Below are 243,793 nucleotides of genomic sequence, written 5' to 3' on the forward strand. Positions count from 1 at the left end.
TGAGCATCCAGACCAGCCTCGGCAAAAAAATAAATCAATTGTTGTTTTGTTTTAAATGAAGCACAGCATGAATAATCCTAAAATCTAAAAATCTAAAAATACTCAGGCCCGGATCGAGATTTCTTAATGTGTTATAAGTCACATTGCAAGAACAGTGTGGGGAACCTCTCATCCTTATCATGTGTTTCTGATGTTGAATAAGTTACTATTCATCACTCACACTCGTACTAGTTTACACAATAGGTGTGCTAGAATGGGATGAATGTTAGGATCATTACTGAGGGTCACACAATGACTTCAATCATCATTTAGCCTCCAGTGTGCAAAGAAAATAAAGTAATACACAGGTAGACTGTGTTGATTCACATTAGTTTGACTTTACAGAGCAGTTTTTAACACAATACATTAGTTTATTGTTTTAAAATAATGTCATGAGGGTGAACAAAGATTGCAGTGGTGCTTTAAAGCAGACCTATCATGCAGCGTTCACTTTTTAGACTTTCATTTTTAGACTCCGATGGGTTTCCAGTGTGCAGTCCAGGAGAAAGAAAATTACTGGTTTAACAAAGTACTTAAGTATTGTAACAAAGTAAATGTACTTGGATTTACTTGGAAAACGTCCTGCATTTAACACTGTTTTAATTATTGTGCTGAACTGTCTTGCTTTTAGCTTAGGACATTGTGTTATTGTGTTATTGTGACGTCAAATGAACTGTATTATTATTATTCTCATTATTATTCATTGTAAGAGGTGTAAAACAGGAACTTAGAGGTATAAAAAAAGTTTTTCTCTGTTTTAGCTAGAGCAGTAACGCACACACACATTTTGGGGAAGCTCTGGGAAATGTATTTACTAGTTAAAGAAATAGTAAAATGGTGGATCTTTTAAAGTAATGCTACACTTTGCTTGTGTATATATATATATATATATATAATATATAAATGGTTAAAAGTATGTACTGACATCCTCTAGTTTCTGCTACCATGCAGTGGTGGGTAAAATACACAAATCCCCAGACACCCCAGGTGCCTGATGTAGTGCGACTGTTTTTGTTGTAGGATGTTTTGAAGTAAAATAAAGTATCCACTAATAAAAACTACTTAAGTAAAGTACATGTACTTACAGTAAGTACTATAACAGTAAATGTACTTGGTTACCTTCTGCCTCTACTACTACAGTACAGTAGGTCTGATCTATTCCATAGCTACTGTATGTCTAGACTGTTTTATTAATCTACATAACTAAGAGTGATTTCTCTTTAAACTTTATTTTACACTTGTAATTTCTTTCTAAACAGTAATATATATATATATATATATATATATATATATATATATATATGCTGTTGCATTTCAGATCATCAGGAGATGATCAGGACCGTAAATATTAGGGCACTAGGACACTAACAGAATGATGGCTGTTTTAGCTATTTATCTACCCTATGTTATAGTTGTAGCTTTTTAAATTTAAGTTTAACAATTAAATATTTAAAATTTTAAATTAAATATTTACATCCAGTGTGGTGTTGAAAGCACTGCAAGCTTTATATTTGGCTGCTTAGAAAGTTTTCTAGTGAGCTTCCTTGGTTTTCCTTCCGCAGAGTAAACCGAAATTAGTGATTCAAATTACTGTAAAAGCGTTGTGTGAGCAGCCAGTATGCCGTCGCATTAGTAAACATGCCGTCATTTATTAAATACATTTATTACATCACCTTCTGCCTGTGCGAGAGTTAAAACACCAACTCCTGTGACTTTTGTATTGAGTCCTGCATGTCCCAAGTCCCGAGGCACACTTCCAGGATTATGAATACACTAGTTTTATATTTTAAATATAGAATTAAGAGGTTCATTTACAGAATGTCAGCTGTAATTACTAATAGGAGTTTAGTAAAAAAAAACAAAAAAAAAACTTGGTTTTAAACAACTAGAGAAATTACTGTGCAGTGAGGCCAAGATAAAAAAAAAAAAAAAAAAAACAGTTCCACACCCCTTGACACTAAAATGTGCCATCCAAGTTATTTTGTTTACATAAGTCTGTAGAATTCACCATATCTAGTCCAAAATAGCTTAAAACTATAAGAGTTTACCTTGCTGTCCTTACCATCTACTCACTGTTACGTGAGTCGTCATGTGTAATTACAGGCCACATATGCATTGCGTTACGTTCAAGTCACACCGGGACTTGTGATTACATTTTTTGTGAATTAAGGCATAAACAACACAGGCACAGTACAGTGATGAGAATCTTAGCCGCAGTAAAACATTTGAATGGTGCAAATATTTTAAAGAAGGCTGTATGTCTGTGAATGACGATCCTGCCCAGGGTGGTTCGGAGCACACTGCAGTCATTCCTGTGAAACATTTAGCAAAACACTCGATCCTTGAATATCCACAGATAACTTGTCGCCAGCTTGTGGAAGAGACACACGTGTCTGTGAGACCTGTACACACAATCAGTCACCGACACCACTTGCACAGGCAGTCCGATCTACTGTAGCCTCCAGCCAGTGGTGGGAAAAACACGAATTACGTTTACTTGCATTGCTGTAATTGAGTAGATAGTAGTGTACTTATGTAAGTATGGTTTGTTTTAAGTATTGTACTATACTACAGTACATTTGTAATCACATTTGTTAAATAAAAACACAAGGGGGAAAAAATGTCTCTGGCTCCCATCTATGCTGTGCCGTGATGCTGCAGTGAATCATGGGCTGGAGAACAATCCGGCACTAAAGTCACCAGTGGTGCAGCAGATGCAACTGCAAGCGGGTCTGTTTTAAATGTTGTGCGTCGACATAATTTATTATGTTACTGCACTTCAATTCGTAAAGGTATTCATTTTCTTTAAAAACAATTAGTTTAAGATTTAAAGGCCCCGTCCTTTTTGCACTACACAGAAATGACGCCTATTCCCCGCTTTGTGTAAAAGTCTATTTTAAATGAGCTACTTTTTACTTGAATTTGACAACGCACTTAAGTAATATTTCAACAAAGTATTTTACTAACTTGCGTAGTATAATATTTTAACTACTCTTTTATCTCTCGCTCCATCATACTGAGAAAACTTTCTACCCTGATGGTAACCAGGCGCTAGAGATGCGCTGGGATAAGTGCAGCAGGGGATTATATAAAGAAAGAAATACGGTTTTTACTCTCAAAAGTAATCAAAAGTCCTGGTTTGACTTGAACACTAGTACAATGGAGGATTCTATAAGACCATTATCTTTTATTTAAAGCTTTTAGAATTGGTTTGTTTGTGTTCCCAGTGTAAATGCTCTGTATAATTGATGTCATGTTAAAGGGAATGTCCAAGCTGAGCTCATGTTGCCTCAGGTCTAAACAGAAGTGTGAATCATGAGTGTAAATGAAGCAAGGGAAGAGGGATGGATTTGATGCTGCTATAAACCGTCATCTCAGTGGTGTACCAGAAGCGATGATCCGAACAAGCAGCCTGAGAGGCACAGAGTTGATATATGAATATAATAGATGGTAGGGGAAGTGAGCGCGCTGTGTGCGGTGATACAGTAGATGCGACCTACAGTACATGAAGAAGGACAGAGTGGAGGTACAAACATTGTAGAACTCATCCTTTTGATAATTTTATCAGATCTGTAGCTGCATGATGTTTTTTAACATTTTGGAAATTTGTCATATATGCCATGCGTTTTGAAATATCGTGTTTATACCAGATCTTTTTGATCCCCTGATGCCTAACTACAACGGCGTATATTTTACCCGTGTGTGTGTGGTTTGTACCATGCTTCTGCCTCCATTCCATTACAGGATGTTCGTAGGAGTCCTAGCTTTAGCGCCTACCTCTCGTTGCCTACACACAGAAGAGAGAGACGATGCCACTTCAGTAACAAAGGCACGCTTCCTGCTATTCAAGAGGAGCGAGCTCTCTTCCTGTTGGAGATAAAGAAGATAAAGAAGCGCAGCCGATAACACATACTGCACGCGCTCACACATGCACATTCACACATTCTGAGCCAGTGTTCATTTTTCGGCTCTCTGCAGGAGGAGCTGGTTTCAGTGCAGAGTTGCTTAAACTCGTCTGCAGCTACTCGTGCACACAGTTGGGGTTGTGATCTCTGCAGGAAGTCGCAGTAGCACGTACAACAGTCTTCACAGGAACACTCAGGACAGGAACTAGCAACAGGGTTGGCAGATCGCTTGACGTTTTATTCCATTTTGATTTTCTTGTAAGGGGGAACTAATAGGACCTTCATGAGCTTCAGGAGTGTCTGAAACAAATGTTTGCTTTCTTAACCTGTCCTTATGCGCCGCTCTCTCTCTCCTTTTTCTCTCTCTCTCTCTCTCTCTCTCTCTCTCTCTCGCTTTCTCTCGCTTTCTCTCGCCTTCTCTTCCTGTTGTCTGTTCTTCATGCAAGCTGAGTTGGATGCTGAACACGCCCAGAAGGTCTTGGAGATGGAACATGCACAGCAAGCGAAGCTAAAGGAGAGACAAAAGTATTTTGAAGAGGCGTTTCAACAAGACATGGAGCAATATCTGTCCACTGGCTACTTGCAGATCACCGACAGGAGAGGTTAGACCTTCACACGCGCTTCTCTCTCTCAAGCCGACTGCTTTTTAATCCTCTTGTGCTGAACAGATTTGGGAATTGCAGAGACTTTCATCATGAGCTAATGCTCGGGCCTGTCAGTTCTAACATGCACATGCAGTAGACTCCAGACTGGAGTATAAAGTACTGTGCATTTCTCTGCTTAAATATTAAAGAGTGGTAATGCTGTATGAAGTGGGGGCATAATGGAGCTCTGATCACAATGTAGTGCCATTTAAATTGACGGTCTCATCTTTCTTGTCTCTTTTTCTACCATGCTACTATCCTGCTCTCTTTGAGGTACGCTCAAGCTTCACCAGATCTATGCATGGATTTAAAATCGTATTGTCTCGTAATCTCGTATCGTATCGTACATCCTTTATAACTGATCCTTACCCATAGTCCCTCATCTCCGACTAAACATCCTTTACGTTTTCTAATTTCATTCTAAAGTCTAAATACCTCCTTTATCTTTCACTACTTATTACACCCTCCAGCATGTTCGACCTGTCATTTTATTTATTGTACCTTTGTGTGTGTTTGAAGATGGCTTAAAGAACTGTTGTGTGTGTGTGTGTGTGTGCCTGGACAGCATATCCAATAGGCAGCATGTCCTCTATGGAGGTGAACATAGACATGTTGGAGCAGATGGATCTTACAGACGTGTCTGACCATGAAGCTCTGGATGTTTTTCTCAATTCTGGTGCTGATGAGAGCAGTCCTGTGTCTGCAGTCAGAGGTAATATGAGCTGTTATGCGCAAGGTATCAGTACTGAAGTGTGTTTTTTGCTATAATGACTTTATGCCTCAGTTTGTTTGCCGTAGCCATTTAAATGAGCTGCTAGTTAATTAGTAATACTCCTATAAATTTTACAAATAACTTGGATACACTCCATCCATCCACCCATCTGTTCATACAGAGTCAGTCAAAAAATGTATACACACATCAGGAAAACTTATCTAAAATCGATAGCAATAAATTAAATATTAACATTTTTATAATGTAGGTTAAGAAGTGTGTACACATTTTTTTATACATATAATTATACTTAATACTTAAATATGATATATATATATATATATATATACATGGGTACACAAACATATATGGGTCTTTTAGCATGAGGGCAACGCAGGAGTAGCTTCGTAAGAAGCATTTCAGGGTCCTGGAGTGGCCTAGCCAGTCTCCAGATCTCGACCCCATAGAAAAACTTTGGAGGGAGTTGAAAGTCCGTGTTGCCCAGCGACAGCCCAAAAACATCACTGCTCTAAAGGAGATCTGCATGGAGGAATGGGCTAAAATACCAGCAACAGTGTGTAAAAACCTTGTGAAGACTTACAGAAAACGTTTGACCTCCGTCATTGCCACCAAAGGGGATATAACAAAGTATTGAGATGAAATTTTGTTATTGACCAAATACTTATTTTTTACCATAATTTGCAAATAAATTCTCGAAAAAATCCTACAATGTGATTTTCTGGATTGTTCTTTCTATTTTGTCTATTATTATTATTAGTTGAGGTAAACCTATGATGAAAATTACAGGCCTCTCTCATCTTTTTAAGTGGGAGAACTTGCACAATTGGTGGCTGACTAAATACTTTTTTGCCCCACTGTGTGTGTATATATATATATATATATATATATATATATATATATATATATATATATATATATATATATATATATATTAATAAATATATATATATATATATATATATATATATATATATATATATATATATTAATAAATATAATAATACTACTTAAAATACTTAATAATAATAAACGTGTTTATTGTACATATCCCCCGTATTACTTTATCAGTCTCTCATAAAGTCTTGCTCCGTTCTTTTTTGCAACAACATCACTTCAGGTTATTGAGGTTTTTATGTTAAAAGGCATTAAGGTTCCGCCACAGCATTTCATTTGGGTTAAGTTCTGGACATTTTAAAACGTTGATTGTTTTATTTTTCAGCCAGCGGATTTACTAGGCCATAGCCAGATGGCTTCACATTTGCCTCCAGAATACTTCATGGGACATTAGCTTCAAAAGTCTTGTGGTTTGTGAACCTCAATTGTGCCTTTGTGTTCTTTATAGACAGAAATGCTTATATACAGTATAGGGTGGGGTAAGGTATACGGTAAAGGGTTAGACTATAGGGTTTGACTCTGACCTCTGCTCTTTGTGTGTGTTCCTGTGTGGATGTCAGGGTGAGTGAACGATCTCCTGCAACCCTACACAAGATAAGAGGTGTGGGAAATGGATGGATGGATGGACTGTGGTTGGCTATTTGATTAAGGGATGGGTTATTGGAGTTGGAGGGCAGCTATATTTCCTAAATGCAATGGATGGGTTCTTGTCAATGACAATAAAAAAAAAGTGATTATATGGAATTGTTGCTGGTTTGTTTTTTAACGGGGAGGCTTCAGACTTCAAACTGTGTATTTACAGATATGTCAGTCAGAATAAAAGTTATCATTACTTTTATAAAGAATACATTTTACCACTACCAGAATATAGAAATGAGGCCGCAAAACTTAAATAAAATTCAGTTAATTATATTGCCTATAAAGTGCTAAAAAAAGAATATCACGCTGTACTGTACAATGGCTAAAATGCTCTGAGCTTTAAGAAATATCACAAATCTTTGGTAATATTTGTGGACCAGTTACAAGATAATTACATTTCGGGTTTTTTGGGGGGAGTTTGGTGCCTCTTCCTTATTCCACTTAAGCCATGTCCATTAACACTGGAGTTGTATTTGATTAAGGGATGGGTTAATGGAGTTGATTTAGCAGCATAGTGTTTCCTCCAGGGACCCCGGTTTCCCCCCACAGTCCAAAGACATGCAGTGGAGACTCGTTGGCATTTCCAAATTGCCTGTAGTATGCGAGAGAATGTGCGATTGTGTGTGTGCTGTGGTTTGCAAGAGGTTAGTGTTCCAAGCAATGTACGCTATCTTCCGCTTATTGCATTGGCTGCAGGGATGATGTCATTGGTCACTGCAGCCAATAATTGAATAACAAAGATTGTTTATGACAAACAGATGGATAGATTAATTCATCTTAAGTAACTGCATTTTTCTGGACTAGATTTGTATGGTTTAAATACACAAAAAAATTGCTAACTTAGTTTATTAAGAAATATTGTAGACTATTACAGATTTAAAAAAAAATTAAGAAAAAAAATTAGGCATGCATGCCTCTGCTAGATTCGCACCCACTCATATGACTGCGGTTCCTCCAGAGAGCAAATTTAAAATTTTAATTTGGTTTCTAAACTCGCTTTTAAACACTTTCACTTACTTGTAAAAGTCTAAAAACTTTAACTCACTAATCACAAGGACTGGCTACTTTGACCTGTGAGTTATGAGATAATAAGATCATTTGAAACTGAAGTGTATGTTAACGCTGTATTGTTGTGCAGCTCCAGATGCCGAAATCAGCCTGAAGGTTCCGAGCCACACAGAACTGAGGCAGAATGTCTCGTCCATCTCCTCCTCCTGCACGGACTCATTCAGCGGCGTCACAGAGGGACCGGATGAGGAGGATGAAGAAGCCAGCGATGAGAGCAGTGACCCCGGGCACTCGCCCCTGGTTCAGTGCGACGAGGAGGAGGTGCAGGCTGACACGACTCTCATGGGCCTCCAAGATGCTGAGGAGGGACCTAAAAACTCAGATGATAGTGACACAGGCAGCTCGGTGCCTTCTGAGGAAAGGAAAAAGAAGTAAAGATCTGCACAGACTGCTAAACCAGAGACATCACCTCCTGGACCCGAGTGCTTTGAACTCTGAGCCCCAGGTGGAGTTTTGAGGTGGAAAATTGTAACTGCTCCAGCTAAAGTTTTTCAGGGGAAAAAGACTGGATATGAAAGATGGATTTAATATAGTATATACAATATAGTTGTATGTGCATCTGGACGGCAGTATGGATAGGCCGCTTATACATAAAGCCAAACTTTTCTGCTCATTGCGGTTAAATATTATTTAACCCACTATGTGTTTTATTCATACAGTATCCCCTAAGAATTAAGCTCTCCCATGTACCAAGTTTGTTCTCTTCCGTGGCCCGCACTAACAATAGGCTTATAATAATAATAATAATAATAATAATAACACGCTTACTGAAATACATTTTACAGTCAGAACAGAACACAGTGAACATTCGATCATTACACTCAAATACTCTTTTTGAACACTTCTGAGGCGGCTTTAGACTAGATTTTGGTTTGTGGTTGTGGGGTTTTTACTCACTCAGCCACACAAGCATGATCCATGTGTTCAGTGGGCTTGAGGTGCACAGAGAGTATACTGTAGGAGCATATTTACAGGAAGATAATCAATATAACCGGTATTGACCTTTGTGGCCTGTAATGGACTGTGTCCAGAAACATTTGGACATGTTTATATACTGCCAAAAAAGCCGTACACTATAATATGTTCTTTGACCGCCTTTAGCGTTGATTATGGTCCACAATATGGTGGTTAATTTATAAGTAAGACTGATTCCTCATGCTCCCAGGGCCACTCTTTTATTAATTTGAGACCTGGAACATGTACATGTTATCGGGAAAGAAAACCGTCATTGTCATTCAGGACATTCAGTGTCAACTTCATTTTATTGCCACATAATTTTTCCAAGCCTCGACCTAGACTGAAAAAAAGGTTCCAGATCATGACACTGCCTTTAGCAGCTTGTACAGAGGCAACTATGCATAATGGGAGCATCGCTTCACGCGCTTCCCTTCTTACTTTGACTCGCCATCCACATGACCAAGGTCCAACCTTGATGCCCCCTAGCGAATTTAAGCTTATATTTCCTAATTAGATTTACTAACAAATGTTTTTTTTTTTTACGCACGCACAGCTGTTTAGTCCCAATCATGTGAAATTTAGTTATTGTGTGTGAGTGTGTAAATTCTCTAACTTTTATCATTAAACATCTTTTTGAAGAAACAATTTTTAATATGCAACTTCACCAAAAGTTTTTTTCCCCCAACTTCATCTCTTCCTTGCCGGGTGTTAAGGTTCAGTACGATCCTTTCAGGTTTTAATAAAGTATTGGACGGCTCTTAACACAACTGCGGTTGTTTTAATGTTTTCTTTTTTGACGCAGGAAATCACTTCACTCTTATGAAACTGACACTTTTTTCCAGCGAAGCAGTGTAGACTAGCCAATTATAGCTAGGAAATGTCCAAGCACACACCTGTCAGCGTCATTCCCCCAGCCATATTTTATAATACAAATTACTTCAGGCAATAAATGTTATCGTTTCTCACGGATACACCATAATCAAGCAATAAAAAGTGTTAGCAGTGAGGGAGACAGTAAACCTCCGTCTGTAAATCTTTTCTCCAGCAGGTCTAATCAAAGCGACACACTTTTGCGGAACATTTTTGGTGTGATTTGGCATATTCATGTGTTAATGACACCATGTATGTTTTGTGTGCTACTGATTTTGCTGCTTAAACCGTGTCCTGAATATACACACACAAACGTGAATACAACTCCAGCTGACAGCTGTTACACGTTCTGTCATTATACTGAAGTATAATCCCATTTAAAACTGTGTAAAACTATGAGGGTCGTTCAAATCAAACCCGGACTTCATGTCAAATTTCTTATGAATGAGGCAGTGAAAGTGACATGTACAGAAAACTTGAAGCACAATACAGTGAGGAGACTCTTAGCCACAGTAAGACATTTGAACGGTGCAAATCTTACAGAAGGCCGTAGGTACGTTAATGATGATCCCGGGCGAGGTGGCTCATAAACACTGCAGTCATTCCTGTGAACATTCAGCCGGATAACTTGTGGAAGAGACACATCTGTCTGTCTGAACTGTACCCACAGTCACCACTTGCCCATCACAGGACCTCGGTTGAGAGTTAAAACCAAACCCCACCCGTACAGTCCTGACCTCAGTCCAGGCCATTTTCACATGTTTGAGACATCCTGGGAGGCCAGTGTTTTTAGTCATTAATAAAAACGCTGCTAAGGCAGGCTGACTGTGGCTCTCACGTACTGAGAAAAGTTTCTACCTTTAAGGTATCCAAGCACTGGTGAAACACTTCAGCTTCAGTACATTAGTGTAAAGAGGATTAAATAGAGATATAAAGACATTTACACACTCGTGCCTGTGTTCTGTTATTCTGTGCTATCTGAAGTCCCGGTTTGAGTTGAACATGCGTTGTATATTCATATTCTCAATGAGCACACAATCAATTATTAGACATATATAAAACATTTTTTAAGGATTGACAGTGATTTGTTTATTACAACAAAATTATACAAACCTAAAAAGTAAAAAAAGGCCAGTAACCAAAACAACACTAGAAGATTGAAGACTGAGAATCAACGCTTATAAATAAAAAGTAAGCCAAGCAAGAATTTTACGGTAGAAAACAGGGGAGAAGTGATCGGAAACATTTTAAGGCCATAAAAAAAGTTTACAACCACATTTGTTTGGAAACACTGTTCAGTTATACTATGCTCAAACACCAGTCTTTTGGAGGAAGAGGTGAGGGGTGGGTGGGTGTGTGTGGAGGAGAGACATCTAGGCAGGACTACGGGACTTCATTACAGTCAGTGCATTATGATAAGCTACTACATGGTAAAAGATTTTTTTTTCCCCCTTTCAATAAAAAAGTAAAGATAAAAAACTAGGGCTCACCACTATTACATACTTATTCAGTGATTAAGCAGCACGTTTTCCCCCATATGTTACAACAGCAACCCTGTGAACATCTAAACTCATAGAGACGAAGAAAGCAACATGGGAATAAGGCTTTTTCTTCATCGTGGTTTCCTCATCGAAACTGATACGCCTTTTTCTCAAAAGGCTTCCTTTTAGATGACAAAAGGTATTGGCATATAAACATTTCGAAAAATTTGCATTAGACTCTAATGTTATAATAGTTATTCTATGTAAACAAAAGCATATTCTTTGTAAAGGAGGGATGGAGGGAGTATTCTACACGGTGGTGTGGGGGGGGGGGTTCGGTGGTTAACACACACACACACACACACACACACATACACACTAATCACCAATCACAAAGGCTGAACCAGAGGAACGAGACTTAATGGTGAAAAGGGAAAGTGCTTCTTAACTATTTCAATAGCTTTAATTGCTTAAAATATAGGTACAAACTGCTCCGGGCATCAGCTTTTAATCTAGTTATCATCACACTAGCTCATTTCAGATTGAATTTCGTTTGGAAAAAGGCCTCAAAATGTGCTTCGAAAATGAGTCCAAATGCATCAGCAAGGCCTTCAGAAGATGTGCAGTAAAAAAAAAAACACACTAACAAAATCACACACCTTCATATACCACAGGGAGAAAAAAAGGTGTTTCTTATATATATATTTATATATTCATATTTATATATATATATATATATATATTTCTATATCTCAGTATATCAGGCTACTAATAGCTATTGTTTATTGTATCTGACATTAAAGGGGGCTCGATCATACATGTCTCATACCATAAATAAAACTATCCACATGGGTGAGCGCGAGAGAAACAGCCTGGAAGGCCTTATGGAAGATTTGACACTACAGCACCAGTTCAACACAAATGGTACAGTATAGGATATATTCATATTTATGTATATTTATATTTACCTTGAACGCTAAAACAACTCAAAAATACTCAAACAAAAATGAAGAAAAAAACAAACGCAATCTCAGTACTAGTGCAAAAAGGATTTGTGTGTGTGTGTGAGAGATCAGGCTCCTCAGTCTCACTCAGCTGTCCCTATCATCGGTGTTCCTTACTATGTAGTGTGTGTATGTGTTTACTCCCCATACATTCAATTCTTTTTAATGCCTCCTGCTAATAACTATGCATATCTAATATAAAAGTACCCCATGATGTCATTTTTAAACGTGTGTGTGTGTGTGTTTCGGATCTTTCCACCGCAACGCCGCAGACGCCGTAGGGACGTGCCAAGTGAACTGGAACTGGAGTGGGCTGGACAGCCAGCATGAAGTGTGACGTCAGGAAGGAGGGAATGGTCGAACAGTTTGGTCAAGACAGTTTGGTGTTTTTCGAGGCAGAGCGTGAGAGCGAGGCCTGGTAGGGGCTCTTGTTCCGGCGACTTCGTTTTGCTGGTGGCGCACTCGAAGAAACTGCTTTCCGCTTCTCCCCAGCCCTTTCAGACGTTTTCCCACACACCTGATTTACCAGACTGTCGAGTTGCTCCTGCAGGACAAGACACAGGACAGACCGCGCAGTTAGCGTAAAGCTATTTGTATTAATACTTTATATGCATCATAAACCAGGAGTGGAACAAGCAGGACATACAGTACAGTGCCGTGCAAAAGGATGTGAACTTTTCCACATTTTGTCACGTTACAGCCACAAATAAAATGTATTTTTATTGGGATTTTATGTGATAGACCAACATAAAGTTGCGCATAATTGTGAAGTGGAAGAGAAATGATAAAAGGTTTTAAAAAAAATTTTTACAAATAAAAATCTGAAAAGTATGGCAGGCATTTGTATTTACCCCTCCGCCTGAGTCAATACTTTGATAAACATACTTTGCTTTAGCTTTGTTAAACATCTTGCACATCTAGAGAGTGAAATTTTAGTCCATTCCTCTTTGCAAAATAGCTCAAGCTCAGTCAGATTGGATGGAGAGCAACTCAACTGGATTTAGACTGGGCCATTCTAACACATGAATATCGTTTGATCTAAACCACTGCATTGTAGCTGTGGCTGTATGTTTAATATCGTTGTCCTGCTAAACCACCACCCCAGTCTCAAGTCTTCTGCAAACTGGATTTCTTCTATGACTGCAATGTATTTGGCTCCATCCATCCTTCCATCAACTGTGCCCAGCTTCCCGGTCCCTGCTGAAGAAAAGCATCCCCACAGCATGACGCTTCCACCACCATGCACAGTGTTTGTATACCGCTACACATAGTGTTTAGCATTTACAAATTTAAATTCAATTTTGGTCTCATCTAATCAGAGCACCTTCTTCCACACGTTTCCCCTACCAGGCTTAAGGCCAGATCTGTGGAGTGCACGACTAACAGTTGTCCTGTGGACAGATTCTGCCATCTGAGCTGTGGATCTCTGCAGCTCCTCTAGAGTTACCCTGGGCCTCTTGGCTGCCTCCCTGATTAATGCTCTCTCAGTTTAGGTGGACGGCCATGTCTTGGTAGGTTTGCAGTTGTGTCATACTCTTTCCATTTCCTGATAATGAATTGAACAGTGCTCCATGAGATGTTTAAAGCTTTTTTTATGTAAATATTTTGTTATAAATTAACCCTGCTTCACTTCTCCACACCTTCATCGCTGGCCTGTTTGGTGTGTTCTTTGGGCTTCGTTATGGAGTCCATGGTTCCACTGGATTTTTAGTTATCAGATTAAAGGGGGCTGAATACAAATTTTCAGATTTTTTCACAGTTTTCAGATTTTTATTTGTAAAAAATGTAGAAAACTATTTATCAATTGTCTTCCACTTTACACTTTTCTCACATATAAAATCAGAATAAAGTACAAATGTACAATGTACAAATTACGTTTGTGGTTGTAACGTGACAAATAGAGAAAAAGTTCAAGGGGTATGAATACTTTTGCAAGGCACTGTACACCCCGGCTGTTGGTTTAACATTTTGCACTCAGCTTTGGGAGAGCAGTTTTTCATATACCAACCAAATAAAGAAAAAAAATTCCTATAGACTTTCACAAAGCAATAAACAGCGGATAGATTTGTACCACATTCCAGTTTTAGGGTGGAGTGAGACCAACAGGGTGCACTATGCCCTTAATCGTCTCTGCTTCAGGGGAATGTATTTCGTGCTCCAACACAAACTTTCCAATACGCTGGGCTAAAAAGTAATAAAGGTCTTCTTCATCTTACTTAAAGAACAACTTGTAAAAAAAGAACACAATCATGTAGCACATAGGGGTATAAAAACATTGGAGAACCTGAGCAAAGAGAAGAGATGAATTAATCAGGACATGAGGATGTCAGTGGCTGTACAGAATCTTCAAAACTTTGAGCATTCACTAGATATCTTGGGTAAGTACTGTACGTATATAAATAGCTCTCTGTTCTTTGGAGTCAAGGTAGATTAATCTGTAAACCAGCTGGTAACCAGGACACAAGACCAGGCTGCTCAATGGAGTTTGGACTCTCCATGGGATGGATAATGGATTTATAGTTTGTCCACTCCTGATTTCCAAGCTCTGTGCATCATTCACAGACTTCATTAATCCAGTTAATAGTAAAGAAATTAATTTTACCTTCCACTGTTTGAAGTGTGTTAAGGAATACACTCAACATAAACTCACTTCATGTACTACTGGGTAATATATCACAAAACTATGACGCAGATCTTATTCATTATAATACAATTAATATGTTTATACACTGCCTGGGTGAAAAAAGTCACAATTTCAGGAGGGTCAAATTACTGGGATGCATCAAGCAAAGACAACAACTAGGGAGATTTGAAATGAAAATAAATTGGGTTAAAAACCCTTCAAGACATTACTGAAACCTGTAAGGATAGACCTGAACCGTTAACTTTGTGGAAGACGTGTGAGTGGAAATCAACAGTGAAAAGCATAGCTACAGGTGGAGAAAAACATTTCCTGACTCGCTCCTTCAAAATACCCCACAGTGGCTCAATGATATTAAGATCTGGTGATCTAAATCAGGCCATAGGAGATGTTCAACTTCACTGTCATGTTCATCAAACCACTCTGTCACCGGTCTTGCTGTGTGTATTGGTGCATTATCATCCTGATACACGGCACCGCCTTCAGGATACAATGTTTAAACCACTGGGTGCACATGTTCCTCCAGAATGGTTCTGTAGTCCTTGGGAGTGACGCGCCCATGTAGCACAAGTATTGGGCCTAGGGAACGCCATGATATTGCAGCCCTAACCATCACTGATGCTTCACTCTGGGCATGCAACAGTCTGGGTGGCGTACCACCCAGACTGTTGCATGCCCAGAGTGCCCAGAGTGAAGCATCAGTGATGAGAAGCTTCTTTGGGGCTTCTCCACACCATGTGGGAAAGACAGTGGAGGTGGACTCCTGCGGTTTTCCACATTTCCACAGCCATTTCCATAAGATTTCCGCTGCTGGCACCATTGAAACCAACGTTTGGCATTGGCAGCCCGGCCATGTACATTGACCCTATGGAGCGCTCAATGAACAGTTTTGGTGGAAACAATAGAGTTGAGGCACATATTTAATTCTGCAGTGAGTTGGGCAGCTGTGGTTTTATGTTTTTTGGACCCAATCCGGGTTAGCACCCGTACATCCCTTTCAGACAGCTTCCTCTTGCGCTCACAGTTCCTCCTGTTGGATGGGGTTCGTCCTTCTTGGTGGTGAGCTGACATTACCCTGGATACCGTGGCTCTTGATACAGTACAAAAACTTGCTGTCTTGGTCACAGATGCACCAGCGAGACGTGGACCAACAATTTGTCCTCCGATATGTCACCCATAATGTTGTGTGCATTGCAATACTCTAAGCGAAACTTTGCTATCACTCTGCTAATTAAACCTTAACACTTTGCTCTTACTGGTGAAATGTGCAATCGATAAAGATTGACCAGGTGGGTCAAATTAAGCCATGAAACCTCCAACACTAAACTGGCCAGTGTTTCAGTTTCACTGTCCTGTATGTTTAATAGTGAAAATAAGAGCATTTCCATACAGACACAATGTAATTTTTATACACAGGATTGAGACGAAACAGCTGTGTGGCCAAAAGAAAACCACTTTTTAGTGAGACTAATCAGAAAAAAGCTTGAATTTACCATGACACAAAAATATTGGACTGAAACGGTGAAAAAAAACATGTTGTCTGATGAGTCCAGATGGACCCTATTCCAGAGCAATGTCAGAAGGGAAGCACATGAACCGATGCACTCATCACGCAACGTGCCCACTGTACAAGTCTCTGGAGGCAGGGTTACGGTTATCTGGCGTCGCTTCAGTTGGTCAGGTCTAGTCTCAGCAACGTTATGTTATGTGTCAATAAAATAAGGTCAGCTGACGACCTGAATGTACTGAATAAGCAGGTTATCACATCACTGGAGTTTTTCTTAATGTGATTGAGTGAAGCCTTATAGTAAATGACTTTTTTGACCAGGCAGTGCATTTCTCTACTACGACAGGTGGACGATTTTACATGTCAATAAACTTACCTCAGTGTAACGAAACATCATTTTCAGCCCTCGGGGGGACCTGCGCTTCTGAATGTAGCGGAGTGCGCACTCCAGACAGAACACTACGTTATCACTTTCATGAACCACCTGAGTTGGAAAGTAAGAACATCATGAGTAAGAACAGCATGTGACAAAGCTGAGGCAGAGGATTATTCTAGTGAAAAGCATTTTATAACTTTAGCCATGTCTGTCTGAGCTTTAAAAGACGATAGAAGACAAGTTTAGCATGTTCTCTGCTCATCATTTCCCTCCGTGAAGTCAAAAGCCTTGTTTATGCTTCCGAGAACTGAACTGTCCTTCAGAAAACCTGGAATTTGCAGACAAACTGTGATGTTGTCTGATTCACCCGTGACAAATCTAAAAATAATGTTGTTCAAGGATTACCTGACCTGAATATTTAAAGATACAATGTAAAAAATAAACACTAAGTCCACAATTGGACAATTAGTCAGTCAGTCAGACAGTCAACCAACTAACCAACCAATCAATCAGTCAACCAATTAATCAATCAATTAATCAATCAATCAATCAATCAATCAACCAGTCAACCAATTGATCAATCAATCAATCAGTCAACCAATTAATTAATTATTCATTCATACAATCCATTAATCAAATTATGACTTTCTCTGAAGACGTCCCTCTGTCTGGAACTCCAACCATAAATGTTGAATAATCATCTCCTAATGTAAAACTTCACTCCATCAAGGATTTTACATATTTATTTATTGAACTACATCGTTTCTTTAAATCTTTTTTCACAAGATTAGAATCACAAGATCCAAATAAACGCACTGGCACTAGCGAGATCTCCCCAGCACTGTGGTTATCTCCAATAAATCGGTTTAAAGTGTTACTTTACAGTAACACAGTAACACTAACACTAGCACCGCCACTTCACTGCGCAACGAGTGGATCTGACACTCATTCTCCAACACCTGCATCTAATCACAGCAGCAGAGCTGGCCGGTGTGATCACACACTTCTGTGTTTCACACACTGACTTTCCCAAACTGCCTCATCCCCCCTCTCGCCAAAAGTGCTTGTTCCAACATTCCATACGCTTTCAGATCCTGTTCAGAAGGAAGCTTGGATTGCGAGGAAAAGAACTGGTGATGTAATGCTGCTCTCAGTGACTTTATTTCCTCCAGCCGAGTAGCGATGTAAAACACAAACTTACCATGGAGAGGTAGCAGAGGTGCTGGCACACCTGGCAGCGTCGGTCAGCCGTGTCTTCGCTCAGCCTGGTGCGGTGCGTTTTCTTCCTCTCTGTGGGAAACTCGCCATCAGGCTGGTTTCCATAACGGGCAGAAAGCCTGAGACCGGCATTAAAAAGCTGCCGCCGTTGGCTAATCTCTGTGTCCCTGTTTATAGGAAAACAAAACAGAAGAGACAGAGGACAGGCCGCGGCAGAGAAAGGAGAGAGATGGGGAGAGACCGGGGAGAGGAGAGAGGGAAGAGGAGAAAAATGATATGGGAGGTGAAAGGGGAGAAATGGGAGAGATGGGGAAAGACAGTAGAGCAGTGTAGAGACAGCAAAGAGACAGTGTAGACACAGGGAGATGAGCACAAATGTTACTGTGTTCGTGTAAAAGTAGGATCTTTGCTTTATATAATTAATTTAATGCCTGAGACTGTTGTGATCCTGAGACTGATGTGATCCTGAGACTGTTGTGAGCCTGAGACTGTTGTGAGCCTGAGACTGTTGTGAGCCTGAGACTGTTTGGCGTTTCCTGTGCTGTGGCTACAAACACACCTGAGATCTACGATCAGTGAAGAAGCTGCATTCAGGAGATGTTTGTTTTCCTGTCTGGGTTCAGACGTGACGATCTGGCAGAGCAGTTTCTCTGTGGAAAACGGTTCCTCTATGCGTCTCCTCTTTAAGTCCTGCAGAGCAAAAAGAAAAGAGAGAAAGAAAAAAAAAGACAAACACACACCATATGGTGAAGCAGAAAAAGCAGGGCGTCGTCCAGATCCACATCACAAAAGGGGGAGACGTGAATAACTCGGCTTACTTGCTACGAGCTGTTCTCTTTCCCTCTTTAAGAGAGACACTCACCTTCGCTGCCTCATAGCCCAACTTCATCCACTCAGCTGTGGCAAAATGCACTGTCTCAGACACACTATAGCCACAACACACCTTGGACACGAAGGTTCCTGGGAAACACACCATGAACTGGCCGCTCTGCTGCACCGTCCGGTGCACCTTCACCCCTTCTCGACGTAGCACCTCTGGAGAGATCTGTATCGAGACAGAGAGACAGGGACAGAGGGAGTTTCAGCATCAGACTGTTCGCACTTCACCACAGTGGTCTTTACAATCTGCATCTTACCATAATGTTCTTCTCCAGCATCTCGAGCCCGGGGGTTCCGTTGGCCTGCAGCAGTGTGTGAACTACTTTGTCAAGTTTTGACATCTCATCGGCAGGAATACAGTACCTGCACAAGACATAAACTAAAATAAATAACACTAATGTGTTTGGTCACATGTCTCTTGCTTGCAACAAGTCGGCTCCAATGGCTTGCAATGACTTGATGTTGGTTTATCAATGTTAACAAATGCTCAGTCCTCTCGGGTGAAATCTGGGGTGTAAGCCAGGAGAAGACATTCAAAGCTATTAAGACATTAAACAGTCAAACTACCAGGACACATCTGGTCAACAACAAACCTGTCTGTCTTTTATTCACTCACTCGCTCATCGTCTACACCGATCCATCCTGTATAGTGCCTGGAGCGTATCCCAGGAGGCTTAGGGCACGAGGCGGGGTGCACAATCGGAAAGAGTGCCAATTTATCTAACCCGGACCCTGGAGGTGCAAGGCGATATCGCTAACCAGTAGCCACCCTGTCGCCCCTGCCATCGTGTTCCAATATTTTTGAACACTCAAAACAATGGGTTCAGACATAAGTCCCGTGTTTGTTTTTTTTAATAAACACATCAAGATGTCAATATCTAAAAACAAAGACAAATCATTTTTAGTTTCAAAAAAACAAACAAACTTGCCGTTCCAATACTTTTGGAGAGGAATATATGCAGTACATTTCCTAAACACAATTTACAGTCAGAAGTCAAACACTCCTGTATCCGTAAGAAAAGCCTTTTCATTGCTCATGACGAAGAAAAATAAACTACGAAATTTTCTTTAAAAACACATTTAAGTGCCAGGAACAGTGAAATAAAGTGAATCAGCAGAGTTGTTTTAAAAGTGGGAATGAAAGGGGAAAAAAAAGGAGCTTTCTGTACAAGCAAAGCTAAAGTAAATGGTGTCAAAATATTGAAGAGACTGGTGTAGACCAGGGTAAAAAATAGCTGTAATTACATAATTACATTAAAATAAAAACCCCAGCCGCTCATTAGAACAGATTGATTTATAACCTGTTACTTTTATGACCACTGAGTAATCACAAGTCCAAACTGCTCGTGTTATTCTTCTTCGAACAGACCGAGCATGACAAACTGTAATCACTCAGGAGAATGGTACGTGATACTGTATCTGTATATCACTTTTTAATTTAATGTGATTTAGAATTATTGGGTGATAAATGACTGGATGGTCAGTGACTGGATGTTTTGAACAGTGGAAAACTCAGGGCAGCTTCATCCTGCACGTGCTGCAAAGGAACGTCACACCAGTGGAGAGAGATAGAGAGAGATGGGAAGTTACTTTCACAATTTTTGAAATTTAAAGGTCAGGGGTTAAAGTTGGAAAATTAAGTGTCGTAATTAAGTGTAGTGTCCGTAACCATGTCAAATTCATGTTGCAATATCGTAACATTTTCGCATTTTAGAACAAAACACTTTTTCAGGTTTATGTCTTTTCATGTGAAATCTAATCTGCCGAATTTCATCTAAATGACAGTTAAGATCATTAAAAGATTTGAATAAAAAAAAACAGTTATAGACACACAACATAAAAGGGCATGAAATTGTATTAAGCCAATGTGTTTCTTTTGATCTGATAAAAATATAAATGTGTATGCATATTTACAAAAAACACAGCATGGATCGTGAGATAAAAAGCATTAAGTATTATATAAAATGGTGTTACATGATCCTGCCTTAAAGATTTACTTTTTTACTTAGGTGAGACACTTTTGAGCACCAAGACCATTTTTTTGGTCGACTATAAATATTTAGGACATGCTCAAAAGATGTGCGGAGGAGCTACTTCTGTCTTGTAGGTGTGCCGTGGGTCTGCTGCACAGCTGAGTAGACTTATTCATGGCCTTCTGTATGCAAACATGAGAAAATTACCATAGCAGAGACTGTAAGTGGAGAGCTGAGAGACATTGTTTCATCATCATCAAGCCACGATTTTGAAACCGCTGTAATTTGTAACAAAAATTGTGAAAGTTGGAATGGAATATGGAATTACCATCCATTAAGAAGATGATGGAGGAGTTTGAGGTGGGGTCTTTATCCCAAACTTTGGTTATTTTTTTATCTTCTGTAGTAAATATGTAGTATAGCAGCATCATTTAAAGAAAAAACAAGCAAACAAAAAAAACGAAAAAAGATACGCCTTTAAGCACTTACCAAATGCAATCAGCACCAGTGTGTAGATAATCTATGTATGGAAGGCTGTTCTGGTCCCTGGACCAACATGAGGTAGAAAACACCATGCCTATATTCAACCAGGGGATGGTCACTCCTGCGTACAAACACAAACTCATCGGCACACAATCTAGTGGACTCTGGACCTCGAAAAATGCAATGCAAAAGGCAAAAATGTGAACCACAGAGATCTGAACTGTGTGTAAGGATCAGGCAAATCAGTCTTACCTGGCACAGCACCAAGGTGACGCAAGATGGATCCTGAGTTATTGGAAAGCACAGTAAGATTCCATCCATGCCTGGCAAAGTCATACAAGTTGAGTTATAATGTGGGAAATAAATAAATAACATGACAGATACTTTTCTATAAAAGTAATACGATCGCTCCAGGGGATGAAGCACTACAAGGCCGACACATTCACTGGATAGAAGGTGAAGCGAGGAATTACAGTACACTAGCACAGATACCGTAAACGGTCAAGAATCTCTAGAAATAAAATACAATTTCTACATCTCTCGTATCTTTACATTTCAAACATCGGAGGACCCGAAATCGGTCCCAGAGAAATTTCTTTGTGTCTGTTCACCCTGGAAACCGTCTGGACAAAATGTAATGACACTTGGTTACACCTGCGCCATGAATTCATCCAAAATGTTGCATAAAAGTGAAGTTAAGAGCAGTTATGTGCCGGATTACAAACCTCAAGTTTTAAAAGCATACTGCACATGCATTAAAGTGTGGGCGCGTCTTAAATCGACCGCTGGACAGAGTTTATAATGAACCTTTGGCAGTACTTGGGTAAACCTGCGCCATAAGTGAAATTTAAAGGCTGAGTAAAGGTGAAGTTAAGAGCAGTTATGTGCCGGATTAGAAGTTTTAATTAGAACTTACTGGGTCAAAATAGTGAGTCGAGTGATGCTCAACCAGACAGTGTCTTATTTCATTGTATTAACAAGTTAGAGAGTTCTGCTCAATCAATATGTCTGGAGTTACATCTGGTTAATTAATAATGTATCCTCATTATATAATTTCCTTGCTAATTAAAATCATGTACACATTTTTCAAATATTTGACACTTTTCTCCATGACTGAGTCCTTTGAAGACAAAACATGACTTGGTGTGTAACAGGGAAGATGTTGTATAAAATGTATTATTCTAATTAAAGCCTATGAATTCATAGAGGTGCCAAAACATTGTCAACCTCACATGTATATATCACGGCGAGATGGCAACCTGTTTGTTCTGCTAAGCACTGATCTGCACAGTTAATACTCATTCAAAGCACAGACTGTAAGCTACAGAACTCTGCTTACTGTTTATTACCTTCCTCTAGCGACGCACAGCCGCGGCGAGGAGTGAAGCAGACGTCAGGTACGGCACAAACCGCCACGGCGAACACAGCAGGGACAGAAGTAAGCGATGTAAGAGCTGTTCGAAATCCAGAACAGAACAGCTGGAGGCTGGAGGCACTGGCCAATAGCAAGGGCTGTGTGCAACAATGCAACACAGGAGTGGCTGATACAGCTGTGCTGCTTACAGAGTCAGAACTTGACATCTGCGGCTGTGTTTCATTCTCTGAACCTGACCAAGACCTCGGTCTGCAAAGCAGAGTCGCAGCAAAGCCCTGACACTGAAGAGACTGAAACCGTGCCACCCAATACAGTTAGAGAAGTGATTAATCCGTGTTGTTGTAAGTGCACCCATGGGCTATGCAACAGTGTACCAATTTCACTAATGAGCTCGTACTGAATGTGCGTTCCAAGACAGCGGAGACAGCACACCAAGCTACAGGAGCCGTACCAGCAGGACGTGAATCACTGGGCTGGGAGTCTGGTGACAACAAGCTCTGGTTCGGTGGGTGAACAAGCTCTAGAAGTGTGCATGTATACTGGAGCTGCTGGGTTTCCTAGCTACATATCAATGAGACCAACACAGCCAAACAGCAACGTCTAGTCTCAGGCATTGGCAAATCCACCTGTTCCGGACATGATAGAATCTAGAGTCCAAAATGAGTAAGTCATCACAACACAACAGACCACACCGCGGGAAATAATGGTATGGACCAATGGGAGGATCAACAGCATCCCGGAATGTCTGCGACGGCCAGGTAAGTCAGTGAAATGCGTTTGTTACTATCTGGCACACATTGTTAGTTTTGGGAAGTGGAGTTCAGGCATGTCACCCTGTGGCTGAAAGTGCCACAGCATATGGTTGAACCGATTGACGTATTTGTTCTTTCAGATGGGAATCTGTCCAGTCCAGCCCTAAACTCAGTGAAAGCTCGAAGTCGAAACCTGTATGGAGAAGTGACTGGCAGTTGTTGGGTAGGGCGTGTTGTGCATCTGGTGTGTGAAGACTACTGTAGTTACACAACACTGAGTGATGATATAGAGCATAACAGCACCGGGGCGTTTAACTATGTGTATCCCTCCACATCACAGGTGCTCTAACAATCGTTAATTACACTAACTGTTGGGTCGCCAGTATGGGTGAAAGTAGATCGGTACGATCCGCAGTACTGGAAAGGTTCAAACCCCAACACCACCAAACTGCCACTGCTGGGCCCTTGAGCAAGGCCCTTAACCCCTTAACTGCTCAGATGTAGAATAAAACAACACTGTAAGTCGTTCTGGATGAGGGCGTTCAGATACAGGCTCTTACTTTGAAAATGGCTCAGACTTGCTCACAGGAAATCCACTCCCATGAGTCTTTGTATCCACTCGCCCACAATGCACTGCAACATGGCATTCTTTTTCTTCTACAAGTCTCCAGTACTCTTGCTAAAGAGAGACAGAAAAAAAGGTACGGGCTAACATTGAGAAGTTTAACACAGAATTCTTGCCAATAAAGACGAAAGAAAAGGGTTCTGCCGGGTCAAAACCTTTCGGACTCAACGTACTGAATGAAGAGTTCAATCCCACTTATTGTAAGAAATATGGATATATACCTCCACTCCAGCTGTGTCTGGCTCCCGGCTGAAGCACATATTCATGGTATTCCTGGCTGCCCGGTAAAAAGTTGTCAGAGAGAACGATTTCCCCTGCAAATTTATATATATACATACATAAATTAAAAAAAAACTGAAAATGCCCCATACAGTTTCATCCCAAATGCCTGAGTGCAAAACATATTTCATATATAGTACTATTTAAAAACAAAAAAAAAAGGCACCTTGTATATGCATTTGTGCAGCTCAGTCAGTATACCGCCTTCTTCTTTCTTCTCCTGCCGTCCCTGACGGCCATTCCGGGCCATGGGGTCGAGCTCCCTAAGGCGCTCGCGCACACCGCTCCGGTGAAGAGCGCCGTTCACCAGGCCGTTCTTGGGTTCGCAGCGTGGTAGGAGCATCGCGGCATGTTGAAGTATGTCTGCCTGTCCCTCCAGCGGCCCGTTTCTCCTCTCCAGGCTCTCCTTCTCCGTCAGCACGCCCTTCTCCAGCTGAGCCCGCTGTGCCGGAGACAATGAGTCATAAGAGAGCAGGTATTTGCAGTAGGCCTCCTGCAGCTTGGCGAGCCGGTCTTGTGCAGAACGCGGAATGCCCAGCAGGTCAGCGAGACGTCCCCAGGTCTTCAGATCCGTCACCTGCTGCATGCCTCCCATGTCATTCAGGAGCTGAAAGAATCGGGCCAAGTCCAACTCACAGCCACCTGGTAGAGAGAAGGGAAATGAGGATCAAAGGATCACACCAGACGATCAAATGACCAAATGGAATCTAAAAGCCTCGGCCCAAACAAGACAAAAAGGATCACTGCACCAGGTAGAAGGCCATAAAAATAATAACGGCTGAATAGCGATTATTAAAAACAAATAAACCGGCATGGACACTAGTGGGGGAAAATGACTAGAAGATAAAAAAAAAAGCGCAGGAGACATAGGGCATTTTTGGAGGAAACCGAACTACAAGGAGGAAACCCACCAAGCACTGTGAGAACATGCAAACTCCATGCACACCGACCCCGAGGCGGGAATCACACCCAGACCCTGGAGGCGCGAGGCGACAGTGCTTAACACTAAGCCGCTGCGCCGGCATGCTAGAAACATTAAGAGACAAACGAACATGAACTTGGCATTATTAGCCAGGAATTGAGATGGATATAGAGAACAGAAGTGAACTCTATTTGTAATAATATCTCGGTGGGATTAAATTCTATGGGTAAATTGAATGTAGCAAAAGCCAATTGAGTTTTTTTCATTTGATGGATGAGAGGCAGCGCTTTCCTATTCAGCACTGATTCCCCTCCTGCTTATAGAAGCTGAACACTTAAGGTTAGATAATATGAAAAGGGAAATAACAGCTGATAACCCACAGCAGGTGGGCCTCAAACTAATCGGAGATGATCCAGTCCCAGTGTCAGGGCAGATGCTAGTTAAACATTAAGATTAAGACGTGCAGTATGTATACTGTACAACAGACCAAACTAGAAATATGCGACACATCTTACAGCAGATGTGCCAAGGGCGAGACTGGCACTCATGTACATGTGTACTACTGTAGGATAAATAAAATATGCTGGTGCATGCCTGATGCTGGACACCCCGAGGTCTGTAATACTGTATATAGTGTACCGCTAATAGACAAAGACATGATGCGTTTAAAGAGAAGCAGGACACTACAGGAAGGTTCAACAGTCCATAGAACATGAGGCTGAAAACAGCAGGGTCTACAGAGACACAGCGAAGGATGTCACTGAAAATGTTTCAGAATTAACGAAAAACCCCGTACTAAAGAAATGTCACCCCCTGCTGTACTAACAATGGAAAAAAAAGAAAATCTGAACATGGAACATTCACTCACACACTTATACTGCTTTATCCTGTATACAGGGGCGCAGGTATCCCAGAAGACTTAGGGGGACACCCGGGACAGGCGGGGCAATCCAGCACAGGGCACACACTCATTCACACACTACAAGCAATTTGGGAACAACAACTAGCCTGGTCTGCATGTCTTTGGACTGTGGGAGGAAACCGGAGTACCCGGAGAAAACCCACCAAGCACAGGGAGAACATGCAAACTCCATGCACACAGACCCCGAGGCGGGAATCGAACCCTCAACCCTCGACGCCACGTGGTAAAGATATAAGAGAATCCAAAAGGGGATTAAAAGATAAGCTTGTAAATAAACTGATACATCTATTTTATAAAAAAAGGCTCGATAACGACAGTGGTGGAAAGGTGATAAGGATAACTTCAGGATGTCCAACTTTATATTTTTCTCCATTTTTGGCCTTAAACTTTTAACGCATTTTAGTGTTAGTAATATTTACTTTTCTTTAGTCACTCAGAGTGTCCAGGTGTCCCAACCAAGCACAAGCTGAACTGACTCAGACATCCTTTTGTTCTTCATCGTTAGGAGCAGTCACGGGGCCCATTGTGGCTGTGTGTGTTCAGTGTCGAGGCTGTCAATGTGGGTCATGTTGTAGTGGCACTGACAGGCTGCCAGGTGCTTCTGTGAAGCTAAACATACTCAACTGGCTAGATCGAGCTGGCACACTGGCGCTGCCTCGGGTGTGTCTGGATTTGGTGTGGTCTATTCAAATAGGGCCGCCTAAAGACCTGGTTCTCGTTTATACGGAACTCACAAGGTCACACTGCATAATAAGGGAGAAAGAAATGTAGGTCGTATTCATGAGAACAGACAGTCGGCAAGGGACATAGAGACGATGGATGATGACAGACTACAGCGGATTAACTACATTCAAGAAAATGTTTCGCAAATTGGCCACATGTAGAACATTCAAGACTCATTCAAGTCGTCAGCTAACATCATGTAATGTTGCAGAGTCTAGACCTGACCTACTGATCCAACCACCGATATACAGTAACACTACCTCCAGAAGGGGCGTTCAAATCAAACAGGGACATTTGATTACATTTCATGTAATAGAGAAGTCACAAAACCGAGTGATGTACAGTAAACTCCAAGCACAGTATAGTAATGAGACTCTTAGCCGCAGTAAAACATCTGAATGATGAAGGCCTGATCCCTAAAACCTGATGGATAACCAGTGGAAGAGACACTCCTGTCTGTGGAACAGGAACTCAGTTGGGAATTATTGCCACGCTCTCCGCACAGTCCTGACCTCACTCCCAGGAATTCCTGGAAGGCTAGCGTTTTAGACGTAAGGAACGCAGTCTGATCATGGCTCCAGTGTACTGTGAAAACTTTCTACCACCTTGATGGTGTCCAAGCACTAGTGAAAGACTGGGATAAGTGCATCAGTGTAGCAGGGGATTATATATAGAAATAAATAACGTCTCATAACTATAAACGTGTTCTGTTATTCTGCACAATCAAAAGTCCCTGTGAGACTGGAACGTTCCTCAAGGTATGATAATCCAGTCCTCTCATAATTTGACATCACGACCCATGAGTCTTCAGTAGAAATACTTCGAAGACACTTCGTGTGTTTCTGCACGGTTTGCTTGGCATGCTGGCCAACTTGCTTTAGCCATTACGTCTTGGCAGGATTTCTGCCATTATCTTAAGGGCCTTTTAAATCTTTAGTACAGCTCAAGCGATGTTTGTTAAATGAGCTTTTGATCGACCAATAGATCAAATCCTCTGTCCTTGCTTAGGAGATTGCGTCAATCAAATGCAGTTTCCTCTGCAGAACAAAAACAAACCAACAAAATCACATGCATGAATAAAATTCTTTTCACACACACGATTAATGTCACTCTGCTTATTGGGGATTAAGCAAATAGTCACGGTATTGAGATACTTGTGCAAGTGGGCAACAAACCTGGGTCGAGGTTAAAACACAAATACTTCCACATCATTTTGGTGAAATTTGTATCTAAAGTCAATTTGTCTGAATAGCGTATAATTTCAGCCGAAACTTGATTTTTTCTTTTTTTTTTTCTTTTTAAGTCTTAGCCATAACTACACAGCACTAACCATTTGTCAACAGGCAATTATGGTAGACCACATACCTTCAAAGATTTCGAAGGAATTTATTTGACTGCCATGCCCTTTTTGGAAGGAAAAAAAAAACCCACTAGACTAAATTAAAACAAGATTCAAAACACCATGCCATTGTGCATCCATACCTATTAACGGCGGCTCCTCCATGTTGATGCCCTGGGCACGCAGGTGTTTCCTGATGCAGGCAAGCCGCTGCACGTTAGGGCCCCAGCGTCGGCCCAGCTTGTGCACATGTTGCACGTGCGAGACGAAGCGCAGCTCCTCTTTCAGCTTGCACTCGGGCCGCCACTCGGCCGGCGGAACCACCCGAAAGAGCCCGAAAGGTTCGGCCTGCTCACGTACCAGTTCCACATACACCAAAGGGTCGTTGAATTCGCGCGGGCTTGGGTGGAACACGGGAACCTCGGCCATCTCCGGTAAACTGACACACTCTCCTCGCTCCTTGTCCTGAGCGACTTTGGGCTCTGCTGGTTTGGGAGATTTGGCTATGTTAAGTGAGTCACCAGGGTCAGTAGGATTGTTTGATTCGACAGGCTCGCTGGGTCTCAGAGGCTTGGCTGGTTTGGCAATTGTGGCTGGTTTCAGGACGTTACTGTGGTGATGATGAGCTGAGGTAGCGGAGCTGCTCTTGCCCCGAGATGTGGCTTTACACTGCGTCCGTTTGACGAGCGGTAACTTCCCGGCAGAGGCTCGTTTGGGTCTCTGCGACGCCGTCACTCGCAGTTCCATCGTTCCCGTATGCAAAGTCTTTTGAGCTGCTCTTCTGCTCCGGGTATCCAGAGGAATGACCTGCACCTTGACCCTCTTGACCTCTACTTCAGTCCCTGCTTGGTTTGGTTTAACCCCCGCCATCTCCAGCTGCCTCTTCGATTGTCGCAGTCCACTGCGTCTGACTGTGGATGATGGTGGCAACTGTTTTTGTGTCCTGCTGCGACCACTTTGGACTTTTCCTGAGTTCTTGTGCTGAAGGTGTGTGTTGGTGTGTTGTGAACTTAAGTGCCGCCTCGGGGCGCTGAGCTCTAGCTTTGCCTCTTTCAACAGTCTGGCTTTGGTGTAGGTCACATGGCCCTTGGGGTATTTCACAGATTTGGTCAGGGGAAGCGGTGGCAAATCCTCCTTCTGTGCCTTCCGACTGTTAGCTGAAGCGGCTCGCTGGGGTCGCGTCACTTTATGCGGCTGGTGAGAGGGGGGGAAATGAGGGCAAATGAGTGTGTCATTTGTAAAAAAATAAATAATAATAATAAAATACTCACACAGTGCTGATTTAACCTTGTTTCTTTAACAAAAATGGGGGAACCGATCAGGAGAAAAGCCACATTTCCCCACTAGAGGGCTTCACGTTTGTGTGTACATCTGCTGTGATTGTTCAGCCCGTGAATGTGCAAGTGGTGGGGGGAGGGGAGAGAGTCTATGTCACCCAAACCCTTGCCATCCACCAGCACACTCATTACCCACATGGCATGTCAAAGTAGTTTATGACACTCAACAGCGAACACTGTGCTTTTGTCCAGCTTTTATCTAGCATGACTAGCACTGGTGCACTAAATGTGTGTGAGGGGAGAAGGGGAGGGAGGGAGGGAGGGAGGGGGAGGAGAGGGGAGCAAGGGAGGGGGGAGGGGGGTTACGCAGCGATGTGATGACATCATGTGTTGCTATAGGCCTGCTGCAGGCTGTAACTGTGAACTGAACAGATTCCAGAACAACAAGTTCTTATATTTCTACAGAAAAGAAATGGCTATGCTTAACGTTTTTTTGTCCATTTTACTCATGATTTAACACACTCGCCCTGTCGTCATCCCTCACGCTACGGCAAAGTTAGAAATACCTACAAGTTAAAAAAAAAAAAAATAATTATATCTAAATATAAACATAAAATATTATCTCTTTCAGTCTAGCATCACTGCAACCCACCATCTATAGTAAAGAGTCTAAGAGCACATAAACGAACCTTTTTACTACGGTTAAAAGCAGATTAAAGTTCATGTATTATTCAGACGCAGCATTACCTGCTGTTTGTGTTCCAGTGCAGGCTTGCTAGGCCGGAGATTGTGTGTGCTTGAAGGCCTGGTTGTTTCTGAACCTCTCTCCCGTGCTTGGGCTCCGTCCTTCCCCCTGACCCTCAGGCTCCTCTCCCGTTCCCCGCTCGGCCGGGAATGCCCGTTAAACACTGACAGACAAGCACAGAGACGCGTCAGAGCCTTCATCTTGACAAAGAACATTTTGTAAGTGAAACAGTTAAAAGGGAAAATCGGAATGTCAATACAGGCAGACGGACATGAATGAGATGGGGAGACTGAATGACTGATGGACAGACAGAGACTCAGACAGACAGTCAGACAGAAACGCTAACAATAGTTTCTTTAAAGCACAAAAGGAGAGTAAAACCCATACTAATTAGTAGAGTCGGATATGAATGAATGAACTGAATATGATTACAGATACAGTAAACATAAAAATATATCAGGTATATTAGTTGTTTTTTTGTGTGAACTTTTCCATGCTTCTATCTGTTACATCTCTCTTTGTTTTTTTATCCTATGTCCATAACAGCCCTCTTTTTCTCATCCTTTATATGGTGATACTTTCTATGAAATGCTGAAAACTTGCTGGAATGTGCTTTCTGCCTGTCTGTCTGTCTGTCTGCCTGTCTGTCTGTTCGTCAGTCTGTCTGTGCCTCAGTCTGTCTGTTTGTCTGTCTGCCTGTCAGTCTGTCTGTCTGTCTGCCTGTCTGTCCGTCAGTCTGTCTGTCTGTCTGCCTGTCTGCTGTCAGTCTGTCTGTCTGCCTGCCTGTCTGTGCGTCAGTCTGTCTGTCTGTCCGTCAGTCTGTCTGTCTGTCTGCATGTCTGCCTGTCTGTCAGTCTGTCTGTCTGTCTGCATGTCTGCCTGTCTGTCTGTCTGTCCGTCAGTCTGTCTGTCTGCCTGCCTGTCTGTGCGTCAGTCTGTCTGTCTGTCCGTCAGTCTGTCTGTCTGTCTGTCTGCCTGTCTGTCCGTCAGTCTGTCTGTCTGCCTGCCTGTCTGTGCGTCAGTCTGTCCGTCAGTCTGTCAGTCTGTCTGTCTGTCTGCATGTCTGCCTGTCTGTCAGTCTGTCTGTCTGTCTGTCTGTCTGCATGTCTGCCTGTCTGTCTGTCTGTCCGTCAGTCTGTCTGTCTGCCTGCCTGTCTGTGCGTCAGTCTGTCTGTCTGTCCGTCAGTCTGTCAGTCTGTCTGTCTGTCTGTCTGCATGTCTGCCTGTCTGTCTGTCTGTCTGTCTGTCTGTCTCAATACAACTTACCTGTTAATAACTTTTGTTCTTTTCATGTACAGTATGTGACACAGGGTGACTGACCAAAAGCTTAAATATGATCTCTTTGCTGACAATAAACATAGACACTTTCTGACACCCATTGTGTGTGTGTGTGTGTGTGTGTGTGTGTGTTTGACTTTCGATTCTCCCAATGATAATAAGCATATCGATGCACAGCCGACACATTAAGCAACAAATTATCTTCCTTTCATTTATTTAAAAGGCAAAAGATATGATAAGTCAGTAAATAGTCAAACAGTACTGCAACCTGTATCCATCAGAACCTCGGCATACGAACTGAATCCCGAGGCGAAATTTCATATTGCAAAACGCATAGGAAATAATGTAAATGTTACCAATATTGCCAATTTCCAACAATAATTGTGTGTTTACGAATATAAAACAATTAAAACATACAGAAAAGACATGTAAATGTAGTAAAATATTAAATAAATATATTAAATATATTTTATACCTATTCAATCGTAATAATATAAGATTAAAAAAATATTAAACCTCACTTAACCTTAATTTAAGATTTCTCTTGGCAATAGCTGCTTCAAAAATGAAAGCGGAAGCGTCTCCATTGTCTTCTTGCTACTGTCCTTGCTAACCTTCTTGAGACCCATGGTGCAATGGAGCGGAGATCAGAGGACGAGGATATCCTTTCGTACTTTTTCATAGTTTTTGCTGGAATCACTACAGTGCTGAAAATACTAGATACTAAAATCTTTAGTTAAACTTGGGATTAAGTTTAACAAATGTATACTAGTTTACTAGCACTTATACGTAGCCACCCAGCTACTTATGTAAAATAGCTCATTCCAAACGGTATTGTATGTTCATAATTTTTTTTTATTTTTTTATTCTGTACTAAGTGAACGAGTAAGGAAATAAGTACATAAATAATAAAATATTATATTTTTTCTGATGAGATTCTGTGTAAATGATTTTGAACAGGATGAAGTGAGTTGGGTTGGGATATTTTAACCACGAGAAGAGAAAGACGACCATCCCAAATCCTTTCCTTTCCGTTTTTAATACTTTCAGCAGTTTCCGACCACCCTTTAAACATGTCCGACACCTGACCTCAAACATCATCCAGTTCAAATATTAACACGACTACCGACATGCTTTTGGTATCACTTTTCTGTACAAAGCTGCACTCTCACTTCTCCTGGGATCAATACATCACCTGCACTAGCTGCTTTTCAGCCAACAACGCACATAAAAGTCATATCTAGATCAGTAGCTTACTGAAAAAATGAGAAGGGGAAAGAGACTGCCTTTTCTTTATGAAGCACTGCGGCACAAAACTGTCGGTTTCATTATGTTTCACACGGAGCTGCCTTTCTGAGCCGAGCTCCTCGAGCAGGTACCGTGTGCGGCACAGCGGTGATGAGAACGACGCTCTTTCCAGCACGGGATGAGGAGGGGGTCCTGTCTCAAAACTAATTTAACGCAGCTTGAAAAGGAATATAGAAACATCCAGCCATGAGAATTAAATTAGATGCTTTGGAGGATGGATATAATGTAAGCTGGGAGATTAAAGTGAGTGCGTAAACAGATTTGTGTGTGTGGAGCTCGGTTAACGTGTACTCTGTGCAGAGAAAGATTAGGTCACTGCGGAGCTGGAATTTTGAGGTTGATTGTACTGGGTGGGCAACAGAGTCCGGTTACATGTAGGAAGTGGTGCATATACCCCAATCAGCCATAACATCAACACCACTTCCAGATGACCAACACTGATCACCAACTATGTACAAGAAAACTGATGACAGGATCATGGGCTCCAATACCCCAAAGGCCAGCCTGTCCAGCCCAATCCACCAGTAAAGTGTCTGAGCTTGCCCCAATAGACATTTACATTTAGGCATTTGGCAGACGCTCTTATCCAGAGCGACTTACATTTTTATCTTATTATACAGCTGAACAGTTGAGGGTTAAGGGCCTTGCTCAAGGCAACTTGGTGGTTGTGGGGTTTGAACCTGGGATCTTCCGAACCATAGTCCAATGCCTTAACCACTGAGCAACCCCTAGTGACCTACGATAGAAAGCATGGGGCGGAGCAGGAAAACAGCCCCATTTCCCAAACCGATTGAGCATCTATGGGGTGCACTCCACACCTAATGGATCTATCTATCTGTTAACATCCAAAAGGCAAATAAAACAGCCCAGCTCTATAGGCCCAGCGACTCCACATCCAGGGGGCAGACCTGCTCCGGGAACCCTCAACCTCCAGTAGGTCCTGATCAGGCCTGATCGGCCCTACAAACAAACAAGTTCCTTCCCGAGAGCCAAAGGCCAATTTGTTCAATAAACATTGTCTAGGTACTGGGATGCAAACACAATTGGCTCTCCATCCATCCACCCATCTAGGAACCTCTGTAGTCCAACTAGGAACCGTGGAGGCCAATTATGTTTACTCTCATTTTGTACAAACGTGGTATCAACACTCACACATGCTGTCACACACTACAAGCAATTTGGGAATGCTATTTAGCCTAAACTTCATGTTTTTGGGCTATGGGAGAAAACATGAGTGCCAACAAGCACTGGGAGAACATGCAAACTCTATGCACACGGGACTCAAACCCAAGAGCTGAAGGTGCAAGTCAACAGTGCCAAGTTGATCGATTCATGTTAAAAATATTTTAATTATGCAAAAGATTATGCAATTCAGACATGATTGAAAAGTGCATTCACTGCCACCTACTGGACTGGAGTGTGCAGCAGAAGATTGTTACTTTGTACGAGACATAACATTTAAACAGTTACACAATGATTAATTCAATGATTATTAGATGTTTAGCAGGTTGGAATAAATCAGACACTAAACATTAGTGCTAATGGATCAAATCAAACTGGATCTGTTATTGTAAGTTATTGTAATTTCCCAGCCTGAGCGATGAAGTATAAGATGCTTCCTGGCTCTCATATTAAATTTACAGTTCGAACTTTACAGCAGCCAAAGAACACTTGCTGTTTAGATGATTTTATAGTTTTATAACTGGATGGTGACATCATGGAGCTTTGCATCCGCATGCACATGTGCAGCAAGTCTCAGTAACTATGAAGTCTCTATGCTACACAGCCAGTGTGCAGCAAATGTTGGAAATCTGACAGAGTGCTGTGGAGAGACACACCTCATTAACTGCATGGTGAGAGGCAGAGCAGAGCTATAACTCACCTGAGCAAAGCTTGTGACATGGAAAGCAAATGTCTGCTCTGTTTATTATGGACGTGCAATCATGTACTTTATGCTCTGATGATTTTGCTTATGAGAAGAAGAAAAAATAGGCAGTCAAATAGAAATAAATAAAAGTATAAGCGGAAAAAAAAAAGAGAAAGTACCATTTCCATTTGTGACGACTCTGCTCGAGGCTTTACTCTTGCGTGGAGTGACCTGACAGGAAGCTGTGACGTTACTAGGAGACGGTTTCTTTCGTTCGTTCTCCTCCACTCGCTCTTCTTCGTCGCCTTCTTCCTCCTCTTCCTCATCAGCGTCCTCGTCTTCGTGAGCACTTCCGAAGTACTTCATGTTACTGGGCAATGCTGCAGAACCTGGGCCAGAGAAAGACACACAGAGGTGGCAGACGTTCAAGCAGTTTTATGTAGATTTTATCAGCAAGTATTTAGTCACCAGTTACCTAGAATAGGGGAAAAAAAAAAGGCAGAAATCTGGTAATAATACGTATGGATGGATGAATGGATTGCAAATGTCAGTTCTGGGAGCTGCTGTGATTTAGCAGGCGAGTGTTAACGCTGCAGTGCCCCGACATGTGCTTTAACATTGCCAAGAGCACAGGAGGGTTCTAATTTTAAAGAAGCTGACATGCTGATAAAGTTATTAATGGCAATGTTTAACACACAGCATTTGTACGGAACACTTAATACTGTCAGTACTGCGCTGAAATGTGTTCCAGCTACACGAGAAGCCCGGACTTTTAAACTCAATACAGCAGTGTTCTGCATATCTATAAGAACACATTAAACTTTTGCTTCATTTGCTATTTCGTTTGGTTTGGATTCACACAGCAACGTGGGAGACGGTAACCATTCCATCATCAATCATCGGTTGAAGCTGAGATTTGTGTGGACTTTCTGCAGTCTCACTGAGATAAATCGAGTTGTATCTTTCAAAGTTATGGTGCGTTTAGCAGAAATTTGACTAATTTTTTCCCCGACAAGACAAACGACTACATGGCTAGTTCCGGTTAGCCATATATATTTTCGAGTTGTGAGCATGCAAGTCATCAGCATTAGAAGCATGCACATTTCCGCTACAAAGCAGTTGCGAAGTAAGAATTTGTTATGATTAAAATCATTTACTATTTTACATAATCGATCATTTGAAATGCACAGGAAATCAACTGCTCATCAACTATAATCAATGATCATCCCATCAATAGTGTCCATCCATCCATCCATCCATCCATCCATCAATACGTACTGTACATGCATACATCTATACATCCATCCACCAATACATCCATTTATCTATACATCCATATATTCATCTATAAATCCTTCCATTTATCTATGCATCCATACATCTATCTATTCATCCATCTATCCATGCACCCATCCAACTAACAATTTATCCATTCATTCATCTATTCATCAATCTATACATCAATCTGTCTATCCCTCCATATATCCCTTCATCTATCTATACATCCATCTGTCCATCCATCCATCCATATTTGCATCCATCAATCTATCTTTTAAAACATTCATCCATCCATGCATGCATACATCCATCCATCTATACATCCCTCCATACATCGAATATCCATCTATACATCTTATCCATCCATCTATCCATCCAGGCATGTATACATCCATCTGTCCATATGCATCTATCCATCAATCCATCTATACATTCATCTGTCCATCCATACATCTATTTATCTATACATCTATACATCCATCCATAAATCCATCCACCAAGGCCTCTTATCCTGTGTAGGGTCATGGGGATTCAGATACACTCTGAAAGGGGTACCAACCTGTCACAGAACACAAGTACACACAAACTTAATCATACACCAACCATCGTACACCATGTGTTTGGACTGTGGGAGGAAACCCACCATACTGAGGGAGAACATGCGTGAAGGTGAGATTCTAGCCCTCGCCCATGGACAATGATCACCACTATGCTATGCCGCCAGCTGAGGAGTGTGTAGGGCTTTAAAGTTACAAGTAAAATTCCTTTACTACAGGCGCGCCCTAAAGATCCTGTGTACATATCTATAAAAATGTTGAAGGCTTAAGGATTGAATATCATCGCTGCTGCTTCTGATTAATAAGCTGCAGAAGAGTTTCAGGTCAACAAACTTGATTTAAAACCGAAAATTCAACAGTTTTGTAGCGGCTGGTTTTTTGTTTTTTTTTAAACAGTAACTATGAGGAGTAACTGCTGGTCTGTGTAACGTCACCTGATCCTGATCACGCACTGCCTCATAACATCCTGCAGCTTTATCTTTACTTTGCTTGTCTTTTCCATCGCTAACCCGAGGCCAGAGGGAGCATAAAGGGGTTAACAGCGGAGACAGCAACATGGCCACAGTCTCTCTTCATCCATGCTGCTTCTAATCCTTCCTGAAGGCTCTGGAGCTCATAATCGAGGGGCTGTTCTGAAGCTCTACACATGCCCTCAATAGCCATTTATGTGAGGGGGGTCACGGAGTGCGTGCAAGCAGAGCTGTGAGCTATAGCATGTGATTGTGTGTGTGTGTGTGTGTGTGTGTGTGTGTGAGTGTGTGAGAGAGAGAGTGAGAAAGTGTGTGTGTGTGTGTGTGTGTGTGTGTGTGTGTGTGTGTGTGTGTGTGTGTGTGCACATGGGAAGGAAGCCATTCTGATAAAAGTGGGAAAGGAAATGGATGCAAGATAGACCAGAGCAAAGACCAAATCCCGGTGCCTTTAATTCAGCCTGTCTACAGCGTGCACTACACAACCTTTCCACTCTACAGGAAGTCAAACAGATTTACACGATGCTGTTTAAGGAACTCATCGCTTTTTACACTTTATACCGCACATATCCCAGTGCTTTTGGTCTGTAGTTTGTCCTGTCCAGGGTGAGACATTCTCCCTCACACGTCCACAAACCGTTGGTGGTTTCTCAGGTTGTCGGACGTGGCCAATGTTTTTTTTTTTTTTTTGTCACAGGTTGCATGATTCTTACTAAAATGTGAATCAGGATTTTTCTCCATGGGAACTGAGACATGTGCCGTCTACGCAACTCACTTGTAAAATAAAAAGGTCTGTTTTACTTATTTTAGAGCCCTTATAGTATACATCTTAAACATCAATAGAACATTAACAATAATAAATAAAAATAACATAAATATAAATAAAACTCGGCTAATTAAAGTACAGCGGTACCTCCACATGCGAAATTAATCTGCTCTGAAAGCGACATTTCGTATTGTGAAACGCATTTTCCCATAGGAAACAATTTAAATGCAGATAATCTGTTCCAGACACCGGGATATATTCCCAATATTACCAATTTCCAACACTATAATCATATTTTTCTATATAAAATCAATCAAAACGTTTGGAAAAGACATGGAGTAAAATATGAAATAAATAGGCATTACACCTCACTTAACCTTAATTCATTAATCAAATTTTATGCCACATACACATGTATGCCCCAAAAAAAAAAGGATACGCAAAAAATTCCAGCCATAAAAAAAAAAAAAAAAAATCACATAGCTTTTGAACGCATGACGAAGACAACGTTGGCGTCATTGGTGGACTCTTTTGAACAGCTTTCACCGACACAAACAAGCTTCAAACGGCTCCCGGGCGTCCCTCGTTTCAAATCTTTAGGTGAAAACTAATAAGGGGGGGAATTTTAAATAAAATTCACAGTTTACATTGTAGAACTTATTGTTGTCAAAGGTTTTATTGCTTTGTCCTATCATACTGCTGGTACAGTATAACTCTCTGTAGCCTTCAGAGTCTCTGTGTAACAGCTGGAATCAACATGTCAGGTTTAATTAAATAATGAAGTGAGTTAGATCTCAATTAGACACTGTACATGGCATTTACTTTATTCTGCTAAAATAAAATTTATACTATACTAATTTATAAAATAATAATAATAATAATAATAATAATATAAACCAACACCATGTGATGATGAGGTCCAGTATATACTAGCTGCTAAATGCAACAACAGAAAATGTGATGGTTTGACACACGGGCGTCGAGGAGACACACAGACACCTGAAAGGCCTCCATGCTCCTGATTGGCTAGAATTAAGCGAGCGAGCACTAAGATATTAAGCGTGCACAGGAGAGAGAGAGAGAGAGTGGAAATTTGAGCGCAAAAAAAGTTTGAGCATGAACATGATTTTTTTCTTTTCTTCCACGAACGTGATGCCATACAACTCCAACTCAGAGTAAACTGACTAGTCCACGTCACCCGAGTGAAGCGTAAAACCTGCCTGCTTATTTATTCGCTGGTTGGCGTGTAAAAACGTGACGCATCAGTAATGACGTTATTTTGATCGTGTTGAAATGCGCAGGCGGATTTCAGCACGAGGTGACTGCGGATGTCGTCCTGCAGACAGACCGCGCTGTGGGTTCCCATACTAGGGAATTTCCCTCCGTCAATTAACATATTGGGTTTTTAAAAAATAAATATTGTGTCTAATGCTCGTCATTCTTTTAACTTCATTCTTTAACACTTAAATAAAAACGTGAGAATGTGTAACTCTGTTTGTTCTTCCTCCTCTGCAGTAGATGTTATAACTCCAGGCTTGTCGGAGATTTTGTGCGTGTTCTGTTTGCTTAAAGGTGACTGGAGACGCTCCTGCGTGAGTATCAATGAGCAGCTTCATTCGCGCTGGAAATCTCTGTGGCTGTAAAAGACAGATGTGTCTGACAAGAACATTTTCCACATTTTCTGCTCTTCCTCTCCTCTAGCTTTCTTACTTGGGTTTTATTCTCCTTCCATTAATCATTCCTTTTTTTTTTGACATTGCATCACATCACTACTCTAAAGCCCCTAAAGCAGCTTGGGTACAGTTTCTTCTACCTCTTCTTCTTATTATTATTACTAGCTTGAATACCTGTTGTTAACCCGTTTGTAGAAACAGTTAGAAGGTTAAAGCTGATGAGCTTTAATGTGATCAGTGATATTATTATTCTTTCAGGTGGAAGCCCACGAACACGTCTGTCTGTCTCTCTGTCTGTCTGTCTCTCTGTCTGTCTGTCTCTCTGTCTGTCCGTCTGGCAAAACTCTCTGTCTAACTTACTAATACAAAGAAATACATTTTTTGTGAGGTTGAGTATCTTACACTTTGTTTACGCCAAATACACTCCCTGTCCAGTGATCAGAGACTGAAGCACAGATGAGAAATCGAAAATGTAGATCGGATAAAGTTTTGTCTTAAAGTTTTATTAAATTCTGTCCAGCTAGGCCTCCGAGTGGCGCAGTGGTAAAGCGCTCGCCCTATCATCCGGAGATCGCTGGTTCGAACCACGGGTGATTGGCCGGGCTCTCTCAGGGGGGAGGGATGAGAGGTACCTGCGCTCTCACATTCATCACGGCTCTACAGCCAATCAGGGGCGTCCGTAAGCTCGTGCACGCGGAAGGAGCGGCTAGCGCTGTCCTCCGAGTGTGTTACTCCGCCCCTAACGGTGCGTGACGTTTACGTAATTCGGGAGGAAACACGTGATAGTCTTCACCCTCCCGGCTGCGTGGTAGTAGTAGCCTTAATGTGGGAGCCCCCTAGTGACGGGGAGGAATTGGCCACGACTAAATTATGGGAGAAAATTGAAAAAATCCCAAAAAAAAGAAAATAAAAATTTTTGTCCAGCTGTGGATTTAAGACGCACCCACAGTTCACTGCATGCGCAGTGCATCGTCCAAACGTGAGGCTTGTAATCTGGAACAAAACTGCCCATATAGATTTCAATTATTTCATTCACGGCGCAGGGTAAACGTCAGGCAAATAGTAAAGTACTGCCAAAGTCTATTCAATTCTGTCCAGCTAGTTTTGCAAAATGCTGTCACAAAATCTAGCCGGGGAGACAGACAGACAGACAGACAGACAGACAGACAAAGAGATGGACAGAATTTTTATTTCAGACTGCTTTCGGATCCTCTGATCCGTGCTCTAACCGTGCTCTACAACCCTTCTTACAGTATATATTCCTATAGATTATTGAATACTATAATTCAAGTATCCTGACGTGTGCATTAGGTGCTTGTTCGTGTTGAGCCAATAAACATTACATTCTTTCACGATCCACACCGTATCATGGGATATGAAATGATAAAGCAGACTAATGACACTAGGAGAGATGCTCTCACTTCCACGCTTCAGGAACGGCGATTCATTAACCCACTCTGCCCTCTGTTAATAGCATAATACAAATCTAATCAGTCTGCTCTATGTCTTAACACACCTCAGAGGCATGTGTGTGTGTGTGTGTGTGTGTGTATCACTGAGTTTCGTGTGCTGAGGCAGGAACGCAGGAGGGAGAGTGATGGAGAATGGAAAAAGGTGACGATTTCAGCCGCAACGAGTACTCTTGTGGGGAACAAATACCATCCGGGGAAACACTTAAGTGTTCCGAGTATTACAAAATGTTTTTTTTTTTTTCTCTGAACACAGAGTTCCAAGAAGAGAACTATTTCAGCAGGTAAGAATGCTTCAAGGACCTTTATTTCTTTAAAAAAAAAAAAAAAAAAAATGAATGTATTGGAGTTTAATATAAAACACGTTTCCTTGAAGCTGAAGCTGACAGATTTCTGCTGATGTGGGATAAAATCAACCCTTCAAACTAGGTGTTTACATTTACGGGATATGTTCGGTACAACATGCTTGGATTTCAATCCTACTGTATTTCTAACTCAAGTCCAATAAGAACAGCTTGACCCAGACATGACCCAGAATTCTCTGGACCATCTAGAGAAAGTAAAAGTAATGAAATGTTTTTAGACAAAACATTGTCTGAGAAGAATGTCGTTCCTGTACCTTCGCCGCTAGAATAATCAGATAAGCCACGGAAATAAACCACTCTGGACTGAGGTTTCGAGATGGAGAGGACTGAGGTTAAACAGATTTGGAAGCCATAGCTTAACACTTAGCGGTTTCTGCCAGAATGACAGAAGCAGTCACTGCACATCTGGGAGCGCAGCCAGCACACAGCACCGTCAACAAACCAGCGGCAACTGGATCTGCTAGACTCCATCCCACGTCAGCTGACGGCTCTCTGGAAGCATGGCTGCTTCCGTTCCCTACTCCGCACTCACTCACCTCTAAGACAGAGGAAGGTGAGGAAGTCCTCCGTTTTGGGTTTGCACTTGGTGAGATCTCTGAGAGGAAGGCTCAGGCTGGGTTGTGTGGCCTCCAGGAGTTTAACCGGAGTGACGTGAGGAGAGCTCGGCTGAGATTGAGCAAATTTCCTCTGTGCTTGCAGCCTGGGTCTGGAAAAACAGTAGAAGAGGCATGCATTTAAAAGACTTTCAACATTTTGTGAGTAATTAAAGCTGGAACATCTGCCAATGCAATAAAATATATAATATTTTATATATATATATATTCAAGTCAATTAAATTTTATTTGTATAGCGCTTTTAGCAATTGTCATTGTCGCAAAGCAGCTTTACACAATCAAAAGAATTATTTAAGTTTGTATGAAATGTGAATTTGTATGAATTAAAATGGTTCAATATTGATGTTAATATGGAGTCCAGGTAGTTATTGAAGACTCAGGTAGACTTGTAGGAAGTTCCAGTCCTGAACTATCGAACTGTCAAGTCCTCAGAGAAACAGTTGCCAACACCAGTCGAGGCCAGAACCATCTTCTAGGTAGAGAGAATCATCCCCAGACACCAGACGCATCCCAAAGAGACACACGTGTGTGACGAGATCTTTAACCAGAAGCGGGGCACCAGGATGGGTCAGACAGGTCCGGAAGGCAGAGGGAGTCTGGATCACTAGCAGCTTTGGAATGACATGTGTAGCTCGACAGAGAGAGGAAAGAGAGAGAGGGAGAGAGGAAAGAGAAAGGGGGAGAAAGAGAAGAAGAGGAGAGATAGCAGTTAGGTATGGTCACAGTCACACAGTGTATAATGTGAATGTATATTAACTGTAGAGTGCAAGCAGAGACTCCGGCAGGACTAACTATGACAGCATAACTAAAAGGGAGAGCCAGAAGGAAACACAAACATAAGGGCTTCCTGAGATGTAAAGCTACCATTCACTTCACCGTCAGCAAACCTGAGTGATCAATGAGAGTGAGGAAGACAGCATCTAAACATACCAGTTCACCATAATACTCTACGTCCATGAGTCCCCCAGATCTGCTCCTTTACCTAAGGCTAATCTATTTATAAAAATGCTTGGATAAATAAATAGGTTTTTAGCCTGGACTTAAACACTGAGACTGTGTCTGAGTCCCGAACACTATTTGGAAGACTATTCCATAATTTTGGGGCTTTGTAAGAAAAAGCTCTGCCCCCAGCTGTAGTTTTGTTTTATACGCGGTACTGACAAGCAGCCTGCATCCTTTGATCGAAGTAGGCGCGGCGGTTCGTAAGACACGAGCAGTTCGCTCAGGTACTGCGGCGCGAGACCATTTAATGCTTTATATTTCAAGAGTAGTATTTTAAACCAGACAGTAAGGCATTACAATAGTCCAACCTAGAGGTGATAAAAGCATGAACTAGTTTTTCTGCATCGTTTAGCGACAATAAATTTCTTAACCTGGCAATATTTTTGAGGTGAAAGAATGCTATCCTGGTAATATTATCTACATGAGCTTCAAATGAAAGGCTGGAATCTATAATCACACCAAGGTCTTTTACTGTTGCACTTGATGGAACAGAAAGGCCATATAACGTTACGGTGTGATCTAAAATTTTACTCCTAGCTGTCTGCGGTCCTATGACTAGAACTTCTGTCTTATCCGGATTAAGCAGAAGAAGGTTAATTAGCATCCAATTTCTTATGTCCTGCACACATTGCTCAACTTTAGTAAGCTGTTTTTTTTTCATTAGGTTTCGCTGAGACATATAACTGTGTATCGTCAGCATAACAATGAAAACTAATACCATGCTTACGGATTATGTTGTCCAGAGGAAGCATGTAAAGGGAAAAAAAGCAGTGGACCTAAAACTGAACCCTGCGGAACGCCAAACTCCACTAGAGAACATGCAGAATAATCACCATCACCAAGTCTACATACTGATAACGATGGGTCAGATAGGATCTGAGCCAGAAGAGGGCTGTACCCTTAATTCCTACTACATTTTCTAATCTGTGAAGAAGAATAGCGTGATCAACTGTGTCAAAAGCTGCACTGAGGTCAAGTAATACAAGCATAGTTACACAACCCTGATCAGAGGCCAATAGGAGGTCATTTACTACTTTACTGAATGCTGTCTCTGTACTGTGATGAGGCCTAAATCCTGACTGATACACTAAGAGCTTTTCTATAGTTCAGGATGCTCTCCTTCCATGCTATTTGAAATACTAACAATTTAGTTTGAAGCCATTTACGTTCTAATTTCCGAGCGGTCTGTTTTAAAGTGCGCGTGTGATCGTTATACCAGGGAGCGAGTTTCTTATCTCTTATCATTTTTCTTTTAACTGGAGCTACATTATCTAAGGTATAGCGAAATGTCGACTCTAAATATTCAGTCGCCTGATCGAGTTCTGTGGGGTCAGACGGTGATCTAATCGTTGTTAGAGTTGTAAAAGTTGGGAACTCTGGGAGATTACTGATAAAACTCTGTGTGGTAGTTGATGTGAATGTACGTTTCATACGGTAGCGCGGCGCTGTGCGTACATTATTACTGTGACACACTTGAATTGAGACAAGATAGTGTTCTGAGATAACTTCAGACAATGGACTTGTAAATAAATTTCTTATACTTAATCCGAATAATATTATTAAATCTAAAGTGTGACCTGCTTTATTGTCACCGATTAACTAGGCCTCTTCTAAGACTATGAGCTATACTACAGGAAATGAGAGCAGCACCTTCCCGAGTGGGATGGACACCGTCCCGCCCTAACAGGCCAGTTTTGCCCTCAAAGGTCTTCCAATTATCTATGAAGCCCACGTTGTTTTCGGAGCACCACCTGGACATCCAGCGGTTCAGCGACCATAACCTGCTGTAAGCTAGTCTCATTGGGATGGGACCAGAGCATATTACGTTATCGGAAATATATATATATTAAATTTAGCAAATTTTAAAGTTTATGAACTTTACAAAGTATAAACCTTTGAACAAGATTATATACACACACACACACACACACACAAACTACCAGTCAAAACTTGGACAAAACTGTTTTTCTTTCCACAATGCTGAAGGCATTCATTATATTTAATAATCTCCTTTGAACAGTTGATATTGAGATGCGTCTGCTACTTATGATCTGTAAATCCTCTAATATGAGGTTCTGTATCGGTGCTTGATGGGTTTTGCAAATGCCCTTGATAATACTCTTCTTGCAAGAACTGTTCCAGAACATCTGACCTTCATGGGTTAAAATAACAACTGATTTTGTTGTTGTTACTTAATAACTTAATGCCAAATGTGTTATTACATAGTTGTAGAAAATTTTAATTATAAAACATTTTAGAATGTACAAATAAATTCAAACTTACTTCTGACTCTAAACACACACACACACTATATCTATCCATCTATCTAGTAGCCTCTGTAGTCCATCTAGGGTCAGTGGAGGCCAGTGCTGATGACGATCGTATTTATTCCCATTTTTTACGAGCGTGGTGGGACGTCCGGTCCAACATTCACACGCCTATTCACACACTACAGGAGTTCGGGAACTTTTGGGAAACTTGCAAAATCAATGCTCACAGACACAAGGCGGTAATCAAACAGGAACATGCAGGTGCAAGACCATACACACACACACACGTGCACGCGCACACACACACACACACACACACATACATAACACATAGGTAACTTTATTTGCTTATTATTATTATTATTATTATTATTATACACATCATTTAAAACTATTATTTTATTTGTGCAAGTTTGTAGAGCATGAAAATATAAAATATCTACTAAATATTATTGCTGCTAAAACTACAATGATTGATTAAGTGGCGTGGCCTCTTTAAATCAGCACTAATCTAACAGTAGATATCCGAATCAGAATCAGGTTTTATTCGCTGTATAGATGCAGACACACATGGCACACTGGGAATTCGACTCTGTCTGTTTGTGGCTCTTAAAATACAGACCAACATAAAACAGTGATGACCATAAACATACTGTATACACAGTAAGTACACAACATTTGGTAACTGTACAGATTAAATAAAGCTGAGGAGGGAAGTCGTAGTCATGTGCAGTAAGATACAAGGAGTTTGTAGGAAGCATGGTGGTGCTTTTACATAATATCCTCCATCCATCTGGGAACATCTAGATCCGAACCCAGAATTGAACCCAGGACCTGGAGGTGCGAGGCGAGTGTGATTACCACAAAGCCTTCATGCCGCCACTATACAGGTCACAAGGTGTTCGTGAAATAATAAAGGTCATGGCCTCTCCAAATTAGCACTACTCTGCAGAACGCTTATGGACATGAACGAAAACATGGGCACAAAACCGCGATCAATCCTCCTGCGGCAGGGTGACACTGCCGGACTCCGGACTCGGAACGGAACCCACTCCCATCTGTGTGGTGCTGAGACTGCGTATCTATTTAGAAATCTTACTTCACAAGGACACAGTTAGTTTCTACAGTTAACTACAATGTAAATCATTTGATTTGGCGTTCTTATAGCAATATCCCTCGTGCTGCCAATGCAGGCTGCCTTATATTCACGTTCCCTGTTATTTACTGTTCCCTACAGCTGTTCCCTACACCTCTACGAAGCTTAGTGCTTCAGGATAAAATTTCACACATTCATAAACATTGCATGAATCTTTTACAGAGCGATGCTGTAAAATTTATGAAAGGCGAGCGCCCAAACGAGTGAAGTCACACTGGAGGTTTTATGTGACTTTATATCAATAAGGGGAAGAGGAAATGACCCTTAATATCATTATAATTCGATCTTTAAAGCAATTTTCAGAAGATTCTAAAAAGGTATTCAAAGATGACCGGCTGATACATTTCAAAGGGATTTCTTAACCGTTATTAACGGACATGTGATTACAAATTCACTTTGATGTCATTAAAATCATTCCTTTAATAAATAGCTTGTAGGACAATTATTCTTCACAACACAAATGGACCACCAACACTCGATTCTGTTCTCCTATTCATAAGCAAACACTTCCAAAAGATAAGATAATACATAATGGATGTGCTGAGAGACAGAGAGAGAGAGCGACTACAGTCTCACGCATAATAAGAAAAACTAATGTCCTCTCCAGTGTTATAGATCAGAAGAAAACATTTATGTAATCTCTCTGGTTTGGACCTCAGCCTTACATAAATCCTCCAGTACTGCGCTATAAAATATTTACGCTTATGAATCCATTATGAAGAACCGATGTCTATACACCCTGAATAAAAAGTTCCCGAATATTCTTTGCTCAAAGCTACCACTAAAACATTTTTAATAGCTTTCTCTAAATTTCAGCGGATGCATTTAACGCTTTGAAAACGAGTCTACTTTGTTTTAAAAAAATATTGATGGCAAATTTAAAGGCGCGTGATTTAACAAGACCTTAAAAATAATGTATAGTTAATTATTTTTATAAATTGAATATTTTCTACATATACAGTACACCGGGTGACGGATACCCCCCACCCTGGAACTTGATGACACCCGACTGTCATTTACTACGTGCAATTTGGGAACGCCAATTATCTGAATCTGACACTTTCATGCATACTGCACACCCCCGAGTCAGATTTTTTATATTGTACAGAATATTTTTATTTGTTTATCCGAGCTAATTTATATTTCTTTTTTATTAATATTTCTTTTCTATTAATAAGCTTTTATTTTTAAGGTCACAGGCGGTCGTATAAGTATTTCGAGTGTATGTGAAAAATAAAATTTGAATTTGAAAAGACCAGATCAGTGATCAGTAATGCTGCGCAGCTCACACACACACACACACACACACACACTCCTCTGAACTTAGACAGTCTGATCAGTGACGCTGGAGTAGAACTTGGGGGAATTAACTGGAAACCACTACTTTAAAGCCCCTCGTGTCCTATTCACTGCCGTGCACACATCTCACTCATGTCACCGTGTGCTTTTGTGCAGCAACTCGTCTTTACACTGCGGCGATGCAGGATCGACTCTGGAAGTAGTGGGTGAGTCTGAGCGTTGAGAGCACAGTGCAAAAGTCTCAGCACTCAGGCGATTATCCAGGGCCGCTCTGCTTAATGAGCAGCGGATGTTTGCGAGACATGAGAGCATGAGCAGCCCCTCTTTCTCTCATGTGAATACACACGCCGATTCAGGCTTTTATTAACCTTCAGCTGAGGATGAAAGCTCGTAGAGCTGGAGGAGCATGAATGCGAAATAGTTCAGTGTGTTCAGAGCAATGGAATGCGGAGACTCCTACTCGGCTCGAGGGCTCGCCAGTTCTGTCGTGGCGCTGATTTAAAACACTGGAAATGACAGATTGAAGAGTATCGTACTCGCCTCTTTCTCACGGGTCCTCCTGAGAATTCGCTATCGGTCTGTGCCGAGCGTCGAGGCCTTTCCGGCTTGCACCCGCTCGCGAAAAGTCCCGTTTTCACTCCTGACCCATTGAGATGCCCGTTTACGAAGGAACCTGGGACAGAAAAAATAAAAAACCACAGCGTCAGATTAGAAACATTAACATGCAAATGTGACAGAGAAGCATTATTGTTAATACATCACAGATCTGAACACCGCCAGGGGGGGGAGGCTCTGCAGGGAGAAAGTGAAACGAGCCCTGCCAAGAGAACGCAAACAAGGTCCTGCATCCCTCTGCCCCGTCCATGTGTGATGTTACAGGAGGAGCAGCTGGGGACCTGCGCCGGTCTCCAGGATGGAAGCCTGTAATAGTCTTCATTCCTCCCTGCAGGTGGCTGTGGTGTGATTAGGAAATGAACTCGGCATTACATAAGAAATGAGAACTGACCAAATTAGGACAATATAACGCAACAACCGTGTACGTTTTGATGTTCACCAGCCCCCTCTAGTCTGGGTTCTTGGATGCTCCACTCACAAACCGCACCAACTCCGTCATGGTTTTCTACACTTTCTGGCCACAAGGTTGAAATGTTCTGCATTTTTTCGAATAGAGAAACATTCACTGGAATGAAAAAAAAAAGAAAGTTCTCAGAGTGTCTCGTTTGAAGAACTTAGCAGTGACTCAATGAGACGTGTTGGCTAACGTGCGATGGGAAAAGGTCTGGGATTTATCATGACCGTGTCAGTGGAATTGCTTCTTACACAGGACCTTTAAAACCCCAGCAATTTTCCTAGACCTCATATTACTTGCACCGGCACCATATAACTAACATGTCAGTGTCACTGCTGTGTTGGGAATTAATCACACACACACACACACACACGCCCAAACATAACATCTGCTCACTGGTGGTCCTGTGCTTATCCTATTCAGTGATGAGAGCGAGGCTGACAAACTGTGCGCGCCAACAGACGGGCTCTAGTCCGTAACCGTACCAAGAAAACAATCTATATTTCTCTCTGGCTGGTTTTAAAGAACTTACTTCTTAAGAAAATTCTCATAACAGTAAAAATGAAATCGAATTGAATTAAAGGGAATTGTGCACGCACTCTAGGAACGCATTCCGCTCATGCACTTTACAATTTCATAAAAGATATCAATACTGTAGAATCTGTAGTACCGTTCATTAGTCTGGGTTAATCACCAAAATTATTTACTCATCATATTCCGTTGTATCCTCCAACTCAGTCAATTATTTACCCGAGTCTCCAACAACAAGCGTGGACTTGAACACCTTTTAATTTCATTGAACTTTCAGGCTTGCAGCACAGAGATACACCAGGAACTGATTTATGATCACACTATCTGATATCACCCGAACGAGGGCGTGTTCCCTGTGGAGTCTGGTTCCTCTCAAGGTTTCTTTGTATTTCCCGCGTTGATACAGTAGCACAGGCATCCTCATTTTCTTACGAATCCCTTCAAGTCAATGACTTCAGAACCAAACCCAGACTTTTTATCTGCTTACTTGTAAAGTGGATCACCTGAGCAGCCATTTGTCCCATTACTTCTGATGGTTTAAAAAATAGGGGTGCTTTAATTATTACACCCTTCACCTGATGATGTAATGCAGAGAGATTAAACCTAATAGCCTGCAGTTGAGTTCTTCTTTGTACTGTATTTATTAGAGATGCTCCGATCAGCATTTTTGGGGCCGATCACCGATTCCCGATCACCAAGATCATGAGCTGCCGATTGCCGATCAGAGAATGGCAGCGGAATGGGAATCTTATCTATAATCTAGCAGAGTTTGCACCATTTGTAGGAATGAAAGTAACTCTAAATTAACTATATTGAAAATAAACTGTAGAAATAGGCTACTTCTCATTAGAAAATGAGAACTTAAGGCTACTATAGACCACCTTTCCCCAAATAAGGCAGAGTAACTTAAAATGATTCCAAACAAAGAGGGGTCAGGCAGACCAACACACATCAGATCAGCTTAATGGGATGTAGCCCCATTTATACACTGATTACATTTTATAATTGGCAGCAAAATGTAAAACTGGTTACACCAAAACTAGCTACTGCCACAAAGGACACAACTATGGCAAGTGTTTTTTTCTGTTATTATTATGCATATTCATAATGAATTGGGATTTTCAGTTGTATGGCGTGTTCTAAGATGCCTAATCATGTTAGTGGTGTTAAAATGCTGTTGCTTGCTTCCACCTCGAGGCATTTCATCACGACATACATTGCAAACGGCTAATTTTACGTCTTTATCGGACACTCTGGAAAACTTCCAGACAGGAGAACTCATGTTGCCACTGGTAAGCTCCGCTCTGCTGTTGTTTACCTGTGCCCCATGCATGCACGTGTGAAAAACGGGGTTCGCCGATCAAGCTATTTTTTTAGCCAATATCAGCCGATCATGATCGGCGGCCGATCAATCAGAGCATCACTAGTATTTATTATTATAGAATTATGTCATTATTCAACTCATTAGTTAACAGGATCCCAATTTAAAGGCTCAAATGTATTTGGACAAACTAAGAATCATAAATTAAATTGTCATTTTTTTTTTTTTTTATTGTCATTTTACTTGGTTTCCACTCTTGAGACTGTCTGACGTGTGGGACTCGTAGGCGTCTGGGACTCGTAGGCGTCTGGGACTCGTAGGCGTCTGGGACCCACCGGATGCTGGATTTCTTCTCCTGGTGATGCTCTGCCAGGCCTTTACTGCAGCTGTTTTCAATTTCTGCTTGCAGTAATGAGCATCTAAGCATTTGGCTGAACCTGAGCAGATAATGTCGTCCTTACAGCTTCAAACTTTGTCCAGCTGATTTGTCAGTTGATAAATACAAGGGAACGAGTTTCACCGGCAGCCGTACATACACACCCAGGGTGTGAGGTGGAGAGCTTCAGATCAAGAGCAGTTCCTTTACTCCTCCTCTTACAAGTGATTTGATTTATGTATATTTATCTCAGGATGCTGCTCCAGAACTGTATATGTATACTTCCTGGCTGCTTGATCTGGCCAAATGTTGTGAAGAAGTGGTTCTTCTGTTATCCACATACCTCTTGTGTCTTCCTAGACCTTTCCGTGTTCCTGAGCTCACCAGGACATTCGTTTTAAGAATTTATATATATATATATATATATATATATATATATATATATATATATATTTTTTTTTTTTTTTTTTTTTTTTTTTTTTTTTGAAGAATTTAGCAAATAACTGATCTGATCAGACAGACTTCATATTGAGAAGTGAAAGCAATGGAATGCTGCACTTGAAACTAACTCCACACCTTTTCATCTCCATGACTGTAAAAGACGTTATGAGGAAGTGACACGCCCGGCCGGGAAACAGCTGATCAGCCATGTGTCCCATTACTTTTAAATGGGAAACACATAATGCTAAAATTCCTACACAGCTCACCCTATCTGACTGTGTGCACACACCTTTATACACACACACACACACACAGTATGCAAATGTCTAGTAACACGGGTAAGGGCATTAATGGCAGATGTTATCCATGACGGAGCCAAAAATATGACAGAAATGTACTTTGATCACAAACCTGTCTGGTCACATACTGTATGCTAAAAGATTTTCAAAGCAGAATTTATGGCCTTTCTTTCCACTAATTAACATAATTGCTACAGTACATAACGTCAGGATGAACAGGAGACGACTGGCAATGGAATCCACGAACAATTACAAACTCACAGGTTTTTAATCTTTTTTTTTTTTTCTTCTCCAAAGCAAGCAGTCTACTTAGAGCGTATCAGCTGTGTGTATAGTCACTGATTAGCTGCATTTATTTTGTGATTGGATTTTTATTAAGCTTGCTATTATACAGAATAGAATATACAGAATATACAGCTCTTATTTGAAACATCATTACAAGAGCAGGCCAAAATAAAGTCAAATGAAAATATGTTAAAAACATGCTGAGTCGACCTTTACTCATTACGCATTTTCTGTTCTGACCTGGACTGGAAATACAGGAACTCACTTTTCTTTGATTATTCTTCACAGAACTTACTAGCACATACACTGATCAGCCATAACATTATGACCACCCGCCTAATATTGAGTAGGTCCCACTTTTGCCACCATACCAGTGATGTGTGTTCTGACATCACAACCGGCATTAACCTTTTCATCACCTTCATCAACAAGTGTCTCTTCTATTGGATCGGACTACACAGGTCAGCCTTTGCTCCCTCTGTGCATCAGGAAACCTTGCCCACCCATGACCCTGTCCACCAGTTCACTGGATTTCCTTCCCTGGATCACTTTTGCAGACCACATGAGCTGCAGTTCTGGAGTTGCTCTGACCCGGTCGTCTAGCCATAACAATTTATCGTTTATAAAAGTCACATAAATCCTTATGCATGCCTGTTTTCGTTTTCTGCTGCCAACACATCAACTTTAAGAAAAAATGTTCACTTCCTGCCTATATATATATCCCACCCACTTTCAGCTGCCTTTGTAACAAGATATCGAAAATGTAGCTACTGCGAGAAAGGGCCGAATCGTGACAGCTAAAAAACCGGGTCAGAGCAAGTCCAGAACTGCAGGTCTTGCGGGATGTTCCTGGTCTGCAGTGGTCAGGACGTACCAAAAGTGACCCAAGGAAGGAAAACCGGTGAACCGGCGACAGGGTCATGGGTGGGCAAGGCTCACTGAAGCACATGGGGAGTGAAGTCCGGACCGTGTAGTCCGATCCAATAGAAGCGAAAAGGTTAATGCTGGTTGTGATAGAAAGGAGTCAGAGAACATCACAAAGGTCATTAGTGTTTTGTCGGCAAAAGGGGGGACCTACTCAATATCAAGCGGGTGATCATGATGTTATGGCTGATCAGTTAGTCTACAGTGACATGAATGAAGTGTCATATTGAAGAATCATGTTTTTCCGCTTATTTCTTTGTCTTCCTCTTTTTTAGGACAAAGGCTCAACTTGTGTGCATCTCTTTTATTTTTGGCCGGTGTAGCTGACTCATGAATATGGCTTTGGCCATGATGACCCCTTTGTGACCTGGATTGTAACCAGTGGAATTGTCTAAATAAAGCCGCTCTGTTCTCACAGCCTCCCGACACTGACACATACGTACGGAGTTGGGGAAAAACTGTTAAAGAAGTGATGTAATGCAGTGAAAGCATAATAACCGATATGCACGCACGCTGCGTTGAGGAGAACAGCACACACAGCTGACTTCACTCGTTAAACCACAGCGACTCGGTGGGAGAACGTACTGTAACGCAGCCCAAGCACATGGAACCCACAAGAGAGAATAATTCAAGCTTAAACTTGCTCCACTTGCATACACTCAGCCCAATTAACAACAGAACGATAGAATGTTGAACAGAGCACCGAGAGGCTAGGAAAATACAGAATGAAGAGAGACGCCATTATGTCATGAGGGGGATCCACATGGAGTCGTCTTCTCCATCATCCACAGGGTTTTGATCTCTCTCAGCCACTGGACAGATGAAGTATGACAATATGTTATTCGTACTGTATGCTGTGGTCTGTACAGGCACCAGATCTTAACCCAACTGAACACAGACAGAACATTTTGAAGCGATGTGTCAGACGGCGCCCCGACACTGAATACAGTCCTGACAGCGAAGCACAGCGGTAGGAACGTAATGATGTGGGGCAGGAGTGAGTGCAAAAGGTGTTGGGGAGATGACATTTGTACAGTACATGGCACCACGAGCACCTGTGGATATGCCGGAATTATAGCCGGCAAGATGACTGCCGCTGTCCCGAAGCGTGGCAGAAGAGGAATATCCCTGCATGATAATAAGCAAGAGTGTCTAAATGAGAAAATTTGAAAACTATAATTACATTAATGGCATTTGGCAGACACCCGTCCCCAGAGTGACTTACACTTATTATTATTTCATTACTTATCTCAACTATTGAAGGTTAAGGGCCTTGATCAAGGGCCCCAACAACCAAGGGCATCTGAGAAGTGCTGGGCTTTGAACCTACAACCTTCTGATCAGCAGTTCAATGCTTTATTGACTGAGCTACCCCCGCTTACCCTGTAACCCAACCAAACCAAACTAATGTTGCCTGACTTGAATCCAATAAACAAAACTGGACTCGTTCTGGGTGAGGGTTCCAGTCCCAGCTGAAATTAGTATGTACTGTGGCATTTAATTCCTATGAAAATGCCAGTATTTTTAATATTGTGAATCGAAACTTTTTTTAATTTTACATAAGAGAGAACACCCTACTAATAATGCAATACTATCAACTGCAAGGTGATTTAATCTTAAACCCTTTACACTGCAGCATCTGACAGAAACCCTCACTTACATTCCTATCTCACTATGCACCCGAGCAGTTAAGGGTTGAGGGCCTTGCTCAAGGGCCCAACTGGGATGATGGCGGGATTTGAACCTGGGACCGGAACCACTGAGCTACTCCTGCCCCCATCCTGTGAGGTTTAAATAATCGTGCACACGTACTGCACACTGTGGTATACTGTATGGACAGGACATGATGGCTATGACGAAAATGTTAAACGGTTAATTGGACATGCTGGAAGTTGAACTAACTGCATATGACATGTGAACACGTAAACGAACACTCTCGGGCATGTGTGGAGCATGTGTGGCATGTGTTATAAGCTTCAGAAAAGCAGTTCAATGTGTTCGACATGTTGTTGATTTGGCGAGGCGTCTCTCTTTAATCACAAGAGATCAGTGTAAGAATAAATATAATCCGCTAAAAACAATCTGATCAGCTTTAATGTAATTAATGATATTATTAATTCAGGTTGAAGCCCACGTATGTGTCTGTCTGCAACAAAGACGAACCGATACATTTTTTTTTTTCCAATTAACTGTAATTTCACAAATTTTCGTTTGTTGCGACACCCTTATGTGGTGCTGGTTTCCACTAGTGATGGAAAGTTTGGTTCATTTTAGTGACTCGGTCCTTTGAATCTCGTTCATCAAAATGAGCGAATCTTTTTGTGTCATTTAGTTCATTTCGTTCTTTTGATCAGAAATAACAATTTTGGCTATAATTCCACTGATAGAAATATTACAATGCAGCTAAGGACATATTACAGAATGAGCAGCTCACCTTTCATATCTTCTGGTCCGAATCGTTCGTTCTTTTGAATCTATTGCACTGCATAGCGTCTATTGTAACTGTAATATTTTCATTACTGGAACTATAGCCAAGATTTGTGTATGTAGACTTGTTGGTGGGGGCGGGGGCTCTGGGGGAGGGGGGTCTGTTTTTTAAAAATGTAACATGTTAACATTTTATAGTAAATGACTCAAAAAAAGATTCGTTCATTTTGATGAACGAGATTCAAAGAACCGAGTTACTAAAATGATCCAAACTTCCCATCACTAGTTTCCACTGGATTGGTGACTAAATATTAGGAAATTGTACAAAATTTACCAAGTTCAAGGCAAGATTTAGAATCTACTGTCCTTTCATCTTATTACAATCAAAGGCAAAAAGAGGATATTTGTTTACCAGAAACGTTTATGTTTAGAAGTTGTACTTCTTTTATCGTTAGCCGAACACACTCCCTGTTCGGTTGAGTGCAGAAGTACTGCAAAAGTATTATTAAACTCTGTGGTACAGATCCGACAGGGTCCTTGAATGTATAAAAGGTAAAGCCATCATTGAAAGAGCGGGTTCTGTTCAAATGTACAGACCAAACCTTTCTTTTATTAATAAACAATACTTCATTACTTATGTGAGATGTACGACTAATAATCGAAAGGCCTGGAATATTTTCACAAACAATAATGCTGTAGGTTGTTGGCTCTTCAGGCAAAACAAACCGGTTAACCGGTTGTTATCAAGAGCAAGTCCCAGGAGCGAAGCTTTTATCTGGAGCAGGGTTTTGGTGTTAACAGAGGACAAGAAAGGAAGAATACTTACGCTTTATTATTCCTGTTCCATTATCAACGCGCCTCTTCTGAGCTCTCTTGAACTCTTTGAGCGAGAGATAGAGCACTCTGCGCACCACTCGCTCCTCTGACCAGGGAATCCCATCGTTATCATCCTGTAATGAAAAAAGAAAAAACATAGAAACAACATTAACTCCTTCAACTCCACGCTTCGATTCCGCTCTACACAGTTGTATCGCTAGCTGTACAGATCGCTCCAAGATAATATGCTTGAAAATAAAAAGCTGAATAACATCCTGCATTAAATAAAAAAATGCAACGAGTATCCAGCTAATTTAATAAAATGAAAGGTCCCATAGTGTACCATTTCCCTAACAGGTGAACATCAGTAATCCCCAGTCAGAAATCTCAGAAAAACACAATTATTTTCTCATACCTTAAACTCCATGTATTACACTTAATTTCCAAACGCACCGTTTTAGTGTCCACGTAAATGAGCTAGTGCTACGTAAACGAGCTAGTGCTAAGCCGCGGCCCACTAGAGAACAGCGAAGGCTCTACTCGCTTTTTATTTTTTTATTCACTTTACATTTACGCTATGAGCCACATTGTCCAATTCCGTTTTTTTTTTTTGTCAGATCGAATTTTTATGTCATGACGATTCACATCTGGCGAGCAGTTATTCAGCTGCACTTGCTGAAGTCCAGAAGAAAAAAAGAACGCCACACGCCTCGCTTTAGCTGTTTTATAGCAGCTGTTGCTAGCGCTGGCTGATGACGTGAGCATCCTACGCATGTGCAGAGGCACAACGGCATGACCAGGTATCGGATATATATCTGATCTAGTACCACGTGCAGAAGTGACTCAGATCTGATCAGACAAACATCAAATTAAAAAAAAAAAAAAAATGTATATATAAAATAATAATTTGAAAATTAAATTAGAGTAAAAAGAAAAATTCAAATTGCGTCACTTCCGAATGATGAGCAACAAGTCGGGAATCTTTTTAGGTGTGGTCATAACAGACTTGTTTAAGCCAAATAAAAAAAAAAGAAAAAGGACAAAAAAAAAACAGGGATTTTTTTTCTCAATTTTTTTTTTTTTTTTTGCTTCATGAACACCAAAGACCTTTCTGACTGTCTAAAAACTGAACTTTGCTTAATATGTCCCCTTTAACTGGTAAATCAAGTGCTGGTGCTTTAGGGATCATGGACCAACACAGAAAATAAGAAAATAAGAAACCAGATGTGAAGCATGGGGTAAAATTATGTTTCACGTATTAGCTGACACAATAGATATACTGAGACACATGACGGTGCTGAAAGTGACAAGGATTAATCCTTCTGTTTCCTCCCATAGTCCAAAGACATGCAGTTTAGGTTAACTGGTGTTTTTTTAATTACCAGTAGTGTGTGTGCATGTGTGGGGGGGGTCTGTATCCATCATTGGATCAGCCCTGCATTGGATTGGCACCATGTCCAGGGTGTACCCTGCCTTGTGCCCCAAGTCTCCAGGGATAACCCTGTACGGGATAAGCGTTATAGACGATAAATGAATGAACGAATAAATGATTAATAATAACAGAGAATAAGTTTAAACATGGTGTGATTCTGGTAAAGAGCATTATCCTGAGCTGGCGTATCTACCAATTGAAAGCCCAGGATCCAGCAGCGGTCAGACAAAAAAGCCCAGCAGAAGGTGAGAAGACAATCGAGAAATTGTGTGGTGGGAACGGAGGGCGGAGACGAGGGGGAGGCCAGTCATTTAGATGCCTTAAAGATGAGGACAAGAAGTTTATAATCTTAATGAGCCTTGATGAGAAGAAAGTGAAGATTTTAAGACTGGGGTCATGTGTTCATTAGGATGCAGAGAGGGTAATGAGGCCATTAGCAGCGTTCTGGACTTATTATTTAGTTTTGGTTTTAGTAAGCTTGAAGGAATGCCAAAGGTAATGGAATTAGAATAATCTAAATGAGAAGTGACCAAAGCCTGAAGAAGTAATTGAGTGGTGCTGTAGATAGAAAGTGAATGATGGAGTCTGGAGATAATGTACAGCTGAAGGTAGGCAGTGTACGTGATGGCTCTAAGGACAGGGCGAGGACACCGAGATGTTTTACAATGGAGGAAGAAAAAACTGTGCTCATAGCACATAGCATATCGTCAGGATCGTTGACAAAGGCACATAGAATTGTTCTGAATTTATGGAATTGAAAAAACCTAAGCGAAGGCTGAGATCATTTAGAAAACTCAGAAATCCAATCCAGAGTTCATTAATAACCTCCTGTGCATTGTCGTTCCTGATAACTGAGCGATAGCCTGGAGGGTTCAAGGAGGAGGTTGGAGTTCAGATGTAGTTGCTATGACAACATGTTCAAGAACTTAAAATGGAAGCGTGAAATTAGGACGGTGGAGTAAAAGGGAATGTTAATCCAGTGTCATGGGGCAAAGTGAAGTTTGCGAGGGATTACACCAATAACACGCTGATTTCCGGGGGGGATGAAGATGGATGAGGTGATGTTAAAAAAGATTGTGGTGGAGGTAAGAGCTCTCAAAGAGGAGAAAATAATCTTGGTCGTTTAATTTTTTTCCCCTAAACTCCAACATTTTAAAGTACAGTGGGTACGTCGGCATGCGAATCGCAAACTTTCACCTTAAGAACTGAAATTTTGCAAGAAAATTGCGATCGACTGAACTGAACGCCGGATAAGTTGTGCGTAAATTCAGGAACTTATTTGGGTTAGTGAAAAGCCAAGCGCAACAACTTTGTCTTTTTACCCTGGTTGTTTTTTTTTTTTGTTGTTGTTTAGATTTTTTTTTATTTAGTGGAGACATCGTACCATGGGTCCCAAGAACGTTATCAAGGACAGTAGAAAGAAGAAAAGGGAGCCACTGTCAGTTCTGTTTTTAAAGCAGCCAGTGCCAAGAGGAATCATAAATTAAGTTTAATGTTTATTTATTCTACATTTTCATGACTTCTCTAAGTGTTTTGATTGTGTTTATATGCAAAAAAATATTATAGTGTTGAAAATTGGTGATATTGGTAATAGTTTTGGTTGGCTGGAACGGATTAGCTGCGTTTACATTATTTCATATGGGAAAATGCATTTCGCAATATGGAATTTTGCATTAAGAGCTCGCTTTTGATTTGAAGAGACCTGAAATGTTAAACATGACAAAGCTATGGTCAAAGCAGAGAAAGAGAAGTGAAATGGGGGAGTGCAGTAACAGTGGCGTAGTGTGCGGCTTATGGACTGGGGTGGAGAACGTGCATGCTCAGAAATGTCTAAAGACTGCAGAAGCGGCAGGAAGTTAACAGCCAAAGGGCAAGAAGCAGAATTAAAATAGATATTGAAACCAGCAATAAGTAACACATTTGGAGATAGCCCAGAGATAGCTGCTAAATAAGCAGAGAGCAAACAGAACCACATTTGTGAGGACGGTAGGTAATAGAAAGAATGTTACAGACAGGAACACAAAAAAGTGTGATAAAAAGGTGCTACTCACTTATAACTTATTAAAAGTGTCACAGGTACCAGAGCATGGCTGGAATGCCTTGATTAAATGTACAACATCATTGGGTTGTTTTGAGGTCTCGTCAAGTATAAAATGTTCCCATAAGATTTATAAATATGGTAATTAATCAGACGTCTGGTCCTGAAGGAGTGATCTGAGAAGCATGATTAGGGTGTCCATATTAGCACCAGCTAGATGGTGCAGCATTTGCCACTCTAATGTTGGTGTTAAAGGAGAAAGGAGAGATCTCAATCCCACACATTTTTGCAGTTATTATTTTTGTATGTGCTTGCGTGTGATATTTTCTACCAAACACTTTATATTTAAACAACATTACCACTAAAAAGCATTAACAATGATTATTAATTATATACCAGGAAACTGGTGCAGGATCATGGCAACTCAAGGCTTACCCATGCCTGCGGGGACCAAATGCCAGACCATCTGGTCTGATCCCACAGGATAGCTATTAAAGCACACATTGTTAAAAAAAAAAAAAAGGTCAATGCTAACCATTATAGAATGCACCAGAACACCCAGTGCACCATAGCCCTCCACATACAGGCCCAGTATGACACCCAGTGCACAACATCCCAAGGTCACCGGCTTAGCCTACAAACTCCAGGGATTCCAATCAATGGGACACAGAGCGTCCTACCTATAAAGCACAGCACCCAGAGGATCTGCTCACAACGTCCTGGTAGTCAGACACCACAGCATACCCAAGGGGTCAGAGCGACCCAGGTGGAACAAGGGGAATCTACACTGGAATATTACTTACCTATCTAGACAGTACTGGACGTAATAGTTTACATTATTTTGTTATCTATTGTTATCAGTATATGTGCTTTAAATGCCCCCCCCCAAAAAAAAAAAACCAAAACCTGACCACAATAAAGCATTTCCTAAAAATAAATGAATGAACGAGTCTCCTTAATGAGGCCTTAATGCACACGCAGGTTAACGAACATGCACTTTATTCATGATGCAAGCTTCATATCAGACCACCTGCATGAAAGCAAAAACAAACAAAAAAAACCACCACCCTTGCAACTTGCTTTGCTGGAACACGGATCACGCCAAACCTGATTCACAGCTCTAGTCGGAGCTTTAATAAGATTAGATATGACTTCATGGCGACTCCTGTTCAAACAGTTTGTAAAATCCTAATTGCCCTGATGGCGAGATCCGAAATCCATAATAACCTCACGCGCTGCGGTTTCGTCACTGCACAGAAATAGAAACCAGACCGAATGAGATCTGTCCAAGAGAAAGAAAAATAAATAAATAAATAAATAAATAAAAAACACATTGTGACTGAGACCAAACCCGGGTCTTATTATATTGTTTATACTTTGACAATGATTTTATTTTTTATGTCGTGGCCAATAAAGAATAACTCCAGCAGATCAGGGCTGAAGGATGGAGTGCTGGTGACAAAAAGCAGGGGAGTGTCTATGGAAGAGGAGATTTGTAATATAAACAGAAGGAGGGGAGCACAATGTAATGGCTGCTCTATAAATAGTGCAGTTAGTTCACAGTGTTTGAAAGCATTGCAGGACCAGAAAGCTCTTTATTACTGTACACACTGACTGCTACCATAAAACATCTCCTCTGTGTAATCTCAACATTCCTCATCCATGAGCTGATGTGCCAAAATTATACACACTCTGGCGATCGCCAGGCTTCACCTTGCGCCTGTTTCTACTCTGTGTTTACAATTTCGACAATACTCCAATGTGTATGTACAATATACTCTCTTGCTCTTTGTGTTTTTCTCATTTCGAGTGTGTGAGTGCTGCACCACTGTGTGTTTAAACCAATAAAAGAATCGCAAAAATGTTTGGAACAAGATTTATTCGATTTATTTCAGTATTGAATATCTGAATTATTCATATTTGGGATAAAACATGGTCTAAAATGTAATATTATGCAGTGCCGGTCAGAAAACTGGGAGGATTGTGTCAGGAAGGGCACCCGGTGTAAAATCTGTGCCAAGTTGCGTGCTGATCGGATGATCTTCTGGGGCGACCCCTATCCAGGAGCAACTGAAAGACATTTTTATCATTTATTATTATTTTATCAAAAAATAAAATAATAACAATAATAATAATAATTACATGAGCAGGTGTAAATATGAAATACATAAATGACGAGTTTATGCAGTTCAAAGTTGTGCATTCTCCCACAGACAGCTCTCTGGTCCTCATTTTGGTTTTATCCTTTTCTTACAGCAAACACGGACTTCACAGGCAAAACCCAGGGCTTTAAACACAAGACATTCAGAGCTATTATTGGTTATAACCATCGGTGTGAACAGGAGACACCTAGGCGACAAGAAAGAGTGGTCGGCCATGTGTTCCAATATTTCTGATCCCTTGAAAAATGAGTGGATTCTGGTGATGGGAATCACCGAGGACCACCAGATACGATAAAATCACGATTCCCAGCTGTATTGCAATTCTGTAAGACCACAAACACAAGTGAAGAAAACAAAAGGCACCCTGAACCAGAGTAGTCGGAAACCACTAAAAACAAAAAGTACAAGTAATCAGAGCCATCAGGCCCAGCATGCCAGACCACGCATATTTATAACTACAAAGAGCCTGCTTTCATCCGTCACCATAAAAATATCAGGGTCCACATCTGACGGCAAAATGGCGTAAGATGGCATAAAGCATGGAAAGTATACAGTACACATATCTATCATTTGCTATATGACAGAATATCAGCAAAGAAGTGAGATCTTGTAGTACTATGATGCAACAAGGTCATAATCATCATCAGTGCTTCAGTGCGAAATGATGGGGGGGAAATCTCAGTACCGTGACACTTTGTTGGCAAAACCTCAGCAAAATAATATCCTCTATTGGAATCGGATCCAGAACAATTGTAAATTAAACAAAAATGCTTAAAAATTATATTGCTGTCGATTTATGCTACCTCGAATACTTATTTAATTGTGGCAGCTGTACATCACACTATGTATGGAGATGTGGAAAATGGTGAAAATATATGATAATACATCAAAGTGTTTGAAAATATCTTCCAGTTTTATAATATAATCTATTGGACACCGTTAACCTCTTGTTCTAGAAATTTAAAGTTATTCTTTATGTACCGTGATGTAATAAGACATCAGTCACCAGAGACACTCACTAGGTCACAGTTCCCTCACGCTAAACGCACACTGATGCTAGTTGTCTGTGCATTGTCCCTTAATCAAACATGCCGCATTAATCACGTTGCCTTCGTGTCATGGACAGGCGAACAAAAAGAGTGATGCTGAAGTGTGACGTCTCATTCACTTTACATAAACAAAGGTGTATCCAAATGCACATTTTTTAATATAGAGTTGTTTCCCCTTTTGCAGCCGTAACAGCGTCCACTTTTCTTGGAAGGCTTACTACAAGATTTTGGAGTGCTTCTGTGGGAATTCATGCCCATTCAATCTGTCGAGCATTTATGAGATCAGGAGGCACTGATGATGGATGAGAAGTCCTGGCTCACAATCTCCATCCCAGTTCATCCCAAAGGTGCTCGATGGGGTTGAGGTCAGGGCTGTGTGTGCGGGCCGTTCAAGTTCTTCCACACCGAACTCATCAAACCGTGTCTTTATAGTCCTTGCTTTGTGCACTGGGACACAGTCATGTTGGGATAGAAAATGACATTTTTTTAGAATTGATAGCACTGTCCGAGATGTCTCGGTACGCTGAAGCATTAAGGTTGCCTCTCACTGGGGAGAAGAGGCCTGATGACCGGTCCGAATTCACTAATGAACAGGTTTGTTCATATATCAAATACATATACATACAGTACCCATGACCAAGTTTCAACCTGCACCGTCTGTGATATTCACATAACTCCCCGCCTAAAAGGTATATTTAAACCATATATACCAGTCAAAGTTTGTACACAAACTTCTAATTCTACGTTTTTTCCTGATTTTTATTGTAAAACAGTGTTGAAGGCGTCGGTGCCGAAGGGAAGGTCTTCGTGAGAGCCGGTTTCATCATGGTGCTTGATGGGTTTTGCAAATACACTTGACAATACTGTTCTTGCAAGAACTGTTCCAGAACAGCTGACCTCCGTGTCTTAAAATAACAACTGACTGTTTCGTTGTTACGCAATTCAGTAATTCCATATGTGTTATTTAATAGTTTTAAAATCTCCAGTATTGTTCTAGTATATAGACAATAAATCACTAAACAAAAAATATTGAATTAGAATGTGTGTTCAAACTTATGGCTGGTACTATACACACACACACACACACACACACACACTGTACATCCATCAGTAAGGCACATACATTACTTTTATTATGATTTTAATCACCTGAGAACAATTACATTTTATTATATTAATAATAAAATGGTTATTAAATAGATGGTGTTTACTGTTTTTCGTCCCACATTTTTTGTGTCCGGCGAATATCACTCTTCCCATTTGTTTATTTATCTTCAGCAAAAGGCATTATTCTCATCAGGGTCATGATGGCGCTGAAGTCTATTCAGGGGACACTGGCCATCGACCAGAAAAGTTCTCAAGAAAGAGAAGAAGAAGCCTTTTATTTATCACATAAACATCACTGTAGAGCGAAATTCTTTCTTCACATATCCAAGCTTGTGAGGAAGCTAAAGTCAGAGCGCAGGGTCAGCCATTACACAGAGCAATTAGGGTTAAGAGCCCTGCTCAACCTTCTGCCCAGTAACCCAGAGCCTTAACCCCCTGAGCCACCACTGCTCTTATGCACCTCACCACACCCAGAGCATCACCGTGCACTTTAGTGCAGTCAGTAAACATGTTTACGCGAGGTAGGAGACAACCGGAGAACCCAGAGGACACCCACACAGACACACACACAAACAGTAACCTGCACTCTGGGGACCCTGAAGCTGTGAGCTGGCAACGCTGCCCACTTCATCATCATGTCTTCCTCAGCCAACTTTCCAGACTAGGACTAGTCTCGCATCCCAGAATTTTCCTTCGGACCCAAAACCCCATCCAAACTCAGAATTCATTTTAATAGATTAAAATGTGTAATAAGCTTTGTTTTCAACCTCATTTTGGATCGGTTCTCAGTTTTTAAAAGTAATCAGGTACAACGTAGATTATTTCATTCTTAATTTCTACTGAAAAATTGTAAAGCTTGTATACTCGCTTCACTTGGCTTTCCACTGAAGCGAACAAGTTTTAAACGTCTCCCAGACGTACGCGCACCTTATCTTACGTAGCATACCGTTAGGCTCAGTTAGTTCATGTAGAATAGCGCAATATTTTATATAAAAGCTTTAAAACACCCAGAATCTGAGATCAAAGTGTGAAATCTGGTAAATGTTTTAACTTCTGTTTATCTATGGATAATTAATGAAACTGTCACTTCCACATCTACTTATGCACATTAAACTTCAATCGTTAAAACATTATAATGACTTTGATTTGATTTCTCCATATCCATATAGTCCGTGAGATTTTTCCGCTGCCTGCACGGCCCCGAAGCTCTCTGTCCGTTTTACCATGAAAGACAGAAGAGAATGTTAAGGGAGCATTCGATATCCTTTTTCTTCCAAAGACAACGAGTCAATGTCCAGTTTCCTTTTCACAAAGACATGTTGTATATATGAAACACACATTCCTCAGATGGAGATGTCTGTGACAGTTAATGGGTCTACAGCAATTCCTTTACCCAGAGGGATTGTTTTAATAAAAGGTCATTCTGCGAGGTGTACTCAGCCATGACCATAAAATGCTCTAAATCCCTCTAAAATATTCCTCGTCAGTAGTTACAACTGGGTTGAGACTAATAAATTAGGCTTCGAGCAACACAATGCTGCAGTGTCTGACTCAGAACCCGGGACTGGAACACACACCTCTCCTTGACATACAAGAGTCTTAATCAAATGCCGGGGGTGTAAATATGCTACCACACACCGGTTCAACTGGTTTTTAAAATCGCTTTATGTATAGATATTTTGCTTTTTTTTATATCAGCTAGTCTTACCTACTTATACTTCAAATAAAGAATTATTTCCACTTGTCACTCCTAATAAAAGTTTTCTTTACTGTTTCTCAAACTACCCTGCTGTATTGTATTACTTCTCCATTGTCTTTTATCGCTAGAAGCGTTGAGGAGATAACATCACAACAGGAAAGACATACCCAGCTACTGTATGAGTAAGACAAACCCCCCGTCTTTAATCCCTCATGATCTCCCGACCAGAAATCAGACCAGGTAGCGTCTGAACTTCATTAATAGATGCGTTTTCATGGACCTTAATATTCCAAACCATCAGAATAATTGCCAATCAGAATAAAACGCATCATCTAAACACCTCGGTTGGAACAATCTGATCTGATCCAGACCGGTCAGAAGGAATTTTCAATTGTTAATAAAGGGGATGGTGTAAACCTTTGATAATCCAGTGAATAGGTAAACATTTGCATTTGAACATGTGATCAGATCGTTTCTCTCTGGTTAGGATAAACATCTTCTTTTTGCACACGTTTGCCCCATGTGAGGGTAACATCAGGTGTCGTGACAAGTTTCTGGGAAAGAAATTGTTTCCATTCCCAATTAGTTACCTAAATGAGAACAACTCTCTCCCGCCAGTCTTTACTCCAGACTACTCCAGTTATATTCTGATTAAAGGTCTGGTACATGTAAACACCAGTGTTGTTGCCGTCTCCCTCGGCCTGCACATCAGGGACAAGCTCATCGTTTTGACTTTTCTTTTGGTTTTGTAAAGCGGCTGTGCTAATGACTAAGGATATTCTTTTTGGGGAAACTAAAGTCATGCTACTTTATCAGACAAATTAATTTCTCTTTCGCTCAATCTCTCTCACCAATCCAGTTCACAATCAATGCATAGATCGACCCATGATCTAGATCCATAAATTTTGGAACACAAGTATTTAGCCATTTGGCCGCTGTAAACCACCACATCGGATTTAAATTGAAACGCTCAAGACGCGAGTGAAATCCAGACTTATTAAATCAAATGTTTGACTAAGGTGTAGCATTAACCCTTCCGTAATTACGGCCTTTTTCATACACACACCCCATTTTGGGACTGACTTGGCCGGTGAAGAATATCCCATTTCGTTGCCTTGGGTAGCTTTTGCTGTTTGATTTGGGTCATTATGCGTCTGCAATATGATTCGGCATCCTATCAGTTTTGTGGCCTTCGGCTGAATCCGAGCAGAGACTATGGACCTACACACTTCGGAATTAATCCTGCTATTTAAACAGCAGTCATATCATCAATAAACACCAGTGACTATCCCAGAATTCTACGGCCTTTTGCTGTCGCCGAGCTTGCCAGGCAACTCCTTCTGTTTAAGAAAGGTTCAAACTGTTAAATTGGCTACCTATTATATTTTTGCTATTTCTCTATAGTTTAGGCTTAATGATGGCCACTTTCGCTCTCATAGACACCTCTTTGGACCTCATGTTGAGAGTTGGTAGTGAACAGCTACCAAATGCAAATGTAACACTGAGAATCAACTCCAGACTCTTTATCCGCTTGATTAGTCAGGGAACTTCTCTGAGGGAGCCGGCCACACCTCGCCCTTGATTACTCCTGTGGGAACATGCCACATCTGGCCATGCAACTGCTTGGCAGCCATTCGTTCCATTATTTATGAGCCCCCAAACGAGTTGGACGTGTATGAAAATGCCTGTAATTCCTGAATGGTTAGAGCCACATTTTTAAGTCAACCCCCTTGCATTAAAACTAAAAGTTCTTGGCCTTGCTCACATCTTGAGTGTTTCATTTCAAATCCAATATTTCACATTCAAAGTGTTTTCTATTTTCCTATAGGTAACTATACTGCACTTCACCTGGATTATAAGGTGCTGAGATTTTGGCTTTCTAATTCAACTAGTGTAGTTGCTAGTAATTAATAATTTGCCTTTGAATGTTACTAAATTTAATTGTGTAATAACACTTAACTAAGTAGATAACAAAGGAATACTATATTCCTATATATACTATAACATGTCTTATAAAATGCATATAACTAATCAAGTTGGCAAGCTAAACTAAACCTTGAGAATAACTTCTGACAATCGAACGGCCATAGCTGTGTGTGCAACCAGGCGTTAATTAGATTGCTAACTGCTAATTAAAAGAGGCAGGTAAAATATGTTCGGAATTGTCCAGGCAGGCATTGTGTTTGTTCGGATTTATAGTACTAGCAGAAGAAGGATAACTGTCGTATGTTGGATTCTGGAGCAGATATAAGGCCCAGACATGTATGAATGGAGCACAGGAGTATAAAAAGAATGAAGTGGTGCAGGATATCGTAATATATCATGATATATCTTACTTCTAAACTCTGTGAGAAGATACATCGGAGCACCGATTATGTGCGGACCGAGGTCAAAACGGTGCTGAGGATTTGTCCATATCCTTACGCTAAGCTTGTCACCCAGAGAGACAATGCGAACATTGAGGGTCTTATGTGTTGTTGTTTTGTGTGTATGTGTGTAAGAGAAAGAGAGAGCCACTTGAGCTGCCAGTTGTGTGCTGATAAGACCGACACTGACAGGCTCATTTATATGACTACATGGTCAGCAGCAGCTGGCTCAGGCTCACTGCACTCCCACAAATTAGACTTTATGACCAGCTGAACTCATTGGGGGGCAACACACAAAGAGGCAATGCCATTTTCACAGCCAGTACAGTTTTTACCACCACAACACCAGACATTCTTTATAACTGTATTGCCAAAAAAAAAAAAAAAAGACAGGTTGTGCAGTGCAAGTCTATTTTACCTGTGTCGATACACAACAGGTCTCAGAAGATATACAGGCTGGATTAGCTTTACCAGCTGCATCGTTTAAAGGCTTTACTTTTAACTCATCACCTATTCGGAATCAATGAGTACATCTAAAGTGAGCAGACACAAGCTGTTATTTATTATACAAGATAAAACACCTTTTGTTGTCTTTGAACACTTTGAAGTCACAACCACAGCTGGTAAAAGTGGCATTTTAGGACACACACATTTCTCACTCACAAAGCACCTTGTGTAGCGCTTGTTCTACCAAGAACATTTAATCAGTGCACCATACTATGAACCAAACGAGTAGCCAAAACCATTAAACCACGTGATTTGTTTCGGTTTTTTACGTACAATAAATACCTACAGTAAAGTTAGATTAACCAATGCAGAAATTATGAAGGTGTCAATAATTATGTAAAATATATTACTCCACTGTGATATGTGTGTGTGTGTGTGTGTGTGTGTGTGTGTGTGTGTGGAAACTGGGTGTCCATTAAACAATGCACAGAGGATGGATGCATTAAAAGGATGGTTGTGTATGGTGTTGGGAATCCTTATGCTGGAATACTAATCACTTCACGTGTGTGTGTGTGTGTGTGTGTGTGTGTTCTGCTCTAACACCCTGGATTAACCCTTAAGGCGCTTTAAAACACCACAATGTGCTGAATTCAGAAGCAAGTGCACAAAAAAAACTGTACTTTATAAGGATTTACAGTAAATTGCAGTCAATCACATGTAACGAGCTCGTTAATAACAACAACAATAATAATAAACAACGAAATGTTTCAGTTTGCAGAACCCGGAAACAGCACGCGCCTGAGTGTGACTTCACAGCCGCATAGATACAGCAGCTCGAGCACGGGAACGTTCACGCACACTAACGCGTGGCACCGCAAACTACTGCCTTCATAATGTAGTATGCGGTTGTGCAGGGCGCGTGCACGTACACACACACGCACGCACGCACACGCCGCATTATTTGGGTCAACTGCGAGACCCTCCACCCCCCGCCCCCCCACCCCAAACCCATATACAAACACAGCCAATCTGTCGTTATATTCAACAAAATCCAGTGTCTTATCAGCAGTAATAAAGCGCCAGCAGTGTGTATGATGTAGGACTGAACACAGATCTGTCTCAATGCTCGGCTGTGTGCCGTAACAGGGACAAGGACAAAACGTTCAGTGTCGTATAGAACTTATAGGTTGCACTTACAAATTTCTTCTGAATGATATTTCTCTTCGGCCTTTCCGTGCTCATCTTGCTCTCTTCTAATGGGTTTTCTGAGCGATCAGACAGCGAACATTAATGTGCATGAAACCCTTGTCGTTCCTAACACGTGACGATTTAAATCCCTGGTAAGCAATATGTCGAGGTAGACAGGCAGTGTTCTCCCGACCGACTCTCTCTCTCTCTCTCTCTCCGCTTCTCTTATGATCGAACAGTCAGTCGCAAGGGGAGAATCCCAGAATTTAAATCTCCATGCCGATTACAAAGGTGGGATCAATAAAGGGAAAACCACGTAAAATCCACGCAAACGGCTCGGAGTGTCTCTTTTCCATTTGTTTAAAAAAACGTCTCGTCAGTCCTCCTCGAAGCAGCGCCACATTTCTCGTGGTCAAAACACAAAGCCAGTGTTCGGCCTCAGCCTTCGCGTTTCTCGGCGCACGGTTGCATTTTTACATGCTGCGTGTGTCGGAGATAGGAAAACGCCAAATATTAGGTCGGGAATCGCGGTTTTCCTGTTCTTCTGCTCGCGCATATTGTGTAAACTCGATGCTGCCGCGACCTGCTGGCGTCTTTTCTTTTGAGCCCCAGTCCTATAGCGCGCCGCCGCCATCTTCAGCGCCAAATTCAAACCGACACATTTAAACCGACATTCAGTTAGTCGTCACGCACTGGTCTCTTTAATAGACTTTAACAGTTTCAGTCAGAATTTACTCTGTCTTCTTAACGGTTACTTTCATAAATAAAATGACATGTCGTAAAACCATGAAGCAAATAGTGTAACCTTGGCGTACGGATTTAATCCCATCTGTTGGCCAGTCCTTTATAAGGTGAAAGTTCGTATTGCGAAACACATTTTCCCATAGGAAATAATGTAAATGCACATAATCCACTCCAGCCACATAAAAAAATACTAATTTCCAACACTATAATCATATTCTGCATATAAAAACAAAACATTTAGAAAAAAACATGTAAATAAAGTAAAATATGAATTAAATAGACACTCAACCTCACTTAACCTTGATTTATGATTCTTCTTTGCACTGGCTGCTTTAAAAACCAAACTAAAAGCGGCTCACTTTTCTTCCTGCTACCGGCCTTGCTAACATCCTTGGTACCCATAATGCTGTCTCACTATGCCTGGCTTTCCACTGACGCAAACAGGTTTTGAACGGCCCCCCGGACATATGCGCAACTTATCTGCTGTTCTGTTTGGCGCAGTTCATTCGCTCGTATGACGAAAAGCTTTGTATGCTGAGGAGATTTTTTTGCTAAATTTTAGTTCTTAAGGCAAAGCGCCGTATGCCGAGGTACCACTGTGAATAAAATAAACATGGAGATAAAAGATTAATACAAAGTTTGCATAGACTTGTTTTTGTTATGATGCCAAGTTAGGGGAGGCCGCAGTTTGAATTGTCAGGCATTGTCAGGCATCTCTGTCCAACTTTTCACTGGCTATCAGATTAAAGGCCTTGCCCAAGGGTCCAGCAGTGGCAACCAAGCTAGTGGAATGGCTATAACCACCAACCCTCCAATCAACAACATTAGCCACCACTGCTAACACAGGCCATTGGCTTTTTATTCATAGTCTAATACTGGAACAGAATTTGGTTAATTGTATATTTATTACCCTTAACAATTAAAAAAGATACAGTATATTTAAAGTTTGAGCTCTTAGTTACAGTTTCCCCTCTTTGGGCCATCATGTGGAGTGTGTAAGCCTACAGGCTTTTTTTGTACATGTGATGTAGGGAGCCATTTGGGACTCATCCCTGCACCTAGGAGAGCGAGAATTTTTCAATTGTGAAAAAAAGAATTGATCCCAATTGTACATAAGGTTCACTATTATCATTTTATTTATGATGAGAATTATATTATTATTATAACCCAGGTAAGAATAGTAACTCCAGAAATTAAAGCTGCTGTGTAAGCTATGTAAAGATGTCTTTTCACTTCCACACCTGCTCTGTTAAAGAAATCAGAGCATGCACACAGTGAAATGGTAGGGAAAAAATGAATCAGGAGAGGATTCCAAATAAAGAAACAATATTGTGTGTGTATATAGTACATCTTAAATTTTTTTTGTTTTAATGTTGATTATGAATTACAGCTCATGAAATACAGCACCTCAAAATGTTAGAAACTTCTTAAGATCAATCAAAAAAGCATTTATACTACAGAAATGTCCAACTTCTAACCAGTGCATTATCAGGGCTCCTTAAGCATGACTTACTGCATCAACATGGCTCTAATGGCACTACTGGAGTATCTTAGAGATTAAGGCATTGGACTCTTGATCAGAAGGGCCCTAGTTCAAAGTTGCCACTGTTAGGCCCTTAAACCTCAACTGCTCAGATTGTATATGAAAAATGTAAGTCGCTCTGGATAAAGGCATCTGCCAAATGCCATGAATGTAATGTTAAGGTAATTTAAGTTGTTATTGAAGGGTGCTTTGATATCAGCCTTTAGCTTGTCCATGTTGTTGGGCTTAAGTGTTTCTCATTGTCCTCTTGACAATAGCCCATAGATTCTCTAGGAATCTATTATACATAAATACTCTCATAGGTCAGATGAGTTGGCTGGCCAATCAAATGCAGTCATGGCTTGATACTAGGAATGCAACAGTTTCCTGAAAAGATCTGTTTCCTGAATTTTTTTTCTTCTGATGAATATGCTTCAATAAAGCAACACTTCCAGCTGTGTCCGTTTGTGGTTTACCCTCCTTGTGGAAGGTGTCAATGACCGTCTTCTGGACAACTGTCAAGTCAGCAGTCTGACCCATGATTTTGGCTGCATATACTAAACTGGACTGAGAAATACACAGTATTAATTTATACTTTATGAATAGTATGTTACTTAAACTTGAAGTGAAATATTTTAAAATACTAAATTTTAGATTTTTATGAGTTACATGTAATGAATCGAGAATATGAGAGCTTTCAACCTAATTAAGTAATTTTTACATAATAAACTATTAAAAAAACAATTTCCATAATATTATAAACACATACACACATCCATCCATCCATCCCTCCATACATACATACATACATACATACATACTAGGGATGGGAATCACCAGGGACCACTCCACACAATATTATCATCATCTCTAGGTGCTGATTGAGTCTGTATTTTGATCCTATAATTATACCGATTTTATAAATATACTAATGCTAGGGCTGCAACGAACAATTATTTAAATAATCGATTAATCTGTCAATTTTTTTTTTTGATTAACCGATAAATCAGATTAAAGGAAACAAAAGACAAGAAAAGCATTAATTTCCAACCCTTTATTCAAAAACTAATTAGAAAATGCACAAACATGTTGCTCCTTGAGCTCTTATAATAATAATAAAATAAAATAAAATAAAAATGGATTACGAGCAAAATTCATTTAGGAAGCGACTCGTATTCCAAAACACTTGTAAAACAAATGTAATTTTTTAAAAACACACTAACTGAATCACTACTGTAAAGTAAAAATAAAACAAATTAACCAGCACTTTACCTTTGAAAAGAATCGCGACAAAGCAAAAAAAGACAAAGTGTTTCTGTGTAGAGCAGAGAGAAAGAGTGTGTGTGTGTGTGTGTGTCCGTGAAGGCAAAAAGCAGGCTAAGACTTGCTTTTGCTTTACACACGCGCTGTTTACACACGCATACAGACACAGAATAAAATATGTTTTACGCTCACACGTGGTCACAGTTTTATAGTAAACAGTACACGCGTGCACGGATGTTGATTATACCAGTAACAGACGCGCACCCAGCAGGGGAGACGATTACCCGATGACGTATTTCTCTGCCTCCGCCATGTATCTTTCCTCTACCTCCGCTCGTTTTTTTTTTTTGCTCCGCCCTGTCTATGAGGTGCCAAACTTTTCTAGCATCAGTGCGTGAGACCGAGTGTGTTCACTCCGCTTAGCGCTCAACTAAAGTTTTTTTTTTTAATAATCAGATGCGGATTGATTATGAAATTTGTTGCCAACTCTTTTAGTAATCGATTTTTATCGATTTAATTGATTTGTTGTTGCAGCCCTAGCTGATTCATATTTTATTTTTTTGTTGTTGTTTTTTAATTTTTTTATTTTGTTACAATTCCAAACAAACTTACCAAAAAATTCACTCCCACCACTCAGGATGCTGTATTACCTGCTAATGTGTGAATAATTTAGAGCACACCAACTGTAGGATTACTGTATAATCAGAATCAGAAAGAGTTTTATTGCCAAGTACGCTTGCACGTTCAAGGAATTTGTTTTAGTGACAGAGCTTCCAGAAGAAAAAACAAATGACAGGAACTGCAGCATTTTACCACCTCCAATGCAGACATATCAGTGAATCAGTGTGACAGAATCAGTGTGGTGGTACATGAATTGTGAAATATCACTGAATAATTTTTTTTCTTAAAAATTATATCCATATTACATACATTCATATATACACACACAATGATCAGGCATAACATTAGCACCACATCCATGTAAATTGAAAATAGATCATCAATTCATTCATTAATTTTCTATAATGCCTATCGTGTACAGTGTCATAGGGGGCCTGGAGCCTATCCCAGGAGACTACGGGCATGAGTTGGGGTACACTCTGGACAGGGTGCCAATCTATCACAGAGCATGGGCACACACACACACACATACACTTATTTACACACTATGGGTGTTTTGGAAATGCCAATTAGCCTAGTCTGCATGTCTGGACTGAGGGAGAAAACCAGAGTACCTGAAGGAAACCCACCATGCATGGGGAGAACATGGAAACCCCAAGCACACAGACCTGAGGCAGGAACTGAAACCCTCAACCTTGAAGGTGCAAGGCCACAGTGTTAACCACTGAAAAAAAAATGCAATGGTTGCAATGCAATTCTTATTTTTTTCCAAAACTATACATACATACATACATACATACATACATACATACATACATACATACATACATACATAAACACATACATACAGTATGTATAGTGTTGCAGGCTGAAAAACAGTTATAAGAGATGTCAAAGGAAATACCCATATTAATTTGCCAGGAAGAATAAAGTCTAGCATATGAGTTGAGACACAGGGCTATGACTGGGATGGAGCTTGGCTCTTAGGAGATTGCACCAGTACAACATCCTTGAATCCAGGTGGTGTGTACCCTGAATGTACCCTAAATCTACCCACAATGCCTACAGTACAGTACCATTGACCTTTGGGAGTCAAGATTTCTCAAGGTTTCTTCTTTATGCCTTCTCAGAGATTTTTTTCTAGCTTCCGGCTTGCTCTTAGGGATTTAAATCTACATCCAGATTTTTCTAATGCTGCTTTAAGACAGGATTGTAGGATTATACGATAATACACATTGTAGGCCTTTCCTAAAAGTCTTGCAGCTACATTTCGTACCTACTGATTCTTACTTAGCTAGGTTACTAAGGGACAATCGTTTTCAACTTTATTAACGTCTCTGTTCTTAACAATCTAAAACCTATTGGTCCTCCATCATATAACATTAAATGCAAAAAAGGGTGGAGTCTGATATGGCCGAAATAATCATGGGATAGATAGATGGACAGAGAGACAGACAGACAGACAAACAAATAGATAGATAGATAGATAGATAGATAGATAGATAGATAGATAGATAGATTGATTGATTGATTGATTGATTGATTGATTGATCCTGTCAATGTTATAGAATCATTTCCTTAATGAGTTGCTTCCATAGCTTCATACTTTGAAAAATAAAGCATTTTTCAGCCACAGATAAAATTCCAAACATTTTGATGAGCTCGTAAGACTTGGCTATTTCTGATGCAACACCTAGAAACTTAAGTATAGGCTATATCCTCAACCTTGACTTATTTCTGTTTATTATATTCATCATTCAAACATTACACATTTATCTGCTCTTATTGGTGTATTATTAACTTTGTCTTTATTCTTTATTTTCTGTGCTTGTAGTCTTTTATCATCCTTGTCTGTGCTCTTGAATGATTAATCATATCTCCTGTCTGCCTTTCAGAAAGTGTGAGGCACAGGAGAAACGTTATCGTTCTACTGGGGCCTGAGGGCAAATGGGCTGCTTTAATTGGAACCGGGTTAAAAATAACCCAGAGAGAATCAGAGCTATAGCGTAGCTCGAGTACCTGTTTCATTACAGCACAAGCTCTGGGTCGGGAAGTAGGAAGTGCCAAGGACAGGAAAAGCACATAGAGAGAACAGTCAGATTAAATTTTTACTCAATTACATATATTCTGTATAACAAAACAGCAAAACTGAGCAGCTAAAGAAGAACAGCCTTCAAGGGCACGATTGAGATTTAAAGTTGCATCTGTAGTTAGTTATGTGAAAACGTAAACCAGTACGCCTGTCCTTTATAAAATAAGGCTGTTAAATCCTACAGAAATCTTTTTGTCACTTTAATAAAAATTTATCTATTAATTGATCTATGTAAAAAGATGAATACAGAATTGTTTAATTAATATTATCTGTAAAGTAGCTGTTGCCCAGGACTGTTAAATTGTCACAGGCACACACATATACTGTACACATACTTACAGCGCATTCTCACACTATGGACAATTCTTTTCCAGCATTCATGTCTTTGGACTATAGGAGGAATACCTAGTGGAAACCCACCAAGTGCACGAAGAACATGCAAACTCCATGCACACAGACCCCGAGGTGGAAATCGGAACCCTAATGGTGCAAGGCCATATAACCATAACACACCATGCCACAACACACCATATAAAAAAAAAAAAAAAAAAAGGTCTGCAATGGGGCAATAATTTATGCAAGGAATCTACAGTGTCAGCACTGTAAGTAAACCGTTAACCTTAGGTTTTCAGGATGACAGGATTTGTGTTTTTAGCTTCCTCTCTATATAAATATATATAAATATTTAAATATACATGACAAGCTGAATTCCTTTTTGTTTTAACTCTTAGAGAAAGATTTGATGACGGACTGATCATGAAAATGAATAATTGGTGTGTGCATATCATTTTTATAATGGTTTTCTTTTGTTGTAGTCTTCATTTAACAGTAATTCTGCAGATAAAGCAATTAAATTATTTAAGCAGTAAATTAATTCTGATCTAATCGAAAAGCCACATCTGCACAAAGAATGTAAGAGAGCAAAACCATGCAGAAAAAAGGTACTGTAATTGATCAGCACTCAACAAACATTTGATGACATTTGAATAATCAAATAGAGTATCATAAAATGTTTGTTCAGTACTGATCAATTGATGCCGTTTGTATCACATGCTTTTTAGAAAACTCATCACCGAAGTATTTCAGAGAATCGTGAAGTTTTCGTGAAGACGAATTTCTTCCTACAACCATGTACTCTTCACTTATCAAGCGTAAATCTAAAAAGTTGAGCTATAAATTGGACACTGTATATGACTGGCTTGGAGACGCTAGTTTTGCCAGCAGGACCGGATGGGCTCAGGATGTTCAGGCTGAAAGCACAAAGCTCGAGTGCTCTGAAGCAGGCCAATCCGAGACACCCGCCGACTCACATTATGCTTCGTTTTCCCCCACGTACTTACAGATTGCTTTAAAACCTTACAAATGTAGATGAAATACTGTGCATCAAACAAAACTTTACATTTTCTGTATCTGTGCATCGTAACATCTATCTTAAGGACCGCTTTAAATAATTGATATGCACACTTTCTGTGGAATTGATGAAGCAGATGGTGGGTACAGGAAGGTGAAACATCACAGCAGGCTACTAGCATTAATTCTATCCAAGATTCTACACGATTCAGTGCTTGGCTTTGTCCATGTTTGTATATTTAGATTAGATGTAGATTAGTCTCTAAGTGCAAAAATCCTACTTATTGTGCATCGTTGGAACTTAAAAAGATCTATAAGAACTCAAATGCCTTTGCTTAAAATCCTCTAAGCAACACAGGCTTCCTCACCTTAGCCAGCTGGTACTACGATGTACTACTACTGTAGGTATTCCTACTACTGTATGTCCTAGATAAGAATTCCATCCATGACTGAGCACAATGAGTTAATCAGTCCACTGACTTTATAATGCGCCATTAATCCAATCTATCACACATTTAGCCTGTTTTTATGTATATATGTATGTTTATATGTATGTATTTAAATAATGACTGCCTGGTATCGCTCTGGCACCTCCTCATGCCCGTGTGCGGAGCTGCATCCTGGACAGTCTTGTGTATTACAGTATTTACTTCCAAAAAGCGCTGTTTCTTACATTTACCTGCGACTTACAGTTTAATAAAATGAACTTTTGACGCGTAAACCATAGTTCTGGTAGAGCCAATGTGCGACTCTCTGAACAGTATATGACATGGGCAGCTGTAAAGGTTTAATCATAACTATAATTGGTCATCACTGCAGGCTAGATGACGTGGTATTAGCAAACTATTCGCCTGTCTATGCTTTTATTAATTAAGCAATATCACCCGAAATGAATTGCTGTAGTACTGAATGTCAGTGCTGATATTCGGTACAATAGCACAACCTTGAGTCAACCTTGAGGTCAAAGGTGAGGGAAAGAAACCTTTTGACTTTTTTGGAGTAACCTCAGCTAACTAAATGTTCTGGAATTTAATCCCAAATAGAGTAAAATGGAAAGGTAATGTGATATGTGGGTTGTAAAATGCCTTGTTCCAAACACCAAATAGTGTCCGGTGCACGGTGGCTTATTAGTTAGCTCTGTCGCCTTGCACCTTCAGGGTCCGGGTTTAATTCCCGGCCAGGTTCGATTCATGCCTCTGTGTGCATGGAGTTTGCATGGTCTCCCTGTGCTTGGTGGGTTTCTTGCAGGTACTCTGGTTTCCTGTAATGGAAGTCTTCTGGGATAGTCTCCAGGCCCCCCACAATCCTGTATACAAGCATAGAGGTATAGACGATGAGTGAGTGAGACCTGAACACAAACACCTGTGCTATCTATAACATGAGATTTAGTTACTACAAGCCTATTTTCTTTCAACAGATAGAAGTGAATAGATTTTTGGTTCTAGCTATTGAATGGACTACAGTAGAGTCATATTCCTATCAGCTACAGCAACTGTACACATACAAGATATTAAAATTGAAACAACATTAACCTTTTAAAATCTAATTATTGTATTTGATTTAATGAAGTGCATTTCGTTTTTGTATGTGTAACTCATCAGCTAGTCTCACTCATCTCATCATCCACAGTATACCGCTTTATCCTGTCTTTAGCGTCACGGGACCTGGAGTCTATCCGAGGAGGCTTAGAGCATGAGGCAGGGTACACCCTGGACAGGGTACCAATCCATCGCAGGACACACACACATTCACACTCTCATTCACACACTACGGGCAATTTGGGCATGCCAATTAGCCTAACCTGCATGTCTTTGGACTGTGGGAGGAAACCAGAGTACCTGGAGGAAACCCACCAAGCACAGGGAGAACATGCAAACCCCTTGCACACAGGCAGGGGGTTCGAATCTGGCCAGGAAACGAACTCGGACCCTGGAGGTGCAAGGCAGCAGTGCTGACCACTACACCACTGTTCACCAGATAGTGTCCTTGTTAAAAGGGTCAATGATTTCTACACCAATCATTAAACTTACAGTACAGTTACTGTATATCAGAACTCATGGAATGCCTCTTGTTTGATTAAATTACTTGGTCAAAACTAAGTGTTTTATAATACATTTTATATATTATACTGTATATACATTATATATTATAATCTAACAGGGTTGCTACTAATAAGAACTGTTAAGTTCCTTTTATGGTCTACTGTCTTCAATGCTCTAATATTAATATTCTAATATTAAAAAATTTCCTTCATTCATCCTCTATACCGCTTCTATGTCCTTACCAGGGTCCCAGGGGACTCCGGGCACGAGACGGGGTATATCCTGAACAGGGTGCTAAATTATCGCAGGGCACACACACACACACCGATGCATACACACTCTACAGGAAAATTTGGGAAGATAAATTAGCTTTATCTGCATGCCTTTGGACTGTGACAGAACTGAAGTACCCGGAGGAAACCCACCATGCACGGAGAGAACATGCAAACACGCACACAGACCCGAAGCGGGAATCGAACCCCGACGCTGGAAGTATGAGGCCACGCTGCCAATTCCAATATTAATAATATTGCCCAACGACCTGGCTAGAACTTTAAATAAAACACACAGACAGGTTAAAATGTATTTTTTCCTTTTATGTGGGTCACTCCTGAAGACCGCACCCTTGTTTGGGTACAAGTTGGCACATTGTGTATAATGCCAGCTTTCCTGGGCTGACGATCGGTTAGTTATTGTACCACTACAGACTTATTTATAATGCACAGTACACTGGTTTCCCCTAAAACCTGTATCCATAACAAACTTGTTTACTTGTTAACTTACTAAAAACTTTCCGCCAAAAAAAGAAAGGGTAACATTCTGTTCTAAGGGGGGCATTCAGTTATCCTACAGGACAATTTGGTCGAAATCACTTTCCACGCAGTCATTCCTAATGTGTGCTTAATTACTCTATCAAAGGTTGTAATGAGCAGTGAGAGATTGTGCCAACATGTTCTAACAAGAACATAACACACAGATGGAAACATCAAAGAGGTAACATGCAACTAACCTCAACTCAGAAACAGAATGTTAGAAGATGAATCCCATGTCAACATAAAAGTCCTGAATATGTGCGCACAGCTCCCTCTAGGGGACAACTATAACAACTGCATTTGGTTGTAAAATAGATTATTAAAATTAAAACATTGATCATTAACATTTTCTAAATATTGTATTTGAATATAATGAAGTGCATTTGGTTTTTGTATGCGTAACTCACAGAATAGTGTCCTAGTTAATAGTGAATAGTTAAAAGGGTTAACGGTTATTACACCTATCATTAAACAGAACTCATGGTGCAATACTGTGCTGCAATACTCTACATCAGAACCTCTTGTTTGATCAAATTACTTGGTAAAAAACTAACTAATTATATAATATAATATAAAATATTAAATAACTATAATAAATCACCTTCTTGCACTACTAAGAAGGTGATTTATTAAAGAATTTCTGAAATTACTTAAACAAAGTAGGAGACACAGTGGCATAGTGGTTCGCACCGTGGCTTTGCCCCTGCTTGGTCGAGGGTTCCCACCTCGGCCTTTGTGTATGGAGTATGTTCTCCTTGTGCTTGGTGGCTTTCCCCGGGTACTCTGGTTTCCTTCCACAGTCCCACAGACATTCAGATTAGGCTAATTGGCATTCCCAAATTTGCCAGTACTGTGAGTTAACAGGAGGTCCTACCACGGTCGTAACAATGTTAATGAATACAATGGTCTCCATGGTCCCTAGCTGGACTACATAGGTTCCTAGATGGATGGATGTATGAAACATCTTTTTTTTTTTACAGCATATCACATTTAAATATACTGTATATGCTGTGTATAATCATAATGATTTGGCTCAGTCCTGAACCTTTAGTATAATGCAGCATTGCAGTCTTGGTGGAATGATACATAGTTGCCGGTGTCCTGCACTTTTCAGATGGTCCCTTAATGACAGCCTGTGGGAGGCACAGAGTTTAGCCAGGTTTAACCGCACAAGAGCGATATCTTTACACTTCAACATTTCTCTCTCAGTTCCAAGGTAATACACACATTTATTTCTTTAGAAACAGAACAGAAAATCTCAAATGTGTAGTGAATGTCCATTATTCTCCAAAATTAAGTTTTTTATCCACGGATCAGTTTTTTTTTTTTTTTTTTTACACACGGTCTGTAAGGACTGAACAGAAGTCTAAGGACTGAACAGTCTAAGGACTGAACAGAAGTCTAAGGACTGAACAGTCTAAGGACTGAACAGAAACATTAGTCATGGATTAGTGGGGCAGGGGAGTCCGTAAACTACACTTACTGCACACACTACTGTTTTTAAACAGAAACTGAACTAAGTGTCAGTATTACAGTAGTTGTATGTCTATACGTGTCATCAAGTAGTGGAGATTAGTGATTAAATGATTGATTATCTTCCTGGGCATGTAGTATACAGTACCGATATCATATACATATAGTTGTAAATCTCATGTGAGTTCATGTAAAGTCTACAGGGTGGAAAATCACCTAGGCAAAATTTAACAGCTATTGAACTAAAGCACCACCTTTGTGCTCTTACTGTGCATTTTCCTGGACTTCAGTCTCCTGGACCTTATGAATGGCCTTAAAAGGAGTCTAAAAGGAGAAAGTGTACAGGACAAAGCATTCAGGATTCAGAATTCAGGATTTAGAATTCAGGTGGTTCTCAGCAATATCCCCAAACAGTTTGTTTAAAAGACTGTGCGTTCCATCCCCGGCCGTTTAAGGAAACTGGTTGATGCCACCCATGTTTTTGTTTAAATTTAAAGATATGCTTCTGGCTGTGAACTTTTTTAACGATTGAAGATTGTGATTACTTGCAGGAAATGCAGGTCTTGAACCTTTAGTATAATGCAGCATTGCAGTCTTTGTGGAATGTTACATAGTTGCCGGTGTCCTGCACTTTTCAGACGAAAAAAACACGAAACCAGTCTAGGAAAAAGTATGTCTGTCCAGCCAGATTATGTTACAGCATCACAGAAAACTGACCAGACAGAATTTAATATAGTACTTAGATATCTGTCTGATGTTTAACCTGCACCATAAGTAAAAAAAATACAGACTCAACAATGATTTATTTTATACATACGAAAACCCGAACGGGCGTGAGGTGTATTTAAGGTGTGCTGCTCTTGTGGACAGGTGTGTGATCAGAACTCGGGTGATTGAGAACGGAGATTTAGGGTGGAGCCTAGTGTTTCCACGGACCGCTCCTGAGGGCCACTGGACCTGTCGCTGGGGTAGACGACCCCTTCTTCTGAGACCAGGCAATTGTGGGTGTTGTTGGTGGAATTCCCTGAGAAGGTTTGGGTCAAGGATGTCTTTTCGTTGGACCCAACTCCTCTTCTCAGGAGGGCCTTAACTCTCCCAGTCACCGAGATATTCGAGACAACCACCTCGACGGCTGGACCCAGGATTTCTCTCACGGCGTAGATCGTTCCGTCCTCCAGCTCCAGTGCCGGGTGGTGGAGGTTTTCGTCTAAAATGTTGGGTGAATCTCGTATGTGTGTGGGAGACTTAACTTATATGTGATCTGTGCGAGATTGGTGAAGGGACCAATGAATCTGGGACTCAGCTTCTTACAGGGCAGTCAAAGACGGATGTTGCATGTGGAGAGCCAGACCTTTTGTCCAGGTCGGAAGGTTCGAGTATGTCCTCTCCTCACGTCAGCGACGATGCGTTGTCTTCGAACTGCACGTTGTTGGTGAGCTGAGTTACATACCCTCTTATTCTCCTGGAACCAGTGAGTCATGGAAGGTACCCCGGATGGCATTCTGTTCCATGGTAGAGAAAGGTGGTTGGTAGCCGAGTACTCACTCAAAGGGAGTGAGTCCTGTGGTGGGTTGCCCGAAGTAAATTTTGCGCGTACTCAGCCCAGGCGATAAATTGGCTCCAGGAGTGTTGGCGGTCATGGCAGAAGGTACAGAGGTATCTGCCTATCTCCTGGATTTTACATTCAGTTTGCCCATTACTTTGGGGATGATATCCAGAAGACAGGCTTATGGTCACACCCAGGAGGTTAAAAAAGACTTTCCAGAACCTGGAGATAAATTGGGAGTCCTCTGTCTAATACAATATCCTCTGGAATGCCGTAAATTCTGAAAACCTGGTTAAAGAGTGTTTCGGCCATCTCTTTAGCCGAGGAGTTTTGGTAATGGAACTAGGCGGCAACGATTACCAGGATGCGTTTATGGCCTTTGGAACAAGAGAGGTCAGTGACGAAGTCCACTCCTAGGTTTGACCATGGACACCGGAGAACTGAGGGTAATAACTTTCCTGCTGGCAGATGTCTGGAGGACTTGGTGGTTGCGCAGTCCCGACATCCCCTCATATACCTTCTAATCTGTTCTGCCATGTTGGGCCACCAGAAGCATTCTTCTAGTAGTAAGAGGGTTTGATTCATCCCAGGGCGACCAGTGCCCATTTAAGCCTGCCCCTGCTGGAGGAGCGTGTCCCGCTGTGTGAAAAAAACGTAGAGATGGCCAGCCGGATAGTCTGGTGGAGAGGGCTCGGTTGTAATAGACTGGCGAATTTCTTTTTCAATCTCCCACTGAGTCGGAGAGACAAACAGAGTTGAGGAAAGAATGTGTTTAGGTGTTTTTAGAGTATCTTTCACTTCATAGTGGCGAGAGAGAGCGTCAGCCTTGACATTTTTTGTTCCTGGTCTATAACTGATGGTGAAACGGAACCGGGTAAAGAATAATGCCCATCTGGCTTGTCGCAGGTTGAGGCGTTTGGCTTCTTGCAGATACTCTAAGTTCCGATGATCTGTTAAGATCAGGAAAGAGTGTACTGCCCCCTCCAACCAGTGTCTCCACTCCTCTAATGCCAGCTTGATCGCCAGGAGCTCTTGATTCCCAATGTCATAGTTCCATTTGGCAGGCAACAGCTTTCTGGAGAAGAAAGCACAGGGATGGTACTGAGGAGGTTTCCCCTGCTGCTGCGAGAGGATAGCTCCAACTCCTGACCGAGACGCGTCGACTTCTACCAAAAATGGTTTGTCAGTGTTTGGGAGAACAAGGAGTGTGGACCTGGTGGCTTCAGCATTCCACGCGAGGGCTTTGGGTTTGCCCAACAGGAGATCGGTAAGGGGGGAAACAAATCTCCGGTAGAAGTTTGCGAAACCCAAAAAGCATTGGAGCTGTTTGATGTTGGTTGGGATCGGCCAGGTACGAATGGCTTCCACCTTCCCTTTGTCTATTTTGATCCCTTGTTGACTGATGTGATAACTCAGGAACTGCAAAGAGGATTGATGAAATGCGCATTTTTCGGCTTTCAGGAACAGTTGATGTTGTCTAAGTCTCCGGAGAACCTCGACCACATGAATGCGGTGTTCCGACTCGTTCCTGGAGTAAATGAGTATGTCATCAATCTAAATGATAACAAACCAATTCAGAAACGATTGGAACACCTCATTCATGTAGTCTTGGAATACGGAGGGGGCATTGACTAGGCCGTAGGGCATTACCAAATTCTCATAATGACCAGTGGGTGTGATGAAGGCAGTTTTCCGCTTGTCCCCCTCTCGTATTCAGATGAGATTGTAAGTGCTCCGGAGATTCGGCTTTTGAAGATGCGCGCCCCTCAGAGTTGTTCCAGAGCAGTCGGGACGAGAGCGCATAGCTAACCTTTATCGTGATTTGATTAAGGGCGCAATAATTAATACCGTAGCCACGAAGAAAAAAGTCAAAGCAGCAGGGGAGGTGGATGTACCCTTGTTGGAGAGCCTCCTCAATGTAACTCTCGTTGGCTTTCTGCTCTGGAATAGAGAGAAAATGCCTTTGGGCACTGGTTCACCTGGATGGAGGTCAATGGTGCACTCCCATGGCCGATGAGGTGGCAGCTGCATGGCTCAGCGACGACAAAACATTTCTCTGAATTGGGAGTAGCACTCGGGGATAGTCGCACAGGGCTGGTCGCTGAGATAAGATATCTTGCTCACCAATGGACGAGGCGGCCGTCGGGGACATGTCAGAAAGATGGGTCGTGACGCATGGAGGTTTCGGTGGTGCATTCTTGAAGACAGTTTGCCCCTTTGACGGAGGTTCGGAAGAACCGCTACAATTCCACCAAGTCATCCTGTTCCATCCTCGTCAGGCCATGAGTTGTAGCCCCAGATGTGGATCCAGCCCTTGCCGGAACTTCATCAGGAGTGCTGCTTCGTTCCACCTACTTGCGGCGGCTAAGGTTCTAAAAATTAAAGCATAGTCAGTAATGGAACTTTTGCCTTGCTTGAGTTTAAACAGTTTCTGTGGTGGAAGAGTCTGCCGATTGAGTAAACACCTCCTGGAAGTAGGTTGTAAACTCTTGGTAATCGTGCACTATGTTGCAATCCTGCTGCCAAATGGCCTCTGCCCACTGAAGGGCTTTATTGGTAAGCAGAGAGATTGTGTACGCAATTTTATCTCTGCCGGATGGGAACCTGTGAGGCTGCATCTCAAAGGTGAGAGAGCACTGGAGAAGGAATCCATTGCAGTTCTCCGCCAAGATGTTCTCTGCCTCACGGAAAACTCGCGGGGTGAGAACTGGGTGATTGGAACTCCGCCTCGCTGAGAACTAGGTGATTGGGAACTTCGCCTTACGGAGAACTCCGGTGATTGGGAACAAAGATTGAGGGTGGAGCCTGGTGTTTCCGTGACAGTAAAAAGCGATGTTATAAACAGTTATGTTTTGATTGCTTGATTGAAATAAAAAAAAAACATGGCTCATCTCATATAAATCTCCTATCCCTAACAATAAAGTTTACTGCAGCAAGATGTTCACTTTTAAAATAATCCACTGTATTTGCTCTCTTTATTTCAGAATTGCAAAGTGCAAAGTATGTGGACACTGCGGATTTATGTACATTCTTCAACCAACAGAAAGAATGTGTTCCTTATCTTTTTTTAAAAACTTGTGGTATACTACAATATTTTTGGTGACAATTAAATACTGTATATATTTACTGTTCAAAGAAAAAATATATATTTATTGTGTAAGGAAACTGGAATGCCCGGAGGAAACCCACTAAGCACAGAGGGAACACGCAAGCTCCATGCATACAGACCTGTGCATTAATTTTGCACGAATCCACACTTTGTTTTGTTTGTTTAGACCTTCTGTTTGGTAGCGTGAAAAATTTAATGACGGAATACAAAAGCCTGTTGACAGATAGACAAAGTGTATTGAGGAGATCAGATTAGGTCGAAAAATTATGTATAAATTCTACAGCCAGAATGCAATAACTTATCCTTGCATTTACATTTTTGACTTACTGTAACCTTGCGTTTCAGGAACAGTTTTCACTGTTTTGCCTGCGATAACTAGCCAATGTCTTAATGCTTGTGGCCATAACTCTAGGTTTCAGGTAATGAAAGAAATTCTGATCTTTTATTTTTTATTTATTTAAAAAAGAAAAAAAGAACTAGCTATGAGTCTTGAGAGATTAAGACTGTCTGAATCATATTTGATTCGATTTTACATCCAGCAAAGGCTCCAGATCCACCATGATGCCGACTAGGATAAATACAAATAATAAATGAATACTCACTAGAAACAGCTATTTATCTATATTCCCAAAATTCTGCCTTTGATGTACATGTCTCATTCCTTAACAAAAATAATAGACCATAAGTGTTTGAACAATGACACACTTTTTGTAAATATTGTGTCTGAACAGCACCACAAAGGAAATTGCAAAGCTTTTTTGTACTGTTTTTAAATAAAGACCCTTTCATTTTTACAGTCTCAAAAGTAATTGAACACACTAACCCACCTAACATAATAAGAAATCTGGACTTCTATCGGCAGTCACAATGACTTTGAATGAATGAAATTCTGCAGGTTAAAGTTTCTGCCCTCCATGTATGCAGATTATGGAGAAACCCTGCATATTGACCACCAAGCCTGGACCAAAGGGGATTTACAAGTGTTTTAAACCAAACCTTGAGAAGCATTTCACAATTATCGAGTATGAGAAGTTTCTTGAAAAAAAAGATTATGCAGTAAAGATCCAGGCCATCTTTGTGTGCAGTTTCCTACCAAAGGTAAATAAGGAACTTTTACAAGCATTACCCAAACTTCAGGTTGTTGTGAATTGTGGTGTAGGAGTGGACCACCTGGACATACCACTAATCAATAGTCTCGGAGTGAAAGTGTGCAACACTCCCCATGTAGTCGACAATGCCACAGCGGACATTGGGATGGCATTGATGTTGTCATCAGCAAGAAAAATTATTGAAGGTGAGGATCATTCATGTTTTCAACTTTGTACACATATTTCATGAATACCACTCCTCATGAGTTGTTAATTTTTTTTTTTTCATGCAGGACATAACTTTTCAAAATACCATGAATCAGAATTCGTGCCTGAGACGTCTTTGGGCACTGATGTCAGTGGTGCCACCTTGGGTATTATTGGTATGGGAAGAATTGGATTTAAAGTTGCCAAAAGAGCTCAAAGTTTTGACATGCGAATCCTCTACCACAACAGGAATCGCAGGTAAGGACTCGTGCCCCACCTCCACAAGCCCTCGAGCAAGGCCCTTAACCCTGTCTGCTCCAGGAGTGCCGTACTGTATAATGGCTGACGCCAGCCTACTAACAAGAAGCTGGAATATGCGAAAAATAAAGAATTTCACTGTGCAGTAATGTATATGTGATGAATAATCGTTGAACTTAACTTTATTTATTTTTATATCTTTATACGTAAGAATCTTACGTATCTTTATATGTAAGAAAAATAGCTTCCCTATTACAGGATGGGGTTACTCCTCTTCAATGCCATTTGTGGGTGTTATTCCTTTTCTGGATTAGTATGTGAAGCCGAACATATAAATCATTAAAAAACATTTTAAATGAGAAACATTAAGTTGTGTTTTAAAAATGGTTTCCCACCTGTTTTTAAGTTTGTTACCTGGTATGTTTTTTTTTTATTTGTTTTTTTATAAAAACAGGCTGTGACAGGGAAGGGAAGAGAGTTAGTTGATATGATGCAGAGAAGGAAGGTGGGGATATACTGTGTGTCCAGGAGACCAGGTGGAAGGGTAGCAAGGCTAAAAGCTTAGGATCAGGGTTCAAATTGTTTTACCATGGTGTGGATAGGAAAAGAAATGGAGTAGGAGTTATTCTAAAAGAGGAGTTTGTAAGGAATGTTCTAGAGGTGAAGAGAGTATCAGATAGGGTGATGAGTCTGAAGATGGAAATTGAAGGGATAATGTTCAATGTTGTTAGTGGTTATGCCCCACAGGTAGGATGTAAGTTAAAAGAGAAGGAGAAATTCTGGAGTGAGTTAGATGAAGTGATGCAGAGCATCCCCAGAGGTGAAAGAGTGGTGATTGGTGCAGACTTCAATGGACATGTTGGGGAAGGGAACAGAGGTGATAAAAATGTGATGGGCAGGTTTGGTCTTCAGGACAGGAATGTAGAAGGACAGAAGGTGGTGGACTTTGCAAAGAGGATGGGAATGGCAAGAGTAAATATTTTCTTCCATAAGAGGCAGAAACATAGGGTGACATATAAGAGTGGAGGCAGAAGCACTCAGGTCGACTACATCTTATGTCAACGTTGTAACCTGAAAGAGATCAGTGACTGCAAAGTGTTGGTAGGGGAGAGTGTAGCCAGACAACACAGAATGGTGGTGTGTAAAATAACCCTGGTGGTGAGGAAGGCGAAGAGGACAAAGGCAGAGCAGAAGGCTCAAGTGGTGGAAGCTGAGAAACGAAGAATGTTGTGAAGTCTTTAGGGAGGAGTTGAGACAGGCTATGGGTGATCAGGAGGGGATTTCAGTTGACTGGACAACTACAGCCAATGTGATCAGGGAGACAGGTAGGAGGGTACTTCATGTATCATCAGGTAAGGGGAAAGTGGACAAGGAGACTTGGTGGTGGAATGAGGAAGTCCAGGAGTGTATACAGGGAAAGAGGCTAGCTAAGAAGAAGTGGGAGACTGAGAGGACTGAAGAGAGTAGACAGGAGTTCAGGGAGATGCAGAGTAAGGTGAAGGTAGAGGTGGCAAAGGCCAAACAAAGAGCATATGAGGACTTGTATGCTAGGCTAGACAGTAAGGAGGGAGAGGTGGATCTGTACAGGTTGGCAAGGCAGAGAGATAGAAATGGAAAGGATGTGCAGCAGGTTAGAGTGATTAAAGATAGAGATGGAAATGTACTGACAGATGCCAGGAGGGTGATAGGAAGATGGAAGGAGTACTTTAAGGAGTTGATGAATGAAGAAAACAAAAGAGAAAAAAAGAGTAGATGAGGTAACTGTTGTGGAACAGGAAGTAGCAAATATTAGTAAAAGTGAGGTGAGAAGGGCATTGAAGAGGATGAAGAGTGGAAAGGCTGTTGGTCCTGATGACATACCTGTGGAGGTATGGCAGTGCTTAGGAGAGATGGCAGTAGAGTTTCTGACAAGTTTGTTTAACAAGATCTTGGAGAGTGAGAGGATTCCAGAGGAATGGAGAAGTGTATTGGTGCCAATTTTTAAGAACAAGGGAGATGTGCAAAGCTGTGGCAATTATAAAGGTATAAAGGTAATGTGGTTGCTGTGGGAATAATGAAGCTGTGGGAAAGAGTAGTGAAAGCTAGGTTAAGGGCAGAGGTGAGCATTTGTGAGCAGCAATATGGTTTTATGCCTAGAAAGAGTACATCAGATGCAGTATTTGCTTTGAGGATGCTGGCGGAGAAGTACAGAGAAGGTAACAGGGAGTTGCATTGTGTCTTTTTAGATTTAGAGAAAGTGTATGACAGGGTGCCAAGAGAGGAGCTGTGGTATTGTATGAGGAAGTCTGGAGTGGCAGAGAAGTATGTTAGAGTGGTGCAGGACATGTATGAGAGCTGTAAGACAGTGGTAAGATGGGCTGTAGGTGTGACAGAAGAGTTCAAGGTGGAGGTGGGTCTGCATCAAGGATCGGCTCTAAGCCCCTTTTTGTTTGCTCTGGTGATGGACAGGATGACCAATGAGGTAAGACAGGAGTCTCCATGGACTATGATGTTTGCAGATGACATTGTGCTCTGTAGCGAGAGCAGGGAACAGGTGGAGGAAAATTTGGAGAGGTGGAGGTACGCTCTGGAAAGCAAAGGAATGAAGGTTAGCCGCAGCAAGACGGAATACATGTGTGTAAATGAGAGGGACCCAGGAGGATCGGTGAGGCTACAGGGAGCAGAGGTAAAAAAGGTGCAGGATTTTAAGTACTTAGGGTCCAGAGCAATGAAGAGTGTTCAAAGGAGGTGAAGAGACGGGTACAGGCAGGTTGGAATGGGTGGAGAAAAGTTTCAGGTGTGTTGTGCGATAAAAGAGTATTAGCGAGAATGAAAGGAAAGGTGTACAGGACAGTGGTGAGACCAGCAATGCTCTACGGCTTAGAGACAGTGGCGCTGAAGAAAAGACAGGAGGCAGAGTTGGAGGTAGCAGAGCTGAAGATGTTGAGGTTCTCTTTAGGAGTGACAAGGATGGATAGGATCAAGAATGAGTTTATCAGAGGGACAACCCACATTAGATGTTTTGGAGATAAAGTCAGAGAGGCCAGATTGAGGTGGTTTGGACATGTTCAGAGGAGAGATGGTGAATATATCGGTAGAAGGATGCTGGATTGGAACTGCCAGGCAGGAGGTCTAGAGAAAGCCAAAGAGGAGATTTATGGATGCAGTGAGAGAGGACATGAAGTTAGTTGGTGTGAGAGAAGAGGATGCAGAGGATAGGGTTAGATGGAGGCAAATGATTCCCTGTGGCGACCCCTGAAAGGGAACAGCCGAAAGACAAAGAAAGAAGAATTTTTTTTTTTTTTTTTACATATTTTCAAATAATGGGATTAATTTATGACGGTCATTAAAACCAAGCATTATTTCTATAGTTGATGAGGTGATTTTTTATTTATTTATCTGATTTCTTTGTGATTACAGGACAGAGGAGGATGAGAGGGCTGTTGGTGCTGTGTATTGTGAGAAAATGGAAGAGCTGCTGCAGAACTCGGACTTCGTAATGATTGTGGTCAATCTGTCCCCTCAAACACACAAGCTAATTGGTGCTAAAGAACTCGCCATGATGAAGTCCAGTAGTACCCTCATTAACATCAGCAGAGGTAAAGTCATAGTGTAGTTCTCTCAAAATAAATGTCAGTCATGTATCTGAACAGAAAAACAAAAAAAAAACACTCTCCAGCTTGTGGGTCAGCAGTGTGGGTCAGGTGAATTCTGATTTTTTTTCGTTTTACTATTTCATTAGAGCCCTTCTTCAACACTTCAGTCAGCTCCAACATGATTTTAATCCCTTCCATTGACCCTCCTTTTATCTGACCTAATTGTAGTGTGCCGTACAACGTCTGTAATTGGAGCTTTTTTCTCAGATTGCTTCCATATCAGACTTACTGTAGACAGTAGACTGGGCCTGGTTTAAATACAGACAGTTATTCTACACCGCCGTTATTTTCATCTTTTCTTGATTTCTTTTGCTCTTCAAATAAAATGCAAAATTTACTTACATTTGAAAAGAGGGCTTTGGACTACTTAACAATGGTCCAGTTCTTGTCCTCCTCCAGGTAAGACGCTTGATCGTGTATCGTATACCATGTACCAAGTATCGTGGTTAGAAACTAGACTGCAACAGTTGTAGCCCAATTCCTGAAAACATTTGTGTGTGGTGGCTCTTGATGCACTGACTCCAGCCTCAGTCCACTCCTTGTAAAGATCTCTCAAGTTTTTGAAGCAGCTTTGCTTGACAATATTCAGCGGTCATCCCTGTTGCTTGTGTGCCTTTTCCAACCACAGTTTTCCCTTCCAGTCATCTTTCCATGAATATGCTTCAATACAGCACCTTCTGTGACTTACCCTGCTAGTGAAGGGTGTCTATTTTTGTTTCTGGACAACTGTCAAGTCAGCTGTCTTATCATGCATGTACTGAACAAGACATGAAATATTCTCATATTTTAAGATACTGGATTTTTGATTTTTTTTTAAAAAAAAGGATTTAAATATTTCACTTTCCATGTAATGAATCAAGAATACATGAAAGTCTGACATTTTTAATTAAATTAATAAAAACATTCTCTTGACAAGGTTTGGTTGTTGACCAAGATGCTTTGGTTGATGCGCTTCAAAAGAAAATCATAAAAGCTGCAGCTCTGGATGTCACCTACCCTGAGCCACTTCCAAGGTGCAGTCCATTTTTTTTTTTTAAACTCAGATCAAGATAAGCAGTAAGTGAATGAGGAATTTATAAATCTAATTCTCTGTATTGTTTGTAATTTTCATTTTTACAGAGATCATCCTTTATTGTCATTACCAAACGTAATTGTCCTGCCGCACATGGGGACACGCTCTATGGAGACCTTTCAGATCATGGTGGAGAGAATGATTGTTAATGCCTTGGCAGTTCTAAATGGAGAACAACCTCCAGATGAAGTGAAGATATAGATCACATCTACATATGTCACAAGCTCATCTTTTGGTTTAACGGGGTTAAACGTTATATTTAAAAATTTAATATAAAATCATGTTATTTCTGATCTGATTTAATCTGCCAGCAATTAGGAGCATGTCAAACTTCAATACAGTACATCTGTATATCTTATTTGTCTGTTGCAAATTAGTCATCATCTATATATCAGACTAAATGTAAATAAAATGTTCAATAAAAGGGCACAGCATTTCCAGCACTATTTAAACATATGCTCAGATTGTCTCCTTTAATTGGTCTGCTTAAATAATTAATTACAGTAAGCACCCAAATGTGTTTCAGCTGAGTCTGTTACCTGCTTGACTTAAATTAACTTACTTTTGCACATACAAGTCCATGTTTCATGTAGTTTTTGGGCTACTTACACAAGTCCCACTAAATAAGTACATTTAATTGATAAACATATATCTGACATTTCATACATACTGTTTTTTATATATATATATATATATATATATATATATATATATATACATACACACACGCACACACACAGGTATATATCCAATATATATGCACAGAGCTTAAAAAACCTACAACCAGTAGTGGCAACATCTCTGGCATCCAAGGTCAACTCAGCTCCTGGAACTGGTACATGGTCACTACTACCGTTTTGGTGCTACTTCCTGTGAGACACTACAGACAGGTTACCATATAGTTCTTTATGCACAATAAAAGCATTGGTGGCAGCAATGTCCAAGAAGTGTAGAAAAATCTTTCTGTATCACTTCATGGTCTCCAATGTGCTGGTTGTACGCTGTCACAGGTGCAGGACATGGGAACGTCTTTGTAGTCCATGTACCTTGTAATTTCACCATCCTCTTCACCGCGTCTCCTGTATTATGGCGTTATATTTCTGCCACAATTCTGAGCGCGTGGTTTCAATTTTGAGAGCAGACAAAGCACTCTATGCACGTGCAATGTCTCCACTGCGTGCTCAGCAGCTCGCGTGTTCTCCGCGCACGCAAGACTTCTCGATTCTGTGCGCGTTCGACTCTGTCTGCACGCGCATGCAACATTTATTTTCTGTGCGTGCTCGACTCTGCCTGTACGCTCGCTCAACTTTGTCCAGCATTACAAAACTGCCACAAAACCAGCCAATCACAGACATCCACACACTACTTCTGATTGGCTGTTCCTTCTCTATCAGCTGGCAATATGTGCTTTTAAAATGGTCATTGTCTCAAAGCAGCTTTACAAAATCAAAAGAAAATAATAAGAAATTAAAATTATATTATTATATATAATTATATACAAATGAAAAGAAATTATATAAGGGAGGCAATGTAAATTAATTTGCATTTATTTATAAATATTATAAACAAATATTATAGTATTTATTTTCAGTTAATTAAGTATTAGTATATACCAGTTTCGTTTGTCCATTGTGTGTTTTTATTTACTTATCTAATTATCCATATAGCTCATTGTTAGACTACATCGACTAAAATTCAAATCGGACAACTCAGTCGCTTCACTTATAAACCTTTTTTTACAGCGCTTCCGTTAAGCGGTCGATAGTAGTGCCACTTGATTGGAGGAGAAACAGCCAATCAGAAGTAGTGTGTGGAATATAACGCCATACTGTATAAGCAGAATGTATTGCTTGCATCTTGTTTGCTCGTTTGCCTTTGCTTTTTTTGGGGACAGGTGGCTGATCATTTTCACTATTTAAAAAAAATCTCCCCCCGAAAATGCAGCATGCTGATAACACAATAAAATAAACGAATGTACATTATCATCGTATATGTCATGTCTGTCTTAAGAGGGGGCGAACGCAGGGTTAAACACAAAATGACCATTCACCTGTGCGGCGAACACAGAGGGCTGAGACACTCTCAACCTCGACCTTGACCTTGTTGGTGGTCTTCCAATTAAACACAAGGTGCCCGACCCTGCAGACACTGTTCAGTCCTGGGGGAGAATGTACACAAACACAAAAAAGGTTAACGACACAAACATGAAGGTGCACAACAGTGAACAGACGGAGTGGTACGGGTTCGACTGGAATAAATAGGGAGACACACGGGGTAGACACAGGTAAACTTGATTTGGTGCTAGAAGAAATTAACGGATAACAATTACACACGTAGACACACTAGGGGAGACAAAGCGATAGCTCAGTTATCCGCTGAGCCAGATCTTATTCCCCAGTGCTGACACACACACAGATGCACACACACACTCTACGGGAAAATTTTGGAAGGCCAATTAGCTTTATCTGCATGCCTTTGGACTGTGGGAGAAAACTGGAGTAGCCGGAAGAAACCCACCATGCACGGAGAGAACATGCAAACTCCACGCACACAAACCCTAAACTAACTAAACCCTTTCCGCCAAAAAAAAAAGAAAGGGTAACATTCTGTTCTGGGCATTCAGTTATCCTACAGGACAATTTGGTGTAAATCCCTTTCCACACGCCCAGTGCTGCAATACTCCATATCAGAACTCATGGAATGCCTCTTGTTTGATCAAATTACATATATATATATATATATATATATATATATTGCAGTCTTGGTGGAATGTTACATAGTTGCCGGTGTCCTGCCCTTTTCAGACGGTCCCTTAATGACAGCCTGTGGGAGGCACAGAGTTTAGCGAGGTTTAACTGCACAAGAGGGATATCTTTACACTTCAACATTTTTCTCTCAGTTCCAAGGTAATACACACATTTATTTCTTCAGAAACAGAACAGACAATCTCAAATGTGTAGTGAATGTCCATTATTCTGAAAAATTAAGTTTTAAGGGATCAGTTTTTTTTTTACACATGGTCTATGTGCAGTCTAAGGACTGAACAGAAACATTAGTCATGGATTAGTGGGGCAGGGGAGTCCGTACACTACACTTACTGCACACACTACTGTTTTTAAACAGAAACTGAACTAAGTGTCAGTATTACAGTAGTTGTATCTCTATAAGTGTCATCAAGTAGTGGAGATTAGTGATGAAATGATTGATTATCTGCCTGGGCATGTAGTACAGTACATATAATTGTAAATGTAAGTTCATGTGAAGTCTACAGGGTGGAAAAATAAAGTAGGCAAAATGTAACAGCTGTAGAACTAGAGCACCACTTCATGGTGCACCACCCCATTGTGCTCTTGATGTGTGTGTGTGTGTGTGTGTGTGTGGTTAGACCACCATTTTCCTGGAATTCGGTCTCCTGGATGACCTCATGAATGGCCTAATCCAGGCCATTCATGAACCCAGGTGGTTCTCAGCAATATCCACAAACAGTTTCTTCAGAAGACTGTGCGTTTAATCCTTGGATGTTTGAGGAAACTGGTTGACGCCACCGATGTCTTTGTTAAAATTCAAAGATTTGCTTTTATTTCTCCTTTGTAAACGTATGTGTACAATTTGTTTCAATAAAAGTGTATTAGAAATATGGACTTTACCAATTCTTAATGCCTAGTTACTTTTCAACCATTCTGTATATAAATAAAAGAAAGGCTTTGTCTGTACATTAGTCAGAAATCGCTCTTTCAGTGATATTTTACGTTTCATACAGTACATTGGAAAACACGAAACCAGTCTAGGAAAAAGTATGTCTGTCCAGCCAGATTATGTTACAGCATCTCAGAAAACTGACCAGACAGAATTTAATATAGTACTTAGATATCTGCCTGAAGTTTAACCTGCACCATAAGTAAAATTACCATGTTGAGTAAAAGCGATGTTATGAAGAGTTATGTGCCGGATTTAATATTCTACTTTTAAAAATATAACATGGCTCATCTTCTATAAATCTCTTATCATTAACAAGATACAAGATGTTCACGTTAAAATATTCCACTGTATTTACATTGTTTATTTCATTATCGCAAAGTACAGTATGTGGACATTGCAGATCTATGTACATTCTTCAACAAACAGAAAGAATGTGTTCTTGTGAATGTGTTGAATGTGAATTTTTTATTCATTTAAAAAAGAAATAGTCTGAAGTGTAGAAAAAAAAACTAGCTATGAGTCTTGAGAGATTAAGACTGTCTGCATCATATTTAAATCGATTTTACATCCAGAGTTTCCAGCAAAGGCTCCAGATCCACCATGATCTCGACTAGAATAAATACAAATAATAAATAAATACTCTCTAGAGACAGCTATTTATCTATATTCCCAAAATTCTGCCAAGCAATTGCAAAGCTTTTTTGTACTGTTTTTAAATAAGGACCCTTTAATTTTCACAGCCTTAAAAGTAATTGAACAGACTAACCCACCTAACATAATAAGAAATCTGGACTTCTATCGGCAGTCACAATGACTTTAAATGAATGAAATTCTGCAGGTTAAAGTTTTTGCCCTCCATGTGTGCAGATTATGGAGAAACCCTGCATATTGACCATGAAGCCTGGACCAAAGGGGATCTACAGGTGTTTTAAGCCAACTCTAGAGAAGCATTTCACAATTATCGAGTATGAGAAGTTTCTTGAAAAAAAAGATTATGCAGTAAAGATTCAGGCTATCTTCGTGTGCGGTATCCTACCAAAGGTAAATAAGGAACTTTTACAAGCATTACCCAAACTTCAGGTTGTTGTGAATTGTGGTGTAGGAGTGGACCACCTGGACATACCACTAATCAATAGTTTTGGAGTAAAGGTGTGCAATACTCCCCATGTAGTCGACAATGCCACAGCGGACATTGGGATGGCATTGATGTTGTCATCAGCAAGGAAAATTATTGAAGGTGAGGATCATTCATGTTTTCACTTTTGTACACATATTTTATGAATACCACTCCTCATGAGTTTTTAATTATTTTTTTCATGCAGGACATAACTTTTCAAAATACCATGAATCAGAATTCGTGCCTGAGACGTCTTTGGGGACTGATGTCAGTGGTGCCACCTTGGGTATCATTGGTATGGGAAGAATTGGATTTAAAGTTGCCAAAAGAGCTCAAAGTTTTGACATGCGAATCCTCTACCACAACAGGAATCGCAGGTAAGGACTCGTGCCCCACTTCCACAAGCCCTCGAGCAAGGCCCTTAACCCTGTCTGCTCCTGCTGTATAATGGCTGACGCCAGCCTACTAACAAGAAGCTGGAATATGCGAAAAATAAAGAATTTCACTGTGCAGTAATGTATATATGATGAATAATCGTTGAACTTAACTTGATTTATCTTTATATCTTTATACAAAAAAATAGCTCCCCTATTACAGAATGGGGTTACTCCTCTTCAATGCCATTTGTGGGTGTTATTCTTTTTCTGGATTAGTATGTGGAGCCGAACAAATAAATCAATAGATTTTACACCTTTTTTTAAGTGTAGTATGTTTCTATAATATATTTTTAAATATAATTGATAATGGTCATTAAAACCAAGCATTATTTCTATAGTTGATGAGGTGATTTAAAAAAAAAAAAAATCTGATTTCTTTGTGATGACAGGACGGAGGAGGATGAAAGGGCTGTTGGTGCTGTGTATTGTAAGAAAATGGAAGAGCTGCTGCAGAACTCGGACTTCGTAATGATTGTGGTCAATCTGTCCCCTCAAACACACAAGCTAATTGGTGCTAAAGAACTCGCCATGATGAAGTCCAGTAGTACCCTCATTAACATCAGCAGAGGTAAAGTCATAGTGTAGTTCTCTTAAAATAAATGTCAGTCTGTCAAGAACTAACCTGAGTAGACCAGAAGACGTAGCTTTAGCGGTTAGCCCTTTGTAGCGTGGATGGTAAACCCAAACGCGGAGTGACACAAGTAGGCAGGATAACCACGCGGTTTGTTATAAGGACTCTCACAAATGGGGAGCAAGTGATAAACACACATTATACCCGCGTCCTATAAACACAAACTCAATCTGAAAGCAAACCCAAGAAGGTGAGTACTCACGTTTCGGCTACAAGGTCCGAGGCGACATGGGCGAACTCAATAACTGACCGACCGCATTACTTCCAGTGCCGGTCACGGATTGAGTGTGCATGACAGTACCCTCCTGGAGTGGAGGATACCCGGTAACAGTAGTCCTGAATGAGCTTGGGGTCGAGGATGAAACGTGCTGGAATCCAAGATCGCTCCTCCGCGAGTCGAGGATCTGTCGCATTGTGTAAGTGGGACCGCCTCAATGATTCGTGGAGGAAGGGGGGGGGGGGGTTGGTGGAACCATAGGTGAGGTGATGAAGGGTTTTTCCTGGGATGTGTGGAAGACTGGATGGATCCGGAGCGCCGCAGGCAGCTGGAGCCGGTAGGTGACAAGGTTAATTCGTAAAGTGATGCAGTATGGGTCGATAAACCTTAGTGATAGCTTCCGGGATTCGGTGTGGAGATGTAGGTTTTTTGACGCTAACCATACCTTGTCACCTACTTGGTACACCTACCCTCGTCCCGGAGGGTGTCGACAGCGATGCTGGGCAGTGTAATTGGTGTTGGCACGTTGGATGGCGAGGTTGGCTTGATTCCACAGCCGCTGACACCTACGGACCAACTGTTGGGCCAATGGTACGTCAAACCATGGAAAACCTCAAATGGAGCTTGTGAGACAGCTCAGCCCATGTGAGGTAGTGGGCCCAGGACCGCTGGCGATCTGAAACAAAACACCTCAGATAGCGCTCCAGTTGTTGGTTGGTCCATTCCGTCTGACCATTAGTCTGGGGGTGGTAACCTGATGACAGACTACTGGTGGAATTGGTCAGACGGCAGAAGGCCTTCCAGAACTGGGTGGTGAACTGAGGCCCTCTGCCTGAGGCGATGTCCTTTGGGAACCCATGCAAGCGGACTACGTGTTCCAATATCAGCTCGGCAGTGTTTTTTGCCGAGTCCAGCGAGGGTCACCAGGTGTACGGCTTTGGAAAACCGGTCAACGATGGTTAGGATAGTGTTCTTTTCTTCTGAAACCGGCAGGCCTGTGATGAAATCCAAGGCAATGTGCGTCCAGGGCTGTCAAGGAACGGGAAGTGGTTGAAGCTCTCCGGGGGTGGGCTGGTTTACATCCTTGGCCTTGGCGCACACCGGACATGCCTAAACGAACTCGTCAATGTGCCCTTCATGGTGCGCCACCAGAACGCCCGATTTACAAATAGTAGGGTTCGTCGGGTTCCGGAGTGTCCGGAGATGGGGGAGGAGTGGCCCCAGTGGAGGACCTCTGATCTCAGGCGCTGGGGCACATAGAGTCGTCCAGGCGGCACACCTGCTGGTCCAGCCTCTGCAGCCAGTGCCTGGCGAACCCTTGTTTCTAAATCTCAGCGGATGGGTGCGATGTTTCGTGAAGTGGGGATGACATGCACGGGGTCCGCCCGGGGGACGTCTTCCTCGTATTGTCGAGATAGGGCGTCGGCCTTTGTGTTTTTGGACCCACCGTGCCTGCCGTGGGTTGAGTTGTTTAAGGTTCCCGATGGTTAGGAGGTTCTGGTGGTCGGTCCAGACGATAAACGGCTCACTGGTGCCCTGGAGCCAGTGGCACCTTTCCTCCAAGGCCCACTTTATGCATAACAGCTCGCGGTCCCCTTCACCGTATCGCTGCTGAGTGGGGTCAAATTTCAAGGAGAAAAAGCTACAGGGGTGTAGCTTCTGGTCTTGACCTTGCTGGGAGAGAACAGCGCCGGCGCCCACGTCCGACGCGTCCACCTCCACAACAAACGGTTTGCTGGCATCTGGATGAAGGAAAATATGAGCGGTGGTGAAACGATGGCAGAGTTCCCGGAAAGCAGAGATGGTGGCTGGAGTGAGTTGAAATGGGTAAGATGTAGGCCTGGTCAGGGTGGTGAGTGGTGCTGCAACTGTACTGTAGCCCTGGATAAAGCAACGATAGAAGTTAGCAAACCCGAGAAACCGTTAAAGCTGCTTGAGAGTCCTGGGTAGGGGCCAGTGACGCACAACTTCCAGTTGCAGGTCCATGGCCACACCCTGGGGCGAGATAACAAAACCCAGGAACGTGGTGGAGTGTTCGTGAAAGGCACATTTTTTCCAGCTTGCAGTACAGGTGGTGTGCGAGCAATCTTTTTAAAACAGCCCGGACATGTTGAATGTGTTCCTTGGTTGTGTGTGAGTAGATTAGAATGTCATCTAGATAGACGAACATCCATCGGACCAGCATGTCTCTCAGGACATCATTAATAAACTGCTGGAAGGCCGAGGGTGCATTGCAGAGTCCAAATGGGATGACCAGAATCTCATAATGTCTGGTGGGGTTTATAAAAGCCGTTTTCCACTCATCACCCTCTCTGATATGCACCAAGTTGTAGGCGCTCCGGAGGTCCAACTTTGTGAACACGGTGGCACCAGAGAGGGCGTCCAGGGCTAAGTTGGTAAGCGGCAATAGGTGACGCTTCTTTATGGTGATCTTATTTAGCCCCCGATAGTCGACACATTGTGAGTGAGTAGAGGTAGCCACAAGGGGGGAGTGGAACCCGGCTGAAGCTCTATCGCCAGGTCATAGGGTCGATGGGGTGGAAGGTGGGTGGTGTCGATGTCGACATCCTCAGACTCCTTGGAACACGTTCCCAGCCTGGGCCCGCAGGCAAAGTTCAGTGCAGGTCGGCTCCCACTGGAGGATCTGGTTCTAAGTCCACGAGATGAGGGGGTCGTGTTGTAGCAGCCAGGGGTATCCGAGTATAATGGGAGGTGAGGCGATGGATGTGAGGTAATACTGGAGCTGTTCGGGGTGTTGATCCAAGGTGAGCATGACGGACTGTGTCTGGTGGGTGATAGGGCTGGATGAAAGGGGCCGACCGTCAACAGATTTAATTTGAACTGGCTGGGAAAATACCTCCATCTTTACCACCAATTCTTTGGCATAAGTAGAGTCAATGAAGTTACCAGCAGCACCAGAGTCGATGAACGCGGTACTTCGAACCCGTTTGTGGCCAAATTGGAGGGTTACCTGAACCATGAGGCGAGAGGTGGTGGCGCTGGTGGATGATGGAGATGTGGATGGAGCCCGGTGAGTCTCTCCTTCTGCTCACCGGGGCTGTGCGTTTCCCGGGCAAAGTGGGCAGATTGCCTGGTGGTGGGCCGCCAACCCACAGTAGGGACACAAACCCTCTTGAAACCGGCGTTCGCACTCTGCCACGGTCGGGGAGGCGCGCCCTAATTGCATGGGTTCCTCGGCTTCGGTGTCAACCACGGCAGGAGGTGGAGATCCGACATGTCCAGTGATGGAGGGGGTGAAGGTGGTCGGTGGTCGAGGTGTAGCATGGGAGTAGGTCGGAGCAGGCGGCAGGGTCCTCAGGGCTGGCTTTGGACAAGAGAGGAGGCGCTGATCGATGCAGAGGGCAAGCTGGATCAGTTCCTCCAGGGGGGCAGGGAGCTCTCGTCCGGCAAGTTTGTCCTTAATACACGAAGCCAGTCCCTCGTAATAGGATGTCCGAAGCGCAGCGTCTCTCCAGGAGGTCTGTACAGCGAGGGTACAAAATTCAGCAGTGTAGCGACAGGTGGCGGGTCTGACCAAAGAACTGCCGTGGCCCACTCAGCTGCCTGCCCGGATAGCGACGAGACAAGGAGAGCAATGCGTAGCCGATCGGTGAAGTACTTGGTGAAATTGAACTCGAACACCAGATCTAAAAAACACATTACATTTCCTGTCTGTGCTATCCCATTTATCTGGTAACGAAAGAAAAACATTAGGAGGATGCTTGTGGGTGCGGCGCCGCCCTCATCTCCTTCTGGCTTTCAAGTTATCTCTTCACTTCTGTGCCCAATCCCAAAAAAAAGCTCTTTCTGCAGCTTCTGCTATGCTTTTCTATCATGCTGTATTTATCGTTTTACTATTTCATTAGAGCCCTTCTTCCATACTTCAGTCAGCTGCCACATGATTTTCATCCCTTTCATTGACCCCCCTACATCTGGCCTAATTGTAGTGTGCCGTACAACGTCTGTAATTGGAGCTTCTTTTTCAGATTGCTTCCATATCAGACTTACTGTAGACAGTAGACTGGGCCTGGTTTAAATACAGACAGAATTCACCACCTTTATTTCCATCTTTTCTTGATTTCTTTTGCTCTTTAAATAAAATGCAAAATTTACCTACATTTGAAAAGAGGACTTTGGACTACTGAACAATGGTCCAGTTCTTGTCCTCCTCCAGGTAAGACGCTTAAACGTGTATCGTATATCATGTACCAAGTATCGTGGCTCGAAACTAGACTGCAACAGTTGTAGCCCAATTCCTGAAAACGTGTGTGTGCTGGCTCTTGATGCACTGACTCCAGCCTCAGTCCACTCCTTGTAAAGATCTCTCAAATTTTTGAAGCAGCTTTGCTTGCCAATATTCAGCGGTCATCCCTGTTGCTTGTGTGCCTTTTCCAACCACAGTTTTCCCTTCCAGTCATCTTTCCATGAATATGCTTCAATACAGCACCTTCTGTGACTTACCCTGCTTGTGGTGGGTGTCTATTTTTGTTTCTGGACAACTGTCAAGTCAGCTGTCTTATCATGCATGTACTGAACAAGACATGAAATGAGAAATGAAATATTCTCATATTTTAAAATACTGGATTTTTGATTTTCATGAGCTGAAAGCCGCAATCTTTAAAAAGTAAACAAAAAAAGGATTTAAATATTTCACTTTCCATGTAGTAATTCTAGAATACATGTAAGTCTGACATTTTAAATTGAATAAATAAAAATTAATAAAAAACATTCTCTTGACAAAGGTTTGGTTGTTGACCAAGATGCTTTGGTTGATGCGCTTCAAAAGAAAATCATAAAAGCTGCAGCTCTGGATGTCACCTACCCTGAGCCACTTCCAAGGTGCAGTCCATTTTTTTTTTTTAAACTCAGATCAAGATAAGCAGTAAGTGAATGAGGAATTTATAAATCTAATTCTCTGTATTGTCTGTAATTTTCATTTTTACAGAGATCATCCTTTATTGTCATTACCAAACGTAATTGTCCTGCCGCACATGGGAACACACACTATGGAGACCTTTCAGATGATGGTGGAGAGAATGATTGTCAATGCCTTGGCAGTTCTAAACGGAGAACAACCTCCAGATGAAGTGAAGATATAGATCACATCTACATATGTCACAAGCTCATCTTTGTAAATTAATTAATGTAGATAAATAAATAATAGCAGACACAGTAACTGGGGTCAGTGGTAAACAATCTACAACATACTTTTGGTTCAACAGAGTAAAATGTTATTCTTTAAAATTTAATATAAAATCATTTTATTTCTGATCTGATTTAATCTGCCAGCAATTAGGGGCCTGTCAAACTTCAATACGGTACATCTGTATATCTTTTTGTCTGTTGCAAATTAGTCATCATCTATATATCAGACTGAATGTAAATAAAATGTTCAATAAAAGGGCACAGCATTTCCAGCACTATTTAAACATATGCTCAGATTTTCTGCTTCCTGGATACTACATTCATGTTTGGACATTTTGCTGTTGGTGTAAGCATAAGTTGTTGTAATAAATCCTCTTGATGTAGTCTATCTAGCAATATGCCTTGTGTCTGGAATGGAAACATACTCAATCTTCATTATCAGCCTGTGCACCATTTCAGATACTAGCGAGTGATCTGTGTATGGGCATCTTTCATGCAGTTAACCAGTTAAGTGGAGCATGTTTTTTTCCCAACAGATATTATGGTAGGATGTGGAGCACCCACTTGATATATATATATATATATATATATATATATATATATATATATATATATACACTCTATACGTATATAAAAAGTTTCAAAACACTGTCCACACTGCTCCTATTGTTTTGTAGTAAAAAAAAAAATTTGGACATGCAGCAGTTGTTGTGATGTTAAAAATAAATATAATTAGCTGAAAACAAAATGTCAAAACATCTAAAATGTTAAGATAATTATTTTGTCGGTTTTGACGAGACTATATTGACTGTAGGGTTAAGGATAACAATAATATTCTTATTCCTAAAATGTTACATTTACATTAACCCTTAGGCGTCTGAAGGTGTTTTGGAGCCCTGAAAAGATTCTGACATGTCCTGACATATGTATATTTTTCAGTTACTTATAAACATACAGTATAAATGTCTAAAGTCTAATAACATTATATTCAGCACAAACTGGGCTACGATAATATATGAGCACCCTGTATGTACAAGTTTGTATATTGGAGAAAAAAATAGTTATGCCTGATTATTGAAAACAACAACAAAAATAAGTCACTGAAATAAGACCACAAAACACATTCATGACATTTGTAACAATAATTCCAGGAACAAAATCAATAAAAAGTGCAAAAAACATTCAGGGTAAAATGGTGCAACCATGCACTGCTTTGCAATGAGCACAAAACCTGCAACCAGCAGTGGTAACAATCTTTGGCATCCAAGGTAAACTCAGCTCCTGGAACTGGTACATGGTCACTACTTGTCCGTTTTGGTGCTACTTCCTGTGAGACACCACAAAGACAAGTTACCATATAGTTCTTTATGCACAATTAAAGCACTGGTGGCCGCAATGTCCAAGAAGTGTAGAAAAATCTTTCTGTACCACTTCATGGTGCTGTGCAGTGTAGTACTGTAATAACTAATGTCCCCTATGTGCTGGTTGTACGCAGTCACAGGTGCGGGACATGGGAATGTCTTTGTAGTCAATGTACCTTGTAATTTCACCCTCCTCTTCACCGTGTCTCCATCAGAGACCATGTAGTGCATCTCAAACATTTACACCCAAAACATTAGCGAACACTGGACATGCTTTACATACATATTTAACACATTCTAAACATTTACACCTAAGCAGGTATTTGTAAATACAAGCTAAACAAAAGGCATTGTGAACATTTACACCACATAAATCCAGAAACAGAGTTCTATACAGAGTTCTCTCCGACCAGAGGAGCAATTTTAGCCAGAGACTGATTATGACCAGGTGTTCTACAGAGCACCAGAGAAGATCTTTTCTCCCAATGGCCATTAAATTATATAACTCTTCTCTGTAACGTTTTTACTACAGGACAGGAGCTACTTATAATCAATAATCTTTTACGTCACTACTGTTCCCACAACTCAAGTTCCAAGTGCAATATTTGAATACATCAGTTTAATATTTCTTTTCATTTACACTGCATTTCTAGTGCAACATGTAACTTAGTTGTGTAATATATTTAATTCTATTCTATTTTACTCCTATTTATTGTTATTTTTCTTAAATTTTTTATTTCTTTAATTTTATTTTTTCCTGTCTAATATAATTTTTTCCTCATCTAATCTTTTCCTTTCTTCCTGGTAAATCAATTAAAGCAACTGTATAACTAAGACGAAGCAATTTCCCTCTGGGATTAAAAAAGTTCTTTGAATCTTGAAATGTTAGCAGAGTTATCTACATGCTACACTAAACAATGTAAATGACATTGAAAGCTAATGTTTCACAAAAGTTGACAAAAGCTAGCTGAGGTGAGGAAAATATTTACTAATATACTAGTTTAATATTATCAGAATAAGAGTTATATAAGACTTAATAACTTACATATTGTCATACAGTAGCAGCTTGCTTAAATGTCCTCTGCTGGACCTATTTTCTCTTCAAGAATGAAGAACTGAAGAGCTTCCTTGGCCATGTAGCGCGTGCCACCTTCTAAACACACAGAAAACGCACTGAATCTGTGTGTTATGCCCTAAAACGGTTCGCGTGGTGTCCATAAGTACGGTTCATCATAAGTCAACAATAGTATAAGATTGACTAAAAATGATAAAAACTAACAGGGACATTTATCCTGGGACTAAGACTAAGAATAAAACTAAAAATAGCTGACAAAATTAGCACTCATGCGTTGAATAGCAAACTCTTTTTTGACAGGAGTACCCATAGATGGCAGCATTCCCTGCAGCGAAACACAACTGAACCTTCTGGACCACTGACTTCAATCAACTTCAAAAGTTATTCAAATTTCAAGTCTGTGTCCCTTTTGACATTTTAATCACAGTCCCTTTTTGTTCTTTGTCTGATAACTCACCTATGTCAATTTACATTGACAGCATTGAGAATATGCCCTTATTCATAGCAATTTTTTTAGTTTCTACAAATACATCCTTGTGTTCATTTATTAGGTTAGGGACTAAAAATACCACTGAGCCAAAACCCAGGAGGAAGTACAGCAAAGAAAAGAAACAACATTTGGCCAAACCGACAATGACATTGTATTCAAATCCATGTACTTCAATATGAAATTGATTTTCCTTTTGCAGCTACAACAGCATCCACTATTCTTGAAAGGCTGTGTGCAAGGTACTGTGGAAATTCACGTCCTTTCATTCTGTAGAGCATTTATGAGGTCAGGCACTGATTTTGGACAAGAAGGCCTGGCTCGGTATCTCTGTTCCAGTTCGTCCCAAAGGTGCTCGATGTGGTTGAGGCGAGGAATCTCTGTTAGCGCCGGTCAAGTTCTTCCTCACGGAACTTATTGACCCATGACCCAATCATGTTGAAATAGAAAAAGGCCTTCCCCAAATGGTTAAAGCCCCAAAGTTGGAAGCATACAGTAGCATTGTCCAATATGTCTTTAACTGGGCATAAGGGGCCTGATTGGAACACATGAATTCAATAATTAATAGGTTTGGCAATATATCCATATAGTGTTTGTGTGTGTATAACTATTTCATATACTGTAGTTAAAATCAAAGTGCTAAATCAAACAAAGGCTTGAGTTAAAGGCAGTGTTAAAGGCTCAAAATTATATTGGTGTTGAACAGGGTGTGATACGTGCCTTTAAGTAGTGGGTGCTGGCTTATTTTTGTCTTTGTCAAAAGGTAAAAGTGTTTTAAATCTGATGAAAGCAGCTTCTGAAACCTATTGCAGTGTAAATATAACAGTGAGGTGATGAGGGAGCTGCCTTCTGAACGAGCTAACAGTCAGATGGAAAACACCCTTTTCATTTGTATCTTCATAAAAAAGCAACATCATATATATTATTGTGCCAAAGACCATTGTTAGAAGCGCTATACAAATAAAATCGAATTGAATTATAAATGACATGACAAACCAGTTTTCAGATGGAAACAAAAAAACAAATGTGGGTTTTGAATAATAAGTAGAAAGGAGCAAATGTGACAAAGTTACCAGAAGAACTCTGGTATAGGATGTTATCCAGTACGCTCAGCAAAACCTAACAGCTGTCTTACTTATCAAACTCCACAAATACCTATCTAACACTATCAAACTAACACAGTATTTTATAATTTTTAAGCAAATATTTTTTTTACACCAGATATTGACTGTGTTTATTTTATTGCTCTTTAGTGCTCTGTATGGAAGTCTTATTGATGTAAAAAAAAATTTAAGGCATCTTTGCTCATGGCATTGTTTTGTACTCACTGCCTGGCTATAAAGAAAATCGCCAATTCAGAAGGGGAAAATTATTGCCCAGCATTAAGCAAAGAAAACAACTAGGAGACTTAAAATAATTGGAACTGTGTAAGAACCCTTCGACACATTCTTAAAACATGGAAGGATAGCGCTGAACCGTCAACTTTGTGGGTAAAATGTGAAAAAAAATCATGAATTGAGATTGCTTAAACACTTGGTGAATTTGCATGGTAGTAAAAGTGTACGCATTTCTCTACACACATAATGTGTGGCCATAAGAAAACCACTTGCTAATAAAACAAAACAAAACAAAACATAAAAGCATAAAAACTGGAGCAATGGAGAAAAGTCTATGTGGTCTGATGAGTCCAGATTGAGCAATGGGCACGCCAGGGTAAGAAGGGAAGTACATGAAGCAATGTACCCATTCCAAGCCTCTGGAGGCAGTGTTGTGATCTGGGGCTTGAGTTCCTCAACCTGAGGTCTAGGCTTAGCAATGTTTTTGTGGCAAAAAAAATAAAAAATAGTCAGTGGACGACCTTTATGTGCTGAATGACCAGATTATCACATCAGTTATTCTTCCCCAATGGCACGGCATGTATTCCAGGACTCAAATTGTGAGAGAGTGGTTCTGGGAGCATGAGGAATCACCTTCACATATAAATTAACCACCATATTGTGAGAATCAAAGCTAAAGCTTATTGAATGAAAATAGAGTGTGCACCTTAAATTTTTTTTATTCATTTATTTTTTTGCCCATTTTAGTGTGTGTGTGTGTGTGTGTGTGTTCACTCCATAGGTACAGGAATAACTGACTGTAGCCCATCGGTTTCTATACAGTTTTTTATTCCTCATATACCTACCCTTTGAAGGGGGTTACCAGTGGTCCAGTGCTGGCAAGTATTATTTGTATAATGTACTATTCTCAGGACAGCAGTCTTGGTTGTTTTAAAGCAATTTTTCACGATCTGAACAATATTGCTATAATAAAACAAAAAATATATATAATCATTTTCATATCTGACATCTAACATTTAACAACAGGAAAACATTGGAAAACACATTCTCAGAACATGAATCCCAGATAATCTTAATGCCGATTTGCCTACAGCATTCATCTGACCACTTCCTCCAGTTTGTGGGGTTTCCTTGAGAAGATGTCCTACGCTGAAGGAGTAATTACACTGAACAATTTTGAATGTCAAAGTGCATAAATTCCTTGGGGAGATGATGCCATCACAGTCATTTACACGCTCCTCCTCAGCACATTAGTCAGCGATCAGAGCTGCTTTTCCTGTGCCATAATGTGTAGGCATTCTCTGGTAATACTCAGCAAATGAAACTTCCCAGGACCGGATTATAACGGAAAAATGATCCGAAGTTTGTGCAAATCATCGACTTGGCGCTCTCGCTCTGTTGTTGAAGTGAAAAGCAAGGTATGTTAACGTTTGTATATTGGTAGATTCATTGGTAGATTTTTTTTAAAGTTTTTTTTCAGTGCATTAAATATCAATAGCAAAGACTGCATTAGCCTTTAGGTTTTATTTTGTGACACACAATTTAATTTGCTCTTACAGTTCAGATTCATGTCCATTTGGACAGCTGATCACTACAACACTATTTTACCACTCAACATTTTTGCTGTAATTGTTGTTATATAATTATTCGTTTTCTTCTAAAGTTTGGTGCGGAGTTTAGGAGATTCTCTCTGGATCGCCATGAGCCTGGTGTGTTTAAGGACTTCTCTCAGTTTATCGTCAACCTACACAAACTGTTTCGCACAGAAATCTACATCAGCTATGCAGACGTACATGGAGACTTACTGCCAATAAATAACGACGATAATTTTCATAAAGCAGTATCTACTGCACAGCCGATTCTGCGCATCTTCATCCAGCTGCAAGGTATGCCGTCAGGTTTGCTATAAATACGGAACGGTAGGCATTATTTCATGTCCAAAGTCATGAGAGGGGGCAAAATAATCCAAGGATCCAAGGAATTGTCCAGGTAAACATCCAAGGAATTGTCCAGGTAGACAAAATATTGCAGGAGATCTCAGCACATTAACATGTCCAGGGAGCTAAACGTTCCTCCTGCCACATCTGTACATTCCATAACATGGATGCGGATTTTAAGAGAATGTGCTCTATATCAGAAAGTCTAGCTATAAGCTATAAGTGGCTGCGTGGTGACATAATGGTTAGCATTGTTGCCTTGCACCTCCAGGGTACGTGGTTGATTCCCACCTCGATTAGGTGTGCATGGAGTTTTTATGTTCCCTCTATGCTTGGTGGGTTTCCTCCCACAGTCCAAAGACATGCAGATTAGACTTAACAACGTTGTCAAGTTGCCCACAGTGTGCGTGTGAATGTTGACCAGAGGTCCTACCACGATTGTATAAATGGGAATAAATACATTGGTCACCATTGGCTGATACAGTCCCTAGTTGGACTACAAAGATTTCTACATAGAAGGATGGTTAAGCTATATGTAGACACCAATATCCTCATTTAAAGCTTGCAGTTTAGTACGAGGTTTAATACGTTCTTACAGGGTTGGATGAAATCATTAAAAAAGACATATGCAGTATTGGATAAATCAATAAACCCACAATGTTAAATTAAATCTTGTTGAATGGACTTTTAACCAATCTACAATAGTTTTATATGGAAAAGTTTTTGTTACATTGTTTTGCTATAAAGTATCATAGAAGTTTGCTGGTTGTTCCCATGACTCCTTCTCCTTCTTATCTGCTGTGTGTAAATGGCTGTTTATCAGAGCACTCATCAAGCCATGTTTTTTTTCCTTTTAGCCTCTCAATCTCTAACAGGAAGTAATTTATCTCATCAGGAATGACATGCACTTAAATGTAATTTCTTCCCAGTGTGTTGTGATAGACTTGTTTACATGACAAAATCTTCCAGTCATATTTATTTGTAATTTAGAAGAGATCTCTGAACGCTAAAAAACCAAACCATTATTAAGAAAGTCCTGCTAATACATAGCTTCTTATGAAAAAAAAATTTAATGTACAGTCATTCCTACAAATACACTGTATGGCCAAATGTATGTGGACACCGCACCATCACGCACTTACTGTATGTGCTTGCTGAAAAAGAAAAAAAAATTCAAATCCATAGGCATTTATATGGACTTGGTTCCCCCTGCCATACACTGGGAAAGCTTTCCTATGGATTTTAACGCATGGTTGGTGAGATTTGCCCATTCAATCAAAAAAGCATTCGATTTGCTTGGTTAATTAAAAATGTATTTAAATGGTTGACGGTCAGATCTCTGTACAGGCCACTAACGTTCTTTCACACCATCCTTGACAAACCATGTCTTTAAGGATCTCGCCGTGTACACAGGAGCACTTTCGTGCTGAAAATGGTTTGGTATAGGCATCTCTCTACCAGTTGTAAGAATGTTATAATTCAGGTTTAGAAATGGTAAATAGGTATAAGCTAACAATACGCTGATCAGCTTTATTGTAATCAGTGATATTATTATTTCAAGTTGAAGCCCACATACATGTTTTTTTGTACAGCAGAACTCCCTGCTCAAATTATTACTATAAAGAATTAAGATATTGTAAGGTTAAGTATCTCACGCCTGGCTGGACAGACAGACAAACAGACAGACAGACAGACAGAAATACAGACCTAAATTTTTCTGAAACTGGTTTATCATTGATCATTGATAGAGCGAGTTCTGACCAGTGTACAGACAAAACCTTTCTTTTATTTAACACAGATGTCCTGGAACATATACTTTTTGAGTATACTAAGTTGGACGCATATGTAGGTTAAAAGATTGTTTTGAAATGTTCTTCAAATTTCTCTTCTTTTTGTGTGCTTTTATTGTTTTTGCTGTTAAATTAATATGACTTCAGGAAATCTAAAATACTGTACTTGCATAATGATATACGATAATAGATATGGATATCCTAAAACATGGTACATTTGGGGTACTATAATAAGACTTTTAACACTATGCAGTCTTGCAAACATGTATTCATAGTTTTAATCAGCTGCTAAGAGCCAAGATTAATTGTCTTATATTCAAATTCAAATTCAATTTTTATTTGTCACATACACAAACATATACAGTACGAAATGTAGTGAAATGCTTATACGACTGCCATTGACCCTAAAAGAGCATTAAAGTTTACAAATAAGAAATAAATATGAATAAAAGAAATACGATAGAAATTAAATAAAAAAATTAAATTAAACTAGGAAAAATCGAACTAAAAAAATAGAACTAAAAATATATTTTTTTAATAGAACTAAAACTAAAAAAAATATTTTTATTATTATTTTTTCTAAGGTCATTTTTCTTATTTTACGTTCATTGTGGTCATTTAATGATACTGCTGTTTGGATGTTTTACAGAGGAATTGGAAGAAGTTAACAATAGTACTATCTGTGTGACCAGGAGAAAGAAGTCCACCAGTACAATACGTGCTGATGTCACTCGCAGAGGACACATTCAGATCGGAGTGCCGCTGAACTTCCGTCCAGTCTCCTCCATAATTGATGCTGACATCTTGCCTGAATGCCACAGAAGAGTTCGTCTGTACCACCAGGGCTCAGACAGACCTTTGGGTTTCTACATCCGTGATGGAATCACATTTAATATAACTTCACGTGGACTTGAAAAAGTTCCAGGGATCTTTATCTCAAGAATGGTTCCTGGTGGATTGGCTGAGAGTTGTGGTCTTTTGGCCGTTAATGACCAGATCCTTGAGGTCAACGGTATTGACGTGTTAGGCAAGACACTGGATCAAGTTACAGACATGATGATTGCTAATAGCCACAACCTAATTATCACCGTAAGACCAGCAAACCAGAGCAAAAACACAAGAAATCCCATCGTACCCTCCCCGAACCCAGAACCCCTGCTTGATGGCGAGGGCTCTGTAAGCTACCCAGGACTTCCTATGATTATGGGGTCCTATTTTTGGAGGCGTAACGACTCTGTGAGTGATGATGATTCTGATATGGTTGTGGAGAAATCTGTAAAACCCTCCTTCAAGGGCCCTAGGACTAAAATGGCCTTAATATCTTCTCAAACTGGCTTTCATAGTCATCAGAGAAGTCGCCAACCCTACTCGCAAGAATTGTGCTACTCACAGCCTTGTCTCAATTACACAGCTTATCCTGGTTCCAGTGTTCCTCTAAACAAAGATATGAAGTCAAAGCAACATTACAGGAGCAACCCTTCATTCAGACAGAAAGCATCTAGCACCTTTGACATCTTGAGCACATTGAGCCCAGATGTGAGACAGCGCCTTATGATTCCTCAAATGGCCATGGAGGATGATGGAACTGTTATTACTTTATAAACTAATGTTATTTAAATTCATACTACATAAGCAATTTTTTGTAAAATAAAAAAAAAACACTAGTTTCTATGCAATATTTAACAATATTTAACAATAAGAATCATTAACACTAACTTTAGGCATCTATTTTAATTGTAATATTATAGTATAAACAGTATAATTTATAGTATATAATTTAAAGTATAAACGGAAATATATCTTTTTCTCAATTATTCTCAATAAATACTGTATCTCCTATACTAGCCAGACGAAACACATTCTCGTGAGGACTGTCCTGATGCTTGTGTGTGTGCAAGTGCCTGCTTGTGTGCATGTGTTTGTAAAAACAAATTATAGGTGATGTGTCTATAGGCATTGGAATTTAACCAACTGTACTGAGCAGACCATTCTAGTGGAACCGCTCTAGGTATAGGAGACAGTAAAAATTAGTTAGGCCTTTAGGGGCACCAGTAGCTTTATGACTGAATCCATAGCCAGGGCAAACAGGGTTTTTCTGCCTGATTTAGCAACAATGAATGGATTGCTGTCTGACCCACAAAAAACAAACAAACAAGCAATAACAATAATAATAATAATAATAATAATAATAATAATAATAATAATAAGGCTGTCCTCATAGTTCGGGTGACCTTTCTAGTCACCCAAGGTCACTATATAAAATTCATTAGTAGTAGTAAATTACAATTTACAAAGTAGTAAATTACAGTAAAAGGAAATTAGATACTATAATTGACAGAGTTATCACCTAATAACAGATAAAGTTATATACAGTAAGAATTTGAGTGCAGCCGTTAATCATGCGGGATAGGCATTTCTGAATAAACGGGTGTTAAGACGTGATTTGGATGCGGTTGGAGAATCTATATTAGGGATGCTTTCTGGAAGAGCATTCCTGAGATGAGGAGTGGTGCAGCTAAAGGCTCTAGAGCCCATGGCGGTCAGGCGGGCAGGGGATGTAAAGATGATTCTTGATAAGAAAGAGCAAAGAGGGAACGTTGGAGAGTAAAACTGTAAGAGCTCTGATAGTTAAGGAGGAGCAAGATTATAAAGTGCTTAAAAGTGAAGAAGAGAATTTTATGCGGTATTTGATAGGGAGACAGAGAAATTGTTGAAGGGTGGGCGTAAATTCAAATTTTATTTTTCACATACACAGTTATACACAGTACAATATGCAGTGAAATGCTTAGACAACTGCTCGTGACCTTAAAATAAAAGACTATAAATAAGAAATAAATATGGCTAATTGCTTCCTTTCAGCATTAAGCAATTTTGTTGGCACAACCTAATGTTCTTAGGTTCAGTCAAATTAATTTTATTAGGTTTATTTAACTTATTTACAACAGCTGCGTTCAACATAATTTAATACTGTTAACATAAATGAGAAGCATTGGTACAACAAATCTTTAGTTGTAAATGAAGTTGATCCAACTCAAGTAAATTTAAATTTCAAGCCCTGGTCAACAGAATTCTGTAAAGGAAGGAAGCATAAGACAAACGAGATAAAACTGAGATTTTTATTTTACACCAGCAGCAACTTACAAATGAAGTCTCAATTTAAAAAGATGTACAAAACATAAAACACCACAAATAAGTATTAATCATAGAAAAAAAATTAAACACCAACAGAAACATTTTGTACTTTATAACTGTACGTTTTAAGCACTTTTAAGCACTTTATAATCTTGCTCCTCCTTAACTATCAGAGCTCTTACAGTTTTACTCTCCAACGTTTCCTCTTTGCTCTTTCTTATCAAGTCATAACGACTTTTAAATATGACGGTTAGAGACGGTTGGTCAGGAAACTCTTGAAGTCAGATGCAGACAGGACACTTTTTAGTCACAAACTGCTGTAAAAAAAAATTACAGAGATAATATTCCATTAAAATTTATAATACTTAATTTAGCAAATGAAAAATATCTTTACTTTGTTCCTATCGCTTCACAATTCATGAGAGCAGACCGAAACCAGAACCGAACCACAGATTAAGCACGCACATATAACCGTCGGTATTTTAAGTGTGATTAAAAATACAAGAAATAGCTTCAACCAAAATAATGTGACTAAACATCGCTAAACATCAGGTGATATTTATGTTCAGTATTTCGTTTCTATTTTTGAAAAATCGGAATTGATTCCTGCTTACCTTTTCCACACGCCCGCCAAACGCTTGTCTTCTCAACAAACTGTGTTCTCTTCTCGTGATATCTTCTCGTGATGTTTGCTCTGATATTCCTGTTTTTCATAGTGACAAGATCTCTTTGGTTTATTTTAACATGATTCAAATCTAATACATGTTAAGTTGTTAAATTTCATGCAAATACAACATAATTTATTCATGTTCATCTTGGAAACATGAAATTATTATGTACAAAACACATATTACATTTTAGTACATGTAACAGGTAGCGAGGTTAATTTTTTTGAGTGTATGGGAATGGAAGGACAGAATGCTATCAAACTTATTTACAACTTATTTACAAAACCCCAGGTTTTTGACCTGGTGAAAGCGAGTTACTTAGGAACCATCGATGCAGAGGGAGAAAATGTTGACTGGTGATAAAGTAGATTTCGACTCTTTTAAGATTTATTCGAGATTTATTGCTTTTGAGTTTGGAGGGAGAGGAAGGTGAGCAGAGTCTGGCTTTGTGGAGATGTAAAGCTATGTGTCTTTTGCATACAGTAACAATGGAAATGTATAAAGACTTTTTTAAAGATATGACCAAGAGGGAGAAGATAGATGGAACAGAACTGGGCCAAGGACAGAGCCTTGGGGAACACCACAGCTGACAGGGATAGACTAAGAAAAGTTTTTAACTAACTGTGTATAGTTAAAGAGGTATGAAATGAACCAGGTAAGATGGCTGTCAGTCATGCTAAAAGCAGCTACAATAAGCAGTTTAATAAAAATAGTGTGTGAGTTGGTGTCGAGGGCTGCACTCAAATCTAACAAGACAAAAATGGTTAAGAGGATAGCATCACACAATGTTTAGTATAAAACCCAGACTAAAATTATTCAAAACAAGTATTGTCTCTAAGGTGAGTATGAATGTGTATTACTATACAGTACAAATCTTACCGAGCTCTTTCAATGCTAAGACCTAGGGAAATGTTTTATTTTAGCATCCGCAGACAAACACTAAACGGACTGAGCAATTCCATCACATTCATGCATACCTGGATACATGATGAATAGCAACTTTTTCAACATTGTTTTTGACATTTCGAACATGCGTATTGCATAATCTACTTGATCATGCATTAGTTTTGTAAGAACTCTCCTGAGTTTCCCTGGGTCATACAACGGTAAGACCCAGGGAAAGCTTTATTAATAAAGCGCTTATGAAATTACTTTTTTCAGTTTTTTTTAATGAATGGATGATTTAAAGAAAACAGAAATTATTAAGATTATTAGGATTAGCATTTTTTTTTAAGGAAAGGCGATATTAAAGCTGATGATGGAGCAATGCCAGAAATGAGAGAGGAGAGAATAGTACAAGCTATGAGGAAAGTGAGTGAGTTGAACAGAATTTTACCAGCTAAGTAGTAGAGGATCGAGCTGACGTTAAACATTTGAACTTAGGTATATAAAATCTAAGATGGGAGGTGTAAAAGAAAAGAGAACAGTCAAAGGAGAATCAGCAAAGAAGTTGTGGAGTGAGTTATAATTAAGCAATATTAAACGAGAGGGAGTGCTGTACTGCTGGATATACTGTAGCAAGATTGTGAAGCTATTGGAGGCCCGATAAAGAACATATAAAGATATAGAATAAAGAATAAAACATTTAGTTCTGTAAATGTCTCAAGTTTCTCTTTATATTTCCACATTCCATTTCACTTAGAATATCAGCTCTGTTATAGTAACTTCCGGGTAATGACGTGAAAAAACAAGACTTTTGTGCCACCTTCACCAAATCTAAGTAGCCAATTGTAATAAGCAAACTTATCAGACCTCAGAGCGTTTTTATAATATATATGTCTTTGTATACAGTAAGAGCAAAAGAGGCTGTGTTTCTAGAGGTGCAAGAAGGTTCAGGAGGATCTGTAGCTCCGAATTGTAGTAAGTTAGGAGTGGATAAATGGGAGATTGCTGCATAGGATATACTTTTATTTCTTCCACAGTGGAGGAATTTCTAATTTTACAATGGAAATTGTTAAATGCCGTGAATAATGTAGCTGCTCTTAAAATTCATTAAAATTCATTAAAGAAAATGGACGTACACCTGGTAAATATACCATAATAATCACACATGCGTACAGCATATTTTACTAGTTAATTTGATTTTTAACGTATTTCTTTTATTCATATTTATTTTCTTATGTAGAAGCTTTTATTATTTTTTAAGGTCACTGGCAGTCGTGTAAGCATTTCACTGCATATCGTACTGTGTATGACTGTGTATCTGACAAATAACATTTTAATTTTAATTTTGACATGCACTTTAAACCAGACCACTCAAAACATTGAAATATTAATGGCATCAAACTAAATTGCTAGTTTTTCAAATAGCATGGAAGGACAACATCCTGAGCTATAGCTCCTAGTTCTGCCAGTTCAAAGCATCTGTGTACTCATATAGAAGACAATAAAAATACTCTCAAATTCTTATTTAATACCATAACAAAATTAACTAGGACTAAACCCTTTACTGAACCCTTTACCCTTTACCCTTTACACTAAATATACAGTATGTAGTACTGATCCCTTCATGATTGTTTTCCTTGGCAAAATTTAAAATATTAGTTAAAATATTGACTTTAAATCTAAACCCAGACAATTTGATAAATAATTTTGTAGATGGAAATATAACTGCTGCAGAACCGGAGAAAAAAATCTACAAATCCGATTCCCAAAAAGTTGGGAAAATTGTAAAAAAAAAAAAAAAAGAAAAAACAGAATGCAATGAAGTGGAAGTTATTTTTTAAAAATATTTTATTCAGAATACAACATAGATGACATATCAAATGTTTAAACTGAGAAAATGTATAATTTTAATGAAAAAATAAGTTGATTTTAAATTTCATGGCATCAACACATCTCAAAAAAGTTGGGACAAGTCCATGTTTATTACTGTGTGGAATCCCTTCTTCTTTTTATAACAGTCTGCAAACGTCTGGGGACTGAGAAGACAAGTTGCTCAAGTTTAGGAATAAGAATTTTGTCCCATTTTTGTCTAATACAGGCTTCTAGTTGTTCAACTGTCTTAGGTCTTCTTTGTCGCATCTACCTCTTTATGATGCGCCAAATGTTTTCTATCGGTGAAAGATCTGGACTGCAGGCTGGCCATTTCAGTACCTGGATCCTTCTCCTACATAGCCATGATGTTGTAATTGATGCAGTATGTGGTTTGGCATTGTCATGTTGGAAAATGCAAGGTCTTCCCTGAAAGAGACGGCATCTGGATGGGAGCATATGTTGTTTTAGAACTTGGATATACCTTTTAGCACTGATGGTGCCTTTCCTAATGTGTAAGTTGCCCATGCCACATGCACTCATGCAACCCCATACCATCAGACATGCAGGCTTCTGAACTGAGTGCTGATAACAACTTAGGTTGTCCTCCTCCCGCTGTGTTCACCGACAATGTTTTCTGAAAGTATTCCTGAGCCCATGTTGTGATTTCCATCACAGTAGCATTCCTGTATGTGATGCAGTGCCGTCTAAGTGCCGAAGATCATGGGCATCCAGTATGGTCTTCCGGCACAGAGATTGTTCCAGATTCTCTGAATCTTTGGATGATATTATGCACTGTAGATGATGATAACTTCAAACTCTTTGAAATTTTTCTCTGAGAAACTCCTTTCTGATATTGCACCAATATTTTTTCCAGCAGCATTGGGGGAATCGGTGATCCTCTGCCCATCTTGACTTCTGAGAGACACTGCCACTCTGAGAGGCTCCTTTTTTACCAATCATGTTGCCAATTGATCTAATAAGTGGCAAATTGGTCCTCCAGCTGATTCGTATATGTATATTTAACTTTTCTGTCCTCTTATTGCTACCTGTCCCAACTTTTTTGGAATGTGTAGCTCTCATGAAATCCAAAATGAGCCAATATTTGGCCTGACATTACAAAATGTCTCATTTCAACATTCGATATGTTATCTATAATCTAATTCTGACAAAAAAATTGAAATTTGAAACTTCTACTTCATTGCATTTTGTTTTTAATCACAAGTTGTACAGTGTCCCAACTTTTTTGGAATCGGCTGTCATGAATGTGGGCTGTGGTTAATGGTTAAGGCATAGACGCAGAGGTGATTGTGTGAGTCTTTAATAAGAAAACAAAACATGAACTAAGGACAATGGCTTTTTGCCAAAGTAGGTTTTAAACAGAATATTTATCAAGTAGGAACCAGTAACAGAACTGGAGCCTAAACAGACTAGGAGCTTACACAGACTAGAAGTGAAACAGAAAGGAGTTTAAACAGACAAGGAACTAAACAGACTAGGGACAAAACAGGTTAGTAAATAGGGGGTCTCTCTAACCAGCATTCATCACCATTATCTTATAAATAATAAATTAGCTTGTCAGTTCTTGGGGCCTCCCAATTTGCCTGCCTGACAAGCAATGCCACTGGGAGAGGACAAAGCTTTTTCTTAAAAAAACAAACAAATAAAAAAAAAAACGATCAATTAATCAGTTAATCAATAAATCAATCAATTAACTTATCAATGAATTAAATGTATTGTCATAAATAACAGTGTATAAATAACAACAAGATATCATTAGGGCATCATCTTTCCCGGCATGTAACAAAGTGCAACCATAGATTAGATAAGATTAGATTAAATTAGATTATATTCATCTTTATTGTCATTGTGCAAAGTAAATGTACAGAGCCAATGAAATGCTGTAAGCAGCCAACCAGAAGTGCATAAGTGGCCTATTTACAATAAATAAATACAATGTAATATAAAAACAAAATATGCATTTGGTAATAAAGATGTGGAATATATATGTACTGTATACATATATCGATGTCTATAATGGTGTACTGTATAATACAGTGTAACTGTTTGAACATTGCAGTGGATTAGCTGAATTAGATGTTAGGAAGTGTGTGTCAAAAGTAACAGGATAAACTTATGTTTCAAAAGTAACAGGATATACATGTGTGAGTTCTAATTTTTACAGTACAGTAAATACAGAATAAATACTGGTGGAATATATAGTATTGGAATGATGAGCATAATTATTGATAAAAAAAATGAAGCAATGTAGTGCAATATAAACAGTGAAGTGCAATATTAACAGAAAGTGACAGTGCAGTGATGTGTTAGCTAACAGTCCATGGTCAGCTGTTTAGTGCAGTAATAGCCGCAGGAAAAAAGGCAAATTTTCAGTCTATTTTTTAGCCTGCCCGATGGAAGCAGAGTGAACAATCCATAATTTGGATGAGAGTTATCTTTAATAACGCCTCTCGCCCTTGGCAGACAGCGTCTCTTGTAAATGTCTTCCAGGGTGGGTAGCTGGGTGCCAATGATTCATTGGGCAGTTTTCACCACTCTCTGAAGGGCTTTACAGTTCTGAGCAGTGCAATTTCTGTACCACACTGAGATGCAGTTTGTAAGAATGGTCTCAATAGTACAGCAGTAAATGTTCTCCAGTATCCCGGAACACAGGTGCGACAGAAAGTACAGATGTTGCTGTGCCTTCCTGATCAGGAAAGAAGAGTTCAGAGACCAGATGAGGTCCTCAGAGATATGGACTCCAAGGAACTTAAAGCTGGTTACTCGCTCGACAGCAGCTCCGTTGATGTGAATGGGAACATGAATGTGATTGCCAGCTTGTCCACAATGATCTCTTTCATCCTCTTGGTGTTTAGTTCCAGATTGTTGGCTTCACACAATGTTACCAGATGCTTGATCTCCTCCCTGTCTCGTCGTTACCTCTGATCAGGCCCACCACCATGCTGTCATCTGCGAATTTGATAATGCTGTTGGAGGCATTGGCAGGTACGCAGTCATAAGTGAAAAGAGAGTACTGTATAAGAGAGGGGACAATACGCATTCCTGAGGAACTACAGTGCTGAGGGTAAGACTGGAGAAGGTGAGGTTATTCAGACTGTGGTCTGTACATAAGGAAGTCTAGCTGTTTTCAGGGCTAGCTTGAAAGGGCTAACTGTGTTAAAAGTGGAACTGAAATCTAGAAACAACATCCTGGCTTAGGTGTCGGCGTTGTCTAGGTGAGTCATGGCAGGATGGAGCACCATGTAAATGGCTTCCTCAGTTAATCTATTAGGGCGCTAGGCAATTAGGGTGATGCTGATCACGCAGGATGCTGTACCACATACCTGGTGTACATACCAGTTGGTCCTTGCGGAAGCTTGCGGTTCTTACAGAACTTCGTAAATTTCATTTGTATTGTGCTTGTAACAAGAAACATTGTCAAGAAGAAACTTTATATAAACATATACAGAAGTATTCCTGACAATTTCAGTCTCACAGGAGTCTCACCTGACTAGCAATTACAGCATTACTAAAAGTGGGAACAGAAATAAGGGCACCCTGGTATGTACACCAGGTATGTGGTACAGCATCCTGCGTGATCAGCATCACCCTAGCGCCCTAATAGATTAACTGAGGACGCCATTTCCAGCGGAACGCCAGCAGAACATCGGCGGGCAATCACGGCGACTCATGGTGCCTAACTCCGCATCTCACTGTGAGTCAAACCGCGTAGGTGAGATAGGGGTATAACACTGTCAACCACATCTTCCTTAGTCGCTCCAGCCTCCCGCATGTCCTCCTCCCACACCACACCCATAAACTTTCTCTTGGGCCTTCATCCTCTCCTCCTGCATGGCGGCTTCTTACAGAATCTGACAATCTTTTCCCGATATACCTCTCATCCCTCCTCTGCACATGTCCAAACTATCTTAACCATCCTTTTGTCTGCGGCAAAGTCTCCAAACCGTACAACATTGGTGGTCTCACAACATTTGTTTCACAGATCAATCCCCCACTCATTCCACCCTTCTTCCTGCTCTTCTTTACTTCTTTACCACACTCCCTTATTGCTTTGGAAGGTTGAATTCAAAATTATTTTCCTTCACTACCTCTACACCTTGCAACTTCCCCCATTCTCTTTTTTATTCACACACATGTACTCCATCTTGCTCCATATAGTACATATATTAATATGTAATAATATATGTATATTGCATACATTAATATATAAAAATGTTATGCTAACATTTATAACAAAAAAAGTCCAAACTGCAGTGTGTCGTTAGGATGTTCCCCAAAGGGCCAGATGAATGATTAGGTGAGCAAGTATTAGTTATTAATGTGCAACTTTAACATTTGTATTCCAGTCTGACTAAGACCCCAGATGTGAATGCATAATGAAGGGATGGCCACAGGTGGGTGTTTATGGCTAACAGGTAAGTTGAGAAGAAAAGGTGTGCAGTCACCATTAACTCAAATCATAAACGCCACTCAAATATGACGTTTCTGTTTGGCCACGCCCACCTTTTTATCTAAGGACTTTTTTCACTGTGCCATCCGCAAATTGTATACGTCACTTCCCGTCTTCCTGTGCGCCATGTTTTCCAGAAAGAGCGGACTGGTGCTGCACTGAGGTGGAAACGGAAAAAAATAAATAAATAAAAAGCGTAAGAAATGAGAGGAGGCCTGGAGTTTTTCTACAATCTGCAGTGAATCCACGCGGGCTGAGAGCCGAGCTCGCGCACGCCGTGGTTTCATCATCATCATCACAGCGCGCGCGTCTGGGTGACGCCGGAAGACAGCACGCGCAGCCGAAAAGCATCAACTCGACCGCCTTCCTCCTGCGCTGAAGGTAGAGACACACGGTCTCTCTCTCGCGCGCGCTCTCTCTCTTTCTCACACACACACATACACACACCGCCCGGCTTCAGATAGCGTCAGTGTTGAACTAGGAGTGTGTGTAGTGTTTTGCTCCACTCAGACCCTCAGCAGGCCCGTCTGCCCCTCTCCTGTTACCCCTGCTGCTGTTACCCCAGTACCTTACTAACGAAAAGTCGCCCTTGGAGTTTATTTTAATACTGTAGTTTTATTATCATTACTGTGTGTAAATATCATGTACGTTGTCCACAGAATGTGTGTATTTTTCACTAAGCAAGCTAGTGAACAGTTTGACATTTCAGTACAAGTGTGTATTCACGTCTGTGTAAAAAAAAAACGTTTATATTTGATTTACCTGTAATGACATCATTAAGCCACTGATTTGTAAAACCAGAGTAAACCAGAATAAACCAGACTTTCTCTAGCTTTAATCTTTAGCCACACATATACATACTTATACACACGTGCATGTACATGGATGAGGATGCTATTGATTTCATCCATAATCAATAGCATCCTCATCCATATTCATATATATGTGTGTGTGTGTACACACAGTTGATGTCAAAAGTTTGGACACATTCTACCTTGGACACTCACTGTCTTTCCTGCTTTGTGTGTGTGTGTATATATATAAGACGAGCAAAATGAAAAAATAAATTTTAACTTAATAAACGAGCGAGGTCTTGATATATGAGTAGTATGCATACACTTTGTCTGCCGGCCGTCACATGATTACAACTAGGGCTGTAGCTATCGAATATTTTAGTAATCGAGTATTCTACCAAATGTAATCGATTAATCGAGTAATCAGATTACAATTTAATTCAGATTACTTAATTAAACCACAAGCAAAATATAGAAGAGAAACAAAGATTTGTTCTTTTAAAAAAAATCAACATTTATTTTTAAAATGCATACTGCATTTTATCAAAAATTAACATTGTCATTATTCACAATACAAGGAATAGCTTAAAGTTGACTGAGGTGAATTAAGTGCATTACAGTGCCATATGTTCTTATTTTAAAACCTTTTCTCAGATGCAAAAACTAAAAAAAGGTATTTCAAATGACTTTAAGTATAAAAAAACTAAGGCACACATGAAAATAAATAATTATACAAAAACATTAAGTTGTGCAACTTAACTTACAGAACTAAAAGTAAAAAAATTTACAGTTCACGCATAACATAAGCCTTTACTGACAATTTCTGTCATTTTCTCTTGCTGGTTGCTGGTATCTCTTGACTTGCCGATATTTTTATCGCTCCTTTCCATTTTGCAGCCCGCATGAGACCGCTCCCATCAAATCAATTCACAGCTAACTGTTTTGCGTCTCTTTCCGCTTTTCTGGGTGATGTAAGCGCTTCTTCTTCGTCGGTGTTCACTGGTGGCTTGCATCCGGTCACACCAAACAAATAATTGCGCAAAAACATAACGCTAGCTTTTTAAATTAATTAAAAGAAGCTTTGAGGCAGAGGATTTTGCCTCAATCATTTTTTGTAATTGAATTACTCGAGGAATCGTTTCAGCCCTAATTACAACTGAGCCAATGGTTCTTGTCTCTCACGCACTATGGGATTATGGATAATCACCTCCCATGCCTAGTCTCAGTGCGTGTGTATAGTCAACATCTGTGCGTGTGTACTGTTTATTACAACACCGTGACCACGTGTGTGTGCACGCCAGTAAAGCAAAAGCAATTGTGTAATTAGAGAAGTCTAATTACACAATTGTTTCCAGACAAAGCAGGGTTTCTGTTAGTGTGTGTGTTTGTGAAAGCCGTCCTACACAGTAGCCCCTTCCCTTCTCCTCTCCTCTCTCCTTTACACAAACACACACACACACTAACAGAAACACTTGCTTTTTCTGTATTTTTTTCAAAGGTAAAATGCAGGTTAATTTTTTTTATTTTAACTTTACAGCTGTGATTCTGTTAGTGTGTGTTTGTGTGTGTGTGTGCATAAGTGTCATTAGAGAGGTTCCTTGTTAAAAAACGTTTCTTGACAGAGCAGTGTTTCCATTGGGTGGTGTTTGTGTGTGTTTGTGTGTGTGAAAGTCGTCCTACGCAGAACCCCTCTCTCTACACTCTCATTTGTCGTCTACACAGTAGCCTCCTCCTCTCCTTTCCTCTCGTGTTCAGACACAAACATGCACACACACACACATATATGTACACACACACACACACACACACACACACACATGGAAACAGTGTGCTCTCTGGACGCTTTTGAAAGGTAAAGTGCAGGTAAATTTGTTTTTATTTAATATATAGTATTAATTATTTTTAAATGAATATTTTTAGGTTGTGGAATAAATCATCAGATTTTCCATTACTAAAGGGGAATATAATTTGATATACACACATGCTTTCAAAACTAATTATGCCCTCAATCGCACTATATATGTATACATTTTTTAATGTTTTTCTTTTTCTGACTTGTATTGCGAGCATCAAAACTAATTATGCATAACTCTTTTGCCCTCCAGACTGAGTGGTAATAGTAGCCTTAATGTGGGAGCCCCCTAGAGTGACGGGGAGGAATTGGACATGAATAAATTAGAGAGAAAATTGTGGGACGGAAAAATAATAATAATAATCTTTCTTAACCATTGATATTGAGATGTATCTGCTACTTATGCCCTGTAAAGCCATCATAATGGCTCTAATCTGAGGTGCTGTTTGTTAATTGTTAATTTCTGAGGCTTGTAACTCTAAATAAACTTCTCCTCTGCAGCAGAGGTAAGTTTTTGGTCTCGCTTTCCAGGGATGGTCTTCATGAGATCAAGTTTCATCATGGTGCTTGATGAATTATGCAAATGCAAGTGAAACCTCTGGAAATACAAATTGAATCCTTTAGGGCTGCAACTAACGATTATTTTGATAATCGATTAGTTGGGCGATTATGTTTTCGATTAATCGATTAATCGGATAAAACTACCCGCTTCTTAAATTTGATATAACATAAATCAGGGTATTATTTATGTATAAAAATAAACTTTTAAAAATGCAAAAGCCACATATAGTTTAATAATCTTTAATTTTGACATTTTAAACCTTAAATGAAATGTAGTATATAATATATACACATATACACACACACTGTATATATATAAAAAAAAATGTAAAAATGCAAAAAGCTAATAGTCACAAATGTACTGTTATTTGCGTTCGCTGAAAACCACAACAATCACTAAATGTAATATTCTCCTGTTATTTGCACTGTGTAATTTAAGATAATTTAAAGTAGCGCCATTTAACTAATCACTATTGCTCATGAGGTGATTGCGTAATGTGATGCTAGCGAGTAGCACGTGAACAGATCTAGCGCGACTGTCCCGAAGTTAGCAAACAGTTTAAACAAAAGCACTTAAACTATACCACTTTTACACGATAAAGAGATACAGTTTTTACAGACCCTGCTGACGTTTCGCCATCCGTAACACCAACATGTTTTCTTTTTAAGTGTTCGTGCATGACATGCCATGAAGGCTGTCTGGCATAGCGTGCAGGTTACCGTCTTCTTAGAGGCGTTTAATGTGAACTGCTATCAAACCTTGGAGGACTCGGGGCGCGCGCTTTTTCCTGCAGAGGCTCCTGTAACCTCCATTGCGCGAGCGGCTGTGTGTCTGTGTGTATTTGTGCATCTTGTGGTCGCGCGCCTCAGTGACGTGAGCAGCCCAACTAATCGATAACGGCATTCGTTGACAACAAATTTCATTATCGATAATTATCGATTTTATCGATTAGTTGTTGCAGCCCTAGAATCCTTTTTTACGGAGGCGAGTTCTTGTGGCGAAAATTCATACTGTATCATGAAATGCATTTTCCCATACGTAATGTAAATGCCAAAAATCCGTTCTAGCCACCCAAATATATTACTAATGTCACCAGTTCCCACCACTATAATAATAATCTTTTTACATATAAGAACAATCAAAACATTTAGAAAAGACATGTAAATTAAGTAAAATATGAGATAAATAAACATTAAACTTCACTTAAAAATGAAACTGAAAGTCTCTCCCTTTTCTTCTTGTTATCATTTTCGCTAACATTCTTGTTTTCATTAAATCTTGCACAAAATAAGTAAAATTGCTTTTCTTGTCTTTCTACTGACACAAGTTTTGAACAGCTCCCTGACGTATTTGCAACTTAGCCAGCTTTAAGCTCTGTTTGTTCACTCATTTGCTGAAAATGCTTCGTCTGCTGAGGCAAAGCGAAAATTAGTGAGGATACATAATCACCTAGAGCCGTATGTGTTATTACATAGTATTAAAATCTCCAGTATTGTTCTAGAATGTAGAAAATAATTTTGACAGGCATGCAAGCTCTCATACACACACACAATTTTGTGAAAAAGTATTGGCCGGGTCTTGTAATTGTTTTGTTTATTTGTTACACTTAAATGATTCAGATTAAAGCTGTAGCTATCGAATATTTTGGTAATCGAGTATTCTACTAAAAATGTAATCGATTAATGGAGCAATCGGATAAAATGTACTTTTGCTTAATTAAACAGCAATGTTAGTTTTTCTTAGTTTTCTTTTTAGAAAAATCTACTTTTATTTTTTACATGCATACAGCATTTTACCAAAAAAATAAACATTGTCATTATTCACAATACAAGGAATAGCTTACATTCATATTTTAAAGCCTTTTCTCACATGCAAAAAATAAAAAAATATATTTCAAATGACTTTAAGTATTAAACAATCTAAGGCAAGCATTAAAATAAATAATTATACGAAAACACTACATTGTGCAACTTAACTTTCAGAACTAACAGTTTCTAAATTTACAGCTCAGGTATAACATAAGCCTTTACTGACAATTTCTGTCATTTTCTCTTGCTGGTTTCTTCATCTCTTCGCTTGCTGATGCCAGACCTGTTGAATCAAGAAATCCCCTAAATAGAAGGTGCCTGACAAAGTGAAGTACGTTTTAGAAAATCACAACACGTTTTAAAGAAATTCATCAATACATGACAAACGAAGTCATATATCAGTCTGGAAAGTGTTGTTCCTAAGACTTTTGGTCTCCAGCAGACCATGGTGAGGGCCATTATCCACAAATGGAAAAAACTTGAAAAAGTGATGCATTTTCCTAGGATGGGCTGGCATGCCAAAATTACTCAAAGAGAACAACAACTTCATGATTCAACAATATGACAAATACTGGGCAAAATATTCTGGTCATAAATTTTATGGAACTGTGATACAAAAGTTGAAATTTTGAAAGGTGTGTGTCCTGTTATAGATAGCATAAAAATAACAGTATTTCTGGAAATACTGAAAAATAACATGAGACCAACAGTCAAACACAGTGGTGATAGTGTGATGGTCTATGGCTGCTTTGCAGCTTCAGGACCTGGACGACTTTCCATATTCAGTGAAACCATGAATTCTGCGCTCTAACAGAAAATCCTGAAGAAGAATGTTTAGAGAAGGTCTGCACTTAATTCAGATTCAGATGATCTTAAACAGGCTGTTCATGCTTGAAAACTCTCCAATGTGACTGAATTGAAACAATTTTAGAGTGGGCCAAAATTCCTCCACAGTGATGTGAGCAACTCATTGGCAGTTATCGCAAAAGCTTGCAGTTGTTGCCGCCAAGGGTGGCATAACCAGTTATTAAGTTTATGGAGCAATTACTTTTTTTAAATACGGTCAGGCAGGTTTAGACAGCTTTTTGCCTTAATAAATAAAATCATAATTAAAAAAATTGCATTTTGTATTTACTCTGGTTATCTTGGTGTAATATTAAAATCAGTTTGACGAACTGAATCATTTAAGTGTGGCAAACATGCAAAAGGAGGTTGAAAAATCACATTTTAACAAAATACTTTTTCATGGCACTATAAATAAAATATGTACATGGTAATGATTATAATTATCGTCCATTCTGTATCCTGTAGGGCCAACAAACAAGAAAATGTATCAAGTACCAGTCCACGATTTGGCAAAACTCAGAAGATCACGAAAAAGAGTGAAAAGTATTTTGTGTGACATCGCCTTGCAGAATTGTCAGGACTTGATAGAGGTAAGTGTTGATTGGAAAAGTCAAGTCTACTTGAGATCAAACTGTCCTCTGGGGCTTAAGTCTTACATACTCATTATAAACAGGAATACAGACCTTTTGATGCTGGCGAGGCAAGTTTCAACAACACCGAGTGGAGTGATTTCACCGATGGTCATGTTGGCAGGAGGAGAAAAAAGGTAAGCATGCATCCATGTTCACCGTCCTGTTCAACACGCTCAGATAACTGATGAACATATTAACTTTTTTTGTTGTTCAATCTGACTGAGTACTTGAGACCTGTATCAAGATTCAGGAGTTTTATTGTCCTATGTACTAGTGCAATGAAATTCTTACTTTGTTTACTCCATTTGTTTACAAAATATGTTAAAAATATAAAATATACAGTAATGTGTGTAATAAAAATGTAAGTAATAGTAGCTCTTAATGCTGTAGCTATCAAATATTTTAATAATCGAGTATTCTCCCAAAAATTTTATCGATTAATCGAGTAATCGGATACTTTTGCCGTACTTGTGACATAAGAGCTGCTTCTTCGTCTGTGTTTACTGGCGGCTTGCATCCGGAAGCGCGCTGCGTCTCCCCAAACAAAGGATTGAGCAAAAACATAACGCACACTTTTAAAAATTTTTAAAAGAAGCTTCGAGGCAGAAGATTTTGCCTCAATCATTTTTTGGAATCGAATTACTCAAGTTACTTGAGGAATCGTTTCAGCTCTACTAGCTTTACAAAAAAAAAGTGATGAGGGAGAAAGAAAAATAGAGGGCTCGCATTCTGACTGAAACCAACAATATATATTTTTCAAAGTATAAATTTGCAACAAAAAATTATATTCATTAGCTGCTAAGTTGCATCAATGAATACTAAACCAAGACATATATTTTTTATATTGCAAAATTTGTGCAGAATTAGCCACTAGGTTCTCAACCCTGGTTTCTGAGGAGTAAATGTCTTTTAACCATACACACTGACATTATAGTGCCATTAATTAATGTGTTTTATCATTGTACTACCTCACTTTAATGGCTAAAATATTACTGTGAAAAGGCATCAGACGGTGGTGGAATAAAACAGTGCAGCATTGATTGACCATTGCACTGACTAACCATTACAGCTCTAGTAAATACGTGAGGTGATTGTGTGAGGTGACTGGTTTTTTCACATAAAATGAAATGTAATGAATGATGTATTACATTAAAAGCTGAATGAACGATTGGCTCTTAGTTCTGGACTAACTCTCAGAACTCTTAGTTCTGGACAGTCTTCATCAGAACATCTCAAGAAGATGAAAATGTCAGTGTTAACTACCTAAATGCTTCAGTGATACGTAATTTTAACACGGAAATTACTGTTGTTTTTTCCCCCTTTTCTCATTAAGTGGAAATACCGGACGGAAGCGCTGTGCTGCAGCCTGTGTTGGTTTTCCACACGGTCTTTTTACACCTTCAGAAGTCATGCACTGCGGTGTCACAGGGAGGAACTAGACCTGGCATCCCTTTTAGCCTGCCCAAGCTGCCCTTTTGTCAGCCGCCCAGAAACCATAAATCAGCACCTCAAGTATTTTCACCCCATGCCTCCAAAAGCAACATCTACACCCAGCCTGTCAGTTATTCAGCCACCTAAAACTTTAACCCTTGCATCATCTTCCAACCTGGTGGATGATAGGTACATGTGTGTGAACTGTGGCTACAGTGACTCTTTACTTTATGTGATGAAGAAACATGTTTTGGTGAACCACTATGCTACGTTATTAAACCGTTACTTTGGCCACAGATTGGAAAGTGTCCAAAACACAGGCGGTCAAAACAAAACTGCCAGAGTTCTGAATTCTAAGTATTACTGCAAGGAGTGTAAACTGCCAGCAGAGACCATAGAACATCTCCTGTATCACATTTTGAGCTCGGACAAGCATAAGGATCTGCACTGGCACATTATGCCATTTATCAGCGAAAAGACTGTCTCTGCCCAAAATGCTGCCCAGACTAACTTGCTAAATCTTGCACCAAATTTGAATCAGGTTAAAAATGTTAGCCTGGTTACAGGATCCAACTTTGAGCAACAAGGTAAACAAATGAAAGGACATTTAATGGCTAAATCTAACGGCACAATGTTCGTGGCGGGGCCGACCAACACGGCAGGTCTTCTGTGCTCTGCTGGAGCGAGGCAGGTCTTCCTCTCCTCCCAAACTCCAGCTTTACTACAACAGCAGGCCTCTAGTGGGATCCATCAAGGTTTGTCTACCTTGTCTTCCTCTTCGCTTGTTAAATCTATACAGATGGTGATGCCAAATATGCAGAATGCTTCTAAACAGATTCCCATGACCATGACGGTGCCTAGGCTTTCACAATCTCAATCAGCTCAACCTGTGCTTCTGCCCCCAGGAGTTCAGGTCAGCCTTCCCGGAAAAACTAGTGTACGTCCACCCGTGCTTTTTACTCACAGACTACAGCTCAACCAGTCTGCTCCCAGACATCCCCTCATAGCGTCTCAGTCTGTCCGACTCATTCCTACAGGCAACAAAGTGAATGGTGTCCCAACGTACACTTTGGCTCCTGTACAGGTTGACACAGTACCTGGCCAGCCTAGTGCTACTCAAGTCGTCAGTCAGACACCAATAGTCATGACACAAAATGGGCCCCAGTCCTCAGGAACCTCTCCATCAAAGTCATCAGTACCGCCTGCTAAGCCAGCATCTTCAGGCCAAAAAGAGGTGGCACATAAAAAAAATCGACCAAATAAACTGGCTGTTTTTGCACCGTTTCTAAAGAAACAGAATGACGATACTGTAAAATGCCTACGGTGCAAGGTTTTGTTGACCGAGCAGTGGATCTTTCAGCATTTGTTGCATGGTTTGAAGTGCCTGTTTTGCCCTCTGATGTTCTACTCCTTCAAGCAGATCATGGAGCACTCAAACAAAGAGCACAACTTGAAAATAAAGAAAAACAGAGACTTCATCAAAATAGAGTACAAACTTGACTGCGATGAGGAAGGCAACATTGAGTTTTCCACTTTCAGCTTGAACACAGACGTGCCCAAAGACCTGTTGGATAATCGAGAACTCAACCTCGTGCTGGTCACTAGTGCTCAAGAGAAAATCTACATAAAGATGTACCCAGACTCTGCGAAGGCTGTATACCCACCCACGCTGAAAAACATACCCACAATGTGTCCATTCTGCCAGATGAAGCTGCAGAATTTGGAGGACTATGAGCACCATTTAAAAGCCATCCATCACATTGTGCCCACCATCCATGCCATCTTGAAATCCCCTGCCTTCAAGTGCATCTACTGCTTTGGGGTGTATTCTGAAAAGTCCACCCCCAAAACCATTTCTATACATGTGCAACGATGTCGGTGTGCTCCCAAGAGTGTCAAGGAAGCAGAGAAGCGCCTGAATCCAGACACAACTGGGCATGCCAATGGCGATATGGTGAACTCCATCCAGCAGAGTTTCCAACCACACATCATACTGAATCCAGGAGACAGACAAATCATCAAAGAAAAGTCCAAGAGGGAGTCTACTGCTGAGAAGAACACCAGCAGAGGCATCAAGGCCTGCAAGACTGATATTTGTGCCCCAGTCGAGCTGATACTGGACCCGTCAGGAATGGAGATGCGCTCTTTTGAGGACAGGAAAGAGTTCCTTACAAAGTACTTTCACAATAAGCCCTACCCATCAAAAATGGAGCTGCTAACGCTTGCTGCTCGTCTGTGGTTGAACAAGACAGATGTGCTTCATCACTTCGGTATGAAACGGAGCAGATGCATGAAAACAATCCAGAGGAGGAGAACTGCAGTACTGCTGGGCTTCAACATGACGGAGGTGAATAAAGTGAAACATGACCTTCTTATTCCAGAGGTGGAGCCTGCTGTCTGAAGAAATACTGTATTTATAATAAAAGCATGCCTAAGTTAGAATTTGTGTTCTTTTAAATTCAGTTATTTCCATCAAAAAATGTTCTGGAGGGCCATAAAATATCGTTCACCCTTCTACAGGACACACTGTCTTAGGATCATAAACAGCTTAGCTCATGATTTACAGCTGCAAATGTAAACGTTAAGGCAGCAGTAAACTGTAATAATTTGCCCCTCTCCCTCTTGGAGTGGGAATTACATCGTTAAGTTAGGTGTTGAAGATGTAATTCTCAGGTTTGTTTAAGGAGGGTGTGTAAATAATGACAGATATGTTCATGTTTGGGTACCACTTACGATATTCCTTATGCCAGTTTGTACTTTGGCAACTCCTATGTAAGGATTATTTTTTACATGGCTATTCTGTAAAAGCTACCGAGTGTATGAGCCCTCTGTACATTCTTATGTAAAAGTGCTTTCTGGCGCCTGTAGTATGCATTTCTTGTTCAGTTGCAATGCATTACTTCTATATTAAAGTATATAGGTTTACAATTAGTACTTTTGAGAAGTCCAGTGAACTGATTGACAAAATGGCTTTTTTTTTTCATGTTGAGTGTACTAATAGCGAAAAAAATGTTTGCCTTTTAAACCCATGAATATTCTATTAAAAAGACTACTTGGGATGGGCTGTGTTCTATTTTAAATCCATTAGTGTCTTTAAAGAAAGTGAGAGAGAGAGAGCGAGAGAGAGCGGTATGAACCAGTGAGAGAAACAGCTGTAGTGCATGGTGATTAATGCTGTTCAAGATTATATTCTGAATATTACATAAATATATATTTTTTATTTTATATGAAACCCTAATATTTCTCTAGCAAAGAAGTGGATTGTTTTTGGTATACGCGTGTGCAATAAGTCATGACATGGTCAGTCTGCTTAATCTGTGACAGACTTTTCTTTCTTTTTTTAATTACGGAAGTTAATTTTACCAAACAAGCTTTATAAATAAATATGGTTAGTGAGATGCTAGGTGCAGTAAAGTCTAAGTGGGAAGCTGGCTAAAATCTTCATGAACACAGACATCAATGTTGCTTGGTAGCTGCTTGGAAGCTGCACACCTGAAGAGACAGATATATACTGCCATATGTTAGGGCTTAAATTACCAAAAAAAAAAAAAAAAAGATTTGTGTTGGAGCACTGAAGGTTCAGCTGGTATGACTGGAGTCTAGGAGGAATAACTGTCCAGATCCGATACAGTACAAAGTAAAAACTGAGGCTATCGTGACCCATTTACTTCAATACAAATGAACATGCATATATGAATACATCTGAATACTGATGAGTGAAGGCTGAGCTTGTTTACTCTTCACACACAGAGCGCAATTATTCACTTGTTTATGTCCCACATTGATGTTTGGTTTAGCTATAATCCATACAGAAATCTTGCCAAAAATCCTATTCATCTGGACTTTGTGTTCTTTTGTTGATTATTACTGAAATTCAGGATACAAAGGTTAAACATACAAGTCTATAGATGTTGATGTATGTTGAATCAATGCTCTACTTCCCTGTTGATGTAAAATGTTAGTGTACAGTGTTGTTCATCAGGAGAACCAAACAAGTCGTGCCGTTGCCACTTTGACAGTTAACACAAATGTAACTTTTATTTCTCACAGCACAATCCTATAAAAATGGTAGTAATGTGGGTTTAATTATGCATTTTGTCACAGGAGTAATGCATAATTGTGTTCTTCACTGTGGTCCAAACTGTAGGATTATGAAGTGACATGATCGAGGACTACATGCTTCATTGGTACAATTATTTTTTTATTAATATTATTTTTTTGGATCATTCACAACTACTCCAGTCTCAGAGTTGCTTCTTGCATCAATACAATTGATGGCTAAGACTGCTCCGGAGCTGAACCTGTGTCTGTGTAGTGTTCCCTGTGTAAATCTCCACACTGTCCTGTGTTTATTGTAACTAATTTTGTACACTTACACTATGTTAACACGATGTAGTTCTGTGTACAGAGCACTTACTGTCTTGTGTGTTGCCCTTCAGTCATGGAGGCTTTTATATTTCATCTGACGGTTTGTCTGTTATATGATGAGGATGACAATAAAAGTGGACATGAACTCTTCAAAGAAAGGAAATTGAAATTCTGTCTTATGATGCTTAAATTTGACTTCAGTAAAGAAATAAAAAGTGAACGACATGTTAATGCCTAAAGCTTATACACTGCCTGGCAAGTAAGCCTTTTTTTGTACCACCTTTAGCACTAATTACAACATTGCAAACTTTATGGCGTTGTTTCAACAACTATTTGAAATGTCTTGAAATGTTTATTTTTGTCCAGAATTGCATTAATTTTCGGCCAAGATCTTGTCAAGCCAAGAGTCAAACCACTCTCTAAAGTCTTTTCTAGCACATCCAAAAGACTAATTCTAATTGTGTTGAAGTCAGGACTGGTGGACATGGTGGACAAATGATTCCTCATTCTCCCAGAAACACTTTTCCTCTTGTCTTTCTGCTGTTTCCTTTCAGGGGACGCCACAGTAAATCATCTGCCTCCATCTAATCTTCTCCTCTGCATCCTCTTCTCTCACACTAACTCACTTCAATTTTCCTCTAACTACATCCATAAATCTCCTCTTTTGGTCTTTTTCGAAACCTCCTTCCTGGCAGTTCCAACCTCAGCATCCTTCTACCGATATATTCACCATCTCTCCTCTGAACATGTACAAACTTACTCAATCTGGCCTCTCTGACTTTATCTCCAAAACATCTAACATGGGTTGTCCCTCTGATGGACTCATTTTTGATCCTATCCATCCTTGTCACTCCCAAAGAGAACCTCAACATCTTCAGCTCTGCTACCTCCAGCTCTGCCTCCTGTCTTCTCTTCAGTGCCACTGTCTTTAAGCAACATTCACACACTACTGGCAATTTGGGAACACCAATTAGCCTAATATTTGGACTGTGGGAGGAAACTGTAAAACCTGGAGGAAACCCACCAACCCAAAATGACATTTTCTTATTTTGCACAAAAATTTACAAGACGAGACAGAGAACATAAAATCAACACAGCAACAAACCAATAATATTGAAGAAAATATACATTACATGCACCAGCGACATTAAAATACCAGGGATTTAGAAATGTGTGTATATAATTTTCTAAACATTCTATTCATCTTGTCATGAAGTTTAAACATTTTTCCTGTGCTTGGTGGGTTTCCTCTGGGTGCGCTGGTTTCCTCCCAGATGTATTGGCACCCCCTAATGTAATAGGCTCCAGGCCCCCCTCCACCCCTGTATATAAGATAAAGCAATACAGACAATGAGTGAGTGAGCGAGTGAGTGTATTCATCTTATAGTATTAGACAATGTATAAGTATTGTAGACAAAGTTACACATAAACAAGATGAAGGAGGGATTTTGTCTTCCCACCTATAACTATAAATATGGTATTTACCTACAATTAATACGAGATTAACAGTGTCTGACATACTAGAATAAAGATTATTCATATTGTCAGACACTGTTAATCTCGTATTAGCATTGTTGCCTTGCACCTTCAGGTCCTGGGTTCGATTCCCGCATCAGGTCTGTGTGCATGAGGTTTGTGTGCATGGAGTATGTTCTCCTTGTGCTTGGTGGGGGGTTTCCTCCAGGTTCTCCGGTTTCCTCCCACAATCCAAAGACCCGTTCCCAAATTTATTGTAGTGTGTTGTGTAATTGTTGACAGTCATATGAAATGGGAATAAATACAACAGTCACCGTTGGCCTCTGCGGTTCATGGTTGGACTACAGTGGTTCCTGGATGGATGGATGGATATATCCTTTTTTTATTGACAACCAGCTGTCCACATCAGACCAAATAAACTTAACAAATGGGCATAAAAAAGGTCTAAATATACAAAATATACAGGAAACTACATGAAATTGAAATCTTTTACATGGGGAAAGTCACGTGGTTCACACAACGTCAATCGACCATGAGCGCTCTCTCTTAAGCGACGCCGCTTGTTGTCACGTGATTCTGCTGGAACCCGGCTCTGCGCTTTGATTGGCTACAATGTCACTTTGCTGCGCTGTGATTGGTTACAGCCTCTCACATCCGCGCTGATACTATTAACCAATCCCAGCACAGGAGGCGGGATTTACTACTTTTTTTTTTCTTCTAGCTTAGCTTGTTTAGCCTTCTCCTGTAATATTCAAGTTTGGCGCGAGTAACACTGGATCATGTTCGCGCTACACGGTCGGCACTGGATTCAGAGATGTTTGTTATCCCGACCTGGAGTGAGCACAATGCGGAAACTGAACCCAGAGACTCAAACCATGTCCTTGAGGTGTGAGTGTCTCGGAGTAACACAGCTCCACACGTCTGTGTGTCAGTGTAGAGACCAACTGAAGAAGATGTTGAGTGACAGGAGGTGAGTGTGAGGAGGTTCAGTGACGCAGCATGTCAGATAATCAAGACTTTCTCAGTAATCACTTTCTCTCTGATAGGAAGAAGAGGTGGTATGAAACTCCTCAGGTAAGGGGAACAGGTTTGTAAACAGTGTTTATTACTGACAAGCTCATTGCTTATGGAATGTATGTATGTATGTATGTATGTATGTATGTGTGTGTGTGTGTTCAGTCTGTACTCACAGGTCAGTCTGGATTTATGAAACCAGCCAAGAAAAGAAGCATGGAGGACAGTCTGCGAGTGAGAACCCTGAACACAATCCTGTACAAATCCATCTCAGACCTGCTGTCATCTCATGAGCTTAATGCACAGATTCCCGGTTACAACGTGGAGATCACTAAAGTATGACAAACCTCCATGCATGCGTCAATATCACATTGTTCATATCTTGATAATCGTCCTGTCTGTTTTTATCATCATCATCATCACTGTTGCCTCGCACCTCCTGGGCCTAGGTTCGATTCCTGCCTCAGGGTCTGTGTCTGTGTGTGTGTGTGTGTGTGTGTGTGTGTATTTTGCATATTCTCCCAAAACTTGGTGGGTTTCCTTCCACAGTTCAAAGACATACAGATTAGGGTAATTGGTAGGGAAGGGAATCACCATATAAAACAATATTATCACCATACCGATTCAATTGCAGAATCAATTAAAAGTCACGATTTTATAAATACAGTCGAATCTAGGATTGCGTGTAACTTGGTCTGCGAGCATTTTACAAGACGAGCAACATTTTAAAATAAATTTATTAAAACTTGTTTAACAAATTAGGTCTTGATATACGAGTACTGTACTATGCATGCGCTTTAGATCTCTATATGTAAGTCTAAAAAAAAATAGGCAATTAAAAATTTTAATATCATTTTAATAATATTTATTGTCAGTTGTCAGTAATTGTGTTAAACGTGTGCAGTTTAAATTTTGATGGCCTTGTATATTTCTTTGTATTTGTATGGAATACAAACAACAATCTTTTTAATCAATCTTTAGTTAAGTAGTTTGGTTTACTGGTTGCTCTGTCATACTGTTCTCCCAGTTTGGGTATTTCACACACCTTCATCTCGGACTGCTGCAGATACATTGCTCTAATGACCCATGTTTATCTTGTAGTGGTGATTCACATTACTGCTTTTTATTTTAGACAAACTGGTTTAAAACTTCCCACAGGAAGAATAAACATTATAAATCTGTCCATGCAACTTTGAAGGTTCAGTTCTCTTTCCTTTGTTTTGGAGTAAACTATGCTGTGTTGAGCTTTTGTTTTCCGCACACTCCGTCTATACACGGTAAGCTTTCGCGTTGATTGGCTCTTTTGAATTATGTGTATATCACTTCAAGGTGGAAGACACCTCGAGGGGAAAACAGCGCTAGGTTACTAGTATATTAATTATTCTTATTTATCAGAAAATTATCAGATTCCAGATAGAACTGACACTTGGTCTGGATCCGAACTGCGGACCACCATTCTAGTAAGGGCCGGTTTAGATGATCATCTTCTGGGCAGAAGCAGGCCCTTAGCATGATGCAGTTACAAATTCAATTAAAAAGGAAACACATCCTCTTTTGGTGATACTTGAGGGTTCAATCACAAGCAGACCATATGGGGCAATCCTTAGCAGCAGTGTGTGATGTCACGAGAACTCCAACCAGGGGTAGGGCACCAGGATGAATCAGGCTGAAGAAGTTGGGATCCAACCAGCTTGGGTTCATAATGTGGTACATCTTATAATGCTCATGATTTCAAACTCAAACCAGTCTGGTCATTGTGATTGTAATTTAAGTTGCAGACTGCTCACAGGGTGTAGAGTGTGTAGAGGGCGGGTAAAACAAGTCATCCTGGGATATTGGGTTGACCTGGTGCTGGTAGTTGTGTTCAGGGGGAGGACATTTATTTTTTAGCTCTTCACCCATTTATTATATTCATTACCATTTCTACCCGTGTCAGATACTTACTGTACTAGTTCAGGTTTTGTAGTTGTTTGTGGTTTACATGTCTGTGTTACTTTGTATTTATTATTATATGTAAAAATATATTATAAAAAGAGAGAGAGATTGGGATCACTTATATTTCAGGAGTGTATAAATGTGTATAATATATAATGTGCTTCCACCATACTTCACTGTGTGTATTGTGTGCTTTATCTTCTTTTAATAATAATAATAATACATTTTATTTATATAAGCGCCTTTCTGGTCATCCAAGGTTGCGTTCCAGATTAAACAAGAATAAATTAAACAGTAAAACAAGAATAACATCGATAACACTAAGTAATAAGAGAATATTTTTAAAAAAATGTAAAGACATTTAAAAAAATAATTAAATGGAGATTTTTATTTTTTTTTTTTGCATTAAACATATCATTTATAAAATACTCTTGTCTTATAAGACCATAACACATTTTGTTACATATTTTGGGGTGACTAGAAATTATTAGTAGTTTTTCTGTGTGTCATCATGAGAAGGTGCTTCTGTCTATCCACCCTCCTCTACAGAACAGTCTTGTAAAGAATATGAGTTTGTTCTTAAATGCAGGGTGATTAGTCATTGGTAGCGATTAGTGATTAGTCATATTCCTGCAGCTCCTCCATCATCAGCTTTGTTGATCATGAATGTCACTGTGGTATTATAAAACATTTCTCCCCTTGTTGTTAAGGGATATATTTTAATGACCGCTGGCATGGTTTACATAATACTAAATAGGTGTTTTCTTTAGACCTGTGTGATTTGATTAAAAAAAAAACAATTACTGTAATTATTTGGTCACATATTGTGATTATAATTTAAACTGCGATAACTATTAGATGTACCAATTTATATTCCAACATACTTATTTATGCTAACACCAAATAATTGGGCAAATGATCTCATAAAGAGGATGTTTGCCAATATTTATTTATCAATTCAAAACTATTTAAAAAGATAAACAAATACTTAAAGTATAGATAAAGTCTACATAAATTCAGGACTATGTGTATATTTATGTGTGTAAATTGCAGCCTTTTACGATTAAATATTTTTACAGGTCTTTATTGTGTTTAGTTGTGCAGCATTTTTATTATTTTTCCCTTTTAATCAAAAATATCCACCACTTTTTGTTCCAGGTTTCACTGCTGGGAGATTACTCTGTGTGTCGAGTCTACTGGAAGACAAGTTTATCCTCTGATCGAGACGGTCAGATTCAGCAAATTTTGGACAAGTGTGCCCCACGGATACGGTACGTCTTTTTGAAATATTGGCATTAATTTATTTTGCATAAATAAATTAACATATAATTATGCAGTGAAACAAGAATGAGGTGATTTAAAAATGAACTGCATGTTTCAGATACCTTCTCATCTCCCAGCAGATCTTGGGCAGTGTTCCCCCTTTAGTTTTTGTGCTAGATAAACAGCATGCAGCTCTCAAAGAGGTACTTTGACATTCTGCAGTCGTGTGATGTAGGAAAAAAATTAATGAACAAGATGAATAAATAATCTAATTGGTTTTTTTTAACCACTTTTCTTCCTGATTTTAGGTGGAAAATCTTCTAAAGATAGCAGATTATGGCCCCACTGATAACTCGGAGAAGATTGTTCTTAATGGGAACGATGCTGAGTAAGAGTTCATACCACTAAAATATCATGCCATTATAAATGAAATAAGAATGAGAAAATAATGTGTGCAAAAACTTGTCGGAATTTCCCACAGGACAAGAGTGCACGCAGTGGAGAAGAAGAGAGTGGTGTTTGGAATCGATCACGATGCGCTTTACAAACAGATCGAAGACTATAAACAGAAGCCGAGAGACTCTAGCACACAGACCAGCAGCTCGACGTCTCTAACGCAAGAGCAGCTTGACATGTTAGCAGAGATCAGGAAGCAAAAGCTCATAGAGAAAAAGAAACGCAAAGCGAAGAAGATGAAAGACGACGACATCACACCTAGAGAGTTTCTGCTCTTGAGGCAACTACAGAAAGAGCAGGATGAGCAGTATGATGGCGAGCGGGGCGCAGAGGACGACGAGGCTTCGGAGCGGACATGATGAAAAGAAAGACTGAATAGAGAAATTTGGCTTGATTTTTTAAGTACAATTTGCTACAAATAAATTATTTCATGTTGTTTGAGGTTTGCTACATCTGTGTCATTTTTCTAATTTTAGCAAGCAGTTTGGTCAGATTCGTCATCATAAGTGGGTATTTTTGTTAAAAAATTTACCTCTGGTGAGTTTTAATTTTTTTTTTTTAACTTTGTTTATGCTAACCCTGACTTGTCATCTGTTCGTAGGAGGATCAAGGCAGAAACTTAGTTTAATGGAAAAATTATTCAATATTCATTTTTTTTAATGTAAATAATATACGTTTTAAACGATCACAATCAGACAATACATTATAGCTCAGCGTTACATTTTAATGTGCATGCTTTTAGATTTGTATGTAAAGCTCCTAAACCACTTCTTTAAAAAAAAAAAAGAGAAAAAAAAGGTTTATTCTGATCAGCTGGACGTCCATCACTGTACAGGCGTGTTAATAGACTATATGTGGAGAAAATGATTAATTCTGAAGAACAAAATGTGATGAACACCGGTCACTTCATTAAGTCTACACTAAATTTTTATCCAGTTCATGTGTTATAATCACCTAGTTTCTGTTCGTACAATGAGGCCAAAAGTCTCAGGTAAAAGGAAATTTTGTTCACATCTGAGATAATCTTTATTGAGTACAGATGTTATTTCAGCTTCGATTTACTATATCACAATTCCAGTGGGATAAATGTTCAAGTTGATTGTCTTACAGGCTTTATTCAGGCTGCCAGACGAAATCTGATTTTTTTTTTTGCAAATCCAGATTGAAATGAAATAGGTTTCATGTAGTCTGAAAAAAAGTTGTTTTGCAAATATGATTGTAATCACATCCAGAGATGGTTTAGAATTGGATTACTAATGGTAATGGGATTCTACCAGGTTGAGTCAGATTTCAAATTGTCCATTTACGCTTGAAAAGTAAGGTGAAAGTTCACGATCACATGGTATGACCATGAAGCCATGGTTAAAAAAATAAGTGAAAATGATGGAAAAAATAGAAATGGAGAACTGTTCCTAAACAAAGGACAAAGCAAAATGTCCAAAAAGCCAAATTCAATCTAATCACTTTCAAATGAGTGGGGACAGCCAACAGTCCTAAAGAATACATTTGTGAAACAAATCAAATTAGCATGCAGTCTAAACAAGACCATAGCCGATTCGAAAAGATTGAAAATAATGATGTAATGGCTTTTCGAAGCTTCTTTATAGGTTTCATAATTAGGAGTTAAGTGGCTGTAATTAATGGACTAACTTTTTAAGTTAGTGCTGTTTCATTCTTGATAAGCTGTGAAAACCCAAAGAATTCCACCTCAGAAAGAATGTGTAAAATAGACAATGTAAAGAGGATAATATAGAAATACTAAATCAACACCTCAAAACATTAGCCAGGCAGTGAAAACGTTTCACAACTGGATCTTCCAGCAGAACCATAAAGCTAAGCCAACATGCAAAGGGTGGTAAAATAGCTTGAAGACAAAAAGAAAATTATGTTTTAGAGTGAAAAAGCTACGAAAAGTCTAAATATAACCAAGGGTTAAATAAAACACATGAATAACTGATCACCTGTGTTTTCCCACACCTAAAGGTACTGGACTATCAATTTTTTCACTGCTTTATTCCAGTCATGTAAATCTCCAGCTCATCGGGGAACACAGGGTGTAAAGTGGATATCTTTTGCACATACACTCACACCAAAAAGAGTTTTTGGAAGGTAGGCGGGAACACACAGTCACATGAGTTGTCCTTGAGCTGAACAATGACATATCTAATACATCTAATGTCCTGAAACCGTATGACATGTCATGACTTGCTATTGTTGTGAGCCAATATTGTTCATACTTGCAACATGTCTTGCTGTTGTTACCACCATGACGATGAAGGTAGGCAAACAAATCCAACTGGATCTTCAAATTAACATAGAATTCTAAACTACAAATACAGTACATCCTGAAAAATATTGTGAAAAAGTTAGTTTTCTTTCATAATTTAAAAAGTGAAATGGATTACAGATAATGAAAAAAATCAAGCATTCCAGAAGATACCATTATTTTTTCATTTTGAGTTTGAATACATTCACTCATTCAGTCAACATCGTTGATATTCTGTATACAGGGTCGCGGGGGACCTGAAGTCTATCCCAGGAAACACGAGGCAGGGTATACCCTGGATGGGGTGCCAATCTATTGCAGGGCACACACACATACACACACTCATGCACACACTCCAGGCAATTTGGGAACCCACATTAACCTAATCCGCTTGTCATTGGACTGTGGGAGAAAACCAAAGTTAATTCAGAGGAAACCCACCAAGCACGGGGAGACCATACAAAATCCCTGCACACAGAGGCGGGAATCGAACCTGGACCCTTGGAGCTGCAAGGCAACAGTGCTCACCATTAAGCCACCGTGCTGCCTAAATTACTATTCATACAGTGTAAATACCGTTTATCTCTTAGTCTACGTCAGTACACACATGAGGAGGGATCCTGACTTGACAGTTGTCAAGATAGTGATCATCGACACCCTCCATAAGTGGCTCAGTGTGATAAGGGTCGAGCTCCGGCTCCACCAGGTTGCCGCTGTTGGGCCCTTGAGCAAGGCCCTGTCTGCTCCATTGGCACCGTATAATGCCTGATCTCGCACTCTGGACTCCAGCCTACTAACAAGAAGCTGAAATATGCTAAGAGTAAAGAGTTTCACTGTGCAGTAATGTACTGTATATGTGACGAATAAAGGCTGAACTTGACTTAAAGAAGGTGCTGTATTGAAGTATATTCATAGAAAGTTGACTGGAGAAGAAAAGTGTGATAGGAAAAGATGCACAACCAACAGGGATCACCGTAAGCCTTAGAAAGATTGTGAAACGAAGCTAATTCAAGACCTTTGGAGATCTTCACCAGGAGTGGAGTGAGTTCAAAGGAGTGGAAAGAGCCACCATGCACAGATGTCTTCGGGAAATTGGCTAGAAATGTTGAATTTCTAGAATCAAGCCACTCCTGAACAGGTGGGGGTGAACCTGGGCCAAAGGCGAAAAGATCTAGACTGTTGCTCAGTACTGTCCTCCAAAGACCTATTTTGAGATTAAAGTAAATTTTTACATTTCATTTGGAAATCATTGTCCCAGAGTCTGGGTGAAGAGTAGAGAGGTACAGAATCCAAGCAGCTAGTAGTGCAGTATGAAGTTTCCACAGTCAGAGATGTTTGGGTGCCATGTCATCTGCTGGTGTTGGTCCACTGGGTTTTATCTAACCCAATGTAGTCAAAGTCAATGTAGCCGTCTACTACGAGATTTTACATTACTTCATGCTTCTGTCTGCTGGCAACCTTTATGGAAATGCCAATTTCTTTTTCCTGGAGGACTTAGCACCTCTCCCACAGCGGCAAAACTAAGGTAAAATACGGTATACCTTTATTCGCCCCACAGTGAAGAAACTTCTTAGAGAAACACTTTACGGATTTGCGTGTCATCTTTCCACAGGGGCCATTCTAATCTTCTCTGTATTGATCCAATATTGTCATATGCCCTTAAAACAAGTTGCCTGTGCCCTAATCAGCTACCATCATCATTATTTGCTGACCATATTACTGTGCTTGTAACCGTACTGTTACTGTGTGTATTGCTCACCTGACCTTATTCTTTATAAAGTATTGTCCAGAGGAAGCAGAAAAAATACAATACAAATCAACCTTCAATCAGCCATCAAATCAACCTGGTGTTCACTAATGGTGCAGCAGTACCACAGTCTGATCTCCATGTCATGCCACATTGATGTAACGGATCTAAAATATATGCATTTCACTTTTTACAATTAAATTGCAAAAGAAAAATAACTTTTTTTTTTTTTACACAATATTCTACTTTTTGATGATGCTGGATGAGCTGATATGTGATTTTCACGAACTCATGATCTTCAAAAGTGTGCAAATGGTGCAAAAAAAACAATCAGTGAGTGATGTAGAATTCGTTGAAGAGAGCAGTCTCAGGAGAATGACTGCTCTGGTTTGAGCAAGAAAAGATGGCTATGGTAAGACAAATAAGCACTTGTTCCAGCTCTAGTGAAAGGAAAAGCCAATCCCAAAATGCACACTTGGAATCTAAAGCCACAGCAGGCAAAGGGACACCATAAGTGAACAGCTTAAGACTGGAAAAATCACATGTTGCATTTAGAAAGTGTTCTTAGAAGACATGGGTAAGTTGTGCCATTGGTGTTTACCCCATCTGGGTTTACACACATCTGTATGCAATAGCCATTGACAAATCCCACACATTTTGGTCACACTCATTTGCAAAACAAATAAAAACAAAACAGAACTCTCTCTCTCTCTCTCTCTCTCTCTCGCACACACACACACACACACACACAAATAAATTCACCATACATGGTAAACAACTTCCCTTGTTATGACAGAGGACATGGAGTATGAGTATGTGTGTTCATGTACAGGGTGGGTGAAAAGTATATTTAAAAAATTGGTTTGAAACAAATTGTACATGTATTTCTTTACATTTCAAAGCATGCATCGGTGGTGCAGTTTCCTCAAACGGCCGGGGGCTCTTCTGAAGAAAGACCTGAATCCATGCCTTCATTTCCTTCTATGTGCAAGGCCTGGACATCTTCTCCTTTGTGGAGCCCAATGGAGGAACAAAATTACATGGAGTGAGATCTGAACTTCTTGAAGGCCATTCCTGAGGTCTGCGTCGTTCTGGAAAATGTCTAACCACACATGCACAGTTGTATGCACCATGGTGTTGGTGCTCCAGTGATACTTCACGTATCTTTAGCCATTAAATATCACCTAGGTCCTTTTCACCCCTTTTCATCCTGGTAACCCTAAAGGCGAAATATTACTAAACTTCTGTGGCAGATATTTTGGAAATGCTTAGATATTAACTTATAATTTATATTACTTTAATTTGGTAAAAATCTTCCACTATTTTATGCAAGAAATATGACAAACGTTTAAATCAAGTCAGTTTGACTAATGACTGTCCCTAATCCACAACTATCAGTCAGTCAAAATTGATGAGTTTCATCAAATCATGGCTTGTTTCCTCTATCCTGGACGATTATTTTGATGATATATCCTGGATGAAATTTTGAAATCAAATGCAGAAATTTCTATGGCTTGACTTTTTAAAATCTGAATATTTTATTCTTAAATATCTACTGGACAGGGTGCCAATCCATCTATGTCCGTACTGTACAGACACTCGTTCACACACCAGACAATTTGAGAACGCCTAACCTGCATGTCTTTCAAACTGTCGGAGCACCTGAAGGAAACCCACCAAGCACAGGGGGAGGACAAGCAAACTCCATGCGCACAAAGATGGGAATCAAACCGGGCCGGGAATCAAAATTAGACCCAGGAGGTGCAAGGTGCAAGATTAGTTTATAACTGATTAATTTATTAATAATGACACATTATACTCTTTAAATCTATTTATAGTTTCTTTTAATGTTATGGAACATTTCAGAAACATGTCGTTCCTGTTATCACTTATAATACAGCAGCTGTACCCTGCTATCATTGTCAATCCCTGCATTCTTTCCCTCGTCAGCTTCTTTTGCCCATTGTATGACAAAAAATGCATCTCGTCATAGTACCAAAAAACAGGAAAGCACAAAATCCTGTCCTAAAGTCTCTCATGTTGTAAAGTCTCCTTACAGAAAACAAACATTTCCACATGTTTATGGATTCTGTTTACGTGAACTTCCACCATATTTCGGAATCTTTTGAATCGTGAATCCGACATCTCTGTAATAAAACATCAAATCACACACATTCGCTCAGATTTTACTGAACATAAAGTCCATATGACCTTGGGTAAAAATGACATGGGAAACAAATCCGTTCGGTACTGTAACACTGAAATGCATCAAAATTATTGTATTCTTAAAAAAAGCTACAAACGATAAGTGGAAAGGAGATTTTCAGTAGACTTCTGTATTTTTCTAAAGAAAAAAAAAATCATATCCTGATTTTCATGTACTGCATGAATCTACTGCCTCGATTTTTTAAGCATTACCTCGTCGACACATTTCATTGCATCTTCTACATCCTTCCAAGCTTTTGAAAACCTTTCCATTTTTTCCACCTTCTAAATGCTCAAAAGTCTTTTAGGTCACCTCTGTAGTGGTCTCTTCAGCTTGGACAGCCTCCTGAACATAGACGATGAACTGCGAAGCGTCCTCGCCCTGCGTGTAAACCGTGACTGTCTTGATGCCTTCTACATCGTCTGAAGACACCACCAAGTGATGCTCTTCTCCCAGACCCACTGTGGCCTGCTGCAGTGCATCATGGATCATCATGGCATGGTCTGTCTGCTGCTCCTCCTCCGTCACCTTGTAGGATAAAGATATTGAGATAAACGCAAGAAAAAGGTGCCAGTATGTCCATCTCACACACATCAGTCATACGACAGCAAACAACCAGACAAGCGCTGATCTTTTTAAACTGCTAGACAGAGGAAGACTCGCAGAGGTAAGCGCTAGCTGTGTTCATTTTGTCAGCTATTTAAAATTTTAGTCTTAGTCTTAGTCCCAGGATAAATATCCCTGATAGTTTTAGTCAGATTAAGTCAATCTTATCCTATTTTTGTTTGGTCAAGTTTTAGCGACTAAAAGTCTGGACATTTCAGTCTAGTTTTGGTCAAAGGAACCTTTTAGTATTTTAGTCTAGTTTTATTCAATGAAAACGTAACATCTTCGCAAGAAGATTATTATTAATTAACCCTACAGTACCCCATCTAGGCTAGCCAAAACCATTTTTTTGATGATTTATTTAAACAAAATAATTATCTTAACGTTTAAAATTTATCTTTTTTTTATTTGATGTTACCCTAGATATGCCGTAGTGCATCTCTTCAGGTCTGTGGTATTTTTCCCAGCGATTGTGTTTCCCACACTGTTTCCCCTTTGAAGTATTACTACACATTGGGGTTTTTTTTCCCCTCCGGTTCAATATAGAGAAAATGGGCCCAAATATTGTCTCGTCTCTTTGGCCCGAGTAAAACTGCCGTCATGACGAAGAGTTGAAGATGACTGAGCTTGTGACATCCCGGACGCCCGTCACTGCGCGTGCAAACTACTTCTGATACACCGCGTGCCGTGATCTGGGAAATACTGCTGCTCGTGCCATCACGAATCATGCGTATCGCAGCATATTGTGACAAAAATTATATGTTAACAAAAGCAAAGACAGATGTTTTAAACCATATTTTAGTCTCGTCTTTTTCCGTCAACGATATTGCATGCCGATTCCGTCACTGTCACGGTTCATTGATAGTCGTGACGTCTCATCATCGTCTCGTCTTAGTCACAGGAAAAAAGGCCGTCAACAAACATTTTCCTTCATTATTTTCTTTGACGAAATTAACACTACTGTATACCCACTGCTGAAAGATAGCAGTGATGCTCTCAGACCCCTTGAAGATGTCACTTGTGCTTGTCAAGCTCCATAAGTTTCCTGAAGAGTTCTTTATTTACGCTATTTTTACCTCCACGGCTTCACCTTCAGTTCCAAACACACTAACCCTTGCTAGTTTTTTTCCATATTTTCATTACTGGAAAAACTCTGTAGCTACTCCCTTGTTTTCAAACCAGTAGACTTGCCTGCTCCACCACGGTGACTGTGCCAGGCGCCATGGCAACCACGGAGGCCACAGTCTCAGGGTTCTCTGTGCCAAGCTCGATTATTTGCTGAAGAATATTAACTGATGCCGGATCCAGTCTGTCTGCAGCTGCGGCTGAGACGACACCTATGAAAAAGGATGAATGACAGTTGAATATTTCACTGAATATTGTCTAGCCACATGTCGAAGATCCTGATACAGACCGTTCTGTGCGTTAAAGCGAAGGTTCTGCAGCACTGAAACAGCAGCCTCTGTTCCTTGCACGTCCTCGGTCTCAGCAATTTGGAGATACTGGGTGTTGGGTTCCTCTGATTCTACTATCTGAACAAGCATATTTGGACTGTTGTTATGAATTTTTTTTGGGATAGACATGTCATGTACATAAGCATGGTAGAGTACATAGCTCTTAAATAATATCTATTAAATTTTAACCATAACTGAATAAAAAAGACATAAAAAATGACTCTTTCATAGAACAGATTTGATTTTTTTTTACCGTAAACACTCAGACTATTTAATTTATTTGCATAGCGCTTTTAACAATTGTCATTGTTCCAAAGCAGCTTTACACAATCAAAATAATTATTTAAGTTTGTATGGAATGTGAATGTGCATGAATCGAAATGGTCAGATAGTCCCTGATGGACAAGCCGCGGGTGACAGTGGCAAGGAAAAACTCCCTGAGATGGAAATAGGAAGAAACCATGAAAGAAACTCAACAGGGAACCCATCCTCATCTGGTGAAACAGAAAGCAGGAATTGATCTGCATACATACTGTGTGTTAGGTGGCAGGCAGTTCAGCTATAACAGTTGATTTTAATTGATGTTAATATAAAGTCCAGGTAGTTATTGGAGGCTCAGGACTGGACTCTATCCCAGGAGACTTAGGGCATGAGGCGGGGTACACCCTGGAGCTGCCAATCCATCGCAGGGCATACACACGCACATGCTTATGCATTCACTTAGGGCAATTTGTGAACCCCAATTAACCCAATATGCATGTCTTTTGACTGTTGGAAGAAACCAGACTACCCGGAGGAAACCCCCCAAACACAGGAAGAACATGCAAACTCCAGCACACAGAACCTGAGGCGGGAATCAAACCCAGCCCTGGAGGTGCAAGGCAGCAGTGCTAACCCCTAAACCCACCGTGCCTCCCTTACCGAAAACAGTTGTTATAAAAGTAGTATTGCCTTATTTGCTGCTCATATACAAAGTGTTAAATGTTAAAAGTGAGATTTCGTTTCAGTCCAAAATGCAGCAGGATGTTTCAAAAGTGATAATGAAGTTTGGTTTTCTCACCTCCCACTGATTCTCAACAACTTTGTATCCATGCTTGCACTTTAAATGTCTGTTCATTTCCCATTTTGTTCCATAGACGTAGTTACAGAATGGACACTTCACTCCTCCTGCAGATACACAAAGCAAAGTCATCACACCGCACTGCTCCGCCGTCAAGAGAGACTCAGTGAGAGACTTTTTTCACTTCAATGTATTTAAGTTATACCAAGGATTTTAGCGAATACACTTCTGTACCTTGTTCGATCACAGTCTCTGATGTGGGTGTTCCAGGACCTGCGTTGCTGTACTGCTCCCCAGGATGCTTCTTGTTGTAGTGTCTTTTAAGAGAACCTGAGATGTTGCACGAGTAGTGGCAGTGTGCACAACAGAATGGCTGAAAAGGCAATGTAGGAACACACACACACACACACACACACACACACACACACACACACATTGAGCACTCACTGAGCAGATTTAGCAGGTTTAGAAACACCTGTACACATACTCATTCATGCCATCTAATCAGTCAATCATGTTAAAGCAGTACTGGTAATGATCACATCAAGGATCAGAATGTTCTCAGAGAATTTGATCGTTGGTACCAGACGAAGAAGTTGAGTATTTTCTTTTTCACGTGAACTTTTGTTCTTATGGAGTTTTTACACAAAACATTCTATAGACTTTACTCATAATCATACATCGTAGAAAAAACATTAAGTGAGCAACATTTTCCTGAACAGACGTGGCTTGCTCATGAGGGTCAGTGGAGAATGGTCAGACTGGTTCTAGTTGACAGGAAAGCTACAAGTACTTAATAACCACTTTGTACAATTATGGTGAGCAGAAGAAAATTTCAAAATCTACAACACATTGAACTTTGAGGCAGATAAACTACAACATCAAAGGTCAGGTTTCACTGGTCAGCCAAAACAAGAAGTCCGCCACTTTAAGTCCCAGTTAAGGCCAGTTTAGATGGCTGGCCAGCTCTAGGAAGAGTCCTGGTGGTTTCGAACTTCTTCCACTTAAGGATGATGGAGGCCACTGTGCTCATTGGGACCTTCTAAGCAGCAGAAAATTTTCTGTAACCTTCCCCAGAATTGTGTCTCGAGACAATCCTGTCTCGGAGGTCTACAGACAATTCCTTTGACTTCATGCTTGGTTCATTTGTGCTTTGACATAAACTGTCAGCTGCGGGACCTTATATAGACAGGTATAAGGATATAATAAGGCTGTGACATAAAATGTGAAAAAAGTGATGCGCTGTGAATACTTTCGGGATGCACCGTTTCGAGATCTGAATTCATACAAACATGAAATAACCTCAGCTTAAAGAAAATGCTACCTCTAATACAAAGCATGCCTGCAGATCAATCCCTGCTATCCGTTATCACCAAAATAAGGATGTTATCATCCTCATTCGCTATCATGTTATTATGTTATTATGTTATCATCCCTGTTGAGTCTGTTTCCTTTCAAGGTTTCGTCCTATTGCACTCTCAATGAGTTTTTTTTCCTTGCAACAGTCGCCCTCGGCTTGCTTATCAGGGACAATTTAATCATTTTGATTCACATTTCATTCAAATTTCCATAATTTCTTTTAACTGTGTGAAGCTGCTTTGCGGTAATGACAATTGTCAAAGCACTATACAAATAAAACTAAATTAAATTGAATTGAACGTCCAGCATGATAATGAACCATGGCGCAAAGCAAACTGGTTGTGTGACAATGATTTCAGTGTTCTTCAGCAGCCTTCTCAATCACCTGATCACATGGTAGAACAAGAGGTTTACAGCATGATATTGCACTGAAATTCACGGAATGAAGCACCGAGGCTGTTTTGAAAGCGCTACCCAGTAATAAGAAAGTGTTCCTAATAAAGTACTATGTGGCTAGACAGGCTACATGGTCAAAAGTATGTGGATACCTGAACATCACCGCCGCTTTATAATTTTCATGGTTTGAAGAACCCACATAGAAATGTTAAGGTCAATTCTGCACATACGTTTGGTCTTATAGTGCTCAATAAAAAACTGGTAAGAAAGTTACAGGAACACTATGCCAGTTAAAACATGCTTAATGGTGAAGTGTGAATTCGGTTGATCTCCACTGTGGAATGTCAACTTTTTCACTCCACAGTGAAAAAAGATTTTAAAGAGTGTTTTCCTTCATAATTAAAGTTTAAGAAGAAGACTTCCTACCCAGTTATTACCCTGTGTCATGCCTTAGGCCTTGATGGTGACGTGGTGGCTTAGTGCTTAGCACTGTCGCCTTGCACCTCTGGGTCCTGGGTTCGATTCCCGCCTCAAGCTCTGTATGCATGGAGTTTGCATGTTCTCCCCATATTTGATGGGTTTCCTCTCACAGTCCAAAGACATGCAGATTAGGCTAAATGGCATTCCAAATTGCCCGTAATGTGTTGTGAATGTGTGTGTAATTGTTGACTGGAGGTCCTACTACTTACAAAATGGAAATAAATACATTGGTCACCATTGGACTCCATGGTCCCTAGTTGGACTACAGAGAATCCTAGATGGATGAATGGATGGATTTGCCTTGATAACTTGGAAAACAGGCAGAGGTGTTCTTGCTGTAGGTGAAGCGAATTGCGGTATGTGCCGGGGAAGCCAGAAACAAAGACACAGAAAGAGTGCCTTGCTAAGCAGTATTAGGGAGCGCATTTCCCCCCCATTTCCCCCCCTTAATAACAAAATATTTTCAAAATCCGATTAGATAGTAGATAGACAGTGCATGCCGGGTTAAAGGTCTTTTTATGTACCTTAAAGGAGACGTGCTGTTCCATGTGACGGAGGAGCTGTGGCTTCTGTGCTGCAGTGAAATCACACTCGGTACATTTGAACTGCTTACCTACAGTAGATCGGAATATGAGCAACAGTTTCAATACAAATGTATAAATAAGAGCAATTCCATCTACTTTCCATGCTTGGACTTTAACTGATCCTACTAAAACCTGTTAAAATGTATGAAAGAATCCACAGAATTTTCAATGTTTTAAAACTTCTTACTCGTTCATACGATGTAGTCTCAGTATAATGAATAATAAATATTATTCATTATAATCGAGAATCAAGATGTATTCACTATTCTGTCATTATTTTTGCAGCACAGTATCAGTATGTACACTTTTCCAAATACATCTTAATTCTTAACAATTATTACTAGTTAGACTTAATTTTAATAAGAACTCGTCTAATAAGATTTGAGTGTGGGATACCCTCAACACTTCTCACTTCACACTCCGCGTCCATTGTTCATCTTCCTCCTGTCTGTCCTCGTATTAGCTGTATTTTTTAGTGTTTCTGACTTCATTTAATAATAAAAAAGTCCAAATTTGTGTATGTTTATTATACTTCTTCATGTTGTAGCCTTTTATTAATTTTAGTTTATAGCCTCCTCCTGAAAGGGTTAGGCATCTTCCATGTCCGTGTGTAACTGATCGGTGAGCTACTTGTACGGAGAAGACAATAAAAGGCGATTCACCGTCAGCTGAGTGCATGAGCTTGTGGCTCTTTAGTGTGCATTTGGACTTGAACTTCTTCCCGCACAGATCGCACAGGTGACTCTTCTCCGTGTTGTGTCTGTTGAAATGAGACTTCAGGTTGCTTTTGCTGCGTGAGGCGTAATCACACAACGAGCATTTAAAGGGTTTTACTCCTGTAAGTGAAAACCAAAACAATTAGAGAGTGAATTAGCTTGAGATATGCATTATAGGCGAGTTTAAAATATAATTAATAATGAAAAATGTATATACTGCATATAGGCTTAATGGTTTTAAAAGAAAAGTAAAAAGACAGATACTTCAATTAATTCATTCATTTATTTTCAATACCACTTATTTTGGTACAGTGGATTTTAGAAGAGTTTGGGCACAAAGCAGGATACACCAATCTATGCCAATCCATCACAGGGTGTGCAGACACACACACACACACACACACTTTAACCAATTTTTGGGAATGCCAATTTTCGGCATGTCTTTGGACAGCAGGAGGTAACTGAAGTACCTGGAGAAAACCCACTAAGTATGGGCAGAACATACAACCTCCACACACCCACACAGACCTGAGATGGGAATTGAACCCTAGAAGTGCATGGCCACAGTGCTAACCCCAATGTCACAATGCCACCTACTGAAAAATTTATTGTGACTTGTTTTGATTGAAAAGACGAAGAATAAATTACCCCACCTTCATGGGCCCAGATGTGCTGCTGCATGTCAGTTCCATTCCTTGTGAAGTAGCAGTCACAGTACGGACATTTAGAAGCACGTTTTCCTATTACGCCTTTTACATGGGCACGTATTCCCAGCGCCTCTAAAGTGGTTGTTAGTGATGTATCTAAACAGAAAGATCAATTACTACAATTCTATCACAAAAATTAGGATGAAGAACATCACCCCATTGTGATGGTTTTTTTTGTTTGTTTGTTTTTACCTGGATGGTTCGATTTGATATGATGCCTAAGCTTGTCTTCTGGAAAAACCTTCTTACAGACAGGACAAACAAAACTCTTCTTAACCTAGAGATATTAAACAAAACAAACAAACAAAAATCAGAAAACTTCAACTTCCATTATTTTCTTTTCTCCAGACAAACCAACTTTATACTTACAATTTCCGAGTGCGTTTTAATATGAGCTTGCAGCTTGTACTTGTCAGGCGTGGAGTACTGGCATCCCTCTGAAGGGCATGTGAGGAGAACATTACTGTGTCTCTGGATTACATGACGCTTCAGGCAGTTTTTGGTAATGGAAGAGTAGCTGCACTGGGAACAGTAATGAAGATGTTCCCGTGTATGTGTTCTTACATGCATGTTGTAGTGCACCTGGTACCAGAATAGCTTACCTAAAAAAAACACAATAAGAAAAGGTGAGATATCTTGACAGCAAAGAAAAGAAACTATTGATAAATAAAGGAAACAGTGGATCTGTGTATAGGATTACCACAGTATTCACACTCCAGATCTCCATAGACTTTCCTTATTCTTTCAAAAACCTCCAGGTTTAGTTGTCTTTTCTGCATTTGTTCTAAAATCTGTGCAAAAGCAGATTTTCCCTGTAAGGTTGCCATTTCCTCTGTACCACTATGGGATGGGCTGCTCCGAGTAACACCAGACTCGTTCTTGCACTGCGTAACAGAGATGTCTGTGACCTCTGACACGATTTGCTCTTTTGGTAACATGCATTGTATCTCAGCTGTAGAAGTTTGCGTAGACAAATTTGTATTTGCTTCACCAGAATTATTATATTCCGTTTCACTACAGTCCACATCTGGCAAATCGTCCTGCAGCTGTTCTCTGTCAAGCAAATCCTCAGAGACCCTCCCATGCGGTTGAGTTTTCACAGCTGCACTAGTATCCATAACCGAGCAGTTGTTGATCCCTGTTGAAGCTATATCCTTTTGGGGATCATGTACCAGTTCCTCTGGAGTTAAACTGCCAGGTCCATGAACCTCTTGCTCCTCTACGCTGTCCATTTCAGTGGCAGGCATTTCCTGTGCATTGAGAAGAGACAACTCATTGCTAATTTCCAGCTCATCTTGTCTCAGCATGTCCCGCTGAATATCATCCCCAGGTTTCAACAGGCAGAAACTGTTTTTGATAGATTCAGCGAAAGTCGCGGATTCGTCCATTTCTGGGTGAGACTCCGTGAAGTGCATCTTGAGTCGCACAGTACTGACAAACTTCTGCAGGCAAACTGAGCACACGTACACAAAGGGATGCTTTCTAACGTGAGCCTGAAGAGCTTGAAACTTTGTCGAGCCATGATCGCACAACTCACAGCCATACGGTCGGTTGCTCCCGTGGACCATCAGATGCCGATCTCGCTCTAACTCGTATTTGAATTTACGGTCGCAGACATGACAGTCGTACAGCAGCTGTCTCTTGCCTTCTCTGGTCTGAAGCCTATACTTGTCGTAAGAGTCTTTAACTTTTCCGTCTTCCATATCATGACTTTCTCGAATGTGCTTAAGCAGGTTTTTGACGTCGGAGTACTTCTTCTTGCAGAAACGGCAGTGCTGCTTGATTTTCTGGTGCACCCTCTCCACGTGCACTTTAAGGTGACCCTTGCTCAGGCAGTTAAATGAGCAGTGCTCACAGCTGAACTTCTCCCCAGTGTGCTTCCGCATATGGACGCTGAGGTTGGCCTTGATAGCGCTGGCGTAGTCACACTGGCTGCATTTGAACGGCTTCTCGTTGGTGTGGATTCGTAAGTGGGCCTGAAGTGAATGTTTGAACTTGAAAACCTTGTTGCAGTATTCACAGGTGAAAATTTTCAACTGGGTCTGTCCTATCCTGTATAAAAAAGACAAGTCATTTGATGGGGGAAAAACTTTGATGCCTAATAGACAGCACCTATTGGTTAAATGTCAAAATATGAACATTTAATAATTATGCAGATGTGCTGTTTGTTAGTAGGTTGGTAATGTCGGAACATTCTTGCAAGCAAATCTGAATAGCCTTGTATTTTTTCCATATTTTCTACCCAATTTGGTTATTTGCCAATTCCCAGCATTGAGACAGCTCTCCATTATTAAATGGCATTTACCAACTGGAAACACATGAAGTCAGCCATCTTTAGAACTGCTGCTCATGCCTCATCACAGGGCAGCGTAACACACGGGGACAAAAGCGCTGTCTATCCCGTTACACATACACATAAGTTCTTGGTCTGTCCAGAAGAGACAGAGTATGCCATCACTTCCACTGCCGCATCTTTAGGATTTGAACTCCTAATCTCTGCAATCTCCCAATGACACTTTTCTGTGCCACAGCCAAAAGCCTAAAACAGCCTTGTTCAAAAAGAAATTTGTACCTGTTGGATTTCAGTGGCACTTCATATGCAGCTTGCTGTATGGCATATTCTTGGTAACCTTTCTTCTGTGTGGAGTCTCCTGCAGTGCCATCAGGTGGCATAACTGCCTCAGCTGGAGCAGCTTCAATAGGAACAATTTTTGTGGCACCTAGAATACAAGCGCACTTTCATTACACTTTTTTAAATTAGTTCATATATCAGTTGGTTATAATAGCCGTATAATATCTCACCGGGAATGGCCTCATGTGCTGCAAGAACCACACTAACGATGGGGTTTTTGTTGCAGCCTGCTGACTCAGGTTCCTTTAAACCAGAGACTTTGTCTCCCTTCGCTGTTCTCAACTTCTTTGGTGAGCATTCGACGTCTTCTTCGTCCTCTTCTACTATCTCAATCGAACCAGGGTCCTCATCTGGACAGCATCAGGGTGGCAATATTACATACACAAAAAATGCTGATGGTAATACCATGGAGGGGAGAAAAATAACCATAAAGACTCTTACTGTGGAGGTCATCCTCATCAGGAACATTTTTAAGTTGTGCGAAACAGATATGTTTGGAAATCTGCCGTTTGTTGCTGAATTTGCGTTGACATTTTTTACACTCCAAACCAGTGTCGTCTTCGGCATGTTGTGGTTTCACTGGTGATTCTGACAGCACATCAGATACCTCTTTGTTTGATGGACTGAACAATTTGTTATGCCTCTGTTCCTCTGCTTGGGCTTTCTTAGTGGATCCCTTTGGTCTACCTCTTTTTCTTTTGATGCCATCTACAACGACAAAGTTTAGCATTGTTGTCAATAATATTAAATGTTAAATTGAAGTTGAATGTGGGTTTTGATTGTTGTATTCATTATGAAAACATACCTGGTATATGTGGAGACTGTAAAGGTTTGAGGTGGATAATAATGTCCTCTGCATCTCCACCTTCGCCAGTGTGTTTCTCGAGTACATGAGACTGGAGCAGTGATTTTTCGGGAGAGAACAGGTTGCATATTTTACACATGAAGACTGAAGATCCCTCTGCAAACAACAAAAGGTACATTATTGAAAGTGTTTTATGTAACCCAGCTAATTGTTCTGGAGTGTGTTCAGATCATCATCAGGGTCGTAGTCATCCATACTAGGAAGACCTGCTTGAGGGTGTCTAGGGGTTTGCTTTTTAAACAAACATGGCAGATTCACTATATTCCCAAAAGTATTTGATCGCCTGCTTTCACAAACATATGAACTTGAGTAATTTTCAAGTCTTAATCCATAGGGTTTAATATGATGTTGGCCCACCTTTTGCAGCTATAACAGCTTCAAGCCTTCTGAAAAGGCCTTGCACAAGGTTTAGGAGTGTGTCTATTGGAACTTTTGACCATTCTTCCACACTAAACTCATCCATGTCTTATGGGACGTCTAGAAGAATGCCCATAAACACAATCCTAAACCTTGTGGGAAGCCTTCCCAGAGAAGAGTTGAAACTGCTATAGCTGTAAAGTGTGGGCCAACATCATATTATAAACCCTATGGATTAAGAATTGGATGTTACTCAAGTTCATATGCATGTGAAAGCAGGCGAGCCAATTACTTTTGGCAATAAAGTGTATGTGTAATCTGGTACTTCATGAGTATAGTTGAGTATAAGATGCTATGGTATTGTGTCTTTTTTCACCAAAGTAGAGCTGGAGCATGACTTCTCAAGAATGTTTTCTAATTCATATCATGGCTTGCCTATATGTGGACAATATCGCATTGAGGAGAGAATGTTTTAACAAACTGCTGTACACCATGTGTGGTGAACTTGTTTGTAGTGTTATAATTATTGAGAATAAGTGGTACATCTGTCATGGTCTTGATCTAAATACACATTAAGTGTAAATGCATTGACCTTGTGGTGGCCACGAGGAAATCAATTTCTAAAGTAGGCAGTACAAGAGCACTTCTATTGCCTCTGTAATGGAACATCTCTCAGTAAGCATTAGGGCAAGCGCAGCAGAGTTTTCACTTCACTTAGTATATCTTCTACACCTTGATCTTTCTCCTGAAGTCATGTCTGAGAGCTATTTCTGGTATCATATTTCTGACTATGTTTCTTTCTATCAGTCCCACTGAACAAACACAAAAACAAACGTATTTAGAGTCCTGGTTTAGGAAATATATACTGTCTGGCCAAAGCAGCCACTATTTTAGAAGGGTTCAACTATTGTCCTGCATCAAGCAAAGAAAACAACCAAGGAGATTTGAAATTGCCGGAATTAGTTAATAATCTGGCCAATACATTATTAAAACCTAAAATAATAGTGCTGAACCATAAACTTCATGGGGAATAAATAAATAAATAATCATGATTGAAGATCACTTCCTAGTGAAGTTGCACTGTTAGAAATCAACAGTAGAAAACACAGCTTTCTTAGCTTCCAAGTTTCTTAGTTAGCTTGTTAGTTTGGTTGATCCATGTCGTTGGTTCATGTTTGGTCCTGGAGGAACAATGTTTCGTTTCTCTGTGTACTAAACTGTATATGACAAAAGCCTACTTTACTTGAGCTAAATGTATTAGTAAAAGTAAGAGCTGTTTTGCATCAGACATTTCACTAGATGGGTTTGCATTTGTTTTTGTGAATGTTGTCAGATATCCAGCTTATTCTGATTATCTATTATAACAGTGTTTCTGGGAAACTTTATTAGATTTCAGATATACATGATAAGAAGTGAAACACCAAGTCAAACTGGGACTTTGGATCATGCATAATAACAGAACCCAGTTATGAGAGTAAAAACTGGCTTTATTTCTTAATATCCTATGCTACACTAATGCACTGGTCCTAGTCCTGATCTATTAGAGCGGTTAGATCTGTGAGAGCGGTCTGATCCATTAGAGCTGTTAAATCTGTAAGAGCGGTCTGATCTATTAGAGCTGTTAGATCAGTCTGATCTATTAGAGCTGTTATATTAGTCTGATCTATTAGAGCTGTTAGATCTGTGAGAGCGGTCTGATCTATTAGAGCTGTTAGATCAGTCTGATCTATTAGAGCTGTTAGATCTGTGAGAGCGGTCTGATCTATTAGAGCTGTTAGATCAGTCTGATCTATTAGAGCTGTTATATTAGTCTGATCCATTAGAGCTGTTAGATCTGTGAGAGATCTGATGTATTAGATCTGTGAGATTGGTCTGATCTATTAGAGCTGTTAGATCAGTCTGATCTGTGGGGTCAGTGCATCCTGCTCCTGGACACTGACTTTAAGTTTCGTGAGGACAATTTAGACTCGGGTGTGAACTGCGATAATTAAAACACTTCCAGCAGCCAGTGAGAGAGTGAAGAGTTAAAGTTCAGAGGTACGCGGTGTAAATGAGCGCGAAAGCGACACTCAGTGATCACTCAGCGCCCCTACTGAATGAATCGCCCCTAACTTTAGGATGTGAAGTTCCAGGCTGGTTTACCTGCTCGCTGCTCATCAAATCATCCGCATTGGCTGTTTCTTTTCATTACTGCAAAGCAAGACACTTATTTTTTTACATACCTGCTCGCGCTGGGTCCATGCTTCTGAATTAAACCAGTAGCTCAAAAAACGACAAATACTTCTTATCTGTATGTTTGCCTATAAACAACATTTTTAAATGGAATTTATTGTATTAAAATTACTTTAGCGAACGTTTATGGCGAATCTGCGACATCATATATGGCGGATTGAGTCTCCTTTTAGAAGCTCTTCAAGAGAACTGTAACGCTCTGTAACTGAGCGCGCCACCTTGCGTCCTGGAGACGACTGTATAGCAGCACAGCTCCTTGGAGCTCTCAGCAGGGGAACACTGATATGATCAGACTATCTGCTTCTAATTTTACATAATGGCCATCGGAAAATTGCTGGACGTGTTTTCTGACGTACTTGTTTGTTGTTTTGAGCCCTCTTGCTTATCGGAGCAGTGCAGAAATCTAGCGTTCTATGCTGACCTCCTTTGTATGCTTTTTAATCAGTTGAGGATAATTTTGTGACGTCATTAGTGACTGCATGATTATATTTCCCTCTCACAGTATGCTCATCTATTTCAGCCAAAACCCCCTTCTGAGACATCCTTTTTTTTTAGTATGTTTTGAAGTAGGCTTCAGTGTGTGTGGTTTTTTTTGAAGTATTGAATTAACAAAGAAGAATAAACAAAGGTTACTAAAAAGGAACAAACAATAAAAGAATAATCCCCCACTCCACCCAGTGAAAACATGTTAAGGCTTTTGTAACATGCACCTCAGGTATGAACTAAATAAAAGGCATACAAATACACAGAAAGCAGTCTACTTCATGGAGTAAATACATCTCACATACACACACGCCAAGAATTTTCTCCAAAAATTACTCTACTGTTAAAATAATTAGGTATGTTTTAAAGGGGAAAAGTTTTTCCAAGCTATAGTTAGAACAGCATACTACTACGCACTCACAAATACACCACAGCACTATGCTAAACCTGGACATATAATTTTTGTAAAATCATCTGTATTACTGGTGTAACTATTGTACTTCAGTCTTGCCATAACTAAAGCTCATACTTTAATCAACTGCTTGCTTTCCTCCCCGCACCACCACATACATTTAGCTGGCACTTTTATCCACAACAACAGAGCGTAAAACGGAGGGTATTGGCAGAATGGTGGTGCTGGGATTTGAACTCATACCCTTCCGATGCACAGCCCAGGGTCTTAACCACAACAAGGGTCTGATTAAAAGCTTGGGAACTGCTGCAACTTACTCGCCGCACATCGGCGTAGAAAGAAATCAAGACATTTGATCACATTTTGTTGTAAACCAACAACATAACCAAAAGTAGACATCTGACTTCCATATATAGCAAAAATAATGTATTTTAAGAAATAATGAATTCCATATGATCTATTAGATCCTGTTAACTGAACATTCATGATGTGAATGTTTTAATAGAGCCATTTGCAAACTTGACAAATATTTTGACAATTATGAAAATTACCTTGAACACGACAGAACCAACACTTGGTGCAGTCATTTTGCTATACAATTAAGTTTTTCCCAAACCTTGCTCAAATCTCATGTTGATCTGATCATCTTACTTCTTCTTTAAAAACAAACTCAACAACGAATCGAACCAGCAGGAATAAAGAAATGTTTATTCAGTAATATCAATCACACAAATGCTTTTTACAATTCGATGAGTCTTATCCATTTCTTCCTCGATCTTCTGCATGTAAGTGGTCCTCCAACCAGTCAAAGCAAACACCCTCCTCTCAGCGTTTTATCCACACTGAAGCTGAGTGTAGGATGTTTACACCGACTGCAGCTGGACTGTCACTAAACTCTTAACAGAGGGAAAAAAAGAAGAAAAAAAAACGCTCAGGTGTACTTACACTGTTTAACCAAGCATGACAATCCATGCACTGTGACTCTTTAAACAGCTTCAGACCAAATTCAGCACAGATTAATGTTTTTTTTTTTTAAAAGAAGAAGAAGAAGTCTGCACCAAATAAAAAAGCCATAAATGGAAAGAAAGTACAGTGGTGGTGGTGGTCAGTGGGAGCAAACATCCAACTGAAAGCTCAACACTTCACACACAGCTTCCAGTCGGGGATGTTTACAATCACAAACAACCGGCTCAGTTCTCTCGCTCTCACACTCACACGCACAATCAGCATGTCCAGTACAGCAAAATCAAACACAAAAAGGAGAAGTACTCGATGGAGGAAAGTGCAGTGCAGTGCAGTAGTGTATGCGCTGCCCTCTACAGAGAGAAGCAGAAACAAGAGAAGAGACTCACTCTGCCTTTAAACCAGGAACATGATGAGGATGTTAATCTGAACACACACACACACACAGACATGTTTTTTTTCCCCTTACTGTGCATAAGATGGCAGGGTAATCAGTTTAGTTATTGTAATCTGTTCAGGTTACACACTTGGCTAAATCACTTCTTGTGTAGAAAGCGTCCTCTTGCAAAATACTCATTCCTGCCAAGAAGTCAAGATGTTACGACAAATTGTTACAGGAATAAAAGAAATATTCTCAGGTTTACGTGTCTTTTCAATAAACATATTTTAAAGCTTAAACACACTCTCTCTAATTCTCTCTCCCTCACACACTCACACACACACACCAATCCAGATAAGAAGACATGAAGCAGAGGCCAAGTTGTTTTTGTACCAGTTACAAAGTTGGTCGAAGAGGAAGCACACAAGCTAACAGTATCTGTGCGAAAACCCAGCCCGAAAACTTAACTTTGGTGCGGATTACAGACACAGAACGCCAGCTCAGTGTGCGGGGAAGTGTTTTAACACACTCGCCCGACACGGCTCAAAGTCACTCCGGCGCTGAAGAGCGCAGAGCGCGGCTAGCTAACTGCAGCTAACGCTCCGCGAGCACAACTCTCCGCCGCGGTCCGCGTCCTCTCGCTCCGCTAGCACCCCGCTACACTCGCCCTCCCTCTCTCTCTTCGTCGCTCCGGCTCGCCGCTCGGACTCGCGCTACACTTTCTTACGCGTGTATTTCCTCCGGCTCTCGCTGCCACAGATCCCGAAATCTCCGCCATTCCGCTTCCTTCCGTCTCTGTCGCTTGTCTTTAATTTGACCTTTAGTTACCCGACCGCGCGCGACATCAATGTTGACGTAATTGCCATGGTAACAGGATCCCGCCTCGTACGTGCAGCCGTGCGCGTTCACGAGAGGACGAAAGGCGCTAAGGTTAAGGACACCTGGGGCTGCGTTCCAATCCGCACCCTAAACCTGCACTAGGGTTCTGAGGCGCGATCTGATTTGGGACGCGGCCCCAAAGAAGCCCTGCGTGCGGATTCCTGATGTAATTTCCTTCACTGAGAATATCAGCAGTACAATTATTCTTTAGTGTGCACTCGGGATGCTAGCAGTAGCAATGCTAATAATCTATAGTGTTTTATAAGAATTAAAAGGACACTACAGTTTGACTGTTTTATGGTTAACTAAGGTGGCACAGTGGCTTAGTGGTTAGCACCGTCGCCTCACACCTTCGGGTTCGATTCCCACCTCTGGATTTGTGTGCATGGAGTTTGCATGTTCTCCCTGTGTTTAGTGGGTTTCCTCTCTCATGATTAGTGGTAGCCAGGATGTGCCCTGTGATGAACTGGCACCTGTCCAGGGTGGAACCCCGCCTTGTGCCATGAGATTCATGGGATAAGCTCCAGGCCCCCCAGAACCCTGTATACAGGATAAAGTGATATAGATATAATCTTTAACCAAACAGTTAAGCTAAAACATTATTAAATGCATTTATTTTGTAATATAAATCAGAGAATCACTTTAAATGTATACACAATTAAATGGTTAAATGTTTAGATAGTGATTAAAATATGTATTTAGTGAAATAATTTGTATAACATGATTAAAACCCCCATCAAGTTTTAATAAATAATTTTTTTTTTTCGAACATAGAACATTTTCTAGAGATTATTATAACTAATTAAATTCATTTATCTTCTTTACCACTAATACTGTGTATATAGGCAGTGGTGGCTCAAAGGGCTAAGGCACTGAGTTACTGACCAGAAGATTGGCGGTTCGATCCCCAGCTCCACCAGGTTGCCACTGTTGGGCCCTTGAGCAAGGCCCTTAACCCTATCTGCTCCAGGGGTGCTGTATCATGGCTGTTCCTGCGCTCTGACCCCAGTTACACTAAACAGTAATTAATCAAAATAGAGTTCAAATGGGACAGCAGCTTGAAAAATCATTATCATGTGATTTTTATACCTTTACAGTTCTATAAAGTCTTTTTTGTGTCTTACTTCATGTGTATTCTAAAATTGTAGAGTAAAAACTTTTTAGAAGCCAAATATATCTTTAAAAATTATATATAAACAAATATAACTGCAATATGCAGTAATATGCAGTAATATGCAAGTATTAACAATGTGCATGCAGGTTTGCAGTTTAAAAGGCAAATACAAGAAAAGAAACATTTTAAACATTTATTCTATTTTAAATTATTGTTAAAAATAATGAAGAAAACAGTTAACATCTTAAATGTTTTTGAACAAAAGCAGAACAACAACCACAACTGATTACACATTAGATTCATAGAAGGCCCTGGCCCCTGAACCCCAACTCCACACCAGCCCCATGTGTCTCTTGGAATAAAATGTCACAGCTTGAGAAAGAGGCCTTTGCTAATCAACACTCCGGTTATAAATAGACTAGTCCAAGCAGAAGCACAATGACACGTGATCACAACAAATCCTGGATATCTGATGGTTTATATTTGGCAGAGATTGGGGTCAACGCATGAATGCAGTCAGCACTGGTTCAGCTAATACTTCAGAAGTCACAAAGTAACTACAGTCCTGAAGTTTTGATGGAAATCCATGCAGTGAAATGCAACATTTCTATAAATACATGTAGACCAATTTGTATGCGTTACGTACCTGAATAATTTAACTCTGTTTAATGTTATTTATGTCATGCTTTCAACAATTTACTTTGTCACATAGCAGCTTTACAGAAAGTCCAGATGTAAAGTAATGCAACTTAAAAGGGAATTCATCCTCATCTGGGCAATACCAGTGAAATTATAAATTAGTGCTCTTCTCCTAATGTATATTATACATTCAACCAACAAATAGCCAGCACCTTTTGAGCAAAGCAGATGTGCAGATCAGTAATTTTAAAAAGACTACGGTTTCCTCCCACATCCTAATGCAGATTAGGTTAATTTGCGTTTTTCCTAAATGAGTGTGTGTGTGTGCCCTGTGATGTATTGCCACCCTGTCCAGAGTCTACCCTGCCTATTGCCCTAAGTCTCCTGGGATTGGCTCCAGGCCTCCAGCGACCCTCTATACAGGGTAAAGCGATATAGATGATGAGTGAGTGAACAACTACATACCGATGATGTGCTTGTTTCTATGGTAGTCTTTCCATAGTTATTTTTTCAACAGTAATAATAGAGGATCCAGGATTTTTGGTATCTTTTATTATAATGCTAAGTGTGCTAAGAAGACTTCCATTTGGAATTCTTTATGCTATGGTTATTCTTAGTTTTAAGTGGGCTTTTTTAAGGTGCCGTAATCATTATACCAGGTTGCTGGAATGTTTTTTAAAATGAGGGTACATTATCTAGAATAGTAATAGACCTAGTAATAGACCATTGACTTGATCATTGAGTCTGCCCTGGGGGCCTGGAAATAAAAGTTAGTATAAAAGGATGGACAGACTTATTCTTTTTTTTTTTTTGGCTATATGTAAGTGTTTGTACAAAGGACTTCACACTACAGGTAATTTGGAAATGCCAATTAGCCTGCTCTGCACGTCTTTGGATTGTGGGAGGAAACCGGAGTACCTGAAGGAAAGCTGCTGGGCATTCAGTATGATCTAATTCCTATGTTGATTAGGTTGCAAAAACAATGTATTTCTATACTTTACTTTAGCTTGGGCAACATAAATTCTTTTAATGTGGTGGGATCTGAGTGACAAGTAGTGCAGCTTACAGATGGTTGGTTTATTCAGCTTTTTTTGCTTCCTGGCCTGGGCGCTGGAATGCCACCAATTGACTATATATGATATTATCAGACATATTACTCATATCAGTGACATTTGTATGGTAATGTTCTGATTTGTTATGAGAAACTCAAGGATTGCAGGCTTTAATCTCTCCTCTGATCTGTGTATGTGTGTGTGTGTGTGTTTCCAAAGACATTTGTATTGTATTGTACTGTACACTGATTGCTATTTCTCAATCGTCTGTTTTGTAAGTGTGTTTCTGTTGCCCATCCATATTGTCCTGTTTTCTACTTAGAATTGCTACACTTAACTCTTCCCGGAGACTTTACAGATATATTGAACATAAAAATGAATTGAACTAAGTAACTCATAAAAAGAAACATCACACATTCTTGAACTCACCTTTAATAGCATTTCTTATAGCATTTCTTGCATTGGGTTGTTTTTTAAATTTTTGTTTATTTAATTTAAAATGAAAACATAGTGCAATTAATACAACTTTAAAAACAGGATTTTAAATACACAATTCAAAGTTTTGTTCAGTTTTTAATTAATATGTTTATGGTTTCATCACTGCATGTTTAATCTATTTTATTATATATAAAGCGTAATTTTTCTTGATTCCTGTTTTGTTTCTTCATCACTTGAATAAAAAAAAGTAATTAAAGGAGAAGTTTGGCAGACTAATAATTAACGTTAAATTACCACTGGAACATTAACAGTCAATTCTGTCATCTGTTTTTTTTTACAGCTGAGTATTACTGAACAGAAATATACGGAAGCTACATGTGATTTGCTTTTGTAGCACATACATTACAGTATATGCTCTCAGCCGCTCACATATGTGGCAACTTCTCCATCGATGTTTGATTGGATATCCACAAGAACTCGTGCAAATCGGCTCCAGTCCTCTGAATGTGGCACCGCCAGTTGCTAAAAATATATAAAATAACAACACAATTAACCTCACCTGTCATTCTCAACTGTCATGCTCACTGAGACCCTTGCATGCTTTCTAAACAACAATTTTGTATATATTTAATTTCCATTTGTATTACCTCTCCAACATCATAGATCCAGACTCGACCCTCAGAATCACCTGCTGCTATCTCGCGGCCCCCTGATGCCCATCTGACCCGGTTAAGAGCACAAGAGCCGTCCACTTTCACACTTACTGTAGGAACCTAGTAAAGGGATTATAATAATTTGCTAATTTATATATTGCTAATTTCATAATGGAATTGGCCTAAAATTAGCTAAGTTATTATTTAACTCAATGTAATGTGTAATGTGGCTGGGGTTTTGGCCCTTAAAAAGTAGCACTAGCATGAAATACAATAGTCATGCTGTTCACATGTGTAGATTTTTCAAGGTGTGTAAGTTTATATTCTTACTTCTGTGTCCTTATTAAGGTTCCAGATGTCCAAGCGACCCATTCCATCCACTGTAGCGAAGACGGCCGGGTGCACTGGAGACCACATGACATCAAAGATGTAGTCAACATTGTCCTCAAAGGAGCAGAGCGGTTTGTTATGCTGTGTTTACAGGACAGACATGACCAGCACATTAATAGTAATACAGTAAATATACTTGAAATGTATGCAGCATTCTGACCTTGTGATCAGTATACCAGTAACATTTAACACTGCGTGACCACTGCCCCTATAAATTACATCAACATTTTACAGAATAGAAATATAAAAAAAAAAAACTCTCATACTTTAGTCGACCACAGTTTGGCAGACCAGTCAAAGGATGAAGTGGTGAAGAGGTTGGAGAAATCAATGGGGCCCACAGCATTATGGCAGCTGATGCCAGTCACTGGCCCCTGGTGGCCCACAAACATCTCGCTAATACCAGGCCTACTGTATAGACAAAAGACAAGCACATCGTCAGGGAAATGCAACAGCTTATGCAAAATCTACATCTAGATACACTCACCTGCCATGCCGTGAGGCGGTGTATACGTTCCCTTCTTCACTCCCCACCACAAAGTTATTCACCTCACCAGCAGGAAAAGCCATTCCAGTCACAGCTACAACCTTAGATTTGCTATAGTGGAGTTCCATACTGTCCTGTAAAACAAAAAATAAAAACACAATCCTGTAATTGACTGCACACTCTTGTTTTTGGATTTTGACCATGTAATTGTACACAGATCGGCCATAACATTATGACTACCTGCCTATTAAGTATGTAATGCTCTGTTTGTTCTGTCATCTTTCTATTGGAACCAGAACCTTTTCCTTAATTTGAGTTACAGCAGAGCTTCTGGTGGATCAGACTACACGGGCCAGCCTTCAGTCCCGATGTGCACCAGTGAACCTTGGCCACCTATAACCCTGTCGCCAGTTCACTGTTTTTTTCTTACTTGGATCCCTTTTGTTATGTCTTGACCACTGCAGACCAGGAACATTCCACATGATCTGAAGTTTTGGAGTTGCTCTGACCCATTACAATTTGGCCCTTCTTGCAGTAGCTATATTTTCTAAATTTCCTTACAACTGCGGCTAAAAGATAGTGGGATTTACTAAGCAGCAAGTGAACTTTCTATCAGATTGTGATGGTCAAAGGACAGAGTCAGAGCAAACCAAAACTCTTGTGAGATGTTCCGGTTCTGCAGCCTACATTCCAAAAGTAATTCAAGAAAGAAAAACCAATAGAACTAACAAAAGTGCTGGTAAAGAACAAATTGTTTAAAAAAAGTTAATGCTGGTGGTCATGGAAAGGTGTCAGAACACACAGAACATCACTGTTATGGTGGGAAAGGGTGGGGATCTAGTCAATATTAGGCAGGAGGCCATAATGTTATGGCTGATATATTATAATATATTACATTATATTATATTATATTTTGACTGTTGTTATCTCTGCCAGCTGAGAAAGGTATGTCTCTTTACCTGTGGCTGAGAGAGCATATCTAAACTCCAGGAGCACATTTTGCCATCTGTGGACACGGAGACCAGGTTATGAGCGTTCTGCGTTCCCACCACATTAATGCTGGACACAGGATGCTGCAGAACACAAAGTGATGGTTGATTTATTAGCAGGATTGATAAACAGTGATCTGCACTGTTTCCACAAAGTCATGGTAAAATAATTTTAAATATGTTTTGCGAATTGTCTAGGGAGCTTCATGAAACCTGAATTGAAACAGCTTCATCCTTAGTCACCGATTTATTCTAGTCAAGGTCATTGGGTCTAGCCCAGGAGCCAACAGTGTAAAGCATGTATACACTGGATGGCACTAATAACAAACAAGCTCCACACCCTTATTTCCTCATAGGGGCAATTCAATGTTAGCATTCCCTCTACCAGCATATTTTGTAAAATGGAAGGAGACTCACATGGATGTGGGTAGAACTAGCAAAGAACTTCCACAACCTCCTTGGATTGACCTTGGGACCATCGACCTGTGAGACGGCCATGCTGCACACTACATTTACATTTAGTCATTTGGCAGACGCTCTTATCCAGAGCGACTTACATTTTTATCTCATTACATTGAGGGTTAAGGGCCTTGCTCAAGGGCACAACAGTGGCAACCTGGTGGTTGTGGGGTTTGAACTTGGGATCTTCCGAACCGTAGTCCAATGCCTTATCCACTGAGCTACCCCTGACTACCACACAGTCCTGCCTAATTGTCTTGCAGATTAACTGTAGTTCTTGAAATGTAGACAGATATTTTGTTGAGTGTGTTCTTACAGTATGAGCAGCAGTAGATAAAGGTGTCCTTTGTACCGGGGTTCTCCTGCAGGTCCGATTATCCCACAATGCAATCTGGCCGGAGTAAGTGCCCCCAACTACGAGGTTTGGATGAAATTGTGCAAAAGCCACTGACATCACAGAGGACTGCAGGGAGAGATATGTGAGATACATGTTTCAACACTGTTGCGTATTCACAAGAATTCACATAAGTCATAAGCGAAACTCATGCCAGATTATTTTTATTTAATGAAAATTCATTTTACTTTTGTACTGCATGCTCACTGTAATACAGTACAGCCGAGTGCAGAAAATGAATGACGTAGTTTATAGTAATAAGCTAAATTCAAGGTCATATTTATTATTAGAAGGGAACATGACGAGGGGGAGAGAAGGGAAGAGACAAATGGGCTAATTTCATTACTGCTGCTATTCAGGCAGAACACAAACAAAGCCTGACCTCAGTGTGCCTCAGCGATCTGGCCTGCAATTCAGTGTTACTCCTGGATACTGCTTGGATACTTACTAATTTACAAAGCCTGTGTGTTAAAAATACTGGTGCCTCCTAATGCAAAATCAATGTTTCTTATTAAGGAAATGCTTTAGTGTCAGGTTACCAGTCATGGTTCTATCTCCTTCATGAGTATTTGTTAGATATTAGGACTAACAACAATAAACAAACAAAGAAACAAACAAAAAAACCTGACCTGACAGTGAAATATGTATTCTGGGGTTGTCTTCTTAAACTTCATATTCCACACCAGCACAACTCCATCTGGTTCCTGTGGTGCATGTTCGTTCACATTGTATGAAGCCATGAGCAATTCTGAACACTGAGAAGAGGACATAAAAACATCACTGCAATAATAATCAAAACAATCACAATAAATACTGTAGATATACAAAAGAGTGTAGCAAAGAACTATCATTTAACATGTGATCAAATGCAAAGGTCAGTTCAGTAACGTCATAGAACCATGATGGTGGTAAAAGTGTTTTATTCTAGTACCTACAGTGCCATGAAATTTGTCACAGTTAAATGATTGAGATCATCAAACTAAATTAAATATTACACAAAGATAACCTGAATAAATACAAAATGTAGTTCTTATTTTATGATTTCATTTATAACTTAAAAAAAAAGCTGTTTATATCTACCTGGCCCCGGATCATTTAAGTGAGACATATATGCAAAAAAATACTTTTTCACGGTCCTGTAGCTTCCTGTCTTCAGATTTCAAAAACGTTCAACTTTTTTTGGTTTTCAGTGAAATGTAAAATTTTATAATTAGCACAAGGAGTAAAATTATTCTCTTGTCCAAGAATAATGTCAGTATAATGTACAGTGATAGAGAGATACTTTCCCAGTTAATCACAATTATTTTACATTTATGCATTACAAATTCAGCCTGGAAATAAAAGTGCAAAAAGTGAAATATTATAATTTACTTTTAGCTCAGTCACAACTTTATTCTTTTTAGCTCCTGACCCAACATTAAAGTTACTGAAAATATTTCAGGTAATGTACAGTACTATTATGATACTACGTATCACTTAACTGTTCACAAAAACTCTATGAGAAAGTTGTCTGTAGATGCACAAAAGACAAAAAAGGGATTACACTGATCTGAGCCACTTTCATTAAACGCTGCAAGTTAAAATCGTGCATGATGCTGTCGATTTATGAACTTTAAGCTTATCTAAATATTAATATATATATACACATTGTACGCCCACAGGATCGAACTACAGCAAGTGTGTTATTAGAATCCCTTTTGTAAATGTTATCATTTCATAGAGAGCTCTATCAAACCACCTCCTTACCTGCGATGACCAATCCAGACAGGTGACGACTCGATGTTTTGTCCATTGCTCATCATAAAATTGTTGGTTAAAGGACAGATTTAATCCAGCTTGCGTGTCTCTAACAAACAAATATGTTAACTTTGTATTAGTTTAACGTTAGATTATAGATAACAGATAACTTTCACCTTTTGAAAGTGATACAATAAACAATACACTGCATTTTAACATTGTACCTTATAACATTTAATATCTTTCTAGTTCATGCATTTATATACAGTAGCAGTAGCCCACATAACCTCCATTCATCATTGAAAAACAACCATTATAACACTGTGAATCGTTTCGAAGTACATCGGTGATGTTAAAAAACTTTGATGGTAACATACAGTATGTTCACTGTTTATTAGATTAAATTTCTTGTCGATGAACTTTAAATGATATATTGTATATTTATGTATCTATAAAATGGACCAACATTAAGTGTATGCAGTGCGTAACTTTACATACACACACACGCCATGTGTGTATCACTGCCGTGCTGAGAATGGTATATTCTCAGATGAGAATAACATCTGCATTATAACACAGTTCCTCTGGTGGTTCCTTTCTATTGGTTGAGGTGTTGATATAGTAACAGACAGATTACAGTCACTAATTGTATATAAAACGCACAAGGTGATGCACCTGATAAAATGACAAATAGGCTTAGCACCAAGTCTGATAAACTAGCTGTTACTATAGCATAACTAATTACATTTCATTTTTTCTTTTCTCTTTTCCATATCAGCAGACCTCCTCTTAAAGTGAACACAACAACAATCACAAGCATGCATCTTCAACATGTGGAGCTGAAAATTCGCGAGACAGTGAATACTGTATGTCTCATATTCAGCGAACATTTATCAAAACATTGTTTTAATGAGAAACGCCCTGACCTCTCTCTGTCTTGCATGTCACGTCCACTGTAGTCAGTAAAAATATCCAAGTCCTCAGCTAGTGTTCTCTCCACCATCCGGATGCTACGGTCAAAGAAGATCAGGAATTCCTCCGAGTGAACAATCTGCTCCTTCTCCGCCTCTGTGAGCTCCTTACAATCTTCTACAAAACATGAATGCATTCGTGAGCGTAACTTTCCGTTTATGCAGTGATTCTGCAAAAGTGTTGTCATATGAGGTCACCATTAACTTGCATGTCCTCCTGATTGTCGGCCGCCTCATGTTCCTTAGATTCAGGCTTGGGTTTGACCACAGGGGGTTCTACATCAGGCTTCTCTTCTGTGGAGTTTAAAAGAAGAAATTTAATATGACCTTGAAGTGTTTAGTAATTTATGGAGAGTGTAAAGAACATCTTTACAACCAAATGTCATATATTAACTCATATATTTAACTCAGGTGCTGTCCATTTCTTCTGATCTTCCTTGAGATGGTTCTACACCTTCATTTGAGTCCAGCAGTGTTTGATTACACTGATTGGACTTGATTAGAAAAGCCACACCTGTCTATATAAGACATTACAGCTCACAAGTAATGCATGTCAGAGCAAATAAGAATCATGAGGTCAAAGGAACTGCCTAAAGAGCTCAGAGAGAGAATGTGGCAAGGCACAGATCTGGCCAGGGTTACAAAAAAATTTCTGCTGCACTTAAGGTTCCTAAGAGCACAGTGGCCTCCATAATTCTTAAATGAAAGACGTCTGGGATGACCAGAACCCTTCCTAGAGCTGGCCATCCGGCCAAACTGAGCTATCGGGGAAGAAGAGCCAGCGGTAGCTCAGTGGTTAGGGCATTGGACTACGGTTCGGAAGACCCCAGGTTCAAACCCCACAACCACCAAGTTGTCACTGTTGGGCCCTTGAGCAAGGCCCTTAACCCTGAACTGCTCAGATGTATGATGAGATAAAAATGTAAGTCGCTTTGGATAAGATGAGTGAGAGAGGTAAAGAAGAACCCTAAGACCACTGTGGCTGAGCTCCAGAAATGAAGTTGGGAAATGGGAGAAAGGTGTAGAAAGTCAACCATCACTGCAGCCCTCCACCAGTCGGGGCTTTATGGCAGAGTGGTCAGACAAAAGCCTCTCCTCAGTACAAGACACATTATAAAACGCCTGAAGGATTCCAAGATGGTGAGAAATAAGATTCTCTGGTCTGATGAGACCAAGGTAGAACTTTTTGCCCTTATTTTTAAGCAGTATGTGTGGAGAAAACCAGGCACTGCTCATCACCTCTCCAATACAGTCCCAACAGTGAACCATGGTGGTGGCAGCATCATGCTGTGGGGGTGTTTTTCAGCTGCAGGGACAGGACGACTGGTTGCAATTGAGGGAAAGATGAATGTGGCCAAGTACAGGGATATACTGGACGAAAACCTTCTCCAGAGTGCTCAGGACCTCAGACTGGGTTTACCCAAAAATGTCAACAATTCTGTGTTTTTCTGTCAATATGGGGTGCTGTGTGTACATTAATGAGGAAAAAAATGAACTTAAATGATTTTAGCAAATGGCTGCAATATAACAAAGAGTGAAAAATTTAAAGGGGTCTGAATACTTTCCGTACCCACCGTAATCCTTTGGACTGTACATAAACAATAAAACAACGCTGTTTATTACATATACAGTATCAACCTTGCTGAGTTGGATTGCTGAATGCTGGAGGCACTGTATTGAGTTTTACCTTCACACTGGTTTGGTGCTACAGGCGTCTGGGTCTCTTTGCAGTAGGTCACCTGTTGTGTGGGCATGTAATCAATCTGTACAATCTCTGTTGTTTCAAGTTTCTGCAATCTGCACTTGAGAAGAAAATGAGGAACAACAGGAACTATTATCACATGGACCCTTCATTTGAAATTAATAAACTGTTTGAACACTTTAAAAGACTTTAAAATCTCACCTGTGTTCCGTGTCTGCTAGGAGCTGGAGAGCTGAGGGGTCCATGTCCCACTGCAACGTCCTGAACACACCAGGACAAGGGGGAAGATGTCATAATCATCAGGATAGAGGGTGAAAAGCATGCAATTTACTGTGTGCTTCCAATATACTGTATGCTTCATAATCAGATAAGCAGTGTGGTCGAGGGAAATAACATTAATATGGTTAGTAAAAAAAAGTAACTTTAGGCGATGTGTCTCGCTTAACATTTGCCATAATGCTTCATGCTCACAGACCTAAAGTGCTCTCACATGTTTATTTCAATACTAGACTCTCATTAGTATGCTTGTGTGCACCTCATTCATTTGACTCACATTTTTAACGACCATACTAGTTTAAACTGCTTTAAAGCGCATGTTTAAACACCATAGCCTCTCTTAAGACTACTTAAGCCCATTAGATACTTTTAAGACCAGAAGATCTGACTATCTCCATGGCACACATGTTCTCCGAGCACACTGAAACATTTGAAAAACGTCTTAACGAATTCAAATTTAATTTTTTGCCAAATGTTTCCATGATACATGAGAAAGAATGAAATTCTCCTGCTATGTTGGCACCCCCGCACAGTGGACATAATGAATCTAAGAAAAAAGCAAACAGAGACAAAACCTGAGTGACATACAGTACGTCTAACATGAATAGTGCAAATAAAAAAAAACTATTTTTCAAAAAAAGCAATAGTGCAAGCAAATACATGACAATATAGGGATAACTGACAACAACAAGAAAACAAATGCATAAGTGCTTAGGTTTAAAGCAAAGTAATGCAAAGTGTACATGTATTAAGAAAAAGAGCATTCCATATGTGAATGGTTTAGTCTGGTGAAGTAGGAAAAACAGCCAGTTTAACACAATTTTAGTAGAACAATCTTATTCATTTTAGGTAATTGAAGCAATAAATCAATAAATGCTTTTTAAACAAGTGGCAAACAAATTTTTTACTGTAACTGTGAGCCATTAATGTGGAAAATTTACATCACTAGACACAGGACATTTTACAGCCTTCATATCCATCACCATCAACACACTAATTGAATTACATTTACGTTTATGACATTTGAAAGACGCCCTCACCTAGGGAAACTAACAGAAGTGTTTTTAAATCTCTATCAAAAAAAATATATGCTGAATCTGGTTCACTAGGCCATTTGGAGTAAGAAACCATCAGTCTAAAAAGTTATGATGGAGGAGGTAACTAAAACACAGAAGAGATTTATTTACAGTCTGGTATCGCCCAAATTAGACCAGGTTTCCTTGTGAGTCTGGATCCTCTGAAGGTTTCTTCTTCATGTTCCTTCACCCTCACATCCAGCTTGCTCATTAGGGACATTTTTTCATATTTTTTCATTTTTAGATGTCTCTGGAAATTATTTTTTTCAGTAAAGCTGCTTTGTGACAATTTCAATTGTTAAATGTGCGATACAAATTAATTGAATGCAATTCAGTTGAATTGAGGTAAAGTAGTGAGACAAGCACACAGATATCACATTAAAAATATAATTTCAGTACTTCAGTAAGAATCAGGTCTTTAGTCTAAGGTTATTTCCACCACCAGGGTGCAAAAACTGAGAAGTGCCTTCATGCATGACTTCCTTGTACCAAGGTTGTGATAAATGCATTGTTAGTTCCTAGCATACCATGGATATACACCAAATTAATGACACTAAAATACTCATCTGAACATGCCAGAACTGTGCTAGATTGTTGTGTTTAAATCCCAGCAACTATGCAAGTATTTAATATTTATTAAGCAAGAGCCTTAACCCTTAGCTCAGTTTTATAGTCCAGCAGACAAATGAGCAAATGCATAATTTTTTTGTGTGTGATTTTATAGAATTTAGGATATTACAGTTATGTACTATAAATTTTACAGCACTTTCCTGGACACCCAGTTTGCCAGAAATTTATTGTAAAATCAGCCTAATTCAAGAGACTTCAGTGATCTAAGCCAAGAAACACTTTTCCATATACTGTATAGGAAAAATAAATGTATACATTAATTTATTATAAATGTATATACAGTATGTGGGCACTTGAAGGCCAGGGTGTACTGTATCAGGAAAAGATAAGAGATCATTTGAAGGACCACATCACCAACGCCAAATACACAAAAAAATATTTTTAACATATTTGGCGTTGGTGATGTGGTCCTTCAAATGATCTTTCAAAATTTGGTCTTTGTTTGAAATCCTAAATTCAGATGTCCTACAAGGATTCCGGAACACTTAAAAAATGTTATTAGATGTCGTTGTGCACTTGTCATTTCGTACCTAGCCATGGTTCCTCCCTCCACTGACTCCTGGCTCCCGTTCTCACTGGAAGTGCTCACTGATTGTGATGAAGGAGACAAAGGGGTGGGGACTAAATAATGAAAATAAGTATCCCATGTTAAAAGCTGGAGGGGCTGCGCTGGAGCCCGGAGAAGGGCGGAATCAGTAAAACAAAATAAATATAACCAATTAAAATGGTTAAATTAAAAAGGACAGGAAAACAGAGAAAAGAAACAGAGAGACTGTGTTATATATTTATCATTATGTCTGAATCATTTATAAGAACACCTGTACTTCATGTAGCCGCAGCAACAATGCATATAAAATACTGGAGATAAGTACTGATCAGAAGTCCAGTTTATTTTGATATCTAACATCAGAATGAGAAAAAATGTGAGTCTGAGTATTTCATAAACTCCTGATCTACAGGAAACTTTACATGCAATGTTCAGCAGACTTTACTCTGTATATGCCATGAGAAACAAAAACATCCTGCATGGGAGTGAGATCAGAAGTGAATAACCAGACTGGTCTTTAACAAAACTTTAATTACAACTACATGTACAACTATTTACAATTGTAAAGCGTGATTATTTGAGTTACTTTATCTTTCTCGGCAGCTCAAACATGCTTGGCCATTTTCTTCTGACCTCTCTTATCAACAATGCAGCAGAATGGTCATTCACTCAAAGTTACTGGATAAGAACTATGTAACATTTGCTTTGTTACTGTACTTAAGTACATATTTCAAGTATCTGTACTTTACTTAAATAGTTTTATTAGAGAGTACGTTATATTTTTATTCCACTACAGCAAACAGCTACTTTTTAGTTCACTACATTTCTGCATGGCATTGCCTTACATAACCACCATGGTGTATATAGTATGTCCCCTACACACAGTGTCTAGGTACTAGGATACTACCACAATTGCCTATCCACAGTATATTACAGTACAGTGTAGAATCGTGCCAACAGTTAAACGATTCATGTTAAAAGAACAAGTAATGTCTGCCATCTTTTCACCTCGCTTAAATCTTTTGATTATTTACAGAGAGAGAAAGTTTTACTAAGACATAAATGCTACTGTGAGCTAACACAAGATCAGTAACTTTAATACTAATGTGTCTCTCTTTTTTCTCAAAGCACAGTATTTGCGCATTTTGCCCCAACATTGCATTCACTTCATGACTTTTCCCCCCACATAATTCCCTGTAAATGGTAGAGGCTGTTGTGTATTAAATTCCCAGGAGATTTACAGTCATGCCACATAAATCACATTTTTTCCCATTCTCATGTCTGATGTTAAAATTAACTAAAGCTCTTGACCTGTATCTGCATGATATATATATTTTTTGCATAACATTGCTGGCACATGACAGGCTGAGTAGAAAACCGCATAAATTAACAGGTTTTTCCAACGAAAATAATGGATAGCAATTAACACCATGTTAGTGATCATATCCAAAGTAAGTTTTTAACCTACTATGACTAATGTTGCACATAATGTTCCTTTTTGTATTTGTCCAAGTGGAACTGAAATGTGGCCACAGTGTTAAATGACGCATAACTAAACATAACTCGTAGCTTTCATTAGCAATTTGTGAAGATAAATGATAAAATCAAGTAACTCAGACGGCTGGGAGTGTATATTTACACAAGAGTATATCAAATGTTATTCTATTCCTGGCGAAGCGTGACATACTGTAGCATGGCTTATATAAAACCTCATTTGGGAAAAAGGAAACCCAGATATCTGCACTTTTGCTTTAAAATGAGAACAAATGCACTTTTAAACACACATACACACACACACACACACACACACACACAAGTCATAGGAAAAAGAGACGCTTCTCTATTATATGCTCAAGCAGTGTTTTCCTGTGCCAGTCTTGGAGAAAAATGAGCCACAAACTCATACATTCTTGATTCAAGGTATCAGAGCTTAAATAACAGAAATCATTTTTTTATTGTACTGCTTCAATGCTTACTACATAAGAAGGTCTTGACAACATTTATTGTTATTCTAAAACTTGTGTTATTCTAACATTCTAAGTGGACTGTAACTAGTGTAGTTTTGAAATGTTATCACTCATTCATTAATAACTGATTTTATCCTGGAAAATGTAAGAAAAACATTCATAACTCATTCATAACTTGGAGCAAATTAAAGGCATAAATTCAGCCTGGTTTTTGGGCGGTGGAGGGAAAACAAAAGACCCAGAAAAAACTCCAGTTTCCACCTTCTTCACTTATCATACTGCGGTTTGTTTTTCTGTTAATGACTACATATGCTATACGTTTGCTTATCAAAGGCTGTAATGATGTTGAGGATATCCAGAAATCACAAACAGCTGGAAGGCTGGCATGGACATGATGAGGTATAGCTTTATCACGGCAACCTGTTCTGAGGATAAATAAATAATTTTTTCCATTATTTATGGGTCTCTGCTGTTCCATTCTTATAGCACACACATTGTTAAGTCTACAATATACCGATAAAGGGAAAATACACTACTTTTTTATTTTCATATAGACCAATCAGCCATAACATTAACATATTAACACTGATTATCAATTATACACCAGAAAACTGGTGGACAGGACCATGGGCAACCAAGGCTTGCCCACTGGGAACAAAGGCCATCCAGTCTTGTCCAATCTCACAGAAAAGTCAATGCAGGACAATTTGCTGAAAATGGCAAACTCGCTAGATCCTAACGCAATCAAGAACCAATGGGATGCACCAGACAAACAAGTCTGATCCACCCCACAACCCACATCACCCAAACGATCCACTGCCAATGTTCTGGTGCCAGACACCACAGCACCCTCCAGAGGCCTTTTGGAGACACCCCTGTGGCACAAGGAGACCCCAGTACTCAGGTGTTTATACTGTTAATATATTTAATATAGCTGATTGGTGTACATGCAATGAACATGTATTTTGCTCATGGATGTGGATGTTATTAGACATGACATGCCTTCTCATCTCTAGCATGCAGGTTAAAAAATGTATGTAAGTTAAATACCGAAAGGCAGTTCTGATGAGATCTCTCCACTTTTCAAGTCTTCAGATGCAATCTCTGCCATCTGCTGTACCTCGGACTGAAACCAACAAATGGTCATTAAAACAAGTTAGAATGCAAAAAAGAAGAAGAAAGAAAACAAATTATATTCACCTCTTTCTTCTTTCTTTCTTCTGCTTTTCTTCTTTTTTGTTCATGCATCTCAGCCACAAGCTGTTTTGTGTGCTCCAGTTTGGCTTTAATGCGGCGTGTGTCAGACATCTTCAGTGCTGTTTGTTCATACAGAATGTGAACAGGTCAGGTCAGTGTCAACACAACCATGTTTTCTTTACTCATTTAAAAAAAATTGTGTTATAATAAAGTCCATCATTGACGAGTTTGATCATTAATGCTACATTACAAAGAAACAAAGAAACAAATGGCAGTTAGAGCTTCTTTGATATTTATGCATTTATTTCTAGTTCACATCATTATTATGTTTTATCTAAATGTCAAAATAGCCTGATTGGTAAGGACTTTCCTTGTTTTACTCTAAAATAATACTAATATGAGATGTTGTTCATCCATAAGCTTTCTCTGAAGGATGGAAAGCAGAATAAAGCCTGATAAATGAACTGTGCTCCAGTTCTGCATGATGACAGTGATGACAGTTTAACCCTTAACAACAACAAATACAGATGTCTCTCATGTCCACCTGATTGAAGGACATGTAGGACACTGTGCACTGTTAGATTTTGTGAGATTTCCTGTCTCTGTGTTCGCTGTTGGCTTTGTGAGTGATAATAAAGCACATAGCAGGCTATCAGGCTAACAGATTCATTTCAGCTCATAAAATTTTAACACTAGGAATTACAGTATAACATCATTACTCACACATACACACACACACACACACACTAAAATAAACACAATGAGTTTTTATTTTCCATGCCATCTAATTGATCGGTACTGTCACTGTACCGTTGTTGCTTCCTGTATATGAGCTTTGGCGTTATTGGAGGTAGAACAGGCGCTTCGGAGAATTCAGTTCCCCTGTTTCCCGAGCGCGGAGCGCGGAGCAGTTCCTCAGAGCGACGGTGAATCTTTCTTGGGGAGCGGCTTTTAGAGACTTAGCGGTAACAGAGCGTCCGCGAGCCCTTTCACAACACAAGCAACTTCTCTTTCAATATCATACGTTTTCATTAATATGTAACAAAAAAACCCAATAATAATAATAATAATAATAATACTTTTTAGTCAGATTATTGAGCAGCTCTTTAGAGCAACGGTGAATCTTTCTTGGGGCGCGACTTTTAGAGACTTAGCGGTAACAAAGCGTCCGCGAGCCCTTTCACAACACAAGCAACTTCTTTTTTAATATTATACATTTTCATTAATATGTAACAAAACAAACCAAGGGTTATATAATAATAATAATAATAATAATAATAATAATATCAGATTATTGAGCAGCTCAATGTGAACTGAGGTGAAATCATTATTTATGCTCACAGGTGAGGTAAAAAAGTACATTTCAAGCTGGCCAATAATGAACAAACTTGCTTCCATCAGTTCACACTGAGCTGCTCTAAAAATGAATAATATTAACCGTACAAATTTTAAAGGTAATTGCAAATAAAAATCAAAAGATCTCTTTATACAATAAAACCATGACATTACATTGTTAACAGTCTTTATCAATGCAGCTTAACTGTGAACCCCTTTCCCCTCCTTCCTCATTCCAATTCTTGTTTGCTGCTTAATTGTGAGCTTATGTAAACCGGCTGCTGTAACCATACAATTCCTCTTTGGGATTAATAAAGTACTCATCCATACTTATAAAATGCTTATTTAAAATTCCTAAATGAGTAAACCCACAGGTGGCACAGTGGCAGAGCAGTTGATACTCCCTCCTCACATCTCCAGGGTTGAGGGTTCAATCCCCCCCCTCCCTCCCCCCAGGGCCTGTGTGCATGGAGTGCAATCCTCTCACAGTACAGACATGCAAATTAGACCAATTGGCGTTTGTAAATTTCTTTTAGTGTGTGTGTGCCCTGCAATGGATTGAATTGGATGAAATGGTATAGATAAAGAGAGTGCGTAAACCCACACATACATTTGCTTTGAGCTAAACAAGTAAACACAGGTAAAAAAAATCAGTCTGTATATACACAACATTAAAGGCAAACTGTAGTGCACAAAACTTAAATCGAGGCGAGACAAGTTTAACGTATCATAAAATGCTCATTTTGCTTCAAACTGATCGTTCAATTGCATCTTAAATTCTAAAGAAAAATTTCTAAAACAATCATTAGTCCCTACAGAAATAACTAATAAATCTCAGCACAACAGCAAAGGACCATGTAATGCCATAACCTGAAAGGCTGCTTATCAACAAAGTCAAAAAAATGTGCACATGGCGACAAATATATTACTTTCTGGAGAGGAAAAAAATCTGGTCTGATGAAACAAACAAACAAAAACAAAAATGTTTAGCCATAATGGAATCAAGAGTCTTGCAAGCTGAAGAACACTATCCTAAGTGTGATGCATGGGGGTGGCAGCATGTCGTTATGAGGTGCTTTGCTCCTGGAGGGACTGGTGCACTTCACAAAAAAGTGGCAACATCTCAAGACATTTGCCAGGAAATTAAAGTCTGGTCGCAAATGTGTATTTTAAATAGGACAACCCGATCATTTTGATTCGTATATATTTTCTCATATTTCATGCACATTTCCATAATTTTTTTTTGATTCTGTAAAGCTGCTTTGCGACAATGACCATTGTTACAAACGGTATACAAATTAAATTGAAAAACCTGCCCTGACCTCAGTATAATATAAAATTTGAGGGCAGAGCTGAGAAAGTGTGTGTAAGACCAAGGGGGCTTAAAAATCTGATTTAATTTTACCAGTTCTGTCACGAGGAATGGGCTAAAATTCCAGCACCTTCTTGCAAGGAGCTTGTGGGAGGCTACCCGAAATTTTTTTAATCAAGTTTAACAATTTAATGGCAATGTTTAAAAATAACTCAATGTAAGTAAACTTCTGAGGAATGTAATGAAAGAATAAAAGCAGAAATAAATCTTGCTCTCTACTATTGTTCTGACTTTTCACTTTCTTAAAATAAAATAGTGATCCTTCCTGACCTAAGACAGAAGATTTTGTAATTGAGAAAAAGTTTATTGTATTTTCTTCTAAAAATGCCACAGAGTAAATTATATCATCTACCACATTTTAGACGTAAGTGAATTGTATTTATGTTAGAGTTATTTTAGGATTTTTGATCTCCAGGTAATGAGTTACCAGGTATTGATCAGGTTTTTCAAAGCAGGAAAAAAAACACTAAACCATGGTAACAATAATTTGATTAATGAAACAGGCAGTGAAGAATGTGCAGTAATAATTTGCAGCAACTTATAGTCAATAAATTACAGGTAAAATGCATAAATACAACTTTTTATAATACCAAACAATAAATGATCATGATGGTGATCTGGGTTAAAATTAGCAGACAATGTACAATTAAGCACCACAGACATTGCAGCTAGAACAGATTTATAGCCATTATTATTTATGCAAATTTTGCACAAAATAACTACCAAAACTGTTTACTTTTTAAAATAGTTTTTTTATTAAAAAGAAAAAAAAACTCAGTTTGGTTGAGAACACTTGAAGAAAATGGGAGAAATTGTAACATAAAATGTAGTGACCTTTGATTACTGAAACAGTATATTTGCAAGTGCCTGCAGATGTACTCATGTTTTTCCACATCACACAGATTCCTTAACATTTCAAGATTTACTATTTACCATTTGCACAAATATTGAAAGTCTAAAATCTTGCATTGTCCAACATGGACAAATATTTAAAAAATAAATTAGAATAAAAAAATAACAGGTTCCATCCAAGGTCTCCATACTAAACCTAATCGTACTCGAGAAATCTTTCACTGTTTAATCCAGCTCTTTTTTGAAGTAGTGACCAATATTAAATATAAAACATGTTGTGCAGCACATGTTTATTTCTAAAGACCCAGATAAATTTCATCCCTGTCATCATGTATTTCTCCCAAGCTCCTCGGTCCTGGTGCTGCCAGTCTGTTTACTGGGAGTGATGGGAACTGGTTGAGTACAGGGTATAGTCTGCAGCTCGAGCTCTGGCTGCCAGCTTCTTTCGTAGCTCTCTGACCTCATGCAGCAACACCCTCTCCTCTTGATCCAGCCTACTTCGACCACGTTCTAGAGAAACTGCACAGCAAACACATCATGAGTGATATTGGGTGAGATGACCACTAAAAACGGTTTAAAAGAAACCACATGTTGCCAGAATACAAAAATAAATCAATCACTTTTTTTTTTTTTCAGATTATTTGCAGTTACTGGACCAATGATTCACATGTTCATAATGAAGCTTTTGAGATTTACTTACAGCATGTGGAGTTATCTGAAGGAGACTGGTTATTCAGACAGACCGTGTTGGTATCAGCTTGTGGGCTGCTTGGCTTTTGCATAAGCCCTCGTGTGGAGAAGGGAGAGCAAAGCTTCCATTCCCGCTGCCGATCTATGGAAAAGATTTGATGTCACTTTGACCACCTACAAGAATTCATTACTCCACAAATTAATCTTTAGATTTTCCTTTAAATGATAGCAAAATAAAGCTTATTGTTGCTATATAGTAAAAAAAAAAACCACTATAACGAAACAATTGCTGCAGGTGGAAAATCACCAGATGTCACTAGTGACTGTAGAAGACGCTGTGACAACTAAGCTTTAACAAAGAACGAGTTCATTAAAAAATATACAAAATAATAAAATGTCATGCAATATACAGGAAATATCAGGATATCAGCATCATGTCTGCTCTGTGGCTACTGTGTTTGATTACCACCAGCTCTATCTTCATTTTATGAGTTAAACCACAACCTGAGGTTTATTTTTAGGGGGACTGGTTAAACCTACTCAAGGACTCCTCTGGACTCCTCGTCAGTGTGCCGTGGTGCTGTGTGAGCTCATCTGAATGCTGAAAGAGGACTGATTTCTGCTGGGCATCCGCAGTAGTTGTTACCTTCCGTTCCTCGTTTAGTGCAGCCCGCTTAGCTACTACATCGTTCCACTAGAAACAAGTCATGTTACAAAGGTCATAAAAGCTGAATCTAAAAATGAAGGTGAATAAAATGGCCATAACATTCAACATTAACATCATGGAAGTTAGATACCATACAGGTTTTTTTTTTATGTTTTAGCTTGTTACACTATAATTATAAATTAATTCTTCAGCGGCAGAAAAACTACGAAGATGCCTAAAGTAACTGCCTTACATGCTTGCCCTCCACTTCCATCATCTTCTCAACAAGCTGCTCATCCTTGGCGTGGGTTTCATGGCTGACTTTGGCCAGCTGCTGTCTCTGCTTCTCCTGCTCTTCCTCTGCCATCTTCAATCGCCTGATCACTTCTGTCTGCCATTCAGCATCCACATCCTGTTGTCCTGCCTCTGCTAGAGACTCCTCCAGTACCTACACAAGAGGATTGTGCTCATATTATAATATTCCAATAACTAATCAACATGCAAATATAAAAAGATAATATAATTAAATACTCTTTTAGTGAAAAGGTAAAGGTGATGATTTTAAGCTCTTTTGATCGCTTCGCTCTCTGTGAGTGATGAGCGGTAAGTACCCGTACGGTTTCCTGGCCGAGATCACTGTCTGTCTGAATGAGGTTGTGAAAGGCTGAATCTTCCATCTCAGCTCTTCGCCGCCAAGCGTCCACTTCAGCTCTTACTTCTTTGCTCACAACCTCATGTTCTTTGGCCAATTGCTGGGGGAAAATATGTCAAATAAAACACCTTTAGTAGATGAAAACCATTAAAAGTGAAGTCTTCACAAAAGTAAAGGTAAACTCCAGAAGTAAAATAATTTGTTTCCATATAAAAAGTGTGTAATTTTTTATTTTAAAAGACAACTGACAATTTGAAATTTTGACTTGACAGGCAACTGCATTCCTCTAAAATAGCATAATAGCATGTAGCTTTAGGCATGTAAACTTCTATTGCAACCAAGACAAGATTCTGTAATACATACTGCATAACATCATAACAAAAACAATAAGATTTTTCTGTCTCAATATTGACTCTGTTTGTCAGTATGATAACTTATTCCGTGTGCTGGCTATAACAGAGACTGACCTGCTCAAATAATCTCCTCTGTGCGTCCAGCTCCATTTGTCTTACTTCCATGTCTTGCACGGCAATAGCAGTCTCCCGCTCTCGCATTGCCATCTGAATAAAGCACACATACATACTGTCGCACTTAGCACAAGCATAGTAAGGTCACAGAATACAGAAAAATTAAACAGGATAAGTAGGGGACCTTTCTCTGAATCTCATCGTCCAGGCGACTGAGCTCCATCTTGCGCTGATTCTGCTGGTGCTTGAGAAAACGCGTCCTTGCAGCATCAAGCAGCATTCGCTCTTTCACCTTTAACTCGCGTTTCATAGCAGCCAACCTGCACATGGAACAAAATCAGTGCGCATATTACACATGCATATTATACATAATATTTGTTGAGCTTAAACTATTGGTTGATTCTAAACAATTCTGCCAAAACAAATGGAAGCTACTTCTAAAAGAAAGGGGTGCCAAGCTTGCAGTGGCGATTCGCAAGCAGACTAGAGGCTGTCCTTGTAACTAAGTGATGCTGAGTGACAGGCTATCTGAATACTTAAGTAAATATATATAGAACAGACTTAAGGAGATAAAGGAGAGACCTGATCCTCTGCTCGGTGAGTTTATTTTCTTCCGCTTGCAGGATTCTTCGACGTTGTTCTTCAGCTTGCTGGAGCAGTTCCTGCTGTGTGTACCAGGCTTCATCCTCAGCTTGCTGTCTCACTGCCTCAGCGCGTAGCTCCTGAAGTGCCTGTCTGCTTGTGCCCCCACAGACACATGCACAAACATAATGAAACTGTTACTAACACAGATTTTTTTTTATTAAAGGCATCTGTTTTTCTAGGAGATGGACATTTTTTTTAGGGTTTATAAAGTCAAATTAACACTTGGGGGATGCACGCAACATTTATTCTAGATATTTTTTCAAGATGTTTTTTCTTGTGTTTTCAACACAAACAGTAAGTTTCATGATCTTAAACTACTTTTGTTTATTTACCGCCCTGTTATGTTTGTGTGGATCTGAAACAGTACAGCAGAAGTTCCCACCTCTCCCTCAGATATTCCACTTCTTGCTGGCGGATTCGTTCCCGCTCCTTGCACTGGTACTCCACTATGAACGTGGGATACTTGTTGAAGACGGGATACTGACCGGATGTCAGAGGCTCAAAGTCGTTTAGCATGGAGCTTGGGTGCAGGTCCGCTGGGGTCAGCTCCATTAACCGATACGCTTCCTTTAGCATAGCGTTCATGTCTATATTGTTCCGATGATGGAAAAAGTACTGCAAAGAAAAAGAAAACACAAGAAAAGAATGGGAGTTGGCTGAATGTCATGTGAGCTGTGTCAAAATAGAACAAACTACAGACATTCTAATAATCAACAACAACAAAAAAAATCAGTCAGTCGGTGCTGGTCCTTTCTGTCACTATCACATGAACGTTATAAGTAGATGGTAGCGAGATTAGCTAAAACAAAGTGCGTTTATAAAATAGTCAGTATCAACTTAAACTAGTGAAACCTGATTTTACTAAATTCTAAGGTGTACTGTATACACAGGTTTATATTATATCAACAACTGTTGACTTGTACAGTTCACACAACCTGTACAAGTCAACAGTCCAAAAAATGTCACATGACCACAGTGTTGGCAGCCCAGTGTTAGTATTTAACTGACTCTTTTGGGAAAGGTGACTGACTATGCATGTGGCATGATAGGAAGTCTAAAATTCGAACAAACGATCAGTAATCAGGTGGATCCAGATTGTGAATAAAAAGGTCAAACTTGAATGAAAAGCATTGGCAAACAACACGATACTACATTACTTGTCTGATTATTTAGAATCATAAATTATTGACAGATTTTTATTTGTTACTTCCATAACGCTTTTCTGCTGTACATATGGTACCACTCAATGGGATGAATCCAGTGGTTTAAAAAACTTAAATTAAAATTTTATTCATCACATACACAGTCATACACAGTATGATATGAAGTGAAATGCTTATACGACTGCTGTTGACCTCAATATTACAAAAGAAGGTTTAAAAAAAGTTTTAGTGCAAATAAGAGAATTAAAAAACTTACATAATATACAAGCAATAAGATAATGAGAATTAAATAGTAGAATAAAATAGAAAAATAAAAAAATTAAAGAATATATAATAAAAATTGAAAAATATATACATATAGTAAAATTTAATACATTTGAAAAATAATGTAGTGTAGTGCAGTGTAGAACCGTGTCCAGTTATGGGCAAGAGAATGGGCAAGGTTGCAGTTCAAGTTCACAGTTTGCAGAAATGCGCAAATGTGCAAATGTTCCACATGTAAACATGTGTGTGTCCTAGTAAAAAGTTTGCAGTCTTGAGGTGTGCAAAATGTGCAAGTGTGTGAGTGTTAAGTCCTATGTGGTGTTGTGATTAAGCGCTCGTATAGTCTGCGGAAAGAAGCTCCTTCTCAGTCTCTCAGTGTTGGTCTTCAGGGAGCGGAAGCGCTTTTCTGACCGCAACAGAGAGAACAGTCCATTGTTGGGATGGACTTTCTTTTCAGCTAATTTTCAAGTTGCTGAAAAGTTGCTGTAATACCAGCGCTTATCCAAACTACACAGCAAGCAGCCTGCGATCAACATCTTCAACAGAACTTACAATTTATTACTAATTTGTCACTGCTAAATCAAATAAAGGATTTTTTACAGGCCTGTCAATGTGTCAGTCAGGAGACATGAAGTTCACATTTTATTGTATATGCTACACACATGATCATTTGTTTTATTTTACCACAGAGAAATCAACTTTAAATTAATTAAATGAACAACATGATAAAATTGCGAGATTACAAAGTACCTCAAAGTCGTCCCTGTGAGTGCAGAGAAGCAGCGGCGCTCTGCAGCAGGTCACGTAGGCCACCACAGCCATCAGGAGGAATGAAGGATGGTTGGAGAAAACATTATCAAACAGCTTCAGCCATTCATCTCTGGTCAACACCTCAGAGAACAGGGTTTCCAGCAGGGGCCAAACATACAGCTGAGGTGGGCAAGAAGATTGATGATTACATTTATTCATTGGGCAGAAGCTCTTATTTAAAGTTCTAGTTCTAATGATTTGTACCTTTGGTTAATTTGCATTAACATACAGCTGGTACAATACACAGTGAAATGAAAAATCATTCCTCCAGAACCAGGGTGCTACATAATATAATAAAGAAATATGTAAGACTATGCATAACTAAAAAATACTATAATACAGAACCAAAAGTGCTCAAACCTGTGCAAATAGCTCAATACATATACTACTAAAAAACACTTATACTACTAAAAAAAAAATAATAATAATTTAAGCACAGTAAAGGACAGTAGACCAGTCTGGCAGTACAAAGTTCTAATGTACTGTAAATGAAAGTGGAAATTACATAATAATAATAATAATAATAATAATAATACAATGAGGGCACTGGTGGATCAGTGGTAAGTGTTCCGCCTGGTATGCGGAAGGCCCGGGTTCGATTCCCAGCCAGTGCCCAAACCCCAGCCATTGGATGCAATGCTGGTGCCAAGCCTGGATAAAATGGGAGGGTTGCGTCAGGAAGGGCATCCGGCGTGTGTCAAGCTTGTATGTGTGGACCGGATGGTCCGCTGTGGCGACCACTTGCCGGGAGCAGCCGAAAAGACCAACAATATAATTATACAAAGAGTGTGCACACAACATCCTAATTAGGAAAAATAACATAAGTGGTCAAAAATAATAATTTTGAAAAAGTAAAAAACTGCGAACAGAGTGGAGTTGAATTGTGTTTACACATTCACACACACTTTGAAACGCATTAAAGCTCATTTTTTAACCACTCAAGCCTACTAACTAACACAGCTGTGGCAAAATGGCTTAAGGACAACAAAGACGAGGTATTGGAGTGGCCATCACAAAGCCCTGACCACAATCTAATAGAGCTGAAAATGCGTGTGTGTGTGTGTGTGTGTGTGTGTGTGTGTGTGTTACAAAAACGCCTACAACCATGACTCACCAGATCTGTCAGGAGGAAAGGGCTAAAGTTCCAGCAACTTATTGTAAGAAGCTTGGGGAAGGCTTAACAAACAATTTCTTCCCTTCACAAGTTAAACAATATAAAGGCAATATTACTGAATACATGTAAACTTCTGAGGCGCTGGGAATGTAATGAAAGAAATAAAATCAGAAATAAATCTTCTGACATTTGACATTCTTAAAACAAAGCAGTGATTTACCCAAGAAAGGCAATGTTTACAAGGATTAAATATCAGGCATTGTGAAAACTGAGTTTAAATGTATTAGGTTAAAGTGCATGTAAACTTCTGGTTTCAATTATGTGTGTGTGTGTGTGTGTGTGTGTGTGTGTGTGTGTGTGTGTATTTTGAGGGCAGAACCTTAAGAATACTGAGGCAGAATCTTAATTCAATCACAGGTCTACAGATAATTTGATATTATTATGATTCATAAAGCAATGACTTCAATCTGCTTCTATACAGCACGATATATTTAGATTTAGGACGTCAGATCAATATGTGACCATTTGTCATGGACAAATGACCTTGGCAGACTATAAATTTATTGACAAAGATGTTTTAAAAGTTGTTTGTTTTTTTTCAATAATAGCAACTGATTAATAATTATTGCATGACATCATTTGAATTTTTGTTTTTACATAAAGACATTGATCCAAATCATTAGATCGTTACACCTCTACCTACAGTATAGGGGCACAGCTGAGGCTGAGCACACAAATCCGTCACATCCTCTTAATTTCCAATTTAAGTTTTGCCAGTTTCAAAGCAATCATCGTTCCATGTTTACAGTCGAACACCATGTAGTTACTGAAAAAGAAACATCTACCTGTTGGCTCACATACCTGAGAAGTGACACCACAATTGACAAAATGGCGCAGCAGCTCTTTATCATCCTGAGCCAATACGTTCTCTACCATACTCAGAATGTTGAGCGGGGGGTTGGGGAAATACTCGAACCAATGCTGGCACCAGTTCACTAAAAATGGTAAAAAAAATAAAAAAAAAAGTATTTAAAAAAAATTAACTCATACAGCTGTAGTATGTGTATTATATTGTACTGCTTATACAACACTCTTAGGTGTGTGTACCGATGACCGTCGCGACAACTTCAAAGCAGATCAAAGGATTGTTCTGAAAGAGCTTGACAAAAGGAAATGCCAGCAGCGGGAGATACTCAGCTTCCGCAAAGATGGCTGACCAGTGAGCCAGAGCAGACAGGACCCTGCAGACGTGTGTAAGAAGGAGGTTACAAGATATATTTGCATGAAAATATACAAATATGATTCATTGTTTTGTTTATTCAAATCATCCTCTAATGTCTACATCCTGAAGACATAAAACAAGTCAAACACATAGAACAATTGATAAACTTGCCATGTTATTATTTACTCAGAAAAATACCATTTCTTTTTCGTGATTAATTATTGTACTAATGTAGTTGGACTAAGTTTTATAATCTGCACACAACTGTATAGCATAAAAGTCTTTAATTCATTATTATGACCTCTGTAGTCCTCTCTGTAGTTTATGACTCTTGATGGGGTAGCGCTCTTGCAGACACAGATAAGCAGAGTGCAGGCCTTTATCTGTTAGACTGCTGAATACAGCATGATTTTCAGGAAGTTGCAGCAGAGAACGCCATATAAACATCCTAAAATAATCACGCACACAAACACATACAAACACAGATCAGGAAACAGAAAACCCAACAAAATAAAGAACTAGCAACACATCAAAGCACATGAAGACAGTTAGTTCATGTAAAACAATCACCTGTACTTAGCTGGATATTCTCCAAATGATCGGAGTAACGCCTGCAGTCGCTTCTTGTTAAGGCCACCCGGCAAATCATTCTGGATGAGCAAAAAAAAAGGTTTTATAATTTATTGAGGATTATATAAAAGATTTGCAAAGTTGTTGAGTAAAAAAACTGCGCATTTTTCCCAACATTTTGTCAGTCAGGTCAATAAATTATAGAATAGAATAAAACAGAGTAAGATACAATAGAGAAATACAGAGCAGAACTGAATAGAGGAGAATTAAATAAAAGAGAGTACAACTGAATATAGCAGAAAAGTTGAGCAGAATAGACTAGACTAGACTATAATTAAATTGAACAGAATAGAACAGCACACCAAGGTACAAGAGGGTAGGGTAGCTTAGGTGGGTAAGGTTCTAGGTTGTTAGTTTAGGGATCTGAGGATCCAGGTTTACACCCTGCCATCAGTGGGTTGCCATAATACCCAGCCACTGCATGCAGTGCAGGTCCCAAGACCAGATAAAATGAGAGGGTTGTGTCAGGAAGGGCATCTGGTGTAAAACCTGTGCCAAAGTTGTGTGTGGATCGGGTGGTCCGTTGTGGGGACCCCTTGACGGGAGCAGCCAAAAGAAAGTTTAGGGTAGGAGATATTTGGCACCCCTGATGTTAATACTTTGTACAAGACAGCACTTAATCTCCTCCTATAACATTTCACAAGATTGGAGAATACATATAGATAGAGATAGAGAGTATATGTATATATACATATAGATAGTGAGATCTTTAAAGAGATAATTTCTCTTTGCACAATCTTTCTACTGTACATCATCTAGAGTCCTGGGTCCTCTTCCTCAGTTAGCTAAAAAAAAAAGGTTATTTTATAAAAATTAAAAAAATTAGAATTTTTTTGTTATGCATTTTCTTTTATATTTCTTTTAATTCAGTGTGAGATTATGCTTCTGCAATAAAAACAAATTTATTAGAAGCCTCAGAACACATCTTAACCAGGGGTGCCAATAATTGTGAAGGGCACTCCACATCATATCACTTCATATCATAGAATATAACAGAGTAGGGTAAAAAAGAAAGTAGCGTAGACAAGAATAGAGCAGAATAGAAGCCTAGCTGTTCATCAGAGTAAAACAGAGTAGGGTTAAATAGAGGAAAACAGACTAGATCAGAGAAGAACATAACCTCTTTGTTCTCCAGTGTGGAAAAAGCTGGGGGACGCGACGTTTTGGTGCAACTTTTGCGAGCAGATGTTTTGGCCAGACGCATAACAGATCCCGCATGGACCTTCATCTTTAAGCAGGAAGTGTCAGCTTTCTTTCCAGCAGTTACCATTTTAACCAAGGATTGAGGAGGCTAAACAGACAGACAGACAGACAGGCAGACAGACAACTGTAGATTCACTTGAGCATGCCTAATAGAGCGGCAGTTATATTCATATAGCCAATAACTGCAAAATGTAGAATTTTACCAGGTTTTAACCTTCACACAGTTATGATTCTTCTCTACCTTGTTGATTTCTTGAGTGAGAGCCTGCACATTGTACACTCTCAGAGCACCACAGTCCATCACCGCTACAACGTGGCGGCCCTTAGGACAAACAGCAGCCAAGTTTATTGCATCATCTTGAGAGCCAATTTCAAAGAGCTGCTTGCAGGTATGAATGTTGATAAAGCGCATGAGGCCGTCCTGGCTCAAAACACCCAGGATCTGAAACACGAAGATGCAGGAGGTGGTAATTTAATAAAACAATCTTTTAAAAACATGAAACTCAACACAATAAAATACACAATTTTAGAAACAATTGTACGATAAAGAACTACAGAAGGAGGTAGAATACAACACTAATTATTATAAGAAAAATAACTATTCCCATTTACATGAAAATGTCTTTAGCCTGTTCTGAAGCAATATTAAAGCATGAAAGCATTTCACCTGGCTGGATCCTCCATCAAAAGTGTCTGGCAGGAAATCAAGGTTCCTCACAGTGCGCACTTCAGGTTGCATCTGCAGTATTCTAAAGAGCTGTTGACCATCCAAACTCCACAAATGAACAAGGTTTGAACGCCCAGCTGCGGCCAGGATCTTTCCATCTCTGCAGATAAAGAGGTATCACATTTAAAATTTATCAGTCTAGAGTTATGTATTACAGTGTTACTCTTTGAACAATGATTGTGTTAATGGAATACACATTTCTCTCCTTTGAGAGCACCAAGACTGACGTCAGGGAACATTGTGAACCTCCTGGCTGTCTTCTCTGAGTAGTGCAATGCTGCATAAGTAATGTTGCATTTTAATTTAATCTATTAGTGCAATGAATAATACTACACTTGGTCTGTGCCAAATATCTGAATACATGTACATACATGTTGTGAGAACAGCAGAATAGCAAGAGAGGCTATACCCATTACTCCCAACACCTGATTCAGTGAATGTCCTCCCCTGAATATGGTAGAGTTGTGCCCAAGAGATATTGCAGTTATAAAAAATACATGCTCTATGGAGTGTTACTCACAAGCGGCTCAATCTAAGCATCCTTTCAACATGTTTCCTACTGTTTGATTTTATAGCATAAAGATTTTTATACCACAGTGCAGTTCAAAGCTCAAATTTGCATGGCCAAAAGATGTGCATCATTTTCATATAACAGCACAATTAGCTCCATGTGGAGGCTGGTGATGAAATAACCTGCGTATATAGACAATTTTAGCTATAATATATGTAAAAACAAAAACTAACTTGCTACTCTAATGTTCCGCAATTGCTATTTATTAATAAAATGGGCATTATCATTGGAAAATAATAGTGGCGTCCACAGAATAATACACTCCAGTGTTTCATACAAAAATATTGCACTCTGGGGCAAGCTGCTTTCAGGTATGATATTTCATTGCGTTTTTAATGTCTTTTCCTGTGACTGGTCGAGCAAAACATTTAGATCTGCCAATCTGAAAATGAAATGTTTATTTTTGACAACATTAATTCTCCTACTGTGTGACTGCAAATGCCTTGTAGTGTATCCGGGGTCCATCCTGTGGAACTGGTAGCTGATATTTGCAGAACAGCGTGTCACTTTCCCAAGCAAAGATGGAGTCGTCGGTAAAACAGCTCAGAATGGTGTTACCCAGAGGGAGAAAAAAGACCTAAACAATCAACAACACAACAGTCAGTAATAAACAAAAACACCAAACAAAAAGAAGATAAAAGAATGTGTATTGTGTATGTCATATGGTGTACAGAAAGACATACTGACTAACAATTATTGGCGAAATTAACGTAAAAAAAAAACAATAATCATTTATATAAGAAAGACATTCATCTAGCATTTTTGGAAGGAGTCTCCAGTGTCAGTGCTTTATAACGGTCACCAGTAAAGCTGTAACCAAGTTGTCACCTAAATAATGGGCTTTTTGAGGGAAAGACAAGGGTAAGGGAAAAACTTTATATAGCTATTTATAGAGGTTATAACTAAAGCAATGATAAAAATGGCATTCCACAATCTTAAATATAACTATACATTAATAAAGTATATTTTAATAAATGATTTGTTAGCATTAGGACATAGTTATGGTATAAGAGATGTAAAACAGGTTTTAATAAAACATGCCAATTTCAATATAAACCACTTTGGGATAGTAACAGTAGCACAAGGTAATTGTGCTGCATATAAATTTACATTCTTTTTGGGAGACAGGTTCTGCTTCATGTTGAAAAGTTTACATTTGCCATTTTGTTCCACTTCAGTGAAAATTTTAAAATTAAAGGTCCCACATTTTACTATGTCTTTAACTACTTAAAATACCCCCTCAAGCGTTTATATTAATACTTCAGCTGAAATACTCTTCACATAATGTGTTTTTTCTTACAGCTCCTCTTCTGCTTGTGCTTGTGCTGTTTCGGCGCAGAGCTAGACGGAGCTGAGCAACAAGCTCAACAAGGATATATTTTTTACAAGGTATTACATTAAAACCTATGAAGCTAGGACTTCTAGGACTAGAATTTTGCATTAATCCAAAAATCTGTGCTCATACCTTTTGTATGCCCACAGAATGGCGCACATTGAGTTTCCTCTTCCTCTGAAACGTGTCCAAGTCCCAGAGCTGAGCCGTGTCCGAGGAGGTGCTGATGGCATATCGCCCCGAACCATGGACTGACAGAGAAGACACGGCACCCTCGTGACCCCTCATCCAGCTCACCAACTGTTTGGTCTCTGAGAGACAGAGAAAGAATTACATCTACTTAAAGTCATCACCGAATACAGAGACAAACAACAGCTGCCATCAACAGAGGATACATTTACATATCAGGCATTTGGCAGACGCTCTTACCCAGAGCGACTTACATTTTTTCTCTCATTATACATCTGAGCATTCGAGGGTTAAGGGCCTTGCTCAAGGGCCCAACAGTGGTTGTGGGGTTTGAACCTGGGATCTTCCGAACCGTAATCCAATGCCTTATCCACTGAGCTACCCCTGAATATCACAGCAACCACCAGCAGCAATATCCACAGCTTTGTACAGAATGTTTCTCAGACAAAAATACAAACCGGTGTTCTACACAGTATCAGATCCCTGATCCCTGAACTGTTCTACTTAAAGATCAGGGGCCTCATGTATCAATGCTGCGTACGCACAAAATCTTTGCTTACGCCAGTTTTCACGCTCATGGTTGGATTTACTAACAGTGAAATTAACGTGAGAATGTGCGTTCTTCTACGCCAACTTCATGTCTGGCGTACGTGTATTTCTTCTGTGCGTTTGTTTTGTTTCCGTTGGCGACTCCTAGAGGCAATTATGTTAAATTGCACACTACAAAGTATCGCACCAACACATGTGAAAAACATTGCTATTAATTTATCATTGATAAAATGGGTTAATTGACACAATATGTTTCTACCAATTATGTGATTTAGAACATATAAAAGCATTTGCAAATGTATACAACCCTTAGTCTATGGCAATGGCAGTGTTGGCCTTATTAGAGGACATTGTCAATGGCCGAATCCGAAGGGAACGCGTTTTTAGGGATCACAGTGATTTTCTGGCCCACGATGATGACTGGCATACTAGTCGTTTCAGATTTCTAAGAGCTATCCTCTTGGAGTTCTGTGCTGAGGTGGGTCCAAATTTGGAAAGAGAGACAACGAGGAGCCATGCATTACCTGTTACCTTACAGGTGCTGACAACGCTTGGTTTCCTGGCAACTGGTTCTTTCCAAAGGGAACTGGCAGACCGCTCGGGGTTAAGCCAGTCGTCTTTGAGCCGTGCAATGCCAGCTGTATGGGACAGGATCATCCGCATGTCTAGCGGGTATATAAGGTTTCCATACCATGCAGTTGACCAGCCAAACATTAAAGCACAATTTGCAGCGATCGACCGCACGCACATTGCTATAAAGGCGCCATCTGAAGACTAATTTGCATACGTGAATCGGAAACATTTCCATTCAATAAATGTGCAAATGTATTTAAAGATATTATACTGGCCTGTGGTGTGCTGCAGAATGTCGCGCACAGACATGGCATACCTCTTGGTTAGACAGTGGCACCGCCAGATGGCCCAGACCCAGGACCAACAACAGTATACAACCCAACCAACAAGCCATTCAAGCCCGCCAACGTGTGCTTGCGGCAATATAAAAGGTAATCAGAGACAAAGTTTATTTTTTGACCAATTCCTTTAATGACCGGCTTATGTCTGTGAGTGCATCAGTTATATTTTTCAGGTGACTGTTAATTTCTCCGATGGCCAATTTGCTGTTGTGACTCCAGAACAGCACGCGTCAAGACGCGGCGTGACAGACAGGCCTTAGCACTGGGAGGAGTGCTGGAAATGCCGGAGACACTGGGTCCTGGCTGCTCAGGAGGGACGGACTCCGAGTGCGTGCCAGTGGATGTTCTTGCACCATCTAAGTCTAAATAAAAACAAGCACGTTAACTGATATTTGAGTCCATTTCTTATGGGTACACGCATATTTATAAATGCAATGGATACATAAATTAAAGTCTCCTATGTACCGCTACATTGCATGTATTAAAAACTTAAATGCAAACTGGTATGTTTACCAAAGTTAAGACATTGAAATGAGAAGTTACCTTCGTAGGGTTCCTCTAATACATCCGTGTCTCCCACAGACAGTAAAGTGTCGTCCACAATTGAGGCAACTCTCTCCTCAAAGGGTGTTAATTCAGCATCCTCTGTTCCCCCGCCACACTTTGACGGTGCGCCGCTGTTCTCCTTTTAACCTGCTTTTTCGTTTGGTTTTGCCAAAGTGTGAGTCATTACCATATTTATATGGGGGAGGAGGCAGGGAGGGGTTTTGCGCTCGTGCATGTGCGCTCAATTTTACGTTAATTCGGATGTACAAAGAGAATATGCGTGGAATTCCACGTACGCAGTGTTTCATACATCAGATTTTTTTTTATGTTTTAGTATGAATTCAACGCAAGTCTTTGTACATGAGGCCCTAGGGCACTGCCTGGATTTTTATGCTCGTTTTAATATCGTTAATGTGTTTATAGTTGCTATAACATAAGAAATGCCAGGAATCAAGTAGCTTTGTGGTATTTGTCAAGACGTGTATGACATTAAGAAAAAATGCCAAGGAGTTAAAGAGGACATGGAGAGTGTTCCTGTACTGCATTAAGCCATGATTTAGCTTCTGCTTTGATGGGCTGTAACTAAGTTGTCACCTAAATAATAGGCTTTTTCCAACTTTTTGAGAAAAAGATGAGGGTAAGGGAAAAACTTTATATGGCTGTTTATTTGAAAACATACCTTTGTCATAGCACTTGACGGAATAATCACAAAGGGCAACCAGGTACTCTGTAGTTCTGCGCAGGTTGAAAGCCAGGGCTGTGCATGCTTGTCCTGTCTTCTGGACCAGCTTAAACCTGTTAAAGGACAGTCAGCAATCAGATGGGTGCCACCAAAGTTATCAATACCGTTTTAATTAATTTTACCATTTTTGCTTTAAATGTACATACCTGTTTCTGCTAATATCAAACAGATAGATATTCCCATGATGATCACCGGCAAGAAATGCCTCTCCAGTAGTGTCGAAAGCCACTTGGAGGAAACGAACTGTCTTGCTTTGGTAGCCAGCTGCACTGCGGATTATGGTCAGCAGGATCCTGTTGTCAGGAACGAAAGTGAAAAAACAGTTACAGTTATTAAAAGACAATTATTTTGTACAATTATTATTAAAAAAAATTACTCATGTCCTGCGTTAACTAATCAAACATTCAAAACTATGCAGTTTGCAGCCTGACTAATTGTAAAGTCAAAGATAAAATAAAGAGATGCCAGGTATTAAAATGATTAAAACTTGGAAAAAAGGCAGTGTAATAGAAAATAAATGGAAGTCAACTGATGTGATCTTCATGGCGGTAATTGCCATGAATTTATATACTGTAGAGATTACAGTGCCAAGTTTTCATAGCTTTTTATTTTGATTGTAATTTACAAATGTCAAATCAAGCAATCCAAACTTATCACAGTAATTAAATGTGCACTAATATAGGTTTTATTTCTTAGTAATTTATATAACCTGGAAGATATGTACATTCAGAAAAAAATGTTTAAGACAGAAGTGTAATAGGTGACCCTTTTGGTTTCCAATTTGGAAAACTGATATCTGGTCCAGAATTCTTGCATGTGTTAGCATGGGCTTCCTGTCACTCAGGTTATAGACTAATGTAGTATAGGCCACTGTCGTTCACAAGGGTGGAGCTTCATGAACATGGATGAGCTCAAGGAGTGAAAAAGAAACCATTCAAACGTTAGTCCCATTAGAGACATGCTGCCAGTCTTACCTAATGCACCTTCAAGACAAATAAGAACAACTACTCAATCAGGGAGGGTTTAACGCACACTATGCTTATGTTGCACTCTTTTCCCATGCATTTATATTTAGTTGTTTTCACATCTTTTTAAACTCTATTTTTCATTTAAAATGGTATAAATATGATTGACAGCGTATATCCATAACTTCTGTTGTGTGTAAAAAGACAGTAATGATTTAAACCTGTGTGAATGTTTTTTAGTTTGTCTAGCTTAGTTTGACTTAAAAAAGCACTGACAATATTACTAAATAACTGATAAAGAATCATTAACTGATTTTAATTTCAATGTTCTTTTGTGGGGATTTAACTTTAAATTATATATTTTTTTCTCTTCTTCCGGCTGCTGCCATTAGGGGTTGCAACAGCTCCATCCAACCTGCATCTAACTCTGTCTACCACATCTTTCCTTTGTCACTCCAACCTCCTGCATGTTCTCCTCCCTCACCACATCCATTAACTCCCTCTTGGGCCTTCGTCTTTTCCTTCTTCGTCTTCTCCTCCATTCTCTTCATGATACACCCCTCATCCCTCCACTGCACATGTCCAAATCGTTTTAATCTGGCCCCTCCAACTTTGTCCCCACACAGTCCTATCTGCACTGTACCTCTAATATACTAATTCCTGATCCTGTCCATTCTTGTCCCTCCCATAGCAGCATCTTCAGCTCTGCCACCTCTAGCTCTTCTGTCTTTTTGTCAGCGGGAATGTCTCCAAACTGCACAACATTGCTGCTCTTACTTTCGTCCTGTAAATATCTGTATCTGTACATTTTCGTTTAGGACATGTGTGAACATACTGTCTTTATAGAAAGATTTATGATAATTACATTATCATTAATTATTTGTATCTTTGTGTGTGTGTGTGTGTGTGTGTGTGTGTGTGTGTGTGTGTGTGTTTTATTAGTCTCTTAGACCTGTCCTTATTGGTAAGAGTACATCTAGATCTTACAGTTCACCAGATATTTGGGATAATACTGTAAATTGTTAAGCATAGCAGTGACAGTGACAGCACAGTGACATGGTAGTGTGTATAGTGCAGGTATAAGTTTATCCTGCTAGAAGTTTTTTTTAACACTTAAGTGTTCATACTATATTGGGTAAACACTTATAAACATATATATTTTTAAAAATCCTGATGAAGCTTTAGTGAATAAATCGTACCAAAACACATTTAGTACTGTCTGAATAAACAAGAGGACGAGTTTCCTTTTGAGTCTGCTTTCTTCCTCATCTCGTCTCAGGGACTTAAACCTACACCCATATTTCTGTACAAGTGCTCTATTGTTGAAAGCACACTATTAACAATTAAAAACTAAACTGAAAATAGGAATTGAGCATAGCTATAAGAGAAGATGTCCTAGGGAATCGTCCCCTGGTAAACACCCAGGGAAATATATGCAGGAGAGGCTAGATATAGCTCCAAGAACTTGGGAGAGAAAAAAAGCAATGCTCAGAGTCTTTTAGAGTAGGGAGTCACTGATGAGGGAAGGGTGCATTGATTGTTGTTTTTGAGGAAGACTAGACTGGAATGTCGGGTAAAAAGGGTAAACAAGCTGAGGGGAGAGAGAGAGAGAAGTTTGACCTTTTTTGGTCAGATATTACTATGTAATTATACTGTGAAGTATAATTACAAGCATTTCATTAAGGCTTTTATTGACAATTAGATTGGCTTTTTCCAAGACCTCTGCAATAAATCCTGGCTTGCAGGGAGAAGTTGCTCTTGCAGGATGCTTTTGTACCATGCTTTATTCATGGCTGTGTTCTTAGGCAAAATTGTAAGTGAAAACACTCCCTTGGCTGAAAATCAATCCCACACATGAATGGTCTCAGGATGCTTTACTGTTGACATGACACAGGACTGATGGTAGCGCTCACCATTGATTTCAAGAAGGGCTGCAAAGGGATTTTATTGCTGAGGACTATGGTAAAGTAATTTTCTCTGATGAACTCCCTTCCCTATTGTTTTGAGGATGCAGAAAAAAAGCATGTCCGAAGATGAAAAGGTGAGTGCTAGCAACCTACAGAACTCCACCTGGATGCTGAGTGGTACTGAAGGCGAAACGTGTCAAAAAGAAAGAGTGTGTGGAGGTACTGGATAAAGCAGACGAAGAGTTCAAGACACAGAACAAGTCAAGACAAGATCATTAAGCAGAAGGATGCATTAAATGCTTTAAGGGAAGGTTGGACTGGAAAATCGGCTTTAAGGGGCCGGGAAAATGAGGTAGAACGAGACCTTCAGTTGGCAGTAACGTAACCAAAGTACTGGATTCCATCCACCATTAAACAAAAAAGAAAAAGAAGATTGTCCCCTGAGTGTAAAGAGAGGCAAACACTAAATCAGTCTCTGTAAGTAAAGAGGAAGAAGTGAATCTTGAATAGGAAGTTGGAATTATTATTAAATACTTGTTGATGTTGTTTTATAGGAGCTGAATAAACTCAAATGTTAATATGAAGTTAAATCATAAAATCATAAATCTTTTTCTACCACAAACCGTGCCATCTTAATCAGCAAAACCCTGTGTTGCATTTCAAATCAGTTCTAAATACAGGTGTCGTAGCAAGCAAGCAAACCAGAGATTTTAAAAGCCATACATTTAGCTACATTTAGGGTCGGGTTAGTGTTTAGGACTGAGGAGAAGAACAGGACGCAGGCGCTGGCTGTTCATCACTTCTCCTGATGCTGTGCTTCTTTTGCTACTTTTACTGCTATTTTTATGTACATTTTGTTTGAAAAGTTTAGCATTTGTATGTTTTCTTGCCGTTTTATATGGATTATTAGTATCCCGACGGCTGTTTTTAGCTACTTTTGGGCGGGTTTTTTTAGCGCTGCAAAGATGTCGAGTGCCCTAAGCCTCCTGGGATAGGCTCCAGGTCCCCATGGCCCTGAATGCAGGATAAAGAAGATAAGTAAATGAGCTAGCTCTGAAAGTCCTTCAGCGGCCGGCATGAAGCTCAAGTACACTATCCCCCCCGTTGTTAAGTCATAACAATTATTCCATTCCAATGTGCACTGCTGCCATAAAAAAACTCGGACTTCTATGTCCATAGAAATTCTCAAAAGCAAAAGTTTGTTTACCATCAGTCTGGCTGTCCTGTTTCATCCATTTCATCTGTATGTCGCTCATCAAACATATCATCAGAGCAATGACGCACCAGGTGTTTGTAGCTCGGGATACACCGCGAGAAGCACCACAAGATTTCTGTTGGACAGTTCGGGAAAATGTCCAAGATCACCACTCACGAAGCTAGATAGTAAACCCGGAGTGGATCTCAATGTATTACGGCCATTACAGTAATATACTTCGCCAAAAATCCTCAAAATTGAACTTTTTAATTCACAATTTCTCTCAAATAAATATGTTTCTAAACATGATCATATTATGGACAAAGGCTTGGATTTAATGTGCATAACGCAAACACGGCATCAACCTGAGGTCTTTTTTAGCATTAAATGAGGCTTGTCCTCTCAGTTATAGCTACCCGGAGAAAGCCCTGGATGTGGTGGCTTAGCTGTACTATACCGGCAGCAACTGGATTTGGCTCCACTTCCTGTGCCTACGCTGTCTTCATTTGAATGCCTTGCATTTAAATGTAAAGTGTTTCTCCCCAGGACAATACCGCTTATTTATTGACCCCCTAAACCAAACCCAGTGTTTATCTCAGAGATCCATGATTTTCTTATATCTTTCTGTACCACTTCTTCCAACATTATTATACTCTGTGGCTTTAATATTCATGTAAACACCCCGTCCTGCCATTTAGCAGCTGAGTTTCTTTCAATCTTTAACAACATGTCCATGTTCCTACACATTTCAGAGGGCATATTTAGGATCTGGCTACAAATTCTGTCCCTATTAGCAACCTTTTTGTAATCTTGGGGTGTCTGACCACAATGTCGTTTTAATGGTACTGTCACTCCCTTGTTCCCCCACAAAAAGCAAAACGTAGTTACAGAAATTTGAAAAAGATCTCTCCCTTGTTGAATGTTCCTCAGTCACCAAGTCAGTTGACTTTTACATTTGGAATCTACAGAGGAGAGATGCAATAACATCATTACTTTCTTCAGGAAAAAAGTGGATATCATCCGCTCATCTCTATCTAGTTCCTCTGCGCTGCCTGTCTTAATGAATAACCCACGGCCAAGAATTTTGCAACATTTCAGCTGTTTTTCTTACGTTACACAGCAAGAGGTTGAGGTCATTATTAGAAAGCAAATTGTGCTCTGGACCCTTTTTCGGCAGTTCTATTTAAATCCAACCTAGGTGCAATAAGTCCCCTGATTACCAGGATCATAAATCACTCTGCATATGTTTCCCCTTCACTGAAAACTGCCATCAACAGACCACTTCTTAAAAAATCCACCTTAGATCCAGAAGTGCTTGCAAACTACAGGCCTATTTCTAACCTCCCTTTCCTTTCAAAAGTTCTCGAAAAAAAATTGTTGCTGCACAGCTTCAGTCTCAGCTAAAACAAAATGATTTGTTTGAGAAATTCCAGTCTTGTTTCCGCCCCTGCCACAGTGTGCTGGCTCTTCATCACTTCTGATTCTGTTGGACTTGACTTCAGTCTTTGATACTGTTGATCACAATATTCTTCTTCACAAATTATGTTATACTGTAGGTCCCTCTAACTCTGTTTACAACGAGCTCTCATCTTATCTTGCTGGAAGAACGAAGCATGTTGCCCTGGGAAACGCTTAATCCGCCACACACAGTGTTACCTGTGGTGTACTTCAGGGCTTAGTGCTCAGCCCCATGTTGTTTATATTGTATATGCTTTCTCTGGCTGTGTCATCAGCCGGCACAAAATTTTATTTCATTGCTATGCTGAAGATACTCAGCTTTACCTCATAAAATCTCATCTAGTCGGCCATCATCCACTTTGATCATCTGTTTGGAGGAGCTTTAAGACAGTTCTAAGACTGAAGCTATTTTAGTAGGCACCCCACACCAGGTTAGGACATCCAACATCACTAGCATCAGCTTTTCTGGTCAGGATGTCCCGTTGTCAACATCTGTTATTAACCTCGGGGTTAAAATGGCTCATATCAAACATCTGTGTAAGACATCTTTTTCCACCTCAGGAACATTGCTAAACTGCGTCCAGCACTTACAGTTGCAGATGCGGAAAAGGGTGCCCTTTTTAAACAACAGTGCATATATGGGGGTGCCCCTGCCTATCTCAAAGAACTTATTACTTCACATACATCTACACATAGGCTCTGCTGTCTCAGTCCATCTTCTGAAACCTCCGAAGACCAAGCTTCATACTATGGGAGATCTGGCTTTTTGTTTAGCAGCACCTAGACTATGGCATATGATTTTAAATCTGGTCTTAAAACTTATCTTTTTATCAGAGCTTTTGGGTTGAACTTGAGATTGAACTTGGGTAGCACTTTGAGATTTGCTTTAAATATAAAGTGCATTATAAATAAAATGTATTATTATTATTATTATTTATTAGGCTTACACTCACCCATTATAAGATGGTGAGATTCTTTACTGGAGATCTGCATGAGATGCACACACACTCACTCTACCGAACTGTTGTTTCCAACACAGGCGGACACCAACAGACTTGTACACACTTGGACGTATACATGTAAAACCTGGCACACTCTGAGTTAAACAACTCATAGACTCTATTCAACAGGAGGTCTTATTTGGGGTTGTTTGCAAAACGCACCCAATGGAATTTGATATACTCCTCTTAGGGGATTTATACGATTGTCCCCAAACCGAGCAAGTATGACCCCAAGACATTGGGAATGCAGAATTGCGAAGGGATTTTTGATATCTCAAACGGTTTAGCCGTGGCAGTGCCTTAAACTTATGGTGAAAAGTGACTAATAACTTCCTTGGTTATATAAAAGCTGTTGACGACGCTGCCTACAGTTACTGTCAGAGCGACACGCCTGTGACATGTTCACAGTATGAACTACTGTTTTGTCACATGATGACACATTTCCCCTTTAAATTCCTGTACCCACTGTCTTTCTGGGCGGCGATGATGCAGGTGCTTGGGCCCGATCATCGTTGCTTTGCGTTTTTATTATTTATTATTATTACTATTATTATTGTTGTTGTTGTTATTGATTATGTTGATTTATAGAAGCTGTATGAACTTAAACATGAATCTGTTCCTAACCCTACAACAAACTGTGCCACTGGTTACTACTGTATATACACTAAAACCCTGTGTTGCATTTCAATTGGGTTCACGTGTCGTAGCAAACAAACAAACAAACAAACAAAAACAGGGATTTGGAAACATGAGCTATTCATTAGACTTAGACTCACCCATTATTAGATGGTACAGGTTTGCGGTGCCATAGTTTACCCTCTTCTTTACTGGAGACCTGTAGAGTCTGCATGATGCTCACACACACACACACACACACACACACTCACTCACAGCCTGTTGCTAACAACACAAGCAAACTTTAACGCTTCTCATTTAGCCTGGTGCATTAAACCAGCCTCAAATTATTTCATTACTGAAGACTTTACTTATTTTCTTTATTAACAAATAACAACTTCTTCGTGCAAAGCGCTAAAGTGTACATTCACTCGTATTAACGTTACAGCATAAATAAATGTTAAACCTACGCGCGTAGCTGCCCGTACCGGAAGTGTACACCGGATGTTTGTTTTTCAATCCCAAACTGTTCCCTAGTCCATGTATAAGTACACTCCACACGCTGTGAGACGATGACTAATGCGCCCTACCTAGTGCTCTATGTAATTGAGAGGGAGTCATTTGGGATACGAGTCTAAAGCGAGGATTTGGCAACTGGATTAAGCATATATTAACACCATGTTCTTTTTGTGCCTGTACACACGTATACAGATTATTGTTCCTGTGGCTGCCTGGTGGCTTAGTGGTTAGCACAGTCGCCTTGCTCCTCCAGGGTCTGGGTTTGATTCCCGCCTCAGGGTGGGTTTCCTCCGGGTGCTCCAGTTTCCTTCCACAATCCAAAGGCATGCACGTTAGGTTAACTGCCATTCCCCAATTGCCTGTAGTGTGTGTGTGTATATGAGTGTGTGTGCCCTGCAATGGACTGGTACCCTGTCCAAGGTGTACCCTGCCTCGTGCCCTAACTCTCCTGGAAAAGGCTCCAGGCCCCCCGCGACCCTGTATACAGCATAAAATGGTGTACACGATGAGTGAGTGATAATAGTGTAACTAAATAATAATAAATAAAAAAAAAAACACAACCCACAATCCCACTTTAAAATGAAACTGCCATCTATAGTGCTCAGCTAGTTCTCCCCAAAATATGAAAGTGCTTAAACAACATAATGTTTTAAAATATATTTATTATACGGTTATACAGCATTATTACAAGTACACTTAAACAAGGTTCACAACCCCTAATAAATAACATGCATATAAATATATAAATTCATCACAGGTGAAACAAAAGCACAATGCAATAAGGCATAGCTTAACAAGATATAAAAAAGTTGGTTTGTTACAACAACAACAAAAAAAGAAGAGTAAAATAAAATTAAATACTGAGGTCCGGACAGCAGCATTTGAACTTTGGGATAAGATCACATTAAGGTGTACACCTTCTTAACCACAACTGGTTTTAAATAAGTGCTTGTGTAAAGCATCACCTGAGTTTCTTTGCATTTGACAAGTTTTTTAGGATGCCACCAAATGTGTGTGTGTATATGTACACACACATTTTACATATTAATAATGTGGTCTCCATCTTGACCATCTTGTCCTCTTTACTCCTCCGAGTCCTCTGGTACATTATCCGTTTCCTCTTCATCCGAGTTTAGACTGCTCTCTACATTCATGTAGTTGTTGTCCCCTATGATGACAAACTCAACACTTGAGCTCTCCACCTGAACATTAGGAGCCTCTCTGGAGTCTGGTGTTTCCCTTTGCTGATGACTTCTCTGTGTTTGCTCTACTCCATCTATAAAACAAATATCACATGGTGGCAAATACAGAAATAATGAAATGTTAAACTGCACTGAGGAAGTGATCTAATGATAACGAGTATTGAAAAGTAACATTTAGTGTTAGGAACAGTTTTAAGGTCTCTCTTGGATTAGCACACCACAATGGCAACCAGTATGCTATAGTAATAAACTTCTGCAATTTATTTGTGCAGCACTTACCGATAATGACATCAGTCTGAGATTGTAGACAGCACAAGCTGTTGTTGTTTCCGATGATACAGTTGTTCAGTGAGGCATTGTTAATGTTAATGACACATAAAGGAACAGTTCCACTTGGCTCTTCTAATAATTGGGACAAAAAATAAAATAAAGATTTATTGGTTAGAACTAAGATATTCAGGTCATGGGTTGAAAGAAAGGACATATGAAATTAATCCACACATAAACATGCTTTACAGCCTCCTATACTAAAAGTGTAGACCACAACCTTCTACCTCTCACATGCATACATTCCTTATGCAAAAGAACTGCTGTAACATTTTTTTTTTTTTTTGTGAAATTAGTTGAATTTATGTATAAAACACCCACAGCACAGAGTGTGCATATACCTCATGTATGCACGCACTTTTACTGTACTGTATATTTCACTTGACATGCATTTTTGCAAGAAGGAAAACAGCACTGAAGCATACCTGAAAGAGATTTCTCCACATGATGGTGAGCCTCATCAGAAACTTTCACTGCAGAGACAGACGAGCAGTTTAGAAACACACTTTGTATATTTCCATATAAATGTTTACATATACATCTTACACTCCCATTTGCCCTGACATACCCAAGCCTCGGGTGACGGTCTGAAAGAGTGAGGTGTTGCATGCTTTCAGGCACTGGAAGAAGAGCAGACATGCCGTGCGGCCCTTGTGCAGGAGCGTCTGCAGGAGACACATAGCTTGCTGAAGCTCTGTGTTCTTGGAATGGATCACTTGCACCTCGTAGTCAGTGAGCGCACGTGAGCGACACAGGCAATCAGAAATCTGCTGCACCATGCAGGAAGGCATGCGTTTGCTCAGGTTGCTCAGCTCACGCTGAAGTAGCTTATCTATTTAAACAGATAATGAAAGGCATAGATGTTTTATAGGGAATAAAGTTTTAATTTAATTTAAAAAGATTTTTAGGTTTAAAGATTTTAAACTGAAAGACTAATAGAGAAAACACAAGAGATATGAAAAGAACAAAAAAGCATCATCAATGGGCCGGATATGCCAACAGTGCCGCCATTATGGATTGATAACTATCATCTGCGAGTACGGATCAACTCAGAAAAAGCATCTTTATCTGAACAAGGATTCATTTTTTTATGTGCATCATAATAAGCCAAATTTTTTTACTGATTACCCATGACATTTAGACCAATATTGAATAGGGTCACTCTTCCTTTGCTATCAAAACAATGCGTTACAATTTGGCCCTTATCACAGTAGCTACCCCTTCAATATCTCAATACAATGGTTGCTGGAAGTGTGCGGGAAATATTAGGCAGCAAGTGAAACTTTTTTTTCCTGAAAATGAAGTTTCCTATTGGAAGCAGAAAAAATGAGCAAGCATAAGGATTTAAGTGACTTTGACAAGAGTCAGAGCAACTCCAAAACTGTAGCTCATGTGGGATGTTCCTGGCCTGGATATCCAAAATAAAAGATCCAAGGAAGGAAAACCGGTGAACCGGCAACAGGGTCACGGATGACCACGGTTTCCTGATCCCAATCCAATAGATCCAATGTGTGTGTGTGTGTGTGTGTGTGTGTGTGTGTACAGTATATACACTGTGTATCTGTTACCAAAACATCAAGTGCAGCTTAAAAGGTTTTATTAAAGTTCTGTCCAGCCTTATATTAATATTTAACTAAAGTTTCTAGAAATGATATCCAAATCAAACATTGTGCATTCACATTCACCAACATCTGGGTTTATTGTTTACATATATGCTCGTGAGGGACTCTTAATCCTAATTTAAATCCTAAACCAAAATCTAGGATCTAGATACATACATACATAAAGTACATACATACATACATACATACAAACATGCCATATATATACCTACATACATAAAGTACATACATGTAGAGATCGAGCTTGTTTTCTATTATTTCCGTGTAAACTCAACTCACTTCCTTGTTCTCAAATCCCCCTTCAGCTATTATTTAAAAAAGAAAATAGCCCATTTTGACACATATAAGTATAAAAACCTACCGGGAGATATTACAGTCATGCTGCGGTTTGAAGTGACGCCGTTCATCCAGGTAAAACCACAAACACTGACCCTTTCTCCTTCCTCACATCAGCTTGAACTGATCAACCTACTGAAACCGATACGGACACGCTACGGTATACATGCACAGGACTGCGCATGCGCGCTGGACTGTGGTTTCCCGCGGAGAATTTCCCAGGATGAGATCATCTTTATTTCTTCTAACAAGCTGATTTATTCTGCTGCTGTACTTACACGTTTTCTTAATAGCACACATATACTTAGGTGTATATGGTTCATTGACGGATAAGACTTAAAAAAAAAAAGTAAAAAAGTAATCTGGGGCGACCGTAATATATCTCAGAATTCACATTTTTATGTATCATTAAGACTATTTGAACTCATATCAGTAAATAGATAAACTGATGAAGAAAGATAAACTTTAGTGCCCTTTCATTTTATGAAAACCATTATTTCACAAGTTTATTCTATAATATCAGAGTCTCCTTCATTATCCAGTTAAAATAAATGTTTATCCCCATAAAAGGAATGGAAAATGGCTGAATTTAGAAAAAAAAGATAAAATATACAAATAATTATACTTAAACAATTAACTCTATGTATATAATTGATGTATCGAATATGAAAACTACAAATATAGGACATATATCTACCATTTAAAACACTTAGCAGTGGTCGCCCCACAGGATACTCGGTCGCCCCATATGATGTTTACAAGTTTACTCAAGTATAACAGGCTAACAGTTAGCCTCAGAAACCAAACTAGCTTCTTCTAGTGACAAAGCACTATCAAATTTATCATCAAAATATAGATTTGTGGAAAAAAATTATAATTCACAGTTTTGGGGTGGTCGCCCCACATGATGACCAAAAGTGACTACGACATCACAGCCGTTAAAAAATAGCTTTTTCTTACTATATGAGAGAGACTGATTTACTATACAGTTGTTTCCAGGGGGTCTTCACTTGTGTCTGGCTGATGCAGTATCCCATCCTTGAGATGTTTTTTAAAATAAAGGTCCCAAAATTGTGGTTTGTTGATGGTCGCCCCGGATAAAATGGATAGAATCAACATAATTCGGACAACATTCGTTTGTACATCATGATAAAAATATATGAGCAAATGCTTTATAGTTTTGTCAATGGATGTAAAACATGTTTAAAATTATGCCAACTAGGAAAAGGGATATATTTAAGTTGATTTAAAGTGTTTTTAAACCAGTTGTCCTAAATAAAGTCAAGGCCGGACGATCGCCCCATATGGTGTTTTGGCACTTCGGATAGCAGAAAAATGATGAAAAACTTAAAAATTTGGAGAAGTTAGAGTGGTTTAGTAGGTAAAGAAGGTATAACAAGTAGATGAGAAATTTTTATGTATTTTTTAGTTTTTTTCTGCAAAATAAAATTAACCCGGACAGAAAAAGGGGGCGTCACGTCATTGACCCATATACTTCATGAAGGCATTCGAGCCTTTCTTTGCCGTTTTGAGTTGATCAATCTAAATAGCGTCTAAATCTAATTAGTCGCCTTTTGCGGATTTGAGTTTGATACGCTGTTCTTCAAAGCTGCCAACTCTGACGCAATGAGCTTTAAATTTATCACGCTTTCATGTTCGAAACAATTATCTGTGGAAGAGTCAGCTATAAGCGGCTTTTATTCTTTTATTCAATTTAGAGAGAAATAATATTTGTGCAATCTGGTTGAAATTAACACACATTTACAGCTGTGTAAAGGCCAATTAAGGGATCAAGGGATAATTATAATATTGATGAAAAGATCAACTATATGACACACATCACTCACTGATTCACCTGTATACAGGGTCACAGGGGACCTGGAGCTTATTTTAGGAGACTTGAGGCATTAGGAGACTTAATGTAAATATAAACACAGAGAACAGGGTGCCAATCCATCTGAGGACACACACACAACGGGCAATTTGGGAACACCAATTTATTACCTAATCTGCATATCTTTGGACTCAGGGGCGGACAGAGTACACAGGAGTAAAAGTACAGATACCCCTTGCTAAATTTTACTCAAGTAAACGTACTACAGTCAGATGTCTACTTAAGTAAAAGTACTGAAGTAATTGTTTTTTAAAGTACTTGAGTATCAAGAATACAAGAGTACATTTTCTAAATATTGCATTACTACTGCCACAGTTCTTACATTTATGTACAGAAACGTCCTACATGGAGTTATAAAAAATGTTAATGTCAATACCTTGAGGAATGTAAGTAATTTTTTTTTACCATGTTGCTTTATTTAACATTTCTCACTTGCCCACAAGGCAATAGCACAACAATAGCAACGCTCTGACAAACCTCTGCTAGAGTTTTAATGGAATTTTTTGCACCCACATTTGTACCTGACTGTGTTAAACACACCGCATACTTAAGGACATCAAAGCAAATGCTCAGCTTACATTAATGTGTAATATCAGAAAAGAAAATTCAGCTAACAATTGTGTGTACATGTGATTTTCATTGTTTTTTCATTAATCAAATCTATAAACCTAAACCAGCAAAGGCAATATAGCAATGTTCTGACACACCTCTGAACCTGACCGTGGTTAAGTGATTAAAGAAAATCAGCTAATCAGTTGTGTTTAGGTCAGTGTACAAATAAGGAAAAATACAATTCCGCTCATTTGAGTGACAATATTAAGCCCCTTCCTCTCACATTGACATACAGGCAAAAGCAGGGGAAAATGTGGCAAAGGCAGGAGTGTGTGTGTGTGTGTGTGTGTGTACTGTACTTCAATTCAATCAAATTTTTGAGAGGAAAAGAACAAATTGAGGGTTTCTGAGATTTTTCTTTTTTTAGAAGATGTAGCGGGTACTCACGCTTATGGATGGAAATGTAGCAGAGTAAAGAGTACAATATTTGCCTCTTAAATGTACTTGAGTAAAGTCATGAGTACTCCCCAAAAATGATACTTGAGTAACGTACAGATCCCTCAAAATTGTACTCAAGTATGTACTCCATTACTGTCCGGCTCTGTTTGGACTGTAGGAGGGAACACACCAAGCACAGGAGAAACATGCAAACAAAACCTGAAGCGTAAATCGAACCCAGACCCTGGCAGTGCAAGGCGACGGTGCTGACCACTAAGCCACCCTGCTGCCAGTTATACACCACCTGGAACATTAAAGAGTGAGTGTTATCCAAGAAGGGAAATACATGTGATTATTTACACTTACATTAAAATATTTGCATGGGGTTTAATCATGTAGCACTTATATTTATAAAAGCAGTCAAACGCTAACAAGCGTTAATAAGACATTTATTATTTGTTCTTTTCCTTTGCCTTATCTCTAAGCTTTGGCAATACAAATGTAAATATTTGTCATGCCAATAAAGCACCTTTGAATCTTGAGCGAGAGAGATTAGCAATTATACATGCTGCACAATCCCACTTTATATTCTTTATATTGTGCAGCATGTATGATTGTGAATTATTATTATTATTATTATTATTATTATTATTGCCAGTAGTAGTACCATTGCCAGCTTTGCTTCATTTTCAGTCATTTTTATCACTAGTGTCAACTAATTTTTAAAATGTATATATATACACATTTATTTTATGACTTGATTCTAAGTCTTGGCCATATAAAGTATGTCATGCCAATAAAGCATCCTTTAAATTGTTGATGCTCTCTCTATAACCTTCAGGACTAGTGGACTATCCTATAATTTAGATAATTGTTATTTTCCTTTTTTTTTTTTTTTAATGTTTCCTCTCTGCCCTCATACATTCTCTTACATGGGGAGTCAGGGCTAAAGGTCAGGAGTAGCAAAGTGGTTAACGGCAGTGGAATATGTATTCGGGAGCTCCCAGGTTAAAAATCCATGACCACCAAGTTGCAACTGTTGGGCAGTTGAGCAAGACCCTTAACCCTCAACTGCTCAGATGTTAAATGAGATTGCTCTGGATAAGGGTGTCTGCCAGGTAATGCAGAAGGTTAGGCATTTTTTTTCAGCAGCCCTGGAGCGGACAGTGTTAAGAGCCTTGCTCAAGGAGGCCAACAGAGGCAACCTAGTGGAGTTGGGGATCGAACTGCCCACCTTTCAATCAGTAATGAATAATTTTACTGCCCTGAGGGGTGTCATAGTGGGGTGGTGGATTGACTGACTATTCAGGACACCAATGACAGGAGGGCCCTTGTAATTCTGCAATGGATATAGATAAAGAAAGAAATGCCCCAATAAGTCCTCTAATGTATAGGGCCCAGCTTTTCTAAAAAGTTGGCAGCTCCGACTGTGCTGTTTTGCTTGGATGCTGCAAGCTATCTGAGTGGTTGCTTGGTAACCAGAGTGTCCATAAGGAATAATGGTACTTCAACAAGTGTAATCCCTTAAAACCAGTCACTTTCAGCGCAGAAAACAAAACAAAAAAATCCGCGAATAAAACATAAATAAAGCTGATAAATGATAAATAATCTTACAAGAGTTGTGTGTGCGTGAGGTGTCAAAAGATTAAACACTGAAATAGTTGACGCAGGATCCAGGCACAGCACGGCGCTATTTTGTGTGCGCATTTTCGACGCATTAATGATCTACGAAAGGCCGCGAAGTGCGATGTGGCTGAAGGCGAGCTGCCATTGGTCGGTGTCCCGGCTTGTGGGCGGGCTCTGCTACACGGAAGTCGCTGCAGGGTGCTGTTGTGATGCTACCGGCAGAAGAAAAAACAGCAGACAATTTTATTTCAATGTTCTTCTTTTTATAGTCACTGTTTTTGTTTTCGGTTAATTTTATAGCATTGCAGAAATGAAGATTTGGAGCACGGAACACATATTCGGGTAGCACGAGTTCTTTTTAAGCACATGGGCCATTTCTTTGTATTTATTTATATAATTAGTCTTAATTGCAAGACAAACCTTTCCGTGTAAATAGAAATATAAGACCATATTACGATCATGGTGTGTTTTTCTTGTGATCAGTGTAACCTAGAGACACACAATGGCCAGTCAGAGATTGATTGCGTCAATTATTTGTTCCTTTATTCTGTCCGTTCACTTTGACATTCTCTAGGAAAGGTTATGATGAGGAAATCAAGACTAAAGCTGTCCCTTGTTGTAAAAATACTCTATCAGTTTTCCCCATTTTTTGTAAGATTGTTGTTAAGTGCTTATGCTTGGTTTAACTATTACACTGCATCAGTTTATTGGGTAAAAGGACCTTGCCTATTAGTTTTGCATGAATTAGCAGATAAAGTGAGGCATACTGCAAAAATAAAGGCCATTGTTAATGTCATTCACTTCCTTTAAAGTTGCGTATGATGGGCTGAAGTAATATGCCGTAAAAAACTGCAACAATGTTGTCTGGTGGCGTAGTGGCTTCACTGTTTCCTTGCACTTCAAGGGTTCGATCCCCGCCTCGGTGTACTCGCCGTGCTTGGTGGGTTTCCTCCACGTACTCCAGTTTCCTCCCAGTCCAAAGACATGCAGATTAGGTTAATCGGCGTTCCCAAATTGCCTGTATTGTGTGTCACCTGCAATGGATTGGCACCCAGTCTATCAGTCTTATGCCCTGAGTCCCCCACAATTATGTACACAGGATGAGTGGTATAGGTGATGACCGAATGAAAGGAATTAACCTACAACAACCACACAAAACTACACTAATGTGCCTGTTTCATCTGCTTTTCCTAGCTATCCCTGGGAGACAGTGATCAAAGCAGCAATGAGAAAGTACCCCAATCCCATGAACCCCAGTGTGGTAGGAGTGGATGTCCTGGACAGGAACCTGGACAATCATGGCCGTCTCCACAGTCATCGGCTGCTGAGCACCGAGTGGGGCCTGCCAAGTGTGGTGCGAGCGGTGAGCAGACTTGTCTTTTAAAGGAACCGTTGGAGAGAATCTGTAAGCTTGTAACACTGTGTGACGTCCAGTGGGGTTTTATGTTTTCAAAAGTATTTAAAACAAAGAAAGTAAGTGTATGATATCTTAAGATATTGTAAACTGCGTTGTACAAAAAGTAATTTTTTTTTCTCATGCCTAATGTCTTCTTTAGGAGCGTATGTTCAGGTGACACACCAATGGATTTAAAAGTTTGCACAAACTTGTTCTGCCAGCTTGAATGCAGGAAAGCATTTCACTACATTTCGTACTGTGTATGACTGTGTATGTGACAAATAAAATTTAAATTTGTCATTGAAGCAACAAATACCAAATTTCATGCAAATATTTCTAAGAATCAATTTTTTATTCAGGTTGTTGTCATTTAAGTAGTTAGTAACTTTTGTATTCGATTAGAAAAGAAATTAAAAATAAGCGTTTTTACTTGAGGTCTCAGACTTGTCCCCACTGTGTGTGTGTGTGTCTGTGTGTGTCCCAATAGTATCTTAACAATATTTCTGAAATAACAAAGGGCTATTATCTACCGGAGCTCAAAATGAAATGCTGACATACACTATATTGCCAAAAGTATTCACTCGTCTGCCTTCACATGCATATGAACTTCAGTAACATCCAAATCTTAATCCATAGGGGTTAATTATGATGTTGGCCCACCCTTTGCAGCTATATTCAATTCTTCTGGGTGATGATTGCACACCAGTAGGTGTCTATAAAGACATGGATGAGCAGGTTTGGTGTAAAAGATCTTGACTGGCCTGAACTCAACACGATAGAACACCTTTGGGTGAATTGAAACGGAGACTGTGGGACAGGCCTTCTTGTCCAACATCAGTGTCTGACCTCACAAATGCGCTTTTGGACGAATGGTCAAAAATTCCCATAAACACATTTCTAAACCTTGTGGAAAGTCTTCCCAAAAGAGTTAAAGCTGTTATAGCTGCAAAGGATGGGCTAACATCCTATTAAACCCTATGGGTTAAAAATTGGATGTCACTCAAGTTACATCTGGTCTGGTCTTATATTCATTTAGAATGTGTTCCCTTAAATTAAATCTGCTGTATCTTTCCCAGTACATTTTCCTGGCCTTCAATGGCAGCCACAGGCAAAAATCAAGTGGGCTTAGATTTGGGTGTCCCTGAGGTCATATATTTTTTTTCTTTTCTTTTTTTTACACAGAGCTACAGTACTGTACATTACCAACCCAAGAACCTTGAAACTATTGATCCCATATAAATAGAGACTTCTGTTACACCATGTAAACCAATTCAAACCATTGTCCAGTGATGTGAATAACATTGGTTTTCTTGTTGCATTGGCACATATCAAGGGATATAGATCAATGCAGTATATCAGGTTCACATAAACAGTAGGTTTCTTAAAGTTGATGTGTTGGAAGCAGGAAAACTGGGCAAGTGTAAGGATTTGAGTAACTTTGACAAAGGCCAGATTCAGTGCCTATGCTGACTCGTGTCCATTACTGAAAACGCCCACAGTGGGCATATGAGCAGCGGAACTGGAGCATGGTGCAATAGAAGAAGGCCTTTTGGTCTGATGAATCAGTTTCTCTTTTACATGGTATGGGTGACTCGGTATCTATGCGTCATTTAATTGGGGAAAAGATGGCACCAGGTTGCACTATGGGAAGAAGGTGTTCTAGGTGATGTTCTGCTGGGAAACCTCAGGTCCTACTATTCTTGTGGACTTTACTTTGACACAAACTGTAAAAAAACACCTTTCTAAACATTGTTGCAGATGCAAACACCTCTTCATGGAAATAGTGGCCTATTTCAGTAGGATAATACCTGCTGTGACACACTGAAAATGTTTTGAGGTTTGAGGAACATGACTGAGAGTTCTCCGAATTCTCCAGATCTCAGTCTGTTCAAGCATCTCTGGGATGTTCTGGAGAAACAAACACTATTCATGGAGGACCAACCTGAGGTGTTTTATGGACACAACATAATATCATACAGGTGGATTACAGTAAATGTTATGGGTGTATATATGACTATAGATATGTATGCAAAGGTGTTATTGGCCTTTACCAATAACACTTATATGACCATTACATGGCCTTTATATAAGTGTTATTGGCATGCATTATTTTAAGTTAAATAATAATCATGAAAATTGTTTTTGTAGATACTGGGGACAAGTCGCACCACTACATACATTAAAGAGCATTCCATTGTTGATCCTGAAGAGAAGAAAATGGAGCTTTGCTCAACAAATGTGAGTACGGACAGACCAGAAAAGACTACCACAAGTGTACTTGTTTTTATTATTGTTCATTGGATGTAAAATGTCATTACAAACATGGCTGAGGAAAGAAGTCTTGGTCCCATTATCCCCGCAGCTCAGTGTACATCAACACCCTCTGCCTCATAGAGTTGAAGTCAGAAGTTTACATACGGTTTAGCCAAACACATTTAGACGCAGTATTTCACAATCCCTGACATTAACTCCTAGTAAACATTCCCTTTCTTAGGCTAGTTAGTCTCACTACTTATGAAATGTCAGTGTAATAGTAGAGAGAAATATTTATTTCATCTTTTATTTCTTTCATCACATTCCCAGTGGCTCTGATGTTTACATGCATGTAGTATATATTTGGTAGCATTGCCTTTAAAGTGTTTAAATTGAGTTAAATTTATTTATTAAAAATTTTTTTTTTTACAATAATTTGTTAGAATTTTATTCCATTTCTCCTGATGGAACTGGTTTAACTGAGTTAGGTTTGTTGGCTTCCCTTATCACCACGTGCAGCTGGAAACCATAGTCTGGGTTTTTTTGGCAGGGTTGGAGCAATAGCCTTTTCCTTTCATGGTGTTTATAGGTGCGTAGTACTGTTTGCACAGACCTGACTGTTTGTACCTTCAGGCATTTGGAAATGCTCCCAAGGATGAACCAGCATTGTGAACTGGAATTGTGATCATGTAAATGATCACAACTGTGTAATGATGATCTGTAAACAATTGCATAAAGAAGATATCCTAACCAACTTGCAAAAACTCATGTATAGTTTATTAAAAAGATCAGTTGTCATGATTTTAACCCAAGTGTTCTGTAGGTAAACATCTGACTTCATCTGTGCATTGTGGTCTTGCTGCGGATAACTTCAAATGCAAATGTGTTACTTCCTGAACAGTTTTAAATGTGAGATATTAACAATAATTCTGATTGATCTTTTTAGATAACCCTAACAAATTTAGTGTCTGTAGATGAAAGACTTGTTTACAGACCACATCCTGAAAACCCAGACATGTAAGTTTGGTCATTGGTTATTATTCTTTTGTATTCATGCAGACTTATTATTATTATTATTATTATTATTTGGCCTTGTTTAAATTCTTGATTAAGCATTTGTTTCTTTTTTTATTAATTTTTTTCCCTTATTAACAGAACAATCTTAACCCAAGAGGCAATAATTACAGTGAAAGGAGTCAGTTTGAGCAGCTACCTTGAGAGTCTGATGGCGCTTAGTATGACTGCTAATGCAAGAAAGGTAATTAAAGTACTGATTTATAATTAAATTAAAGAGAAGTGCCGTATGTTTTCACCCCCTTGAATATTTTGTTGGGTAAGAAATAGAAATTGACCTAATTTGTCTTTCTACTGTTTGGTTTACACAACATGCAATATTTAAAGATATATAGTAGTAAAATAACACAGCACACAGCTATACTACGTTCATTTAATGATGTGACTATTATGTTACCTGATTGTATCAGTACTAATTTCAGGATTTCACAACAGGGGTGAATAGTTATTCCATAACATCACAATTTTTACTTGTAAATAATTTTGCAGACTATAATGAATTTTTCCCTAAACTTCAATATTATGGACTATTTTTTTGATTATTTTTTTGTGTACATTTATGACATACTCAAGAACCCGGAGCCAATCGAGTCTGTTTCAGTTCCACATTCGAACGCTACATAATGTGGAAAAGTTGTGGGAGGTGTGGTAATACTTATACAGGCCACTGTGTTTGTTGCGGTTTCTGACTTGCTACAGTCACTGGAATACCCTCTGCGATCACATGGCTTACGTGGGGTTTATAAAGGGGCAGCTCCAAACTACTTCTCGTTTGCCTGGATTGCAAAATCAGACTTTTTACGCGGTTGAGGAATTTCCTTTATAAACAATATGCTTTTTTATAAAGATATTACAGCATGGTGCGGTGTCCCCAGATGATTTTATACATTACCTGATTATAGATGAATAGATAATAGTTTAATATATTTAATCTGCAATATATTTATTCTGTTCATTGGACCAGCATTTATAATCTAAAAGAACATGAACAAATCCTTTCAGAAATATAATCAGGCAGACAAAAATAGCTTACTGTACTGGTATAATACAGAATTGCAGCACACGGATTTGGTTTTGCTCTGCAGATTTACTGAGAACGGCTGTGAGTGGGTGTAAAAATTTAAAAATATTACTTTTTTTTTTAAACTGATAAAATAGCTTGCTTAGAAATGCAGAAAGTTAAAACTGTAAAATAATGAATTTATGCATGTACAGTATAGACGGCCTTTTTTTTTTTAAAGAGTGTTATAGTAATAAGGTATTTACATTGCTGCACTACCTCAATAAAAGTACATTTACATCAGTAATGTAAGTCAGTAATCTCCCAGACTTATCAACTCTGATTAGATCACCGCCTGACCCCACAGAACTTGATCAGTTTAGAGTCAGCATTACGTTGCACCATAGATAGTATAGCTCCACTTATAAAAAAAAATAAGTTGGGAGGGAAAAAAAACCAACCTCCTGGTATTTTATAAATGGAATGACACAAACAAAACCAAAGTGCTGACTAAGCGCTCAGCAATTTTCCATGCATTTCCAGAATCGCACAGTTCTGGGTTGCCAGATCCAATGAATGTACAAACTAAAATGTTAATTTGTTCAGATTATGAGTTTGAAATCACAGACTTTCCAAATCAATCTTATCCAAATAATTTTTTATAATTAAATGTTATGCTGGGGGGAAAAAAAGTCTTGACAAAGTAGGAAATGAAACTGCCTGCAGTTATTACGTGTAGTTCAGTGTATGTCGATCATCAGCAAATACAATCATAAACAGTTGCAAGTGTGGATTTTTTTTACATCAAAATGCAAGTGGAAATATTAAGGCTCTTATGTTATTTCTGCTAAAGTTCAAATGAAGTGAATGGCACTTTTGTGCATTTCCAATATATCACAGTTCTATAGTTCCTCAATCATAAGCTACAAATCAACGACATTGAAATCACTGAGCTTAAGTGGAAACGGTGTTCATATTAAAACACAATTCATGTAAATTGTTAAGAGAGCAGAAAGATTATTGCACTGATTATAACACAATATAATAAAACAGAATGAAGATAGTAAAAAAAAAGATATTAATCATTTAATATTACAATAATTGAAAAAGAATAATGATTGGGGACAGAATGGTTACTGATGCTTAAACTTGCTTCACCGTCTGTTGTGTCTTTCCTCTCTCCAGGGCTGGGATGCCATTGAGTGGATCATTAAGAACTCTGAACGGGAGAACGTACCTTTTATATGACGTATGCTGAGCAGCAATAATCTCTACCACCTCAGTAATAAAACGGTAAAATTGTTTTAAAATGCATTTTGTAAGTGCTTTCTACATGAACATGTGCTGACATTAATATTTGCCTTGTGTTGTGTGTTAAAACACGGATGTATCATGTAATTACGTCCAACATGCTGGACATGACAGATTTGGTCACCTACCATCAATTGCTTGTGTTTCATCTTTGTTTAAATCACAGCCCTAAATTTATTATTATTATAATTATAATAATTATTATTATTATTTATAGGATTAGCTCTTGTAGTAAAAAGTAAGTAAGTAATATTAGCTAACGTTATTTTCCCAACTTAATATGAACATTTCACAATATACAATCCTGAATATAATAGCAATCAAGACTGTTTATATTTTCAATTATCCATAAACATTATCATAAACGTTGACTATCATTATAAATCGTAATATATACAGTACTTTGTTTGTGGACACCTGACCATCATACCCACATGTTGTTAGTGTCACCTCCGGTCTTCTTTGAGGACGTATCACTTTGCAGTGTGACAGAGGGGATTTGTGTTCATCCAGCTACAAGAGTATAAAAAAGTCCCAAAAGTGTTTAATAGGGTTGACGTCAACGCTGAAAGCTTCCGCATCATCTTTGGCAAACCGTGACTTTATGGAACTTGCATTGTGCACAGTCACAATGTCATACTGGAACAGGTTTGGGTGCCTTAGTTCTAAGAAAGTTAATCTAGAGTGCTACAGCATACAAACACATTCTATATAATTGGGCGGTTTCAACTTTGTGACAGTTTAGGGATACCTATATATGGGCATGAATGGTTAGGTGGATGCATACAGTACATATACCTTTACTGTATATACACACATATACAGTACCATGCAAAGGTTTGGACACACCTTCTAATTTCATGATCTTTAATAATTATTATTTTTTCTATGTTGTGAAACAATGCAGATGGCATCTAAAAATATGTACTAATCTCCTTTTAACGTTTGATACTGATATGCATCTGCTACTTCTGCTCTGTAATGCCTTTATCATGTCTCTAATCTGAGGTGCTGTTTGTTAGTTGGTGATTTCTGATGCTGGGAACTCTAAATGAACTTCTCCTTTGCAGCAGGGCTACAGTACGTTTTGGTCTTGCTTTCCCGGGCAGGTCTTCATGAAAGATGGTCTTCATGTTTTGTCATGGTGCTTGATGGGATTTGCAAATGCACTTGGCAATACTATTGTACTGCAAGAACAGCTGACTGTTGTTTTTGTTGCTTAGTTACTTAATGCCAATGAGCGTGTGAATGTGTTTATGTGTGTGGGTGCCGTGCGATGGATTGGCACCCTGTTCAGGGTGTATCCTGCCTTGTGCCCTAAGTCTCCTGGGATAGGCTCCAGGTCCCCGTGGCCCGGTGTACAGGATAAAGCGGTATAGATGATGAGTGAGTGAGTGAGTGAGTGAGTTACTTAATGCCATGTGTTGATATATAGTTTTGAAGAAAAAAAAAGTATTGTTCTAGAATGTGTGTCCAAACTTTTGATTGGTAATGTGTGTTTACTACCTGTGCCCACGACTTCGAAATTGTCTAGTTATCGCAAATCGGCAGGCGTACTTTAACTGATCAGTGCACTTTAAAATGTGATTGCACACTCTGTTGATTTTTGAAATGAACTAAAAATTTTAAGTGTTAACGTAAAGTGTATGGAATAAAGGTGCGAGATCACATTTATTAAGTAAATTTCAATTGCACACTCATAAGCACATATTAAAAATGTACAGCGCCATCTGTTGAATTTTGAGATGAACTAATAATTTTTTCATGGTTGATTTAATTAATTAATTCATTCATTCATTCATTTATTTATTTATTTATTTATTTATAAATTTCCATGTAAATTTCAAATGAGCATATTCTCTCTTCCCGTGGGCCGACTGCCATGACACAAAGCCTATACGTTACCTCTAGCTCGGACAAATACACCTCTAAACACCCCATTAAAATTCATTTAATAGTTTATACGTGATGTGGGCTCAGACAGACCGACAGACGCAAATTCCAAAAACCATTTTGATGTGTTGTATTGCTCATCTTACATTCACCAAATTCTTTTTTTGCAAATGCACAGACACGCCATCTTCACAGTTTTATTATAAATACAGTGATTTACAGTCTGTCTGTTTTACTTTATCTGCTCTAGGGCCAAATAGTAAGGTGTGAGCGTGTGCGTGTGATTTGGTCTTCACCAGCGCTGGAACCCCCATCTAACTCAACCGAGTTTACACCTACTGTAGACACCTATTGTACAGTAAGTGTGAGCTTCTTTTCAATGTTTGAAGCATCACAGTGGAAATCTCCTTTTTAAGCGTACATACACTAGTTGAAGTCACTGTTGAAGGAAGTATGGATTATTTAGTTTGAATGGTAATATGCACTTCAAATGCTCTCACTACCTCCTTGTAAGAATCTTCGGGTATCCATTAGGATTATTATGTAAGTTAGTTGTTGTCCGTGTTACATGAAGCATGTTTATTATGTTCTTAGTCATTAAGTGTTTTTTTTTACTTGTTGTTTTTGTTTATAAATATTTATTGATGTTAATACTTATTAACTTAATAATTCAATTACCCCAAAATGTTTACACATTCTCGTTTGTTTCGTTTTACTTTTGTGTTACTAATGTAGTATCAGATGCAAGACGTTATATTTATTTTTATTGAAGAATCTTATTGCTCAATGTTAAAGCTAAAACAAGCTCTAGCGTTATTTATTATTAATTTTTTATTTTTTTATTATATACCTGTTTTTCTTGTATAAGTTCATTATCAATGTTTTCAAAAAATGTATAATGCATTACGTGTATCATCCCACCAGTGCACAATTGACAGTTAAACAGTTATTTTGGGAAAAATTTATATAAAGCATGTCACCATCAGCAAGCATTTTTGTGCAATGAAAAGAAAATGCACAGCCTCCTTGTAGCCCTTTGAAATAATGTTTACTTTAAAAAATATATATTTTACTGTGCTTTATGGGAAACTGCAAGAAATAAAAACCAGCCATCAGTGTAATCATTTGTATAAATGAAACATATTGTTTATTACTAGTAGGCCCGTCACAGTTATTCAAACCATTAGCATTGAAACGGTTAAATGTTCTTGCACAGTTCATACATATTAAAAGAATTTGCATTCCTTTTTTTGTAACTTAATCAAGACAACATAAAATGTACAGGGCTATACACAGCACTATGGCCTTGTACCTCGAGGGTCGAGGGTTCTATTCCCTCCCTCGGGTTTGTGGAGTTTGCATGCCCTCCCTCCCTGTGTTTGCCAGGGTTCCTCTGGGTACTCTGGTTTTCTCCTACAGTCCGAAGATGTGCAGATTAGGTTAATTGGTGTTCCCAAATTGCCCACTGTGTATGTGTGTGTGTGTGTGTGTGTGTGTGTGTGTGTGTGCACGTTCGATGGATTGGCAGCCCATCTAGGGTTTACCCTACCTCAAGCCCAGAGTCCCTTGGGATAAGCATCTGGCCCCTCGTGACCCTGTGCAGGATAAGAGATATAGAAAATGATTAAATATAGCTTTTTATGTGCATTATTCCACAATTAATACCATGTGCATTAATTTAAATGGCTGCAAGTCAACATGATAGACATTTAAACTGTTTATTGCAGTCATTTGTCAGCCGATGTGTTATAACTGTGACAGGTCTACCATCTAACATAAGGAGGAACATATTGAAGAACCTCGTATTTGGTGCTAAAATGCATGCTTGAAACTTTTTGCTAAACACTCTTTTCTTAGTGTACTGATGGGACGCACAAGTGACAGGTCTCCTTGCTGTACTATGTTAAAATAACTCCTGGTTCTGGCGTAGATTGTATTTCTTACTGTTTCTTGTTCGTTGCCATAGTAGACGCAGCATGATAATAAAACTTAATGGCAGCAAAAATGTTACAAAGAAATATGTATGTGTTTTGTTTATTTATTTGTTGTACTTTTATATAGGATGTTTTATTTGAAGCAAGGATATCCCAAGGCTGTTAACATCTATATAAGATAAATCACATGAGGGTCCAGCTGAAAACGCAAACAGTTTTCCCAGTATATCACACAAATATTTCCACTGTATTTTTATTTGCCATACTGTTGTATCAAAGCAACAACCTTCTGCATGTCTTCGTCATGTTCACATTAATGCATAAGTACAGCATCCAGAGGAACCCCTGCTAATTACATTTAATCCTTTATAAAAGACTACTAGTCAATTTTAAAAAGCATATTACGCTATATACAGTACTGTAAGATTTAAGACCAGTGTTCTTCTGGCAAAGCAATTTTTCCTTTCACCAACGAATGTACAAATTGAAACTCATTTCATGCACACGCTCTGTAGAGCTGGAGAAATTGCTTGCGCACATTTAGAATTCATTAAGAGATCTCACTTGCACTACACTATGTGGCCAAAGGTTTGTGGACACCTTACCTTTACACTAGTATGTGTTTGTTAAACCCTCAATTCCAGATTTATTCCTCGTTTGCTGTTATATTAACTTCCACGTTTCTGGAAGGTCTTGCCACAAGATTTTGGAGAGCGGCTGCGTGGATTTGTGTCCAGGCAGCTACAAGAGAATTTCTAGTGAAATTAAGCATTTAGGGTAAGGAGACCCCAGATGCAGTCGGTATTCCAATTAACTCCAAATGCTTTCAGTGGGGTTGAGTTTCAGGATCGTGCCCATCAATCGAGTGCGTTCACTCCAACCTTTACGAAGCATGTCTATATGGAGCTCACTTTGAGCACATGCACATTGTCATGCTGGAACAGGTTTGGGCTTCTTAGTTCCAGTAAAGAGAAATGAAGTTGTAATTGTACAGCATATAAAAACACTCCAGACATCTGTGCGCTTCTGAGTTTGTGACAAGTGTTTTGGCCACAGGGGATGTACTGTAGGTGTACAATAGGCGTGATGGTCAGGTGTCCACATATGTTCGGCCTTTATGGTGTATTTTATTTTCAGATATTGCTTCTAACAGTAAAGAATACGTATTTGTAAATTGTTCCATGATACATTAAATACTACTGAACCAGTGGCAGCTTTTGCCAAACATAAATAATTCTTTTGAGTGTGTAAAGCTGCTTTGCGACAATGTCAATTGTTAAAAGCGCTATACAAATAAAATAGAATTTTGTTATCCACAGTTTAAGCCTTTATTAAATTGGTTTTCAAAAAGTTTTATCAGTGTTTTTAGTTTTCTCGCCTAGATTTTGCTGTTAATGAGAACAATAAATTGGACGAATTATTTTATGATTAGATTCTAAATGTTTTACATTCATCTGTCTTTCTTGTTGTTTGTAACGTGCACTGAAGTGTGATTTTTCTTCTGGATGGTTTCTGACATTTACCATTCTTTGTGATGAAGCTGTAGGGGATTTAGACTGGCTTTTTCTACAGAGTCTACAGCATGATGACCAGATAAATAGCTCCAAATCCCAAGGAAGGTGGTGTAGATCAAACAATTCATTCCTTTTTGTGTTAATACTAAGCTAATTGGTTGAAAGATAAGGAATTACTATAAGTATTATGAACTTTATTTGTAATAACAAGCTGAATTCTGCAAACCCTTTACATAATTAATTGCCTTACAGAACACTCCTAGTCAAGAATTTACAATTGGCTTGTGACCCAAATTCACATAGTTGCTAAAAATATGTAGATTCCCTAACATTTCTTTTGACTAAGTGTTGTTAGTCTTTCAGCTGCTCCGGTCAAGGCATCACCACAGGGGACCATCCGATCTGAACTTGGCACAGGTTTTATACCGGATGCCTTCCTGACACAACCCTCCTATTTTATCACGGCTTTTGAACTAGCTTGAGTAGCTATAGTTTGGGCATCAGTTGGGAATTGAACCCGGACCTTCTGCATGGCAGACGAGAAACCGAACACTGAGCCACCAATCTTCAACACTGCACATAAACATTTTTTACATTATCATACATAAAGCTGCTGTTTAGAAAGTTGTTTTATTTTTATTTAAACCATGCTTATTTTATCTTGTCAAATTTAGATCAATTTGAATAAAATGTACCTACTGAACAGTGTGACTAATCTACTAAGACAGACCAGCCCATTATTTCCATTATGGTTACTCAGTGGTTATACATTTCTGTGATTGGGTTATACTGTACTCAGGTCCACCAGATGGCAGTAAAATAGACAACACACAGCAATAGCAGACCATGGTTTATTTTCAACCATCAGGACCAAAGTGTATTTTGGCTTACTCGTGAAGAACTAGTTGCATAACTAAACACAAGTGGGATGGTGCATAGAAAAAAATAAAGAAAAGATTTTTCTGGTCAGAATAACAGTGTGCCACAAAATGAAATAAATAAGCAGATCTTTGGTATCAAATTCATACCATGCATGTGGTACTGTAGTAAACATTTAGGATTTGAGGGAAAAAAAAAAAAAAAAGGATGCTACAGATATTAATGCATAGCTCAGTGGTATGCAACATGTGAACATGTTCATTAACAAAAACATTGCTATGTGCATTTACAACATCTGTATTTGTGAAAGATCAGTGAATAATAAAACAGTAAATTACACCACACTTTAGTGTTGTAACAGAAGTTACTTTAGTGTCGACTATAGTCGAGTGTTTTTGCATTTGCGGCGACAAATATGTTTAAACAAACACAATGAAACGTACGGTATAAAAGTGGAAAAAAGTTCCATAGAAAAGTATTGCACACTAATGAACAACATGCCATTGCCGTCACCTTCTTTTGGAAATGCAAATATAAAGTCCAACAAAAAGTATATACACTGCAACATATATAAAAAAAAAAAAACAATTATTTAAAGAATTATTGCAGCATGAGGGCAAACTGTAATGCAAATCCACTTGCATCAAGCAAAGTATATTTATCTTCTTTTTGGAAGAAACATTCGCACCTAACAAAATACATAAATACCCATTTCCTGTACATGGAGCTCATTTACATACTGATATTTTACCTTCACAAATCACAAATTAACTCTTAAATTCATCAAAATTCCTCACGCCGACTTGCTCTGTTCATACATCTACAAATCGTTTCACTTTATATACAATATGTACAAACCGTGAAGAATAAGAAAAGTCCTTTTAGAACTTAAAGAGGTTAATGAAACCTTGTGGAGAAACGGAAATGCTGCAGCTCTCCGGATTGTTGGCTGTGCATGGATGGTTTGTATCCTGTAGAGGATGATAACAGAAAGGAAGCTTTTAGTACTTGGGAAGGTCAAGGGTTATGCATTCAATCAAAGCTCAGCTGTAACTGTTCATACATCGAATAACAGTAAAGCATTTCAGGTGCTACAGGTTAAACTTAAAAAACCTCTGCGGACGCTCTAAGGACATATTTCAGCCTCACCTTCCAGAACAGGATGTGGCAATGTGTGCAAAACTGCAGGGTGTCGCTGTACTGCTCTTTATGAGGGTAACACCGGCACAGCTTGAAGTACATCTTTTTCCATTCAAGTTGTCCCTTATCTGATACAATGAGTCGCTTGCGAATCTGTAATAAAGCCATAAAATAAATAAATATTTATCTTATTGCAGACCCCAAAAACACTTGGCATACCGCATCTGTCGAAATGTATAATATACACTGCACTATAATTACATTTTAGCATTAAAATATTGTACCTGTCGGTCTGTGAAGTGGTACTGGCAGAGGTTTTTCCACAACAGCCGGTCCTCAGTCAGGACGCCGAGATCAGGACACACCTGACCCAGACTGACCAGGTCCCGCCCATCCGAGAGCCGGTGCATGATGTTCAGCTGGAGACTGGCAGGCAAGTCCAGGAGAGTCATCCCAGTGTTTGTGGGCTTTGGGTACAAAAAGGACTCATCTTTACAATTTCATTAACGTGATCAATTCAGAACATCACCATTCTAGTTTCTTGTGTAGTAAGAGACGGATGAAGAGCAACATCTAATATTTAACAGATAATGTTAAATAATATATGAAAAAAAAAAAAAAGCAAATACTTTTGTGTGTGTGTGTTTAATAGTCATATGACGGGCTTAATGTTTAAAACGAAAACACACAACAAACTCAGTGTTCATTAATCTTGTCTTACACTGTTTATCTGCACTATTTCCAATCCTGTGTATGCAGTAACACATACGCCATAATAAATCACACTACCAATGTGTATATAAACAGAATGAAATCCCGCTTGACACGGATTAACAACTCTAATGCATTAATTATGTTAATCTAATAAGAGGTTCACTTCATACGATTCTCTTTTTTTCCCCCTACTGGGTATATTTGCCGTTACCTTCTCCATTTTGTATACCTACCAGATTCCAAATAAGTATATAGTGCAAAACTGAGCGGAGAAATTTACTTCTTGCCCCTAGATCATTTCCATTTAAATCAAGACTTTTTGCATCCTCACAACTCTGCACATTTACAATACTCCTAAGAGGGAAGTCTAAATTCTATCCAGAATAAATTCTTAATGTGCATTTTTGGTAATTTTTGAAATGAGGCATATCTGGGGCCAAATCAAGGGAGACCAGAAATAATATGGGTCAATTTAAGTCAGGCATGTCATACTGGCTCAGTAATAATTGTGCATGGACATTTCTGGTCAGCTGCTGCTGTCTGGGTTTGTTTTTATCTGATTATTCATGCCTATAATATTTTAGAAATGAGACGTTTAGCCACTGTTTGGAAATGCGATTACCCTGATTATCAAGCAAACCCTAGACTCACCCTATTAATCTGAATGTTGTCCAGCTGCTGCTGCCACTGCAGGATGTTTTCCATGCGGTGCACCCAGATATTAATGTTTCCCACCAACACGGACTTGCCCATGTCCTGCACCAGAGTGCACAGTGAGACGTACAGCGTCTGCAGCAGCTCTTTGATGGGCCTCACATTCTGTTGATCTTTCAGAACTAAAACAGAGCAGGCACAGGAAGAGTTCCAGGATTACAACTGTTTACACAGACGTTGACAAAGACACAGGAATATGATAGAGACTCTGCTTGAGTAGAAAATCAAATCTAAGCAGCTTTAAAAAAAAAAAAAAAAAAAAAAAAAACAGTTTTAAAGGACACGTGGTCTTATGATATTAAATAATACCCGTCAGGTTCTATGTTGGTGCATGTTTATGCTTATCATACTCTTATTTACAGACTTGATCTACAAGTGCACTTAACAGAACATGCACTTCTGTTTAACTGTGCGACCTCTTGGTTTACAATACTTTTGAGGTTCCTGTTTGCTCTCAAAGCCATGTCATTCTTTCCACTGCAGGTAATTATGAAATTTCCTACAGCTATGCTGCTGTTTGAAGCCAAAAACTGCGGTAAATAGATAAGTGCCAACAGTTTGATTATATGGATGCACAGATATGTTAGACATGCGTTTACTGCTTGAATTTAATTCCTTAAAAAACAACACAGCTACAAATAGTCAAAAGGAAAAAGGTTCGATGATTATCGTGATTAGAATATTATATGTACATGTTTATTCTGAGAATGTAGGGAAAAGAAAGAAAAAAGTCATTGTGCGTGTGCCTCTGTGTGTGTGTGTGTGTGTGTCCCTCTCTCCTTACCTTTCTGCACCACTCTTTCCAGAATGTTCATGTAGTTCTTCTGCGCCACTCCACTCAGAGATGGGAGCTGCGACTTGGCAATCAGCTCGAGCAGCTAAAAGGCATAAATTTCAGGAGTCAGACTTGGAGACATTCTGTTCCAACATCACTTTCACAACATTACTCTTCTTTCATCCAGGCTCGAGCAACAACAAACTCCATTCTGAGAAACAGCCAAGCATCTCTCTGCACCTCACACTCTGCTTTATGGCTCAGTAAGCCCTGTGCTGTTTTGCACCCGTGAAAACATTCAAAGTTTATAAAAGTCATTGGCATACTGCAAGTACATAAATAAAAATTAAATCCTTGATTATTTTAGACTGAAGTACACGTGTTGTGGTTCAAACTGGCACCCCCCCCCCCTCCCCAAATCTACTTGATGCCATTTTAACACAAAGCAGTCAGAGTTGAGACCACAGTGATTTGTTTCCACAGAGTTTGAATGCCAGAGCTGAGTAAGTTGGTATGCTGGCCATCCAAGACCTGCAGTGCCATGGAGAAACACTGACCCTCCGGCCTGACCTGAAATCATGTGAACATCACTGGCGGCAGCCAGTCCCACTTGATAACCCTTTCAAGTGTGCTCACATGGTATACATCGAGATGTGACATTTCTATGCTCTTAAACTGGGACAGAGAGTCCCACAAACACAATTAACTATAAACACTTCGCACCACCCGATTATTTACAAATTGTGATAGATACATTCCACACAGCCTAATGAGTCACAGGTTATTTTGAATGTTTAGCTTAAGGGTAGATTTAGGCATGGTCTAAGAGCCGAACACAAATATGTGCCTTGACGAGCATCACAGGATTATTAGGTGAATACTCTGAAATGTATATCAAATGTTGTTGTGTAGAGTGTTTTTGGTTGCTCTATTGTCTCAAGGACCTGTTTTTCCATTCCCACCTAAACGCAATCACTGTAGCTTTGAGCTCAACAAAACATCATACTACCGTAATCACCCAAAAACACTCAGATTTGTACAAACCTAAAAAACTATTTAAAAAAAAAATTATTAACAGACTGAAAACTGGAGTGTATCAATTATAGTCTCATGACAAACTAGCAATTGGAAATATAAAGGTAAAGTTCTAATGGAGAGGGGGAGGGAGGGGGTTCATTTTCCACTCTGTGCTCATGTGGCCATCATTTCTAAGGACATTACCTGTGTGTGACCATGTCAAACTCTTTGGCCTTTGCTTTCAGCCTTGAGCAAAGTTAAATTTAAAAAAGGGCAAATTACCTCCTCATGTTAAACAAGCATATATAATAAAATAAAAAGAAATTCAGGATCTCTTGCATAGGTAGTGTCTTAAATATAGCCAACAACAAGATGACAAGTGTTCAGACCAGATACACACATGCACACTTAAGTACACATCACTATGACATAACTTGCGCAGAAGAACTCTAGTCAGGAGTGCAGAGATAAGGATAAAAACAGAGCCACACACCAACGCTCAACCCCGCCCGTTGCAAGATCTCAATGTCTTCAAGTGCCAAACTGGAACAATACTTTATTCATGTAATAATAATAATCTTAACATTAATGGTTAGTACATCAGTACAGAATATCAGTTTCTATTAAAATAACACCCTTAGAGATCCAGGTTTCTTTGCCACAGTATCATATTGTTTAAATGATTTTATACATCTTATCGAATTAAAAACACTTATGTTCAGTCATTATTATGAATTACATGTACATATTTCTTGTTTTGTTAATCTGTGCATTGCATTTTATAACACCCCAAGTTAATTATATCATGTTTTTCCCCATACAGAAGATCATAAAGAAAAATCTTACCCTGACAACGTAATTAAATCGTCTGGTGTCTTTGATGGCACTGCAGAAGTCCAGGCGATTAAAAGCTTCTCCCAATGTGCAGTATCCATGACGCTGTACACAACATGAATTTGCAGGGGGCAAAAAAGTATAAGATTATAAAAGGGCTACTATCTGCTAAAGTTAAGTCTTAAAAAAAAAAAAAAAAAAAATATATATATATATATATATATATATATATATATATATATATATATATATCTTTTACCTCTTTAGTGCTTCCTTTGTGCACATAGATCCACTTGTCTTTGTGGAAATCTAAACAAAGGAAAAAAAGTGCTTTTAATTTTACACAACACCCTACAGGTGACAAACACATTATTATTAAAATCATAACATTATAACAATAACATTAAAATAATAATATGATCATGCTTTATTGTAACTTACAGGGAACCTTACTGTTGTTGTTCAACAAGTCCTTCTTTCGCTTCTTGGAAGCCACATCATAGTTAATAGAGAGGAGCAAATTTTCTTTGTTATAGTCCTCCTGACTGTGTTCATGGCTAGAGTGAGAATCATGACAATAACAGAATGAGTCATCAGCAATCATATCTGGCTCAGATACATAACACATACTGTACAACAGTGCACAAAAACTAACACACACACAGAGATCACACTGTATATGTGCAAGTGTGCAATCGCTTTTACAACATGTCTGTGTTAATGTTGTTAAAGTGTCTGTGTTTCCTTCTGGATCAATAAAGCATCTCTCTTACACACACACACACACACACACATAGATAGATAGATATAAAGTAAGAGTAGGGGGTGGATGGGTGTTGGGTATTGCGATCTGCTGAATATTATAGTATAAAAGATACAAAATAACACTTTTGCAACAGTGTTATAAATAAAATCTGATTACGTCACGGTTATGGAAACAGTAAGCAGGCCAGGCATCAGATGAGTATTCATCTTCTTATTACTGCTGTGTGTATTAATAGCAGGATGGTGAACACACAAATGCACAGCTGTAACATGAAACCGAGCTGATTTTAAAACTCATGGCTTGTTTTGTTTTTTATCATCATGTCTCGCACTTTCGATGAAGAGACACACACACACACACACACACAGAGAGAGACATGGTCAAGGCTGTAAACAAAGTGCGTCAGTGGAAGCGCTCCCAGTCTGAAGCCCTGAGGTTAGACTGGACAACACACACACACACACACACACACACACAGGATGGGTGCAGATGTACATTAACCCCAGCAGCCTCACTGACCTCTTGGAAACGTTGTTATTCTCCTCGTTCTCGTCCTTCGTCGTTCTTTTCCAGCCATCCTCAGTTTTAACCCAGCTCTGTCCAGGAGAGCGCCAGTCCTGTCCCAGAAACGGCATGCTTCAACACACACTCCCACAAAACAAGTCTTAACACCACTGTTTAAGTGCTCACTAGGCTAATAGCTCCCTGCAAAAACTCTAAGCCTTGACTAAACCCCGAAAGTGCGCAGCTGCGTTTTTATATTGTCTGCGCGAGAATCCGGAAGTTGCCTCGGCCCCGCCCCCTTTGGAAGCCGTCCGTGAGCACGTGGCTTTGTTTATCATCATGTTCAATATTGCAAAACCTCTCAGGAAACATTATCACTCTGCTGCATCACCTGTTCCTTCTCGCATCCTTCTGAAATTTCAGAGGCAAGGTCATGAAGACGTGTTCTCAACTTTATTTGTTTTTAAAAGACCAGTTACATAAGACACAAGTGTTAATGAGAACTATATATTGATTAAAGCATACAGTATGTATTTGGATACAATGTCATTGCCAGGTTTGGTACATCGCAAGTACTTTTGTTCATATAGTGTACGCTCCAAGTCTTATTTGGCCCAACCTACAATGATGGTGTCAAAAAACGTAGCCTATGTATGGAATTTGTCCCCATTTTTGCAGCCATAACAGCTTCCACTTTCCTTGGAAGGCTGTCCACGAGATTCTGTAGGAATTGCTGCCCTTTCATTTTGGAGGCACTGATGTTGGACGCTCGCAATCTCCATTCCAGGTCACCCCAAAGGTGCTCGATGGGGTTGAGGTCAGGGCTCTGTGTTAGGGCCAGTCAAGTTCTTTCACACCGAACTCATCAAACTATGTCTTTACAGTCTTTGCTTCGTGCACTGGGACACAGTCATGTTGGAATAGAAAAGGGCCTTCCCTAAACTGTGCACAAAGTTGGAAGCATAGTATTGTCCAAGATGTCTTGTCATGCTGAAGCATTAAGATTACCCTTCACTGGGGAGAAGGGGCCTGATTGAAACACCTGAATTTTAATAATTAACAGGTTTGACCAAATACTTTTTGTCCATATAGTGTACCTTGTGGGGTTGACGATGTAGATTATAGAGGTACTAGTTTGGGGTCATAGGGTCACATGTCCTGGAAGAAGTACAGTAAATATGTTCTACAAATTAATTACTATTAACTATATATTGATTTGATTATTAATAATATATAAACAACAGGAACAGGTCATGATATAGAGGAAGAAATTTGAATAATTGGGGCATACGGTCTGGTAAGTAACACGCACCACACTTTATTCGTATGGAAAATTCTTAATTGTCCCTAAAATGCTGCTGTCTAATTTCTTAATATCAAACTAATTTCACCCCAGTGGTTAAGAAAGATAAACATCAAAGCGATTGGACACTTTTGAGGATTCTCCCTCTTACTCAGGATAATTAATCTATTGATTGTCATTGTGCATTTAAGTGAGCATTGTCAGCTACACTTCACAGAATGTTTTGAAGACTGTGGGACAATCAACTTATGTGGGACTGGACACGAGAGGCTGTGATGTTTTGTTTTCAGTCAAAGATCATAGTGCTAAGGTCATCAGAGTTGTTGCAATTAATTAAATCTGCTGAAACCATCCTTCTGTTCTAAATAGTTAATCACATCGAGGTTATTGATCAAGCATGCTTCTATTGTCAGCTAGGCAAAATCATCTTTAAATAGCGTAAAATAAGCAATTTTGTTAATCAGTAGCGTACTTTGACTTTGCATTGTTTCAGAGCAGTTGTTTCTGTCTTGCTTGTTATAGCTAGCACATATTGGATAACATTTACAGTATTAAACTAAACATCACATAAAATGTTAAATCAATGTTATATAAAATAGATTATATATATATATATATATATATATATATATATATATATATATATATATATATATATATAAAAAATTGTAACAGAAACATGTGACACGACCAGTGTGGTCATGGATATAATCATCACGTTCGTCACCAGTCACACACAGAGATCTGATCCATCATCACAGATGCTGAGTAACATAAGTAATCTGAAAACTGTAGACATAGTTCATGTGAATCATGTACTCTCAAGTCTAAATTGTAGGACATAAGTGTACAGAAACTCTATAAGTTTTTGAAAGACTGTAAATAGCAATGTTTTTTCACTAAATATAAAACTAGGCACACAAAAGTAAAATAGAATAAAAAAGAATATTTAACCTTTTTCTGTAAATTAAATTATTTAGTTATCAATGTTAAGATCAGTAAATATTTATATACAAAAACTATAGGCACTTAAGGACTAAGAACGTAGTAAACATGCTTCATGTAACAGAGATAACATCTAACTTACACAACAGCCCTAACGGAGACCCGTTTGAAGTGCATTAGAAGTGCATATTAATATTTAAACATTATATAAACTCAAAAAGTGGAGTTGTTTGGTTGATTTTTATCAAGCACTTAGTCTAACTGAAAGATCTGTTTAGCATGTGACATTTGTATTTCGTGTAAAAAAAATTTTCCCAAGCTATGGCGAATGTTTGGCTTCCAAGACCAAATCCTACAAGGGGTTTTCCTAGACTCATTATACAGTGCAATTCTCTAAAGTGCTATGATTTATAAATACTTGAAATATCAGTATGCATCATGTTAATTTGTATCTCCAAAGAACAAAATATTTATTTTGTTATACTAATTTTGAATTTGTATTTTGAAATAAACATAGATCCTGGTATCCGAGGAACATTTATTAAAATATTCTTGTTTTTTTCTGCTAGATGATAGGATAAACATGGGATAAACACACGTCAGCTCTCTCTCTCTATCACACACACACACACACACACACACACACACACACACACACACACACACACACACACACCTGTTCATCTCTTTCATCATTCCTCCAGTCTGCTGGATGGTCACACCTGTAACCCAGTTAAGCCACATGACTCCTGGGGTGTAATGTTCTCCCTTGTTTGTTTCCCAAAATAACATGGAAACACCTATAGTCCCAGAATCCTGACGGACATCATCCTCATCCACTTTCTAGAAAATCTTTAGCACAGTACGTTTGAGATATTTATAGAATATCCCTTGGGCATATGTAGTGTAAACAGAAATATAATGTGATTAGAGGTAAGAAAATTTGATTATTTTATGTGTTTTTACAATTATTTATTATATTTATTATATGTATTATAATTATTTGTGTAAGCCTGCAGATTTCCTGTAAAGAATACTATACATATAGGTTCTACAAATGTAAATAGATCAGATTTTGTGTGAAATGCAAATTTAGAGGTGTCTTTTTTTATCAAAAGTACCATGTGGTAATTATGCAGTATCTTCAAAATATGTACAGTACATCCACTAGTTTTTAGTTCCATGCAACAATAATAAAAAAATAAATCACTTATTGCTCACATGTTCCTTACAGCTTAGTGAGATTATTTTTTTTTGCATATCCCAGTGCGGAAGCTGGGGTCAGAGCAGATACAGCGCCGTGGAGAAGATAGGCTCAAACCCCCGCCCCTCCGATTAGTACCCACAGCCTTAACCATTGGCACCCCATGCCCCAACAATCATAGTGATCAGTGCTAGTTCATTGACCTCTGTGATTTATTGCCTCATGTCTGCATTGCTAATACTGTATTCCTCTGCCTTGTTATACTGAAGCAACAAGGTCGAAATGTGCAAATTCGCAAAGAAACGCTCCAAATCTTAAACTGTACTAAGTGTACCAACTCTATTTGTTTATTACTTATTGAATGCAATAATCACTATATTGTTTGTATAGTTGCTTATGTACCAAAATAAAATACAGAAACCCACTAGATTTCTAAATGAAATCAGAAACTCTTTTTATTTCAAACATGTTAAACATAAGCTATGCTTTGATAGATTTCAAAAACAATATTCTACAAAAAAGTAACATTTTACACAAAACTGTTTATAAATTGTAAACAATTTTATAAAAATTGCAAAACATTTCAATAAAACAATAAACTTCGATAGTACAGATTATAGAATTTGATATAGAGCATCACACAGTGTTTAAAGGAACATTAGAAACCTTTTTGGAGAATCAGCGAATAGGAGGTTGTAGGAATGATTTTGGATAAAGGTATGTAGATAATGCAAGTGTTTGATTTAAAGTGCTAGACATTAAATGAGTGATAGTTTAACTAGGTAGACAATATGTGCATACCTATTTACAGTATGTTTAAAAGAAACATGGAAAAAGTACCAAGATGTCTTGCCCAATCAGTTTGTAAATGTGAACTATTATTTTAAGCAACAGATATTGCTACATGTCGTAACAAGTTGCTGCATGCTTAAATGATGCTGCACTTTTTATTGCATATCTAGCATATCTTATGATCAAGTTTCTTATGTGACTTGAACAGCTGTATGTCATGTTACTCATTAACTGCATAATCCTGTGAACACTTGGACATTCCTGCATCTTAGTCACTGAAAGCTTTTCAAATATAGACATAGCTTTCTCAGTCGATGACCAGTCTGGGTACACAGTGCTGTCTTTCCAGCAGAATTATAATCACATTTATGTGAGAAAAGGCTTGTGTGAGACACACACCATCGGAACTGAGCCATGGTCAAAGAGTTTAAATGGCAAAGTGCCTTTTGATGTCCAAACGTCTGTCTCTGGGTTGTAGCAGTCAAAGCTGTCTGAATCCTGGACATCATCGTGGCTGGTAATGTATCGGCCCCCAGTAACATAGAGTCTGTTGTTGATGACGGTGGCTGAGTGATGCATCCTTCTTTCTTTCATATTGCTACATTTAATAAATCTGTTTGTTTTGATGTCATATGCCACCATTCGTCTTGTGTAGCCTGTAAAACGAAATGTTACTAGATTGAGCAAACAAATCTGGACTGTTTTAGCATTCTTTTTGCATAGCTCATTAGATTACCTCCAATAATGTAGATTTTGCCATCAATGACAGAAGCAGGGGCACAAGCATTCTTCACCATCCGGTTCTCCATTTTACACCAGAAATTTCGTCCAATGTGGTACACCTATGTGAACATAAAATGTTGCGTCAAAACAATTTTTAAAGATCTATCCCTTGCATTTAATCTTATAAGACAGTTAATTAAAATCTTGAGAACATTAAAATAGTGACCTCACCTGAATAATTCGTACCGGATTTTGCATGGCATCTTCCCCACCGAAAACATAGATTCTCTGGTTATGTGCTGCTACAGCAGGATGCTGAACTGCTTCTGGCATTGGAGCTACAGACTCCCATTGATTAAACATGGTATTGTACCTTTCCACCCCACTGGTGATCTGTCGGTCACTGGTAATGCCACCTAAAACAAAGATGAACTGTAGATAGGAGATGCTCTGATGGCCAAATCGAGCCACGAGCATGGGCTCTGCAACCCTCCACTGATTCATTTTTAGGGAGAGTGTATAAACTGTGGCAGTAGGTACACCACCTCCGCCTGCAGTCATGGTGAGACCTCCCAGAACATACAGAATGCTATGCATACAGACGTAAGAGGCACGGTAGAGTCGTACAGGTAACTTAGCCAGGGATTGCCAGCACTCTGTTTCTTCATCAAATAGCAGTGCCTCCCGAGATGTGCGCTCGTTGTTTTTACGACCGCCAATAACCACTAGAGCTTCTTTACACGCATGACGCCGGGGAGCAGTCCAGAGTGGTTGCAGTTCATTAGGGCAATGGGAACCAGCAGAAAAGAGGAGACGCCTGACTGAGTCGATGATCTCAGTACAAAGGGAGGAGGACTGCACTAATGGGTCATTGGCAATAAACTGAAAGAGGTAGGAAGGATGGATGTGTCGTAGCCTCACCTTTTGGAAAAGATCATGAATAGCACCTTGCCGGGCAAAAGGGTCATGGTGAATCCAAGCCAGAAGGATCTCGAACACTTGCTCCTCCTTTGCACACAGTTGGTCATCCTCTAAGTAACCAACCACCTCTTTCAGGGAGAGTTCACAGAAGTCCTCAGAAGCCACAACATCAGAGAAGCTTTTGACGGCCATGTCTCGAGCTTTCTGCTGCAAACTGGTGCAGTGCAAAATTTCTGAAAGACGCATCATGCTCAAGCAGTTATCTGGCCTGAGCTGGCCCTGCAAGAAGGTCGAGCAGGCCTCGAAAACCCGCTCATAATGTAACATGGCAGCGGCATGCATCAAAGGGAGGACAGACTCCATGGTGATACTAATGGTCCCTGTGTAAACATAATCCACAATGCTGTTCAAGACATTATAGGGAATTCCCTGCATATCCACCTGAGCCTGCTGTCTCTCACAAAAGTTGCTGCAGAACATAGCATGAAAGTACGGGCTGCTGGAGACCAGGACATTGCGGTGGCAGGGGATCTTGTTGCCATCAGAACAAAGGACAACATCTGTGAGGATCTGCTGCTTCCGCAAGTTGTTAAGTTGTAAGAGGAGTTTGGAATACAGCTCTTGGTCTTTAAAATGTAGGACCTCCTTTAATGCTCCATCAAAGCTGTCAACAAAAGGAGATGACAAATTGAACCTCCTTGATTTAAATCATTTTTAGGACAAATAGCATTTATTTTCTTTATCATGTGGTTAATAGAACAACATTTTATGTGTCTGAGTAACTGTAATGATGGTCGAATATGGATTTTCATATGCTATCAGTGAATTGTGGTATCATTCAGTTACCATATCATTCACAGTCAGGACCATGATAAGCATCATTAAACAACAGATTTACAAGCACAGAAGCTCATTTATTTCCAAGGGTATTGTCAGGTTTATTTTTAATAACTGCCTTATCTTGGTCAGGGTCATGGTGGATCTGCTGTTATTACTAGGTGTAAGGTGGTAACACATTCTTGATGGGACATCTGTCCATCGCAGGGTACATGCATTCACATTCACACTCGGGGAGAATTTATCTTAGCCAGGCCACTTACAGTACTACAGAAGTACCTAGGGACATGAATAGCATACTGTATGTACAGAAATTTCTTAAACTATCACCAAAGTTAAAGATCGAACTTGAGATTTTGCAATGAGTTGTACCCTCTCTGCACAACTTTTTAGCTAAAAGAGCTAAAATCTATTTAGCATTGAAATCTAAATGGTTATATAATAAATATTTAATTATATATAATGAATGGGATATAAAAATGGCACGGTAGCTACAAAGCTCACAAGAATATGAGCATTTTATATTATCTGGTCATTTCTACATCAGATGTCTTTATATACTTAAGATAGTAGCAATGTTGATGCAGGAAAACTGTGCACATGTAATATTTTCTTTGAATAAAAAAATCCAATATGTCAAATATCTTCTTTTTAAAACAATATAATACTATTTACCTATCATGTTACTCTTCAGTGATAACCAACTCAGAACATTGCATGCAGTCTGAAGTTTGCATATAATAGCATTAAAAAAAGTGGCGTTGGAGACGGGATAGTTACCATGCTCCATATCCGATAACTCTATCTACAAATGTCACTAGACATCTCAAACATCAAGTAGTCAGCTATCTTACCTGTTTTCAGCCAGAGTGTAACACATCCTGTCGGTTTTGTACGTGCTTTAGTATAAGCAAAGCTCGACAAATCGATCACTTGTGTATTCTAAGATCTCTTTGTATGTTTTTGCAATCTGGAATAGCAGCAGATGGATGTTTATAGGATGGATCATGCTGTGTTGTTTGTTGTCTAGCCTTCCTTCCATGAGGCTCTGTGTACATTCCAGTCACCCTAAAAATAGTAATGCCCCTGCCTCTGTCTGAGCTACAGCTACTCTTACTACCATCAGCATGTGACACCCCCCCCCCCCCCCTCTGTTTTTTTCCACCACGCAAGCTTTTTCCCTGTTTACATTGAAGTTGAATTTTCTGGTACCCAACCAACATTTAAGTAGCTGCTCATGTACTTGGAATGCCCCCACCTCCTTTTTCTATGCAAGGGTCAGGCTGTTACTACAGCAGCCGATGAAAAGAAAACAAGGTGGGGGGTGGGATTGTTGAGAGGCTGTGTACATATCCCTTAAGTCCAGTATGATATTAATGTGTCATAGAATGTGTCAGGTTACTGGATACACAGTCAAGAAAATTCATAATAATTAGGTCTATTTCTTAGTTTATAATGAAAAAAGGATCAAAATACGAAATAATGATTGTTCTTTATTAAACCCATATTGTTTTTTTTTTTTTCATTCCAGATGTTTTTGATATTTAGCATTAAATCCTTTTGAACTGGGACATTTTAGCATTAATATGTCTGTATTGAACAGATGGATAAATGTATATTTAATCCAATATGCCAGACTATCATGGCTGTAGAGTTGATTTTTTCTAAAACAGTTGGTGATGTGTTAAGGCTCCAAGTTACTGATCGGAAAGTTGACGGTTCAAGCCCCACCTCCATCAAGTTGCATCTGTCGGGCCCTTGAGCAAGGCCCTTAACACTGTCTGCGCTAAGGGTGCCATATAACAGCAGACTCTGCACTGACCCCGCGTACTAACCAAAGCTGAGATTTGTGATGAATAAAGAATTTCACTGTGCAGTAATATATATGTGCCGCTTAAAGGCTGACCTAAATCTAAAATCCACATTTAAGCACAGATGTCGGCATGTCCAAAATGTAGAGTTGATGTTTATATGTGAAATAGTACCATTGTCACATATAGATGTGTAGGTACTAATCACAGTTAGTGGGTTTGTAATACTCTAAAGGTCATTGCAGTTAAATCCAACTTAATCACAAACCAAACTGCAATTTCCATGAACTGTTGTTGCATCTCGTACAGTACACTGAAGACTGAGCTACCAGACTAGGTGTTAAGTGTCCCATGTGCTGGCACAGCATGTTTCATTACAGGCAGCACCTGGTTAACATCTGTACTGTGTTTTGACACTGCAGATGACAGGGATGAAGCAATAAAGTTTCACTTCCCGTCCTGAGTACTTGGCATAATTTAGGAGGATCACAACCCTGAGACCTCTCGCCCACTCCGGACATTTGTAACAGGAGAGTTGTTTGTATCCAGTGGGTCAAGATGGAACTTTAGTAGTCACAAAAGCAAGAAATATTTTTTCTG

At 39.4% G+C, this 243,793-nt stretch overlaps 14 protein-coding genes and 1 non-coding gene across 20 annotated transcripts in view; 7 read left to right on the forward strand and 8 right to left on the reverse strand.

Annotated features, from left to right (window-relative positions):
- Nucleotides 1-9,646, forward strand: part of dtnbp1a (dystrobrevin binding protein 1a) — a 22,512-nt gene extending 12,866 nt beyond the window's left edge. The window contains exons 8-10 of one of the 2 annotated variants that reach the window (XM_053494917.1): nucleotides 4,391-4,546; nucleotides 5,154-5,300; nucleotides 7,993-9,646. In XM_053494917.1, coding sequence (XP_053350892.1) covers nucleotides 4,391-4,546; nucleotides 5,154-5,300; nucleotides 7,993-8,297 — 608 coding nt within the window. In that variant the 3' untranslated portion in view covers nucleotides 8,298-9,646. The remainder of the gene's footprint in view (nucleotides 1-4,390; nucleotides 4,547-5,153; nucleotides 5,301-7,992) is intronic. The other variant, XM_053494918.1, reaches the window with a different exon arrangement.
- Nucleotides 9,647-10,809: 1,163 nt separating this feature from the next.
- jarid2a (jumonji, AT rich interactive domain 2a) lies at nucleotides 10,810-70,238 on the reverse strand. 2 transcript variants are annotated; one of them, XM_053494916.1, is made up of 18 exons: nucleotides 69,626-70,238; nucleotides 56,139-56,262; nucleotides 48,180-48,312; nucleotides 41,835-42,004; nucleotides 34,903-35,112; nucleotides 30,273-30,433; nucleotides 28,392-29,442; nucleotides 24,509-24,984; nucleotides 24,285-24,377; nucleotides 23,999-24,117; nucleotides 21,564-21,634; nucleotides 21,318-21,432; nucleotides 19,113-19,218; nucleotides 18,920-19,021; nucleotides 18,536-18,666; nucleotides 17,960-18,143; nucleotides 16,759-16,866; nucleotides 10,810-12,778 (listed from the first exon to the last, which is right to left on the reverse strand). In XM_053494916.1, the coding sequence occupies exons 1-18, from the start codon at nucleotides 69,668-69,670 to the stop codon at nucleotides 12,605-12,607; spliced, it is 3,573 nt and encodes a 1,190-aa protein (XP_053350891.1). In that variant the 5' UTR covers nucleotides 69,671-70,238; the 3' UTR covers nucleotides 10,810-12,604. The 2 variants fall into 2 exon arrangements, with proteins under 2 accessions (XP_053350891.1, XP_053350890.1); XM_053494915.1 differs by having other exon boundaries at nucleotides 18,839-19,021.
- Nucleotides 70,239-81,205: 10,967 nt separating this feature from the next.
- On the forward strand, nucleotides 81,206-92,896 carry LOC128520695 (probable 2-ketogluconate reductase). Its single transcript, XM_053495051.1, has 6 exons — nucleotides 81,206-81,278; nucleotides 87,115-87,484; nucleotides 87,572-87,743; nucleotides 91,143-91,321; nucleotides 92,295-92,391; nucleotides 92,498-92,896. Exons 2-6 carry the CDS (start codon nucleotides 87,118-87,120, stop codon nucleotides 92,649-92,651), a joined length of 969 nt encoding a protein of 322 aa, XP_053351026.1. The 5' UTR covers nucleotides 81,206-81,278; nucleotides 87,115-87,117; the 3' UTR covers nucleotides 92,652-92,896.
- A 2,389-nt stretch (nucleotides 92,897-95,285) lies between these two features.
- On the forward strand, nucleotides 95,286-104,084 carry LOC128520704 (probable 2-ketogluconate reductase). Of its 2 annotated transcripts, XM_053495062.1 has the most exons (6): nucleotides 95,286-95,356; nucleotides 97,017-97,386; nucleotides 97,472-97,643; nucleotides 98,093-98,271; nucleotides 103,294-103,390; nucleotides 103,497-104,084. In XM_053495062.1, exons 2-6 carry the CDS (start codon nucleotides 97,020-97,022, stop codon nucleotides 103,648-103,650), a joined length of 969 nt encoding a protein of 322 aa, XP_053351037.1. In that variant the 5' UTR covers nucleotides 95,286-95,356; nucleotides 97,017-97,019; the 3' UTR covers nucleotides 103,651-104,084. The 2 variants fall into 2 exon arrangements, with proteins under 2 accessions (XP_053351037.1, XP_053351036.1); XM_053495061.1 differs by lacking the exon at nucleotides 95,286-95,356 and having other exon boundaries at nucleotides 96,969-97,386.
- Nucleotides 104,085-109,207: 5,123 nt separating this feature from the next.
- pard6ga (par-6 family cell polarity regulator gamma a) lies at nucleotides 109,208-113,522 on the forward strand. Its single transcript, XM_053494898.1, has 3 exons — nucleotides 109,208-109,374; nucleotides 109,620-109,842; nucleotides 112,333-113,522. The coding sequence occupies exons 1-3, from the start codon at nucleotides 109,309-109,311 to the stop codon at nucleotides 113,283-113,285; spliced, it is 1,242 nt and encodes a 413-aa protein (XP_053350873.1). The 5' UTR covers nucleotides 109,208-109,308; the 3' UTR covers nucleotides 113,286-113,522.
- Nucleotides 113,523-122,833: 9,311 nt separating this feature from the next.
- adnp2a (ADNP homeobox 2a) lies at nucleotides 122,834-135,364 on the forward strand. Its single transcript, XM_053495117.1, has 4 exons — nucleotides 122,834-123,089; nucleotides 129,036-129,160; nucleotides 129,244-129,336; nucleotides 130,536-135,364. Exons 2-4 carry the CDS (start codon nucleotides 129,053-129,055, stop codon nucleotides 133,032-133,034), a joined length of 2,700 nt encoding a protein of 899 aa, XP_053351092.1. The 5' UTR covers nucleotides 122,834-123,089; nucleotides 129,036-129,052; the 3' UTR covers nucleotides 133,035-135,364.
- A 1,749-nt stretch (nucleotides 135,365-137,113) lies between these two features.
- rbfa (ribosome binding factor A) lies at nucleotides 137,114-141,586 on the forward strand. Its single transcript, XM_053494763.1, has 7 exons — nucleotides 137,114-137,447; nucleotides 137,524-137,551; nucleotides 137,657-137,827; nucleotides 140,585-140,697; nucleotides 140,808-140,892; nucleotides 140,998-141,077; nucleotides 141,171-141,586. The coding sequence occupies exons 1-7, from the start codon at nucleotides 137,257-137,259 to the stop codon at nucleotides 141,502-141,504; spliced, it is 1,002 nt and encodes a 333-aa protein (XP_053350738.1). The 5' UTR covers nucleotides 137,114-137,256; the 3' UTR covers nucleotides 141,505-141,586.
- A 3,386-nt stretch (nucleotides 141,587-144,972) lies between these two features.
- LOC128523333 (U6 spliceosomal RNA) lies at nucleotides 144,973-145,077 on the reverse strand. The gene has a single exon (XR_008360162.1). It is a non-coding gene; the product is annotated as a U6 spliceosomal RNA (small nuclear RNA).
- A 1,952-nt stretch (nucleotides 145,078-147,029) lies between these two features.
- LOC128520947 (zinc finger protein ZFAT-like) lies at nucleotides 147,030-160,974 on the reverse strand. The gene is made up of 16 exons (XM_053495411.1): nucleotides 160,803-160,974; nucleotides 158,164-158,319; nucleotides 157,800-158,066; nucleotides 157,529-157,708; nucleotides 157,299-157,446; nucleotides 155,427-156,778; nucleotides 155,096-155,328; nucleotides 154,919-155,003; nucleotides 154,673-154,822; nucleotides 153,966-154,139; nucleotides 153,244-153,332; nucleotides 150,719-150,857; nucleotides 150,485-150,591; nucleotides 149,385-149,502; nucleotides 149,162-149,307; nucleotides 147,030-147,892 (listed from the first exon to the last, which is right to left on the reverse strand). The coding sequence occupies exons 1-16, from the start codon at nucleotides 160,819-160,821 to the stop codon at nucleotides 147,668-147,670; spliced, it is 3,588 nt and encodes a 1,195-aa protein (XP_053351386.1). The 5' UTR covers nucleotides 160,822-160,974; the 3' UTR covers nucleotides 147,030-147,667.
- Nucleotides 160,975-167,252: 6,278 nt separating this feature from the next.
- Nucleotides 167,253-181,545, reverse strand: dync1i1 (dynein, cytoplasmic 1, intermediate chain 1). Of its 3 annotated transcripts, none has more exons than XM_053494468.1 (17): nucleotides 181,457-181,545; nucleotides 180,650-180,765; nucleotides 180,500-180,575; nucleotides 177,466-177,556; nucleotides 175,155-175,214; nucleotides 174,939-175,048; nucleotides 173,450-173,545; nucleotides 173,207-173,369; nucleotides 172,290-172,389; nucleotides 171,173-171,298; nucleotides 170,466-170,612; nucleotides 169,661-169,774; nucleotides 168,702-168,835; nucleotides 168,481-168,625; nucleotides 168,155-168,295; nucleotides 167,819-167,944; nucleotides 167,253-167,693 (listed from the first exon to the last, which is right to left on the reverse strand). In XM_053494468.1, the coding sequence occupies exons 2-17, from the start codon at nucleotides 180,755-180,757 to the stop codon at nucleotides 167,589-167,591; spliced, it is 1,842 nt and encodes a 613-aa protein (XP_053350443.1). In that variant the 5' UTR covers nucleotides 180,758-180,765; nucleotides 181,457-181,545; the 3' UTR covers nucleotides 167,253-167,588. The 3 variants fall into 3 exon arrangements, with proteins under 3 accessions (XP_053350443.1, XP_053350442.1, XP_053350444.1); XM_053494467.1 differs by having other exon boundaries at nucleotides 177,466-177,604; XM_053494469.1 differs by lacking the exons at nucleotides 180,650-180,765; nucleotides 181,457-181,545 and having other exon boundaries at nucleotides 177,466-177,599; nucleotides 180,500-180,574.
- A 2,582-nt stretch (nucleotides 181,546-184,127) lies between these two features.
- tbc1d31 (TBC1 domain family, member 31) lies at nucleotides 184,128-206,901 on the reverse strand. The gene is made up of 22 exons (XM_053493557.1): nucleotides 206,585-206,901; nucleotides 199,429-199,575; nucleotides 199,220-199,335; nucleotides 196,475-196,653; nucleotides 195,435-195,586; nucleotides 194,379-194,538; nucleotides 193,953-194,153; nucleotides 193,629-193,799; nucleotides 192,449-192,528; nucleotides 192,180-192,326; nucleotides 191,764-191,897; nucleotides 191,518-191,651; nucleotides 189,483-189,662; nucleotides 187,688-187,920; nucleotides 187,243-187,395; nucleotides 186,845-186,980; nucleotides 186,661-186,753; nucleotides 186,153-186,293; nucleotides 185,795-185,989; nucleotides 185,436-185,589; nucleotides 184,906-185,037; nucleotides 184,128-184,724 (listed from the first exon to the last, which is right to left on the reverse strand). Exons 1-22 carry the CDS (start codon nucleotides 206,656-206,658, stop codon nucleotides 184,579-184,581), a joined length of 3,258 nt encoding a protein of 1,085 aa, XP_053349532.1. The 5' UTR covers nucleotides 206,659-206,901; the 3' UTR covers nucleotides 184,128-184,578.
- A 698-nt stretch (nucleotides 206,902-207,599) lies between these two features.
- On the reverse strand, nucleotides 207,600-210,580 carry si:dkey-29h14.10 (uncharacterized). The gene is made up of 5 exons (XM_053495045.1): nucleotides 210,455-210,580; nucleotides 209,040-209,303; nucleotides 208,897-208,944; nucleotides 208,424-208,546; nucleotides 207,600-208,218 (listed from the first exon to the last, which is right to left on the reverse strand). Exons 1-5 carry the CDS (start codon nucleotides 210,498-210,500, stop codon nucleotides 208,025-208,027), a joined length of 675 nt encoding a protein of 224 aa, XP_053351020.1. The 5' UTR covers nucleotides 210,501-210,580; the 3' UTR covers nucleotides 207,600-208,024.
- A 4,549-nt stretch (nucleotides 210,581-215,129) lies between these two features.
- Nucleotides 215,130-228,067, forward strand: prelid3a (PRELI domain containing 3A). Its single transcript, XM_053494485.1, has 7 exons — nucleotides 215,130-215,281; nucleotides 216,134-216,302; nucleotides 218,484-218,573; nucleotides 219,535-219,605; nucleotides 219,744-219,846; nucleotides 221,848-221,955; nucleotides 224,117-228,067. Exons 1-6 carry the CDS (start codon nucleotides 215,250-215,252, stop codon nucleotides 221,908-221,910), a joined length of 528 nt encoding a protein of 175 aa, XP_053350460.1. The 5' UTR covers nucleotides 215,130-215,249; the 3' UTR covers nucleotides 221,911-221,955; nucleotides 224,117-228,067.
- An 84-nt stretch (nucleotides 228,068-228,151) lies between these two features.
- On the reverse strand, nucleotides 228,152-234,921 carry fbxo32 (F-box protein 32). The gene is made up of 9 exons (XM_053494484.1): nucleotides 234,673-234,921; nucleotides 233,829-233,944; nucleotides 233,647-233,696; nucleotides 233,400-233,492; nucleotides 231,546-231,639; nucleotides 230,699-230,883; nucleotides 229,618-229,800; nucleotides 229,343-229,486; nucleotides 228,152-229,164 (listed from the first exon to the last, which is right to left on the reverse strand). The coding sequence occupies exons 1-9, from the start codon at nucleotides 234,786-234,788 to the stop codon at nucleotides 229,075-229,077; spliced, it is 1,071 nt and encodes a 356-aa protein (XP_053350459.1). The 5' UTR covers nucleotides 234,789-234,921; the 3' UTR covers nucleotides 228,152-229,074.
- A 3,792-nt stretch (nucleotides 234,922-238,713) lies between these two features.
- klhl38b (kelch-like family member 38b) lies at nucleotides 238,714-242,451 on the reverse strand. Its single transcript, XM_053495030.1, has 4 exons — nucleotides 242,237-242,451; nucleotides 239,856-241,209; nucleotides 239,638-239,743; nucleotides 238,714-239,557 (listed from the first exon to the last, which is right to left on the reverse strand). Exons 1-4 carry the CDS (start codon nucleotides 242,260-242,262, stop codon nucleotides 239,268-239,270), a joined length of 1,776 nt encoding a protein of 591 aa, XP_053351005.1. The 5' UTR covers nucleotides 242,263-242,451; the 3' UTR covers nucleotides 238,714-239,267.
- Between the last annotated feature and the right edge of the window lie 1,342 nt (nucleotides 242,452-243,793).

This window comes from Clarias gariepinus, chromosome 4 (assembly GCF_024256425.1).
Source record: "Clarias gariepinus isolate MV-2021 ecotype Netherlands chromosome 4, CGAR_prim_01v2, whole genome shotgun sequence".
NCBI lineage: Eukaryota > Metazoa > Chordata > Actinopteri > Siluriformes > Clariidae > Clarias > Clarias gariepinus.

Excerpts from the sequence above, each read along its gene's own strand:
- klhl38b (XM_053495030.1), bottom strand. The coding sequence starts at position 242,262 with ATGTGTTACACTCTGGCTGAAAACAG. Across the intron at positions 241,210-242,236 it reads TACACTCTGGCTGAAAACAG|CTTTGATGGAGCATTAAAGG; the intron begins GTAAGATAGCTG and ends TTTTGTTGACAG. Across the intron at positions 239,558-239,637 it reads CAAAATCTACATTATTGGAG|GCTACACAAGACGAATGGTG; the intron begins GTAATCTAATGA and ends TTCGTTTTACAG.
- si:dkey-29h14.10 (XM_053495045.1), bottom strand. The coding sequence starts at position 210,500 with ATGAACGGCGTCACTTCAAACCGCAGCATGACTGTAATATCTCCCG. Across the intron at positions 209,304-210,454 it reads CATGACTGTAATATCTCCCG|ATAAGCTACTTCAGCGTGAG; the intron begins GTAGGTTTTTAT and ends CTGTTTAAATAG. Across the intron at positions 208,547-208,896 it reads TGTGGAGAAATCTCTTTCAG|AAGAGCCAAGTGGAACTGTT; the intron begins GTATGCTTCAGT and ends CCCAATTATTAG.
- LOC128520947 (XM_053495411.1), bottom strand. Across the intron at positions 157,709-157,799 it reads TGATGAGGATGACCTCCACA|ATGAGGACCCTGGTTCGATT; the intron begins GTAAGAGTCTTT and ends GATGCTGTCCAG. Across the intron at positions 149,308-149,384 it reads TCGCTTTAACGCACAGAACG|GTGTCGTCTCAGCCGCAGCT; the intron begins GTCTGTATCAGG and ends CCTTTTTCATAG.
- rbfa (XM_053494763.1), top strand. The coding sequence starts at position 137,257 with ATGTTCGCGCTACACGGTCGGCACTGGATTCAGAGATGTTTGTTATCC. Across the intron at positions 137,448-137,523 it reads AAGATGTTGAGTGACAGGAG|GAAGAAGAGGTGGTATGAAA; the intron begins GTGAGTGTGAGG and ends TCTCTCTGATAG. Across the intron at positions 140,698-140,807 it reads AAGTGTGCCCCACGGATACG|ATACCTTCTCATCTCCCAGC; the intron begins GTACGTCTTTTT and ends TGCATGTTTCAG.
- tbc1d31 (XM_053493557.1), bottom strand. The coding sequence starts at position 206,658 with ATGCAGACTCTACAGGTCTCCAGTAAAGAAGAGGGTAAACTATGGCAC. Across the intron at positions 187,921-189,482 it reads CTCACAGGGACGACTTTGAG|TACTTTTTCCATCATCGGAA; the intron begins GTACTTTGTAAT and ends TTTTCTTTGCAG. Across the intron at positions 186,754-186,844 it reads ACGATGAGATTCAGAGAAAG|ATGGCAATGCGAGAGCGGGA; the intron begins GTCCCCTACTTA and ends TGCTTTATTCAG.
- jarid2a (XM_053494915.1), bottom strand. The coding sequence starts at position 69,670 with ATGAGCACGGAAAGGCCGAAGAGAAATATCATTCAGAAGAAATTT. Across the intron at positions 19,219-21,317 it reads ACTGGTGCTGATTGCATTTG|GTACTGTATTCCTGCCGATG; the intron begins GTAAGTGCTTAA and ends TGTCTTGTGCAG. Across the intron at positions 19,022-19,112 it reads TGCTGGAGAAGAACATTATG|ATCTCTCCAGAGGTGCTACG; the intron begins GTAAGATGCAGA and ends GTCTCGATACAG.
- LOC128520704 (XM_053495062.1), top strand. The coding sequence starts at position 97,020 with ATGGAGAAACCCTGCATATTGACCATGAAGCCTGGACCAAAGGGGATC. Across the intron at positions 97,644-98,092 it reads TACCACAACAGGAATCGCAG|GACGGAGGAGGATGAAAGGG; the intron begins GTAAGGACTCGT and ends TTGTGATGACAG. Across the intron at positions 103,391-103,496 it reads TACCCTGAGCCACTTCCAAG|AGATCATCCTTTATTGTCAT; the intron begins GTGCAGTCCATT and ends TCATTTTTACAG.
- adnp2a (XM_053495117.1), top strand. The coding sequence starts at position 129,053 with ATGTATCAAGTACCAGTCCACGATTTGGCAAAACTCAGAAGATCACGA. Across the intron at positions 129,161-129,243 it reads ATTGTCAGGACTTGATAGAG|GAATACAGACCTTTTGATGC; the intron begins GTAAGTGTTGAT and ends CATTATAAACAG. Across the intron at positions 129,337-130,535 it reads TTGGCAGGAGGAGAAAAAAG|TGGAAATACCGGACGGAAGC; the intron begins GTAAGCATGCAT and ends TTTCTCATTAAG.
- fbxo32 (XM_053494484.1), bottom strand. The coding sequence starts at position 234,788 with ATGCCGTTTCTGGGACAGGACTGGCGCTCTCCTGGACAGAGCTGGGTT. Across the intron at positions 233,493-233,646 it reads ACAAAGGAAGCACTAAAGAG|CGTCATGGATACTGCACATT; the intron begins GTAAAAGATATA and ends TGTTGTGTACAG. Across the intron at positions 229,165-229,342 it reads GCCACATCCTGTTCTGGAAG|GATACAAACCATCCATGCAC; the intron begins GTGAGGCTGAAA and ends CATCCTCTACAG.
- pard6ga (XM_053494898.1), top strand. The coding sequence starts at position 109,309 with ATGATCCGAAGTTTGTGCAAATCATCGACTTGGCGCTCTCGCTCTGTT. Across the intron at positions 109,375-109,619 it reads TTGTTGAAGTGAAAAGCAAG|TTTGGTGCGGAGTTTAGGAG; the intron begins GTATGTTAACGT and ends TTTCTTCTAAAG. Across the intron at positions 109,843-112,332 it reads CATCTTCATCCAGCTGCAAG|AGGAATTGGAAGAAGTTAAC; the intron begins GTATGCCGTCAG and ends GATGTTTTACAG.
- dync1i1 (XM_053494467.1), bottom strand. The coding sequence starts at position 180,757 with ATGTCTGACACACGCCGCATTAAAGCCAAACTGGAGCACACAAAACAG. Across the intron at positions 173,370-173,449 it reads GGAGGACATGCAAGTTAATG|AAGATTGTAAGGAGCTCACA; the intron begins GTGACCTCATAT and ends CATGTTTTGTAG. Across the intron at positions 172,390-173,206 it reads GACATGCAAGACAGAGAGAG|AGACACGCAAGCTGGATTAA; the intron begins GTCAGGGCGTTT and ends TTTGTTTGTTAG.
- prelid3a (XM_053494485.1), top strand. The coding sequence starts at position 215,250 with ATGAAGATTTGGAGCACGGAACACATATTCGG. Across the intron at positions 215,282-216,133 it reads AGCACGGAACACATATTCGG|CTATCCCTGGGAGACAGTGA; the intron begins GTAGCACGAGTT and ends TGCTTTTCCTAG. Across the intron at positions 218,574-219,534 it reads TGGAGCTTTGCTCAACAAAT|ATAACCCTAACAAATTTAGT; the intron begins GTGAGTACGGAC and ends TGATCTTTTTAG.
- LOC128520695 (XM_053495051.1), top strand. The coding sequence starts at position 87,118 with ATGGAGAAACCCTGCATATTGACCACCAAGCCTGGACCAAAGGGGATT. Across the intron at positions 87,485-87,571 it reads AGCAAGAAAAATTATTGAAG|GACATAACTTTTCAAAATAC; the intron begins GTGAGGATCATT and ends TTTTTCATGCAG. Across the intron at positions 91,322-92,294 it reads CCTCATTAACATCAGCAGAG|GTTTGGTTGTTGACCAAGAT; the intron begins GTAAAGTCATAG and ends TCTCTTGACAAG.